The 288,358-nt window shown below is 37.2% G+C and overlaps 3 protein-coding genes across 3 annotated transcripts; 2 read left to right on the top strand and 1 right to left on the bottom strand.

Annotated features, from left to right (window-relative positions):
• The first annotated feature begins 51,718 nt into the window (after nt 1-51,718).
• USP1 (ubiquitin specific peptidase 1) lies at nt 51,719-63,253 on the top strand. The gene is made up of 9 exons (XM_068964623.1): nt 51,719-52,034; nt 54,012-54,250; nt 55,200-55,320; nt 56,016-56,120; nt 56,628-56,788; nt 58,118-58,800; nt 59,431-59,601; nt 60,275-60,476; nt 61,812-63,253. Exons 2-9 carry the CDS (start codon nt 54,081-54,083, stop codon nt 62,545-62,547), a joined length of 2,349 nt encoding a protein of 782 aa, XP_068820724.1. The 5' UTR covers nt 51,719-52,034; nt 54,012-54,080; the 3' UTR covers nt 62,548-63,253.
• Nucleotides 63,254-65,498: 2,245 nt separating this feature from the next.
• DOCK7 (dedicator of cytokinesis 7) lies at nt 65,499-280,960 on the bottom strand. The gene is made up of 52 exons (XM_068961268.1): nt 280,836-280,960; nt 252,504-253,253; nt 252,140-252,283; nt 224,079-224,184; nt 214,515-214,690; nt 214,267-214,335; nt 209,020-209,149; nt 208,713-208,925; nt 208,307-208,392; nt 207,455-207,521; nt 206,431-206,580; nt 202,535-202,615; nt 200,215-200,380; nt 194,916-195,058; nt 190,924-191,017; nt 189,376-189,538; nt 162,741-162,858; nt 159,278-159,348; nt 155,404-155,542; nt 154,317-154,418; nt 151,580-151,666; nt 147,427-147,658; nt 144,579-144,743; nt 142,746-142,915; nt 134,121-134,213; nt 132,830-132,919; nt 131,785-131,880; nt 128,953-129,093; nt 128,745-128,858; nt 126,964-127,134; nt 124,701-124,840; nt 118,516-118,685; nt 116,991-117,145; nt 111,311-111,493; nt 111,068-111,203; nt 107,180-107,276; nt 104,394-104,490; nt 103,938-104,072; nt 102,837-102,989; nt 97,601-97,759; nt 96,857-96,957; nt 95,474-95,666; nt 93,082-93,225; nt 90,526-90,657; nt 88,969-88,983; nt 81,277-81,402; nt 79,426-79,515; nt 79,073-79,309; nt 78,589-78,732; nt 77,796-77,902; nt 68,301-68,468; nt 65,499-65,931 (listed from the first exon to the last, which is right to left on the bottom strand). The coding sequence occupies exons 1-52, from the start codon at nt 280,958-280,960 to the stop codon at nt 65,889-65,891; spliced, it is 7,377 nt and encodes a 2,458-aa protein (XP_068817369.1). The 3' UTR covers nt 65,499-65,888.
• Nucleotides 171,472-180,949, top strand: ANGPTL3 (angiopoietin like 3). Its single transcript, XM_068964074.1, has 7 exons — nt 171,472-172,025; nt 172,678-172,788; nt 175,122-175,236; nt 176,216-176,329; nt 176,920-177,015; nt 178,768-179,031; nt 179,380-180,949. Exons 1-7 carry the CDS (start codon nt 171,531-171,533, stop codon nt 179,562-179,564), a joined length of 1,380 nt encoding a protein of 459 aa, XP_068820175.1. The 5' UTR covers nt 171,472-171,530; the 3' UTR covers nt 179,565-180,949.
• Nucleotides 280,961-288,358: the final 7,398 nt, after the last annotated feature.

Below are 288,358 nucleotides of genomic sequence, written 5' to 3'. Positions count from 1 at the left end.
CCATGGGTTGCTGCCCTCTAAGTCCCTAGGATGGGAGAAAGGCATCAGCCTCACAAGTCAGCCTGCTTCCATAGAATGAATTCCCTGCTGTGCCATAGACTAGGTATTCTATTAATATTTCTTACTCTGCCTCGGAGCCCAAAGGCAGCAGGCTAATGTGCTTTCTGTATTTCCAAGACAGGGTAGCTTAAGGCAGCATATCCCAAACTTCGATGAGGAAAAATCTTCGCTGGCAGCATACTTATTAACGTCTCCAGGACAATGTTCCTCGGACATGCTGATCTAACGTGAGTGTACGTGAATAAACCCTGGCCAATGTTCAAGATATGGGAAATAATCCTCATATTATGCTTTCATCTTGCTTTCAATTTTGGATGTTGGTTTTTCTTTAAACAGGCCTTCTGACTCACCGAAGCTCTTTGTGCAAGTAGATATGTTTGCATTTCAAAGTCTACATTTCCCAAGAAAGCTAAGTTCTGAAAACACATTTTGCTGTGATAAAGACTTTTATGGATTATAAAGCTAAACAAAAAGTACAATAAATTTAAAAGTTCTTTCTTACCATGAATTTAGCCACACACACACAAAAATATTTATGCAATCTTCTTTGCCTATGAATCCACTGGGCAATGACATAACCAACACGTTTTTTGAAAAATACATGTAGATATACATATGTGGGGGGCTTCCCCGAGGATTCAGCAGTTAGAGAATCTACCTGCCCATGCAGGAGACACAGACGACACAGGTTCAATCCCTGGATTGGGAAGCTACCCTGGAGAAGGAAATGGCAACCCACTCCAGTATGCTTACCTGAAATAGCCCATGGACAGAGGAACCTGGCAGGCTATAGTCCAATGGGTCACAAAGAGTTGGAAACTACTGAATGACTAAGCATACACATACATATATATTTGGATGCGTTCATGGGTAGTAACTATATTTCAGGAATATTAACTATTCTTATCCTGTGGGGTGACTTTGACAAATTATTTCTTATGTATATTTCAATCTTGCCACCTGAAAAATGAAGGTGTGGGATTATACTGTTTTTAATATTTCCCCAAAGATGAGAATCCCTGGGAGTAGTGGTTAAACATTGAAATTACTAAACCCTATGTTTGAACTTCTGATTAAATGAATTTAAGTTGCTTGTTCATTTTTTTTGTCTGCTTGCTTATACTCTTTGCTTGTTCATTTGTTTCTTTTTAAACAAAGGCTCTAGGTCTTTATCTTCGAGGAAGTTGAAAACTTGATTAGATGACTCAGGGACTTTCCATCTCTGTCATTCTGTAATTCTATAACTCAGTGAGGTGGAAGATCCATTAGCCCCCTCACTGGAAGCTACTGAGATTAAGATAAGACCTTGGGAAAGTTCTCTCTCTTAGGTTCTCCCCCATGAGGAGTGGCATCCAAGGAAGTTTGTGTGAAATAGACATCTACTTCTCCTAAGTCAGTGAGATGATAAGCCCCATGAAAACAACAAACAGCGGTTATGATGTGGTTATTAAAACTGTGAACACACTTCCCCTTAACTTTTCTAATCTGTTCTCCTAAATAAATATCCCACTCAGAATCTTAGTGTCTGTTCTCCTCCCCAAACCTCACATTGATAGCTTTGAACATCCAGAAGTGGTTTGAGAACCTCATAACTCCATGAGTGGCTCTGGAGGTAAAGAACATGGTGATCTGTGGTTAAACTTCAAACTACTACAAACATCAAGTCCATCTGCACTCTTGCTTCTCTGGAAGCCAGTGGGTCCCCCTGAGACTGATTTAACCATTTCTTGGAACTGGTTGGAAAAATGAAGGTTGGTTTTCCAATCAATCCTGTAAGATGATCAGAAGACAAAAGGCTTAAAGTTCCTGAGACTTTAGCTTCTCTAAAAGAAAACCTATAGGAGAGCACCCAAACACAATCATTTCAATTTTAATTTTTAAAATTTCAGTTACCCTTTCCATCGTCCAAATCAATGATTCATGCAGGGAAGAAAGCAGCATTGTGTTCTGCTGTGGAAAGATTTTGGAATCTCTTTCCCTGAACATCTTTAATAACAGTCTTAATCAACATGAGAGAAAACACTTGACACTAGGGAAAGGAAATACAGATATGAGACTCATGAGGTTAAGTAAAAATCCTGAAATCTTGAATTTGAAATGGAAGTATCAGTATGAATCATGATATAGCTTTAAAACAAAATGGTAGTTTCTAGCTCTGTCCATGGAAAAGGCTTAGAAACAAATAACCAACCAAGTAGAATAAAACATGTAGTACAGATTGTGATCTTTAAATCCTGTTTCCCACCAAAAAGAGCCAGACTTCCTTGGAGAAATAGAAGAAGTGTTAGTTGCTCAGTTGCGTCCAACTCTTTGCGACGCTATGGACTGTAGCCCACCAGGCTCCTCTGTCCATGGAATTCTCCAGGCAAGAATTCTGAAGTGGGTTGCCATTTCCTTCTCCTGGGGATGTTCCTTACCTCGGAATCAAACCTACGTTTGATTGTAGGCAGTTTCTTTACTGTCTGAACCACCGGGGAAGCTCCCTTGGAGAAGTAGATGATTCCAAATCTGGGGTGAAAATTATAGGATGAGCTTGTATTGTGTTGCCTTGAGAGAAAGTAAGGAAACTTAAAACAACTAACATTGTGTCAAAGGTCTTGGGAACTAACTTAAAGAGAATCCCGCTAGTCAAATATGGTACAATTGAACACTTATAAGAATAATCATGCTAATATATTGAAACCATCAAGCATATTAAAAATCCAAGAATTTACTATGGTATGTTTAAGTCCTCATTGGTCAAAAAAAAAAAGAAAAGAAAAATGCACTGGTCATGTTTGGAGGACCCTAGGGAGCAACTCACTATTTTGAAAACTGGTAAACAAAGGAAAAGCATCAAGCACTTAGCCTCTTTGGTATACAATCTCTGTTATTTCAGCCATGTAGTGGATTAGAAGAAGTTTCTCTTTCTAGAGTAAATTTCAGCTAAATATTTTGTAAAGGAATGACCTAATTTGATTATTGTCAATTTACATTTCCTAATAGATCTATAAAATGATCACCAATAGTTGCTAATATCACAAAAAAAGAAACAACAAGACTTTATGTGTCTCCTGATGGAAATATACATCATCCAGGAAGTATTCTTGCCAACAAATTCAAATTGGAATCTGATTAAGTCTCTAGCTCTAACCACGAATTTACAGGATGTACAGGGGTCAGAGAAAGATGAAATCCAGGAAATACAGACTATACAGAAAACTCTACAAGGCACTGACCCAGATTTCTCAGTGAATAAATTACAAGGAAAAGAAGAAAAAGGAAGGAGGATGATCTTTAGCTTTAAAATCGGCTTAAATATATCAAGTGTTCAATACATGGATTTCATTTGGATCCTGATTCTAACTAAAAATAGTTAACAGGTATGAGACAATCAGGAAGTAAGACCTCAGGCTGGATATATAATGATAAAAAAGGCATAATTTTTTTAAATGTAGAAATTCTTTCAGTGATATTTTTTAATAGTTCTTATATTTTAAATGAGTGTACCTATTTACAGAAAAATGATTCAATAGCTGACATTTGCTACAAAATACTCTAGCCTGCAGGGAGTAGAGAGTATAGAGAAAACTAAATGGATTATCAATTGATAATTATTAAGCTGGATGATGGTTACATGGGCTAGTCTCTCTACTGTTGTATATAGTATAATTTTTTCCAAAATTAAAAAAAAATGGATTGATCATTCCCACTCTTGAAAGTATTTACCTTGTCCATTCTTGAAGGTGCCCAAAGAAGTCACCCATTGGTCTCATTCCTGTGGGAGGAGCTATGCGCGGAGATGGAAGAAGTGGGATGCCCCTGCTGTATTCTTTCATTGAATTGAGGTATTTTAAAATAAGTGATTTGAATAAACATTCAAAAGCAACTTTTTCCAACCTCAGCTTATTGTGGTTGTTTTAGGTGAGGGTGGAAGGCCACAGAGGACCATGATGTCAGATTCCAGAACACAATTTTTTCCCCCTTGAACACGATTTAAAATTCAAATCATCTTCATGAGTCTTTCTGAGGCCAAAAGGAAAATCCGGGCTCTTGGCCAGCACTCTCCCCCTCCACTTTCCAGGACCAGCCTTTTCCCTCTCATTTCTTTAAAGAACAGAGACAAGTAGAAAAACCTGGAAAACATTATGCACCTTTGCAAAAATAAAACAAAAACATACTGTGTGAATTTCTCACAGCCTCTATAGTCAGAATCAGAATCTCATATTATTTTCAGATATGTGGGAGACTCTTCTGTTAGATATTCAGCCCAGCACAGGAGGGAGAAAACAGGATATACTGTAACAAGGTTGTAAATAGATTTAAACCCCTTGGGTTTCCTTGCCTGTAGCTTCCTAATGCCCTGCCTCACAGTGGAATGACAGGGCCAATATCCTACACCTCAGACATTTTTCCAAATTTCCTTCTTCACACAACCCTGGAATTCCTCTTGTGCACAGACTAAATAGAAACAAAATCAAATTAATGACAAATGACTTTCCAAAAACTTGAAATACAACAAAAATTTTTCTGAACAGGAAGAGTAGCAGACCCAAACAAAGCCACCCAAATTGTTTTCTTCACATGCCAAGCTGTATATCTGTCTCACACAATTATTCCTGATCTATGGTGCCCTTTTCATTAATTTGTGGATTTGAGCCCAATTCGATTCCCATCTTTTCCATTAAAACTTTCAATCTCCCCTAAGAACCAAGGCCTAGGCTGAGGAAGTTGCAGTTACAAACAAAAATGAGTTAATACCAGGCAAAAAGTATCAAGTAAAGCCTGCTCGACTTTCTTCACTTCTTCTTTCTTATAATGCTTATACAACCTTCCGAGGCAGCTGCTCTTACCTCCTTCATTTCACAGTCGAAGAACCCAAAGTTTCAAGGGGCTACAACAAGTAAGATGCTCAGCTATGACTGGAACAAATTTCTGTTTTACTCCAAAGCACAATCCTGTAATCACTGCACTAAACCTCTTACCAGCCAACTTTGGAAGGAACTTAGCTGCTTATGTTAAAGGTAGCAGAACTTTGTAAGGAAGATGCCAAGACAGCAAGACATAGTGAGAAAGGGTACTGGCTGTTGTATATGGCTGTGCATATTGTGTACTGCACAACTCCAGGGGGCGCCACTCACCCTATAGCTTATGGAAATGGTGCTCTTGAAATTATGCTTAGCACCACCTGCATGGCAATTTGCATTTCATGGGCCTGGTCCTTGAAATTTAAATAAGCTCCTATGATCTTTGATCTTCATTTCATTTCTCTGAGCTTTAACTTCATCATATACAAACTGGGGCTGCCAGTAAATGCAGAACAGGCAATACTGCTAGGACGACTGCTGCCCAAGCCTACTAGAGTCAGTATGAACACATAGGATATCAGTACTGTAACTAGAAATCAGCTCCTGCCAGAGTGCTCTACCTAGGGCTACAAGATCATTTTGAATTGGGTTTGGCCAGATGAAAGTCTCCTTCTCCTCCTTCTGAACCTCTACATGCAGGCGTGCCGAGAGCTCAGTCCTTGGGCATCTTCTCTACCTATACTCATTTCCAAGGTGATCTTATGCAGGCCCATAGCGCCAATACCATACAAAGATGATAACTCTTACATTGTTATCTCCAGCCCTACCCTCTCCCTGAGATTCAGGTCCTGTGTCCATCTTGACTTTCCCACTTGGACACCTAATTGACCCCTGAAACTAATAGAATTTGAGATATCCACACAAGCAACATAACCAAAAATAAATATATGGGACTATAACAAACTAAAAATCTGCACAGCAAGAGAAATGATCAACAAAATAAAAAGGCAACCGATGTAACGGGAGAAAATATTTGATAAATACATTGTATCTGATAAGGGATCAATACCCAGAATATGTGAGGAACCCATACATTCAATGCTAAAATATGATAATTCAATTTAAAACGGACAAAGGATGGACCTGAATAAACATTTTTCCAAAGAAGACATACAAATGGCCAACTGGTACAAGAAAAAGTGCCCAACAGCAATAATCATTAGGGAAATACAGATCAAAACCACAGTGAGCTATTACCTCACACCTGTTAGAATGGTTGTTATCAAAAAGACAAGAGACTGTTGTGACTGAGGATGTGGAAAACCAAAGGAATCCTTGTGTGGCTCAGCTGGTAAAGAATCCGCCTGCAATGTGGGAGACCTGGGTTCAATCCCTAAGTCGGGAAGATCCCCTGGAGAAGGGAACAGCTACCCACTCCAGTATTCTGGCCTGGAGAATCCCATGGACTGTATAGTCCATGGGGTCGAAAAGAGTTGGGCATGACTGAGCGACTTTCACTTTCACTTTGTACATTGTTCGTAGGAATGTAGATTGGTACAGCCACTATGTATCAAAATAGTACAAAGGTTCCCCAAAAAGCTTAGATAGAAGTGCCATATGATCCAGTTATCCCACTTCTGAGTATATATTCAAAGGAAATAAAATCACCAGCTTCAAAATGATATCTGCACCCCCACGTTCACCACAGCATTGTTACAATGACCTGGAAACAGCCTAAGTGTTAATCAGTGGATGAATGGATAAAGAAAATGTCACGCACACACATGTGCGTGCACACACACATGCACACATGCGCACACACGCGCGCACACACGCGGGTGCACACACATGCACATACATGCACACACATGCACACACGCACACACACACATACATATTGGAATATCATTCAACCATGGAAAGAAGGAGATCCTGCCATTAACTACAACATGGATGAAACTTGAAGACACTATGCTAACTGAAATGTCAGACATAGAAAACTAACATATGTTCTCACTTATGTGTGGAATCTTTAAAAAAAAAAATCTTTAAAAAATCATAGAAACAGAGAGTAAATTGGTGGTTGTCAAGGTTGGCAGGGGAGGAAATGAGGTGAAAATGGTCAAAGGTACAAGTGTTCAGTAATAAGAAGAGTAACTTTGGTGATGTAATCTACAGCATGGTGACCATAGTTAATAATATTTGAAAGCTGCACTGATTCGCACTAACATATGGCAGAGATCACCACAACATTGTAAAGCAATTATCCTCCAATTTTTTTAAAAAAATGAAAGTTTCTAAGAGAACAGATTTTAATACAAAGAGAAAGGTAACTCTGTGTTAACTAACCTTATTGTGGTAATAATTTTGCAGTATATACACATATCAAACACATTGTACACTTTAATCTTATACAATGTTAAATTTCAATTACATCTCAATAAAGTAGGAAAAAAATAAACTTAGTCAAATTTTTAAAAAGGTCCAGAATGCAACTTGTGTTTTTGAACTCTAACCAACTCTACCCCAATCCTATCAAAGTCATACCATCCACCCAGCTGCTCAAATCAAAAGCAAGTCCTCTCAACTGTGACCTTCAACATTTATCCTTACTGTGACCCTCTCTGACCACTTCCAGTTGCTGCTTGTGTGTGTGTGTGTGTGTGTGTTTATCCATGTGTTGTATTTGCTATTCATAAAGAGACATTGTTTTGTCTTTCAGTTTGTGGGTTCCAGTTTTCCTTTTAAAGCAGTGTCTTCATGGGTGGGCCCTACTTACCAAACTGATTTTATTGGTCTCACTTCCAAATCAAAGCAGACAATCTTAGTCCTGCCTTGACCACAAGTGTCTCAAAGGAGTTTGCCTCTTCTCACAGCCTCTACTTCCTTCCAAGTCCCTGACTAGTCCACCCTCTATATTTCACCCACGCAGCAACCTACTGACACTGGTCTTGTTAAGACCACCAGAATGTTCCTAATTGCTAAACCCAAAGGATTATCTGTAGATAATGTATGATTATCCCAATCATATTGGACCTCTCTGCTCATCAGAAATTGCTAATCTTTCCTACCTCTCTGCGTCCTGAGGCCTCTGCATGCTGCAGCGTTCCCACCGCTCTGGCTGAAAGGGGTCAGATTTCTTTGGTAACTCTCCTTCAGTCTCCACTCTTCATTTTCTTTTCTTCTTAAAGGTTCTTAAGCTTCTCTTTTTCAAGAAAACCTCTGAAAATACATTGAAAACTATGGGACACACTCTTCTCTTAAAAAAAAAAAAAAGGCTATGTTCCTGGATACATGATATTTTAAGTCATTTCAATTACTTAATATTTCAGGCTCCATCACACCCTGAAGGTAAGCTAGACAGGCCCTCTGCTCTATGTTCTCAGCCTCGGGGATGCCAACCATTCCCTGGGCTTTGAGGGTCAACTATATGCTAGTTTTCGAATGTGTACTTCGAGCAGCAACTATTCTCCAAATAGTTGGAGAATAGATTCTCCCAATCTCACATCCTCAATTTCCAACTAAAACATGTCTGTTTATCACCATATGTTCAGTGTATTCCAACCTAGCCTGAATATGTGGCAGTCCCTGGCTAATTTCTCCTCCAGGTGGATGACATCACTATCCATCTCAAACACCAAAAACAAAACAAAACAAAACAAAAAACCCTGCTCTTCATCTCCTTTTTCTTGTAACTTTCTAGACTCAAGTCCTTCTCATCTCTTACTTGGATTATTAGAGGAGACTTCTATTTGGTCTGTTTCCCACACTGCCTTCTTCAAGGGCACCCTCCACAACACAGCTATTCGGTGGGCCAAAAGATTCATTCAAGTTTTTCCATGAGATGTCACGAAAATACCCAAATGAACCTTTTGGCCAACTTAATATATTACTCTTTATGGACCCCCTGTACTTCTCATGACAGTATATCCCAAGTGTGTTTCCAAGAATACAGTGTGTGTGAACAAAAAAGTTATCATGGTCAGTTAAGTTGAGTAAGCATTAGGTTTAATTACTTCTCAGAGCCTTCAGTAAGTTAAACACATTTTGGAGTTACAACTGGGGGTATGTGGAATAAAACGTTTGTCGAGCATTTTGGTGACGAAAGTCCAGTGTTCTTTAGATTAAACTTTAAGTAGGGTTGGTCTACAAGTTGAAATTTAATTTCCTCGTCTGTCTTCTCTTCCAGTTTCCAGCTGTATTCTGGATTTAGGAAGACCAAGGTTTAAATTTCAGCATAGGACTTTGGGCTGAATTGCTTGATGTCTCAGAAGGTGGACTAGCCCCTCTGCCCCTCACTCAGCTGACTTCTACAGGCTGCATCACCTAGGTGTTCCTGCCCTCATCTAGATGTTTCCAGTGGCTTTGGCCACCGGAAAGCAGTGGTGGGAGCCCAGTGGGTGAAAGCAGTGGGAGAGGAGAGAGCAGTATATTCGATACCTTGTAAGGCAGTGTTTTGACCATCTGACTCTCCTGGCTCCAGCTGTCTCCTGTATGGGTCAGTCTCTCCCTCCTCCTTCCCTTTAGACCTAGGGGTGATAATGACTTCCAGCTGTTGCTAATCCCTCATGGTTCCATCGTCACTTGTGTTCCTTTAACTCTGTTCACACCTCTGTAAATAGTCCATTCCTTAAACTCTCTTTGATTAACTCTCTTAAGTATACCATCTGTTTCCTGCTGGATCTCTGACAGCATAGAACTTTAGTCTCCTTACAAAACGGGGATCATAACCCCCATCTCATGGAGCTGTTGAGAGCATCTGGTGAAGGTGCATGAGTGTGTCAAGTTCCAGCACAGTGCCTGGCACACAGTGGAGAGTGTGTCAGTTGCTCAGTTGTGTCTGACTCTTTGCGACCCTATGGACTGTAGCCTGCCAGGCTCCTCTGTCCAAGAAAGTCTTCAGCAAGAATACTGTAGTGGGTTGCCATTTCCTTCTCCAGGGGATCTTCCTGACCTATGGATCAAACCTGAGTCTCCTGCCCCGCGGGTAGATTCTTTACCATCTGAGCCGGTAGTGCTCACTAAAGGAGAGATGGCTTCCCTGGTCCTGCTCCCTTCTGCCGGTCATCCGATAATCACATACACAGAAATCTTCCTGCTCCCCTGCAGTGACCCAGGCTGATATGGGTAAAGAGAAGCAGTGCCGAGCCCCAATCTGAAAAGCTGTCATAGGAACCCAGGCTCCACTCAGCAGCCACAGAACAGGGCTGACCTGCAGGTCCTATTACAGGGTCTGGAACAGAGGATCCTAACAAGAACTGGAACAGCGAGGGTCAGGGTATCTATGTGCTTAGCATTCCTCTTGGAAAAAAAGCTGCTTCTGTACTGGCCCCAGATGGTCTGTCCCCCCAACAGTGGCCAATTGTTCCCAAGGAGGAAATTCTTCCAGTTCCAAATCTACTCCCTGTCCCCCATTCAAGTGATCAAGTGGCCTCCAATGGAGGATGCTACTTGGAAGGGGAGGTCATTTGAACTGGCTTGTGGCATGTAATCAAAATGCAATTTCACTTTGTTTTCTACCATCTCTTCATTTTTTTAAAATTTAAATTTATTTATTTTAATTGGAGGCTAATTACTTTACAATATTGTATTGGTTTTGCCATACATCTCTTTAAATGTGGGAGAATTCTTTCCATATCTCTTGAAAACTCAGGGAGTTGTTGTTGTTGTTGTTTTATCATTCTCAATGCCCATAGAACACAGAAATAAATTCAGAAATAAAACCACCCAGTACATTATGCAACATTCAAACTTTATGCATAGGTTAAGTCTCCTCCCTACCTCAGGAGATATCAGAGAGAAATTCTCTACCAGGACTGCAGTACATCCTGCGGCAGAGGTGTCAGCTGCAGTGACTTTGAGCCCTCCCAGCACCCTGGGGCCTTAGTAATTTCAAATACAAAGTTCCTCCTAGCAACACGGAGCCCCACTGTGGTCTGTCACCTCCCCAGTGAGGTAACAGGACTTGAGGAATAGCTCCAAAGACAAAATGAGGACACAAAAACAAAAGCTTAGCAAGGAGAGGAGGTGGGACTCTGCATGGAAGGTGAGCAAGGAAGGTTTCATGGCCCTCTTCCCCTGGGGCTTTTTAGCCTCCTCACAGTGGGGTCAAGTGTCCCTAGGACACTGAGGCTTTCCCAGGGATGAAGAGGGTCTACCCTGGATAGCACAGGGTGCCCTGACTTCAAGCAGCCCACCAGTAGGAGAATGAGAGTTTTAACTCTAAATAACCCATAGTAAATGCAAGGTTGGGGGTAGGGGTGTCACAGGGTGGCCACCAAATTAAGTGACCCTCTTCTCCAGGCCACTCTCCAGGACGCTCTATAGCATGCTGACAGCCTGAGGCACAGCTCCAGAAGTTTATTCAGAAAACTGCAGATTTGCAAAGATGGTGAAATTGCAAGTCCAAGAATACCACCCTGGGTCAGGTGAAGACATAGGTCACAATGGCATCCAACCACCTGAGCCAGAGTTATTTGGGAGGCAGAGTGTGAAGGAAGCTGTGAGTCAAGGTTGTCCTATTTTTTTCTAGATCTAGAGTTGGAGGGTTGTGGTCACAGCCCCTCCATGTGATGCCACCATGTTCAACATCACCCCCATCAGACCCACTACCTAGAATCCCTAGTGTGGCAGGCAGAACAATGATGCCCCCAAGATGTCCATGTCTTAATCTACTAGACATCATAAGGCAACGGGAACTCACAGAAGTGACTAAATTCAGGATCATAAGTTTGGGAGATTTTCCTGGAAAACCCAGGTAGACGGTCCCAGTGTTATCACATGGGTCCTTACAGGAAGGAAGCAGGAGTGTCAGAGTCAGAGGCGATCAACAGCAGAAGTAGTGGTCAGAGTGATGCGTTTACTGGCTTCAAAGATGAAAGGGGGCCATAAGCCAAGGAATGTGGGCAGCCTCTGAAAGCTAGAAAAGACAGGATTCTCCCCTATAGCTTCCAGAAGGAGTGCAGCCCTGAGAAGGCCTCAACTTTAGCTAGGAAAACTGATCTCAGGTTTCTGACCTCCAGAACTATAACATAATTTGTTTGTTTGTTTGTTTAAGCCACTAGGGGCCTTCCCCAGTGGCATAGGGGTAAGGAATCCACCTGCCAATGCAAGAGACACTGGAGATGAGGATTTCATCCTTGGGTTGGCAGGATCCCCTGGAATAGGAAATGGCAACCCACTCCAGTATTCTTGCTAGGAAAATTCCATGGACAGAGGAGTCTGGCAGGCCCCAGTCCACAGGGTTGCACAGGGTCAGACATGGCAACTAAGCACACACACACACTAGGTTTTTAATAAATTGTTATAGCAGCAGCATGGGAAACTAAAAATGTGGTAAGAGAATACTGAGATGATTCTTTCAGGATCCTAAAGCCCCAGTCAAAAATCATCCTGATGAGACCCAGCTCTCCACCTCACCCCTGTCCAGTGATGTTTTCACTGCAGTTGATCTCCCTTCTGAATCTGGAAATCTCAGGATTATTCATATCCAAGCTTAATCTCTGTCAGAGACACCATACGTGTCTCAGCACTGGGCACAGCTCTCCTTCTTCACGGGTTGATGCCCAGTTCTGGAGTGGATATGATTTTGATATGAGGAAGAGTCCCCTTTTGGAGAGAAAGTCCCTGATAGAAGATTCTCCCTCATCTATGACGGCATTCATTCAAAGGTCATGGTGATTCATTGAGTGGTAGTGGGAAAAAATGGTCAGTTTTCACAATATCTGTATGAGAAACATCAGCAAATGCTAAAAAGTATTCAAGTACCCCTGGGAGGAAGAGATTAGGAACTGGAAATACTGGGGATCAAAAGATACCCCAGCCTAACATCAATACTCAATGTTAACTTTATTAGAACTATGTATTATAATTAACTTTACTATACAACATTTGGTTTTCTCTCAAGTTAACTGCCTTGGTTTTGTTTGTTTCATTTTTTAGGTAACCATCACCTTTTAATCTTCAAACTCTGGTACTGCAGTATAAATCTCCTCTTAAGAAGTTCAAACACATGAGGCAATTGGCCTGCTTTATTTTGTCTTGGTTACATCTCTCCCAAGTCCCTCCAGCATCCCACTCCCCTCTGGACTGAATCCTCTCTAGGCTAACCACAAGGGCTCTTCTGCTGGGTTAGCTCCGCTTTGGGGTTAGAAGTACTAGGATCGACTGAAAAGTACCCTAAAGGAAACTGCTTTGGAGTATATGCCAGTTCAAATTTTTTTTTCCTGAAGAGACTCTATAGTCTCAATTCATACATGGAACATTCTCAGTCATATTGAATTTAATCCCAGCACCCAGTTAACCCCCACATTTTAAACTGTTAGTGTGTCAAGTAAGTCTGACAAATAAAGATTGCTAGCAGGATCGCAAGGTGGAGATAAGTAAACATAGACCCGAGGGGAAAAAAATGTTATTAGTGCTCTGACAGTAGCTCTGGCCCCTACTAAACAAGCGGGCTCAGGTCCACACCAGTCCCTGGCCCATCACCTGGAGGGGCATGTGTTGTTGAGACTTTGGTTGAAGAAGGGCTCCACAGTACCAACTGCATGCCGGACGCCAGATAAAGAAACAGGAGCTATGCTTAACACAACATTGTAAAGCAGTTATATTCCAAATCAAAAAAAAAGAAAAAACAAATAAGCAATAAGAATATATGGAATAGGTGGATAGGTGGCTCAGATAGTAAAGAATCTGCCTACAATGCAGGAGATCTGGGTTCAGTCCCTGGGTTGGGAAGATCCCCTGGAGAAGGAAATGGAAACCCACTCCAGTATTCTTGCCTGGAGAATTCCATGGACAGAGGAGCCTGTAGGCTATAGTCCCAAGGGTCACAAAGAGTTGGCCACAACTAAGCAACTAAACACTTTCAATAAGGGTATATTAACAGCACAGGTAAATGTGGCCATTATTTTGTAATAACTTTAAATGGAGTATAACTTATAAAAATATTTAATCATGTTGTACACCTGGAACTAATATTGTAAATCAAGTGTACTTTAAAGAAAGTTTTTTTAAAAAAATAAATAATTTTTTAATAAAAGAAATGGGAGCTATGGACAAAAAAATAAAGAAGATGTCATGTTGAATAATCTTTCCCCTAGTTTCCTAATTTCTTAGCCAATTGTCCTGGAGCATGTGTTCTCAAGTAAGAGTGACAAGATCTTAGATATTACAATGTTTCATGGCCCTCCAAGAGGCCACAGTAAATAAACAGATATACAGTATATCTGTGATATTAAAATTTTATGGGGAGAAGAGTGATTTAGAAAATTCTCCAAAAAATTTCCCTAGGAGGGAAATCACAGGAAAAATATTTTTGAAGGCTGAGAAATGCTGTTCTAGAGAAAGCTGGTTTTGATCACTGGTCTCTTCATAATGTATTTTTTAATATATTTTATTCGATTATTAAAATTTGAGTCAAATGGAAAACTGGATTGTTTTCTGTTGTGTTCATAGTTGGAAAAACAGTTCCTACAGAGCCTGAATCATATCAGGACCCTTTAATAGTCATGGCACAGGAAGCGAAGGTAGACACAAGGAACTCAGGGTTGCCTATTAGTAACAGTCCAGGTTTATGAAAATCAGGAGTGGGGGCAAACCTCATATATGAAATTCACCCAGGCACGAGATAGGAACGGGCTGTACCTGCTTCCAGGACCAACTCGGTGGTGAGACCAGTTGTGCTCATACAGGTGCCTGGAATAACATCTCAGCGCTAATGAATGGACCTCCATTATAAGGGGTGCCCTAAGGGTCCGAATAATCAACTATTTTGCACCTTTGAAAATATTATAGTGAAAATTGAAAATAATTTGAATAGCCTCAGCTATTGGAGCCAAATTTGGGAGCCCTGGGGTAAAATATTGGGTAGCTTGAATCTATTAACTGTTCAAATAAAGAGGTCAAACTGCTCCAAGCACAAATTGAGCTCCTAGGGTGGAAGTGATGGAGATAGAGAGTGGGACTGCGAAGTGGGCCCAGTTGGAGAACTACAGTTTTACTTGATAAATGCTTTTAATGGATAGAGCCAGGACTTAACTTGCAGTCCAGTGGTTGAGACTCTGGCTTCCACCGCAGAGGGCTCAGCCTCCACCCTCTGTCAGGAAACTAGGATCCCACATGCTGCATGACCGAAAAAAAAAAAAAGGATAGCTCCTGCAAAGAAAAGCTCCCAGTTTTCATTTTCAGATTATTTTAGATTCCAAATGCAGAGAATCTGAATGTGTCAAGCCCTCTTAGATTTTTGTTCTGTTTGTCAGATGGATGGATGGTGATGATTCATCTTTCCTCCCATCATTCCTCTCTCCCCCTGCCCCATCCCACAAGGTAGCTCAGCCTTGATTCTATCACCTGAGCTGGAGCGGGAGCCTCCGCTGAGCTGGGCTTCCCACAAGCGCTTGCTGCTGAACTCACCATGTCGGTGTGTGTGTTTTCTGGAGGGAGAATGACATGTCAGTGTACTAATGACAGTCTGCATACACACAGGCCTGTGGGCCATCAGAAACACAGACCCTGCTGTGTAACTTACAAAATAACTAACTGGCAATACTTGAGGTCAATGAAACCAAACGGTCCTGGCAGGAAGGACACTGATGGATGTGTGAAAGTCAGGCAGGACAAGTACTTGCTGGTCCCATGCGACTAGCGACGCCTCTTCTGACTCCAAAGGAACCTGATCCCCTGGAAGACAGGACTGTGAATCTACTGCTGGGTTTGGCAAAGTGGAAGAGTTTACAGTGGTGACCTGGGACAAATCCTGAATGGAGTGAGTTGGAGGGAGAATGAGGGGAGAGAGAATTGGAGACAGTGAGAACTGACTGCTTTTTCAGGAATTTTGATGCAAAAATGAGTATAGAAATGGGATAGTAGTTGGGGCAGGGGGAGAGAGAGTTGGGATCCAGAGAAGATGAAAAATGGAAGGGATAATAGCAAACAAAATAACTGATAAAGGATTAATCTCCAAAATATACAAACAGCTCATTTGACTCAATACCAGAAAAGCAAACAACCCAACTAAAAAGTCGGCAGAAGACCAAAACCAGACACTTCCCCAAAAAAGACATACAGATGGCTAATAAATACATGAAAAAATACTGAAGATCACTCATTATTAGAGGAAAGCAAATCAAAACTGCAATGAGGGATCACATCACACCAGTCAGAACAGCCATCATCAAAAATTCCACAAGCAATAAATTCTGAAGAGGGTATGGAGAAAAGGGAACTTTCTTGCACTGTTGGTGGGAATGCAAATTGATACAGTCACTGTGGAGAACTGTATGGAGATTCCTTAAAAAACTTGGAATAAAGCTACCATATGACCCAACAATCCTACTATTGGGCATATGCCCTGAGGAAACCAAAACTGAAAAAGATACATGTACCCCAGTGTTTACTGCAGCACTATTTACAATAGCTAGGACATGGAAGGAACCTAAATGCCTATAAACAGATGAATGGATAAAAATGTTGTGATACATATACACAATGGAATATTACTCAGCCATAAAAAGGAACACATTCAAGTCAGTTCTGATGAGGTGTATGAACATAGAACCTATTATACAGAGTGAAGTAAGTCAGTAAGAAAAAGACAAATATCATATATTAATGCATACATATGGAATCTAGAAGGATGGTACTGATGAACCCATCTCCAGGGCAGCAATGGAGACACAGATGTAGAGAACAGACTCGTGTACATGGGGTGGGGAGGAGAAGGGGGAACAAATTGAGAGAGTTTCATTTAAACATATATATTACCATACGTAAAATTAGAGAGCCAGTGGAAATTTGCTGTATGACGCAGGAAGCTTAAATCCAGTACTCTGTGATGACCTAGAGGGGTGGGATTGGGTGAGAGGCAGGAGGCAGTTTCAAGAGGGAGAGCATGTGTGCGTACCTATGGCTGATTCTGGTATCCAGCAGAAACTGACAGAATATTGTAAAGCAATTATCCTCCAATTAAAAATAAATAAATTTTTTTAAAAACTAAGATCATGGCATCCAGTCCCATCACCTCATGGCAAGAAGAAAGGGAAAAAGTAGAAGTAGTGACAGATTTTCTCTTCTTGGGCTCCAAAATCACTATGGACGGCGACCTCAGCCATGAAATTATTAATAAAAGACACTTGCTCCTTGGAAGAAAAGTTATGGCAAATCTAAATAGCATATTAAAAAGCAGAGCCATCACTTTGCCAACAAAGATCCATATAGTCAAAGCTATGGTTTTTCCAGTAGTCATGTACAGATTTGAAAGTTGGAACATAAAGAAGGCTGAGTGCCACAGAATTGATGCTTTCTAATTGTGGTGCTGAAGACTCTTGAGAGCCCTTGGACTACAAGGGGATAAAACCAGTCAATCCGAAAGGAAATCAACCCTGAATATTCATAGGGAAGTCTGTTGCTGAAGCTGAAGCTCCAATACTTTGGCCAACTGATGCAAAGAGCCAACTCATTGGAAAAGATCCTGACGATGGGAAAGATTGAAGGCAAAAGGAGAAGAGGGCAGTAGGGGATGAAATGGTTAGATAGCATCACTGACTCAGTAGAAATGAATTTCAACACACTCGAGGAGACAGTGGAGGACAGAGGAGCCTGGCGTGCTGCAGTCTATGTGTGGGGTCACAGAGTCAGACACTTTGTCAGTCACTTGTGTCTGACTCTTAATAATAACCACAATGACTAAATAACAAAAGGTTTTAACTCCTTTGGATGAATACTTTGGTAAGGAATATGACTGCTGGATTTTATGATAGGAGTATGCTTATAAAAAAACTACCAAACTGTCTTCCAAATTGGCTGTACCATTTTTCACTCCTATCAGCAATAAATGAGAGTTCCTGTTACTCCACATCCTTGTCAGCATTTTGGTGTGGTCAGTGTTCTGGATTTGGGCCACTGTAATAGATATGTAATGATATCCCTTTTCTGTTTTAATCTGCACATACCTGATGACATATGATACGGACCATCTTTTCATATACTTATTTGCAACCCTTATATTTTCTTCAGTAAAATATAAATTTTATTTCTTTGTTAAGGTCTTTGGCCCATTTTCAAGTCAAGTTGTTTGTGTTCTTGTTGCTGAATTTTAAAAATTCTTTGTATATTTTGGTTAACAGTTGTTTATCAAAGTATATTTTACAAAGAATTTCTCCCGGCCTGTGGCTTGTCTTTTCATTTTTTTGGCACTGTCTTTCACAAAGGAGAAAATTTTAATTTTAATGAAGCCCAGCCTATCCTTCTTTCATGGATCGCACCTCTAATGTTGCATCAAAAATATCATCATCAAACCCCAGATCATCTGTTTTCTGCTATGTTATCTTTTAAGAATTTCACAGTTTTGCACTTTACATTTAGGTCTGTGATCCACCTTGAGTTAGTTCTTATGAAGAGTATGAGGTCTGAGTCTACATTCTTTTGTTTTACGTGGATGTGCATTTGCTGAAAAGACTATCTTTGCTCCACTGTTTCCCTTTCACTTCTTTGTCAAAGAGCAGCTGACATATTTATGGGGTTCTATATCTCCAGCTCTATCTGTGGGGCTTTATTCTGTTCCATTGATCTATTTGTTTGTTTCTTCTTTTATCTTTTGCCAATATCACAACTGACCTGATTATTGTCGCCTTATAGTATATCTCAAAGTCTGGTAGTGACAATCCTCCAACTTTGATTTTCTCTTTCAGTATTTTGCATGTTATATTTTAATATACTCCTATCAGACATGATCACTCAAGTGGACTAAAAAAATTAGTACTAAATAAACAGACTATACAAAAAGTAATCAAGTATTAATATTATGTATAAACTATGTGTTTATTATGTGTATAAACTATTAATATTATGTGTAAAGGGTATTCCTAGAGGCAGACAAGAGAATCTACACAAGCTAATCGAAGCAGAAAAGAACAACTAAAATATAAGGTACCTCCTTGATTCTCCAGAAAGACCAGAGAGCCAGGCTTGTAGACCACATTGCCAGTTCTGAAGTGGTCTGTGTTCCATTCAGTTCAGTCGCTCAGTCGTGTCTGACTCTTTGCAACCCCATGAACTGCAGCAAGCCACTCCTCCCTGTCCATCACCAACTCCCAGAGATTACCCAAACTCATGTCTATTGAGTTGGTGATGCCATCCAACCATCTCACCCTCTGTCGTCCCCTTCTCCTCCCACCCTCAATCTTTTCCAGCATCAGGGTCTTTTCAAATGAGTCACATCAGATGGTGAAAGTATTGGAGCTTCAGCTTCAACATCAGTCCTTACAATGAACGCCCAGGACTGATCTCCTTTAGGATGGACTGGTTGGATCTCCTTGCAGTCCAAGGGACCCTCAAGAGTCTTCTCCAACACCACAGTTCAAAAACATCAATTCTCTGGCACTCAGATTTCTTTACAGTCCAACTCTCACATCCATACATGACTACTGGAAAAACCATAGCCTTGACTAGACAGACCATTGTTGGCAAAGTAATGTCTCTGCTTTTTAATATGCTGTCTAGGTTGATCATAACTATCCTTCCAAGGAGTAAGCGTCTTTTAATTTCACGGTTGCAGTCACCATCTGCAGTGATTTTGGAGCCCAAAAAAATAAAGTCTGACACTGTTTCCACTGTTTCCCCATCTATTTCCCATGAAGTGATGGGACCAGATGCCATGATCTTTGTTTTCTGAATGTTGAGCTTTAAGCCAACTTTTTCACTCTCCTCTTTCACTTTCATCAAGAGGCTTTTTAGCTCCTCTTCACTTTCTGCCATAAGGGTGGTGTCATCTGCATATCTGAGGTGATTGATATTTCTCCCGGCAATCTTGATTCTAGCTTGTGCTTCATCCAGCCCAGTGTTTCTCATGATGTTCTCTGCATATAAGTTAAATAAGCAGGGTGACAATATACAGCCTTGACTTACTCTTTGTCCTATTTGGAACCAGTCTGTTGTTCCATGTCCAGTTCTAACTGTTGCTTCCTGACCTTTACACAGATTTCTCAGGATGTAGGTCAGGTGGTCTGGTATTCCCATCTCTTTCAGAATTGTCCATAGTTCATTGTGATCCACATAGTCAATGGCTTTAGCATAGTCAATAAAGCAGAAATAGATGTTTTTCTGGAACTCTCTTGCTTTTTCAATGCTTCAGTGGATGTTAGCAATTTGATTTCTGATTTCTCTGCCTTTTCTAAAACCAGCTTGAACATCTGGAAGTTCATGGTTCACATATTGTTAAAGTCTGGCTTGGAGAATTTTGAGCTTACTTTACTAGAGTGTGAGATGAGTGCAGTTGTGCCGCAGTTTGAGCATTCTTTGGCATTGCCTTTCTTAGGGACTGGAGTGAAAACTGACCTTTTCCAGTCCTGTGGCCACTGCTGTGTTTTCCAAATTTGCTGACATATTGAGTGAAGCACTTTCACAGCATCTTCTTTTAGGATTTGAAATAGCTCAATTGGAATTCCATCACCTCCACTGGCTTTGCGCATAGTGATTCTTCCTAAGGCCCACTTGACTTCACATTCCAGGATGTCTGGCTCTAGGTGAGTGATCACACCATCGTGATTATCTGGGTTGTGAAGATCTTTTCTGTACAGATCTTCTGGGTATTCTTGCTGCCTCTTGTTAATATCGTCTGCTTCTGTTAGGTGCCCATATGACCAGGAAAAATGTCTAAGCACATTATGAACAGCCCCAGCTGAAACTTAACAGCCATTACCTCTGCACTCTGCACCTTGGACAGTAGGGGGCAGATGTCAGTCAGTGTTCCTGCATGAGGCTTAAGTCTAGTTGAGAAAGTCCTCTTGACAAAAGCTAGTTAGATAAAAGTCTCTGTATGTGTGTGTGTATGTGTGTGTCCTCAGTTGAGCCTGACTTTTTGCGACCCCATGGATTGTGTGCCCACCAGGCTTCTCTGTTCATGAAGTTTTCCAGTCAAGAATACCTGAGTGGGTTGCCATTTCCTTCCCCAGGGATCTTCCCAACCCAGGGATTGAACCTGCACCTCTTACATCTCCTGAATTTGCAGGTGGGTTCTTAACCACTAGTGCCATCTTGGAAGTCCTATCCCCATACAAAAAGTCACCAGCTCAGACAGTTTCATGTATAAACTCTTCTGAAACTTCACAGAACAAGTAAGGTTTCACACATTTTCAGAGAATAGAAAAATAGGGAAAGCCACCCAATTTATTTTATGAGACTAATATAACTTTGATTGGGCTTCCCTGGTGATTCAGGTGGTAAAAAAATCTGCCTGCAATGCAGGATACCTGGATTCCATCCCTGGGTTGGAAAGATCTCCTGAAGAAGGAAAAGGCAACCCACTCCAATATTCTTGCCTGGAGAATTCCATGGACAGAGGAACCTGGTGGGCCACAGTCCATGGGGTCACAAAGAGTCAGACATGACTGAGTGACTACCACATGCACACACATAACTTTGATATCCAAATAAGGAAGAAAATAAAATCATAAGCCAATCTCTCTTATGAATTAAAAAAATAAAATTTAAAAAATCTAGCCAAATTTAATACTATTTTAAGAAAAAACAAATGGACAACCAAAAATATTTATCATAACCAAGTAGGACCTTTGGGGGAACACCAGGCTGAGAGACCTAGTCTAGTGTATAATTAAGACAGCAGGTACTAGAGCCAGTCTATCTGCAACTTCCAAGATGTGTGACCTTGGAGAATCTGCCTAACTCCTCTGAGCCTTGGTTTTCTCACCTGCAAAATGAATGTAATAATATTTCCTACCTCATAGGATCTTTATGCAGATTAAATGAATAAAATAAGTCAAGAACTTAGAAAAGAGCCTCAATTATGTGTCATTACTTCATCAAATGTAGTGCAAATACAGACGCAAATAAAGAAAGATGAGACAAGATCAACATTAACAGCAGGTGCTGTCCAGGGGTGACAATGAACCAGAAAGTTCTCCTCGATGCTTAGACACCAGCACAGAACAAAGGAGGCCACGTGGGGATGAGCAGGACTCAGAATTAACCGTGATTTGAGCATAACATGACAAAGAAATTACTGAACTGGACTGAATTTTCCTGTATGGGAGCAATCAAGTTTTTACACTAGGCAGAATAGAGGCTGAGTCAGTACTCAAATTGACTTATAGAAAATTTACATATTAGCACTCCTGAGTCAAAGCTATGAACAATGCCAGCTGCATAAATTGCAAGGCCCAGTGCAAAATAAAAATACAAGACCCCTTGTTCAAAAAAGCAGGAATAATATGTTGTTAAAAGTCCTAAAAATGTAATGCTTTTTTCCTTTTTTCCAAGGTCTCTCTCTCTCTCAACTTGCCATAGTACTTTTAATTTGCTGTTTTGTGTTGTTGTTCAAAGGAAAGAAAAATTTTAAATTCAAATTAACATGAATTCTACCATTCATCTTTATATTGCGCAATGGCAGTTTTAAATGCAAATTTAAGAGCATTTAACCCATATCTGAAATCACTGAAATCATCCTATTCATGTTTCATAGCTCATACATGAATGTGCATTTTGTTGTTACCAGAACAGTGGAAACACTGCAGAAAACTTAACTGGCTTTAGTTCACTTCATTGTACACACATATTCTAACAACACTCTTCACCTTGAATATTTATTATATATATATATATAATGTATACCTTCTAATCTCCTATCCGTATCTTACTCATGTCCCATTCCCTCTTTCAACTGGTAACCACTAATTTGTTCTCTGCATCTGTGAGTCCGTTTCTGTTTTGTTGTACTCATTTGTTTCATTTTTTAGAGTCCATACATAAGGGATCACATACAGTATGTGTCTTTTTTGTCTGACTTATTTCACTAAACATAATACCCTTCAAGTCCATTCATGTTGTCACAAATGGCAAAATTCAATTCTTCTCTGTGGCTAAGTAGTATTCCACTTTCTTAAAAACTGAGGTTTAGTTATAGTGTTGTCTTAGTTTCAAGCACACAGTAAAGTGATTCAGGTATATACATATATATAACGGAATATATACTCTTTTCCATATTCTTTTCCATTATAGATTATTATGATATAGAATATAGTTCCTTGTGCTATACAAGTAGGTCCTTGATGTTTATCTGTTTTCTCTATAGTAGTGTTTATATCTTAATCCCAAACTCTTAATTTATCTCTTTCTGCCTTTCCCCTTTCAGTTCAGTTCAGTTCAGTTGCTCAGTCATATCCAGCTCTTTGCAACCCCATGGATTGCAGCATGCCAGGCCTCCCTGTCCATTGCCAGCTCCCAGAGTTTACTCAAAGTTATGTCCATTGAGTCAGTGATGCCATCCATACATCTCATCCTCTGTCGTCCCCTTCTCCTTCAGCCTTCAATCTTTCGTGGCATCAGGGTCTTTTCAAATGAGTCCGTTTTTCGCATCAGGTCCCCATAAATTTGTTTTCTATGTCTGTGAGTCTATTTCTGTTTTGTAATTAAGTTCATTTCTATCTTTTTTAAGATTTCACATAAAAGTGATATCAAATGACATTTGTCTTTGGTTTACTTCACTATGATAATCCATAGGTCCATCCATGTTGTTGTAAATGGCAATATTTTATTCTTTTTTATGGCTGAGTAATATTTTATGATATATATATGTACATACCATATATATATATCATATTCTATCTTTTTATGGCTAAGTAATTTTTCATGTCTATCCATATTCTATCTATCCATCTGTCAATGGACATTTAGTTTGCATCCATCTCTAAGCTATTATAAATAGTGCTGCTATGAACATTGGGGTGCATGTATCTCTTCAAATTAGCGTTTTCATCTTTTCCAAATATAATCCCTGGAGTGGGATTGCTGGGTCATATGGTAATCCTATTTTTAGTTTTTTAAAGAAACTAAAATACTGTATTCCATAGTGGCTGTAGCAATTTACCTTTCCACCAACAGTGTAGAAGGGTTCTCTTTTCTCCATACCCTCTCCAGCATCTATTGTTTGTAGATTTTTTGATGATGGCGATTCTGATCAGTGTGAGGTGATACCTCACTGTAGTTTTGATTTGCATTTCTCTAATAATTAGAGATGTTGAGCATTTTTTTCATGTGCCTGTGGGCCACCTGAATGTCGTGTGCGTGTGTGTGCGTGTGTGTGTGTGTGTGTGTGTGTATGTGTGTGTGTGGCTTAGTCATGTCCAACTCTTGCAGTCTCATGGACTATAGCCTGCCAGGCTCCTCTGTCCAGGGAGTTTTCCAGGCAAGCATACTGGAGTGGGTTGCCATCTCCTTCTCCAGAGGGTTTTCCCAACCCAGGGACCAAACCTGCATCTCCTGCATTGGCAGGCGGATCCTTTGCCACAAGCTACACCTGGGAAGCCCATGTCTGCTTTAAAAAAAAGTCTTTTAAGTTTTCTGCCCATTTTTGGACTGAGTTGTTTGTTTTCTGATATTGAGCTATATGAGCTGCAGTATATTTTGGAAACTAAGCCCTATCAGTCACATTGTTTGCAAATATTTTCTCCCATTCAGTGAAAGTGAAAGTTGCTCAGTCATGTCTGACTCTTTGCAACCCCGTGGACTGTATGTAGCCTGCCAGGCTCTTCTGTCCATGGAATTCTCCAGGCCAGAATACTGGAGTAGGTACCCATTCCTTTCTCCAGGGGATCTTCCCAACCCAGGGATCGAACCCAGGTCTCCCGAATTGCAGGTTTTCTTTACCAGCTGAGCTACCAGAGAAGCCGCCATTCAGTAGGCAGTCTTTTCATTTTGCACTAGGCTGTGTCCCCAGGGTGAGTTCTAATTGTCTCCAGCCTCTCCAGGAAACTCTTTAAGATCAGCTTCTTTCCCTGAAGAATTACGACTGCCTTGAGCCCCAGAAGTGTGAGATTTTGTGTGCACTCTTTAGGAGTATAGTCTCTATCTCTGCTAGTCCTCTAAGTCTTGTTAAAGTAAGTCCTGCTGGCCTACAAAGCCAAACATCCTGGGGACTCATCTTCCTGTGTAGGACCCCAGGCTAGGGAGCCCGGCGTGATACCCAGACCCCTCACTCCTTGGGCTTCTGCAGTTGTAGCTGTTCTACCACTTTGTGAGTTGCCCACCTGGAGACATGGGTCTTGACTGTCCTGCAGCTCTGCCCCACCCCAACCCATCTCGTTCCAGTTCCCTCCTCATATTTTTAGTAGAACATTTTTATAGAAGATCTTTTCTATAGATTCTGGTCTTTCTGATCAGTAGCTGCTCTGGTGTGCCTGTGAGAAGAGGGCAACTCAGGATCTACCTACTCCACTATCTTGGACCAGGGTCAGGAAGAATTAGTTTTTAAACTGGCAAAGCCCCTACCTCACAGGATTGTTGTGATGACTAAATTACATAATCCATACAAAGAGTGAAGCCTAGTACCTGGTACATAGTATACACTCAACAAACATTATCTTTAAAAATAGTGTGAAGTAGTATTAATACCCCCATTCTATATAACTGTAGATCTGCCTAATTCCAAACTTTCAAACACTCATTAAATAACTTCACAGCATGCTCAGCTGCCACTTTTAATACCTCTGTCTCTTCTAAGCAGACTTTTTTTGTTGTTGTTAAACCATTCAGACAAAGAAACTTCCTGGAGTGTCTAGAGGACCAACCAACAGAAGCTGGGTAAAATGTTAATAATACTTATTTTTAAGACACTGTTTATTTTTTATCTTTATAACAATTATATACTGGGCCCTCAGCTTACATAATGAATGCCAAGGAACTACTTTTTCCATCAAGTCAGTATCTTGGGAAACCAGCAGGTTAAAGATCATTTAACACTATGATGTGAGTGCCACCTACTGCTGAGAAACTTAAAGGCACTCTCAGATAGTCAGTGTCTCTATTTGGTTCATGACATGACTTGTTCCTTCAGATGGATGAAACTTCAGTTAGTTAAAAAGTTCGAACTCAAAAAGTTCTCTTTAACTTTTAGTTAGTTAACTAGTTAACTAGCCAACTATTCATGCACAGGCCCCCTTTTAACTGGAAAACTCTTTTAACTACTTAAGTTTTAAATTTTAAGTTATTTTAACTCTAAGTGATTTAAGTATTTCTAAAACTAGCTCAAAGGGCCTGTCTTTATGATCTATAACATAAAACTTCAATTCCACTTTCATTGAGTACTTTAAGGAAGGCACTAGACATGGAGGAAATTAGTTTTAAAAAATTATCTCAATAGAGAGCAACAATATAAAAATTTGTTGTTGTTGTTTAGTCACTATATTATGTCCAACTCTTTTGTGACCCCATGGACCTTAGCCTTCCAGTCTCCTTGTCCAAGGGATATTCCAAGCAAAAATACTGGGTTGCCATTTCCTTGTAGAGGGTAACTTCCCAACTCAGGGATCAAACCTGTATCTCCTGAATTGGCAGGCAGATTCTTTACTGCTGAGCTACCAGGGAAACCTCAATATATAAATCAGTTCAGTTCAGTTCAGTTGCTCAGTCGTGCCCGACTCCTTGCGACCCCATGAATCGCAGCACGCCAGGCCTCCCTGTCCATCACCAACTCCCGGAGTTCACTCAGATTCACGTCCATCGAGTCAGTGATGCCATCCAGCCATCTCATCCTCTGTTGCCCCTTCTCCTCCTGCCCCCAATCCCTCCCAGCATCAGAGTCTTTTCCAATGAGTCAACTCTTCTCATGAGGTGGCCAGCGTACATATGATCAAATGTTAAGTGCTAAAAGGCAAGGATGAAGGAAAATCCGAAAAAAGATGAGAAAGCAGTTTGTTCTGAGTGAGAGTCTACAGATGTAACCTTTGAACTACAGAATGTCAGAACAGGTAGGAATTCATTCATTTGTCCATTCACTTATTAAGTGCCTACTCTTTGCACACAGAGAAATCATATAGGATTCATTTTCTAAAAGAGCCCACAGACTAGTAGGTGAGACAGATTTATAAGCATTTCTTTCCCCTCTTTTATATAAAACCAGAATAAAATTTGGTAATTTGGAATGGAAATAAAAACATCAGATATCCATGTATACAAAGAAATCCACATCCAGTATAAAGCACTATAATAGTATTAAGTATTATCAGTATAATAATCATGCAAGGGCGTGATTAATCACATTCCTCCGTGAGTCCCTGTAAAGTCCATGGGGTCGCAAAGAGTCAGGTACGACTGAGTGACTAACCCTTTCACATTCTTAAGGGGAAGAAATCGTTCTCACAAAGGTAGGGAACAAAGAAAACAGATTTTGGCCTTGGCTCACAGAGAAGTTTAAAAAAAGAAAATCTCCCCTGAGAATTTTAGTGATTGACCAGCTCTCACAGCTTTATGGCCAGAATCTCCATTTATTCTAATGGACTTAAAAACTGCAAATCCCTCCTCCTCTCAAAAATCATTAGACACGATGGACTAATGCTTGCCTGGAAAACCCCATGGACATCATAATAAGTCTAGTGAATATCATAATCTCATATAGATACAAAATTTAAAAATAGAAAAAAATTTCCTTGTGATAACTCCTTCGATTTACTCTCAACAACTTTCATATATAACATTATTGTTATTCTTTAGTTGCTAACTCATGAACGACTCTTGCAGGCCCATGGACTGTAGCCCACCAGGTTCTTCTGTCCATAGGATTTCCCAGGCAAGAATACTGGAGTGAGTAACCATTCCTTCCTCCAGGGATTCTTCTCAACCCAGGGATTGAAGCCGGGTCACCTGCATTGTGGGCAAATTCTTTACCATCTGAGCCACGAGGGAAGTTCTTATATAACATAGAGCAGGGTTAATTATATTTATCAATGCTGTACATTACATTCGTAGAACTAATTTATCTTATAACTGGAAGTTTGTATCTCCTGACCACTTTTATCCAACTCCTCCTCTCCCTACCCTCTGCTCTGGTAATCACAAATCTGATCTCTTTTCCTATGCATTTGTTTGTTTGCTTGTTTTTGAAGTATAATTGAACCTACAACACTATGTTAGTTCCTGTTACACAGCATGCTGCTGCTGCTGCTGCTAAGTCGCTTCAGTTGTGTCCGACTCTGTGTGACCCCACAGATGGCAGCCCACCAGGCTCCCCCGTCCCTGGGATTCTCCAGGCAAGAACACTGGAGTGGGTTGCCATTTCCTTCTCCAATGCATGAAAGCGAAAAGTGAAAGTCAAGTCGCTCAGTCGTGTCTGACTCCTAGCGACCCCATGGACTGAAGCCCACCAGGCTCCTCCGTCCATGGGATTTGCCAGGCAAGAGTACTGGAGTAGGGTGCTATTGCTTTCTCTGGTTACACAGCATAGTGATTCAATATTTCTATGCATTTCAAAATGTCACCATAAATCTAGTTACCATACAAAGATATTACACAGTTATTGATGATATTCCCCACACTATACATTGCATATCCATGACTCATTTATTTTGCAATTGGAGGTTTGTATCTATTAATCCTCTTCACTTATGTCTTTCCTTCTCCTACTTACCTCCCTTCTGGCAACCACCTATCTGTTCTCTGTACCTATAACTCTGTTTCCATTTTGCTATGTTTGTTCATTTGTTTTGTTTCTTAGAGTCCACATACAAGTGAAACCATACAGTATTTGTCTTTATCTGACTTAGCATAGCACCCTCTAGGTCCATCCTTAAGGACTTAAACATATTTTGTTAAAAAAGAAAAATAAGAAGAGTGAAAGGGTAAGTCTTATAGATATTTTTGTTTTTATAAATTGATTAGTTGATTCCAAATTTACATGGAAATGCAAAACAACTCTTTGTTGTTGTTCAGTCGCTCAGTCGTGTCCGACTCTGCAACCCTATGGACTTCAGCACACCAGCTTCCCTGGCCTTTACCATCTCCCAGAGCATGCTCAAACTCATGTCCAACTCCAGAATAGTTAAAATAATTTTGAAGAGAAACAAAGTCAGAGGATTGACTCTACTTGATTTCAATATTTAATATAAAGCTACAATAGTCAAGATAGTGTGGTATTGGTGTAAGGACACACATATGGCTTAATACAGTCCAGATATAGACCTACCCCTACAGTTAGCCTTCTGTACCTGCAGGTTCTGCATCTGTGAATCCAACCAACTTGGAAGGAAAATATTTTTATTTAATTACTAGAAAGTTTCAAGACATAGAAAACTTGAATTTGCTGTGTACCAGCAACTGCTTACATAGTATTTACATTGTACTAGGTATATATAAGTAATCTAGAGATAAAAAGCATATAGATTTATTTATACTAGATTTAAAGTGTATGGAAGGATGTGTGTTAGATTATATGAAATACTACATGATTTTATACAAGGGACTTGAGCATCTGAGGATTTAGATATCCACTGGGGTCCCGGAACAAATTCCCTGTAAATACCAAGGGATGATTCTATATGATTAATTGATTTTTAATCCAGATATCAGGGTAATTCAAAAGAGAAAAGTTGGCTTTTTGAAAACATGGTGCTAGAATATCTATATATGCAAAATTGAAAAACCTTGACCCTTATCTTATACTACATACAGAGATTAACTTAAAACAGAAAAGAACTAAATATAAGAGCTAAAATTATAAAATTTCTAGAAGAAAATATAGGGCAAAAATAATTTTGACCTTAGGTTAAACAAAGATGTTTCAGATACAACACTGAAAGTTTAACCCATACAGGAAAAAAAAAATGGTAAATCGGAATTCATCAGTATTAAAAATTTTTGTTTTTCAAAAAACATTGTTAAGGAAATAAAAAAAGAAACCACAAGATTGAGCAAATACTTGCAAAACATATCTAATGAAGAATTGTATCCAAAATATAAAAAGAAGTCTTAAAACACAATAATAAGAGGAAAAACAGCCCAGTTAAAAAAAATAGGTACAAGGCGTGAACAGAAATGTCGGTAAAGAAAATACACAGTAGCACATGAAAGGATGCTCAGAATCATTAATCATTAGGAAAACACAAATTAAAACCACAGTAAGTTGTTGTTTTATATCTTCTAGTTTGGGGGAAATTAAATAAAGAAATTTGACAATATCAAGTGTTGGTGAGGATGAAAAGAGCCAGGAATTCTTATATATTGCTTGTGTTAGTGTAAACTGGTATAAACACTTTGGAAAAGGGAACTCCTTGGTGATCTAATGGTTAGGACTCCATGCTCTCACTGCCCAGGGCCTGGGTTCAGTCCCTGATCTGGGAGCTACGATTCCCTGAGCCACACAGTACAGCCTAAAAACAAACAAACAAAGACAAAGTACACAAAACAAAAACAATTTGCCATAACCTGGTAAAGTCTACATACACCACAAAGAAATGCACAGGTCTATCAGAGATTGTATATGGCTAAATGTGATAATAAGGAAAAAAAAATAATTCAAATGTTCATTGACAGGAAAATAGATAGATAAATCATGGCATCACACAATAAAATACTGCACAACAGTGAAAAATAAATTTATTACAGTTATATGCAATAGCATAGTTGAACTCCTCAAAAGTAAGTCTACTAATAGTATAAAAACCAAGTCAAGAAATGTACATAAACTTTAAAATCAAATATAATGGGGTAGTTTATCCCAACACACACACACACACACAAACACACACACATATATTTGACAGAATTATAAAGATAAGAGAAGAATGAAAAAAAAAATCTGCCTAAAATAGTAATTACCTAGAGGAGGGAGACAGAAGCATGACGGACAGAAGGAGTCCAATGGGAGATCTCAGTGATGCTCACTTTTTAGGTTGGTTGGTGGTCCCATGGGCACTCATTCTATTATTGTGCCTCACAGCTTACATATATACATATATTCTTCCAATCTCTCAAATGGTACTTAGTGAATAAAAGATATTTGGAAAGTTGGCTCAATGTGTAAGAAAGAAATCTAAGATAGAATATACTATAGCAAGTCTATTATAGGGAGTTTTTTTTTTTAACTCCCCAAAACTTTTCCTGCTCTACCACATATATTTTGTATTTGTGTGGAATCTTTCTCTTTCAAACAAACTGTAGCTAAATTTGTGTTAGCTGAACTTGTGCTAGGTCTACTATAGGTCTTTTAAAGGCTTGTGCAAGGAACATGAGGGATTTCTGGTAAATGTAGCTGCTTGATGACAATCCTTGTGCTTCTTGTAAGCTTCAGATTATCCCATGGTTATTTAAAAGACCGAAGTGGAAAAATGTCATAACTATTCCTTTTATGTGACTTTTTCACTGTACAAAAATGACTGTCTTGCCTCTAGGAGTAAGAGACAATCTTGATTACACAGATTTCTCAACTCTTATCTTTTCCATTCCTTCCCCAGCAATTGTTGAAGTGTTGGCCAAATTAAATTACTACCCAGAAGCAGATCTTAACAAATTTGTGAACTCTGGTACAGTTCAATAATTTATGGTCCCTTGATTGGAGTTACTTCGAGTAATAGATGGATAGTTGGATGCATATCCCACGCTGGCATCAAAAACCTCTGAAATCATTCTTGGGATCCTTTCATGGAGAGCAGCCTGAGAACTAACTCTGGTCTGGGATCATGCCTTTTGCCAACAGATCACAGACTCAGTTTTAGTGTGCTGCTCCTTTGTGTGAATCAAGGAAATACCCTGGGTAAACCAAGGCTGATGGTCCAAGGGTATGTTTTTTTCTTATAAGAACTGAGACAAAGGGCAATTCCAAGGACATGCTCATTAACATATTAAATGTACACATAAATGTTCTTGATTTATGAATGTTGGAAATGGTATACTGTAGGTAATTTGAGACAAGATGTTGCTGTCTTTGGGATGTACTTGAAATTCAGGGGAGCTGGACACTCCACTAAAGCCCATTTGGCTGGACTTTTTAATGTATGGGAAAACAGTGAAGTACTCATAGAAATCTCAGCTGGGGATACTGCAAGACTAAAATGGCCAGGTCAAATTTCTTCAGGAAAACTGGGTAAGTTAGCCCAACCTGCTTCTTATATCCCACTGACAAAAAGACAAGAGAGTGACAAAGAGATGGAAGAAATTATTACAGATTTTATAATTCAAAATAAGGAGAGATTCTTTAAAAATTTTATTTATGAGGAACTTTTAATATAGGTTAATAAGTTGTTTGCTTTTAAAGACAAGGAATTGAAAGAGCATGACCTAAAAGCCATGTTATTCATGCAAATTTTATGCAAGCTAATTGAGTGTTTAAGAGGTTTTTAAGGTGTTGCAAGATCTCAAAAATGATTGTTTAGAAAAGGTTTCTCACAAGCAGCCAAATAAAAACCCTTAATTGAAAACTTAAATCTTCTTTGGTTAAAATGTGTAAAAACAAATTATTTTTTAAATGTCTGTTTGCAAGAATGAATATGCATAAGCATGTTTTGTGTTTTGTGCACAAATCTAAAGATAACTTTTATTGGTATTGTGATTAAGTTGTAAAAACCCAATAATCCTAAAGTAGTACGAATTAAGTTGTTTTAACTACTAATTTTGTATTTTAGCATAAACCCACAGGAGCAAAAGAGTGAACTTTTAAGTTCCGAAACAATGGCAGCAACCAGACAAAAAATTGTTGTGATTAAATAATTATAAAATGCTTGTCAGGGCAGCAAAGGAGACTTAGACATAAAGAACAGACTTTTGGACCCAGTGGAAGAAGGTGAGTGTGGTATGATTTGAGAGAATAGCATCAGAGAATATACATTACCTTATGTAAAATAGATGACCAATGGGAGTTCGATGCATGAAGCCCGGCACCCAAAGCCGATGCTCTGGAACAACGTAAAGAGATTGGGTGGGGAGGGAGTGGGAGGGATTCAGGATGGGAGTGGTGGAAAACATGTATACCTATGGCGATTCATGTTGATGTGTGGCAAAAACCATCACAATGTTGTAAAGCACATATACTCTAATTAAAATAAATAAATTAACTTAAAAAAATGCTTGTGTACCTACAGGTGCACACACATAGCTACACATCTGGTAACAAACACACAGTTTCTCCATACCTCACTCTTAAGTGAGAAAAAAAAGTGTCACTTTGCATCTTTATGGGCCTGGTGGCTCAGATGGTAAAGAATCTGCCCTCCATGCAGGAAACCCAGGTTCAATCCCTGGACTGGGAAGATCCCCTGGAGAAGAAAATGGCAACCCACCCTAGTATTCTCTCCTGGGAAATCCCATGGACAGAGGAGCCTGGCAGACTAAAGTCCATAGGGTCACAAAGAGTTGGACATGACTGAGTGACTAACACTTTCACTTTTTTGCATCTTTATTCCAAAGACCTTGGTTTCTGGGCTGATAATAAGGAGTAAAGCTACTCCCTTATCTTTTTTGGTAGAGAGGAAAACTCAGAGTTTTGGGGGTTTTGTTTTGATGTAAATTTTAAGTTTTAGAACTTTCATATTAAATGTTTAAGTTCAAAGGTAATAAAATATATGACATAATGAATCTAGAAGCACAAATATTTCTTACTGTGGAAATGTTCTTACTTAATAAGTGAAATAATAAAGAAAATTTATTGGTAAAATTTTTAATGAACTTTTTTTTTTAAAGTGACTTCATGGCTCATATCTGAAGGGAAACCGTAGATCTTACAAAATAAAAAATTGGGAATACCTGGATAACCATGAAGGTATCACTTACCTAGAACCTGATATCCTAGAGTGGAAAGTCAAGTGGGGCTTAGGAAGCATTACTGTGAACAAAGCTAGTGAAAGTGATGGAATTTCTGCTGAGCTACTTAAAATCCTAAAAGATGATACTGTTAAAGTGCTGCACTCAATATGTCAGCAAATTTGGAAACCTCAACAGTGGCCACAGGACTGGAAAAGGTCAGTTTTCATTCCAATCCCAAACAAGGGCAATGCCAAAACATGCTCAGCCTACCATATCATTAGGCTCATTTCATATGATAGTACGGTAATGCTCAAAATCCCCCAAGCTAGGCTTCAATAGTACATGAACCCAGAACTTCCAATTGTATAAGCTGGATTTTGAAAAGACAGAGAAATCAGAGATCAAATTGTCAACTTTTGTTGGATCACAGGGAAAGCAAGGGAATTCCAGAAAAACATCTATTTCTGCTTCATTGACTATGCTAAAGCCTTTGTGTGGATCACAACAAACGTGTAGAAAATTCTTAAAAAGGTGGGAATACCAGACCACCTTACATGTCTCCTGAGAAACTTTACTGCCCTACATGGAACAATTGCTACTGCTACTAAGTCACTTCAGTCGTGTCTGACTCTGTGCGACCCCCATAGGCGGCAGCCTACCAGGCTTCCCCGTCCCTGGGATTCTCCAGGCAAGAACACTGGAGTGGGTTGCCATTTCCTTCTCCAATGCTTGAAAGTGAAAGTGAAAGTGAAGTCGCTCAGTCGTGTCCAACCTTCAGCGACCCCATGGACTGCAGCCTTCCAGGCTCCTCCGTCCATGGGATTTTCCAGGCAAGAGTACTGGAGTGGGGTGCCATTGCCTTCTCCAACATGGAACAATGGATTGGTTCAAAATTGAGAAAGGAGTACAACAAGGCTGCATATTGTCACCCTGCTTATTTAACTTCTATGCAGAGTACATTATGCAAAATGCCGGGCTTGATGAATCACAGTCTGGAATCAAGACTGCTTGGAGAAACATCAACAGCCTCAGATTTTCAGATGATACCACTCTAATGGCAGGAAGTGAAGAGGAACTTAAGAGCCTCTTGATGACAGCGAAAGAAGAGTGAAAAAGCTGGCTTAAAACCCAATATTTAAATCACAAAGATCATGGCATCTGGTCCCATCACTTTATGGCAAATAGATGGGGAAAAGAGGAAACAGTGGCAGACTTTATTTTCTTTGGCTCCAAAATCACTGCTGATGGTTACTGCAGCCATGAAATTAAAAGATGCTTGCTCCTCGGAAGAAAAGCTATGACCAAACTAGACAGCCTATTAAAAAGCAGAGACATCACTTTGCTGACCAAGGTCTGTATGGTCAAAGCAATAGTTTTCCCAGTAGTCATGTATGGATGAGAGAGCTGCACCTAAAAAAGTGCTGAAGAATTGATGCTTTTGAACTGGGTGCTGGAGAAGACTCTTGAGAGTCCCTTGGACTACAAGGAGATCAAATCAGTCAATCCTAAAGGAAGTCAACCCTGAATACTCATTGAAAGGACTGATGTTGAAATTGAAGCTTCAATACTTTGGCCACCTGATGCAAAGAGCCAGCTCATTGGAAAAGACTCTGATGCTGGAAAACATTGAAGGCAAATGGAGAAGAGGGTGGTAGAGGATGAGATGGTCAGCTATCATCGACTCTATGGACATGAATTTGAGCAAACTCTGGGAGATAGTGAAGGATAGGGAGACCTGTTATGCTGCAATCCATGGGGTCAACTTAGTGACCAAACAATAACAAGCAACATGATATAAAATAGATATACACGCATATAAATAGATAAGGATATATCTGTCAATAGACATTTAAGTTGCTTTCATATCTTGGCTATTGTGAATAATGCTGCAACGAATATAGGGATGCATACATCCTTTCAAATTAGTGGAGTGGTTTTTTGGGGGGGGTTTTCTTTGGAAAAACACCCAGAAGTAGAATTACTAGATTGTATGATAGTTCTACTTTTTTATTTTTGGGGGAAAATTCCATACTGGTTTCCAGAGTGGCTGCACCAATTTACATTCCCATCAACAGTGCATGAGGATTCTGTTTTCACATCCTCAACAATACTTGTTTGTTGTCTTTTAGATAACAGCCATTCTGACAAGCGTGACGTGACATCTCATTCTGGTTTTGACTTGCATTTCCCTGATGAATGGTGATGTTGAGCATCTTCTCATGTTGACCACCTGTATGTCTTCTTTGAAAAATGTCTATTCAGGGCTTCCCAGGTGGAGCTAGTGGTAAAGAACCTGCCTACCAGTGCAGAAGACTTAAGAGACATCGATTTGATCCTTGGGTTAGGAAGAGCCCCTGGAGGAGGGCATGACAGCCAACTCCAATATTCTTGCCTGGAGAATCCCCATAGACAGAGAAACATAGCAGGTTACAGTCCATAAGGTCACAAAGAGTTTGACACAACTGATGTGATTTAGCATGGATGCATGTCCATTCTTTAATAAGATTGTGTTCTTGAAGTTGAGTTGTATGAGTTCTTTGTATATTTTGTGTAACCTCTCTGTATAACCTCTTTTCAGATATATCACTTGCAAATGTCTTCTCCCATTCAGTAAGCTGCCTTTTTGTTTTGTTGATAGTTTCCTTCACTGTGCAAAAGGTTTTCTAGTTTGATGTAGTCCCATTTGTTTTTCTTTTGTTTCTCCTGTCTGAGAAAACATATCAAAAAATAAAATTGCTAAGATCCATTTCAAAGATCAAACTGCCTATGTTTTCTTCTAGGAGTTTGATGGTTTCAGATCTTATATTCAGGTCTTTAATCCATTTTTAGTTTATTTGTGTATATGGTGTGGTAAAGTAGCCTAGTTTGATTCTTTAGCATGTATCTGTCCTGTTTTCCCAACACTATTTCTTGAAGAAGCTGTCTTTTTCTTTTTGTATATTTTTGCCTCATTGTCATAGATTAGTTGACCATATAATTGTGGGTTCATTTCCAGGCTCTCTATTCTGTTCCATTGATCTATGTGTCTGTTTTTGTGCCTGGACCATACTGTTTTTGATTACTGAAGCTTTGTAATATAGTTTAGAATGAAGGTATGTGATACCTCCAACTTTGTTCTTCTTTCTCAAGAATGTTTTGGTTATTCAGGTCTTTTGTGTTTTCATACAAATTTTAGAATTATTTCATCTACTTTTGTGAAACATGCCATTGGGCATTACCATAGGGATTGTACCGAAGCTGCAGATTACTGTGGGCAGCATGGTCATTTTAACAATATTAAATTAGTTCTTATAAGTCCTAAATGAAAAATATAAAATACAAATCCACAGAAAGCATTTCTTTAAATTGTTTTAAATTGTGACATTTGTGATAATTTTTAATTACAATATTAATTTTATTATATTTTAATATTAAATTGCTTTTAAAATTCTTAACTGGCTTTTGGGGCTGTAGATGAAATATATATATATATATATACACACATGTATGTATACACACACACATATATACATTTTCAAAGACTTTTTAAAGGTAACACTGAACTGCTTTAGATGAAAGATTTAAAATGACACTAGGAAATATATATTTGTATATAAAAAATATCTATGGTTAAGGAGTTATTTGGGGCTTCCCTGGTAGCTCAGACAGCAAAGAATCTGCCTGTAATGCAAGAGACGCGGGATCAATCCCTGGGTTGGGAAGATCCCCTAGAGAAGGGAATGGCTACTCACTTCAGTATTCTTGCCTAGGAATTCCATGGACAGAGGAGCCTGGCAGGCTACAGTCCAGCGGCTCACAAAGAGTCAGAAACAACCAAACAACTATTGCTTTTTAGACCAAATCTAATATAAAATTTTGTATCAATATTAGTTCATCTGTCTGATACATCCATGAGTAGTAGGATTTATACTTCAAGATAATATTCACACAATTAATGACCCTGAAGACCAAGTTTCCCCACCCATATCCATGCCCTTGTGAAGACCCTCCCACGTTGACTTTGGTCTTGGCCTTGGGATTTGATTTGGTGAAAGAAAGTATAATGCAGTATAAAACTGGAAGGGGTTTGTTACATACTTGTGTACTGAGTCCTGACCTCTTGGAATGCTGCTGTAGATGCCTAACCAGGAAGCCCCATGCAGCCTCTTTGAGGAGAAGTGGCCACAAATATTACATGGGTTCTTTTCAAAACCCAAAACGGAATGGTAAAATAACGTAAGGTGAATAGAAAATTAGGACACACTTAAATAAGGCTTTTTTAAAAAAAATTAAAGCTTATAAACTTTTCATAATTTTGTGGTAAAACAACATATTACATGGTATATTCAAGTTAGTTAGAAAATATTTTTAAAGATGAACCTGGAATTTTCCAGGAGGCAAGGGTGCTTTTCAAAACATTGAGAGGACATGGAAGCCAATTTAAAGAGTCCACACAGGTTAAAAATGTGACAGGTTTTGCTTCAAAAAGGAAATCAGGATTACACTTAATTTTTAAAAAGACTGTAAAAAGTCATGAATCCATAATGATACTCAAAAGAAAACAGAATTTATTTTCCTTTCAAATACTTGATACTTTATTCAAGTAAATCTTATTCAGAGAAGGAAAAATATTGTTGTTGAAGTTTAAATGTAGGTCTCTTTTCAGGACAGGATAAACATACACAGGATAAGAGAATCTTAGTGGCATGAGACAGACAAGACTCACTTCCCCTGAAACATAAATAGGTTCATGAGTCTTCCTGTCACCCCCTCAGCACCCACCCACTTACCGGACATTCATCTACTTCAGTTCAGTTAGACAGTTCAGCCGCTCAGTCATGTCCTACTCTTTGAGACCCCATGGACTGCAGCATGCCAGGCTTCCCTGTCCATCACCAATTCCCAAAGCTTACTCAAACTCATGTCCATCGAGTCGGCAATGCCATCCAATCATCTCATCCTCTGTTGTCCCCTTCTACCCTCACCTTCAATCTTTCCCAGCATCAGAGTCTTTTCCAATGAGTCCGTTCTTTGCATCAGGTGGCCAAAGTATTGGAGTTTCAGCTTCAGCATCAGTCCTTCCAATGAATATTCAGGACTGATTTCCTTTAGGATGGACTGGTTGGATCTCCTTGCAGTCCAAGGGACTCTCAAGAGTCTTCTCCAACACCACAGTTCAAAAGCATCAATTCTTCGGTGCTCAGCTTGCTTTATAGCCCAACTCTTACATCCATATATAACATAACTACTGGAAAAAACATAGCTTTGACTAGACGGACTTTTGTTGGCAAAGGAATGTCTGTTTTTTAATATGCTGTCTAGGTTGGTCATAACTTTTCTTCCAAGGAGTAAGCGTCTTTTAATTTCATGGCTGCAGTCACCATCTGCAGTGATTTTGGAGCCCCCCAAAATAAAGTCTGTCACTATTTCCATTGTTTTCCCATCTATTTGCCATGAAGTGATGGGACTGGGTGCCATGATCTTCGTTTTCTGAATGTGGAGTTTTAAGCCAACTTTCACACTCTCCTCTTTCACTTTCATCAAGAGGCTTTTTAGTTCGTCTTCACTTTCTGCCATAAGGGTGGTGTCATCTGCAATATCTGATGTTATTGATATTTTTCCCGGCTTGTGTTTCATTCGGCCCAGCATTTCTCATGATGTAGTCTGCATATAAGTTAAATAAGCAGGGAGACAATATACAGCCTTAACATATTCCTTTCCTGATTTGGAACCAGTCTGTTGTTCCATGTCCAGTTCTAACTGTTGCTTCTTGACCTGCATACAGACTTCTCAGGAGGCAGGTCCGGTGGTCTGATATCCCCATCTCATTAAGAATTTTCCACAGTTTGTTGTGATCTATACAGTCAAAGGCTTTGGCGTAGTCAATAAAGCAAAAGTAGATGTTTTTCTGGAACTCTCTTGCTTTTTCTGATTCAGCGGATGTTGGCAATTTGATCTCCTTTTCCTCTGCCTTTTTTAAAACCAGCTTGAACATCTGGAAGTTCATGGTCCACATACTGTTGAAGCCTGGCTTGGAAAATTTTCCTGGCTTCAAAAATTACTTTGCTAGCGTGTAAGATGAGTGTAATTGTGCGGTAGTTTGAGCATTCTTTGGCATTGCCTTTCTTTGGGATTGGAATGAAAACTGACCTTTTCCAGTCCTGTGGCCACTGCTGAGTTTTCCAAATTTGCTGGCATACTGAGGGCAGCACTTTCATAGCATCATCTTTTAAAATTTGAAATAGCTCAACTGGATTCCATCCCCTCCACTAGCTATGTTTGTAGTGATGTTTTCTAAGGCCCACTTGATTTCACATTCCAGGATGTCTGGCTCTAGGTGAGTGATCACACCATCATGATTATCTGGGTCATGAAGATCTTTTTTTATATAGTTCTTCTGTGTATTCTTGCCACCTGTTCTTAATATCTTCTGCTTCTATTAGATCCATACCATTTCTGTCCTTTATTGTGCCCACCTTTGCATGAAATGTCCCCTTGGTGTCTCTAATTTTCGTGAAGAGATCTCTAGTCTTTCTATTGTTTTCCTCTATTTCTGTACATTGATCACTGAGGAAAGCTTTCTTATCTCTCCTTGCTATTGTTTGGAGCTCTGCATTCAAATGGGCATATCTTTCCCTTACTCCTTTGCCTTTCGCCTCTCTTTTCACAGCTGTTTGAAAGGCCTCCTCAGACAACCACTTAGCCTTTCTGCATTTTTTTTTCTTGAGGATGGCCTTGATCCCTGTCTCCTGTTCAATGCCATGAACCTCCATCCACGGTTCTTCAGGCACTCTATCAGATAATCCCCTGAATCTATTTCTCACTTCCACTGTATAATCATAAGGGATTTGATTTAGATCATACCTGAATGGTTCAGTGGTTTTCCCTACCTTTTTCAATTTAAGTCTGAATTTGGCAATAAGGAGTTCATGATCTAAGCCACAGTCAGCTCCCAGTCTTGTTTTTGCTGACTGTAGAGAGCTTCTCCATCTTTGGCTGCAAAGAATATAATCAATCTGATTTCAGTATTGACCATCTGGTGATGTCCATGAGTAGAGTCTTCTCTTGTGTTATTGGAAAAGGGTTTGCTGTGACCAGTGCATTCTCTTGGAAAATTCTGTTAGCCTTTGATCTGCTTCATTTTGTACTCCAAGGCCAAATTTGCCTGTTACTCCAGGTGTTGCATTCCTGTAATGAAAAGGACATCCTTTTGGGGTGTTAATTCTGGAAGGTCTTGTATGTCTTCATAAAACTGTTCAACTTCAGTTTCTTCAGCATTACTTGTCAGGGCATAGACTTGGATTACTGTGATATTGAATAGTTTGCCTTGGAAACGAACAGAGATCATTCTGTCATTTTTGAGATTGCACCCAAGTACTGCATTTTGGACTCTTGTTGACTATCATGGCTGCTCCATTTCTTCTAAGGGATTCTTACCACAGTAGTAGATATAATGGTCATCTGAGTTAAATTCACCCATTTCAGTCCATTTTGGTTCACTGATTCAAAAAATGTCAATGTTCATTCTTGCCATCTCCTGTTTGACCACGTCCAATTTGTCTTGATTCATGGACCTGATATTCCAGGTTCCTGTGCAATATTATTCTTTACAGCATCAGACTCTACTTCCATAACCATTCACATCACAACTGGGTGTCACTTTGGCTCTATCTCTTCATTCTTTCTGGAGTTAGTTCTCCACTAATCTCCAGAAGCATATTGGGCACCTACTGACCTGAGGAGTTCATCTTTCAGTGTCTTATGTTTTTGCCTTTTCATACTGTTCATAGGGTTCTCAAGGCAAGAATACTGAAGTGGTTTGCCATTCCCTTCTCCAGTGGACCACATTTTGTCAGAACTCTCCATCATGACTCGTCTATCTTGGGTGGCCCTACATGAAATGGCTCATAGTTTCATTGAGTTAGACAAGGCTGTGGTCCATGTGATCAGTTTGATTAGTTTTCTGTGATTGTGCTTTTTATTCTGTTGGCCGTCTGATGGATAAAGATAAGAAGCTTATGGAAGCTTCCTGATGGGAGAGGCTGGCTGAAGGGAAACTGGGTCTTGTTCTGATGGTGGGGCCATGCTCAGTAAATCTTTAGTCCAATTTTCTGTTGATGGGTGGAGCTGTGTTCCCTCCCTGTTGTTTGACCTGAGGCCAAACTATGGTGGAGGTAATGAAGATAATGGCGACCTCCTTCAAAAGGTCCCATGCATGCACTGACTGCTCCACTGAGTGCCCCCAATCCTGCAGCAGGCCACCATGGACCCACGCGTCTGCCAGAGACTCCTGGACACTCACGGGCAAGTCTGGGTCAGTCTCTTTTTGGTCACTGCTCTTTTCTCCTGGGTCCTGGTGAGCACAAGGTTTTGTTTGTGCCCTTCAAGAGTCTGTTTCCCCAGTACTGTGTAAGTTCTGGTGGCACTATGAGGGGGTTAATGGCGACCTCCTCCAAGAGTGCTTATGCCATACCCAGGTCTGCTGCACCCAGAGCCCCTACCCCTGCAGCAGGCCACTGCTGACCCGTACCTGTGCAGGAGACACTCAAACATAGTTCTGGCTCAGTCCGTGGGGTCTCTGGTTCCTGGTGTACACAAGGTTTGTTTGAGCCCTCTGAGTTTCTCTGGCAGGTATGGTGTTTGATTCTAAATGTGATTTCACCCCTCCTACTGTCTTGGTGGGGCTTCTCCTTTGCCCTTGGATGTGGGGTATCCTTTTGTGGTGGGATCCAAATTTCTTGTGTATTGTTACCAAACATTAAGGAAGTGGAGCAAGGCATTCCTTTCTTCATAGGCATGGAAGGTCCTCCCACTTGACCCTGGGTCTTTAGATTGTGAAAGAGAATTGAAAATCTTGAAGCCAAGTGGATTTTATCTTTTAAACAGACTTTAATTTGTGGAAATGATTTTTTTTTAATTTAATTACTGGATGGTGGTCTTATCAGCTGTGGTGAGGTTGCTTGCTATTTGTAATTACTAAAAATGCTGAATGAAGGTCAAGGGGTTCTCATACTGAGTCTTTCTTTACCTTGTACCCAGCTGGGGGCTGGAAGAACTGTTGTGCCAGTGCCAAATAACACACTCCTGTTGAGCCTGTCTGCTCTGACCTTTCCCAGGGAATGAAATCAGAAAACAGTTCATTTACCAGTTTCTTTTTTTTTTTTTAAGTTGTTTTCAAAGTAGTACATGATTTAAAGGGTTAAATGGGTTCAACAAGACATTCCCTCAAGACAGTCCCTTCCAATTTTTAGCTCACTCTTTGGTATTTACCTCCACCTGTCTAAATGACATGTTTGTATTTCTACTTCTTAATGCCTTTTTAGTCATCATCTATTGACTTCCCAATAGGAAGGAAAGGATTTAACACACTCCTCTGCATTTCCACAGCAAATATACACTTTTAGTCCTTTTATCCTACTGATAGTTATATTTTGCTCAATCTGCCCAATTGGCAGGATGTTACTGATGTAATAGATTAATGTGATATTCTGCAGGATGTTCAGAAGGTCCAGATTGCTCCAAAGATATTTTATGATAGAGAGTAGGAATGTTAACATAGCCCTGGGCCACTGTGTAGATGTATACTTTTATCTGTTTCATGGGAATGCCAGTTGTTTCTGATCTTTGCTTATGATTGGAACAGAAAAGAATGCATTCACTAAATCAATGACGTATACCAAATACCTGAGGCTGTATTAATCTACCCTAGCAAATATGCCACATCTGGATATAGCAGCTGTCATCAGGGCTACCAATTGTTTGAGCTTCTAGTAATCTACTGTTATTGTTCAGGGTCCGTCTATTTTTTTCAGGGCCCTGGTAATTTAAACAGAGATATGATGGGAATCAGTACCTCTAAATTTTTTTAATTCATTAATTTCTGCCACCTCCCTAGTCAGAGACAATATTGATTTCCCATACCATATTTGGCTGGAGAGGGGAGGTGTTATCAGAAGCTTCCTTTTGAACTTCTGAACTAGTAGCTTTTACTCCACAGGTGTTTGTACCAATTGCCAAATAGGTCAATCCCCTTACATATGCAAGGACTGGGAAAAATGACCACTGGGTGGGGCCACATATCCAATGGGCCAATTCTAAGTTGGATCTTGACATGACCCCATTTATTAACTGGCCTCTTTATGTCCTCAGTCTGAGGGCCATATGATGCTTCTGGTCTCTAAATATCAATGCCAGTTTAGACCCTGTGTCTAACAGTCCTTGAAATATCTGGGTATTCCTATTTCCTCAAGGTACAATTACCCAAGTAAATGACCAAAGATACTTCAGGGGTGGACTGGTGAAATAATTACTGTTTATACTTGTTGAAGCACATCAGTGTCCTTCCACCTAAGGTCCTCTTCGGTCAGTGGGTTCTAGATCTATAAACTGGCTCAGCTGTGGAAACTAATTAAGGAATCGTAACTATACTGGGTTACAGACCTTAATCTCCTGGTCATTCTACCCTTGATTTTTCTGCTGATACAAGCTAATAGGACCTATGTTAGCCGTCTTATCTATTTTGCCTCTAAGAACACCATGTTTTATTAACTATTTCCATAACTGTGTGCGTCATGTCCACATTATAATAATTGTAACCCCCGGCTTCTGGAAGTTGAGTCCTGCTGCTTAGCCTCAATTTGGGGGCATCTTATCAACATTCAGAAAACTAAGATCATGGCATCTGGTCCCATCACTTCATGGGAAATAGATGGGGAAACAGTGGAAACAGTGTCAGACTTTTTTTTTTTTGGGCTCCAAAATCACTGCAGATGGTGATTGCATGAAATTAAAAGACACTTATTCCTTGGAAGGAAAGTTATGGCCAACCTAGATAGCATATTCAAAAGCAGAGACGCTACTTTACCAACAAAGGTCCATCTAGTCAAGGCTATGGTTTTTCCAGGAGTCATGTATGGATGTGAGAGTTGGACTGTGAAGAAAGCTGAGTGCTGAAGAATTGATGCTTTTGAACTGTGGTGTTGGAGAAGACTCTTGAGAGTCCCTTGGACTACAAGGAGATCCAACCAGTCCATTCTAAAGGAGATCAGCCCTGGGTGTTCTTTGGAAGGACTGATGCTAAAGCTGAAACTCCAGTACTTTGGCCACCTTATGCGAAGAGTTGACTCATTGGAAAAGACTCTGATGCTGGAAGGGAGTGGGGGCAGGAGGAGAAGGGCACGACAGAGGATGAGATGGCTGGATGGCATGACCGACTCTATGGACATGAGTTTGGGTGAACTCCTGGGGTTGGTGATGGACAGGAGGCCTGGCATGCTGCAATTCATGGGGTCGCAAAGAATTGGACATGACTGAGTGACTGAACTGAACTGTCATCCCCACTGCTATCAGTGAGCCAAGTTTTGAGAAACCTCTGCTACCTTCAACCATGACTTGCAGAGAGTCACCATTGAACTTTTTAGCGTGCTTATGCCCTTTGCGCCAAAGTATGCATTATAGTCTTGGTGAATACTGTGTCCTTTGGGCCATCCTTCAGAACATAATTATCATAAACTTCCGCTGCACTGTGGTACAGCACATTTTAACACACCCACTTGCCAGAGTCTTTTAATCCCTTCTTGTCCAATCTGCCTGCCTTAGCACTTCTGGCATTTCATTCAGTGGGGATTATCAATTTTCCCATGTTCCTAGGAGCCATCATAGTAGCATATTTTGAGAGAAAGCCCATTTCTGCTTTTTAGGATATAGACATTATGGCTGGAACTTAAAACAGCTATACTGGACCATAGGTAGAAACCACTCATTGAGAATGGAGGAAATTAGGTCCCCGATGGTCATGGAATCACCATATGAATCTAAACTGCCTCCCTTGCACTGTTTATGTGATAAAGAGATAAATATTCATGTTGGCTAAGGACACTTGAAATATTCTGCTTCTCATAGGTTAATCTATTTCTGATGCAAAATTTGATCCCTATAAATTTATGTTGCATGTAACCTTAAAAGACATATAGTCTTGGCTTAGTTGAAGACTTTGGGCAGTGGGTAGTAAAGACTCAGATATCACAAGATGGAAAACTGGTGACCCTTGTTGCCCAGCTGCAAGATTATTTGTGGCATGATGGAAAATTGGGAAAATTTATGAACTTGGTATTTACTGGCTTTTTCTTGTCACTTTTAGCAAAGTTCTGTGAGCAATGAACTCAGACCTGAGCTAACCAATTTTGCAAGTACAGATGGAAAGAAAGGTACATTGCTTTGCTAAAATGAAACTCTATCTATTACCTAAGTGGATTAAGAGTGGATTTGGAGCATTAAAGGCCTAAAAAAAAAAGAAAAGAAAAGAAAAAAAAAACCCAGCAACTTGTTATACACCTCCCCATCAAAGCACATAGAAACAGTACCTGTGAATAAAAGCTTTGGAATGAACTCTGCTTGCCACTCGGTTATACAAAATTGACAAATATTGGATTAAGAATGCTGTCAACCTGTTGAATCCCATTGTTTCAGATGCCTCCTAGTTAACTGTCATTGAGAGTGATGTACAGCATAGCACACAGAAACAGTGATACAAAAGAATCTTTGGGCTTGAAAACTATACCTAGGAAAGAACAGTGGCTTTAACTTCTCCCACAAAGAACCAAGTGAAAGCACAAGGATCAGAAACACTTTAATTTTTGCACGAATTTTATTGCCAGAAATACTCCAAGCCTGATATGGATGTCTGTCATTGCTACTGACAAGCACAGTTGTGGAGGTGTTTGGCATTTCTGAAGCAGCATTAGCAGAAGTCTCGGTATTCAACCACTAGTTCTGTGGGCCTTAAGAGGCAAGGCTTAAGATGTATTCTGTTGGTATTGGGTACAGTGTGGTCTTGAGTTGGCAACACAAGCAGCTTTCTGATGCTTGTAATTTCCCACACAATGCAGGGCCAGTTCGGTTCAGTTCAGTTGCTCAGTCATGTCCGACTCTTTGTGACCCCATGAACCGCAGCATGCCAGGCCTCCCTATCACCAACTCCCGGAGTCTACCCAAACTCATGTCCATTGAGTTGGTGATGCCATCCAACCATCTCACCTTCTGTCATCCCCTTCTTCTCCTGCCCTCAGTCTTTCCCAGCATCAGGGTCTTTTCCAATGAGTCAGTTCTTTGCATCAGGTGGCCAAAGTATTGGAGTTTCAGCTTCAGCTGAAATATTCAGTACTGATTTCCTTTAGGATTGACTGGTTGGATCTCCTTGCAGTCCGAGGGACTCTCAAGATTCTTCTCCAACACCATAGTTCAAAAGTATCAATTCTTCAGCGCTCAGCTTTCTTTATAGCCCAACACTCACATCCATACATGATTACTACCAGTGTGGTTTGGAAATCATCCTTTCTTGAAATCATAGAAGAGTCACTACCCTTTGGTGGCCTGGTTGTGCGAAGACTTTGGTACTATTCCTGAAAAATTATTTTAGAGTCTCTTTAATCAACACTCCCTAGTATTCAAGGGGCTTCCTTGGTTGCTCAGTGGTTAAGAATCTGCCTGCAAATGCAAGAGACCCAGGAGATATAAGTTCAATCCCTGTGTCGGGAATATCCCCTGGAGGAGGAAATGACAACCGACTCCAGTATTCTTGCCTGGAGAATTCCATGGACAGAGGAGCCTGGAGGGCCACAGTCCAAGGGGTCACAAAGAGTCAGACATGACTGAGCACACACAGATGACACCCAAGTATTCAATGCTTTTCCTGCTCAACCAGGGGAAGGATCCTATTCTATGCAACTGAATGTTGACGACTGATAGTGTAAATTGTGTAGGATGTTACACTAGGATCTTAAATGAAACGGGAAACTAGAATTAGAAAAATTAGAATAGAAAACTATAATTGGTATTCATCGTCCCAGAGTCTGAAGCAGAAGAAGAGATTGAGAAGAGGTGGCAAGAATACACAGAACTATACAAAAAAGGTCTTAATGACCCAGATAATCACGATGGTGTGGTCACTCACCTTAGTTCAGTTCAGTTCAGTCGCTCAGTCGTGTCCAACTCTTTGCGACCCCATGAATCGCAGCACGCCAGGCCTCCCTGTCCACCACCAACTCCCGGAGTTCACTCAGACTCATGTCCATCAAGTCAGTGATGCCATCCAGCCATCTCATCCTCGGTCGTCCCCTTCTCCTCCTGCACTCAATCCCTCCCAGCATCAGAGTCTTTTCCAATGAGTCAACTCTACGCATGAGGTGGCCAAAGTACTGGAGCTTCAGCTTTAGCATCATTCCTTCCAAAGAAATGCCACGGCTGATCTCCTTCAGAATGGACTGGTTGGATCTCCTTGCAGTCCAAGGGACTCTCAAGAGTCTTCTCCAACACCACAGTTCAAACGCATCAATTCTTCGGCACTCAGCCTTCTTCACAGTCCAAATCTCACATCCATACATGACCACAGGAAAAACCATAGCCTTGACTAGACAGACCTTAGTTGGCAAAGAAATGTCTCTGGTTTTGAATATACTATCTAGGTTGGTCATAACTTTTCTTCCAAGGAGTAAGCCTCTTTTAATTTCATGGCTGCAGTCACCATCTGCAGTGATTTTGGAGCCCCCCAAAATAAAGTCTGACACTGTTTCTACTGTTTCCCCATCTATTTCCCATGAAGTGATGGGACTGGATGCCATGATCTTCGTTTTCTGAATGTTGAGCTTTAAACCAACTTTTTCACTCTCCTCTTTCACTTTCATCAAGAGGCTTTTTAGTTCCTCTTCACTTTCTGCCATAAGGGTGGTGTCATCTGCATATCTGAGGTGATTGATATTTCTCCCAACAATCTTGATTCCAGCTTGTGTTTCTTTCAGTCCAGCATTTCTCATGATGTACTCTGCCTAGAAGTTAAATAAGTAGGGTGACAATATACAGCCTTGACGTACTCCTTTTCCTATTTGGAACCAGTCTGTTCCATGTCCAGTTCTGAGTGTTGCTTCCTGACCTGCATACAGATTTCTCAAGAGGCAGGTCAGGTGGTCTGGTATTCCCATCTCTCTCAGAATTTTCCAGTTTATTGTGATCCACACAGTCAAAGGCTTTGGCATAGTCAATAAAGCAGAAATAGATGTTTTTCTGGAACTTTCTTGCTTTTTTCATGATCCAGTGGATGTTGGCAATTTGATCTCTGATTCCTCTGCCTTTTCTAAAACCAGCTTGAACATCAGGGGGTTCACGTATTGCTGAAGCCTGGTTTGGAGAATTTTGAGCATTACTTTACTAGCATGTGAGATGAGTTCAATTGTGCGGTAGTTTGAGCATTCTTTTGCATTGCCTTTCTTTGGAATTGGAATGAAAACTGGAGTCTGAAGTCAAATGGGTTTTAGCTGTATATTGTCACCCTGCTTATTTAACTTATATGCAGAGTACATCTTGAGAAACGTTAGACTGGAAGAAACACAAGCTGGAATCAAGACTGCTGGGAGAAATATCAATAACTTCAGATATGCAGATGACACCACCCTTATGGCAGAAAGTGAAGAGGAACTAAAAAGCCTCTTGATGAAAGTGAAAGAGGAGAGTGAAAAAGTTGGTTTAAAGCTCAACATTCAGAAAACGAAGATCATGGCGTCCAGTCCCATCACTTCATGGGAAATAGATGGGGAAATAGTGGAAACAATGTCAGACTATTTTGGGGGGCTCCAAAATCACTCCAGATGGTGATTGCAGCCATGAAATTAAAAGAGGCTTACTCCTTGGAAGAAAAGTTATGACCAACCTAGATAGCATATTCAAAAGCAGAGACATTACTTTGCCGACTAAGGTCTGTCTAGTCAAGGCTATGGTTTTTCCCCTGGTCACGTATGGATGTGAGAGTTGGACTGTGAAGAAGGCTGAGTGCTGAAGAATTGATGATTTTGAACTGTGGTGTTGGAGAAGACTCTTGAGAGTCCCTTGGACTGCAAGGAGATCCAACCAGTCCATTCTGAAGGAGATCAGCCCTGTGATTTCTTTGGAAGGAATACTAAAGCTGAAACTCCAGTACTTTGGCCACCTCATGCATACAGTTGACTCGTTGGAAAAGACTCTGATGCTGGAAGGGAGTGGGGGCAGGAGGAGAAGGGCACGACAGAGGATGAGATGGCTGGATGGCATCACGGACTCGATGGATGTGAGTCTGAGTGAACTCTGGGAGTTGGTGATGGACAGGGAGGCCTGGTGAGCCGCGATTCATGGGGTCGCAAAGAGTTGGACACGACTGAGCAACTGAACTACAAACAAGGCTAATATTACAAAGAGTCGGACAGAACTTAGCAACTGAACAACCACCACCAACATTCTAGAAGATTTCTTAAAGTCCTGTGGATTTAAACACTATTTGGTGACTCTCAAATTTGTATCTCCTAATCACAATGCTCTGTGGACCCCCAAACTTGAAATCTGTTGGCTCAGTATCCCTATTTGTATGTGAAACAGACATTTCAATCTTTATGTCTAAGAAAAACCACCCCTCCCACCACACCCACTATTACCTCAATGCTTTCCATTTTAGCCAGGACAACCACTGTCCTATCACTTTGGTTTAAAACAAACAAAAAACCACTTTGTCTTTTTCTTACTTATCAGCAGATCCCATTGGCTTTACTTCAAAATATATTCTAAATCCTACTCATTCTCAACATTTCCACTGCTACCACTTTCTAATTTATTAGACAGTGCGAATCTAATTTATTCCCTGGGTGATCTTCTACCTTGCACTTTAGAAAGTTAACAGTCTACCACCACAAGCAGCCATTTTTAGATTATCCACCTCCAAGCTCAAAAACATCAAACGGCTCCCATCTCCCTACCCTGCTTAATAAGAGTCCTGACCATGTCACTAATCTCATTTCCCACAGTCATTAAAACCAGGCTAACTGTGCTCTAAGCACCCTGGCCTCCTTGCTTCCTCCCAAAACACCAAGCACATGAACCCTGAAGACTTTTGAAACTTGCTCTTCTCCCTGCCTAGACCATTCACCCTCAGGTTCTTCCAAGGTTGGCTGCGCTTTCAGTTAGCTCTCTACTCAAATGTCAAGACTAATATTATTACCCAAAAGAGCACACTCCTTATTTCCTTGTAACTCACGTCAGGTAAAGAATGCCTGCACTTACTGGGCACCTAAAAACACGCTTGGTTAAATGAATTTGGATTGTACTTATTCACTACACTTGCTTTGTGAGGTATCTCACCGAGGTACGCGTACAACAGACAGCAGCAGAAACCCGGTAAGGCCTGCCTTGCCGTTTTTGAGCGCGTCAGTAAGGACTGGCGCAGGATCCCCTTTCAGCTCCGTCAGCCAGAGCTGGGTCTCAAGAACGCTCTTTCGTTTTCTTGTCCAGTCAGGAAGGGGAACGGGTAAGCAAGAGGAAACGGCGCAGAGGGGCTGAAAAGGGAGTCTCAACTTTGTAGCTTTCAGTTGAGAGAGAATCTACTAATATTTCCTGCGGCGCTTGTTTTTACTGGATGGCCTAGGACCTGGGGCTGCGATTTGATACAGAAAACCCAAGCGCAACGGACTAAGCAAGGAAGTCGGCCATTTTCAGAAACTAATCTCCGGGTAACTCCGCCCAGCAGTGTACGCAGGAAACGGGGGCGGAATTTATTGTGGGCCTAGCTCCGGAAACCACACCCTCGCGGGCGTCCCACCTTCGAGGATTCACAAAACTCAGAGCGAAATTTAACAGTCGGCAGCGAAAGCGCGCCCTCGAGAGCCAATGAGAGTCCAAGGAAGGGAACAGCGCCTGAGGAACACTCTGTATATCGAAAAATGATTGGCTGGAGTCCTCCTCTCTTCTTTTTGGTATTGGCTGAACTGCTTTTCCCCACCCACCCAGTCCGCTTTTTGTCTAGGTACTTCTGATTGGCTCCTCCTGGGCGGCGGGTGGGCAGGGTTGGGGATTGTCATCACGGATTGGTGGATTTGAGCACCTGGCGGTTCCTTCCAGAGCAAGGAGCCCGTCCCATCTTCTCTCTGTCCCGTCTCCCGACCCGTACGCTTTCCCCCCAGCTCTCGCGCACGAATGGTTAAAAAAAAAGGGCGAGGAGGGGTGAGGGGGGGCGGGGTGTGTGTGTGAGGCTCGAGCGCGCCAGCCAGGCCTCTAGCTCCCAGCGCGCGCCCTCAGCGAGGACCCGCGCGAGCTGCCCGTGACGCTGCCTGCGCTGTTTGAAACTGCAGAACCCGTTACGATCTTGGGGCAACTACCGTTCCAGCTGGTTCAGGAGTGCGGGCGTGCCAGAGGGGCGAGTGGCGGTCGCGAGGCGACTCTGGCCTTTCGCGTTTCTGCAGCGTGGAGACTAGAACCGGCACTTTCGAAGGACGCCGCCTCCAATCGCGGCGCTGGCGCGGGCGGAGGCTAAAACACGGGGGTCCTGAGACAGAGGAAAACGCGCCAAGTTCCCGTCGGTGGTGGAGTGAGGAAGACCCTAGCGGTTCGGGCGGCCGGCTAGCGGAGCCGCTTCTGGCGCTCCTTGCCGTCCCGGGGCGGGGGCGGGCGCGGGAGGGCGCCGCTCCGGGGATGTAGTTGGTGCCCGCGCCAGGCAGGACCGAGCTGCAGCCCGGGTTCCCGCTCTTGAGAGCGAATGGTCACTTCCCCCGGGGAGGGCGATCGGGTCAGCTTTTCTGAGGGTCGGGGGCCCGGCGCAGGGGCTCACCTGTCGCACCCGCACTCACCGGGGTTGGACTCGCCGGCGTCACCGCCGCGGACCTCGCTCTGGGCCATGACCAGGTAAGGAGGGCCCGTGGAGGAGGGGCCGGTTCCCGGGCGCCGCGTCAAGTTCGGCCGTCGCCCAAGGGGGCCGCGGGGAGGACCCCCGGCTCCTTGGGTTACCGCGTCCCCGCCCAGCTGCCAGCCGAGCCCTCCACTCAACGGGCCGTGCCCCTTCCAGCCGGCGCTGGGGACTCCGGCAGGTGCGGGCCGGGCGTTAATAGGCCAACTCCGCGGGCGAGGGGCCGGGCGTTATGGTTTTGCTCTCCGACGCCTCCCGCCCGGTGCCCGCCGCGTCTGACGGGCACGGACAGCAACACCGACCGTCATCGCCTCAGTTTCTTTTCCGTTCCTACAGTATGCGGGGTGGGGACAAGAAATGTTTGCACTCACGTTGTTCTGTGTCGGTGATTGCTAAATTTTACCGCGCAGTTTAACTTTTAGATGTTCTACAAGTTTTTAGAACGCCACGTGTCTTAAACCTTTGTCGAGGATGTTATCCTAGTTTTACATTTTTCGTGAAAAGTGAAGAATTGAGTTGTGCCATATTAGAGGAAAGAACCTGAAACTAATGGGACTTCGTGTTCACACTGTCGTTTGGCCAAGAACATTTAATGTTCGATATATTGTGTTTTCTGCGGAACTTGATTTAGAGAAACATTTTTGACGTAACTCCCAGTGATAGGACAGCCAGGAGCAAGAAGTGGTATAGCTTAAGATACGGCACCTGGTAAACTGTGACATAGTCTGGGTAGGGCTAATGTTTAATCATTGCTTTGAGGAGCCCTGAGGATTGGTTTATTGATTAGGATTGATAGTTATTTTAGCTGCTGGGTCGTTTTTTGTTAAGTCCGATTACTCAGAGAATGCAGTTTCCATCGTTTATTAGAATTGGCTCCTAAGAACAACCTTTTACAAGAATCACAAGTTGTGCTTAGGGATCCTTGACACTGTAGTGCAGGCTAGTTTACCATTAGTGATAGCATTTCATACGAATAAATTGAGTTGGAGTGTGGAAATTGGTATTCCTGAGATGTCTCAAAAAAAGGGGCATGTTTCACTGCTGAGTTTATTGTTGTGAATTCCCACCTCACAGGCAGCCAAGTGAAATGCTTAAGGGTGTGAGTTTAGTTCATCCTTTACCTATGTTTGAAAGTCATTGCTGAGCTTTTGGACTCTTAACTGATTTTCTGGTACTAGATAATTATTCCTAATACCTTCCTAATGAAAAACAGGACTGAAGTGTAAAATGACTACCACAAATACAACCTTTTTTTTAAAATCCAAGTTTTATTATCAAACAGGGAAGAAAGTTTGCACAAGGGAAGCTTTTCTTTTTTCCTACTTAAAGCAGTATTTTAATTCTGTAGTTAGAAAAAGTTTGTAAAGTCAGTATATTTTGGTTCCTAGTGCATAAGAATTTGATATACACAAAATATAGTAGTTTTTTACACCATTATCTCAACTTCGAATAGTTTATTACACAAGTTTTTAGGTGTAAACACTAGGTGTAGGCCTTTTCTTGTATGTAGATTATATTTTAAGTAGATTATTTCATATAACTAGAAGAGATTTTGGAAGAAGAACTCAGGTCACTTCTAGCACTCCTTTGATTTCCCATTCATCCTTTTTCCCACCTTGGTAAAAAAGCTCAGTGTTTTCTGGGTGAACTAATAGATGATAAAGTTTTTTACCCTTTAATGATAATACTTTACCACACATCTCTTACTAAAGTGGAGTATTTTGTGATGCTCCCCTTAAATCTAATAGCAGGCTAATAAAAGTTCAGTATCATGACTTTTTGTTGTTTAAGAGTTAGGGACAAATGGCAACTTGTTCATTTAAGCAGTAAACATTTACTGCCTCTTATTGGTGGGCATTAGATTTTCCAATACAAAGTTCTAATTAGTACCATTCCTTGGTAAATTTGTTTTCAGAAATGATTTTATTGCCTACAGTTGGTAACTGAAAACTAATAACCTTTTCTCTGATTAACAGGTATGACTGGTGATTACAAGATCCCTGTATAAGTTAATTCCTGTCAACTGCTTGGGATTTGAGGAGAAAATGCCTGGTGTCATACCTAGTGAAAGTAATGGGCTTTCAAGAGGTAGTCCATCCAAAAAAAACAGACTTTCCTTGAAGTTTTTTCAGAAAAAGGAAACCAAGAGAGCCTTGGATTTCACAGATTCTCAAGAAAATGAAGAAAAGACTTCTGAATATAAAGGGTCTGAAATGTATGTATGTTATTTTTAGCATTTTTCTGTACTTTAAAAAATTCTGTATCAGTAAAAAAGCAGGGAACTTGGTTTGATTTCTACAATCATTCTGACCTGATAGTCCATAGAGGGACATAAAAAAACACACATTAGTGAGACAAGTCTAGCAGTGTATAGTAGAAACTAGATAAAACTGCTGGTTCCCCACAGAGATCACATCACAGTTAATATTATAACTCACTGAAATTGTGTTTGTCCAGTTAGACTAACTTAGAGAAGTATTTGTTGATTAAAATTATTTTTCAATTTAAACCTGATTGTAGTGCATTTCCTAGTATTGGTATTTACCAATAATCAGTTTAGGAGATTATGTGTAAACCTCTTGTTTACCGGCTTCATGCCTATAAACACCTTAAGGTATTAAGAATAATAGCCAGCAGCTGTAAAATAAATAAAAATGCTGTGAAGACTGTTAAAATGAGGTTAAAGAATTATAAACTTGAACAATTCATTTTTAAGTGGGGGACAGCTGTATAAGTAAGTATCTTCATAGACTTGGTTTCCTCTTAATCTTTTTTTAACAGAATCTGACTTAGTGCAGCCTCTCCCAAATATCGTCATAGTCCCAGGATTCTGTTCAGTTAAACTACTTGATTAAAATGTCATGTTGGCTGAACAAATCATAGTACCACTTCTGCAGTTTTCTACTTTGTAAAGTGGGATTAGCAGTCCTTTAGTGGAATTGTTTGAAGCTTGTTGGCTGTAATATTGTTAAAGTGCTTGTAATACTTTTATTCTGGATGTACAGCAGTTTTTACACCTGTAAAGATTAATTCTGTTGAAATGCCATCTGAATAAAATCCATGTACTTATCCACAACTTTTGGGAAAAGACTAAGTCTAGGGAAGTAGTATTTCCACTTTAAGATTTTACTTCGTTATCCATTTCTCTTCTCTGTACTTAATAGTGATCAAGTTGTTCCTGCGGCACAGTCCTCGCCTGTAAACTGTGAGAAGAGAGAAAACTTGCTACCTTTTGTGGGACTGAATAATCTCGGCAATACTTGTTATCTTAATAGTATACTTCAGGTAAGTTGACAGTTGTGCTATATCATAAAATTTTAGTATGCAAAGAATAATGTAACAGTGTTTCCTGAGAATCTAGGTTACTGGAGGATTTCAATTGTCCCTAGTGTCTTTGCCATTGATTGTAAATGAAACATAATGGGGTAAAATAATCATGATTCTAAATTGTATGTTATAAATTTCCTTTGAGGTAAGAGAAAATGATATATTAACACTGGGATAGCAAAGTTGAGTAGATGTTGGTTAAATTGAAGATACCAAACTTTTAGTTTTCTGTCCAGTTGATTCTGTGTGATATGAGAAGGGGACGACAGAGGATGAGATGGTTGGATAGCATCACTGACTCAATGGACATGAGTTTGAATAAGCTCTAGGAATTGGTGATGGACAGGGAAGCCTGGGGTGCTACAGTCCATGGGGTCGTTAAGAGTCGGACATGGTTGAGCAACTGAACTGAACTGATACATGTTTTACTCCTTAAAACTATGTTTCATGTTATACACTTCAGGTTCAGTGCTTTGCTACAGAGGAAAGATAGCAGGCTACTATGATGAAAGAACAGTTTTTGACACACACCTTAATCTCAAAATTTTAAGTAATACTTATTTGAACGTGCTCTTCAGAAAGCATGATAGCATTTTAATGATTTTTTTAGGTATATTGTCTTTGTAAATACTCAAAACAGTCTCATTTTATAGGTATTATATTTTTGTCCTGGTTTTAAATCTGGAGTGAAGCACTTATTTAATATTATTTCAAGGAAGAAAGAAGCCCTAAAAGATGAAGCCAATCAAAAAGATAAGGTAAAATATAAAATTAACAAAACTCACTTGCTTAGAAATGAAAAAGTAATAAATACACAGAGGATTTGGGAGAATGACCGATATTATTTCTCTTAAATTTACACTTGAAAATTAAATTTCTTATTGGCAATTATTTTTCATTCTTGGGAGGTTGGCAGTTTGCTTAATTATATCCCCTTTATTGATTATCAGTAAACACTTTTACACATACCACCATAACAATATATTGTGCCCTTTTACCCTATTGTATTTTCAGATTGACTCATTTTTACTATTTATGTAAATTTGAAGAAACCTTTGATTTACATAATTAAAAAACCATTATCACCCACATAATAGAAAGTAACTAAAAATATGCTTAATTTTTTTTTTGAAGTTTATTTTGTATACTTCCATAAAATTAGTTTTATGAAATTAGAGTGAGAAAAGCTAGTATTGTCTAGTGAGGAAAAGGGGTAAGTTACTTAATTTGTTCATAAATAAAAATATTTGTGTGTTTCTTGACAGGGAAACTGCAAAGAAGATTCTTTGGCAAGTTATGAACTAATATGCAGCTTACAGTCCTTGATCATTTCAGTTGAACAGCTTCAGGCTAGTTTTCTATTAAATCCAGAGAAATACACTGATGAACTTGCTACTCAGCCAAGGCGACTACTTAACACACTCAGGTATAGCCTATTATATGATTTTAGGATTCCAATTTAGCTACTTACTACTCTCTTTGGAGGAGAGTGATATGTGAACAACGGGAGGAATAAATGGCAAGGAAAACAGAAACTACAGGTCTATAGTCCTGATATCCCGGAGGCTCAAAAGACTGGAAATTTTTCCTAAGATTGGTAGTAAATTCATTAAATCTGAATTTGTATGAGTTTATATTCATATTTACCTATAATGTGAATATTCATACATTTCTGTAGAAGTAGTAATGTGTATAATTAGGGAATACCATCCCTATTTTGTCAGTGATACGTATTTTACTTATGTGCCGGGTTTTTTTAATCTGAAAATTTCTGATTTACCAAATACACTTGGTCCCAAGGATTTCAGATAGAAATCCTTTGGTCTATATCCAAAATATGTTATACACAAGAACAACAAATTCCAAGCCTTCTATTTTTGTTGTGTGTACTCAGAAGAAAACTATTAACTGAATTAGATTTCTTTGTAGTATTGTCCTAAAAAATGAAACTTTATCCTATATATAAAAAGGCTCTATCCAAAATATTACAGGGTTCTAAGTCTTTAAAAATTATTTCATCATTTAGGAATAGACCTAGATGTAACATATTGCCACACATTTGTTAAAAGGCAGTGTAGCCTGGTGGCCAGGAGTAGGTTGAAGCCTGACTTCTGCATCTCTGTGACTGACCTGGAGAAGTTATCTGTAAATAGTGGTGATATAATAGTTACCTCATAGGGTTATTGTGAGGATTACACATAAAATATAAAAAGCATTTAGAAGGAATTCCCTGGTGGTCCAGTGGTTAAGATTCCATCCGTTCATTCCCAGGGACCTGGGTTTAATCCCTGGTCAGGGAATGAAGATCCCACAAGCATTGCAGCTTGCCCATGCACCACCTCCTCCAAAATGAAAAGTTTGAGACTTTCCCGGCAGTCCAGTGGTTAAGACTGCACTTCGACTGCTGGGGGCACAGATTTGATCACTAGTCAGGGAATTAAGATCACACAAGCTGTGCTGCAAGGCCATAATATATCTATCTATCCATATATAAACCATTTTGAATAAAATGTGCATAGTAAACATTGTGTACATATTAGCTATTATTAACAGTATTTAGGAGATGAAAGTATTTGTGATGATGAAAATGAGATTAAATTTGTTTTTCAGTTAAAAGTTTAGGTAAGGAGTTTCAGATTAGTAGCTGAATAAATGTTTTCTGGACTTCAATAGTTCTGTAATGGCAAGGTGGTTTTTTGTTTTGGTATTGTATCTTCGAAACTAGAATAGATGAAATGAAAATTTTTGTTTATAGGGAACTGAACCCTATGTATGAAGGATATCTACAGCATGATGCACAGGAAGTATTACAGTGTATTTTGGGAAACATTCAAGAAACATGCCAACTCCTAAAAAAAGAAGAAGTAAAAAATGTGGAAGACTTACCTACTAAGGTAGAAGAAGAATATCAGAAAGAGGAAATGAGTGATAATAACAGCATGGAGATGGACAATATGAAGCATTCTGAAGACTATAAAGAAAAACTCCCAAAAGGAAATGGGAAAAGAAAAAGTGATGCTGAATTTGGTAACATGAAAAAAAAAGTTAAAATCTCCAAGGAACACCAATCTTTGGAAGAAAACCAGAGACAAACCAGATCAAAAAGAAAAGCTGCAGGTGATACATTAGAGATTCCTCCTAAGATAATCCCCAAGCACATTTCTGAAAATGAGAATGCAAGACCCTCCCAAAGGAAATCAAAAGTTAAAATAAATTGGTTAAAGTCTGCAGCTAAGCAACCCAGCATTCTTTCCAAGTTCTGTAGTATGGGTAAAATAGCAACAAACCAAGGATCCAAAGGACACTGTAAAGAAAATGAATATGATCTTGAAGAGGACTTGGGGAAGTATGAAAATGATAATACAACTAATGATTGTGAACTTGAGTCTCCAGAGAATAATGATATGCCCATTAATGAAGTTAAGCCCATAAACAAAGGTCAGTATAATTTATTCTTGAACATTGATAGGTAGGAAGATTAACAGCTGCAGAATTGGAATTTTCTTAGATGCATATACATCTGGTATAAGTTTTAAGAGAAGTTTAACACAATGTGAACTAGCTTTTTAAGCACTGCACTTATGTGTATTTTGTGTGTGTGTCTTAAGGTAATAGTAATTTATGTTTATAAATTAGGGGGGTTTAATACATCTTAATGACAAGGGAATATTTTATCCCTTTATATATGCAGTATTTGACGTAAACTCATGAAAGAAATTGCATTTACTAAGTAGTTACATCATACCTGAACTGGATTTCTACTTAGGTTCACACAGATCTCAGGGAAAATTTGTAGAACTGACACACTTTGGGATATCTTTGGGAAGGGAGTTTTAAGGACACAGTTGTGTTGAAACTCTTCATTGAGGTAACAGTAATTCATATATTCAAAATTTTCTTTACAGTGAGTTTGTATTACATGATTGTCACCTCTTAATGCTAATAAGCAAGCTGAAATGTGAAAATCAGCCTTTTATTCATGGTCTACTTTAAATGGAATAATGGTTATCTGGGCTGTACTGAAAAATTCATCTGTATAGATTTGTGTTTTCCTTTTTTTTGTTTTAGGTGCAGAGCAAATTGGTTTTGAGCTAGTGGAGAAATTATTTCAAGGTCAGCTGGTATTACGGACTCGTTGCTTAGAATGTGAAAGTTTAACAGAAAGAAGAGAAGATTTTCAAGACATCAGTGTACCAGTGCAAGAAGATGAGCTTTCCAAAGTAGAGGAGAATTCTGAAAGTAAGCGAAATCTGAGTCTTGCACGGTTCATGGGATAATTTCAGTTTTTCCTCAACAAAACAGTCTAATAAGTAGCTTATATAATTATTGAGGAAAAAATCTGTCTTTAGTGTAATAAAATCATTCTCTTGTATAACTTCATTTGTTAATAGTTAACTATATTTGAAAATTGTGGCATCTTTATTTTGATGTATAGAGTATGTTATAATGAGAAAATGAAATGCTTTAATAAGTTAATTTTTGGCTACCCAAATATCTGAGCTGTTGAGGATATTTTTGTTGACAACATATTTGAACCTAATGTTCTATCTTGTGTAAACCACACACAAAAAAGTAATGTTATGGGAAATGATTGAGACTGGTTTACCTGTTTAGATATTGTAAATCGACTTAAATATAAACTAAAATCTGTCTCACATGGAGTCAGAGTAGGCTTATCTTGATTTTGCTGTCTCTTTTTCCTCAATGTTTTTTTTTACCAGATATGAAATATTTAGAGGTATATGCTCTGTTGAAGAAAGTTACTAGTTTCTGAAACTAAAAAGAAATCTCTTCAGTTATTATTTAGGAAGGATTAGTCAGTTAAAAATGCATGCTAATTTTGAATATAAAAAGTTATAGCTTAGCTTTTCAGAGATTTTTTACTTGTGAGTGACAGGATTCTCTTGTGTAGTTTCTCCAGAGCCAAAAACAGAAATGAAGACCCTGAGATGGGCAATTTCACAATTTGCTTCAGTGGAAAGGATTGTAGGAGAAGATAAATATTTCTGTGAAAACTGCCATCATTATACTGAAGCGGAACGAAGTCTTTTGTTTGACAAAATGCCTGAAGTTATAACTATTCATTTGAAGTGCTTTGCTGCTAGTGGCTTGGAGTGAGTATTCTAAAGTTTAATTCAAAATACTATCATATTTAATATAAAGGAAAAAAAAGATCATTTTAACTCTTGCTAATATTTCTTAGACTATCAAAATCATTTTATTCAATAAATAACATGAAATATGTCTTATACATGTGTGTGTGTGCTAAGTGTGCTAAGTTTGCTTTAGTCATGTTCGACTCTTTGCAAACCCCATGGACTGCAGCCCGCCAGGCTCCTCTGTTCATGGTATTTTCCAGGCAAGAATACTGTAGTGGGTTGCCATGCCCTCCAAGGGATCTTCCCAAACCAGGGATCAAACCCACATCTCCTACGTTGGCAGGTGGGTTCTTTACCAGTAGTGCCACCTTGGGAAACCTCTTATATGGATTTTACAAGTACACAGAGGTTTTATGAATAATTATTAGTAGGTAATGAATTAACTAATACATAACCAATTAGAGGGTTGCTGCTCAGACACAATTCTGATGACAAAAAAACAAACATCATTGGAATATAGACCTTACTCAGCTTCACCACTCATAGGGATTGTCCTTAACACCTCTTTCATCTCTTCCTGCTGTCAGCATCTGGCTACACATGATTTGTTCATTTTCATTCCTTTTTAATGGGACTAAAGCAAGGAACAAATTTAGTTTATACATCAGCATTTTTTTTGAGGGGAGAGAAACAAGCAAAATTATTTTAGTTTTAAGGTAAGTAAGCCAGGAAATAAAACAAGTATGAAGAGATTTTTCTATAGTTGAACATTTAAGTATTTGAAAGATTTAAAAGTAATAAACATCAAAATTCCAGTTAATTTTAGATAGACTTTTCTGACATGTAGATATAATGTCATTATAGTTTTTAGTCCTTTCTATATTAATGAACTATTTGAAATTACCATGAGAACTTCCCAGGAGCTCTCCACACATTTTATTTTGCCAGAAGATGACATAGTCCTTTCTTTCAGTGGACTTTTTCTTTGCTACAGTATAGCTTTTTCTTTTCCACAAATCTTGGCTGTAGAGACAGACTTCACACTACAATGATTTATTAGATTTACAGGAAAAGAGATTTGAAGATCAGTGGTTTTTTTAAATGTCATTTTCTTACTGGACAAAATTAGGAAAATAAAAGGGGGAAGTGCCATATATCCTACACAGAAGCACCTATATTAGTACTGATTTCAGTATTTGTGTAAATGTCATACAAAATTTGGGTGGTGTTTTCATTTTATGAGCAATAAATATTAAGGGTTTGTTCAGCCTTTTTACTTGGTTTCACATTGGGTATAAAACAGAATATATAACGTGGAATCCCAGAAAACCTTTTTTTTTCCTTCCAAAGGTTTGACTGTTATGGTGGTGGACTTTCCAAGATCAACACTCCTTTACTGACACCTCTTAAATTGTCACTAGAAGAATGGAGCACAAAGCCAACCAACGACAGCTATGGATTATTTGCAGTTGTGATGCATAGTGGCATTACAATTAGTAGTGGGCACTATACTGCTTCTGTTAAAGTCACTGACCTTAACAGTTTAGAACTAGATAAGGAAAATTTTGTGATCGACCAAATGTGTGAAATAGGTAAGCCAGAACCATTGAATGAGGAGGAAGTAAGGGGTGTGGTTGAAAATTATGACAATGAAGAAGTGTCTATTAGAGTCAGTGGAAATAACCAGCCAAGTAAAGTTTTGAACAAAAAAAATGTAGAAGCTGTTGGACTTCTTGGAGGACAAAAGAGCAAGGCAGATTATGAGTTATACAACAAAGCCTCTAATCCTGATAAAGTTGCCAGTACAGCACTTCCTGAAAATAGAAATTCTGAGATTAACAATACTAATGGGACCCATGAATCTGATAGTAACAAGGAATCCAGTGACCAAACAGGCATTAACATTAGTGGTTTTGAGAACAAAATTTCATATGTAGTGCAAAGCTTAAAGGAGTATGAGGGGAAATGGTTACTTTTTGATGATTCTGAAGTGAAAGTTACTGAAGAGAAGGACTTTTTAAATTCTCTTTCCCCTTCTACATCTCCTACATCTACTCCTTACTTGCTATTTTATAAGAAATTATAGAGTGATTGTATTTTCCTTGTGTATATATTAAATAGACATGGATAAACATTGGTAAATTGATTACATCGCTTATCTTTTGAAGCTATTGGATATTATTGGTCTCTAGGTTTTTATATAAATAGTGAAATTTGAATTATTGAAAACCATGTTAATTTTTAGAATTCATTTTCCTTAGTAGAGACTAGTGATACATTAGCTTCTGGGAACAAACTTGTATAGGTTCTTAATTGAATTATTCAAAATGGAAGCATTTAAACACTTTTGAATTTACATCTATCTTTTGTGTTTGCTTTTTAAAATAAAGTGCTTGTATTTGTATCTCCATATTTTGGAGTAATTATCTACACGATGTTTATAGGTCTTGTGGTTTTTCAGCTAAGAGGCAGAATCTCATTTCAGTACATACAGTTTTGTAAATCATAAACCAAACCTTAGATGGGCTATATTACAGGCACAAACTCTGGAATATGTATGTATTCACAACAGTGTACATTTTGTGCCCTGAATCACTTTGAAAAATATCTCAGAAAACCTATAGAGTCAGTCCTCTTCTATCTTCACCTGGATTTTATGTGTATTTATGAAAATGATTCTGTATCCTAGTAAATCTTTTGGGGCATGGACTAATTTGTATTCCTTCATAGTCATACTCTGCACGATCTGTATACAGTACATCAAACCTAGAGGTGTGACCTTAAATTTAACTTTTTTAAAAACCAGGACAATAAAATGTAAACTGCTTAACAACAATGTATACAAATGCTTGAAGAATTTTTTACTTGCATATTTTTTACCATATATATAGCTGGATTCTCTTTAAAAAAAATGTGTGTATGTATATATACACACAAACATACTATAAACATATATACATAGAAGAGAATAAACATGCATAATTACCTTTAATAATACTCAATACTTTCTGACAGTTGGAGGTGAAGAAATTTTCAAATAGAAATTGTGCTTATTGGTCCATCTTAATTGTCATACCTAGTTTTCCTTTAAAGTAGATGTATAACTTTAAGGAATCCAAAACTGGAGAACTTAAGGCTTTAGGCACAGAAAAACTGGGTTAAATTTTCACTTTAAACATTAAATTGGTAAATCAATTATGACTTGTTAAAGGACATTCCTGATATTAAGAAATTAAAAATCCAAAGAATATGTAATTCTTGGAATAACACTGCTATACCCCACTTCAACAAATAAGAGTACCAGTCAACTAATAATCTATACAGTTAGTCTTACAAATTCTTTTACAAGATGGTGCAATATAAAAAGTCACAGTTCACACCTCTGTCTACATTCAGAATCAATGGGACCTTTTTTAAAGAGCTCAGAACACCACCCATAAGCAGTTGAGGGAGTAGGAGTCACTAATAGACCTTTAAAAATAAAACATCCTTAACATTACTTTATGAGCTCCGATGGAGTAGTTCTAGGACAGAACTTGGGCTTCTGTAACACTCAAGAGACAGCTATGGTTAAGAACTAGTATAGACTGCTGACACAAAAATTTTATCTTTTAAAAAACTGAAGAACACAGTAAGCTAAGTTAGGAAGTGTTCAGTTATACCAATGTTTTGAGAGGAAGCCTCTTGTGACTCAAGTCAGACAATGATTATTGCATAATCATTAAGTCATACAAATCTTAAAGTTCTTGATAGTGACTGAGATGAATGGCAATCCAAATTCTCATATATGTGTAACCTTAAGAGAAATGACCTAGGAATTACTTAATATTCTCCCCCCCCCACCCTTAAAAGAAGACTATGTAAATCAGTTACCTTTTTTTGCTTGCTTTAGAGTTTCTGTCCTTGACTCTGCCTTTCTTTATTGTCCATCTGGATCCTCTGTTCTCATACATTTTTGAGGTTATGCTTTTCTGACTTCCTAGTTGACCCATTTTGGTTCACCTGTAACTCACCTGAAAAACCTTTCTGAGATTGTCTTTGAATTGATATAGGTAAAAGGAATTTTAGATAATATTGCCTGTTAAAAAGATAGGCTGGAGCAGGGAATATTAGCCATCATATCTATGCTCTTAGAAGAATGAAAGTACCGTGTTTGATCAGGTCTTCAGTGATTCATGTAAGTGGTCAGTAGATCAAAGGGACAGATTACAAGTGATCTTTCCTAAAACTGCACAAAGAAAAAACCAGACATTTTCAGAAATCCTTAATACACTCTGCCTTGGAAAAGCTTGCCAAATATATGTTGAAAAAAACCTGAATTAGTTTTTCATATCATAAAAGTTATAATTTTAAATTAATTAGCTCTCAATTTTAATTGACAGGTAATTTTACCTTTTATACATGTACTTTGTAAAATCTATACAAGTATCAAAAAATATAACTTCTTATTCACCTGACAGATTAAAATCAAACACTCTTATTTTTATGGTGATGTAAATAAGTTTAAAGCAGATTTCTAATTTATCAGTTTAGATCACTAAAAACTGATGAAATGACTGATGTAATCTGAAACAGGACTCATTCATTTTAGTTGCATAAGAGTAAAAACTGATGAGATGATGGGCTTATTTAATTTGAAACAGGAGTCGTTCATTTTAGTTGCTAAGAGTCAGCTCATACTATCATTACTATAAGGTTGAGTCAGAGATCAAACTAGGTATTAGCTATCCTAGTATATAATCATTTATAGAGAGAAGTTATCAGGTAGTTACTTCTGCGGTTCTAAATACCATTTTGGGGTGTCTGGAAAATACCTTAGAAACCAGTCTGAAGACTTAAGCCAGTTATCAACTTATTTCCACCTATTTATTTAATCTGGAACTATTATGTGGGCCCATAAAGTGACTGTCAATTATGATTTTCATTTTGCTATTTTTGCAACTATTTCTTGAATCAACTCTAACTCATTCTCTGCTTTTATCAATAAAAAAATTTTTAAGTCTTTTAATTAGTGTAAACGTTCACATATTTAATAGTACCTTTAAAATAAGCATTACTACATTTAAAATGGTTCCAAACAAATCTATAAATGGTAATATAAATTAAAAAATACAAACTTAAAGTAAATAAATTTAACGTTAGCTATGGTATAAATAATGGTAAATGTAAGTGTACCTTTGAGTTATTAAAATGTCTTTTTAAAAAAGGACAGCATATTACCGGAACATTAGAAACCACAGCCATGATTCTCAAACTTCACCAATTGCCATTTGATATTATTTTGGCCACTGCATTCTTCCATGAGTAAATTAATGCTGTAATTTCCAGAATTAAGTCCCAAGTCTTTTTCAATAGCTCTTAAATTCTTTTCACACTCAGTGTTGAATACATGGCTTTTTTCAAATGAATAATACAAGTGCATTTAAATTAGAGATCCATTTTGCGCAGACTCATTCGACTGAAGGAATCTCTGGAGAGAAAATGAAAGAATATGAGTAAACAATTTTTATATAATCGTCTAAAATGTTGACGTGCTTCCGGCCAGATATCTCAAAGTTTTGCCACCAAAAGCTTATTAACTTTAAAACTTTTGCAAGCAAAGCTCTTCACTTTCAAGTTACATGCTCATCCTACACACTATTGCTCTATATATTCTAACTTGTAGACTTCTCGATAAGATTTGAAGTGTCACTGTCCAGGTCCATTGATCATTTATTCATTTGTCCAATAAATGTATTAGATATTTGATTAAACAGGTACTAAGGGGTAATGGGAGAGATTTCAGGAGATTTACTTGAGGTTAAAAGGCAAAACAGGTATTTTATTTAAAATAATAAACTCTAAGCCTTAAATCAGTGGTTCTCAAGTTTTGGGCATTTAGGTCCTTTATACACTCAAAATTGAGGACCCCAAGGAAGCTTTTGTTTATGTGGATTATTTACTGATATTTATAATAATAGAAATTAAAACATTATTTTAAATTCATAAAATAAACCATTAGTACATTACTATAAATAGGATTTTCTATTAAAATTTGCAATAAATTTTGGAAGAGTTTAAATTTAGAAAATTACTTTTTAAGTAATTTTTAAATTTAAATATTTGAAAATAATTTTAAAAAATTTTTAAGTAAATTTGGAAGATGATTTTGCTTATCTTTCCTGACATTAATGTTAATGTCTTAAGATTTACAATCTCTAGGAAAGGAGAGGACAGATACAAAGAGATTGTATTCAGCTTTCAATCTCCAAACTTGGTTTTGGTGGGGTGTTTTTTTTTTTTTTTTTTTTTTTGGGAAAATAGCAGTCTTGGAAGATAGTTAATCAAGAAAAAGTATTTTCTAAACTCAAAAAAACTGTCTGCAAATACTAAAAACTAAAGCTTGGAGGAATAACCATCATAGAAGAAGGCACAATTCAGGATACTGGTGTAAGGGAAGCTTGCTTCAGACAGAAACAATACAGTCTTTCCACTAAAAGGAGTTTGAGAAATCTGATGGAAGAGAGACTAGCATTAGGACACCTCACTATTTCAGGGACCCAGCACTCTATCCCAGGATCTGACCAATGAATATAAGACTGGTGAAGGTAGGTAGAGGCAAGAAGTAGTCAGACATTCCAAAAAGACTACAGAGGAAGCCAAAAGTGGAGGGGACTAGTGTTGCTTCTCAACAAGAGTTTCAAGAGGAAACCACCTAGGGTGTCTTGCATCATTGTAAGAATAAAGTGAAGTGAAGTCGCTCAGTCGTGTCCGACTCTGCGACTCCATGGACTGTAGCCCACCAGGCTCCTCCATCCATGGAATTTTCTAAAACAGTCCTTTTGGTCTCCTGTTCCTGTACGTGGTCTGTCTACATGTTCCCTGCAGGGGACATGACATACAGCATGCATTTGGTATACATTTTCAGAGGTTTGGAAGTACACAAACATCCTATCACTGAAGAACAGGGAATATTACCAGATAGTCAAATAGCCAGCTTAATTTTCTTATGTATCAATAGTATACATGCTGTTTATATAAGCAACTTCAAATGCCTTCCAAATATTTGGTCAAATAAGTATAATTTAACAGCTTCACTGTTATAATTTTTTAAAAAGGAGGTGGTAAGATATTGGTGCCACAATAATTCAAGAGATGTACGTACATTTTGATTTAAAAATGCAAAGAATGCAGTTTACTTTTAGCAGTTATCATGCCCTGTCCAGAATTCAGGGGTTAAAAGTAAAAATATTAAGAGCTGTCTTTGGAACTTTACATGCCATTTAATTTCCACAACAACCTCTTCAAGGCAAGTATTTTACAGAGGAGGAGTCTAAAATTAGATTAAATTATCTACTCAAATTAGGATCAGTTGTAGAAAATTCCAAGTTACTTCCACTTCTAATTTTGTCACACTGAGAAAATAAAGGAAAATAGTGAAGCTTTCTTGATACTCAGTGCAGTTAGCTGTTTTGATCCAAATCTAGAAGGACATATTATATACTATTTACTGTCAGGGATAATGGAAATGAATACCTGGCTTCAGTATATTCTAGCAAATTCTCTCAACAGAAATACCAGAAACTTTGACAGGACATTAAAAGAAACAGCTTTAGGAGATAAAACGTGTGGTGTCCTGGTTAGTATGAGAACTTGACTTTATTACTCTCTTTATCACAGACTTTTTATCTGCTATAGCTGCTTCAGGTATAGCTGATAGAAGGCTTACAAAAGTTGTTAGGTTTCAGAAGACATCATATTTGAAGCCATTTAATACAAGGTAAACAAATTCGCTATTAAATAATTCAAGTGGATTTCATTTTTCTGAAGATACAAAATAATAGAAAAAAACATACATACCTGTGGCAGGTAACAGGTAATACTGCCTTGTATAACTGAGGGATCTTTCGGTTTATCAGAGGCTGTAGGGCCTCTTTAAGGCGATGATAATTTCTCTCCAGTTCCCTTTGATACTCCTTTTGATCTGGCCCAATTAAGCTCTTATTTTTCCTTAAGGCATCTTCACACCTAGGGGAAACAGTGTGTCATCAAAAGATTTCTTTTGACATAGAAGGCTTACTGCTATCTATGTATCTATCTATGTATCTATCTATCTATCTATCTATCTATCTATATATATATATATATATGTAGCCACCATGATGAGGGCATTCAGTTTTTCTGTTGTATGTTAAACATCCTCTCCTGCAATTAGGTTTAAGGTAGGGAAGCGAGGCTCAACAGAGTTTCTTTAAAATCTAACTTCCACTTCCAATTTTCACAATTGAAAATTATGTATTTTTTAATATTAAATCTGATACCCCCTTCCCCCCCACACACATATCACCACTAGACTGTAAGTTCTTTGAGGTATATAACCATACTCATTTATTCAGTGGCATCTGGGACAGTGGTTTGCCTGTACTCAAATAGAAGTTTCTTAAATTAATAGATGGGCTTCCTTGGTGGTTCAGTGGTAAAGAGTCCGCCTGCCAATGCAGGAGATGTGAGTTCAACACCTAGGTTGGGAAGATTCCCTGGAGAAGGAAATGGCAACTCACTACAATATTCTTGACGGGGAAATCCAAGGTACACAGGAGCCAGGCATGCTATATAGTCCATGGGGTCACAAAAGAGTAGGTCATGACTTATTAATGAAACAAACAAAAATTCAATAGATTGAGGTTGCTTATTCAATTCAGATATTTAAGAAAAACTATCTGGACTCCAACAGACAAATGGAAAAAGTATGTTTAAAAAAGTATACATATCAATGTTTGTAGAATGCTGCTAAAGTGATACTTAGAGGAAAATGTATAGCCTTAAATGCTTATACTAAGGAAAGAAGGCTAAAACTGAAGAGCTAACCAGCAATTTGAAAAGAATAAACTCTAAGGAAGAAAATAAAATTTTAAAGTATGATAACTCTATATTTAAAAAAATGCAGAAGTTGGTTGTTTGAAAAATCTAAAGGAATAGACTAAACTCTGGCAAGAATAAATGAGAGAAGGCCAGGTATCCTCTTCTAGAAATGAAAAATGAGACATCAAATATAGCAGAAGTTTATAAAGGCACAGAGGATATTAGGTACAATTTAATGTAAGTAAATATGAAATTCTATTTTTCTAGATTTACCAAAACACTCAAGTAAAAATATGAATAATCCAAAAACCATTAAATACATCAAATCAGTCAAATCACAAATTTACCCACAGAGAAAACACAAACAGGCAAATTCTACTTAACAGTCTAAGGATAGATAATCCCACTGTAGCATGACAATTCTGAATATATAAAAAACTATTCTAGAGTATAGGAGGAATAAAGAACTATTCCTGAGAAGAGTTTCAAACTCACTTTTCAAGGTTGGGATATCAAAACTTAATGGGGGCTATAAGAAACAACTTGTAATTCAATCCCATCCATGAAAACAGTTGCAAAACTCCCAAACAAAATAATAACTGTCCTAATACTATATTACATCCCTACTCCCTACACACAACCCACTTGATAAAATTTTAAAATACTATCATGACAAACTTGTAGCATAACTACAAACTAGTGGGAACTTATTTCACCTAATTAAAAATATCTACAAAATACATGAAGAAAATATTATACTTAATGATGAAAAAATTTCTTTTAGATCAGAAATAAGAAAATGATGCCCTCTATCATTATTCCTATTCAGCATAGTTTATTAGAGATCCTAAAGAGTACAGTAAGAAAAAGATTCTACATATAAATTATTAGAATTAACAAGTGAATTTGGCAATATTGTCATGTAAAGCATGTAAAAATAAATTGTATTTCTGTATGCCAGCAAATAGAAAATAAATTAAAAAAATATATATTTATTTGGCTGTGTTGGGTCTTAATTGTGGCACATGGGCTAGGTTGCCCAGCAGCAACTGGAATTTTCCCAGACCAGGGATCAAACCCATAGCCCCTGCTTTGCAAGGCAGATTCTTTACTACTGGGCCTCCAGGGAAGTCCCCCAAAATGTAATATAAAAAAATACCATTAACAAAAGTATAAAAATATCAAGTACCAAAGAATAAGTGAAAAGATAAAGTGTCTACAGAAAAATTTTAGATAAACATTTAGAGGATATAAGTAAATGGAGAAATAGACCATATTCATAGACCGGAAGAGTTAATTCTCTTTCCTTGAATAAAATGTGAGAGGAATTGGTCTCTCATATATAAAAGTTTATAATAAAGCTGCAGTAATTAAGACAGCATATTAGTCAAAGAGATAAATAAAACAATGGAAGAAAAAAATCCTAGAAAATGATGCACACAAAGTGATCACTTGATGTATTAACAGTGCAAAGTAGTCGAGAAAGGGTAATCTTTGAAATAAGTGGTGCCAGGTCAACTGCACAACCATATGGGAACAGAAATCTGACTGCTATCTCATGTCATATTCAGTTATCAGTAGGGGCAAAAATCAAACTGGCCCCCACCTTGAACCATATGCAAAAATCAATGGAAAGAATTGTTTTTAAAAGTAAAAAGGCCTTTTTTGCCTTCTTCCCCTTTTGTTTGGGCTATACTCAATTTGAGAGATACTATTATATAGATGTTTAGGAAGTCAACATACTCTGACCTTGGGTAAAAAATTTCTTAAGACACAAAAAGCAACAGTCCTAACAAGAAAGACTGAATTATTTTGCAATATTACATTTAACAACTTCTGTTTATTAAAAAAAAAAGTGCTAAGCCCCAAGTTCAGAAAAGATGTCTGTGATACAAATGATAAAGGATTACTTTTCCAGTATGTAAATATCCTTAGAAATCAGTAAGGAAAAGAATTCAATAGGAAAATGGCAAATAAGAAACAGAACTTTGAACATTACAGAGAGGAAAGAGAAATAGCTAATAAACACATAACAAGACATTCAACCTCACTGGTAATCAAGGAAAAGCAAAGTTAAACTATAATTACATATTTCATATCCACTAGATTGGCAAAAATTAGGTTGTCAGATAATATCAAATACTGGGGAGGTTACACTACAATAGCAACTCTCCCAAACATTAGTGGTGAGAATTTAAATCTGGTTTACGCACTTTGGAAAAAGATGTGGTATTATCTGGTTGAAGTTGAACCTATGGATATGCCGTGATTTATTTACTCTTCTGTTGATGGATATCTTGGTTGTCTCCTGGTTTTGTGTTCTGTTGTTGTTTTTTAGCTATAAAGAATATTATTCAACTATTTCTTTAACTACTTCTGGATGTACAAGAGATATTTCTAGGGCTTATATACCTAAGAGTATGTAAAGAGTAACTACAAAAAAAAAACCGTTTATTGTTTTTAGGAATAAAATAATGCAAACTGAAGTACCATTTAAATTGATTAACAAGAGACACCGTATTTAAATAGCATTACATAAAGTAAGGCGTACTGCAACTAGCAGTACATTTGCATTCTTGGCATTGTTACTACTTAGAACTTTTTGGAACAGATTACATATTAGGAGCCAACAAAAATGCTCATGTACTTTGGCTCAGTAATCTTGAGCTTAATACTTTCATTTGGCAAAAGAAAAAAAATACACTTCATTACTATACCACACTTAAATTCAACTTAAATTCAGATATTTGATAATACAACTATTAGAATAATAGTTTTAAGCTTAATTGAAAAAATAAGAATTTAAGATTATATATATAACAGTTGTGGTAGAACAAATATGCATATTAACACAAAATATATACACACAAAAATAAAAAAAGAGTATTCGCTATGACTTGTAAGGTATAAACCATGTAGTTTGGCTTTCTGCCTTTTTGTAATTTAAAAGAGAAAACCTTCTTTATATTAGCCCTTTAGTAGACCTGCAAACTATAGGAATTCATTACCTTATCGTAAATAAACACAAAGAAGAGGACATCTGTTTTAGAATTGTAGTAATAGTAAAAAAATCCCCCCCAAAATAGAAAGAAAATAAGCATTATTAGTGTCTATGACCTAAAGAAGTATGTATTGTTCCAAGATCATCCAGCTCACAATCACAGTAGGGTTTTTTTGGTTTGTATTTGAAACATCCCAAATAATAAAATCAATGTTTTAAAAATTTTTGTCAGAGTATACTTGATTTGCAATGTTGTGTTCGTTTCAGGTGTACAGCAAAGTGAATCAGTTGTACATATACATATATCCACTCTTTTAGATTCTCTTCCCATATAGGTCATTACAGAGTACTGAGTACTGAATTTCTGTGCTATACATTAGGTCCTTGGTGGTGGTGGTAGTTTAGTCACTAAGTTGTGTCTGACTCTTGCGACCCCACGGCCTGTAGCCTGCCAGGCTCCTCTGTCCATGGGATTCCCCAGGCAAGAATACTGGAGTGGGTTGACATTTCCTTCTCCAGGGGATCTTCCCAACACGGGGATTGAACCCAGGTCTCCTGCACTGCAGGCAGATTCTTTACCAACTAAGCTACAAGGGAAGATATTTTATATGTAAGAGTGTGTATATGTCAGTCACAACAGAAGTCAGTCAAAAAGAAGCTTGCTTTCTTTACTCTGGTCATTCATCTTCAACATACATTAGGAACCATGTTTTCTATAACCAAACCCATAAGGTCATCTAGCTCAATAATCAGATCATAAAACCCCAGACTTCCAATGAAGCTATCTGAAGTTTTTAAAAAGATGTTTACCATGTTCATGCAGGAGAAACTGATAACAATTAATGACAGCTATTGCAGTGAGAATAAAATACTGTCTTGAGAGACTTGAACAAGTTAGCATTCCTCATACTTTACTGATGACAAAGGTGCTGTATTGTGAAATTACTGCTACCCAAATAAACCCTTTCAGTGAATGATTTGATAAGAGAAACCACAGTTTATAATATGATAAGAGAAACCAGAATAGGAAATCAAAGACTGGCTTCTGACTATGGTTCTGATGCTGCTTTGTTAGTTAACAAGTCATCTACTTAATGGTACTTAGTCTATTTCCACCAGTATTTGACTACTTGTCTTCAGAGACTCTACAGTTCCAGCTTCACTATGCATCTTTCTCAGAACAGATTCTAAACTTTGCTCATGCTGAGTTTTTTGTTTTTAGTATATCCCTCCCCTCTTTTCTGACTGAAAAACTAATATTCATTTTTCAAGGTCCATTGTTTTTGCTGTTCAGTTGCTCAGCTGTGTCTGACTCTTTGCGACCCCATGGACTGCAGCACGCCAGGCTTCCCTCTCCTTCACCATCTCCCGGAGCTTGCTCAAACTCATGTCCATTGAGTTGGTGATGCCATCCAACCATCTCATCCTCTGCCGCCCCCATCTCCTCCTGCCTTCTATCCTTCCGAGCATCAGGGTCTTTTCCAATGAGTTGGTTCTTTGCATTAAGTGGTCAAACTATGGAATCTTCAGCGTCAGTCCTTCCAATGAATAATCAGGGTTGATGTCCTTTAGGGTGGACTGGTTTGATCTCCTTGCAGTCTAAGGGACTCTCCAGAGTCTTCCCCAATACCACCATTCAAAGGCATCAATTTTTTGGCACTCAGCCTTCTTTATGGTCCAACTCCCACATCCATACATGACTACTGGAAAAACCACAGCTTTGACTATATGGACGTTTGTTGGCAAAGTAATGTCTGCTTCTTAATAGGCTGTCTAGGTTGGTCATATTCTTCCAAGAAGCAAGCGTCTTTTAATTTCATGGCTGCAGTCATCATCCACAGTGATTTTGGAGCCCAAGAAAATCAAGTATGTCACTATTTTCACTGTTTCCCCACCCATTTGCCATGAAGTGATGGGAATGGATACCATGATCTTTGTGTTTGAATGTTGAGTTTTAAGTCAGCTTTTTCACTCTCCTCTTTCACTGTCATCAAGCGGCTCTTTAGTTCCTCTTCATTTCCTGCCGTAAGAGTGGTGTCATCTGCATATCTGAGGTTACTGATATTTCTCTCAGCAATCTTGATTCCAGACTGTGATTCATCCAGCCCAGCATGACCAACCTAGTTGGCATATTCAAAAGCAGAGACATTACTTTGCCGACTAAGGTCCATCTAGTCAAGGCTATGGTTTTTCCAGTGGTCATGTATGGATGTGAGGGTTTGACTGTGAAGAAGGCTGAGCACCCAAGAATTGATGCTTTTAAACTGTGGTGTTGGAGAAAACTCTTGAGAGTCCCTTGGACTGCAAGGAGATCCAACCAGTCCATTCTAAAGGAGATCGACCCTGGGATTTCTTTGGAAGGAATGATGCTAAAGCTGAAACTCCAATACTTTGGCCACCTCATGTGAAGAGTTGACTCATTGGAAAAGACTCTGATGCTGGGAGGAATTGGGGGCAGGAGGAGAAGGGGACCACAGAGGATAAGATGGCTGGATGGCATCACCTTGATGGATGTGAGTCTGAGTGAACTCCGGGAGTTTGTGATGGACAGGGAGGCCTGGCGTGCTGCAATTCATGGGGTCGCAAAGAGTCGGACATGACTGAGCAACTGAACTGAACTGAACTCTGCATAAAAGTTAAATAAGAATGGTGACTATACACAGCTTTGACATACTCCTTTCCCAATTTGGAACCAGCCTGTTGTTCCATGTTCAGTTCTAACTGTTGTCTTGACCTGCATACAGGTTTCTTAGGAGGCAGGTAAGGCAGCCTAGTATTCCCATCTCTTTAAGAATTTTCTACAGTTTGTGATCCTCACAGTCAAAGGCTTCAATGTAGTCAATGAAGCAGAAGTAGATGTTTATCTGGAATCTCTTGCTTTTTCTATGATCCAACGGATGTTGGCAATTTGATCTCTGGTTTCTCTGCCTTTTCTAAATCCAGCTTGAACATCTGGAAGTTCTTGGTTCCTGTACTGTTGAAGCCTAGCTTGGAGGATTTTGAGCATTACCTTACCACCATGCGAAAAAAAGACAATGGTATGGTAGTCTGAACATTTTTTGGCATTGCCCTTCTGTGAGACTGGAATGAAAACTGACCTTTCCCAGTCCTGTGGGCACTCTGAATTTTCCAAATTTGCTGGCATATTGAGTGCAGCACTTTCACAGTGTCATCTTTCAGAATTCAAAATAGCTCAAGTGGAATTCCATCACCTCCACTAGCTTTGTTCATAGTGATGCTTCCTAAGAACAACTTGACTTCACACTCCAAGATGTCTGGTTCTAGGTGAGTGATCACACCATTGTGGTTATCCCAGTCATTGAGATCTTTTTTTATATTGTTCTGTGCATTCTTGCCACGTCTTCTTAGTATTTCTGATTCTGTTAGGTCCATACTGTTTCTGTCCTTTATTGTGCCCATCTTTGCATGAAATGCTTACTTGGTATCTCTAATTTTCAAGGTCCATATATGATGTTAGGAGAAGGGCATGGCAATCCACTCCAGTATTCTTGCCTGGACAATTGCATGGATAGAGGAGCCCATCAGGCTACAGTCCATGGGGTCGCAAAGAGTCAGATACAACAGCAACATTTAATACTTTGTACTCTGTACTTCTGTTTATGATGTTAATTCCTATGTGAAATATTCCCTGACATCACCATGTAAAATGATCATTCCCTCTTTTGTGCTCATAGTGTGAGTGAAGCAGCAATCAGTATCAAGCTGTTGATTCTTTTTCCCTATTGTTTCAAAATTTTGCAGTTACTGAACACCTATTTATTATGTACCAAATGTTATTTGTGAAGAAAAGAGGTAACGGCAGGCCTGAGGTTGCTCTCCTAAGAAGGCCTGTTTGTAAGGCTGGCCCTGGGTTACAGTCTGGGAATCTGGATTTGGGAAGGGTTCCTATCATATGCAGAAAGAGTGGCTCACTCTGCCTGAACATTTTATAAAAACACTATAGTTTCTGTTAAATACCAGCTTTCCTTTTGGGAGTCTGGTATTTTGATAACTGTCAGGGAGAAGGTACCTACATGACTCAGTTCAGTTCAGTTCAGTCGCTCAGTCGTGTCTGACTCTTTGCGACCCCATGAATCGCAGCATGCCAGGCCTCCCTGTCTATCACCAACTCCTGGAGTTTACCCAAACTCATGTCTATTGAGTCGGTGATGCCATCCAACCATCTCATCCTCTGTCGTCCCCTTCTCCTCCTGCCCCCAATCCCTCCCAGCATCAGTCTTTTCCAATGAGTCAACTCTTCGCATGAGGTGGCCAAAGTATTGGAGTTTCAACTTCAGCGTCAGTCCTTCCAATGAACACCCAGGACTGATCTCCTTTAGGATGGACTAGTTGGATCTCCTTGCAGTCCAAGGGACTCTCAAGAGTCTTCTCCAACACCACAGTTCAAAAGCATCAATTCTTGGGCACTCAGCTTTCTTCACAGTCCAACTCTCACATCCATACATGACCACTGGAAAAACCGTAGCCTTGCCTAGACGGACCTTTGTTGGCAAATTAATGTCTCTGCTTTTGAATATACTATCTAGGTTGGTCATAACTTTCCTTCCAAGGAATAAGCATCTTTTAATTTCATGGCTGCAATCACCATCTGCAGTGATTTTGGACTAGCCCTCAACAAAAAGCCTGGTTGGCACCTCAGTCTCTACTGAGCTCCCGGGTGGACATGATTTCCCACATGCTGCCATGATTCTTTGCTGAACAATCAGCCTCTCTATGTGACCAACCTCGGAGAGGACCCATGGAAGCCTATGCCTGGTTTCCTCCAGACTACACCCCGTGCCCCTTCCCTTTGCTAATTTTACTTTCTACTCTTTCATTGTTAACAAACCATAGCCACGTATATGACTATATGCTGTCCACTGAGCCCTCCTAGCAAATCATCCCATCTGGGGGTGTTTTGGGAGGCTCCAATTCATCTAAGTATTATTTCCTCTAATTGGCACAATCTCCCTGTGTGAGGTAGATATTATATCCTTACTTCATACATTAAAAACAGAGGATCATAAAGATTAAGTGGCCTGGAAAAGAGACATATAAGGATAAGATCTGAAGAAAAATTTTTTGCTTCCAAGATTGCTGCTTATATATTTTCTGAGGGAAGAGAGACAGAAACTCTCACACTGAAATGTTCAAAATAAATAACAGCTTTCAAAGTTAACTAGTTAAATGTCAAACTAATAATAGTTTCAAGTTAAAGATTTCCTGAGTCGAGGTTTCTCTCATTTTCAAAATTTAAAACATGGCATTACATACAGAATTGGGGGGCAGGGATATACATATATATATGTGTGTGTGTGTGTGTGTGTGTATATATATAAAATACATATGGAGTAGTAAGTTATACTCAGACTATGTCTCATTGTGAACCATTTTTCTATAGTTTCTCCTTTCAATAATCCCTTAAGACTCATATCAAACTGTGGATTAGATGTTCTCAATTTGAGTATCTTTATGTAGAAAACTTTGAATACCTTTTAGTAAAATCTTTGAAGCAAAGTCGCAGTTTATTATGATGTCTGAAGAGCTTTGGGTCACTAGGTATTTCAGATAGGAAAACCTGGGCAACTTCCAAAGGCCCCTGTAAAATAAGAAAATAAAACAAAAAGTATGTTTTTGTTTTTTAAATATTCACAGAAATAGAATTTACCAAATCCATTTTTCTTAGCACCAAGATGGGCTGCATTTAAGCTTAATATATATATGACTATACTTATATTAAAACTTTTCAGAGACCGATTCTGACAATATGTTTATAGTTTTCCCTGATGCCAAATCTATACTTTTGCCCACAGCAATTAACTTATTATTTCCTATTTCAAAGAAAATGAGTAGGAGACAAAGCACTAACTATTGTATTTGTTAATGCCTTTTCCCTTGTATTTTTTATATTCTTTGCCTTAGATATAACAGTTATCAGGCTACGGGCAATCAGCTGTCAGTCCACTGATTATTAGATACTTTATTTTGCGAAAACAGTTTCCCCCAAGCATTCCGAATATTAGCAGGATATTTGGAATTAAAGGTAATCTTTTGTAAGTTATATCATTTGGAAGTAAAAACTCCAAATCACATACACTTTTAGGAGGTAAAGGCCTTAAAATCTTTATTTTAGTTTAACCTCTTATATTTTCAGTGTCTGTGCAACTACTTCTAACATATTTTCACTTGATGTAACACATTTGTGATTTCTGGAAAATATAATACTGTAATCATTCCAAATTCCATTTATAACTAAAATCACACAGTATTAGCAGACACTCCCACCTGATTCACTGTTGTGCCTACAGACCCCTGGAGAACCATCTGAAGCATTTTGGGGTCTGCTGGATCTTGATGTGTTGCAAATGCCAACTCCTGAGTTTTTTTCTGCATGTCTTCAATAGCAACTTCAATTGGTGTTAAGATGATCTGGGTGAAATAACATCTAATTAGGCCAGTGGACTGACTGAAAAATATTTAGTGAGCTTTATACACAATCAATTAAAATAAGAAAAAAGTGGCAACTATAAAGTATTATCTAATAATATATCCTGAAACTTTGGATCATTAAATGAAAAAAAAAAATCAACCTTTTAAAGCATAAGCTGAGGGTGAATGAGGGACTTAGAAAAGAAGCTGAAAGTTAATGACTTAAAAATGGGTCAAGAAGTTCTAGTATGTTACCATACACAATGCTATATCCATGTTGTTCTCGCATGGCTTCAGTGTACTTGTTCCACTAATTCTATTTCCCTCTTTGGAGTCTTACCTCCTCTTTGTGGGTGACGTTGACTCTTGTCTTAATGTAAGGAAAGGCATGAGAAGTAGTCAGAATGGTCTTCCGTTTGAATTGTTCATGAAGTTCCCCATGGGCACGACCATCTAAAGTGAAGGGTGTACAGTACATGAAACGACGAAGATTATAATTTTTGTCAAAATATGTGATTCTGTCCTTCATCTCATATGTGTCAAAGTATGGTTCCACGTAGGTGATCTGAATATAGGCCTGAGAAATGAAAAAGTCATTCATTTATTCACTGTTAAATTATTATTTAGTCTTCCTCCAACAAAATCAGAGTCTCAAAGATGTATCTATGGGGCATCACAGTCTATCAATCATACCTTGTTAGGATCTAATTTACACTTGTCCACAGGATTAGAATCTTTGATGACTTCAACTACATCCTCTCCAAATCTTTCTCCATAAAATCCCTAAAATAAAGAAAAAGAAATCTTTCACATGAAGTTAACAGTAGTGGAAAACAGAGAAGGCCTCTGAGGGAAACTCCTGAACAAAACGAAGACATTTAGTAAGTTCTTATGAAATGGTGTCAATGATTACAAAACAATAATTATTTACATTTATAGAATTTATACTTAGTCTATCAAATTAACAGGGTCTCACTCCATATTTATTTGATATTATTCCCATTTACTCACTTTAAATAACACAAAATTTAAAAAAAATAATTTTCACCAATGAAAATACAGGATTCCACAAGAGATCCTCAAGAAAATCAAAAAGGGAACAGAAAGAAGAGACAAAAGAAATTCATTATATTTGATGTGTACAGGATATTGGACTTCTCTGGTGGCTCAGACGGTAAAGTGTCTGCCCACAATGCGGGAGACCTGGATTCGATCCCTGGGTCGGGAAGATCCCGTGGAGAAGGAAATGGCAACCCACTCCAGTACTCTTGCCTGGAAAATTCCATGAACTGAGGAGCCTGATAGGCTACAGTCCATGGCGTCGCAAAGAGTCGGACATGACTGAGCAACTTCAGAGTTTGATGTAACCTGACTTCTTACAGACATGAGTCAATGAGCAAGCATTCATTTTTCTGAATGATTAATGTAATGTTCCAGAATTTCCAAATAAAAACATTAACTTGTTGAAGTTCTGTATAAGTTGAGATTTTGAAAAGATAACCCTGGGTCAAGAATGTAGTGACTTTTCCATATGACCCTGAGTGGCAGATGGGCAAAACATGGAGCTATTCAAAAGGAAAAATTAAGTCTGAATCCTCAAAGGAGAACAGTCACTCCTACCTCAAAGATAACTTTTATGACTCAGTAAGTTTGAAAAATACTATCTCAAAATTTCCCGAGACTTAATAGGCTTTTGAAAAAACAAGAAGTCACAGCTAAAACCAGTTTGTGGAAGTTGAGCCCTGTAAAGTCACCAATAAGAACAGAACGCTGAAGAAATTAACATCAGCTAAGAATAAAAACCAGCCTAAACTCTTCTGTCCAGACAAATCACCTGGGGATTTGTTAAAATACAGATTTTAATTTGGAAGGTCTGAAGTGGAGTCTGAGATTCTGCATTTCAAACAAAACTCCCAGGTAATGTCAATGCAGATTCTGTCCATGGACCACACTTGGAGTAACAAGGACAGAGAAAGATTGGAAAGAACAACTATCGCAGAAAAGACAGGTTAGTTTCATAAACATTAATGTTATCATTTATTTAGAAAATTAAATAGCTGTATAAAGGTTAAGGATTCTAAGAAGTGTTTTTAAAGCATAATTTCAAGCTTTTAAGTTCTAAAGATTACTTCACTGGGAATCAGTTAAGCCAAAAAGAGAATGCACTTGGGTCAGAAATATCTTGGGGTTCTAGTTCTAATTCCATGATTATTAATTCCTTATAACTGTTTCTACAAAATGTGGATAATACTATATACATTTCTCCACAAATCACGGTAATTCTGAAAGATACAGGATTTCTAAAATACGTGTGAAAATAGACCCTCAAAAGAATCAAGTTAATAATAACATTTTACTGTTGCTGTCAAAGATTTTAAAAATTCAAGAGAATATTATTGTACCTATCAAAAATCCTTATACCCTAAAGGAGTAGATTATTTGGCAGGATCTGGCTTATTAAAGGATTAGATCTGGATCTGAAATGTCTATTCATCATAGAAAATACAAATTAAGGATGACATTTTGAACCACCACAGTATTCACCTCCAATCTGTGAGATATCTCTGCCAGTTTGGTTATTGCAGGTTCCTTGTAAACAAATTCTTGTTCATCCAAATCCCCAAACTTAGTTCCATAAAAACCGACACGAAAATAGGTGCCAAACATCCGCTTACCATCCTAGGTGTAGGAAAACAGAGAAACTTTAATACAAAGACTTTCTGTCGCACACATTCTGCTTAGATTGCTACGAGTATAAAATTCTCAAAACAATGTCAAAAGTTTTAATTCAAAACTACAATATTTTATTATTTCTCAAATGAAAGTAAAAACAAAATAATCTTTTCTTCATTATTTCTAACAAATAACATTGTGCAATTAGGGCTTTTACCGAATTACATATGGAATATGTTTTTCAGGGACTGTACCAAGTGACATCCCATATAAGTCTATGTTTTTCTAAGTCCATACAATTGAGATAAATTAACTTATTTTCTTTATTGCAAGAAAAGTTGCTTGGTATAAAATAAACTGTGTTTTAATTATCCTAAAATTAGAGCATAAAGTTAACTTTAAAAACAACACTAACATATTTAGTTACCATTATTAGCCTTTATATCATATCTCTTTTCATATTTTAAATGAGATCATAAAAGTTAGAAGCCAAGTGTAGCATCTGGCACAGAGTAGATGATCAGTAAATGTCAAGACCATCCTGAAGCACTGAAGCAAAACATTTACAATTAGTAATCCTCTGCTAATAAAAAATACTATAATGTTAAAGAGTAACTAGAAATGGAATTAGGAAGGAAAAAAATGCATAAATGAAAGAAGAAAAAAAATTTGAAAAGAGTTGGTTTTTCTAAAGTACCCAAACCACCCACTGCATACATTAACCACACACATTCATCCCAAGTACAAAGTATGCTAAGGTCACCTTAACTCTTATACAGAAGATTTGAGAACAAATTCTCTTGATAAAGATAAAATACTTGGAAGCTTTTTGTGTTATTCTTACATGTTAGATACAAAGATGTTTCAAAGGATTTTGTGGTAGTGCCTTTTACAGAGCCACACACAACTGTTTATATACCTCAATTCTCTTTAAGCCCTAGTAAGTTTCATACTTATTTTTCCTTTATTAACTTCTTACTGCAAAGGCAAAGAGGTATGTAAAATAAGTTACAAATGAAACAGATAATAAAGCAAAATGGAAAATTATGATCCTCAATTTACCAGCCTTCTGATAATAAAAACAAAACAAAACAAAACACAGTTGACTAAAAATATCTCCACAATTTGTCCAGAAGAAATATAGTTTTAAAGAAAAATGTCTCTAGAGTTAAAGGAGGCTTCTAATAAAAAAAATTTTGTTTCAATTATTTCAAACTTTAACAGACAAGATTAACTGACATCTATAGCAAATGAAATTTCTCTAGATAGGTTAAATATAGTCAATCAAAATTCTGATTAAAACCATCAACAAGCCAATGGAGCAATATTTAATATAATCAAGAAAAGAAGGCCCCACTGCCTGGAAAATAAAAGAGGCATTTGAGAAAATTAACAATTTGTGATTTTTTTTCCAAAAAAATACCATACATGAATATATTTATTTACTTTTTGGAAGCACAAATATTAAAATATTGTTATCCTGGCTGTACTCCTCTCAGAGCTTTCCAGATTTCTATTCCAAATCTTCAGTATTATGACCTTTTAAATATTTGAAAACTGCTATTAGAACTTGTTTCCCTTAAACTTTCCAGTCCTCAATCACCTTCATATGCTATCTTCACTTTATTATTAATCCTTTGATGGCACCTTGTAAAGTGTGGTATCCCAGAAACAGACACAACATACACTGATCTGATCAGTGTAGAGATCAGTGGGCTCACTGCCTCCCAGGATGTGGACTTAAATTCAATTAATGCAGCTTAAAACTGAACTAGTTCCTGAGCAGCCATTTTAAACTCTTTTTATTCACTTTCTCATACTGACATTCAGTTCAAGGAAAAAAAAATATTGAGTGCTTATAACGTGTTAGCCACTGTTCATCCTCAGTTCAGTTCAGTTGCTCAGTCATGTCCGACTCATTGCGACCCCATGGACTGCAGCACGCCAGGCCTCCCTGTCCATCACCAACTCCCGGAGTTTACTCAAACTCATCCTCAGGAATAGGAAAATAAAAATAAGTAAGACTTGCCTCCTCAAGAGAGTAAAAAAATGTATTCAAATAATTACAATACAAAAGGTCATAAGCTCTAATAAACAGTGTCCTGAGTAAGGAAAGACAAATCCTGTTGGAGCCAGGTCACATAAGAGGTGACACACAGACAGGATTCTACAACCTAAAAGAATGGCTAAGCGGATGTGGCAGCACATTCTAGGGGAAGGGGAAGGAAGGAGGGTAGAGAGGAGGTGGGTGGCAGGAACAGAAGAAGAATAAAAATGAAGGTAGAAGTCATTAAACAACGTATATGAGGGAACCATGCATCCATTCACATATTTATTGAAGGTTTACTATGTGTCAACAAACTGTTGAGACACTGGTGATAAATCTGCAAACAAAACAGAGTGGTCAGGGCAGGTCTCACCAAGAGGTGACATGTGAACAAAGATGTGAAGGAGGTGGAAGAGTTGTTCATGTGGCTCTCCAGGGCAGGTGCATTCCAGGCAGAGCAAAGAGCCAGCGCAAAGGACAGGAACCCCCCTCCTGCGTTTGAAGAACAGGAAAGTGGCTAGAGTGGTAAGGCAGAAACATGCAGCAAGGAGAAGATCAGAGGAAATAAGATCAGAGAGGAGTTACTAGGACTGAAAATGAGTGTGTGCAGTAGAGTAAGTAGATTTATTTTCAACCTACAAAGAGCTCCCTAATGTAGAACCATTGACTCTATCATGTTCATAGAAGTTTAGTCATATGGCTTTATCTTCAAGAAAGATATCATTTTATCTTACTTCCTCTTCAGAGGTTTGGACTACCGGATGATACCCATTTTTCTTCTGAATTAAAAAAAAAAAATACATTTTCCTACAATCTAGCCTATATTTTTCTAGCAGTATCTTCTTTTAATGTGACGAATTCTTTCTGAATTTCCCATCATTCCCATACTCCAATTATTCTTCCTCAGCAGTACTTACTGATTCCACCATCCTGTGTATAATGAAACTACATTCCAAACAAGGAAATCCATCTACTCATCTATCCATGTCTCTAGTGGTTGAAATCTCTTATGACAAATAAGTTTCTTCTAGTTTTGTTGTCTTTACTTAGCAGGAAACATTCAGTTGGGCTATTGTATATTTCCACACTGACATCACTTCCAAAACTACTTTCATCTTCACCCATAGTTCTCCACTACATTTCTCTCAAGTTAACTGATTTTTCAGATAGGCAGGCCAGTGTTTCCCACAGGGGTAATCTCTTCCTCTTCTATTAGATCTATTCCCCTTAAAGAACACACAGTTTTATCAGTTTATTTAGTCATAGAGTTTGACCTAGGAACCTAACACCTCTTAGATTTCACAGCTAAACTGTGTTAAGATTTCAACTAATTATAGTGATAGTAATGATGATGACAATAACAATAAAAATAATAATCTCCAACATTTTTAAAGTATTTACTATGTGCTAGGGCTTCCCTGGTCAGCTGGTAAAGAATCCGCCTGCAATGCAAGAGACCTGGGTTCGATCCCTGGGTTGAGAAGATCTCCTGGAGAAGGGAACGGCTACCCACTCCAGTATTCAGGCCTGGAGAATTCCATCAACTGTATAGTTCATGGGGTCGCAAACAGCTGGACACAATTGAGTGACTTTCACTTTCACTTCACATGAAATATGGTTATCCACTTTACATGGGTTATGCCAATTCTTATCACAACTCTCAGTTATCATTATTTTCACCTCTTTTTATAAATGAGGAAAAGTAATTTGCCCAAGGTCACACTGCTAGCCAACAGTGGCACTCAGAGTTAAATCCTAGTATATTTGACACCTGAGTCCAAGCTCTTAATTACACTATTTAATCCCTGTATTCTATATACTCATGTACAAATACTAGGACATACGTATGATCCCTGAACCATTTTTCACTTCTCTGAACTTTTCCTTGAGAGTTTTTGAGAATTTCCGTGAGTAACTGAGATTTACTGGGTACCTTCCTCCCTAAGTTTTGCCTTCCTCTATATTACAACACTGTCTCTACTGAAATTGTTATTACATGTTTGCATCTCCTTTCCGCACACTCCAGTATGAAAATCAGGTTGATGATTTTCATAAACCTACCAGATATATTCTTCTAAGATATATCCTATCACATTTCTTATCAGATGTTCAATTTTAACCTTTGTATGTCCCAGTCCAGGAAAAAATAATCATGTCCAATATCATCTAATAAATGTTTGCTGTCCGTATCTTTTTCTCATCAGAAATAACATAAAGGGCAGAACCCAGCCAGTAGTACCACATCATCAGGTGCTATAAGTCATGGGTCTATACCAAATATTAGGGAGTCATCAACTATCAGAAGGTACCTCTTCACAGAGTTCTTCTCATCACATTTTCCTTACTTTCTTCATATCTGACTTCACCTCTTTGCCTTTCCTGAGATAAATACTCATGGATGTTTTATACCTACACAGGTCTACCTACACTTCTTTAGAGTGTCACATTTTCATACTTAACTACTTGTTGTAAAAGTTTTTGCTTTTTTTTTTTTTTCATACTCTTCTTTCAGCTTCCTGCCCCCCATCACCTATTAAAACTTGCTGTTTCCCATTCTGCTCTTTTACTCATTTGGATGAGTTTGTTTATCTCATGCAGCCTCGGTGTGCATGAATTGTGCTTAGTTGCTTAGTCGTGTCCGACTCTTTGCAACCCCATGGACTGTAGCCTGCCAGGCTCCTCTGTCCATGGAATTCTCCAGGAAAGAATACTGGAGTGGGTCGCCATGCCGTTCTCCAGAGCATGGATTAGAGCATATAAAAATTCAACAGAAGACACTGCACCAGACTATGGCTAGTATTTCTCAGCATATAAAAACCAAAATATTAGCTCATCTTCATGTCCATCCAGTACAATGAAAAGAGTTAATATATAGTTATCTTGCATGCTTGAATCTCAAAAGTTAGAATACCTCATTTTTCTTTAGTGACTTAGTAGAGAGACTTCAACTTAAACAAGCTGAGCCAATCTTCTCAAGCCTTGCTGGAGACTATAATATATACCTACTAGGGTGGTGATATTTCCCCTCAGATGGTGAAATATGTTGTAATTTTTTGTAGAAAAAAACAGAGACAGGCTTATGTGACTATGTTATCAATAGTTGGGGAATGAACTGTTCACTATTTGATAAATGGATAAATGTATCTTTTAAAATAAAATATGTGCACACAAAATATAAAATGGCTATAATTTTCCATATAGAAAATTCAATATTTCTTTTCTCCAAAAATAATTTTAAAATGCAATTATAAGTAAGACATTTTAAAACATACTTTATTTCCTATTATTTCAAGAAAAATAAATGTACTTGGGAAAGAGAAAATAAATAGTAAACAGTCATTCAGATATTGAAATTGGCAGAGCAAGTAATAGTTACTATGATTTAAGAAAGGTTCATGACTTGTTATTTTATATGATAAATATTTTACCAAATTTGCTACCAGGTTTTAGAGTTATCTTTTACACACACATACACAAACTCACACACACAGCCCTAAAAAGCTTTGCCAACTCAAATGATTTGTACCAAATCAAGGAGCACAGTGAAAAATGAAATACAGTGCTAATATATAGGCCCAGATCAAGGAGGGAGCTATCAATTCAAAGACCCTTTCTATAGTATATCAGATATCCTTACTAGATCTCAATCCAGTGAGAGTTCCTTAAGAATACTAGGAAATTAGCTAAGAACCATAGCTTTTAGAAAAAAATGAAATTACTGAAGTTTTCCCAGAGTCAAAAAGAAAAATATTCACAAGATAGGAACTTACCACAATAGACAATAGTAAAAGTAGGGAGTAGGGTCAGCAACCAGGGGCAAGAGAGAAGAGAAAACAGAAAGCATTTTAATTAGGGAAATTTCAAAACAAATAAGCAGCAAATGGTAGCAAACATACTTTTAAAATGCAAGCATCCACTTAAGTTTTACAAGGGAAAAGCAAAAAACAAACGTGCAACAATTTTAGAAGCTACAAAGCTAAAGGTCCAGTGAAAGGTAGTGGCAAGAATATAAACAAGAAAATAAAGTCTGTGTGACTTTTACCATGCAATAAACATGATGACAAAATATTAATCATAACCAGTGAAAATTATACCTTTCAGGGGTCGATTTAGCATCAAGCAGACTAGTAATAAACTGCTCAGAGGTTCAATGTCTCTTCTTTCATGCTTACTTTTCACCTACTTCCATTTTGTGTTAGGAAATCCATAAGTAACTTTATGACTCAAAGATAACCATGGAAAGTCTCTATATAAGCCTTAACTGAAGATACAAAAATGATACGTTCTCTACTGGGTATTAAAAAAGTCATACACATTTAATCTGGGGAACTAAGGTAGATTAAAAGTACTGGTTTCATCTAAAGAAAAACCAAAGGTGGCAACTAATTCAGAAATGGAAGAGAATGCAATAGTAACATTCATTCTGAAGGTTTTCTAGCTGGGTCTCAAAACAACTGCAAAACCAAACAGAGAAAGCCTAAACTGTTTAATCAACATAAACCTGACTACAAAGTGAAAGGCAAAGCAGAAAAATTAACAAATATTAATACTCAGCTTTAAATAAACTCTTATTAATACCTTGATTTTCCTCATCAAAATGAATTATTTTGTAGAATTTTTTATTTTATAGAATTCTTTTCAGAAAGATTTTTTAAAAAGGTAATTAACTCTTTCTGGCATTTTTCAGGTATGATTTGATTTATATATAACTTCATGAGCCTAACTATTATACTTACTCCCTAAAAGGAAGCACACAGTCTTCATTGAACACAATTATCAAACATTGTCAGAAAATGAGGTCAAATTAAATTTCAAGTTCTCTCAATCTGTTTTTCCCTCCCCCCAACAAAATTCAAATGACAAAAGTGAATTTCATTCCTCAGTAGTACTTATACTCCAGGTGAAGTGACTCAAGATCAAATTAACATACTCTTTTTATCAATTCTAAGATGCACATTTTTTTCCCCTTATTTTAGTATCTCTGTAGATGGCATTCATTTTTCAACTGATGGGATGCTGGAGTCTAATATACAGGGATTGTTTGTTTTTCTAATCTTTCTTAAAGGAATGTGCAATAATGGGATATCTTACAATTGATAACATCTTAGATCAGATGAAATATTTTATATTTACACCTCTGAGCAATAACACATAAATCGACCTCTGTAGAATGAGGTGAAACAATATGGTTAAAAAAAGGAAATCTTGTGTGTAAATGTTGATGAAACAAAATGCTTCAAAGGATAAAAACAAACGAAAGTGATGACAAAGTGGCTCATTTACCAAAGAATATCATTAGTAACATATGGATTTCCATGCACTGCCTACAACCTCTTAATAACAAATTTCTCATCATAACTTACAGTATTTTAACAAAGTTTCTTTGGTTAATGAATTCAGTTGACAGCAGACAGCAACAGAAGGCCCACAGCTAGCACATGTGGGCAAAGCATTGGCATAAGAAATCTGATCAAATCAATCTATTAGTGTCTTTAACTAACTAAAACATTACCTACCTCCCAGCCAGTACTCTGTATAATAAAAAAGTAAAAAAGGGCAAGTCATAAAAAAAAAAAAACTGTTTAAAAAGAACAAAAAAGCCAAAGGAAGTTCAGTAGTGTAAGAAACCATATACCATAAATTCTTCTCCAGACAGAAAACACTAGGGTATTTTAAACACCATATTCCTTCACTTAAGACCTAGGATAATTTTATAAATTGCTTGTTCAAAACCTAGAAGCTGAAATTTCACCATTTAAAACTTTAATAAGTAAAAAGTACAAATTTAGGGGAAAGAAAGCTAAGTGCTTGTTTCATTTGTGTCTAAATTGGATTCACTAACTAACGGGAGCTGTACTTCACTGAAGTACCCAGGGTAAGCTGGGATAGAAATTGAAATTTTGCCCAAATGTCTTTGATACAAATGGATGAAAGTTTCTTGGAAGCTGCTCGCTCTAGATGTTCCAGGCCTGACCTGTGTAATTTGCAATTTGTGCAACATATGGGAAGCTGCGACGAGATTTAACAGTATAACTGGATTATAAAAAGACCCACCTGCTATGAGCCAGAATTCTAATAATCTTTCGCAACTCCAGTATTGTATTCAATGACAATAAAATCCTGGCTTAACAGGATAGCAGCCCTATTTAAGACTAAGTTTTTCAGATTATATCAATTCATCTAGAACAGCTTAGTCCATGGCAAGAGAGAGGAAGTCAAGCTGATAAGACAATAAAGCGGGACTAACACTGCACGCCAAGTGGAAAACAATGCTATCCTTCAGTTCTTAGGTGATGGCAACAGCAGACAGCAGCACAGGGAGCACAGGGGCAGGAGCAGAAAAGCGCAGGAGGAGGACCCTCAACATAACGTGTCCGAGTATTTCAATGGAGCCAGCGATTCAGCTTCAGGGAAATCAACTGCTAGTAGTCTACTTCATTTTCAAACCAAGCTTACTTTAATTTTAAAGATAATATGTGGATCCCATGAAGTAAAAATAAGTACTGAAATCATGCTATTATAATTGAATAAATAGATAAATACAACCATTTATTATTTTCACTAAATATTACTTTTACATTAGAAATATGTCAGAGCATGACTGAATAAAAATATCTGGAAAAAAGTTAAAAGTTCAGTTGAAATCATTAAAAATATTAGGAGTTTATTAAGCCTTTGTATCATTTAATAAAAAGTTAAATATAAAAACATTTTTGGGGAAAAAATAAATAGAAATCAATTTTAAAAATCAAATTCACAACTATTACCCACACTGTGAAACAGAAAGTAACTCACAATTTTAAAAAAATTAGCTACTAGTAATCATTCAAAAAAGTGAAGAAAAAAGAGAAGCTGTGTGGGAAGGTTATGATGATCATAATCTACTTTAGGTTAAATTCATTTTTGTTAATGAGTCTTGCTTTGGCCATGAACCATCATTTTGACACTGTTCATTTGTAACTTGATTAAAATGGTCATTTCACGGGATCTAGTTTGACATTAGTACAAAGCAACACTAAAGCTCGTAGACAGTTTTCTCTACTTACACTGAAGTTAGAAAGTACGATTGTTACCTGATGAACAATTTTGCTGAAGGCTTCCTGAAGTTTACCATGAATCGTGGATAGTTTCTTGGCATCCCGATTAGCTTCATGAATAGGAATAAGTACTTTGTAAACTTCGTTAACTGCTTCATACATGCCAGCCTATAAGAATAATAAGAGATTGCTTTCTTTTACATCGATAAGAGAGTGAATTGCAATTTATGAACTCACAATACTTCCAAGGCAATACTACTATTTTCCAATAGGACATAAAAACAAACACTACTGATTTTTAAGACCTAATAAAATAATTTTGCACAATATATTATCTCTTCTATTGAGTGAAAACGTATGTGTGTGTATCTGTGTTTTTGTATTTGAAATACACACATGTACGTATATGTATATTTATACTTCCATACAATTTGAACTGGACATTCTGCTTTTACTACTCAGTAACTGAAGTAAAGTGAAGTGAAGTCGCTCAGTCGTGTCCGACTCTTTGCGACCCCATGGACCGTAGCCTACCAGGCTCCTCAGTCCATGGGATTCTCCAGGCAAGAGTACTAGAGTGGGTTGCCATTTCCTTCTCCAACTCAGTAATTACTTAACTAAGATAAATGTGTGTATGTGTGTGTCCTTTTATATGCATATAAACTTTTGAATAAAACAAATTCAGAGCAGAGACATAGAAACCCAATTATTACAAGTCACAGATACACAAATATCACATAAATCTATTGCTTCCTAGGACACTAAAATTATTAACTTTCCCAAAATATTAAATTGGCACAGAAAATCTTAAGGGAACTCTCCTATGGAAAAATCACTGATCTTTAACAAAACATAAGAAGATTCTGAGCCACCAGATTTTATTCAAGTAGGGGTTTTGGTTTACTAGTGGTTGGCCAAGTGTTGATCTGATTATAATCAGAGTAAGGGAAAAAACATGTTTATACTGCTATCCCCTTTTCTTGTAATAGATTGGTGGCTGTGATGAAGGAAAAGAGATATTTTCCAAGAGTCACTAAGTTCCCATTGCTTCACAAATCAGCATATTCCCAACAAAATAAACATATGGTTCTTTTATTTTCTAGTCAGTTCACAGGAGTATATTTAAGCAATCATGTAGCTGCAATAGTAAAATATATTCAGTGTAACTAAAATATCCCAGTAATTATTTTAATTAATATTAAACAGATTAACTGAAAAAGAATGACATTCATAATTAAATGCTATTGCAAAATAGAGGCTTCTGTAACATAAGCCACTATAACCAAATCTAAATTCACTCCTGTGAATTATTAAAATTACACACATATACAGAGAATGTATATGTATTAAAATATTCCATTAATAGCAAAAACTTTTTCCCTACTAGTTCAGGTCCCTTAAACTGAAGCTCAAGGAACAGAGATCTGGGAATGGAATCAGGACAACCAAGGTCTTCAAAAACAAGAAATTTTAAAGAGGACAAACACCTAATGTTCTTTGAGCCTCAGACTCATTTTTACATGAGTTACTTCTAAATACCTATAATGATGAGAGGATGATAACAGCAAGTGTACTAAAACTTACTTGGAGCTAGGCACTGTGATTAGCACTTTACATAGGTTAATTCATTTAATCCTGACAGCAGTCCTTGAAGTACGTATTATTATTAGATGTATTTAATGGATAAGAAAAGTAAGGCACTGGTAGGTTGAGTAATTTGTGCCTGAAGTGCTTTAACTACTAAGATGGCAGAGAAAGGGGCTAGATGCCTCCTAAATCTATATGCATAACCAACATATTGCTGGGTACGGTTAAGGCCAGGAGAAGCAACAACAGATTCCCAATAACAGTACAATGGGGAAGTGATGTACTATTACTTAACTATATCAGGTAATAGTACATTACATCAAGCTTCCCTTTTACCCTAACATGGACCTCAATGTCTTGCAAACCTTGGTCCTGGGACACTAAACACTCATCAGAAAACTCACAGAAAGCAGGTGATGCTATCAACATGGTTCAAGAAAGTAAGCAAGGATTCAGCGTGCTATTTTTTTCCCTTCACCAATAAATATCGCATCTCTGATCCACATGACTACTTCAGTTCTTCATATACAGATGGGGAGGGACAAGGACTAGACTTCTAGCATGGTAAGGAAGTCAGACAAGGGATCTAGGATGTAGTTCATAAAGGTCCTAACACCACTTCAATGTCTACCTAACAGAGCTCGTTATGCCACCAATCGGGTGAGAGGCTGTAACTTTCCTGAGCACCAGAAGCTTTTTTAAGGTTTTAGAAAATGTATTGTGGTAAAAGTGTTCTTAAAAAACAAAACAAAACTCTTATAGACTAAGTGCTGGTTCACAAACAAGCAGATGAAAAACAATGGAGGAACTGACAGACTGTTAAAATAAAAAGGAATAAGCAATGATGAATGCAAAAAGAAAATCCATTACTAGAGACTTCTTGAGATATTTAGAGAAAATTATCATAAATGAAAAGCACAGTCATAAGCAGAAAGCATAAATATACATGTCACTAATAACTAAGAAGTACATAATTGTGGGAAGAAATGAACAAGAGTCATCTACCATAGAGAAAGAAGCAGCTGCTTGCTCCAGTAATCCCACAAGTCCTGACTCAGTAAAGTACTTTCCAGAGCAGATACCTTCTTCATCTGGAGATACCACATCATCTGAGACTGCAGATTCTTCTAAAACATTAGAGGAAATATTCTAGGAGGAAAAAAAAGTTTAGGTTTGTGAAATGGAATTAATTTCTTAACATGAATGATATATATGAAATAATTGAAGATGAAATACAGCTATCAGCTTATTAAAAAAAAAAGAGGGGGTGGTCAGTGCAAAGCTAACAGACAAATCTCCAAAAACTTCTTGTATTGTGAAGATGACAATAAAATGTAACACCACTGCTAACTTTTTCATTAAAAAAGTTGTAAAAAAGAAAATTTTAAAAAATCATGGGCTAAGGAAAATTGTAATATGACACAGAACACCTAAGGTGACTTAAACAGTGTTTACTTTTAATTTAATTGATATTGTTAAAACTCCCTATCAGGGAAACTGAGATACAAAAATGGTCTCAAGGCTTGCCTAACATACATCAAATTAATGAAAACACTCAAGTATATTAAAAAGCCCTCTTACCCAATGAGATTGGGATCCATTATTACTTCTGAAAAAATGATACATATATACCTTAAATATTTTATTTGAACCTAGATATTTAATTTATATGCAGAGTACATCCTGAGAAATGCTGGGCTGGAAGAAGCACAAGCTGGAAACAAGACTGCCAGGAGAAATATCAATCACCTTATATATGCTGAAGACACCACCCTTATGGCAGAAAGTGAAGAGGAACTAAAAAGCCTCTTGATGAAAGTGAAAGTGGAGAGTGAAAAAGTTGGCTTAAAGCTCAACATTCAGAAAACTAAGATCATGGCATCTGGTCCCATCACTTCATGGAAAATAGATAGGGAAACAGTGGAAACAGTATCTGACTTTATTTTGGGGGCTCCAAAATCACTGCAGATGGTGACTGCAGCCATGATTTGTCTGTTAGCTTTGCTTACTCCTTGGAAGGAAAGTTATGACCAACCTAGACAGCATATTCAAAAGCAGAGACATTACTTTGCCAACAAAGGTCCGTCTAGTCAAGGCTATGGTTTTTCCCCTGGTCACGTATGGATGTGAGAGTTGGACTGTGAAGAAAGCTGAGCGCCAAAGAATTGATGCTTTTGAAGTGTGGTGCTAGAGAAGACTCTTGAGAGTCCCTTGGACTGCAAGGAGATCCAAGCAGTCCATTCTGAAGGAGATCAACCCTGGGATTTCTTTGGAAGGAATGATGCTAAAGCTGAAACTCCAGTACTTTGGCCACCTCATGCGAAGAGTTGACTCATTGGAAAAGACTGATGCTGGGAAGGATTGGGGGCAGGAGGAGAAGGGGACGACAGAGGAGGAGATGGCTGGATGGCATCACTGACTTGATGGACGTGAGTCTGAGTGAACTCCGGGAGTTGGTGATGGACTGGGAGGCGTGGCGTGCTGTGATTCATGCGGTCGCAAAGAGTCGGACACAACTGAGAGACTGAACTGAACTGAACTGAGTCACACATTTGTCAATTTCTTGAAGTAGATCTAAGGCCTTTTCTTTGTGTACGGGTCTCAAGATCAGAGTTCCATGTAATCTCTCTTGACTAAATACCCACAATGTAACCTCCATTTAAGATTTTCAGTTTTGGTTTCTTTAGAGTAAAAACTTGAACTTAAAAGATTATCAAATTATCCTAGATTTCTTGGAGATTTTCCCTCAATCTTTTTCTACTTGTCTTGATCTCTTTGCAAAATATTCAGCTTATTAATAATTTTCACAGAAACAATAACTCACTTTCTTTTTGTATTTTGATTTATCAGAGAACATAATATTTAAATAATTTTTATAACTTCCTAAACCTGGAATTAAGAGGCTTTGAAGAAAAGCAAAGCAGAATTGACTCTTGGTAGGCAAAGAATTCAGCCAGTGCGTCAGAGGTATGTAGCCCTACTAGAGCATAAACTATCATCTCTGAGTCATATCTCAGCATATTTTATATAAGCATAAATAACGGAGAATGCTGGTTTACCTGGTATTTTAATTAAAAGCCAATTAAGAGTGTCCACTATCCTGATTTTCAATATTTTGAATGTATTTCATAGATGCTATGAAGTCTATAGCAGTATAGGCAAAGAGAATAAATGTAGTTTACACAGCACTGATAATGTACAGGTAAGAAAACATGGAAGAGAATTAACAAGAAATACTCTTTAAAAACATATTAATGAAAGTGATAGTGAAATGTTAATTCATCTTGTGAAGCATCACTTTCAGTCTTGTGCTTTCATTATCAGCTGGATGAATATAAACAACAGTGAGAAAAGTTAGACCAAAAAAGGACATACCTTGATTAAGGCAGATTCCTACCTGAAAGGTTACACATCCCACTGGAAGATACTTCCGGTCCTCCAACATGCTCAGATATTCAGCGACAAGTGCTGCTGAGTGAACGAGGCACTGGGCAGCTTCAGCATGATTGCTGCGCTCTGAGTGTTTGCCAGCCATGTTCTGCAACCAGGTCAGCCGCAGATCTGGAGAGGTCTGGTAGCCCTTGGCAATTCTAGTTAGAACAGAAATTCTCAATTAGCATTTGCTTCCTAATCTGGAAGGGAGTTCAAATTGCCTGTTTAGTGTCTTGGCTTCTATTACCAAACACAACCTATTAAGACAAGTTTTCGGGTTGTATGAACATGCTTTTGAGTGTGCTTAGAGAAATAATTGTGGGCCCATGGACTGGTTAGTATCAGGGTTTTTTTAAGTAACGGAAGATCTGGGAATTTACATGTTTATTATGGGGCTCTAAATAAGTTTTATATTCAAGGAAAAAGATTTATAAAAGATTCTTTCATTGTATCACCTTAATTTTAAAGGGAATATTTTATTCTTGTCTTTAAGAAACTCCAAAACTGTAAAAAATGAAGGTCAAATGGCAAAGAAAAAGTGAAGCTTTACTTACATCTTTGAAGATACAATAGGAATTAACAAAATTCTAAAAATACCCAATAAATATATCAGCCTATAGGCAAAAGCCAAGTCTAACATTAGTAAAATTAATGTTGTAATAAAGTATTAATACACTATATTTTCTTCTTAAAGAACTAATTTTTACGTTTAAAATGTGGGTCTTCAGCCTTCCTAGGAACTCTAGGGCCCAGGATGCCAAGGTCTTAACTATGTCATTATTTTAAAAATCTTGGTTTTGATAATCAATAAATACACTGAACAATTATTCATAATTCTTAAAAGAAGTGTCATAGGGGATCTGATAAAGCAGGTTTTGATTTTTTAATCACCATTGCCATGCCTTGCTAAGTCGCTTCAGTCATGTCTGACTCTTTGCACCCCATGGACCATAGCCTGCCAGGCTCCTCTCTGTCCATGGGATTCTCCAGGCAAGAATACTGGAGTGGGCTTTAATTACCATTAGAAAATGACAAATAATTTTTGTATTCTTGTAAACTCATGTTTCTGTGTATCATATTAACTTAAGCCCCATTATACAAGACACAGGGCTTCCCAGGTGGCTCAGTGGTAAAAAGTCCATCTGCTATTGCGGGAGATGTGGGTTTGATCCCTGGGTCAGGAAGTTAACTTGGAGAGGGAAATGGCAGCCCACTCCAGCATTCTTGCCTGGGAAAGCCCATGGACAGAGGAGCCTGGTGGGCTACCGTCCATGGGGTCACAAAAGAGGTGGACAAAACTACGCAGCCAACAACAATACAAGGTATAAGTGAATTAAACAAACGCTACCTGTACATTAGATCAATTAACATTTCAGGATCCTCCTGGTGTTCCTTCATTTTAACAGTATCAGAAAGGATCATATGGAGATTAAAAACCAAATCTTGAACCTGTAGCAGAGAATTATATGAAAAACATTCTTCAGCTGTCATTTATTCACAACCATTAGATTAGTTTGGAAGATATTTCAGATTGGAAATCTAAAGCTTTCAAAACAAACAATTTTGATATAGTTCTATAAAGAGTGTGGGTATGCTGGGGTAAGATGGGTGAAGAGTAAATTTTATACAAATTCATCAGCCCACTATTTTTTCACTTCTCTCACCCAGAAACAAGTAGAACTACTAGTAGAAATAAGAAACATATACGGATATAAGGAATACAAAATGAAGTTCTTTCTGATTTTCAGATTTTCTCAAAAGGTAGTTTGTATAAACTTAGTTTTTGAGGCAAACTACTGTTTCACAAATCAGTGGGAACACTTTCATCATAAAGTTTTTTGTTTATCCATACTGACTAAGTCTAGTGTTCTTTTCAGCACAAATTCACAGAATTAAACACCAAAAATATTAACCATTATGAGAAAGAAGAGTGGCTTATTAAAACAGAGATTCAGTCCTATGTATGACACATATGGATTCAAAGAAAAATATAGGTTCTGCCAGGAAAAACTGAAGTTTGATTTAACAATTTGGGAAATGCCTATTTACAATTCCTATTTCAGTTCATGCTCTAAAAAGTAGCATTTCTGACCTGATCAGGAAATGTTGTTTCCCTCAATTCCAAATCTTCTTCAGCATATGTCAGTATAGTCTTTAAAGAACGTCTTAAAAATTCTTCATTAAAATTCTGAGATGTGCCCACCAAGGAAGACAGTGACATGGTTACCTGCATTTTAACCCTGGCAAAGTTCTGTAACAGAGAAATTGCCAGGCAGATATTTAATAAAAGAAAGCTTAAAGGGGAAGTGTCTATTTTTTTCACTTCCTATAAGGAAAAAGTTAGTATAAAACATCATTCTAGAAAAAATATTTTTGAAAAAGTAATGAAATGTGTAGTATTGAAATCCTGTTTTTAAATGGACATAAAGCTTAGAATCTTCCTGTGATAACAGCCTAAAAAACAAAATTGAAAAAAAATTGTGGGTTAGACTCGAATTAGAAGTTGTGCCTAGACTTTACATTGACCTATGCTGCTGCTGCTGCTGCTGCTGCTGCTGCTGCTAAGTCACTTCAGTCGTGTCCAACTCTGTCCAGCCCCATAGATGGCAGCCCACCAGGCTCCCCCATCCCTGGGATTCTCCAGGCAAGAACACTGGAGTGGTTTGCCATTTCCTTCTCCAATGCATCAAAGTGAAAAGTGAAGTCGCTCAGTCGTGTCCAACTCTTCACGACCCCATGGACTGCAGCCTACCAGGCTCCTCCGTCCATGGGATTTTCCAGGCAAGAATACTGGAGTGGAGTGCCATCGCCTTCTCTGACCTTCTATGAGGTTTATGTTATTAACAATAGCACCATTTTTACAGATGACATTAAAGAACTTGACCAACATCACAAAATTCTTAAGTGTCAGATGTGGTCACTACACTCTACCTGATTTAATTATGTCCACTGCTATGATAAAAGTATAACAACTCATATCCCATACAAAGTAACTGAAAGGTATAGTCTTTGGAATGATGACTGTAAGAGTTTGCATTCTTCCTTTTTTGATGTAAATTCATTTCTGTTTCACCATTCCCCACTATGAAAACACTTTTAAGAGGTTTTCAGTGACAACCTTTGTTGTTGTTCAGTCCCTAAGTGGTGTCCAACTCTTTGCAACCGCAAGAACTGCAGCACGACAGGCTTTCCTATCCTTCATTATCTCCTGGGGCTTGCTCAAACTCATGTCAATTGAGTGAGGCAGTGATGCCATCCAACCATCTCATCCTCTGTCACCCCTTTCTCCCCCTGCCTAAAATCTTTCCCAGAATCAGGGTCTCTTTCAATGAGTTGGCTCTTCACATTAGGTAGCCAAACTACTGGAATTTCAGGTTCAATATCTCCAGCACCACAGCTCGAAGACATCAATTCCTCAGCATTCAGCCTTCTTTACTGTCCACCTCTCACATCTGTACGTGACTACTGGAAAAACCATAGCTTTGACTATATGGACTTTTGCAGGCAAAGTAATGGCTCTGCTTTTCAATACCCTGTCTAGGTTTGACATTACTTTTCTTCCAAAGAGCAAGTATCTTTTAATTTCGAGGCTGCACTCACCACCCACAGTGGTTTTGGAGCCCAAGAAAATAAAGTCTGTCCTATTGATTAAATAAACGGTGCTACTACTGTAGTCAGTTACACAGGCCCCAAACCAGGAGTCATTCCATAGCCATTCTGCCCATTCATTATTCATACTATAAACTCAATCTGCATCATCTTCTAATCTGTTCCAATCTGTTCTTTCTCCATTCTCAATGCCATTGCTTTACTTTATGCCCTTATCATTTCTTACCTGGATTACTGCAATAACTTCCTAACCAATCTTTCTTTTTCCGTACCTGCTAAGTAGCATCAGGGAAATTTTTGTAAAATGTAAATCTGAATGTACACATCAGTCTTCTTCTTAAAATACTTCACTGGCTGCTCACAGCTTTGCAGACAAAATTCATGTATTTGACCAAATAAACCTGCCAAACTACATGGTGGGAACTGAAAGTACAGTGATAAACAAGTATCTGTCCTATGACAGCTTAATCTAAACATTTCAATTACAATTTTATCTATTACTCTCTCTTTGAACCATAATAATTAAGAAGTGCTAAAAAAGTTTCCTTCTCTGTTTGCGTTTCCTTCTCTCACCTCAATGCCTTTCTAATTACGTATGTGCCATTTTTGTTACCTAAAAAGTCTACCCACTACTTCTCCATCTGCATGGGCAATTCTTCATCCTTAGTTCAGGCATCTCCTCTTTCTGAAACCCTCCTTGAGAGAATATGCTCTTCTTCTCTGTGCTTATACAGTTCCCTGTGCTTGCCTCTCAGTATATCAACAGCAAACACATACTGAACATTTGCTCAGAGCCAGTTACTGATATAATGTGTGTTATTTAATATTAATTTATATAATCCTCACAAAACCATCTAAAGTAGGTACTTACTATTACTAGCTGAACATTACCTGTTCATCTCCTACCCTAATAGATGCTAAGCTATTTTAAAATAAGTTTCCTTTTATCTATGTTTGCCCAATGCCTACCACAGTACCTAGAACACAATTTAATACTTAGTTCCAATATCACTTGAATATACAATCTATATAAAATCGTGCCAAGTATAAATCATCCATTCCTTTTTAGAGGTACTACGTGACATTAACATGATAAATTACCCATTTTTAATTCTCCTGTATTAATATAAAGCTTTCCTAAAATAACAGAGGAAAACTCCAGTGTAGTCAAATTTTAGGGACTCTTATTTCAAAAACTAAATAAGGTCTATAAAGTAACTAGATTCTTTGTTCTGAATTAGGAGAGACTTGGCTTCCAGTAAAAATAGGACAGTGTGAGGTAGCAAGTTCCTATTCTCCTGCATTTCATATAAAAATAAAAGATGAATAGAAAAAAAAGTCCATAAACTCTATTTCAGCAAAATGAGGAGACTGATATAATCTATACATTAGAAAAATGCATAAGGGCTGCCAAGACAAGCTAAATAGGAAGGAACTTCAATGGAGAGGGGATAGCAAATAGCGAGGAATCCTAGGGTGCTGATTTAAGAAATAATGGGAAAAACACTTCTTTTAAATTTAAACAAGAAACTCACTTTGAAGTGATAAAACTATCTGTCTTGAGGAAAAAACAACCAAAAAAATCCCAAAAGGCTGGAGAGAAATAGAATGTCCTACAAATACCTGGGCCAATAGAAACTGTCTCATTCTATGTTGAATAACAAAAAGATAAAGAAGATCAGTGAAATACCAGATAAAGAATACTTAATAGGAAAATGTGGTCATGAAACATGAAAATTCTAATTAAAATATTTTACTTTGAATTATAAAAAATTTATGAAGCCATTAACTTGAGGAAGGAAAAAAAATTCATAGAAATATAAGAACTCAAGGGAAGCTACTGTGATAGCTAAGAACCAATACCCACTAGGCTGGTGACAATACTGCCTCCACTGAGAATGTATGATTAAAGAAACAGAGGACTGAAGGTACTACGTAATTATAAAGGTAACCACTAAAGCAATATAAACTTTAAGGTGAACTTACTACGTACAAGATGAAAACAACCAACACATTTTTTTAAGGAGAGGAGTGGGGAAGCATAACAGAATAATACAACACAAATCCAGGATGTAGCTGATATAATAACAAGGATGAAAGGTTTAATTCAACTTAGAAACTGAATTACAAAGCAAAAACCCAATTCTATGTTGTAGATGAGACACACATTTAAAATAAAGTGATTCAAAACAGTGAAAACAAAAGGACAGGCAAAGATAACCTAAGCCACATCCAAATTAGAAAGAAAGTCGAGGTCAATAGTACACAAGGCAGAAGTCAGGTCAAAAATATAAAAATTTTAAATTAAGCCATCTCAGAATCTTCTTCAATTCTAAAGGGAATAATTCATAGTAAGATATAATAGTTACGAATAGTAGTTATCAATATACCAAACAGTTATGAATATCACTTTACCGAATAAGACCAAAAGGAGAAATAGACAATATGTACGCTTTAAATCATCTCCTTTAGTCAACCAAAGAGACGAAAATAAAGCACCGCTTCTTTTTAAATGCTTGTGTAACACATTAATAAAAACATTTTTTATGTTTGAATACACAAACACACACATCCATAATACCAAAATGGAGGCATTAATTGTACTATGATCACTCTGCAGTAAAACTAAAAATTACTGGGAATTCCCTGGCAGTCCAATGGTTAGGGCTCCACGCTTTCACTACTGAGGGCCTGGGTTCAATCTCTGGTTGGGAACTAAGATCCTGCAAGCCACAGGATAGCCAGAAAACAAACAAAACCCAAAAATTATCATCAAAACTTTAAAACTCTGCAAGGAGATCAAACCAGTAAATCCTGAAGGAAAACAATCCTGAATATTCACTGGAAGGACTGATGCTGAAGCTAAAGCTCCAATACTCTGACCACCTGATGCAAAGAGCTGACTCATTAGAAAAGACCCTGATGCTGGGAAAAATTGAAGGCAGGAGGAGAACTGGACGACAGAGGAAGAGATGGCTTGTTGGCATCACCAATTCAATGAATATGAGTTTGAGCAAGCTCAGGGAGATGGTGAAGGACGGGGAAGCCTGGTGTGCTACAGTCCATGGGGTCGCAAGGAGTAGGACGTGACTGAGCAACGGAACATCATCATCATCACAACTTTAAAACTTCAGGTTGAAACGAAAATACAAACTGAAATTACAAATTATGTATTGAATAGAAACCAAGAATACTAAAAATACTAGGTACTAGAACCAATGAGACCTCAGAAGAGCACAATGCAATATTCTAGACCTTAAATAATTACATGAGTAAGAATAAATGAACTAAACATTGGACTCAAAAAGCTAGGAAAAATACAACACATAAATCTATAATCAAATAAAAAACCATAAATGAAGACATGGAATTCTTCTAAGACTGGCATAGAATCATAAAATATCGAGCAAAGATGTTGAAAGCTTTAATTTTTCTTATTACTTTCACTTCACTTAATGATAATAATTATAATTTATAGTCGCTCAACATACATTTCTAGTTTAAATCTGTACTACTATACGTTATTGTTAGTATACAAAATAAAACTGGAGATTTGGATTTTTATGTTATCCACAGAATGAGAAAAAGAAATAGTCTTAAGATTAGACTCAAAATACACCCCAAAATGCCATGCTCTCCCCAAACCCACTTAATAGATACCTACAGAAGTTATAGTTCATTATGAATCCAAAGATACAGTCCTACAATGAAACACTTACATTCCCAATCTCAAAGTTCTGTCTCATAAGCAGGTAAAGGGAGGCACTAGCATGTGACCGTATGGTACTGATGCTACTGCTACAGTGCCGCAGAAGCCGGAGGCATAGGTCAGCACACTGCTCTGTTTCTTCTTCAAACAAGAGCTCCGGGAACTGTAAAGAAACAATCCCACCACTGAATTTATGTAGCAGGAGCTTCACATATGTGTTAATATAGCCTGATGGAGAGATTTGTTAGTGTAGCCCAGAAATTGAAAGCATGTTTAAGAGATGATATTTGCTACTGGTTAATAAAATGGACCAGAGAACTAGACAGACTGGGTTTGAATATGGACTATGTTAGTACTGTGACCTTGGACAGGTTTTCTCTTCCATAAAATGGGCCTAATAATATTACCTATGTGGGACTGTATGACTACCTTAGATTAGATAATGTAAATGAAACACTTACTATAGTAACATATAATAAGTCTATGATAAAATTTATTAATTTTTATTGAAATATAGTTGCTTTACAATATTATGTTTGTTTTTTGCTGCACAACATGAAATGTTCTTACTATTACAAAATGGTATATTTTATCTTCACTGGCTAAGTTTCATCTTATAAGATGACTAAAAGACAAAATAGATACCTTCAAGATTAAGAATATAGATTTTCAGAGGAAATAAATATTTGAAGTAGTTAAACAAACAAAACAAGTACTTTTCTTTCCATTGACCTAGGATAAGCTAATTTCAATGGACTGAACAACTGGCACACTAATTCTTGATAATTCACATCAATAAGAAATAGATAAAATAAGATGAAAACACAAAAAGCCCAATATTTAAAACAGGCTATTAATTTCAAGCCCTTCTCCACATCAGAACTACTCTTTTTTTTTTTTTTTCCAATCCAGAAAACAGGTTAAAGGTAGTCCAAATAAGAAAGAAATCAGCAGTAGAGGAAAGGCAAAGAAGAATCAAGTCTTAGGTTATTACTAAAATTTTATCTATAAGTATATTTAAGATATAATCAATGAATGTATCAAGTGATCTTAGACAATGTTAGTAAAGAAAACAAAGTCTGACAAGACAGCAGGCACAAAAATAACCCACCTTTGAAACCAGGGCTCTCTGGGTAGCAAAACAGTGCTGTAGATAAACTGCACTTTGGTTACAGGCCATGCTGTGTAGTAACACTTTCAGCACCCCACCAAGGATGCTCTCTTTGGATTCTGTTACAGAAACTGTCTGCAATTTTAAAACAGAGATGTTAACTGTAATCTGGTTAGAGACAGAATATGTAAAAATTAACAAATAAAAATTTTAATAGGAAAAAGATAATGTAAGATCTAGAAGCTCTGCAAGGAAAAGAAGCTGAGAGGGATTTTGATAAGAAAAGGGGAAAAAAGAATGGACAGAATTTAAATGAGGAAAAAAGAGAAGCGAGGACATAACTTTTGGGATCTACTGATATTTAAATGTAATTGTATGGTTCAATAAATACCTTTTTCCCCAGCCCTAATTTACCAAATCCATACTAGTTTAAATTCCTCTAATTAGTGTTTTTACCTGAACAACAATCTCTAATGTATCCAGAATGATTAGATTTGCTTCAGTAGCCAGATTGCCGTCAATCAGTGCTTCGTGTTCAATCTCTGCTCTTGACCTAAAACAAAAGATTAGAAGAAATTATATGTTATCTTTTAGAAAATCCAATATATCTGAAATTCATAAAAGACTTAAAGATGTACAGAAATTTTGAAATCTTGGAATCATTTTTTCAGGGGAAGAGTTTTTCCAATAGTTGCCCGAGTGCGAAGTTATTAATTGGATAAGGAAAAATATTCTGCATGTTTAAAAATGTTTTGTTGTAATCTACATTTGTCAAACATGCCAAGACTTTCTCACCCCATTACAGTACTACAGTGCCACTAACGGCTTTCAGAGAGAGTTACAGCAAACACAGGAAAACACTGTTTTGTTCTAAACGGCACAGACACTAGGTGGTGCTATATAGGCTTGTATTTAGGGCTACTTTAAAGCAGTACCCAAAATGTTTAGTATTCATGTTACCATTTCACGGATTTTCAACATATTTATTTAGGATAAAAGAACTTTCTTAAAAATAAAGTTCTGTCTAATTTTCCCAAATTTCTGGTACAAAAATTTTAATACAGAAAATGAATAACTCTTCAGTGAGATTCTGGATGGAATTACTCATTAGAAATAAAACTTGATGTAATAAAGTGGTTTACTTGAATACTAATATTTACAAAAGTATTATTTAATTAAAATTTAATGAATATATGCAATTTATGAGTAAAGTTGACATTTCAATCACAATGTATATATGGAAACTATAACCAAATAGACCAAAAAATATATATATAAATCAAAGCAAAAATACAAGGGCATATTAAATGCTATCTGTTCAAAGTTAGCTATTAATTAAAGTCTGAATCTTTATTACTACCACTAAAGAGAACAGTTTATGAATTTACATTTTATAAATTTAAGGAGAAAATACAATATTAGAATTAAATTGGAAAAGAAATATAATATTCAAACTTAAAATTCCAGTGAGATTTTGTGAAGACACATGAAAAACAAGATGTTTAAACCAAAAGAATCAGGAAAATACCAAAAAGAAAAAGAAAATGGCTTCCTTAAAGCAAAGTAAGATAAGCGAAGAGAACACGTAATACAAGTGCGGAAGTAAAGCCACATACTAATAACATAGTATCTCAGTGCTTTGTGATTTTTAAAAAACACAATACATATGGAAAAATAATTAAAGAAATGGACAAAAAAGACAGGAAAGCAGACCCCCAAACTTTAAGAATTTTTAACACAGTTACATACAGCATCTGCTCTGGTCCAAGTATGTGTCTTTCCTGCCAAGTTCATACAATGAAAATCTAATGCCTAAGGTAATGGTGTTAGGAGGTACAGCTTTCGGAAGGTGATTGGAGAATCAGGGCAGAGCCCTCATGAATGAGATTAATGCCTCTATAAAAGAAGCCCCTAGGAATTTCCTTGTCCTTAAACCGTAAGGGAACACAGCAAGAAGCCTATAAACCCAGAAGAGGGCCTTCACCAGATACTGAATCTGTTGGTGCAATGATCTTGAACTCCCCAGCCTTCAGAACTGTAAGAAATAAATTTCTGTTATTTAAAAGTGACCCAGTGCATGTCATTTTGTCATAGCAGCATAAAGAGACTAAGAGTTTCTGACAATCTTAAACTTATCTATGTGGGACTGATCCTGCTGCTTCTGTCTCTGCTGGCTCCCACAGGGCCTTGCTTCCTGTGTTTTATGATTTTACTGTGGGAGAGCTGGTTTCCCTGGTAAAGAATCTGCCTGCCAAGCAGGAGATGTGAGTTCGATCCCTGGGTCAGGAAGATCTCCTGGAGAAGGAAACAGCAACCTTGTATTCTTACCTAGGGAATCCCATGGACAGAGGAGCATCACAAGATGCAGCCCACAGGGTCCTAAAGAGTCAGACATGACTGAGCTACTGAGCATGTAGGAGAGCTAATATTCTGAAAGCTTCTCTGTGAGAATCCTCTAAAGTTTGGACGGAAGATGGTTCTCAGGGTGACCAATTTAGGACAGGACTGGGTGGGCGGGGGGGTCCCTGGGACATTCACTGCTAAATTTAAGAGTACTAGGCAAACCCAAATGAATTGGTCACTATATTCTCAAAGTTTTAGGGGCCTATCAAGTTACCTGAAATTAGAAATTATCAGGAAAAGATTGCAGCCCTCTGACACAATGCCAAGCAATTTTCAAGCCAAGCAATGTTATCTGTGGTTACCTGGGCAGTGAGAAGGGTTTATTTCCAGTTCCCCTTATGAAGATGCAGTCCTTTAGAATCCTGGACTCACGAAAGTGTATTTTTAGTTGTTTTTGGCAATAGAGTGGCCAGTTGGTGTACCTAGTTTGTCTCCATACTAGAAACAGAAGACTTATAGTGTTTTGTCTTTCTTTAACTATATTTTAAGCTCTAAGAGAGCAAAGATTTTCTAATTTTTTATAATCCTTGAAATATTTACTTTCAGTGTGACACCCACAATAGTGACATTTCAAAAATAGTTGCTCAATCCATTTTCCAGGGGTATTGTTGGGGAAAATAAAGTGACATTTAAATAGGTAACCTTTAGCTTTACTATACCATATGAAAAATTCTTCCCCCAAATTGTTTTTAATCCAAAATGGAAAAATTAAATATAACTGTTCTGACTTCTAAAATTTGAATGCTTAATTATATAAAATAACACTAAAAGTAATCATTTTCTTCTTGCACTTGAAATTCAACAAGCCCATCAATAAGATAAAATAGAAGGTTTATTACTTGTCAAGCTTCTCAGTGTTTTGACGCCAGTGAGTCATATCCTTTCTCCACCTCAGATTTTCTTGACTTCCAAAGGCACTTCCAGATGGGCTTCTCTCTGTCAAACAAATTTCAAAACCTTCTTTAAAAATGTTATTTCAGACCACATCCATGTATATTTGCAAACATATAAGAAATACTACAGGGCTTCCCTGGTGGCTCAGTGGTACAGAATCCACCTATCAGTGCAGGAGACATGGGTTTGGTTCCTGATCAAGGAAGATCCCACATGCTGCAGAGCAACTAAGCCCGCTACAACTACTGAGCCTGCGCCCTAGAGCCCAGGTGCTCCAACTGCTGAGGACTACTCGCCCCAGAGCCCGCACTCCACAACAAGAAAAGCCAGCAAAACGAGACGCTCACAAACCGCAACTGGAAAGCATCCCCTGCTCACCACAACTAGACAAAAGCCCATGCAGCGTCGAAGGCCCAGAACAGCCATAAATAAGTAAATAAAATTTAAAAAAAGGGATACTACATAATGTTAGTAATTTTATTAACACAGCCATTTTATCCTCCACACAAGTGGAAAAACCTGACAATGGTGCTTTTTATTAAAAATTTTCACAACAGTTACAGGATATATTTGCTAATATAGAAAACCCAACACTTTTGTAAATAAGCAAACTTTTAAATTCTGACTTCCTGAACATCTTAACCATGGTTTATAAGACTATGCATGATATGATTTTATTTTCTCCACCTTTGTTTATACTGCCATTATCGTGTGTGTGTGTGTGTGTGTAGTTTCAATACATATGCTCTTGATTTAGGATGTACACAATAGTGATTGTTCTTTTTACCCGATTGTTTTTCACAGAAATTTTCACTGGCCAGTTATTCATCACCTCTGCTGAAAGGCCTTCCTCAACTTTCCACCACTTCCTTTCCTCTTAATTTACTTTATTTCTCTCCACAGCACTTAAGACCACAAGAATAAAAGCTACAAATTACGGAAGGTTCTGAAAGTAATTATTTCTTTTGGTCTAGAGAAGGCAGGAGAGGAGAACAGAGGGGCTCTCCCCCAAGAGAAACAGAAGGCAGAGTGAATGGTATGGGCTCCTTTAAGGGGCAGCAGCAACAGAAGAGGTTCAGACTAATCGAGCACAAGTGGAGAAGTCATTGAGAATTGTGGAGAAATACGTATGCTTAAACAACAGAATCAAGTCATGACTTCAAGCTTTCAACTAGAAGACTACTCCTCCTCTTTGAAAAACACAAGACTTTGGCTGGGGGAGATGGAAATAAAATGAAAGTAAAAATGCAGAATTCAAACAGAAATTTTAAAAATACTGAGAAACAAATATAATTTGACACACAATAAAGGATTAACCTGGATATTCCTTCTGCTTTCTCTCCTTTTCTTTCTCTTTCTGTCCCTCTTTACTTCTTCAATTTTGAAACCTCTGTCTTTAAGGAAGTTTGTGAAAGAAAGCAAAAAGATTTGTCTATCTTAAGACAGTTAACAAAATAAGTATCTGTGATCTACCTTCATTATTATCATTAACTTTATTTTTTTTTCAGGAAAGTTTCTCTCATCTCCTTAGTTAAGAACGTCTATCATTAGGTGACCTAGCTTATTAAGTGTCCAAATATAAATAAGAATTGCAAACGAATTATTTTAAGAAGATGAGAACTTCAATTATTTTTTTAAGTGAGACACAATTCACATATAATATTATATTGGTTTCTTGTGTATAAAATAATGATGCAATACATGTATATATTACAAAATGATTATCACAACAAGTCTAGTTAACATCCATGACCATGAGTAGCTTCAAATGTTTTTCTCTTATGATAAGAACTCTTAAGATGTACTCGCTTCGCAACTTTCAAGTATACATTTGTTAACATGCTATAAGTTACATCTCTAGTACTTAAGAATTCTAAAACTGTGAGTTTGTACCTTTTGACTCCCTTCACTCATTTTGTCCACCCCTACCCTGCACCTAACTGTTCCCTGTACATATGAGTTTGGGAAAAGTGGGGTTTACTTGTGGTTTTTCTTTTTTTAGCTTCCACATCCAGAACTTCATTTCTTACATTTAAACAGTGGTAGCTGTCCGAAGACTATACATTTAAAAATGTAACAAACATATTGTTAAAAGCTCTATTCCTTTCAACAGTAAATCTAGAAAGAGCTATGGTATAATATAAAGAACACTAAATTAGAAGTCAAAAGATTCTGGTTCTGTCACTTAGTTTATGACCTTAGGCAAGTTATTTACCTCTGAGAGTTTTATTTTAAAGATGAAAATAATTATTTGTTAGGTTTGATATAATTAAATGACCTAGAAAGTTAATATTCATACTTTATAGAGTTGTTGCACACATTAAATGAGTTAAAAGAAAATCAATAGGTACATGATATAAGCCAGGCGTGCTGCAGTCCATGGGGTCACAAAGAGTTGGACACAGCTGAGCAACTTAACTGAACTGAAACTCTATACAACTAAAGTGAAAAAACAACACTATTAATTTCAAAGGCAAAGACTGTCTTATTCATTATTAAATTCCAAACACACACAGCATATAAAAGATACTTCAGTTCAGTTCAGTTCAGTCCAGTTCAGTCGCTCAGTTGTGTCCGACTCTTTGCGACCCCATGAATCGCAGCATGCCAGGCCATCCCTGTCCATCTGTCCAACTCCCGGAGTTCACTCAGACTCGCCTCCATCGAGTCAGTGATGCCATCCAGCCATCTCATCCTCTGTCGTCCCCTTCTTCTCCTTCCCCCAATCCCTCCCAGCATCAAAGTTTTTTCCAATGAGTCAACTCTTCGCATGAGGTGGCCAAAGTCAAGCTCAATATTCAGAAAATGAAGACCATGGCATCCGGTCCCATCACTTCATGGGAAATAAAAGATACTTGAGTTTACCTAAATAAAGGATCATTAAGTTAAATGGCCAATCAAAAAACAACACATATAAAATATTCATGTAAACATACACTCACATTTTAAGTCAACAACATATATTGAGCTGTTAGCATATGTCATGTACACAGATGACTAAACCATCATCTTTCAGCAATAATACTGCTTCACAATTTACGAAATGTTCATACACACACACACACACATGGTCACCACAAAGATGATAAGATCAATTAGTTACACTACCTTTTAAAATCTCAAACAACCACAAGTGGATGAGGAAAGGGAAGTGGGAAGATTAAATGGTTGGCCAAGATTATATGGCTAATGGGTAGCAGACCAGGGATTAGAAACAGGCTTCAGAGGCAACTAAATTATTTTCTCTTCCTGATACTTGGGATAGGCAATATTTTTGCCTAATCTATGAGATATATTAATTCACTGCAAAAGTAGGACACTTTTAAGAGTACAAAGTCGTGTTACAGAGGATGTACAGCCAAGCGAGAACAATGTAAGCTACAGATTCTGTATGATGATAAGGCATCAGTGTAGGCTGATCAACTGTGATAAGTGATGGCAACTCCTACATGAAAAGCTGATAATGAGGGGTGTCATACATGTGTGAAGACAGGATAAACAGGAAATGTCTGTATTTTCAGCTCAATTTTTCTATGAACCTAAAACTGCTCCTAAAAACACCTATTTTTAAAATAAGGGAAACAATTAATAATCACACAAAGGTTACAAGAACAAATTGAGATTATCCATAGCAAACTGGAAGTATGTTCACTCTAATTAAATAGGAATTCTAACTTGCAAAGACATGGCTATTCAAGTTAATTCAAGCTACATTAAAACACTGTTTTAAAAGTGCAGAACTGTCATTGAAGACTTGCAAAAATGATCACTGTAATAGTGTTCAGGGAATCTGAAAGAACTGTCACCAGAAGGAGAAGACATTGTGTACGTACCAAGCTGTCCTCGGCTTCGGCGCACCATTTCTTGCCTAGCACCTATGCTTCCAAGAATAGCTTCCTCAAGCTTTGCTCTCATGTCTTTTGATTTCTTAAAGGTCAAACTATTCATTCTTTCAAATACTTTCTTTCCCTAAAATTTAAACATTAGAAAAGAAGACACAGTAAGGAAATTTTCTTCTTCTTTTCCACATTATGTTCCCTCTTGCTCTTCTTGGCAATGGCACAATGATCACTTACTTTGTACTCAAAGCAAGATACACAAAGATAAAGCAGATCTAATAGCCGGTTTAGCTGCAGGACTGAGAGATCTGTAAACCACTTTTGTAGAACTGTCTCATCTGCATTCTTGAGAACCCAAAGCAGACAGATCAAAAGACTCCGACTTGATTCTGCTGAGAAGGTAGTGTGTTGCCTGCCACTCTGAAAATAAAAAGCAGTAAAATGAGACAGAATGATCAAAGACCACTTGTTTTTTTTCAGTTGTCAGTTGTTTTCTTCTAAAAGCATGTCTAATATCATGTAAGAAACAAATCGCCAGTCTAGGTTTGATACAGGATACAGGATGCTTGGAGCTGGTGCACTGGGATGACCCAGAGAGATGGTATAGGGAGTGGGGTGGGAGGGGGGTTCAGGATTGGGAACTCATGTATACCTGTGGCAGATTCATGTTGATGTATGGCAAAACCAATACAGTATTGTAAAGTAAAATAAAGTAAAAATAAATAAATAAATAAATAAAAGCAATGTGAAAGTAATTACTTTAAAATCAAATATTTTGAAAGAGCCATTTGACTTAGGCAGTATTTGTGTAACTCATACATAACCTTAAACTTAAGATACTAAAACTTAATGAACCTTTCCTAGCAACAGAAAATTGTTTATAGGGCTTACAGAAGACTGTAAATAGAAGTTAACAGGAAACATGAAGGGAAAAACTAAAAGGTTCTATTATTAAAAAGTAGGTCCTATATTAAAAACTATGATATCTAAAGAAGACAATCAAAAGGGAGGGGTTATATGTATACCTACGGCTGATTCATGTGAGGTTTGACAGAAAACAGCAAAATTCTATAAAACAATTACCCTTCAATAAAAAATAAGCAAATTTTAAAAAAAGACGCCAGGCCTCCCTGTCCATCACCATCTCCCAGAGTTCACTCAGACTCACGTCCTTCGAGTTGGTGATGCCATCCAGCCATCTCACCCTCTGTTGTCCCCTTCTCCTCCTGCCCCCAATCCCTCCCAGCATCAGAGTCTTTTCCAATGAGTCAACTCTTCACATGAGGTGGCCAAAGTACTGGAGCTTCAGCTTTAACATCAGTCCTTCCAAAGAACACCCAGGACTGATCTCCTTTAGGATGGACTGGTTGGATCTCCTTGCAATCCAAGGGACTCTCAAGAGTCTTCTCCAACACCACACTTCAAAAGCATCAATTCTTCGGTGCTCAGCTTTCTTTACAGTTCAACTCTCACATTCATACATGACTACTGGAAAAACCATAGCTTTGACTAAACGGACCTTTGTTGGCAAAGTAATGTCTCTGCTCTTCAATATACTATTTAGGTTGGTCATAACTTTTCTTCCAAGGAGTAAGCATCTTTTAATTTCATGGCTGCAGTCACCATCTGCAGTGATTTTGGAGCCCCCCAAAATAAAGTCTGACACTGTTTCTACTGTTGTCCCATCTATTTCACATGAAGTGATGGGACCAGATGCCATGATTTTACATAAATGTAAATAAATTTTAAAATTCTAGTGAAAGACAAAAATGAACAGACCAGATTTTAAAAATATAAGACAAAATACAACTACATGAATTAAATAATGAAAATGTTAGCTATAAATCATAGTATGTAGTTAGAAGAATAATTAATGGAAAATATTTACAATTAAAGTAAGTATCAAAGAAGGAATGGTGAAAATTAGCGAGTTAATAAGCATCCATCTAAAGAAGTTAGAAAAAAGAACATCAATATAAACCAAAAGAAAGTAAAAGCAAATAATAAACATTCAAAAGTGGGGCTCAGCATTGACCCCAAATGTGTTCTTTATACAAACTAAAGGAATATACAAATTTCTACTGAGACTGACTTAAGACAAAAGATATGAAAAGCTAGTCACAGAAATGAAAATGTTTACATCTACTATAAATGTTACAGACTTTTTAAAAATCATGGAAGATATTTGAAACAATTTTGTATGCCAAGAAATTTTAGTAAATTTCTACTAGAATAAAATTTACAAAAACCAGTGTAAAAAGAAATAGAAAACTTGAACAGTCCTACAATCATTAAATATATAGATAATTTTAACACTTTCAAAAAAGATTACTGAAGGTACAGATGGCTTAACTCACAAGTTCTCCAAATATTCTAGGAAGAAATAATTTCAATTTTAAACAAGTATTTGCAGGGAACAGATTAAACGGGAAATCCCCTAGCTCATTTTCATCATCTAAACTACCTGATTCCAAAATCTGAATAGAACATTATGCTTTTACTAACACAGATACACAATCTTAAAATACAGCAAATCAAATCGATTAATACACAATCACAAAAACGTTAAGTTTAATTCAGGAATTCAAAGTAGGTTTAACACTAGAAAATCAATTGAAAGATTTAAAAGTAAAAGATAAAAAAGCAAAATAACATGACAGTCTCAATGGTGCAAAAAAGCATGATAAAACTCAACAACTATTCATAATTACAAAAGTAAAACTCTTAGCAAACTAAGAACAAGAAGGGGACTTCCATAATATAAGAGGGTATTAAAAAAAACCAACCCCCAAAACCAAAACCTTTAGCACCTATATTTAAGAATGAAATGTTGCAAGCTTCCCCTTTTATGATGCCAACTATCACTACTTCTATTTAACACTGTACTCAGGATTCTAGCTCATAAACAAGCTATGAAAAACACTGGAAGGAAGAAAAGAACAGCCATTATTCACAGATGATATGATTGTATACATAGGGGAAAAAAAACTATACCTATGTTATTAATTTAGCAATTCTTCTGGAAATAAATATTATTGTTCAAAATCAATTCTATGTCCACACAAAAGCAATCAACAATTAGGGAGTTCTCTGATAGTTTAGTGGTTAGGATTTGGTGCTTTCACTGCCATGGCCCAGATTCAATTTCTGATCAGAGAACAGAGATCCCCCAAGCTGTGGGGCATGGCCAAAAAAAAATAAAAGATAATCAGCAATTAGAAAACAGTTTATGAAAAAGATGACATTTATGAGACTATGAGAACATGCTGCTACTGCTGCTGCTGCTAAGTCGCTTCAGTCGTGTCCAACTCTGTGTGACCCCAGAGACGGCAGCCCACCAGGATCCCCTGTCCCTGGGATTCTCCAGGCAAGAACACTGGAGTGGATTGCTATTTCCTTCTCCAATGCATCAAAGTGAAAAGTGAAAGTGAAGTCGCTCAGTCGTGTCCGACCCTCAGCAACCCCATGCAGCCTTCCAGGCTCCTCCGTCCATGGGATTTTCCAGGCAAGAGTACTGGAGTGGGATGCCATTGCCTTCTTCAATGAGAACATGATGTTATATATATACTTATATGTGTATTATATATTATCACACTGCATAACTTAATAATATTACTAAAATACTTTTAAAATATCAAGGACCAACAATACACCTACAAAAGATGTTCTGGGCCTCTTTGGTAAAAAGCTATAAAAGTTTATGTATATAAACACCTCAAAGAAGGTCCTAATAGTGGGGAGATCTAACATATTCAAGGATTTTGGGATTCACTGGTGTAAAAATATTAATTTTTCCAAAAACTGATCCATAGATTCAATACGATCTTATTTTAAAATAAGACACTCTATTCACTAAATTCACAATTAAGTGTGTGGAAAAAGCAAGTTACAAAAAGAAAGAAACCTTTGAACCACTTATAACTGGCAATGGACTTAATCCTGACATATGAACTACTATAAATTATAAACAAAGGCAGACAATCCAACGGAAAATGAGGAGTCAGTGTTCTATATTTCGCCCCGAACGGTGGTTACAAAAGTATTACTTTAAAATCTTTTGTAAACATCTACATTTATGTTTCATGTACAGTATATTTCACATAAACGAGGTTTTAAAAAACAAAAAGCAAGGCCAATAAAATTGAGAATAGTGGTCATTTTGAGGGGAGAAAGGGACTGAATTAAGAGCAAACTGGGAACTTTTAAGGAAATTGAAAAGTTCTACTTCTGAAGCTGAGTGGCAGGTATGCTGCTGTTTTTCCTATTATATTTTAACTGTACATGCACTTTATATACATAGATACAATAGCAAATGCAAAAGAAAAAACTGATAAATTAGAATTCATCAAAATTAAAACTTTTGCCAATTCAAGTGACACTATCAAGAAAATGAAAAGATAATGCACGTAAGAAAATACCTGAAAATCACATATCTGATAAGGAATTTATGTCCAGAATAAACAAAAACTCTTTCAATAACAACTCAATAACAAGAAGATGAATAACACAATCTTAAAATATTAAAGGATTTGAATGGACGTTTCTCTATGTAAGATATATGAAAAGATGTGTATTATATACAAATGAAATGATACTCTCAATATCAGCAGACATCAGGTAAACACAAAGTAAAACCACAGTGAGACACCACATCATACATACTAAGGTGTGAAGAATATATAATAAAAAAGAGATAATAAAAAGTGTTGGTGAGGATTCAGAGAAATAGGAACCTTTATTAACTGCCGGTGAGAATTTAAAATGGAGCGGCTATTCTGAAAGAGTTTTCTCAAAATATTAAAGTTATTAATACACACGATCCAGCAAATCCATTCCGAGGTATCTACCTAAGAGAAATGAAAACATGTGTGGACACAAAGACACGGACACAAGTGTGCCTAGCAGCATTATCCCTAACAGCCCCAAACTGGAAATGATTCAAATATTCATCAAATGATAAACAGATTAAAAAAAAGCTGGTCTATCAATATAAAGGAATATTATTTGGCAATTAAAAAAAGTACTGATACATGCCACATCATGAATGAACCTCAACAACATTATTGCTTAGTGAAAAAAGCCAGATATAAAGATCACAGTGCATAATTCCATCTGTATGAAATGTCAAGAATAGGCAAATCTATGCAGGCAGAAAGAAAGTTGCTGCCTAGGACTATGGCTTTGGGGCACCAGAGAGTGAAGGCTAATGGGGTTCAGGGTTCTTTTTGGGATAATGGAAAAGTTCTAAAATCAGATTGTGGTGATAGATGCCTAACTCTGTACAGATACTAAAAACCATGAAATTATACACTTAAAATGGATGGATCTTTTGATGTGTAAATTATCTCAATAAAACCTTTTTAGAAGTTGTCAAGCAGGCCAGCTTCCATAAATATGATTGCAGCTTTTTGAAAGAAAGTCATTTAAAACTTTCAGAAGTTGATCTTGCTCTACTAGCAATTTGTTTCCTCCCTGCCACCATGTTCTTCCCTCTTTAAGAGGGAAAATTACAGAGCAAAATGACTATCAATTTATTTAAATATGAAAAAGTATGAACCTTCACAGATTAAAAATAAATTTTCTCAACGGCTAAACAACTGAGATTATATCTCTTAGGACTGATAAAGAATAAAATAGATTTTAAAAATGAAGAATAGAGGCTATAAATTGAAAATGAGGCAACTTTCAAAATTGTGAATGATAAAATAGAGTTTTTATACCAAAAAGATTGAGGTAATTACGAGTTTTTCAAACAACTTAGTATACTATAGAAAATATTTTCAGAAAAAAAATATTTTCACAAAATAAAACTCAGAGTACGTTTGCATCAGTTAATATAATAATCTGTTATTGAAGAGTATATCCTTATAAATTTCTATCTTCCCAGATAAAACTTCTGTAGGAGGGTTGTTTTTACCGTTGACGAGAGGAGGAAACTGCCGGGCCTTGTTAGCTGAGGGACTGATGTTCCGGCAATTGCCATGGCAACTGTCTGGCTTATCATGCTTCCACTCTCACTCTCATAGTCATCAGCAGCTATACAGATTGGTCTTCCTCGCTGATTGTGAGTTTCTGGAAAAAATAACCCAGAAATAAATAAACTTCTCTTTAAGTAACAGCTATTGGGCATGCCATTCCCTTTCTATTCTCCTTTACTCTTCAAAGGAAAACCTATTAACATATACTGCATATTATTATATTTTACCTAAATGGCTACCCACTCCAGCACTCTTGCTGGGAAAATTCCATGGACTGAGGAGCCTGGTAGGCTACAGTCCATGGGGTCGCAAAGAGTCGGACACAACTGAGCGACTTCGCTTTAAATATTTTAAACACTAACTCATTCCTATAGTACTACTTAAGAGTTCTGTAAGGAACATTCAGTTCGGTTCAGTCGCTCAGTCATGTGTGACTCTTTGCAACCCCATGGACTGCAGCACTTGCTAGTAAAAGAAAATATATAGTAACAATAATATAAATTTCTGCCTTCAGATAAGGAAACCCACTTTAATGATCAAATACTAGGAAAACTACTCAATTATAAGTCTATCAAAGGCAAGGAGTTGGATATCTGTGTATCAGCAGCATCTACTCATGGTACATAGTAGATAACAGTAAAAATTTTTTAATTGAACTGGGAGTACTTTATCAGGCTAACTGCTAGTTCAAATGCAACCTACACTATTTTCTTTAAGAGAAATGATGGAATTTAAATAAATTCTAAAAGTGGAAAGCAAGAATAAAATTTTGTGGATTACAGTTTTTAAAAAGCAACATAACTTAAACTTATTAACCAGCTATTAGTGATATCATTCTCGCTATTAAGGTGAATATTAATTTCAATTTTATGTATATGAATAAAATTGGGACTGAGAGTGGTAGATATCTGACAAGTTTTCTCATATTTTTTTTTTTCCAGATAAACAGTATACACTCACACACACACACAATTCTCTTTCCTAATAGGTAGACACGTGCGTGCATGCTCAGTCCTGTCCAACTCTTCCCAACCCCATGGATTGTAACCTGCCAGGCCCTTCTGTCCACGGGATTTTCCAGGCAAGAACACTGGAGTGGGTTGCCATTTCCTCCTCCAAGGGATCCTTCCAACCCAGGGATTGAACCCATGTCTCCTGGTCTCCTGAACTGGCAGGCAGATTCTTTACCACTGGGTCACCTGGGAAGCCCTATAGGTAGGTATAGAAATGCTGTAAAACCATTTTTTTTAATGCATCATAAGAAATACTTACAGAATCCTTACAGTGACTTCTCTCACAAAGGCAAAAGTTTTTTTTCAAACTCTGTTAAGTATTTACAGTGTACCTACATCATTGTGAGTTTTCTTATATTTCTTTTCCTAAAGTAAGATTATTTGCATATTTTTCTAATACTTTTAAACATTGAGATTTGCCTTTAGAGTTTGTCTTAAATATACTAAGTACCTGTAAAATCATATAGCTGAGGAACAGTTTCCATGATAATACCAATCAGAGGTAGATACAACATAGCCACTCGAGCCTTTGTCTGGGGGTCAGAGTACCGGGGATCTGAGTCGTGACTGGATAATAAATTGTGTACCATATTGATGACTTTCTTATGCAATCCAAACAGTCTATTTAAAAAGAAGATGCAGAAGGAGTTGCAGTAAGGTCACAGAGATTAGTTAACATCTTTAGAGCAAACAGTAAGTCATGGTACTGAATCAATTTGTTCAACTTAACTTTGCCACATATTTGCATGGATTCCTACAAAACATTTTTCATTTTAAAATTAACGAATGTTCAAAAAATAAAATAAAACTAGTGAATGTCTCACTGTATTAAATAAGAAAGGAGGGAAAAGGAAATACTATATAAATTCCCTTAGAAGTAAATCTGAATATATTTTCATTAATTCTTTAGAAATTAATGCACTTAATAACTTTAGATCAGTTACAGTTATATTTTAAAGCAAAAGAGTTTTAAGTAGCTGTAAATTTTATTTCATCAAGGGAAATCTTTTCACGTTTTTCCAAAATAAACTGTTATTTCCTTTTGCAAAGAGGAAATATCCTCTACCTATGGATTATGTAGTCCACAACAAGGGTTGTCTTTGATATCTCTGTTTAAACTGACCCTCCATGCTCACTTGGGCCCTTACTACTTTCTACACTTCTAAGCCCAAGTTTCAGCTGGGCTACTACAATAGCAAGGACCACTCTCCACACTCTTTTGGCTTCTCTTCTTAGACTGAAGCTGCTTGATGATGCAAACCATTCTAATGTAAAATGTCTCCAACTTCAACTACCCTTAATGCTGTACCTGGCAGGTGTTTCAGATCTCACTGTTTCTCCTTAAGCCTCTCACCATCAATCTCAACAGAAGACCTTACCTCTAACTTTTTTTTCTTCAAGGAAAGAAAAGCCATTCTAAATATGCTCTGGCCAGACCTGTCAATGCATCTCCATCTTTACAGCTATCAAATCAACTTTCCTTTTATCTCAAAGAAAGTTGTACCTTCTTTCAGAAAGCAGTTTCCCCTTATGCTCAGTCAATCTCCCCTTTCTTCTAGCTTCAATGAACCCTTTCACTAAGTTCTTCCCTTGTAAATACACTTTCACTTGAAACTAGTTTACTCTGGCTTGTATATAGTATTCCTCTTATATGATTTATCTAGTAATAAATTTCCTGAATGTACAGTCTATATCAAGCATTTTCTTCCATTTACTTCCTAACATCTACTCTCTTTCTCTGAAACTACAAGTTGTTTGAATGATTATGACGTGGTACTGTAACAGTTTCATCATTTAATAGCTAGATTTTCAAAGATATTGAACCTCTGTTTCCCTATGTATAAATAACCTACCTCCTAAAGTGGCATGAGAATTAAGTTACATCATTCATGTAACACGCTTACCACAATGCTTTGCACACTGCATCCTTCAGTAAATATTAGCTTTTCTTCTTAAAATCACCTAGCAGATTTAAAACCAGGTATTCTTTCTCTGGGGCTTTTGATCTTACCTACCATTTTACATAGCTATATATGAAATCTAGCTGGAGATTCTTCTTCCTCCCAGATTTTTATTCAGAAAGTATATTTTTAAATACTGTTGAGAACTCCATCTAATGGACATATCTCAGATTTCATTTTCTAGCTCTCTACTTGACACTTTGTCACTTTTTATATTTTCTTCTCAGTATTTTCTCTAAATAGCTCCCATCACTGTTCATATTCTCTATCATTCTTCCCAAGTGTCAGATTCTGGTCATTTGCCTTTTATGTTCTCTCTTTCAACTTGTATCACCAGTGATGATTCCCAAACCTAGGTATATTAATATTTAGCATCTCTCAGCAGCTACGGGCCCCAGACTTCAACCTATCTAAACTCTATCCACTCATCTTCATTAAGCCTTTTCATATGTCTACAATACTCAGACACATTCAGCCTTTACACACACGCAGAAACACATGAACACAAACACGACTGCGCAGGACACATGCGCGCACAAGACCTGCCATATCTTACGCTGGATGTTGGAGACAAGACTTCCTATCTTATCCTATCCTTGTCCTTGTTCTTAAAGAGCTTGCTTCAACAAGAGAGAAACACAGACACAAAAATAATAATTCAGTGTTACAAATGCTTGTAACAAAGGTGCTAATCTTCTTCAGAACTAGGTTCTGTACTACAAAATATGCATTTAACCATAGTATATTGTTTCAAAGTTGTAACTTTCTAACTACAATGAAAATTTCTAGAGAGCAAATCTTTGGTCAATATTAGAACATATTGCTGCTACTCAAGGAATTATTTATGATTACTTAGCAAGCAAAAAGAGTAAAAACATTCCTCTTAAGGGTCTATCTAAGATAATGTATGCTGTTTTTATCTATGCAAATGTGAAAAAAATGTAAAATATAGAGATGAGATGTGAGTCTCAAATAGTCAATCATTCATTCACTGAATTAACATATACTTACCAAGTGTCCACTCTGTACCAGACACAATTCTAAGGCAGTGGGAATACAGCAGTGAACAAGAAAGAAAAGTGCTGCTCTCATGAGCTCATACTCTAATGGGAGGAGACAGATAATGAACAGACGAGCAAATTTCAGGGAAATGCTTTGTAGAAAATTAAACAGGCTTATATGGTTAAGAATAATTGTGGCAAGGGTAACACAGCTATAATTCAGACTGGGTGGCCCAATGACGTCTCACTGAGAAGATACTGTTTGACTGGAGACCTGAAGAATCACAAGGAAGAAATGCCTCTGTGTGGAAATCTCAGGGCAATATAAGCATTGATTCAGGCAGAGGAAAATCTAAGTGCAAAGACCCCAAGGTGGGACTGGGTAGGCCCGTAAGGGAAACAGAAACAAGTCCAGGATGGCTAGATTGTAGTATATGAGGAAGAAGGGAAGGGACAGTGTAGACAAGAGTTACATACACAGGGTTTTGAGGTTCATTACTAAGTCTGGACTTTATTTTAAATGTTACTTTAAAAGCATACACTTTTAAGTATTTTTAAAGTAAGAAGTGTGCCCTTTTAAATACATTGAAGAGTTTTAACTAAGGAAGCAATATAATTTAATTTTCATTTCTAAAAGACCATTTAGGTTGCTGTGTAGAAAAGGGATTTTAGGGAGGGAAGAGTGGAAGCATGATTAGGGGAGCAGCAGTAAAGAGGAAGGGAAGCAGCTGGACTTCGGGTATAGTTTAGAGGTGGTCCTAAAGCACTCGCTAATGGGCTGGGTGTAGGAAAGAGTGAGAAGACAAGAGAACAAACGGCAGTAACAGCTTATAATCCTGTATGTTACTATTTAAAGCCATTCCAGTTACCTTTTAAAACTCAATAAATAAAGAAAAAGTAGTGGTGAACACAGTTAGCATTGCTTTCAGACTTTACAGGGTCAGAAAGTATCTAAAGAGCCACCTTGAAAGAGGTCAAGAGGGAGGGGACATATGTATACCTACGGTTCATTCACGTTGACATATGGCAGAAACTAACACAACGTTTTAAAGCAATTACCCTCCAATTAAAAATAAAATTTTTTAAAAAGAACTCTGAATACAGCATACAAAATTTTTTTTTAAAAAGAAGTCTTTCATGAGCCCTACACTGTCCCACAGAAATATATCTATTTTAACAGAACTGATCCTTGACTTTGAGAAGGAAACCTCATCACAAAAATGGTTGACTGTTAGAATTCTCTATTCTTTATCAGACACCACTGAATACCTACACAACATCTCAGAACAGACATAGAGAATAGACTTATGGACACAGGAGGAGGGGAGGGGAGGGTGAGATGTATGGAGACAGTAACATGGAAACTTATATTACCATATGTAAAAGAGATAGCCAACAGGAATTTGCTGTATGGCTCAGGAAACTCAAACAGGGGTTCTGTATCAACCTAGAGGGGTGGGATGGGGAGGGAGGTTCAAAGGGGATATATGTATACCCATGGCTGATTCATGTTGAGGTTTGACAGAAAACAACAAAATTCTGTAAAGCAATTACCCTTCAATTAAAAGATAAATAAAATTTTCAAAGAAGGTTGACTGTTAGAATTCTCTATTCTTTATCAGACACCACTGAACACCTATACAACATCTCCTTCACCTGTCTTCCTCCCTAATGGAATGCAAAAATGTTCAGGTATACATTCATGTCCCTGAGATTCAGAAGAAGCTGACTCTATTCCCCTAGTTCCTGAAGTCGATCCAATCAGACTAGCCCTGCCATTTACAGTAGCCAGTCAACAAGCTGTTTCATTACTAAGATGAGAAGAGATTAATGTTACTCAACTGTTTCCTTAATTGAGAAGGTCTAACAAAAAATATCACATGAACTAAACACTTTTTAGTGACAGCTGATTATTATTTAGGCATGAGCTCCTTATCTTCTGCTTTGTAACAAACCACCCATGAACCAAAACCTGTCTAAGCACCACATGTGAGTAAAAGTGATCTAACTCACCTAAGAACCTGGCACTGCTCAGGTGTCTAATAGTGCAGGACAGGCAAGTGAGCCAGACCAGTCCAAAGAAAGATGTGCATTGCACGCTTGGGAAGAGGGGTTTTTCCCCTCTCTGCTCTGCTGGACATGAACAAATAAGAATTTAATCCGAATTGCCAGAGCAACTATCTTACAGTCATGAAAGGCATACTAGCCTCAGGATGAAGCTTAGGCTCCTAGCAGAAATTAGATATAAAAGAAACAGAACCCTGATAACATCACTGAGCTGCTGGTTATACCGTGCTAAAACCTTACCTTTCTTCCAAATTTGCAATGATAACTATCCTTCCTTTAATAAAACAGGCAAGAAGAAAGTTTCCTATTTCTGGTAGCCAAAATTATTCTGATACATCAAGTAAAAATACTGGAAATATAAATTCAAATGATTGAGATTTAAGTTATTAAGGAAAGGTAGTATGTTTAGAAGTTGTCTTCAGAGTAATTCTTTTCAAACAATGGATCCTTTTCCCCCCCAAATGACATTATATTCATTTATCAATGGCTAAATAAAAGAGTGGTGGCAAGCAGGGGTGCGAGACCCAGAGTCTCAAGCCTGCCCTCCCCTACTCCAATGTCTGCACCAAACCCCATCCTACATGGAAACACACTAAGAACCTTTTCAGAACCCCACAGTTCTGCAGAGCACAGTGTGAAAACCTGCTTCTTAATAATATATCCCTAACATGAGAAGCTGTTGTTATGAAAAAAACTCATGACTTTCATCTGCAGAAGATTTAGCTTTTCACAATTTATTAAGCATTAACTATGTACCTATCGCTAAGAACTTCACAAACCTCATTTCATTTGCTCAATAAATACATCATAGGATTCTTATAAAACCTGCTCAAAATATCTCCTTTTGTTCTCTGGAGCTCTTACTTCAGGTTAAACTGCATTACAAACTCCTTAATGATCCTACTATGAGGAAAGTTGAAAAAAAGAGCGATTATTACCCAAATGAGTTATGGTCATAAAAACTTTTGAAAACAGCTATTAAGATAGAAATACCCTACAAGGATCTTAGATCACAACACATTTATAAAAAAGCTATTTCTGCAAATTCAAATCATCAGACAATGAACTCTTCTTACTATATCAATTTCCAATAATTCTTTAAAAGTGTGGAAGTTTTTAAAACAAGTTTACTTGTTTATAGGGCAAATTTTGAAGTACATGCTATATATTATTAATATGATGGCAAATGACAAATTTTACTCCCAAAGAATCAAACAGATTAGTCTATTTTCCTTAACTGAATTGTGCTTGTTGCATATCAATAAATCTGAAAGTCCATCTACTAACATGCACAAATATTTCAGGTACTACTAAGAAGGAAAAAAATACTACCAACTAAACCATGATATAACATGATACATGCTAACTTCAAGACAAACATCAAATTCAGAGATGACAAAAAAATGTCTTTCTCAAAACTGATGAAATACAGAAAAAACATGAGTATGGAACTTAGTGAACAGAGAAGTAGAAGAATGGTAAAGAATATCCTTTAAAAAAAAAAAAAAAAGAATATCCTTTTGAGTCCCAGAAAGTTAAGTGGGATACTTCTGTTCTGCTGTCCAAAATCAAACTGATACTGTACACAGCAAAACTGGCCTACTCACCCTTCAGCGTCAGGGTCCAAAATGACAGCCAGCTCTGTTAACACAAGTCCTGCCAAATAATGCTGTTGGCGGAAAGGCACAGACAATTCAAACATATTTGCAATCTTCTGGTCTTGGACATTGGTGGAAAATCCAGAACTCTGTTTGGGAGTGAGGTAGAACAAAACTATAATAGCTAAGCAACAAAACATTCTATAGACAGAGCATTACAGCAAACGAGATGTGAGCATCATCTGAAAGTGAGACAAACATTTTAAGTTTATTTTTACACTACTATTAGTAACACTGGAGAAAGCACCTGCTCTTACTTTTGGTATAGGAAACTATGATGAAATAACATTTTAAATTATTTTCAATTTCCTTTTTTTCATATTAAATTTTTTTCATCTGATTTTTCCTTTATACTTTTAGCCACTAAATATTTCATTATCATATTCTGAATGGAAAAAAGGACTGAATCTCTATGATGCATTATGTACTCACTGTTGAGTACAAGAGAAATATTCATAGTCAAATGCTACTGGTTTCCAGAGAAATTTCAAATACTTATGAAGCTGTCTTTTTTTCAGGGAAAATACAATGTCTAGAAAATTACTATTATTTTTTGGTTCATTCAGAGTTTTTACAAGTTTTCTCAAGGCAAGAATGTCCTCAACCTTATCACCCTTTAATCCATATTCAAGACCAAAAATGCGAGGTTTCTTACAACAGACTCCAGATTTCTCTATGGAGAAATCACCTTCTTAGTAAGTATATAAAACTATTCAGGCCCCTACCTTCCAAAGAGTGATGTCTCTGTCATCTACTAGAATCTGAAAATTACGCAGCTAGATGAGAAAGTAGGGGACAGGACACTGGAAGAAATTCTATTAATTTCTTGGCTAGACAAGATGTTCAGCAGGGAGTCAAGTATAAACAGCTCTGTTTCATTAAAGGTTTAAGGAACTCTACTTATGATTTATTTGTCCTTGATTGTGTAGCCACATCTTTGACAGAGGATGGGGGAAGAGAACAAAAGACTAGCCTCATTAGTTATTAGAAGAAACGTGTCTTAGCCAGGTATGTGGAAATAGGCTGATCCTTAAGAATTTTTGCAAAGGTGAAAAATGAGAAGTTGTGGGTGATCTCTGTGTTTTTCAATCTTTCTAAGTAAAGTTTAAAATTTTTTTTATCAAACATCTGAGATTGATCTAGTGTAGTAAATTACTTTCAGGAATTAAAAATCTCAAAAGCAAACTTAAAAAGAGTTCAGATCACCTTTGACTTTAGACATTAAGAATATAAGGAAGGGACTTCTCTGGTGGTCCAGTGGCTAAGACTCTGCGTTGCCAATGCAGGGGGCCTGGATTCAATCCCTGGTCAGGGAACTAGATCTCACATGTCACAAGTAAGAGTTCATATGCCTCGACTAAGACCCAGCACAGCCAAATAAACAAATTTTTTCAAAAAAACAAGAGCTTAAGGAAGTAGCTTGTTTATCTTAAGAATTATATAGCAAAACATTTTCCTAGGAGGGAACATCTAGGCTCCTCTGATACTAAACCACAAAATCCCTTCATTTTAATCTGTATGACAGGACATATAATTATTGCTATGATAATCCTTTGTCATCTTTAGAGCAATTATTAGGTACCCTGTGAAAACCCACAAACAACACCTAGTTTCCTTTGGGTTCTCTGGATACGAGAGGCAGGCAGGGCTTTGCAAGGACTACATTGCTATTTTACTTCTTTCTCTGCTAATTACACTTCATTCCCTTTCCTTCCATAGGTACTGACAGCTAATAAACATCTTGCTCCCCAAATTCAGTCTGTGTCTGCATCAAGAAAACCCAACTTGTGAAAATGTCAAGTGATTTTATTATGTAGGTGAATTCACTCCCTTGTGCGCAAATCAGTCAGAGGGATACAACACGTGGTTAGAACTTAGATCTAAAATAAAGCCAACATGTGCCACGGATCAAAGCCTAGTTTTGCCAGTTTTTACTATGTGACCCTGGGTAAGTTACTGATCTTTCTGTGTTTCAGTTCACCTGTAAAAAAATAATAATAACAGAATGTACCTCTTAGGGTTGCAATGAAGAATAGTAAATGATTAATATTTATAAATCACTTAATCACTTACTACTTACGAAAGCCCTGATTATGGAGCCTATCACAGTTATTATTCAACAGTATTACTTTTTACTTTTCCCAGCATTTAAAATGCTTTTTCCGCAAATGCAGGCTTTTTAAAAAAAGTTTTTTTCATACATTTTGCATACCTGAGACGTTGCAGAAGAAACGGAAGGTGATGGTGATGCAGGTGGAGTGAGCAGGCTGCAGGGTAAGTTTAAGGTAACATAGTGCTCATGGCTGCAGATGATTCGCAAAAAATCAAGCCTCAAGGACACCAGGACACTTGGACTTGGTAATGAATAAAGCTTTGAAGAAACCTTGTAAGTATTGCAGAAATTAAAAAAAAAAATACCAATTGAACATATCATTTCTCTAATACCAACACCAGAATGATGAATTAAAGAATTGGAAAACAGTACTCAATGAACAGCTTTCGGTTTTGTGGTTTAAGTAACAGTGTCAGCTTTTTCCAGAGTTACTGCTAAAATAAAAAACTTAGAACTACAAGATTTACTGTATAAATCCACTGACGAGGTGCATTCTTAAAGCCACATTCTTATATTTCCAATACAGCATTAATATTTCTACCTCTCAAGGATATATTCTTTCTGAAGAAAAATTATGCTATCAAAATAACTTTATAAAATACATTATCCATTCTTTTTTCAGCACTTTGTGCTAAGATATATTTATAACTATCTGTTTTCCCAACTACACCGTTACTTACTCGAGGAGATATTTATAAACTGACTTATATTAAGAGTTCTAGCATCCCTAGAGTCTAGCTTAATGTGTGACAAATGTAGGAGGTTAATGCCTGAAGAATAAAGACAGGACAGGTTTTGAGAGCAATAATACATGAAATTTCAGGGGAAAAGGTGAGAATAATACATAGTGTGGCAAATACTTGCCAACAGATCAGTGCCCATGCATAGTTTCAACTTTTCTCTTAAAAAACAAAACAGGGATTTCCCTGGTGGTCCAGAGGTTAAGACTCCCAGCTCCCCAATATAGAGGGCATGGATTCAATCCCCAGTCTGGGAAGATCCCACATGATGCATGGATCAGACAAAAAAGAAAGAAAGATACATACAATAATGGCATCCAACTGAACAGATTTTCAAAACTCTAAGTATTAGACTGCCAAATACCATTTTAAACCAGTAGTTCCCCTAAATTAATCTGTGGACCAGCAGGGAAGTACTTTACAAGCACTGTTTCCCCACTCCCTACCGCACCACCAGGATTCAAACTCCTCAGTAATGCTGGGATGGGACACAAGAGACCTGTATATTTTTTTAAGCTGCCTTAAAAGGCAATTTTAGGATGATTATATAACTTACTACCCAAATGGTCTATCAGGACAAATAACTAATGTCTTCTAAAAGCCAGGTTTCATTATCAGTTGAAAATTTTAACACAAAACCAGCTGTTTGTAGACAAGTTCCAGGATACTTTTAGTTTAGAAAAGGCAGACGATGGTATTTGAGACTTGGGTAAACATCTGCCCACGATTCTCAACTCCGCAACGTCTAAGGCTTCATCATGAGGAACACACAGCAAAATGCAACTGCTTTAAAATCACTTAAGACAGAAAAGGTTGGGTTAGCTGTTCATTCAGCAAAAATGCTACTCTGGCATGGCAACCTGGGGCTGTTTTACATTTAGACTACTGACTTGATGGTATACTTCCAATGGGAATTAAAGAGTCATGAGTGGGCCAGGATAACTCAAGGAAAAGATGGCTCTACTGATAGCAGCTTGCCATAGTTCTATGAACTGATAAGTGTAATTTATTTTTGCCTTACTAATAAATATACCACTTTTTAAAAACCACTATATAAATGTGTTCATGAAAGTTTCTTAGCTCTAGCCCTTAAAGAGCAAACACAGAATTTAAATTATTTCATTACTAATTATATTTTACCTGTTTATAGCAGGTCTTTATAAGGCTAAAGACAAATCCTCTGTCCATAACAGACAACAGATCATTGAGAAAAAATGCAAGGCTTGTGTTGAGTCTCTCAACCATTTCTGTGTCCTGGGAAACAAAATTTAATAAGAAAAACAAAAGTACGATAGTTTAATGTGTGCCTGAAAGATTGACTTAGTTTTTAAAAATAACTTATCATTACCTTCTGAAATCGTGAAACTATATCACTAGCAATTGTGCTGACAAGAGCACCAATGTCGTCCATGAAACGCTCTGGAAAACGAGTCTTCCTCGGTGCCTCAAGTTTATCATTAAAGTATAAGTGATGCACCATGCTCTTTACCTGAAAAAAGAAGTAAGCCATCAGTTCAATTTCTTTTTTTAAAAAATTGAAATATAACTGTTTTACAATGTTGTGTTAGTTTCTGCTGTACAAGGAAGTGAATCAGCTATATGTATACATATATTCCCTGTCTTGGACGTCCCCTCACCTCACTCCATCCCACCCATCTAGGTCATCACAGAGCACCAAGCTGAGCTCCCTGCGCCATAGAGCAGTTCTTATGGGTGTAACTAGCAGTTACAGAACTCTAAACTTTAGGGTCATTTCTGTCAATATACCACATGATTTAATAGAAGGCTAAAATACTCTTAACTCCTCAAATATTATGAAAAAGTTCCCTACAATATTTTGTATGCTCTAAAGAAAAATCAAACAACATACAACTCAATCTCTGTAACACCTTCATAAAACTATTCTGGCTATCAATGGGAAAAAAATTCTGGGTATGTCAACAGAAAAAAATTTTCATCCTTTAAAATTACTTTAAGTTAAATCTTTCTAAGACTCAGCAACTGTGCCATTCCATGTCCCCTACAACTGGTAGCTTTGAGGGATCAGAAATCTTGACAGCATGTAGTATCTTTAGCACTTAGCATCCCGTGGCATATGGCGTGTGTACATTAAATATTGATGAATACATTATTAAGAATAAAATGTTAGATAAAAATCAAAGTAATTTCAATTTACAAAATACTTTTAGATATAAATTCTTATCACAGTGTGTACAATAAAGAATTTTCAATTCAGGGAAATTAATGACAAGATTTTACAGTTGGTAAATAGTAGAAACAAGTCAAACTGTACCATTTTGACTATTTTGTGTTTTAAGAAATCTGACCATATATGTAAGGCTATTAAAAAAAAAAAGGCAAATTACTATTTTGATCTTATATTAAAAGCACATGAATTATAATTTGATGTTGAGTCTCCGGGGGGAAAAATGTGTTGCCTATCACTTACATATGATCCCTGACTTATTTTTTTGCTGATTAGAAAATCTCAAGAAGAAATTTCTTTTTAAGAAATAAAAAACAAAAACTTTTACTGAAGTGTAGTTGATTTACAATGCTGTGTTAGTTTCTGGTTACAGCCAAATGATTTCATTTTGTATACATTCTTTTTCATATTTTTTTCCATTATGGTTTACTTCAGGATACTGAATTTAGTTTCCTGTGCCATACAGTCAGACTGTGTTATTCATCTACTTTATATACAGTAGTTTGTATCTGCTAATCAGAAACTCCTAATTTATCCCTCTCCCATCCCTTTTCCTTTTTGGTAACTGTAAGTTTGTTTTCTACCTCTGAGTCTATTTCGGTTTTGTAAATAAGCTGATTTGCAGCATATTTTAGATTCCACAAATAAGTGATACCATATGATATTTAACTTTCTGACTTTATTTAGTATGGTAATCTCTAGGTGCATCCATATTGCTGCAAATGGCATTATTTGAATCTTTTTTTATGGCTGAATATATTCTATTGTATATCTATACCACATCTTTTTTATCCATTCATCTGTTGATGGACACTTAAGTTGCTTCCATGTGTTGGCTATTGTAAATAGTGCTGCTATGAACATTTGGGTGCATGAATCTTTTCAAATAAGAGTTTTCTCCAGATAACATGTCCAGGAGTGAGACTGCTAGATCACAGGGCAACTCTAGTTGTAGTTTTTTAAGGAAACTTCATACTGTTTTTCATAGTGGCCACACCAAATTGCATTCCCACCAACAGTGTAGGAGGGGTTCCTTTCTTTCACACTCTCTCTGGCATTTACCACTTGTAGACTTTTTAATGATGGCCATTCTGACTGGTGTGAGATAATACCTCGTCTAGTTTTAATCTGCAGAAACAATGTCTTCTTATCCTCAATATAAGTAACATTCAATAATGAGAATGACTGTGGGTGGCATACTCTAGAACCTCCATTGTTTCTTTTCTCTCTTTTGTTGTTGTTTTGCTCTTGTTCTTATTATTTTACATAATTTTTGGGAAGAAAAAAATTTCACTTTTTCTTTCAGAAAAAGAGAGGAAAGGCCCGAGTGCCAGAATACCTGAGTCTGAATCAGAGGTCTGCTGTCCACAAGCTATGTACACTTAAATAAGATCTTAATCTCTCTGTGCCTTGATAATCCCTAGGCCATAGGTCTGACCACACGGTGTGTGTATGTACATTGCTTTTATGTATATATGTGTTTATGTTGTGTGTATAAATATTTACAAAAATATTAATTCATTTACTTGCTTTTAATATCATTTACAGAATTAAGAAAAATTATTGTTGTTTTTTAATGGTTATAACCACCATTTCCCTTTTAAGAGCTTTCACCATTTTAAGAGCTTTCTAGCCATAAAAGCAGTAGGTATCTATAAAGCTCTTTTTATCTGGTATTGCCATTATACACTAGTATGTTTGGACTAAGAGAGAACATATCACAGGTTAAAAAGATAGGTAGCTTCTCCAACTATTCCTAAAAGCAAACTTAAAATTAGCTTTATAACTCCATCTAAATAGTGCTGATTATCCACAGTGTTATTTAGAGATATAGCAAACATAATTTTTCTTTGGAGGCACATCTAAAACTGTAACATGGACAACAGAGAAAGATTTCTAGGACAATAATAATGAGCCAACACAAAATTATTCAATAAGGAAAACAGTATTACAAAATGCGTTTAGTTTGCTCACCATTAACTCAAAAAAGAACCAGGCTTGTTGCAAAGCTGATTCCCGAACGCTGCCACTGCAAACAACCCACTGCAAAGCCAGCTCCTCATGAAAAAGCTATCCAGAAGTAAATCCAAAGTTATTATCAATGCCAGGTCTGCTGATAACACAAATCAAATAATAATGCAAATACAAATGAAGATTTAATGAGGATAAGCAAAATAAGGCATGTGAACCATTCAACAATGCAGTGAGGACACCCATTAACGAAACGGCTATTTATACATGTAAGACAGTGGCATGTTGAACAGCTGAAAAAATTACATGTTATCTTGCAGTAAAATGTAATTTTAAAAGGACAGGTGGGAAAGAGCCTCCTAAATTGTACCCGCAAACAGAAACTAGATCAAAAGCTCACAGCTACAATAAAATCTGGCTTTTGTCTTACATATATATTTCAACATATGCAAATACATTCACGAACTTTGCTGGTACAATTCAGGAAATACCTTTAAAAATTTAAACTTTGATATCAGCCATCAATTTTCAAGGTCTCAGGTATTTAAAGTCATTTTATTAAAATAGCAGAAATTTCTTGCCTTATAATGGATATGCATACAAAGCATTTGCAAAATAGTGTACATTATGAAAAAGGACTAACAAAACTGTGCATAAGGGAAGCAAATCAACATATCTTACTAAGAGTGATAATTTTTCTAACTCATCTTCCTTTCCCTGGAGATTTAAAACACAAAACAGAAGCAAGTTACAGAAACAGAATTAATAGTTTATCCAATTTTTTGGTACTAAAATTTGATGATCAAATTTAAGTCACTAAACTAAAAATATTCATCCACAAAGATATAAGCATTATAATAATGTAAAAGGGCCTGCAATGGAGAGGCATGCCCAAAAAGGCATCAGACAAGCAATGCTTGCTCAAATGTATCTTTAAAAACAATCCAATTATTTTAACATCTTGTTCCGGTTATGTAAAGAAACCTTTCATCTACTTAATTGTTTGAATTATTTTCCCCCTATACGAACTGTCTTCATATGAATCTACCTTTTTAGTTGGTAAGCGTCCCGTTAATGTTTGTAAGAAACTTGACGTCTCTGTGTGCGAAGACATACGATTACAACTTCGATCCATAGCCTATGGAGTGAAGATGAATGAATGACGAGATAACATTAAAGTCTGCTGTAAATGACTTTGCACTTCAAGGATTACATACAATTTTTTAAACAGAGTTTTACTGTGGTTTCTACAACCATCTATTTTATTGCTCATCCCATTTTCACCATTTAAGTTGCTTTAATGACAATGTATTAGAAGAATCAAAATGGCTTCTATATATTTTATCCTTAAAAGGTAAATATTTTAATGATTATATAAATTGAGAGTGCTGCAAAGAATGAAACTTTTATCTCTGTGATATATACACATGCATGTATCTAGTAAGAAAATGCAAAAAGTAAAAACATACTTCTCACTGGTCTCAGACCAAAAAGAGAAATCAAGAATTTTATATGTAATTTAAAAAATTAAAAGTTTAGAATGGTTTCTTTTATGTTTCACTATCATCAAAAATTATGATTCAGATCTGCCATATATGATATTAAATATAAATCATTTATAATAAATTTGCAATTAAATTTTTCCCCCAAGAATGAGAGAAAGCATCTTCCTCTAAAGCCAGCACACAGGTGAGAAGTATATTTTGAGGAATCATGCAGTATTAGCTATCAAGCAACTAGACTAAAGTAAGCAAAACCTAGTACAAAGAAGTTACAACAAATTTCATACTTTGCAACACAGTACAAATTAAAACAGATTTTTGTTTCTGGTACTTAATCTTACAGCATGGGGATCATATACTATTCATATTTACTTTCAGCTTATTAACAACATTTCTAGTCAGTGATTATGAAGAAAATGACAAGACAATAAATGCTAAAGGAGAATGACACAATAGCTACACTTTAAACCAAAAGCAAATGAAAACCTGTCAGGTTTTTTCCACACAAAATTTTTTGTTTAAAAAATTCTTCCTGAAGATGTGGTACCCCGAGGGTAGAAACTGTTATCAAAGCCATCAATTACATAAGCAGCAGGCACTGAAACATCAACGGGGTGTACAACGAACGAAGGAGGAGACAGGAAATAGGAAAGGAGAGTATTACTGGTGCAATTGGTGGTATTCATGCATAGCAGTTGGAAAATGTGCTAAGTAAACAAAAAACACGCTTTTTAATGATTAAAAAGCAAGCCACCGAAATCATAGTATATACTAAGAAGTAACGTTCTAAAGGGAAACATCAGCAGCCAAAAAAGAAACCTCTAACATAAACACCACCTGTGTTGATTCTGCACTTGGACTGGGGTTGGATCCCCATGGGGCAGCTTTTGGACCACCAGTGTTAACCCAGGAATTGGAGCGATCTAAACCCTAAGCATATAATAGAAAGCAGTTGGAAAGGAAAGAAATATTACATGTGGCATGCTATATTCTTAAAGAAATCCAGACTTTCCAATGCAAACATGTTTTTAATTAGTACTGTTAAAGCAACCAAAATTTTTAGGCATCTATAGAATATTAGTTCATCAAAATCATCTTATTACATAGTAACTTTTTTAAAATCACAAAGAAAATTAAGCATAGTATTTAATGGTAATTTCTCTTTATATAAAAGGATCAATTTCAACTATCAACAAACTTCCCACAGCAACCATCCCCCCCAAACTCTCTTTAAAGATGGTACAAGCTAGCAACAAACAATTTCCTCTGAATCTAACTGAGGTTTAAAAGAAGAAAGAAATGAAAGAAGAAAAATATTCCATTCTTGTCTAAAAGACTTTAAATTTTACTCCATCTGTCATCAACTGAAAACGTCTGTGCAGCAATACTCTGTAATTGTATTTGAACTTGCCTCCTCTTTCATTCTCTTTTAGGGACCAATAAGAAAAATTAGGCAAAAATTAAGAAAGAAAAAAAGATGCCCAATATATGCTCCTTCCTAAAAATGATAGTAGATTTGGAGTTGTCTTCAGTCTTATTGTGCTTGTTGAAAGTAAACATAATCAGTTAGTATTTTACACAAAAACTGTAAGAAAAAACCTTATGCTGGGGCTGTCTGTAAGATTTGTATCTTCATCATCACTATCATCAATCTGAAGTTAATTTTAATATGTATGACTACAAGTGACTTCCCTGGTGGCTCAGACAGTAAAGCGTCTGCCTACAATGCGGGAGACCTGGGTTCAATCCCTGGGTCGGGAAGATCCCCTGAAGAAGGAAATGGCAACCCACTCCAGTATTCTTGCCTGGAAAATCCCATGGATGGAGAAGCCTGGTAGGCTACACTCAATCCATGGGGTTGCAAAGAGTCAGATACGACTGAGAGACTTCATTTTCACTTTCACAAGTGAATTATGTCTATCTTCTCTGAAAGAGGTTATTATGACTTTAGGTAAAGGGAACTGGATGGCATCATCAATTCAATGGACATGAGTTTGAGCAAACTCTGGGAAATGGTGAAGGACAGGGAAGCCTGGATTGCTGCAGTCCATGGGGTCGCAAAGAATTGGACATGACTAAGCGACCGAACAACAAAAAGGGAACTGGGGCTTTAATTCAGTTTCTTAAACCTGATCAATCCATTTGAATTATAAAATTCAGATTCCAGGCCCTCCCCGCCAGAAATCCTTATTCAGTAATCTGGGCTGGGCCCTGGAAATCCACTGATAGAACTGAACAAGTTATAAGAGATTTTTAGAGGACTGCTGAAGATAGCACAAGACAAGCCAAGTAGAAATATCAGGGCTGAGTATGAGCCCAGACAGAAAGCACCAAAGAGGACAGGTAAAAGAAAACAAAGAGTAAACAATGGTAATCAAGTCTGTGTAGACATTAGTATCACTTGGGAAGGTTAAGGACAACCACCACAACGCATGTGCAGGGCCCTACCTCCAAGCAGTCAAATAAGAATCTCTGAAAAGTGAGGCCTATGCATGGATATTGCAGGAAGGAGGAGAGTGAAGGAAGAGGGAGGGAAAGAGGGGAGGGGAGGAAGGAAGGGGACGGGGGAGGAAGAAAGACACACTACTAGCTCTCAAAGGCTTATGTTTATAGGGAGAATATTTCCCCTCCTTTTTTCTGTACTTTTTTTTCCAAAAATACAGAGAAGTTGACATGATGATATGGTAACCACCTATTTCCCCTCATTTTTGACACTGAATGTGTAAGATGAGAGTTAAAGTTGAAATGCAGGTTCTACTGCTTACTAATTGCAAAATCTAAGGTAAATTACCTAATCTCTTTCTCAGTTTCTTAGCTACAAAATAGGAATAATGACGTGTCTCCTTCATATTGTAAAGATCAAATTAAATAATGTAAGTAAATCACTGAATGTAATGCCTCAAACATACAAAATTCTTTAAAAAGTTTTAATAAAAACTTGCCCTAATGTTTTTAATGCTTCCTAGCAAAGTAAATTGGGCAATATTCAAATACTATAGAATTATTTAATCAGTAAGTTTGTTTAAAATAAAATACCCCTATACAGACTTCTCAGAACCTCATTATATTATTTCAAATAAAAGCAAATCAGCACACAGTATGCTTTTCAGATAAATTAAAACAAAAACTTTCAGTCGCTCAAATTATGTCACTACCTACGCTACAAAAATAACAAAATACTATTTTTAATATTATTTAATAACAAAAAGTTTTTAATATTATTCTAATAACAGAAAAACAATTGTGCTCTCCCTACCACAAACTCTACAAAAAGAAAAACAGTAACTTTGGTGTAACACAAGTTTACTTTTTAACCTCTTGCTTCACAATTTCCTTTAAGACACGTGCTAATAAGTAATGTGAGAATAAACAATAACCCTGTTTGTATCATTAATTATTTATTGTATTCTTACTATTGAGACTGAAGAGTTATAATCACATCCAGTCAAAGCTAACTATTTAAAGAAAACTGGCAGCCAATTTATTTGTAAAGCAAATTATTTCCATAATTTAAATGTCATAACGTTAAGAATTATATCAAACAGCCCTCAGTTAAGCAAATTCATCACTGATATTTACAAATATAGCAACTATATTTATGGATCTCCAGTAGCAGAAGAGATTAACCATATGTGTATGCACATGCATGAAAGTGTTTTTGCTCTGTTTTTGCCAAATCTCTGTAATCTTATTGTTTTGTCCCTTAGATGCAGACAGGCTCCTTCCCTGAACAAGTCAATTTCACTTGCCATCAAAACTCATGTTTTAATACACAGATTTGGCTTTATACCCACAAACCCTCAGCATAGTGGGTTTAGTAAGCTATGCACACAGTAAGCTCTCGATGTTTGAAAAATAAATGAAAAAGGAGACAATACATTAGAAAGAAACTAATTATCAATGTAAAATTGCTCTGGAATTTGACTGACTAAAAGCAATGAAGTTCAAACCTGATGTAACCATATATTAGTATTTACATAACAGATTGTTAAAAGCACATTGCTAGGATAAAGAAAGATCAGTTGTGGCAAAGTAATTATGAAAAGTCTCACAAGTATGGTTTTATAGACACTAGAGTAACAAACGCCTGTTTATAGTATTTTTTTAATTTTAGTAGTTTCACATTTTATATTAGGAAATGAAGTCTAACTGAAATGTTCATAAAACTAAATTTCTTAAAATCTTTAAGTATTTAACTAATCTTGCTAGCGAGGCGGCAAACGAAAGCATAATTCATTTTTGTTTTTAATTGTTTACTCTTGGTAGAGATACTCAATGCTTACTTAACATTCTTTCACTGGATAGAGATCTTTTGAGCACCTTCCATATGCTGGACATTATAGCTACTTTAGATACATCGGTGAAGAAATATCTCTGCCTTCATGGAGCTTATACTCTAATCAAAGGAGACAAACACTGAAAATAAACATAATAGGTAACTAATTTATATTTGCTACATTAAAGGTAGTCAATGTTATCAATCAAAGAAACAGAGTAAGGGGTGAGAAATCCCTGGCACAAGGCTGAGGAGAAAGGCACATTCAGACACTAAAATAAGCTGGTCAGAGAAGACCCTATGGGGAAGGCAGTCCTTTGTGTAAAGACTTAGGGAAGCAGAGGAGTTAGTCAAAGGATCTCGCTCAGAGAAATGACATTAATCCAACTTAAGTTTTGTTTGTTTGTGATTTAAGCTTTTAAAGCAGCATTCTGGTTGCTACTGTGTGAAGTGAGTATAGGCTGAAAGCACAGAAACCATCTTTAAGGCTATTACATTAATTCAGGAAGAGATGATGGTAATTCAGATCAAATGGTAGTATTAGAGGTGGTAGGAAGCGGCTCTACTTCTAACATATGCAAATCTGAACAAACGGTTTTAAAAATGCAGCTGAGTTTAGAATTCCAGACAGAGATTTAGAATTCCAGAGAGAGATTTGAAATGTAATTTTTGTTAACTATCACAATATAATGATACTTAAAACAACTGGATTTCTTAAGATCACCAAGTCGGGGAGTGAAGAGAGAAAGGAAAGCAAGAGGACTAGAAATAAGGACAGAAACCTGGGGCACTTCCAAATTAAGAGATCAGAAAAAAAAAAAAATCTATGAAGGCGATTAGGCAGGTGTAATAAGAGGAAAATCAAGAGAGTGTAGTGCCCTACAAACCAATTAAATAGAATAAATCAAAGAGGAAGGAGAATTACTGTGTCAAAGCTGCCGTAAGATAGTGGCTCAGTGGCTTCCCTAGTAGCTCAGCTGGTAAAGAATCTGCCTGCAATGCAGGAGACCCCAATTCGATTCCTGGGCTGGGAAGATCCCCTGGAGAAAGGATAGACTACCACTCCAGTACTCATGGGTTTCCCTGGTGGTTCAGACGGTCAAGAAACCACCTGCAATGCAACCCAGACCTGGGTTGGGAAGATCCCCTGGAGGGGGGCATGGCAACCCACTCTAGTATTCTTGCCTGGAGAATCCCCATGGACAGAACAGCCTGATGGGCTACAGTCCATGGGGTCACAAAGAGTCAGACACAACTGAGGGACTCAGCACACAGCACAGCCAATGCAGGAGATGTGGGTTCGATCCCCTGCAGGAGAAAATAGCAATCCACTCCAGTATTCTTGCCTGGAAAATCCCATGGATAGAAGAGCCTAGAAGGCTACAACCATGGGATCACAGAGTCAGACACATGTGAGCAACTGAGCACACATACACATAAGGTAAAGTAAGTCAAGTGTTGAGGCTCAACCATCAGGTTTAAGAATATGGAGTGCCTAGAGAGCCCTGAGAGCATTCAAAGGGCTTTTCCAGTGGCCATGTATGGATGTGAGAGCTGGACTGTGAAGAAGGCTGAGTGCCGAAGAATTGGTGCTTTTGAACTGTGGTGTTGGAGAAGACTCTTGAGAGTCCCTTGGACTGCAAGGAGATCCAACCAGTCCATTCTAAAGGAAATCAGTCCTGGATGTTCATTGGAAGGACTGATATTGAAGCTGAAACTCCTGTATTTTGGCCACTTCATGCGAAGAGCTGACTCATTGGAAAAGACCCTGATGCTGGGAGGGATTGGAGGCAGGAGGAGAAGGGGACGACAGAGGGTGAGATGGCTGGATGGCATCACTGACTTGACGGACATGAGTTTGAGTGAACTCCGGGAGTTGGTGATGGACAGGGAGGCCTGGCATGCTGCAATTCTTGGGGTCACAAAGAATCGGACATGACTGAGCGGACTAAACTGAACTGATGCGCGGAAGATCAAAGAAATATGTTTGAAGTAGGGTAATGAGAGTTAAGGGCTTCCTTGGAGACTCAGTAGTAAGGAACCCACCTGCCAATGCCCTTGACATGGGTTCTATCTCTGGGTGGGGAAAATCCCCTGAGGTAAGGAAATGGCAACCCACTCCAGGATTCTTGCCGGGGAAGTCTCACGGGGAGAGGAAGCTGGTGGGCTGCTGTACATGGGGTCACAGAAGAGTTGGATATGACTCAACAACTAAACAACAGCAAACAAATGGGAGTTAAAGAACAACAGTAAAAGCATTGAAGACAGCAAGTATAGAAAATGCTTTTAAGGAATTCTACTATAAAAGGTAGAAGAGAAATGGTAAAGAAGCTACTAGAAGAAATACTAGAGGGAAAAAACCATTTTAACGGGAGAAATTATAGCATGCCTGTACGTGGATGGGATGATTTAGTAGACGGGGAGAAACTGAAGATGTAGGAGAGAGATAAACACTGTTGCAGTGGGGATCCCGAGTAGGTGAAAGGGGATGGAAGGTTGTATACAAACAGAGGGAATGGGCAGGTCATCTATGACAGACATATTAGTAGTAGGTAGTAGGAGATGGCAGTAGTTAAGGAGATGTGAGATGGTCAAAGGTTAAAAAAGTTTTCCTCTAATGACCTCAATTTTGTTAATGAAGTAGGAAATAAAGTGAGAAGGACTGGTGGGGAGCTGTTAGAGGATCTGAGGTACAAAAGAAAGCATGTAACCTTTTTCTGGGACAATGGGAAAGTAAATGGAATAAAGAAATATACTACAATTGTTTGACGGCATTAAGGGTTCTCTTAACCTCAAGAGAGCCTTTAATTTCAAATGAGACCAGTCATGGCATTTCTCAAATCATGTTTAGCAGTATAAACAGTCAACGAAATTCAACTACAGTTTGAGGTTTGGATGAAGCAAGTAAAACGAAGTGAGAGGAAGATAAGGGAACTGAGGTCTGTTTATAAAGGTAATAATTATAATGACTGCTCATGGAATCTAAGCTGGCTAAACTGGATGAAAGAACATTAACAGGGTGAGGTACAGTAAAAATATCTTACCATGAAGTGACTGGAGGTTGCAGAGTAATTGTTGGAGTTGGGGTACTAGACAGAAAAATATGAGCTAATGATTAGAGAACAAGATGCATGAAATTGAGATTATGAGGATTAAAGTTATCCGTCATGACAAGACCAAGGGTATGACCATGGCTAAGGCAGCACAAAAGACAAAAGTCATTAAAGAATTTCTTGAATTTCCAAGTCAACAGAATCAGAACAAATGAAGAGCAGGTATAAATAAACTTCAGATTCCTTATAATTTTCCAATGAGATAAAAGTTATACACCATTATTATTAGGGATTATGACTAAAGGGTAGGCCAAAATGGAGGTAGCTATCAAAAATTTTGCAATAAAAAAAAAGAACACAGAAAAAACATTTAAATAAAATTTGATTAGGACAACACTATACTGTCATCTGACAGCAGCTTTCTCAGATGTTTCCATATATCATAATATCAGAAGCAAGTTTGCATCATCATTATGCCCCATTTTATGAACCACTTGAAAAAAGGCAAATAATCATTCCAATATATGTGCATCTTTGTTCTAAATCGTGATGTGATAATCTATCAAACACATCATATTAAAGGAAAACACTAGAACTATGCTAAATCTTATAGAAATTAAAAGGTGTTTCAAAAGTAGAACCTTGAGGAAAATGGCGTCTATAGCGCTTTAACAGGAAAACCTCTTATAATTCACAAAAGAAATTCATTCTACTGAAGAACTGCAGTTACAGTAAATTATGCTAAGTGTCACTTCTATTACAGTGAGAAAAGATCAAGAATGAAGACAAAGATAAAAAACCTTTTCCTAGACATGGAAAGATATGTGGGGGGAGAAAAGCTTTCTCTTTAGTAATTAGGAATTGTTACTCTGCAGGATTCATGTAAATACATCTGTACAACACAAAAAGGGAAGTTTGTTTAATTAGAGTAACATCTATTTGGATCTTTAAATTACTGAAATTCACATTTATTTTTTAAATTAAAAAGCTACAAAATATTCTTTTCACTTTCTCACAGACCAGAAATTACTTTAAAAATATATTTTTGGTCTGTGAGAAAGTACTTTAAAGTTACTTAAAAGGCATTTTAAAATGAGCAGTAATAAAGTTTATTAGAAATTTCTGAATGCAAATTTCTATAACTGTATGAATAGATTTTAGTAATTCTGATGTGTTTGGTCAATATCCAAGTATTTCACATAACAAACAAACTCAGATCATTTTTTTCAAAAAGTCTATTATAGCTCAGACTAAGAGTTAAACACAGACTGCAGAACATTTACTAATTCTTTCTCATACCCTAATCAAGAGACTAAATGCCAAAGAAAAGTTGGCTATGATTCTATTAACAATGGTGTCTTCCTCCTTTCCAATAGCAAAAAATCTACTTAAGATGGTTTGGTCAAAACACAACATAATATGATTACTTGGCCTCAATCTTACTGCTCTTTTTTTCCACTTTAATTTTCAAACCGAGTTATTTTTGTACTTTAATTATAGTAAGGCAATGACTACTTGTTCCTTAAGTATATGTGATGGGGAGGTAATAAGGATGGATGCTTAAATAAAACATGGCTGGATCTTATACTGGCCGACCTCTCCCTTGTTGTCTGGAATAATCATTAACCATGATTAACTAAATCACATTTTTCTAATCCTGGAGCACCTTACATAGAGTTTTCCACGTGAAATACAGCTCTATTACCAATTAATTGTTAATCATTATTATTTCTATTTTTAGAGAAGTGAGACTCATATTTCAAGTCAATAATATGGTCCCACTAGACAGCAGTCACAGGTCTCTTAACCCTGTAGAACACCAATATAACCATTTTTCACATGATGATCAGACAGTGAGTTGTATGTGACTAGTCATTCTGGACAAATTTTGAATTTGGCAGATTTTCTTAAGCATAGTGCACAAACGCATTTGTAATAGCAAGCACATTAATAGAAACATCACTTATGTGTTCACTGATAGAAGAGAAACATAAAATTTATTACTAACTCAAATATATTTTAAAATTCTTATTACTAACTCAGATACATTTTAAGAATAAAGTAAAACAACTGGATAGTTCTCATTTGTTCATGAACTGAAAACTAATTTATAAATGTATATCTTCAGTTTACCTTACTGCTGATGATTGACCGTACTTCATCATCTGGGGACGTAGGAGTTCCAGATATATCTGGATTACTATTACTAAGGCTCCGAGAACGATTTAAATTAAGGCTTGCAGGTCTCACAGCAGATCTAGCCATTGTGGCATAATGCACTGATCCTCCCAAACCCCCAGGACCTAGAGTTGTATATAAAATAGCACATAATTAAACAGTTAATTGGGAAAGGACCTGAAAAAGTCTCTTCCACTTTACAAAATTCCATAAAGATCATAAATTGCTTTTATTTCTAAATGAAAATAATAGAAACAAGAAAACCACTCCAGACCTCAAGAGAGCCATACAAAGATAATTTTTTACAGCAGCTGACAAAGCCCTGTGAATTATAAATACAACCATTATCTCTTCAATGTTTCTACATTCTGTATTACACAAGGAATAAAAAACAAGAGTAATAAGAAACATATACAAATGTCATTTCACTTATATATGAGGGTATCTAGGACCCAAAGTGCTCCAGCTAACATCTTTTCCTTTTTTCCCACCCACTCCTGCTCTGCTCCTAGACACACAGTCACTAAGAGGGAGATCCAATTTACCGTCAGTATCTCTTAAATGAAGCTATGGATATATCTCTATCTTCATCAGTGATAATTTTTAACTATAACAAAATAGCATCTTTATAACATACATACACAAATAAAGATAATTCTCCTGAGAGCCCAGGTTATACGAAAAAAGCAAAGAATCCCTTTTCTGTCTGAAATCAAGCCTGATACCATCATTCAACCAGGATCTATAAATATAAAGTACCCAACAACTGTAACTCCATTTCTTATTTAATGAAATTTTTCTAAGTGTCATATTTGCAAATGACATACACTTGTCAACTGAGTAATTTATAGTCTTCAGGTCAGCATGTGAAAAAGGCATTTTGCAAAATCTGTGAAATTCTCATAGTGTACTAACTGAAACAGTAAATGCAGCAGCATTACATATAGTCCATAATCACCTATACTCAGAGACAAATTTAGAAATTAAGATAGGAAACAATGAACAAGATTATGAGAGTCAATCAGTTCTCTTTTTGCAATTAATAAAATGCACTATAACTTAGATTATTATTATACCTAGTTTTCCGAGTGAATGTCAGAATTTCTTGTCATCATTATTTATGTTAACACTGACAATAGCTGAAAAAGGGCACTTACCATTTTCACTAGTGATGAATGATGACTCTTACAAATATGTAAACAGGTTGAAAAGTATGCACAACATAATCATTAACACTCAGATATCCCCCCTACCACCACTACCACCAATGTCATATAAAACACAAGTAAGTGACTACTTTGGGCTCTAGTATCCAGAAAAGCTATATTATTTTATTGACCATGAAGAGATCAGAACTTTTCTAGAGGATCATCCTTTATATCACTGCAGGTTTATCAGGAAACTACTGAGCCACCATATTTCTTCTTTAATGTCCAATAACACTCTATATGACAAATATAACATTCTATTTATCTTAACAGGAAATGAGAAATGCTTCCAGAAACAGAAGTTATATTCAAGGTTCATTTCCAAAACTTAATTCAACTAAGATCTCTCTAATTCAAATTAAAGGAAGCTGTACAAATAATGATGCTTTAAAATGTAACCTATTTATCCCTTCAACTCCTGTAGCTAGCATAGTCCATGGCACCCAGCAGGCATTCAACAAATGTTTGTTGTTGAATAAACACATCACACTACGCACTTCAAGATTATTTCAATCCTGCTTATAAACAATAAACACATAATCTATGCAAGACAGTTTCATAGTAAAAAAGAATAAAATACCTGGTGATGGTGAATTAGGGTAAGTATTTGGCAACCGAAAAACATAATAGATATATGATGCAAGAAGGCTGTTTCTGCCATGCTGGTCATGATTTCCTTCTAAGTTTTTGTGAAGCCGATTTATAATTGATGCCATAGCTTCAAATGATGCTTGACCTAAATTAACTTTTAAGAAGGAAGAAAATATTTTTTGCATGAACATTTTTCAACTGTAAGTTATAAAAACATCAAAGTTTTACCTCCACTGTATACATTAAGGATGAATACACATAGTAAGTGTTTAAGATGATATTTGACATTAATTTCATGGTATCTATTTATGATATTATATTAACTGGGTCAAAAATATTTCTCTCAACAAAATGAGAAAAATCTAATTTTACAGATCTAAAATTACCTGGTTTTGCTTACTATAAAAAAAAAATCATCACGCAGGTACCCACCATTTTGTAAAATAATACAAAGTATATGATAAGAAAAAAAAATCTATCTTGTTAGAACCTTTGAGAAGTAACTTCTCACTTTAAATATGACGCTGAGAAACTAAATATCATACATTAAGCACATTACTTTTGCTTAAAAAATAAAAATTAACAATAAAAGTAGATTATGAAAATATTAACATGAATAGAGCTGATAAGCTACTTAACTGAAAACAGAATCTGTAAAAGGATTAGAAGGACAAAAGGATAGAAAACCAGGATGAGTTAAGTTCACTGCACATTAAATGCCAAGCTAAGTAATACCTACTCAGCCATGCAAGTCAGTATGTAACAAGAAATTTGCAAAAGCTGGAAAATTCTGATAGCACAGGGAATAAATGGATAACCTAAACAGCTATTCTGAAAGCATCACATTTTATGATTTATTTCATCGAGACAGGAGTTTATGAACAGATAATGAGGCCAATCAAGTTTTCCTAAAAGTGGAATACTCAGACGGAGTGGTCATTGGGAAGATTAATCTATACATACTGTACCAGAAGAGAGACCAGAGGAACAGAGACTAGAGAGACAGGGAAACCCAGCAGGCTTTAGAAATCCCACCTGTGTTCGCGGATGACTCCTTTTCCTTTTCTTTATCGTAGCTATTTTGGAGGAGGGGATGGCAACCCACTCCAGTATTCTTGCCTGGAGAATCCTCATGGACAGAGGAGCCTGGCGGGCTACAGTCCATGGGGTCACAAAGAGTCAGACACGACTAAGCAACTAAGCACAGCACACCATAGCTGCTACAAACCATCCTTCTCAAAATTAGGTCCACTTTACTCCCTTCTCAGCAAACCTTGTTTTTATGTCATACTAGAAATTTATAAAGCATGAAAGTCCTGAACTTTTTACTATAAATGTATTAGAATCTGAAACAATTTTTAGTTCCTTTCCAAAGGAAGCAGTGACTGTCTCCTAAGTAAGAATGATCTATTCACCTTCATTTTTTACTTACAAGCATGCTTCACTAATTGAACCCTTCTGCACCTCTACACAGATTCTCAAAGCATATGACTCTTTGACCAAAGTTATTCTTGCTAATTTCACCAGTGAACATTTCTTCAGAATAGTAAGAAAGAGTGGGACTTGGAGTCAGTTGCTTGGGTGTGAATCCTTAGGCAAATTTTTAAGCATATGCTCACCATTTTATTCATGAAATCATGAAATTTATACCTATCTCTAGAGTTGTAAAGATTTCATACACTAATATAAATGAAGTATGCTGTGCTTAGTCACTCAGTCATGTCCGACTCTTTGTGACCCCATGGGATGTAGTCTGCCAGGCACCTCTGTCCATAGGGATTCTCCAGGTCCAAACACTGGAGTGGGTAGCCTTTCCCTTCTCCAGGGGAATTTTCCCAACCTAGGGATCGAACCCAGGTCTCCCACATTGCAGGCAGTTCTTTTATCAGCTGAGTCACAAGGGAAGCCCTTGTACACTATCCATGTAATTCTCCAGGCCAGAATACTGGAGTGGGTTGCCATTCCCTTCTCCAGGGGATCTTCCCAACCCAGGGATCGAACCCAGGCCTCCCGCATTGCAGGCGGATTCTTTACCAGCTGAGCTATCAGGGAAGCCCTTGTACACTATATATATACTGTTTCATCTCTCGGGGCTAATTATTTACCTGTCAGACTCTTACTCACCTTTAAATGCTCAACCTAAAATTTACCTCTACTTACAAGTCATCATAAAAACATCTTAAGGAGTTGAATACTCCTCTCCTTGGTGCCACCTCTTAATTCAAAATTTCTGTAACACGTTACCTGAAATTTCTTACAAGCTCAACTACTTTGCAGGATTTGGGTGGACACAGTAAGCAAAAGTAAAGGAATGAATCTTGGGGAAAAGGCAGGAAACAAGAATATTTTTCCTTCCAGAACAAGTCACAAGAAAAAGAAGATAGAGATTTTGAGTTCCTGAAGAAAATATCAGCTAATAGTACATAGAGGACTGCAAATGAGTGAAAATATAGATTATATAAGTCCTGTACACAAACACAAATGATTTATCTGTTGCATGTTTTCTTAACTAGTCTATGAGATCCATAAAATCAAGAACCATGCCTTGGTCAGTGCCCATCAGTGTACAGTACATATTAAGTGCCTAATAAATATTTGGTGAGTGAATATTTGTTTTCATAATTTGAATAGAGGTCTATATGGCACACTTTAAAGAAACAAAGAAAGTTATTATTTTCCAGCATTAGAAACAAGTAAGTAACAACGTCCCCTCAGCCCCCGTCCAAATCAAACACAGTCCTTACAGAGACAGCAAATAGGAATCATGGTTCTATGTCTGTTAAAGTTAGAAACGTCAAATGATAAATTTCATGATTCCCCAAACATAGGTAAATTACCTATTTGGCCAGCAATGACAGGAGGTCTAACAACTAAAAGTATCAGTTTATCAAGCAGGAGATGAAGAAATCGGACCACTGGTTCCAACTGAGATGAATTCAATGCTGAAATACTGCTCTTCAATTCATTTTCTAAATTATTTTCCATGATTCGCATGTCTCCAATTCGGACTGGGAACATGTGTTCATCCAGAGCATTTACCAGAGCAAAGAACTTATCAAGATAAGGATCCTAAAACAAAGAAGGAACAGAGGCACTAAACAATCTTAGCTTTGTAAACACTCCTAACTATGGACCTCTGGTATCTCATATTAATTGATAACACAAAAGAGTACACATTAGTATACACATTGTTTCCAATTACAGTATTCTATTCTTATCTGTTATTATAATGTAGCTACTTCAAATACTATTGATTACTCAAAAAAAAAATCTATTGATATCAGCATTTTTTTCCAGTTGTGAGTCTGCCTTATTGTTAGAGAGTTCAATTATTATGACGGGTGTGTTAGTAACCTACCTGTTCCCCTTATTAATTTATTACCTCTTAGCTCCATCCAACCCCTCAGCCCACCTTTTCCATATTTTGCAATCCTGGACCTAGACTCTTCAAACTACATTTGTCCTTTGTCAGATGGCTTGTGTTAGGCTCTGACAACAGAGGGTATGGAAAACCATCTTGCCAGGCTCGAGGAGTTGGAAGGGAGTCTTCTCCCTGTTTGCTTTCCTGGTGGTGGCGAGTGGATGCGCAAGCTATGGCTCAGAGGCGAGGGTCGTGGGCAGCAGGGTGGCCCTCCGGTTCCACTGCAGGTCCCTCTATCCAGTATCCTCCAACCACAGCACCGCAGGCGCAATGTGACTGTGGCAGTGGTGTCCCTCTCCGGGGGTCTGACTCTTACCCTTCAAATCTTCCTCTAAGTTTCCAAGTTCCTTCCTCCCTTATCACTCTGTAACTGCTCTCTGTTACAGATTCTCTTTTAACCCATTTACAGAGTGAGTCACCTTTAACCTAGTTAACAATTATTTATTTACAGATTTTCTCCATTCCATTATTGGCAGTTTCCATCTCCTGACTAAATCCTAACTGCTATTTTCTAACCTCCTTCTGCACTGACAGAACCACAATCTTTATTTAAAGCAGTAATGTGCCTGCTCTTTGAGCTTTCTTCATATCTATTAGATGACCACATGCTATCATTATGACCAATGAGATGTGAGAAAAAGTCTAATAAAACTCCGGGGAGACTTTTAGTTAGTTAACAGTGAAAACAAACTTTAAGAAAAAGCAGTAATGCTAAGCAGCTTTACATTTAAAATCTTAATATTGTTTTAATTTGATATGTTTTAAATGAATAAAAATAATTATATTGAACTCTGTATATAAATTTTGGTCAATTTCAAAGAGATACAAGTGAAGTTATGAAACATCATAAAAAACACTTACTGTCTTCAATTGAGCCTTTTAAAAAAAATTATAGTACATGATGCAATTATATTACATAGCTGTAAAATTTATAAACTTTTGAGCTTCAGTCATAGCTGAGACTGTCAGGATGCTACACATTACACCCTTCCAGTCTATTCTTCCTCTACTTCTATGGATTCAAAATCATCTATATGAAATATTTTGCCTGAAATCCTTCTTTGTTACATTGAAGACAACACATGTATCTGCCTGCCTAAAAACAAAGTTGGAAGTAAAAGATACATTACCAACACTAAAAAAAAGAGAAAACTAACAATGATTATAGGATTCAAAGCAAAAATGCAAAATGTGTTTGTACACTTAAGAAGATACCATGTGATACTAAAAATAATTTTATTACGGGAAGGAATGTGTTTCAAAGTGTACTATAATGCCAACCTTCTCATTATCAGGAGAGTAAGTCCTATAGGAAACACAGGACATATCTAGTAACAGAAAAGTAAAAACTCCACTGGAGCATTATTTTACTAGGATCTACCCGTGGAAAGCTAAATAAGATATATACACTACCTTTTTTGCTGTTGTTTTAAAATATAATACAGAGACACTCTGTCTTCTTACTTTTCTCTATCTCACTGTGCAGAGAAGAGGTAACATAGCAAGCTTAAGACTGCTATCATTTCAAAGGCCTGATTTCAAGGTTGGCCCTTGGCTGGCATCAGGAACTTGGATATTAGAAGGGTTTACACTGACAGGCAAATGCTCACTACACCTAAATTGTTTGTGCAAGCAATATAGTTTATGCTTTATACCTGCTTTCATTCTATGAATCTAGCATTTTGGTTGTGTTAGGCAGTGTCTATGAGACAAGCCTACGGTAAAAACTCTGGGAACTGAGCCTCCCTGGCAGACATTTCACATATGCTGTTTCAACTTGCCCTGCATGACTCCACTAGGAGAAAACTCTTAAAAGCCTATGTCCTATTTCCTCCAGACTGAACCTCTTTCCCCTTATCTGATTTTGCTTTATGTCTTTCACTAAAATAAACCATAGCTGTGAATATACTCTCCACTGAGTCCTGTGAGTTTTGCGAGAAAATCACAGAAGTTGAAGGTAGCCTTGGAAACCTCTGCATACCCTTTCAAGTTGGACAACCCACGTATTCTATTTTAAACATCCACCTCTTCTCACTCTACATCTTCTCCCTGGAAAATCATATTCACTAGCACAGTTTCAGCTATCACATTTATTTTGTTACCTCCCAATCCTAAACTCATTCATCACAAGTGCCTACAGGACATCTTCATCTGAAGTGCACAGGCACTTCAAACTCAAAATTAAACTCCTTATGGTCCCATAATTTCACTCCCTTGGTACGCTCCTAAATTTACTTCTCTCATGTTTACTTTTAAGTTAGAAATCACCGTCCACCCTAAATTCTGTGGCATTTAAGGTTGTTCATAATCTTTTATCAGCCTGGTCTTCTATGTTCATGTATCATGATTTTCCATGCACTTTAAATTGCATTCACAACAGATTACCTGCCCTTGCTTTATCTGTTTATTTTTGGCTGGACTGGGTCTTCATTGCTGTGTACACACCTTCGCTAGTTTTGGCAAGAGGGGGCTGCTCTTTGTTCGGGTGCACGGGCTTCTCATTGCAGTGGCCTCTCTTGCTGCACAGCCAGGCTCTAGGTGCCCAAGCTTCAGTAGCTGTGGCACACCAGCTTAGCTGGCATGTGGAATCTTCCTGCCAGGGAAGACTGTGTCCCCTGCACTGGCAGGAAGATTCTTACCCCCTGTGCCACCAGGGAAGTCCTGCACTTGCTTTACATCAACTGCACTGTCTACCTTCTCTTCTATATATGATAAACACCTACTCACCAATGCAGTAACTCAGTTCCCAGTAAAACTGACAACTTTCTGTACTTGAAAAAATTTAGTTCATATATCTAACATAATACTAGCTTTACTGTATTATGATTATTTTCACATTTCCTTCTATTTCACTGTAAAGTCCTTGAAAGGAAGGCTCACTCTTTCACAGGTAACAACATCCCTGACCACATGGAGCTTACAATATAATGGAAGAACATAAACAAAGGACATGAATGAATATATATGCACAAGGAGTGAGAGAAAGAAAGAGTGAGACAAAGCAAAAGTACAAGAGCATGCAAGTGAAAATAACAGGCAGTAATGAGTGCAGTGTAAGACGATCCAGAGTGATGGAGCTGCTATGCTTAAGAGTCACGTGCAAAGGCTTCTCTTTATAAAGAGAAGTCAAATGAATGTCAGAGGAAAAGCGTTCCAGTTACAGAATGAGTAAATACAAAGTCTTTCAGAAGACCTTTGCACATTCCAGAGATATAGAGAAAAATATGGAGATCCCCAAGGACCTTTTCCATTTGAAGTATCTAAGTCTATGAGAAATAAAATGAACTGGAAAATCATTTTTCAACTCTAATTTTCCTGCTATGTTCTAGAAACTTAGGGGGAAAAAAATCACTTAATTGCTCAAAATGAAGTCAATAACATTCTGAAAAGGAAAATATTTGCTTTTGTTGACATTAAATGATATTTTGTTGATTCCTTTAAAAAGTTACTTCTAAACCTATACATTTTAAACTGATATATAGTTTCAAATGTCGTAACAGAAAAAACTGATTTAAGTTCAATTCATTTAAGTGAAATGTGATCATAAAAATTATTAAAAAACCACTTACTTGAGTATGGATAGATGAAACAGCAACAACTTCAACATTAAAAACACCTTTGTGATTATCTACCCATTTCATGCCAGGTAGGGGAACCTATAAGACATTGAATACAGTGATCACAGATGTTTAAGTTGATTATGAATGCTGAAACAACTACGAATTATGAAACAAAAATTACAATATCTCAATAAGAAAAAATACTATGGAAATATATTTTATGCACTACAAACAAATGTAAAACGTATATTTTGTTCTTATTACAAAATCAATGTTTCCTACAAGAGAAGTAAAAGGCTCAAGGAGCAAAAAGCAGAAAATATGCCTTCAAAATTCTAGCTTCCTAGAAACATATCCCTTTATATCATTCCAAATCTTCCCTACACATATATATTTTTATATACACCCTCAAATAGGTGATATCAAACATATTTTGAAACCTGCTTTTCACCTATCCCATTGTGAATCTCTTTTAATGCCAATAAATTCACAACTATAATATCTTACTGGTTTATAATATCATATTTTCTTTATATTAAAAACTCATTTTAATTTGGCTTTAAAATATTCATAAGCAAAGGAAGTCTGTTGTTTTAAGGATTAGGAAACATTTTTTTCTGACATAAATTGCTTGGAGTGTTAATTAAAATCATATCACAAAAAATTATTTTTAAAAGACAGTACATCAGTTCTCTCTATTCTTCCTGGTAAGTACAGCTAAAAACGCTGAACATGATACTTGAAAAAAGAAACACAGAGACTGAAAGGGGAAAGGAGGCGGCAGATGTGCTAGGGACCTCAGGATCAAAGGAACTACAAGGCAGTGTTTCCTGAGTTTTATTTTTCTCTCATGTATCCTGGACTAGTTTGCTAGAGAAGCTGGTAACCCAAAAATGCTAAAAGGAAAAGACAAAAAGTCTGCTCCCTCTAGCCAAACCCAACAATTGCCCTAATCTGGCAAAAGCCAAGAAAACAAACCACAGCCCCATTCCACCTCCATGTCTGACTCTTTGCAACGCTATGGACTACAGTCCAACAGTCACCTTTGTCCATGGGATTCTCCAGGAAAGAATACTAGAGTGGGTTGCCATGCCCACTTCCAGGGGATCTTCCTGACCCAAGGATCAAACCCACATCTTTTATGTCTCCTGTATTGGCAAGTGGGTTCTTTACCACTAGCACCACCTGGGAAGCCCCATGCAGAGTGCAGAGTGTGAATCTTTCCCTCCACCTGGCAACAGGACTTCTCACTACTGCTAAAACACAGACTAACATGAGCTCTAGAGTCACAGCATAATGCCCAAAATGTTTAGGATGTAACAAAAAAAAATCACACATCATATCAAGAACCAGAACAATTTCTACTGAAATGAGAAAAGACAATCAACAGACATCAATAGTTAGATGACACAGATACTGGACAGATCTGACAGGAGTTTAAAGCAGCCATCAGGGAAAAAAAGGCTACACAAACAATTACAAACATCCTTGAAACAAATGAAAAAATTGGATGTCTCAACAACAACAAAATAGGCTGATAGGCTTTCTTTCCCATGGTTTCTTATTTTTATTATATGAAGAAAATAAAACCAAATAAAGTCAGTTTTCTATTACAATTCAACACTAATTGAATTAGTGTTGGTAATTAATGTAGGTAAGAAATGTGGTATCTTTACTGAGGTAAATAATACAGGCTTTGAAACTTTTTTTTAAAAAAAGCTGGTGGAGTATATTGTAACTACTCAATGCAAGAAACAGCACTAGCTCTTACAATGCAAAATACTCATTTTCAACTTTAAAAAATAGGACATCCAAGTAACCTGTGAACACATACTTCTTCAAAAACAGTTTGTAGCATAAATATCATTTGGGCACCTGTAAGAAATGAAAATAATCAAACCCCAGCCCAGACCTTACGAATAAGAAACTCTAGGGCTAAGTTTAGACAACTGGTAATACTACAAATACTCCAGGTGATTTTGATGCATGCTAAAGTAAGAGCTCAGAGAAGGCAATGGCACCTCACTCCAGTACTCTTGCCTGGAGAATCCCAGGGACGGGGGAGCCTGGTGGGCTGCCGTCTATGGGGTCGCACAGAGTCGGACACGACTGAAGTGACTGAGCAGCAGACACTTCTTTAGTACACTTCATGTGCCTGGCATTATCGCAAGTTCTAAGTGCTACTAATCATTCAGTCATCAACACAATCCTTTTTGTAGGCATTACTTATTTTCCTCAATTTACGGATGAGAGAATTCAGTTTCTGGTGAGAACCCCTTCCTAGCTTGCAGATGACCACCTCTCACTGTCTCCTCACACAACTGAGAGAGCGAAAGCTCTCTAGTGTCTCTTCTTACAGAGTACTAACCAAGCATGAGGCCCCACCCTCATGACCTCATCTAACCTAATTACCTCCCAAAGGCCCCCATCTCCAAAAGCTATCACACTGGGGGCTAGGACTTCAACAGTTTAGCAGAGTAAGAAACTTACCTGAGGTCACATAACTGAGCAGTGAAATCTTGGAAACCATACTATACCACTGCCTTTCAAAGGTGTATGAGATTAGGGAAAAAAATCAACAACATATAAATGCTGCAGAGTATTCTATAGAGTAATTTTAATTATAGGAGAAAATAATAGTACTTCACTATATATATACTTAGAGATAGAAGTTTGAGAAAACTACCTTTGTAATGAAAAACTCATTTCACTGAATCTGGAGAATTTCAACGTGAGAGATACTGACCTCAGGAGACAGTACAGAATAAGCCTGTGGTGGTTTTTCCAGTGAGACTGGTAGGCAAAACTGCCCCGTCTTCAATCGTCCATTCTGAAGCATTGGTATCCACTTTTAAATAAAAAAGAAATAACATTTATTTAAATGTTTGTTATTAATATTACTTCAAAAATCTGTTTCAAGAACATGGTAAAAGCCAAATTCGTCTCACATCACTAAATACCAAGGGATTTAATTATGAAGGTAATAATAATAATTAGGCCTTTATAATTCATCTAAAGAAGTTTCCCCATGGCTTGAGAAGGATCCCCAAGCCATTATTACTAACTATGCAATATTTAAATCTATAGTAGGTCCTTATTAGGCAAAGGAAAGTTGGCAGCAGAAAAAGGCCATAAAGTGAATCAATTTTAAACTGGGGTAATGTGCCAATGTAAATAGGGAAAGAAAGATTTGATTAGACATAAACGTTGAAAAAAAAAACTAAAGAGTATGACAAACTTATTTTCTAGCATTTAGCAAAATTCATGTCATAAACTGAAGACAAAAAATATGAATCAAATGTTAGTTTTTCTCTTTTGGGTGAAGGCACACCTTTCTGACAAAACTGTGATTAGCATAGTGTATTGATGTATCATAGCATGATGTATCATAGCATAGCATGTATCATAGCATAGCATGATGTATTCATCTTAGGTTTATAATTCAAAAGCAATGATTTTAAAAAAATACTCACGGGTTTTAATTGCTTTAACTAAGGCAACTGAAAGGGGTTTTAATTACCAGAGGTCTCTTTTAGTTATGTTACATTCAAACCATTTTCTTCTGAAGAACCCTTATAACCGTTATATTTACACAGCAATGTTGGATAAATATACAATAATCAGGACCAACACCTAAGTGTTTAAACATGTTAATTAATTAATGACATTAGTTAACTATATTAATGAGCATTTTCTTGTTATGATTACCCTTCCTAACCAATGTGGAGAATCAGATAAGGAATCCTCAAATAATAATGGACACAAAGTGTATCTTAAATATTGTAATTATTTTTATGATCAAAGAGCTAAATATTTAACAAAAATATACTTACTGTGTATCCAACAGGAGTTTCAAGAGGAGTATTTTGTTTTTGTTGACAACTAACATGATAAAAAGTAAAAAGCAAGTGATGATGGTCAGTTAAAGTAGCAGGGAGTTTAACCTTGATTTCTTCATGAAAATCAGGAGACCTTCATACAAAAAACAAAACAAAACAGATCAATAATCAATAATGTGTTCAAAATAAATAATTACTGCATTTGTACACCTGAGTAATTTTTAAATTAATTTCATGATTCATGCTTAATTTTTCTTCTAGTCCAAAGTATTTTTATTTCCAAACTCTTAAGTAACTAACTCCTACACTTCCAGATGAGGGAGCTGTCACTGTTTCCTAAATTTCTCATCCCATTTTCATTAATGGGTTGAGTAATCCTACTATTTGAAAATTCATTAATAATCACCACCTTGATGCTGAGATCTTCATTAGATTGGAAACTGTATTGGAGAGGAACTAGGGCAAGGCTTTCTATATTTATAACCAATCTAGATATGTATTACATAGAAAAATAAGTTTTTTATAGTATATCTCATAACCATACCATAGAAAAACATTTTTCTTTTATAGGAGTACAGCTTTATATTAAGACTAATTTGTTTATCCTTCTGTTTAAAAAAAAAAGAAAAAAGATATGTTTAGACAATCTGGTATCAAGATGGGCTTTCTACAGAATATCTTGTATTTATTATCCCATTGCTAAAGAAATAATGTTACCAAAAACACGGACTAGTTATTGACTGACAGCTTTAAAAAAATGAAAAGAGAAAAAAGAACAGAAAAAAAAAAATCAGAGAACACCCAGAATTGCATGTGTCCCACTGCTTGAAAGTGCACACAGCTACTATAGGAATACAACAAATATCACATTTGATCAAACCAATAGAACTTGCATCTCAATATTTATTGAGAGTGGCCCTATGGGCATTTCTATGGTATAAGCATATGCATTTCTATGGTATATCATAAATAGCATCATGACTGCTATTTATGATATAAAATTAAAAGAGAGAGAACCTTAGTATCCCAACCTTCCATATTTGGTTAGTAGCTCTCAGAGTTATCTACAATGAAAATACATCCAAACTGTATGGCTCCAATTATCTTTAAAGTGAAAGCCATCCCACCAAGTAGGGATTTTCCTCTGATGCTAAATACGTCAAATATTCTTCCATCTCAAATAAGCTTCAAAAATGCTAACAGGTAAGGGGCATAAAGTTTTTAATACCCATAAGAGAGATAGTTCATGCTTGCCGTTTGACAATTTGATGACTTCAGTGAATATAGGATGCTATAGATCGTATTACTTACTGATCACCACTGAATTACGAAAGAGTTGTATTTCCTAGTAGTGTTCAACTCTATCATTTTAATTCTACTAATGCTGAGAGCAACAAAATAAAGACTCAGCCACAAACTGAAATTAAAACCTTCTTTCTCCATGTTTCCTGGTATTTAGTGTTTCAGTTCATTTCTTTCCTGAAATCAGTATGTGAAGGTTTTTACAGAAAATTAAACATCTAAGAGTTATTCATCAATAAGTATTTTTATTTACCCACCATTAGGCTAATAAGCACTGTGTGACTTTTACGGTGGTTTTAAATATGAATATTTTTTTTAAACCCTCAAAAAATATATATTTAGCAGAACTGTAAGTAAGACAAACATATATCAACAGCTATGCTATAAAGCAGGGGTTGGCAAACTATGGCCACAGGCCAAATCCAGTTCATCACTTGGTTTTGTACAGCCTATAAACTAAAAAATGATTTTTTATATTTTTAAGTGGTTAAAAATTCAAACAAATAATATTTCACTTAAAATACTGAATGAAATTTAAATTTCAGAGTCCATTAAAAATTTTTATTGGCAGACAACCATGCCCGTTTACTTGCAACTTACTGTGCATGGCTGCTTTTGCACTACAACAACAGGGCTGAGCAGTTGCAAAAGAGCAGATGGTGCACAAGTCCTAAAATATATACTATTTGATCCTTTTTAGAAAAGTTTGCTGACCCCTGGTATAGAGCATATAAGGTTAAGTGCTTCAAGAGAAAAGCTGAACAGATTTCAAGTTTTGGATCAAGGAACTGTCTCTAGGAAGAGATACATGATATGGGCCTTAAACTGTGAGTAGTTCAATAAATAGAGGGAATTAGTATTATAAAAGAAAAAAAGATCCGAGAAAGGCCCAGAAACAGGACAGCACAGGATATGTTTGTAATGGAGCAGAAATATAAACATTAAGATGTAAAAGATGACTGGATTAGAGACATTAAAAAGGAAGTTAAGAATGGTTTACGTTCTGAGTCAGAGCAACTGGAAAAATGGTGGTACCATTAATAAAAACAGGGAGAGATTGGTTTAGGAAGAGAGTCAAGAAATAAACACATGGAAATTAAGAAGGAAGCAGGCATTCAAATGAATACACCTGAAAGATCTGAAAATGCACGTCTATACCTCAGAAAGAAGGTTAGGATGGAAAATAAAGAGTGAGAACAAGCCACGTGAAGGTAGAGTAGTAGCGGTTTCACTGAAGGTGATTCTGGACTACATACAAGATTACTGAGGCAGAGAATACTATAGAGAAAGAAGGTTAAAGGGAAAACTTCAGTGTTTTGTGTCGAAGGGGTATGTTTTAAAGAAAAATTAGAATAATTATTATAGGAAAAAAGTAAACCGAGAGAGGGCCCTAAATAAAGGTAAGAAAGAAGAAAGCTTTAGGGAGGGTAAGGGAAAGCCATGCTACGTAACAGCAGTGAATAAAGACTTCTGGTTTTGTAAGTATATAAGAAGCAAATTTTGTGGCGATAAGAGACGGAGCCAATGGGGCAGAAGGCCGATGATGTTAAGAAAAGGAATAACTGATGGAGTCACACTCTAAAGGGGCTGGATAAGATCCTTTGAGAGCAGAGATGAAAAGATCCACACTGAGGGAGGGAGTGGACCATTACCAGCTTCATAACAGAGGAAAGGCAGACACACACAGAGCTAATCCGGGATGAAAAGCACAGAAGTTCACAGATATCAAGTTAGATGGTCTCAATTGACTTCGTAAGGCAGGAACCCTAAGAGTAGCAACAGAAAAGAGGTAGGAGCCAAAGGAAGGGGAAGAAAAGCTTAAAACAGCCACTGCCAAACGGGAGAGAGGGCAAAAAAGAGATGCCAACAAAATTTACCAAAGAGTAGTGGAGCCAAGAGAAGGTAAAACACCGTAGCCTCATCATGTGATAAAATAACAATAATCTGTGACGGCCGCAATGGGCACAATTTTGATTTTTCTCCAATAGCATCCAATAATAAGGAAAAAAAGGAGGGGTTAGGGTAGGAGCAGCGGAAGGTGAGGGCGGGGAAGAGGTGGGGACGGTAGAAGAAGAGGAGGAGGAGAAGGTAGAGGAGGAAGAACAGAAAGGAGGACGAAAAAGAAAGCAGAAATTACGTTATCCAGAGTTAACAATCAATTTCCCAGAGAACTAAAATGGAAAGTCACTAAGGCAAAGATTTATTGGAATTTACTGGATGTTGCACTTGGGTGCAAGTTTAGTAAAGATTTAAGTAAAACTACAAAGTGTAGGTGAAAACAACAGCAAGAGACCAAAAGACCAGAGGCCACAATGGTAATCAATAACAGAATAAAAATGAAAGGATCCGAGAATTTGACAGAAAAGATGTTTTGTATATAAAGTCTTAACTTTCAGATGTCTGTGGAGAGAATGTATATCTACAGGTTGAAATTTAAAACTCTGATGTTGGCTGTCTTGAATTTGCACACTGAGTGCAGCAAAGCATTCAGTAAACACACTAATGTGAGAGCTAACAATGCCACTGAGAAGTGAGTAACTTTGAAAGAAATATTTGAATTCAGTACCTGTTGTGATATACTACGGCTGTATAGGCTTCCTTTGAAAATTCTGAACAGCTAGATTTACCAAAGATTACCTGTAACAAATAACAGCATGTTGAAACTTTGTTGTAATAAATGCTAGATGTTTCATATCTATGTAAGAATTGGTCTGATTTAATAACTGAGAACAATGGGCAAAATCAGCCCAATGAAGAACATGTGCCTATAAGTTCAATTGCTTAACTGTAAATTTCTTTTCAACTACACACCCATCTGACATTCAAACATTCAGAAAGTTTCTATCCATTATATCTATTGGGCAATAAGGTACATTTCTTTCCTTTTTCTTGAAGAAGGTAAAGAATTCATTTTAAAATCTAGCTGTAGTACATAATTTGGAATTTATATAAGAGTACGATCCTAGAATGGTGACTTGTATCTACTATACAAATCAGTGGCTTCTCTACTAAAACAACAGTCATTCTAAATGTCAAATATAAATTATTTATATTAAAATATCCCAATTTTGGTCAAGCTCTGTATCCTTACTGTAAGCTACTCTACAATGAAAGAGGAGCTCCAGTCTTCTATCCTTACTTATGCTTTTTTTAATCCACCACATAAACAAAAAATTACCACTTTTAGAGACTGGATGTTTCTAAAAGTTTTAGCGACATTTTTGAGGTAAAATAATTCAGTCTTATATATCCATCTCATGAATTCTACCCAACCATGCTATGGTTAATTAGGGCAGCTGATTAGATAAATGTCTTATTGATGTCAAGGTCACAGCCATGATTCCAATGTGGCACACTTACAATGTTATCTAGTCACAAATTAAACCTTTAAGTCTGGCCAGTCATTCTACACATGCATGAACAGGTATGTGGACAGGTCATCACATTTCTATCACACAAGTGGTAAAAACGACTCAAAGTTTACTCCTCATGAGAATGGGTTAACTGGCACCATCCTTAAATAAAAAGAACATAATAACAGATATCTATGTTTCTTTTTGCAGGTCCTTTTAAGAGTATGTAAAAGTACAATAATTATGACTCTCCTAGATACGTCTAATTGCAAAAATTTTCTAAGAATATCTTACTATGTTTTAATAAAAACGTTGCTTCAGTGCCAGAATTACGAAATTTATGATTTTATCATAACAATGTTATTTGAACAAAATGTATCTTAAGACCCGTTTTAACAGTCATTTTAAAAAATAAGCAAACACAAAAATAAGCAAATGTCTGGTTATATATTCTTTCAAACCAGCCACTCATATAAACATAAAAGCATTATAGTTTCATAACATTAATAATACACAAGTGAATGGAATGCAGTACATTTTTCCCCTCTGAGAAGCTACTGTTTTTCACAAAGTAATTTATTTTCATAACATGCATGAAATAAAGTGGAAAGTGTTCCTTTGACCATTTAACATGTATTTGTAATCATTCATCAACATGAACTGAGCATCAATTATGTCAAGCACTACGACAGGCATCAAGATACAGATATGAGTAAGATATGGTCCCTGCCCTCAAGGAGCTCACAGTCTAGTGGACAAGGTAAAGAAATAAACATATAATCATCAATGAAGCAGCCTGTGAAAGAAGTGAGAAGACACTATGGCAGCACCAAAAGAAAGAGTGGTCTAACCACCAATATGGCTGGATGCAGCTGGGGCGCTGCAGAGGAGGCCATATATATGCTAAGACAAGGAAGAGTTTGTTAGGCAAAAAATAAAAACAGATTATTTTACATATACTACGTCTGTCATAAGCTCAAATTCATATGACCATTCACATATAGGATAATAAAGCATCTATGTTCACAGTCCAGTATCTTTTCATCAACAATGATGGTATATTCAGTCCTTCAGCAGAAATGAAGAGCTAGTTAAAAGCATGAAATACTCACTCCAAACCTCAAGAGTAAATTCTACATTTATTGAAATATTTGCTCAGGATGCATTATATGCAAAGACCTGAAAAAGCTGCCATAGAAGAATACAAAGATGAATAATTTGTGCTTGCTGTTATCAAGATCTATAAATGCTGATGAAATTGAGGCTACAGTGGAAATGAAACTAGTTTTCTTAGTAAGTAGAAAATCAAAAGAACTTGATTCAAACCACTCACACAGAAGGCCAAAATAAAACTGTAATAATGCACCTGTTCTTAGCTCATTTTCAATCCACAAAGGTTCTCTCAGAGGGTGAACATCTATCTACAGGTGATAGGTATGCTCCCACTCCGTAAGTTAAAAATTTGCTTTCATTCAACTTGCATTTATTAGTGTCCCATAAGTCCTCAACGACCACGTGGGCAGTCAAGACCCTCCCCAGTCTGGCCTCAGTCTACTATTTCTGACTTATCTTGCGTGTTCGAGCTCACTGGCAACTCACCATTCTACCTCTGCTGCAGAACACTCTCCAGTGTGAACTGTCTTCCTTTCCCCATGGTCCAGACCCACTGCTGTAACATTTTAACCACTTCTGAGGCATCCTCTCCTTCCTCTGAACATCTAGGCCTTTGAAGCCCTATATACTGTCAATCTTCTAATAATTAGCACATACCTTGGGTTCTCAGTATTGGCTGAAAAATTTAATCCCTTAAAAGTGTTAGTCCCTCAGTGGTGTCTAACTCTTTGCGACCCCATTGACTGTAGCCAGCCAGGCTCCTCTGTATACAGAATTCTCCAGGCAAGAAGACTGGAGTGGACTGCCTTTCCTTCTCCCGCAGATCTTCCCGACCTAGGGATCAAACCCAGGTCTCCAAGATTGCAGGCAGATTCTTTACTGTCTGAGCTACCAGGGAAGCTGTAATCCCTTGGGGGGATTTAAAAAATAATGGTATCTGCCTGGTATCCCTCCCCAGAGTTTATAGTGTGATTAGAATGGGATTCAGTCTGGGCACTAGCACTTTTAAAAGCTTCCTGTGTGAGTGTAAAATGCAGCCAAAGTTGAGAACTATTGCCAGAGGTTCTCAACCAAGGTGAGAAGAAACATACAAATTAGAATTATCGGGAAAGCATTTTCAGCCCCCATTTACTGCCCACCACTTTCCACCTCCCTTACCTGCCCTTTTATTCTGAAGGAGGGGAATCAGAATCACAGATGCAAGCAAAGAGAAGAGCTATCTGTGCTCTGTTAAGAGCACCCTAGGTGATTCTGATCTGGCCCTCTTCTGAAGTTCACTATTTTTGAATCTCATGCATTCTTCTTATATCCTCTAGATTATAAGTCTTATTCATCTTTGTATCTCTGGAAGTGCCTAGCATATACCAAGTCCTCAATAAACAAGACTTCTAGTAAATTCATTACTACCTGTACAGGAAGTAATGAAGTCAGAAATACAGTTTACAAGATCATATTAATTTCCATTTTAAACCTGTCAAACAAGTGATACCACCCCTCCCTCCACAAAGAGAAGTCTAATTGAACCACATATGAAGAATAGAAATTGTAAAGAACATTTCTTACCGGCATAGCATTGCTAGGATCCTCCCCATACATAAACTGGACTTTCACTGTTATGTTTCTGGCAGAACCTTGACGGTTGGCAAAATTGAGACTCTGAGGGTATATGTAGAGAAGGTTTCTGTGAAAGCAATAGTACACATGATAGTGAACGTATCTGAAAACACTATGGATCGCTACTACACACTACCAAAGAAACAAATGAACAAATACTGAATTATCAGCATTTGCTCTATAGACACTATGCTATTTTTACATACAATGTTAGATTTGATCCTCAGAGTAATCATTCAAACACACAGCAATCAAATATACCCCCACTTTACAGATGAATTGAGACCCAGAAAAGTTAAGAGATTTTCACATACAACCAAGTTGCAAAGCTGAAATCAGAATACAGTTCAGTCAGACTTCAAAATGCAAGTTATTTCCTCTAAAAGAGGCTTCTGAGAAATAAACAAGTGAGGATAGAAACATTATTAAGAAATTAAAAGACAGTTCTAATATTATCTTATAGGATGACATTTATAAAAACGGCTTTTTGTATAAATGTGATCAAGGTTTTAAGAGGCATAATATTCTACATTCTTGTTCAAAAAACAATATGGCAATACAGTAGGTATAACAGTATTAGATAGCTACTATGAGAAAATCACATATTACTCTACAATCAACTGACGTAAGCCCAGTTGCATGTTACACAGCTGCTGGTAGCAGTACCTGCTGCCAATACAGAGATGAGAAATAATTCAAGAAAAAGCATCAAAATAGAGGGCTTCAAAAGAAAAGAAAAAATAGATTATGGCTGATTCATGTTGTTATACGGCAGAAACCAACACAATATTGTAAAATAATTATCCTCCAATTAAAAATGAATTTTAAAAAAAGATTGAAAATTACTTTACCTGAAGGCTAGTGCTTGCTGACAGCAGATGAACAGGACTTCAAGTATAATAAAACCCTCCTAATCAAATACTGGGGCAATGAAAATAGGTCTAAATTTTCTGGAAGGTGGTAGGGTAATACAGAAATTTTAAATGAACATACTCTTTGACCTAACAACCCCATCTCTAGTCTAAGGAAAGAACCACACATATGTACAAATGCATGTGTTCAAAGAAACTCATGACATTGTTTATATTAGGAAATAGTTATAAAGAATTATAAAGAAATATGTTCATCAGTACTGGGCTAATTAAGACATACTAATAAGACAAATACATATCAGAATCCCCAAAATGAAAATGTACAGCAGTATTTATTAGTGCAGAAAGAGATACCCGGCATGTTGAAAGAAAAAAAAGCGGGTTCCAAAGCAGGATGTATAGTGGCATTAACCTACTTATTGAAAATTGTGAAGAAATAATGGCAGAAAATGTCTCCAATCTGAGGAAAGAAATGTTCTAGGACATTCAGAGAGTTCCAAAGATGAACTCAGAGACCCACATCAAGACACACTATACTTAAAATGTCAAAAGTTAAAAATGACAAGATTCAAAAGAGGAAAAGGTATCATCACACATTTAATGGCAGGGAAATACCTATAAACAAGAACATTTCACAACAACGCTGTGTTGTGAGAGAAGCATGCAGTAGCTATGGGAGAAAGAGACAGGTACTGAGTTGATCCCAATGACGTCTTTTCATCCTCTACCACCGCTATGGCATTTGTGGAAGAAACTGAATTATTTTTTGTCTAGATTTTTCCAGAGGCTAGATTTTACTGACTGCACCCTGTAGTAACATTTAACATGTTCCTCTGTGTTTTCTATAAACTGAAAGTTGAATCTAGACCTTTGGTCAAATTTCAGAGATAGGACATAAGTCATAAGATAGGACAAATGTCAGGGATAAGACATAAACGATACTGTATCCTTCTATCAGGAGGAAAATGTTTGGTGGTTGTTTCTCTTTCTGCACAATTAGTAGATAATGATGATCCATGCCTGAATACATTAACTCATTAAGGGTTGCCAAAAGGTAATATTCTATCACTGTTTCTATATTTATAAGCTGAAATATCTCTATGAAAAGCACTTTTCCTTATCTACTATTTGCTTTGCTGGTGAGCCATTCATTATATGAGAAGCAAGAATAAATGCTTCATTCTTTTCTATTATCTGCCAGTTTTCAAAATAATCAGTTGGTACATTACATTCCTCTAAAAGGGATCAATTTTTTTAAAGCATCACTTATAAATTAATGGACCAAACATATTAACAGGTTTAAATATTTTGCAGTTACTATCTTTATTGGTGTTCAAATTGCATCATCCTTGACAAGTGAAAAGGTCAATTCAAACTGGCTCATAATCTGTTTGATTCAGTCATACTAGTCTTCCAGAGCTTCTTGCTAATTCCAGCCTCTTCTTGTTTCAGGTTCTTCTTATACACTTTCTTTCCAAACCTGGAATCAGCTATTTCTCCAAGGAGCTGCGGTTTATAAAGTGGAAAATGTTTTTCCAGGCCACTAACTGTGGGTTACTCATTGTTTCTTCTTTGGAAGAGTTAGGGGAGAATGCTTTTAACATGAAATATACCTAACTTCATAGTGATAATTCACAGTCAAGACTACAAGGCTTTTATTTCTTCTTTTCTATCTTGCATCTATACCATTTTTCCTATGCTGAGAATCACTACCAAGGACATTAACTATGAGAGAACTAAAGTATCATTTAATTACTCATTGCGTGTTATTCAAACAAAAGAGTCTTCAGGAACTCCAAGATCTTGTGGTCATCCAGGAGAGGATGAGCCTACAAAGAAGACTGATCAGTCACCTACAAAGAAGCAGAAGGAAAACCTTGAGAGTATAGTGACATGGAAGTAAAAGGAAGAAATTACAAGTAGAATTAAAGAGTTAAGTATCAAATGCCATTCAGGGACCACATGAGGAAAGAAATGAAAAATGTCAACTGAATTCGGCAACATCACATAAACACACCACAGCTTCTCTACCCATTCATCTGTTGATGGACACTCAGGTTGCTTCCATATCTTGGCTACTGCAAATAAGGCTTTCATAGACCAACTCTTTACCTTGTTCCTGAAATAATTGGTAGAAGTGTAAAGCACCATAGGTTTGCTCTTAAAGTTCTTACCCTTTTAGTGCTACAGGAAAAATTATTAATCAAACCAGATGGCGCCAGTGGTAAAGAATTCACCTGCAATGCAGCAGACACAAGAGACATGGGTTCAGTCCCTGGGTCGGGAAGATCCCCCGAGGAGGAAATGGCAACCCACCCCAATATTCTTGCCTGGAAAATTCCATGGACAGAGGAGCCTGGAGGGTTACAGTGCATGAGGTCACAGAAGACTGAACACAACTGAGCAACTGAGCACAAGTCACTGATAATTTTAGGCTGAAAACAGACAAAAGTAAGATTCAAGAGTAGTAGGCATTAAAAAAATGAAGCAAGTAAAATTCTGAAGAGTAGAGCTGAGAAGGGGAGAAAGATATTTGGAGACAAAACATGGGGATTTGGGAAGCTTTTTAAGACTGGAAAGGTTGAAGTGTGATTAACTCCTAATGGAAAGAATGTAGGTGAGACAGAGTTTGCACACATAAACAAGAATGTAAGATTCCTGAAACGGTGGGAGAAAACAGGATCCAAAGCACTTGACAACAGACTGGCCTTTATTATGCTTGTAATTCCTCACTGTGACAAACATTTATTGAGTATACAGTATGCCAGATACTCAAAATAAGGGAGTTCTGGACTTCATAGAACTCATGTCTGGAGGGAGAATCAAACAGGCAAATAATTATAATGCAGAACAATGAATGTTATGAACACTGAATGTATTTGGGGGCCCACAAGGGGACTTAAAAACTAAAGAATCTGCCCACAAATTTCAATGAGAAAATTCCAAGTTTAAGATAGACAGGCAAAACGCACAGCACAGCAAAACACATCATGCTTTCCTCCCACCCCTCAATTTCTGCATTCGGATTACAACTGTTTTAGCTTGTGGATGTGGACATAACCAGTCCCTTTCTATCTTTCAAGTTTTAGAAAGGCTCACTTTCCCTCTCAAACATCACATCACTTTGTTATTCCATTCGCAACTCAAATAATCTGCTTAAAATAATCCTAACTTATCTTGTTTATGTATTATTTCTTGTTTATATATCTCCTTTACTTAAGGCCAAACTCCATGAGTGCAAGGACCTTATCTATCTAGTTAGTTGCTCTATTTCCAATGCCTAGGATAGTTTCTCCTATGAATAAATCATTGACTGAATGAATGAATAGTACAGAACTCACATAAATATTTAGTTACTTAACTCTTCTGGAGTTTGGATTTTCAAGTGAAATGGGAATTAACTAAACATTATGCTATGCTTAATGTCTAATATAAGCAATACAATTTTAAATTCAATTTGTCTCTGAAGGTGAAATGCACACATTTAGGCCAGATTCTTTTTCATTCTTTTGACTGCTAACTCCACTAATAAAGTTCCACATAAACCCAGTAAGTCTTTACCCTGCATTTGTAATATTCCTTCAGAGGAATTTTAAGTTAGCAGAGAGAAGGTAGATCAATAAAAAGTGCTGAGTTGTTGAGATACCTGACTAGACTTTTTTAAGGCTGATTTCCTATTTCACCACTTTCTCAAAATAAATTCTAGATTAAATCCAAGTTTTAAATAATAAAAATAAAACCATAAAACTAACAGGAAAGCATTAAAGAGATCATATTCTATAGGTAAGGAAGACATTTCTGAGCATGAGCCACAAAAAATCATAAAAGACAAATTTTAAAGCCTCTACAGAGCAGGGGATACCAAAAACACAAGTGGAAGACAAAGGACAAACTGGAAGAACACTGATGTTACATAGATAACAAAGAGTTAATATCCATCACATGTAAATAATTCCTAAAATTGGTCAGAAAGAGACAAACAAACATGGGACAGGGAGTTTGATGGGGAGAGGGAGACTTAGACAATACTCAGATAATTCACAAAGAGAGCAAGACAGAGAGACAGCAAAATCAACTGGATATATCTGCCCCAGGTTTATCAATATTTTTTGTCTTGCTCATTCAAAATATTGGTAAAAATTAATGAGAAAAAAGAAACTCTCATATCTTTTTGGTAGGGATGTAAACTGGCATAATCCTTTTAGGATAATCTGCAAAGAGAGATCTACTTTGAAAGTTAACATCTATGAACTTATCATATGAAAATATTTATATACGAATATAAATATATTTTCTATGCCTATTGTTTATAGTCAGAAAATTACAACCAACTTAAAGTATCATTGATAGGGAGATGATTAAATTAAGGTGCATCTATATAATAAAACACTGTGCAGCCACTTAAAAGGATATGGTAAATATACAGGCACTCATATGAAAATGAATTTTAAAATGTTAAAGTCTTAAATCAATGTACATATATAAAAAACAAGAGCTATATATAACATACTCTCATTTGTGTTAAATAAAAATTACATTTAGCCAGTCATCCAAGGGAACTGGTATGATAGACCCCAAAATGTTAACAGTGAAGAGTGAAGATTTTTATTTTTTAAAGATTTTCAAATATCTGGGTTTCCACATTAAGTACTTTTAGTATAAAAATTAAACATTTATTAATGCCAGTTAATGGACATGGGAAAAAATGCTAAGGTAAATAAAATGATTCCTTCAAAGGTCACTCACCTTCTGGACCTTTGTTGGCCAATAATACAGTCTAGTGAGAGTACAGGGCTTCCCTGGTGACTCAGATAGTAAAGAATTCTGTTTGTGTTGCAGGAGACCAGGTTTGATTCTGGGATCAGGAAGATCCCCTAGAGAAAGGAATGGCTACCCACTCCAATATCCTTGCCTGGAGACTACAGAGTACTTTACATGTACCTGTTCTAACTGACATATCCTGGAAGTATAAAATACACACTAGATTTGGAAGAGAGTATGAAAAAAGGACATAAAATACCTAATTAATAATTTCATACTGGTATGTTAAAGTGGTAATTTTTGATCTATCAGATACATAAAACATACGTTCAAATGAATTTCACTCATCTCTTTTCCATTTTATACATAAATAACTCACATTGTATCTCCATTGGCCAGCACTATTCTAGAAGAAAAGGAAACTAATACATTACTTTTTCATTAGTTCATATAAATATTTCTATTTATAAATATTTTTCTCAGTTACTTTTAGTCTTTCTACCAAACATATTAATTCAAAAACAAATGACCACATTTAAAAAGGAAAAAATTAGTAGGGACATACTATATTCAAATTAACAGGGATACAAGACCCAAAATGCCTTGTGTTTTATTTGGAAGTCAAATCTCCATAAGATTGCACAACCTGGGAGAGGATAAAGGACTTTGCTTCACTTTTTAAACAAAGATCCTAAATGTCCTATAATTCCATGCAGCTAAGAAGTTTTGAGTATTAGTTCATAGAAACTGGGAATCCTTAAATTAGGTCTTAATATTGCTTAGTTTCTTAGGCATAAAAATTTTAAGTTTTTATAACATTACTGGTTATATCTGGTTAGGGTTCTGTTTAAACACATTACATTTCCCATGTTGACACTCTTCCACAGCTTGTAATTAGACAATTTATTTATTTTAATTCTATTTTATAACATGTCAAACTACTGTAAGAAAAAAATTACCCAGATATTTCTACCCAAAGACAATATTATAAACCAAGAATATGCAACCACTGCCTCTAATCTCTCTTAGCATTATATGTGAGGCATTACAACCATAACTTCAACAGAAAGTATTAATATTCCAGCACATTAACTAAAATAAAAAGAAATTCCTACACATAGTCTTTCTTTGGTATTATTATCCAGTTACTTTCATGCACTGGAAGGGACTACTTTTCAAATTCTTTTCATTGTAAAGAACCTCCAATACTAAAAAGGAGTATCTATTACATGCAAATTTTATGTTTGAAAAACTCCCTTGTTAAGACTTATCATTATCTTATTCGTTCAATAAAAATTTATTGTTTCTCCAACATGTAAGGAATTTACTGAAGTGCTCCATGGAATATAAATTAAAAACAGATACAGATCTTACCAATAAACAGCCTAGAGTACAATAGAGACAAGAAGTTGACCCATTTCAACTGCCCCTCAACTAAAAGGTGGATGAAATATCAGGGTCAATAGTTTCAAGCAAGAAAAGGAGACAGTTCAATTAAGGCAAACTTCGAAACACGCTCTTCATGACCAATGATCACAACACTAACATATCCCTTTTAAAAGGGGGAGAAAATTCAATTTTTTTCACTAGTTCAACATACACTTCTATAATTTCACAACATGTACCAGTGGTGAAGGAAAAGTGAAAATGAAAACAAAGGAAAAATGTTTTGCTTTTCTTCTTCACTACTGGAAGTATTTGTATACTTTTATTTTCTTGCATTCTTTATTTCTCTTACAAACAGAAATACTTATATTGTTCTATACTGGACACTTAGAAAAAGTATACACGAGCTAAACAAAAGAAATAATTCCTTGTACTTACCAAGGTTCAAGAGACCAAAGTAAGAAAACCCAGATTCTAGAAAAATTTCCCAACTTATGTCATCTTAACACAAGATCAGATAATATTTATCAATAAAATATTACTGTACTACTACATAAATGCATTGACTTTCTAATTACAAAAGGATAGCTAGTACATAATACCATGTTGTATTTACTAAACACTAGGTATTGCTCTAAGTGCTTTAAAATATTAATTTTTAAACTATATAAAGTATATATTATCTTCAATTGACAGACAAGAAAAAAGGGATACAGAAAAGCTAAGTAATTTCACACAACTAAAGAACAGCAGAGTCAGGATTCCAATTCAGCCAGTCTCTCTCCAGAATGAAACTCTTAACCACGATGGGTTACTACATCTACTGTAACCATTCTATCCAAAAGCCCTTAATGCTAAATGATCAAAAGAAAGGTTTTATTAAATTTAGATCATGAATATTGTTCCCAAGTTCACAAACTACAGAAAAATTTATAATGGGCAAATAATTCGTGACACTGGAACCACATAATCTATTGGTCTTCCAGTGGGTACAGGAGAAAGAGGCTAGAACACAGAGACAGAATATAACAGAGAGAAAGGATGAAACACCTTTTAGATATGGATTTTGTGATTATATACAAACACGGTTTAGATAGATCATCTGAAGAAAAAAAATATACAAACAAATAATTATAGTGACAAATAATAAGGAATAAATAATCATACATTAGCTCATACAGAGTAGCATAGGAATACAGCATTAACATCACCTGCACATGTGGAGGAAGGCTTCATAGAGAACACATTTTTGAGGATCATCACTGTTTCAAAAAAAACTAAAATACATTTTAGGAAATGCATACTTGATTCATTAATTTTTCCTCAGCTTTAATGATGAATTTATCTGTCAGAAGAGTTTGATATTTACTTGTAAATCTCTTTAAAAATCATGACAAATTAAAATGAGCTTTTAAAAATAGGTAGATCTCCTAACACTAAAAATGCAGTTTACAATACAGCAAAATTAAATATAATAACCATTTTAAATAATCAATTAAGGTTGTTGCTCATTTCTTTGATTTCATTTAACATTGATCTAACTCAGTCTGGAAGGTTACATTCATACAAGTTTACACAGCTTAATGATTAACTATATTGACCTGCCAACCTTACTGTGTCTGTGGCAAATAAGTGTTATATAGAGAGTTCAGAAGTCTTCGTATGCTCCCAGGGAAAAAACAAATTCCAAATCGCTTGAAAGTGAATAATTAGGATAAAAATGTACACTATCAAGCTCTTTCTTTTTATTGCTCCTCTAGTTATTTCTTCCAGAACTGACCAAGACTATACATCACTTGATTCTATATCTCCAGAGCCAAAATCAAGATTTGCTATGTTAGATGATGTAAAAATTTTAGCCAATGGCCTACTTCAGTTAGGACATGGTCTTAAAGACTTTGTTCATAAGACTAAGGGCCAAATTAATGACATATTTCAAAAACTCAACATATTTGATCAGTCCTTTTATGACTTATCACTGCAAACCAATGAAATCAAAGAGGAAGAAAAGGAACTTAGAAGAGCGACATCCAAACTGCAAGTCAAAAATGAAGAAGTGAAGAACATGTCACTTGAACTTGACTCAAAACTCGAAAGTCTCCTTGAAGAGAAAATTCTACTGCAACAGAAAGTGAGATACCTGGAGGACCAATTAACCAATTTAATTAAAAATCAACCTCAAATTCAGGAACACCTGGAAGTAACTTCACTTAAAGTAAGTAAAAACTAAAGAGCATGATTAAGTTTTCAATGTGAATCTTTTCAAAAAAATAATTTTAAGACATGCTACTTGAAATACTTAGTTGAACTGCTGAAACACTATATTTTTCTCATTTAAAAAAAAAAAGCCTCCAGGAAATAAATTTTCCCATGATAATTTCAAGCTGGTTTTTGTTTCCCTAACAAATTTATGAAAATAACTGAACTTTGAATATCAGATGAAACTTACAAGTCAGTTAAGCAATGAAATTTAGAACACTAAACTATTACAATATTGTGAATTACTGGAGGCAAGTAAAAAGCTAAAGGAATATAACTTGTGTAACGATTTTATCTTTAAAATGTATAAAAGTAATACAGTAAATGGAAAACACTAAAATGCTGGGGTTTTTTTTTCCTCCATGTAATTGAAGTAGTTTAAAGTTCAGGAAATCAGATTTTAGAGATGGTACAGTTTAAATAAAAAACAAAAACAGAAGTATGTACTATGTGAAAGAAGCATGAAATGGGAAAAGGTTTGCCAGTGTTCATTTTTCTAATATACTATTAGTTTAAAAAATTAGACTGTGACAGTGCTATAGGAAATTTACAAGTCTAGTTTAACAGGAAAGAAAGAAATCTCTAACCAACCTACAATCTATATACAGACTTTGGTAGAACAGCAAGACAATAGCATTAAAGACCTTCTTCAGATTGTGGAAGAACAATACAGACAGTTAAACCAACAGCAAAGTCAAATAAAAGAAATAGAAAATCAGGTAAGTCAATATCTTAATAGTATGTCCAATCTTTTACATAAAGATAAGGTTTATGAAAATATGGACCCTAAAATTATTTACAATAATTATATCTGGATAATGAATAAAAGGATCACATCAGCATGACTGTTAAGTTTGCAGGCTCTGAAGCTAGTAAACTACCTGGGTTTGAATCCTGGTTCTAAAACTTTTGTGTGACCTTGAATAAATTATTTAACCCCTCTCTGTTTCCTCCCTCTCTGTTTCCTTACATACTCTAGGTAGACAATAAGAGAACCTGTCTTATAGGATGGCTGTGAGAAAAAAGAAAGAATTCATGCAAAGTATATCCTCAATATAGCAGCCAAAGAGATTCCTTTAAAATTTAAATTACACTATGTCTCTCTTTGAAACCCCACAATGGCTTCACATCTCACTCACAGTGGCCCAAGAAGACTCAGATAATTCTTAATCATCTCACTGACTTCATTTCCTCTACTATAGTCATACTAGCCTTTTTACTGCTACTCAAACACATCAAACAAGTTGCTACCTCAGGGCCTTTGCCTATGTTGCTCTCTGTATGGAATGCTCTTCATCTTGGTATTGGCATGGCCCATTCGTATTCCCTTTAGGTCTTTCTCAAATACAAAATTCTCAAAGAATCCTTCCCAGATCATTTAATCAGAAGCTACAATCCCCTACACCCATGCTTGAAACCTGCTACCTCTTTCATCACTCTCTTCTTTCTCTTAACACTTACCTTTATTTAATCTAATATATATATTTAGTTATTTATTCTGTCTGTCCCTGCACTAGAATGTAAGATCCATATGTACAGAAGTTTCTCATTTTTTTTAATTGCTGTAGACCCCAAAATATAGAACACTGTCTGATACATAGTAAACACTTAATCAATACATGCTGAGTTAATAAAGGTAATGTCACATTTAGTACAAACAAGTCAATAAAAACTTGCAGTGATTCTAATTATTAGAAGCTACATGCCTAATAATTAAAGTTTAATACCCAACAGTATAATTTAATCTACAATATAAATAACTGGCTAGGTGAGGAAGGGAGATACCTGCTTAGAATAAAGCCATGCCAAAATCTAAGCATTCCAATATATATATACTACCATAGTTCAAAAATATTAATTAGTAATAATACTATTAAACAGCCATTCAGAAATTTCAAAAATAATACAGACTTGAAGAAACTGGTTAAAGAAATAGATGCCAAGGACTATAAAACAAATATTATAATTTCCACAAAACAAACACATTATGTTTTAGTAATTTTATGAGACTCATAATTTTAGTAACTTACTTTTGCTAATTTATCAATCATTATTTAGTAGGGTTTTTTTGCTAATTGTCCAAAAAAAGGTCTTTTCCAACTAGTTTTAATTTCCATAATCTCCTTCTTACTGTATGTTATTTTTCTCTTTTTTCCTACATATTTTACTATGAGTAAATGAACCTACTTACAAAAGCAAAATGTCACTATTATAAAATGGTATACATCTTGTCTAGTAATAAAATGTATGAAGAATTTAAAACAATAAATTTCTAAGTTGGAAGAAGCCTTAGATCATCTGACACAACTTACTCAAATTTAAATTTACAAACCAAACTCTCAAGTTAAGTTACTCTAAGACCACAGTCACTCAGTAGAAAAGACAAACACACAATAAGTGAACTTTACAGGAGAGCCTAGTGAATTATATCCTAAGTAATGCCATTTATGCTGACATCAAAAAACTAACATTATTAACAGAAGATATTACATACTCTGCTTTTTTCAAGTCATCAGTAACACACTATCAGTCAATAAATTGCAAACCCAGCACAACAGACAATGAAATATTGAATATATGAAAAGCAAACAAATAAACCTGCCAATTTGCTACCTCTACAAATACATTTACATGCCAAAAACTATCAAGAAAGCAACCTTGTTCAAATTACTATTATTATATCTTAAGACCTACAACTGAGAATTATGAAATTTGAAATCTGCCTGTCACTGAACAGAATATATATGTTCTAACAGAATATATATTACATTCATATAAATAAATAGAACATATTAAAATACTTTAACCAAAGTCTCTGCCTTTGGTCTTGTGTTTTTTGATCAATTTCTGTTTTTTGTCTTGATATCTTCTTCTATTTTTTAAACTCATTAAATAATGTGCCTGATTAAATATTTTGAGAACAGGAAGTCTGTATACTACATACAGCATTATTTATCCCTGTTACCATTGAAATCAATAACATATTATGAACTCAGATTTCCCCTAATTAAATATTGAAATTTTTTAAAGTAGATTTGTATTCTTTTATCAGTTGAGAAGAACTGGTATTAAAGAATCCACAGAAAATTCTCTTTCTTCCAAACCAAGAGCACCAAGAACTACTCCCTCTTTTCACTTGAATGAAACAAAAAATGTAGAACATGACGGTAAGATAATTTGCTGCGTTTCTGTCTTGAAGCTATTACTATCAAATTTTTCTTCTATCTTTGACATTTCCATCAAAAATCCCTATTCTCAGGGCCAGTTCTAGACTAAAAGAGATACATTCAACAAATATGTGTCAATCTAAACTGGATCTTAGTGATTTTTTTAAACCCAATAAAACATTCTTAAGACAATCAGAGAAATATGAATATAGACTTGCTATTAGGTAAAATCATTAATTTTCTTAGATAGAAAATGATATTACAGTTATATAAGAGAATAATCCCATGTTTAAGAGCGTTTAAGAGATGCATGCCAAAGTATCTAAGGGATTAAGGGTCATGATGTTTGCAAATGACTTTCAAATAGCACAATAAAATTCATATTTGTACATATTTGTTTATAAAGCAATAAGGTAAAATGTTAACAATTGTTGAATATGCATGGAAAGATTATGGCATTCTCTTCAAGGTTTCTACTTTCCATACAAAAAGCAAAAAGATGGGGAGACAAAGTCTCCATTCCCAACCAAGCTTCAACAAAATGATATATTTTCAAAACACATTTATTTTTAATGTAATTCATAGAGGAACAAAAGGTCTTTGTTAGTTTCTTCTATATATATTCACTCTTTCTACATTAATCTGTTGACAACCTAGTACGCACCAAGCACTATACTAATTATCTCATACGTGGAATTTTATTTATGTTTTTCCTAGGTCAAGGGGAAAGGGCACTTAAAATTCTCATTTTGTCGCTTTCTCAAAAAGAAATCAGTTTGGTAATAACTATTTGATATTCTTCATATAACATGCCATCTAATAAAAATGTTTTAGCATAAAATAGTTTTTCAATAACACATTACTAAAAAAGGCTAAAGACGATAGTCACAATTCCATAGAATTTCAACTAAAATCTCAAGCTCTAAAGATATCATTCTTTACTAATGCACCTTACGTAATAACATTTTGTTGATTCTAGACATTCCTGCTGACTGTACCATCATTTATAACCAAGGCAAACATACAAGTGGCATCTACTCCATTAGACCTAGCAACTCTCAAGTTTTTAATGTCTACTGTGATGTTAAATCAGGTAAAACCAGCCTAAGACAAATACACAATAGTAAGTAAGCTAAGGTTACTGACTCCCTATTATTAAGACTGCTGCTGCTGCTGCTGCTAAATAGCTTCAGTCATGTCCGACTCTGTGCAACCCCATAGTTGGCAACCCACTAGGCTCCTCTGTCCCTGGGATTCTCCAGGCAAGATACTGGAGTGGGTTGCCATTTCCTTCTCCAATGCATGAAAGTGGAAGTGAAGTCACTCAGTCTGTATATCTGTATATCTATATCTAGTATATCTGTACCTAGTACATACATTTGTACTAGATCTAGTACATACATTTGTCTTATTTATATATTTACTTATGCATTCATTCAATGTTCTCCATCCTTTTATCTAAAAAATTATCTAAAATGACTGCTGTCAATAAGTTTATTAAGACAAATTAATTGGTTGCCCTTCATTTAACTTCTTGGGCCCACAATAAATAATAAAATATTACCATCACAATGTTAATAACTACCTTATACAGCCACCAATAAAAAACAAACAAAAAAACAGTATTTTGTTACAACTATCAGCATCAGTCTACTGAAAATACAATTTGTTCATTATATTCAGGTAGTTCATGGACATTAATTCAACATCGAATAGATGGATCACAAAACTTCAATGAAACCTGGGAAAACTACAAGTATGGTTTTGGAAGACTTGATGGTAAGATGACGTCATACATTAATTCACTCGTCAACTAAAACGTATTTATTAAGAAATCTATTAATAAAGCCCATTGTGGATTTGGCATTAGAAATACAATGAATGAGGTATAGTCCCAGCCTTCTTAGAAATTATTAGCAAATAGCTGCACATTTGTAAGTACTGAACTTATCACAATTGTCTTTTTTTGAATTATACTTTCCATAATTACATGTCTGTTCTATGTATATACTAAGCACAATTTAATTGGATGGCTTCTGATTATCATAATTATGATTTTAAAAGATAATTTTGATTTAAAAGTACTATATGTTTCAAATAAGTAGTAAATCCTATGAATAAGCTACAAAGAAAACCATCCTTATCAGTGGTCACTCTGCTTTCTTATTAACATTTTAGATATCAACTATTTGGAAGTTGGAAGGTACAAAGAAGCTGTCAACTGTCAGATCTTAAGGAAATGCTTAGATTTCAATTATTTAAATATTATAAATGTATATTATACAATGTGTGGTTTAAAATAAATTTAGGTAATTCAATGCAAATTATATTTTGATCACAAAATAAATAAGGTAAAAAATAAAATAAGCTAAATAAAAATAAGATAGGGGTTTAAAATCCAAAAAGCACATTATAAAAATCCATGAGTTATGCCATGTACACATTCATAAAATGGGTAACATCCATTATTATGGCAAGTCTTTAAATATTCAGGACTATTTGACTACTTAAACAGTTTTAGATTCAAACTACCAATTAAATCCCAAACTAAAACGTATAATCACTGATATGCTTTGTAGGCTCAAGTCTTCTCCTAAGAGTGACAGTCCAGAATACTCATTTATTTCTTCAAGGAAGTAAGCCATTTGTAGTTTGCAACTCTTAAAATGAAATATACTGATTCAACAGCAGTAAAGAAATTCTGACTTTTTTCCCTTAAACGCTTTAATAAAAGGGATAATTAAAGAGAGATTAATTGTAGTAATTAAAGAGAACTGTTTGTATTTATGTTATGTTTTTCATTCCAAATAAAATTTTTAAAACTATAGCAGAAAGTTATTAAGAATAATGCTTTTTATTTAAAATTTTTAAATTTATTTCCTTCTTTTTCTACAAGGAAAATATATATACCAAGAAAATATCAAAGGCCAAGACTATATGAGAGGAAAATAACATTATTCTCCAAGTCTCTAGAAATACTTATCTAGAAATCTCTTCATAGTACCATCACTCTTTCTACATTAATCTGTTGACAACCTAGTACTCACCAAGCACTATACTAATATCTCATACGTGGAATTTTATTTATGTTTTTCCTAGGTCTAGGGGAAAGGGCATAGTATATGGGTATTAAAAAAAAAAACCAGCTGATTATAAAGCCAGTATACCTAAGGACCCAAAAGTTAGATAATATTTTACCAATGACCAACCCTATAAATACTTATAATAGTCTAATAGGTTTCACCTGTGAAATATGCCTGATAATATCCAGTTTAGAAAGGATAATCATACTCTAGGTAGGCCCATTAATATTTTCACAGTTGTTGTAATTAATATTTTCACAGTTGTTGTAATAGAACTATCTTCAATAAAACTTTTTAAAACAAATATTTTAAGAAACTCTAAAGGATTCAAGATGAAAACAGTTAAGCTACTTACAGCGAAAAAATTAAAACAAAAACTCAAAATAAATGGTCACTGCCTCCACTACAGTTAACAATCCACAGATTTCTGCAACCTTTTTTTTTTCAGGAGAATTTTGGTTGGGTTTAGAAAAGATATACTCCATAGTAAAGCAATCTAACTATATCTTGCGAATCGAGCTAGAAGACTGGAAAGACAAGTATTACACTGAATACTCTTTTCACTTGGGAGATCATGAAACCAACTATACACTACATCTAGCTGAGATTTCTGGCAATGGCCCCAAGGCATTTCCAGAACATAAAGACTTGATGTTTTCTACTTGGGATCACAAAGCAAAAGGACATTTCAGCTGTCCAGAAAGTAATTCAGGTATCCTCTTCCTAATATCAAAACTTTATTTTCATATCTTCAAAGTATCTTTCCAGAGTAATAGCTAATATCTTTCAATGTCAACTCTTTAAAATACTCATCCAAAATAAACAGTTTCTCTATATGTAAATGTCTCATAACATATGTGGTAATTTGATTCTAGTTCAATTATGCATTTCACCTCTAACCTTTCTCAGATATTTTATTTTTGATCAGATGTATGAGACATATAAATCATTTAAAATTGGAAACTATGCATATAACTAAAGATGCACTCACCGGGTAAATATAATAACAGCAACTATATATGCATTTGTATCTATTAAACTGTGTATCTATCCTTTTTAGGAGGCTGGTGGTGCCATGATGTATGTGGGGAAAACAACCTAAATGGTAAATACAACAAGCCAAGAACAAAAGCTAAGCCAGAGAGGAAAGGAGGAATATGCTGGAAGTCTCAAGATGGAAGGCTGTACTCCATCAAAGCAACCAAAATGCTGATACATCCATCAGATTCAGAAAATTATGAATGAACTGAGGCAAATGTAAAAGCCAATAAATTATTAAACATTAAACTCATCCCATATTACAATGGCTAAGAAATCCAGTATTAAACCTCTAATAGAAGGCTTAGAAATAAATTCTTTATATTAAAGCTACTACCAAGTTAATATTAAACATATCACATCACTTCAAAGAACACCATTTATTCTCATCAAAATTTTATGACAATCATTTATTCATATATTTTGTGATGTGTGAATCAAATTTTAGAATCTGATTCTAAATTTTAACCAATGGATGAAATTTCAAAAACCATTCTAAATAAACAACATAAAAAAAATTTTATGTTTAAAGTCATCATGTTAGCTAACTGCACAAATTCCTCAGTTAAAAAAATACTTTTCTTGCTAAAATTCTAAACTTGAATAAATATAAACAATAATTGTACAATTTTTAAATGATGTAATATTAATTTCAAAACTAAAATTAAATAAGTTGACAGTACATGTGAAAATCAGTAACATGGATTTTAAAATTGATACTAATTTTGCAACAAAATAATTTGGAGTAAATGTTCGGTATGCTTTATTTATGAGGCAAAATGAAGCAGGATGAAATACTGTATTGAAATAGGCTCACACTGTTAAATATAGTAGATCATAACTGCTAAGTCATACTGACTTTAAATATCAACTATCACTGTACCTTATTTGTTAACTTGTCTGGACTCTATACATATTTTAACTCCTGAAAGTGAAAGTGAAAGTCGCTCAGTCATGTCCCACTCTTTGCGATCCCATGGACTACACAGTCCATGGAACTCTCCAGGCCAGATTTGTACAGAGGGTAGCCGTTCCCTTCTCCAAGGTATCTTCACAACCCAGGGATGGAACCCAGGCCTCCCTCACCGCGGGTGGGTTCTTTACCAGCTGAGCCACCAGGGAAGCCCAAGAATACTGGAGTGGGTATCACTTCTCCAGCAGATCTTCCCAACTCAGAAATCAAACCAGGGTCTCCCACATTGCATATTGTCTGGACTCTATACATATTTTAACTCCTAATGTTGTGAAAAACAAACAATTTTAAGGTGATCTTGTCAAAATACAGTAAGAAAGAATGTGTTTGTGGCATCAAATTAAAGTTTAATAATTTGTTTCCCTTGGACACAGTGTGAGTCTAACACTAATTTGGAGGTTTTCAAAGAGAATTAAGAATCATAAAAAGTTACTGAATGATTAAACAAACAGTCTGAGGAATATTAACATTTCCAAATTCATTCCAAGACTCAGTCCTCTACATTACAGACATTTACATTCTTGTAGTTTTTTATTGACATCTAATAGGAGTATGATTATGCTATTTCTAATTCAAATAATTTAAATTGTAAATACTCAAGGATTATTAGAGGATATTCTGACCATAATATCTTTTGGCAGTATTTATTTTTTTTAAGTTTCTAAAGAAATCATCAAAGAGAAATAAAATCTTGAATTAAATTCAATTTTTAAAGACTAATTTTTTTAAAAAAAGGAAAAAAGGGTAGTGCCAAAGTCTGTCATCATTGTCACTCAGTCACCCAGTCATGTCCAACTCTTTGCAACCCCATCGACTGCAGCATGCCAGGGTTTCCTGTCCTTCACCATCGCCCGGAGCTTGCTCAATGTCGTGTCCATTGAGTCAGTGATGCCATCCAACCATCTCATCCTCTGTCATCCCCTTTTCCTCCTGCTTTCAATCTTTCCCCTCATCAGGGTCTTTTCTAATGAATGGGCTCTTCCCATTAGGTGGCATAAGGTCTGAAGCCTCAGCATCAGCATTAGTCCTTCCAATGAACATTCAGGACTGATTTCCTTTAGGATGGACTGGTTGGATCTCCTTGCTGTCCAAGGGACTCTCAAAAGTCTTCACCAACACCATAGTTCAAAAGCATCAGTTCTTCAGCATTCAGTATTCTTTATGGTCCAACTCTCACATGCATACATGACTACTGGAAAAAACATAACTTTGACAGGACAGACCTTTGCTGACAAAGTAATATCCCTGCTTTTTAATATGTCATCTAGGTCGGTCATAGCTTTTCTTCCAAGGAGCAAGGGTTTTTCAATTTCATGGCTGCAATCACCATCTGCCGTGATGTTGGAGCCCAAGAAAATTGTCTTTCACTGTTTCCATTGTTTCCCAACCTATTTGCCGTAAAGTGATGAGACTGGCTATTTGCCATAAAGGGATGAGACTGGCTGTCATGATCTTCATTTTTTGAATGTTGAGTTTTAAATCCAACTTTTTCACTCTCCTCTTTCACCTTCATCAAGAGGCTCTTCAATTCCTCTCCACTTTCTGCCATAAGGGTGGTATCATCTGCATATCTGATGTTACTGATATTTTCTCCCAGCAATCTTGAGTCCAGCTTGTGCTTCATCCAGGCCGGCATTTTGCATGATGTACTCTGCATATAAGTTAAATAAGCAGGATGACAATATACAGCCTTGATGTACGCCTTTCTCATTCTGAACCAGTCTATTGTTCCATGTCTGGTTCTAACTGTTGCTTCCTGACTTAATACAGGTTTCTCAGGAGCAGGTAAGGTGATCTGATATTCCCATCTCTTTAAAAATTTTCCACAGTTGTTGTGTCCAAGTCATGTAGTGACTCACATTAATCAATAAATATTCACTATTAGGTATTTTAAATTGTTCAATATATATTTTTAGTATATGACACATTCAAATATTTATGATCTATGTGGATCCTACACAAATATTTTGTTCCAAAACATACAAAGGAATAAAGGCAGGAATTAATTTTCATTTTCAGAACCACATTCAAGCTGTCAAAATTGACCTTTGAAAGCAAGAGTGCCAAAATGGCCTTTTTTCCCAAAAAAAAGTAGGAAGCTTTCAAATGCAAAATAATGTTATTTAATATAACAATTTTTTCTCTGTTTTCCAATTTTTTTAAATTCTCATACAATGTGCTGCATTTTGTTTCTTTCAGGAATACTGAGTTGTTTCCTGCATATAAAGCTCAGATTGAGAGAGAATTCTGTTAGAGAAAGGATTTTTTTCTTTATGCTTCACAAAATTATGTCCTCGGTCCTCACTAATTTCCCAAAAGGGTTCTAACTGCACCATCAACACAACTGTCAATCCAGTGACCTCTCAGTCCACATTCCCTTTGATTTCTTTACTATTTACTAATAACAATATTCTCTTCTCAAACCTGACCTTCAGTTAGTTTGCTTCCACAGTACTACTACTCCCCATGTTTGCTTTTGTTTCTGGCTGAGCCAGCGCAGCACGCAGATTCTGCACTTCCTCTGCAGTAGAAATGCAGAGTCTTAACCACTGGACCGACAGGCAAGTCCCTGAGTCCATCTTTAATGCCCTATTTCTTCCTAGCATTTAGCACTGTGGACCGACATACAATATTCAAACATCTCTTCTATTCGGACCTCAGAAATTCTATCTACTCTCGTGGATTCATTCATTTTCCATGAATACATTTCCCAACTCTAGGTATCTCTCTCTCTCCAGTTAACCTTCTTCCCCTTCTTCCACTGCCACCTGCCATTTCTCCTTTTGATATCCTATAGCCTCTTCAAACTCAACTTATTAAATAACAAATCCATCAAAACCTTACTGCCTCTGCTGGTCCTCCCTTTTACTTTTTCACATTCTCCTCATTTCTTTATATACCTTAATGGCACTACCATACTTCCAGAGGATTCACAAGACTGGCAAAGGGTAATAAGAACCCCAGTTCTAAAGGGAGATCTATCATCATACGATAACCTAGTGTAAGAAAAATTAATTACACGGCTCTCATGTCATAATGTAAGAGGTACAGTCTTCCTGTGCTACCTTGAAGTATATATAGGACCTTACCAAGCAGAAAGGTTTAGGGAGGCATTCTAGAAAAAAATGAAATGGCATTAGGAAAGTATACAGTGGGGTTTCGAAATAAATAATTTTGATTAGAGCCGAGGGTTTGTGTTGGGCAGGAAATGGTTAAACAAGTATTTGGGGGTCAGGTTTTAGAAACCCTGAATACCTGGAAGGGATCTGGATCTTGCTTTGTAGGCTTATGCGCCTCTAATTGGGGTACACATTCTTATGAGGGCACAGCTAAATGACAAATGCAAGTCCATGGGATTAACATGACACATCTCCCAGGAATATCACCTTTTTGTTTTAGGAAGGAAATAACTATTTTTATATGAAGTGGATTTATGAAGTAGAAAACAGAATTCATGTGCAATTTTAAGGTAAGATTCTTAGATTTAAGATAAAATCCTAATAAGATTCTAATATCTTTCTCTTTCTCCTGGCCTTTCGTTTCTCTTCATTCCTCAGCTATTTGTAAAGCCTCCTCAGACAACTTTTTTTTGTTGTCTTTGCATTCTTGCATTTCTTTTTCTTTGGGATGGTTTTGGTCACTGCCTCCTGTGACGCTTCTAAATTCAGTGCTGGAGAAGACTCTCGAGAGTCCCTTGGACTGAAGATCAAACCAGTCAATCCTAAAGGAAATCAATCCTGAATATTCATTAGAAGGACTCATGCTGAAGATGAAGCTCCAATACTTTGGCCACCTAACGCAAGGAAACAACTCATTTGGAAAAGACCCCACTGCTGGGAAAGATTGAAGGCAAAAGGAGTAGAGGACAGCAGAGAATGAGGTGGTTAGACAGCATCACCAACTCAACAGACATGAATCTGAGCAAACTCTAGGAGATACTGAAGCACAGGGAAGCCTGGCGTGTTGCAGTCCATGGAGTCACGAAGAATCAGACATGACTAAGCAACTGAACCACAACAAAGCAAAGATAATCTCACTTCTTCCACAAATATCCTAGTAAATGGAGGCTTTTCTCTGAAACCTTGCAGCATCACTGTCTGGACCCCTTCAACTGGCACTTAGCAATTAAAGACAGAAAAATAAATCTGGCAAATTATAAAACTAAAATAGTGAAAAACAGTAGCAAAAATCCCAAGAGCACCAAAGAGAGCTTATTTACTTGCTTTTAGTGAATTACTATAAAATGTCTATATCAAGAGATTACACTGAACTAGTATAAATTTTACTGAGAACAAGTATATACATTCCTTGTGTCAGGGTTACTTACTGTAGTATAATCTACTTACACACTATCAATCTAGTATCAGCATGTTTTCATGCTTGTACTTTTTCTTCCTAATAGCATAACTCATGGTAATCAATTAACTTATTCATTAATCAAAAATGCATTCATGAATCAGTATTTATTGTGTATCTAATTACTTCCTTATAAAGCCTGTTCCAAATATATTGTTACATATCCCACATTCTGTTAGAATAATCAAATATCTTTTTTTCCCCATAAGAACAACAAGCACTGTGCTTATGCATTTACTACTAAGTGATCATCCAACACAGTTCTGAAAATGGAAAAGAAAGTAACTAAATGTTGGCCCTTTTATCAAAGTCCAAAGTGTTTTCATGGCAAATCAAACAGGGCAAAATTACTCAACTGGTGTGAAATGTGCAGTTCAAGGTCATGAAAATAAGATTAACAATCTCCCTAGTAAGCCTTTATAAAATGAGGTTTCAATGACATTTTAGAAAATATAAAATCAAGGATTCCATCTCAAACATAAAAACTATTTTTGTAAATTCATATGTGTAATCCCAAGGACAATCATACATCTAACAACATGATTACGTTTATCTGACAAAGCAATAACCTACAACCTAAAAGATTTAAGGCTCTGTTTATCTTTAAATAAGCAACTAAGCCTAACACTAATGACTAACTTTTATCGAGCATTTAATATGTGCCAGGTACTTTCCAACACTTTAATCCAGGGAGATACTGAAGGCTCTCAGTATAATGAGTAAACCAAGAACAAAAAATACATTGGAAATAAGAACTCCATTGCAAAACAAATGCAAACAGAATTTCTAAGAAAATGGTGCTAACAGGCTCCAAGACAACAACTCTACAGTAAGCCAAGTGAGCCTTGAAAACTTCCCCTGCCATACTAACTTATAATTTAGTTGCAAAGGGACTAAGGAAGGTACAAGAGAGGAAATAATCTGATGGATTTTACTGTATTGCAAGAAGCTTTACAGAGATGACAAGTATTTTTTTTTCAAGGTTTATTCAAGTGTATGTATTTTTTTAAGGAAGAGGATATCAGAGTTAAATCTTCACCTTCTATAGCAATCAGCAGGTATTTTAAATTGAAAGAGAATCAAGAAATAGCCATGTTATTTAAAAACAAAGAGTAAAACAACAAAAGAAGGAGTAAAAATTGACAGACCATAAAGTCACTATTGACAGCAGTGATTGACAATAAAGATTAGACATCAAGGTAGGGAAAGGACGGTTCAAACAAGATGAAGGACCTCTGTTTTTAACTTTAAGCCTGATGGCACAAGTACACTCACATACACTCTAAGTACACTCATATAATTTGTTTAAAATCTATGTATGTAAATAAATTTTAAAAGATAAATAGGAAAATGAAAGAAAAGACCCTTCAAAGTCCCCAATTTTCATTTCCCCTGTCTCTGAAATAATCCAAGTAGAAGAAAGACAGATATACACAAGTTAGGAATGTTTTACATTAGAGTCATATACTAGATAAGAGATAGGGTTGATAACATCTAAGTTGTTCAATACCAACCATGGCTCACTTCTTTATTCCATGTTCTTTTAAGTAGTCATATATACATATATATACACACATATATCTATATATAATAAAATATATATAAAATTTATAGGCTGGATGAAACACAAGCTGGAATCACAATTGCCGGGAGAAATATCAATAACCTCAGATATGCAGATGACACCACCCTTCTGGCAGAAAGTGAAGAACTACTAAAGAGCCTCTTGATGAAAGTGAAAGAGGAGAGTGAAAAAGTTTACTTAAAACTTAACATTCAGAAATCTAAGATCATGGCATCTGGTCCCATCACTTCACGGCAAATAGATGGGGAAACAGTGGAAACAGTGACAGACTTTATTTTGGGGGGCTCCAAAATCACTGCAGATGGTGACTGCAGCCATGAAATTAAAAGACACTTGCTCCTTGGAAGAAAAGTTATGACAAATCTAGACAGCATATTAAAAAGCAGAGACATTACTTTGCCAACAAAGGTCCGTCTAGTCAAGGCTATGGTTTTTCAAGTGGTCACATATGGATGTGAGAGTTGGACTATAAAGAAGGCTAAGTGCCAAAGAATTGATGCTTTTGAACTGTGGTGTTGGAGAAGACTCTTGAGAGTCCCTTGGACTGCAAGGAGATCCAACCAGTCCATCCTAAAGGAAATCAGTCCTGACTATTCATTGGAAGGACTGATGCTGAAGCTGAAACTCCAATCCTTTGGCTACCTGATGTGAAGAACTGACTCATTTGAAAAGACCCTGATGTTGGGAAAGATTGAAGGCAGGAGGAAAAGGGAACGACAGAGGATGAGATGGTAGGGTGGCATCACTGACTCAACGGACATGAGTTTGCGTAAACTCCAGGAGTTGGCAATGGACAGGGAGGCCTGGTGTGCTGCAGTCCATGGGGTCACAAAGAGTCAGACACAACTGAGCAACTTAACTGAACTGAACTGAAAACTTATAGGAGAATATTTGTATCACTTGTTTCTTTTTTTTTTAAACCTGTTTTCTTTTTTACACGTTTCTTTTAAAAGTAGTATATATATCATTTACCTTATATTCCAGGAGTTTTACTTACATTAAATGCCAAGCACATGCAATAGTTTGTGCTCTATACCCTCACAAAAGAAGATAGGTATTATCATCCCCACATTTGAATAAAACTGAGTGCCAATAAACTAAGTCATTTGTTCTAAGCTACTAAACAGTAAACAGTGGAGTCAGATATCGTACCCATATCTGTGCGACTCTAAATCCCATTCATAATACTATACGGTGTCGTGTTTCTTAACACATTTAATAAGTATTACTGTGTACTTTCCACGTGCTAGCACACTATTCTATATGCTGGAGATAAAGTGGTAAACAAATAGACAAGCCCTTGCCCTTTACAATAATTACATTCATGTAACAATTCAATACATATTGTAATGCCAGATAATGATAAATATAAGGAAGGGTAGAAGCTGGAGGAGAGAAGCAATGGATCTTTTAGGTGGGGTGATGAGAATGACCTTTAAGTAGATAGATATATGACTGAATAAGGAATCAAGTCATGTGACGATCTGGAGCTAAACACAACAGGCAAAGAGAAGAAAAAAATAAAAAAATCTTGGGCAGAATTTTGTTTATTCAAGGATGACCTAAAAGACCATTGAGGCTCAAATGAGCAAGATAGAGATTAGTAGGATACGAAGTTACAGAAAGGCAAGAGCTAGATCATATAGTCTTATAGTCTTCATTATTTTTCTGCTTAAAATAGAAGACATTGGAGGACTTTAAGACACAGGACCAAATGATCTGATTTATATCTTTTAAAAATCTCTCTGACTACAATGTTGAGAACTGACTGAGGCATGGGTAGAAGTAAGAAGATCAAATATAAAAATGTACACAAAATTCTAGATCATCAGCCATCCAGTATTCTAGTATCTAGTTCTATTGATTATCAACCATTTGAAATGCAGCGCATCTGAATTGAAACGTGCTTTAAGTATAAAATACACACCAGATTTTGAAGATAAAGGAGTGGCAAAAAGCAAAAGAATTTTTGACATTTACTATATGGTATAATAATACTATCTTAGATATACTGGATTAAATAACCTATGATTATAATTAATTTCACTTGTTTATTGTTTTAGTGTAGAAACTATAAAATTGAAAATTACAAATGTGGCTTCCATTATATTTCTGTTTGACAGTGCTGATTTGGATGGTGACAAGAAGAATTTCAAAGGTGGAGGAGGTAAGGAGCATTAGATTTGGGATTCATTTTGAAGCAGAGCCTACAAAACTTCTTGGAGGAGTAAATGTGAGGAATACAAAAGAAGAGAAATCATTTTGATTCCAAACTTTTTGCCTCAGGAATTGGGTAGGTGGTGAAATATATTAACGTGAGGAAGTTGAGGCAGAAACTTGTGTCTGAGGTGCCCTGCTGGATATCACAACAGACATGTCAAGTCCTGGTCTCAGCATTCACAAACAAAGGGAGCCTCATTCATACAGAGAACATGTAAATGGTACCCCTGGAGTTATGCAGCGTTCAGTCTAAAATCCTAACCAACAACCTCATGTCAAGTATTCTGAGTAATACAGAAAGTGAAAGTGAAGTTGCTCAGTCATGTCTGACTCTGCAACCCCATGGACTGTAGCCTACCAGGCTCCTCAGCCCATGGAATATTCCAGGCAAGAGTACCGGAGTGGGTTGCCATTTCCTTCTCCAGGGGATCTTATAATATAGAATTATATCAAATACTGTTGATTAATTATTAGAACATAGTACAGGTACATACATTTAATTCATGTGTAATGTTAGATTCTGCTAATAAGAGCATCTGAGGAAATACAGTAACTAGAAGTTCAAATGTTTTAACCTAGCAACCCACAATTCAAATGCTAGCTCCAACACAGGTATGAACTCTCTCTCTCAGTTTATTCACTTCTAAAATGAAGGTAATACCTACCTCAAGCTATGAGGATTAAATAAGATAAAGTATGTAAGGTAATTAACAGACCTATTACACAGTAAGAGCTAAATGCATTACAGCTATTAGTAAAATCATGAAGTAAGAAATGAAATAAGTACCAAAGCTACAAAGGATTTTGCAAGACTTTCATTGTATATTAATATTAGAACATACTGGACCTTACTTCAGGAATTCTCCAAAATTAAAATGCATTACCTGTAAGTAGTGTTTGGAACATAGACATCCCTTGCAGGAAACTCCAAAATTTCTCTAGTAGGTCTAACTCTACTGTCAGGGTAAAGCTTCACTTGAAGCAGCTCTGGGGTCAGGCAGTAATGAGGATTTTCAGGTGCAGGAGAAATGTCTATCTTCAGCTGAGCTGCATACAAAAATACATTATAAAAACAACATGTCATACAGAGTGAAGTAATTCAGAAAAAGAAAAACAAGTATCCTGTATTAATGCATGTGTATGGAATCTAGAAAGATGGTAATAGATGAGCCTGTTTGCAGGGCAGGAACAGACATGCAGTCATAGAGAACAGACATGTGACATGGAAGAGGCAGTAGGGAAGGAGAGGGTGAAACGAACTGAGAGAACTGAACTGACATAAACTACCATGTGTAAACACATAGTGGGAACCTGCTATATAACACAGAGAACTCAGCCCGGTGCTCTGTGATAGTGGTGGTCAGGGGGAAGGAGGCTCAAAAGGGCAAGGATATATGTACCCACAGCTGATTCACACTGTTGTACAGAAGCTAACACAACACTGTATAGCAATTGTACTCCAATAAAAAATTTAAATAAAATAAATAATAACAACAACCTCATGCTGAAGAATTTTTGGAAGGATTTAAATCCTATTTCTTCAAGAAGCCTGGAAAGAAACCAAAATTGCTACCACCTCAGACCTCTAAATTATTTCATCATATCAAATCTCAAACTACTAATACAGATATAAAAAGATAAAATAATAAACGCTTACTGAATGAATGAATGGAAAGGAAGGAAGAGGCAAAGGAGAAGAAAAAAAAACACAGGAATCTTATAGGGAAACAAGACAACATTTCAAAGATTAAATGATTCAGCTTAAACTTTTCTGCGCATGTTCAGTCATGTCCAACTCTTAAGAGACCCTAGGGACTATAGCCCTCCAGCTCTGTCCATGGGATTCTCCAAGCAAGAATACTGGAGTGGGTTGCCATGCCCGCCTCCAGGGTGTCTTCCCGACTCAGGGATCAAATCCACATTTCCTGTGTCTCCTGCATTTCCACTGGGCCACAGGAGAAGTGCCAGTTTAAACAAAACTTGGTTGTTCACTCGCTCAGTCATGTCTGACCCTTTGCGACCCCATGGACAGCAGAACGCCAGGCTTCCCTGTCCTTCACCATCTCCCGGAATTTGCTCAAACTTGGTAGACTTCAAAATAGTTTTACCCTGGAATACTTTGCTCTGATCACAATATAAACCTATTTCTGAATATCTACCATTACATGTATTTTTCTTCCCTCTAGAAAATAATTTTAAGCCACAATATTATTCATTATTCTCATTTCAATACTCAAATTATCAAAGGTACTGAATCCTGCATCCAAACTGTTAGACTACATGAGAGTAGGACAGTAAAATGAAGGAGACTGACAGGTATTGAGCACAAAAGACATACAGTCAGATATGAGAAAAAAGAACACATTGTCACAAAAAATACAGTTTTTAATGATAATAGCTGTCATCATGTCTACACAAAAATGTTTAAATACCCGTAATAGGTCTTAGTCGCCGTAAAACAGAAGATGGCCTTCTCATATCAGCAAGGAACTTGTACAGATCTTCATCACTTAAGCGATCTCCTTCCTAATATTAAAAATAGAGGAAAAAGTATTTGATCAAAAAAATATAGTACACTGAAAATAAATTTATATTGCCTGTTAATTAATCCTGCCCCTCCTCCTTCAATTTAGTCTGAATGAAAAGTTAAATTAACACAATTATGTTTAAAAATAAATATGCTAAATTATTTTCTTTCTATGCTTTTAAGTTGTATTAAGCTATAATATTGCTATCTATGTTTTAACTTTATAGATTTACAGCCCATTATCTATGTTTATAAGGTACTACAGGGCATTCCAAAATATAGAAAAATCAATCCAAGTTAGAAGCAGATGAAGAAAAACATGAATATAGACAGAAAAGACATATATGTGTGTATATATATATACACATATGTATCTAAATGACAGTCTTTAAATTTGTTCCACTTGCGTTTTCATTTGTCTTTGCAAGTTTATATTGCCAAATTTCTTAAAAGCAAAATACAGAGCACTGGCTAAATTTGAAAATGAAAAGAAAGAAATAACAAAAAAACTACACTTAAAAAAACCATAACTACCCTGATAATATGACTAAAAAGAAAACTCTAAAAGGACCTCAGTCAATGGGAAGACACACAAAAAAAACAAGACCAGGTCTAATTAACAAAGAATTTCCAATTTACTGTAATTTTTTTCTTACAGTTAAAATAGGCAGCGATTGACTTTTTTCTTTTAAGAGTCAGTCTTTAGACTTTATTAATCCAAACCTCCTGCATTTGACATCTTATTTTTTTAATGCATAGTTCATATAGTATCTTTTTATGTTATTTGGTAATAAATATATTTAAGGCTCCTTTATTACTGTGAGTTCAACTGAGCCAGATCCCAGTAGTTCACTATTGTATTCTAAGCAGAATACAGAGTTGATCTTCTTTTATCCCATTATTTTAAATAGTGATTTTTACCTTCTAAGTGGTTAGAGATTTTTGTTAATACTTATATAAATGGTTTTTAGCTTTACTGAGTTATAGTTAGAGAATTTGACTTCATGAAGATTTTTTCAGTGACCTAATATATGACTAAACTATTGTAAATGTTCTATCAGTCACTGAAACAGTATATTCTCTCCTTTTGAGTGTAGAAATTAGTACAGATCTTTAAATTTAAACGGCCCTTATTTAGAATACATTCAGATTATCTCAAGACTCAGTCATTTCTGTCTACTTAACTTGTTAAACCAATTATATTAATGACTTCCATTCTTTTTACTCCATTTCCATGCCTTTTGCTGCATGGGACATAATACCCTTCCCTAGAGTTGGCCATGTGACTTGTTCTAACCAGTAAACAAACAGTTTATAGAGACTTGAAAAATGCTTGCAAAAGTAAGCTTGCTTCCTCTCTGGAACTTGTCACTGCCATAAGAACATGACCCAGCTGGCCTGCTAGATGTTAAGAGTGAGCAACATGTAAAAAGTCTGAATCATTTCAGTCTTCCCAGCAGAAGTTCTAGATCAACTGACTCTTATCAATCTCCAAACACATGAATAAGCCAGGCTGACACTCATTCCTCCACACTGCCTGTTCACTGCTATGTGCTCCTGAAGCAACATATAACTACTATACCTGTCAACAACAGAACAAATATCCTTATAATGCATGGATTTAATTTTTGGTTTTAAATCTTTCTACATTTCTAATTATGTTGGCCTGACACATTTCAAATCTGTACATAAACACTCCTGATAACTGTATCAAATCATGGACAGTAATAACTCATCAATTAAAAAAACAAAATGAGAAAAAGCCTTCTGTATCTTATTTAGGAGAAATTGTACCTTGAGTTCTACTTTATTAAACTTGTAATGTCTGCTTTTTTACTTAATTTGCACTTGCCTGATACACAATATTCAAGCTATTTATAAAAATGCTTATAAAAGTCATACATGTTAAGCTAAAAATTACAGAACTGTACAAAAGTTAAATGTAAGTGCTTTCCATTTCTCCATATATCCAGAAACCATCATTTTTAAAGTTTTTTATAATTACTTTGTTCCAGTTTCCAGTTACTAGTCTTCAATAGGGTTCTGCAGATAATGAATGCTCAAAAAATATGTATTGGATAAGTAGGTAGGTGGGTGGATTGATGCTCAGTACATGGTGAATGCTCAAAAAGCATCTGTTGAATCAACAGGTGGGTGGGTGGTTGGATGACTTGTTGATTTAAGATTACAATAGTAGTTCAATAATAAAGTAGGCTGAATTAAACCAAAAAGGAACTGAGGAAATAGTGGCAGAAGTGGAACACCAGTTGAAGAAGGAAAAAGAGAAATGTTAGAGCTACAAGTAACAAGTACATCTACTGCCCTCTTTCCACAGCTAAGTTTGGCCTATTACCTCATCCAAGTAACACTATGGCGTTTTCTAGACTCTTTCTTGCACTATTACCACAATAAGAAGACCCTTACCACTTCAGACACTTCTCACTGGCTTTGTTCTCCATTTGAGTCTCTCAGAGCAGCTGCCTGTGAATGCTACTGACACGTAACTGTGAAAAGGGCTTCAAGTAGGTGCTGCTGCTGCTGCTAAGTTGCTTCAGTCGTGTCCGACTCTGTGCAACCCCATAGATGGCAGCCCACCAGGCTCCCCTGTCCCTGGGATTCTCCAGGCAAGAACACTGGAGTGGGTTGCCATTTCCTTCTCCAGTGCATGAAAGTGAAAAGCCAAAGTGAAGTCACTCAGTCATGTTCAACTCTTCACGACCCCTTGGACTGCAGCCCACCAGGCTCCTCCATCCATGGGATTTTCCAGGCAAGAGTACTGGAGTGGGGTGCCATTGCCTTCTCCGTCAAGTAGGTTACTACCTGTCAAATCACAACACAACCTACCCTAAACACCTTGCCCTCTCAAGTTACAAGGTGTCACTAAGCCAGGATTTTCTCTTCCTATATAGAGTAACACCTCAGTAGGAGAAATTTTGAGACAATACTTAGCCCTTTCCTTTAATCTGCTCCAAAATATATGCATGGTACCCTTCGACAGTGTGTCACACAAATACAAATTTTCTCCCATTCTTATTATAGTTCTGGTTATCTGGTTACTTTAGACAGACTTCCAAAATTTTCTGATCTTAATTCAGAGTATAAAATTCATTTTACATCAAAATCCAGTAGCATACACATCACATAAGGACATACAGACAGGTATGCACACACATAAAACTTAGAGGGAAAAAAGCCTACTGAAGCAATACTTAACTTCATGAAGTGCAATGCACTATTAATTTTTTATTCAACTTGTTTCATTTTTTTAAGCTGAGTGTTATTTACTAAATTTATTTTAACATTAATGGATCATGACCAGCATTTGAAAACTACTGATCTGACTCACAAGTTGAAGTACAGAAAATATACTTGCAAAGAACAAAATATCTTTGATCAAGAACTGTTTAGACTTATAAACTCACCTATAAAAATAATTCTAGCACAGAAATAAACTACTAGAGCCTGAAACTTCTATTCTATATACCATGGATGTGGTATTTCAGGTTAAAAAAAAACTTGGGTGGTGAGGATAGACATAATCCCACAGAGTTTAATTGACTAAGAAAATTCATAAACCATCAATGCTTAAGAAAAGTTAAAATATTAAAATTAAGAAATAGGATACAGAGGCAGATGACTGATTTTGAAGCATTACTAGTCAACATCAACATTTAAATAAATATGATAAAACAACAGGAATAAAATTATTTTTTCTTATAAAAACAACAGGTATTTTCTTATACTTTTTATTTTTATTCTTAATGCTTTTTAAACTTCGTGAAAGCACAATCAATTATTACATATACATGTGCTACTTGGACAATTATGATTTTTCTGGAGTCAAGAAAAATTTATGTGCAAGTAGCCCCCTAGAATTCCTCCATGACAGAACAATACCTGCTTAAAAAAATTTGTTACTGTGAGAGTAGCAGGTCGAAAGCTGGTCAAGTTACAAGCATCATCTCCACTTGTTGTCCTTTCAAGTGATCTTCTTCCAACAATACTAGAATTCCTCCTCTCAGACCAAGACCCCTTTCGTTCTACCAAGGAAAAAAAAGCAAGATATTCATTTCCATGATATTTAAAATGTATCAGCTTTACAAACACAGGAAAATATCCACTAAAGTTGAAAACTGTCCCTTCAGCATACTGATTACAGTAGAAAAATTTAACTTCTGGAGAGATCTGTAAGGAAACATTTCACCTAAATCTTTGCGTTCGCTCTTAAAACTTCTCCAGTGTAAAATAAACCGCTACCACGTAAAGATTATGCAAATAACCAAAGATGAGCTATGAAAAGCACATAGAGAGGCACTACATATTTACTAGAAAATATTCACATAATGTAAATTTTAGTCACCTTATAATGGTCCCGCAGTCTTAGCACTTGAGTTTGAAACAGAATTTATGATAACTTGCATTCAAAGTCTTTGCAAGATAAACTTATTATTCAAAATCAATAGAGCAACTATGTTGAAGATCAACAAGGAAACAGAAAACAAACAAAGCTATACACAAACTAGATCAAAAAGTTATCTACAGTCTATATACTACACTAAGCAAAAGCATAATATAGATTCTTCTCAAGCACACACAGGAAATTCTCCAAGACAAGACTATTTACACTAAGCTATAGAACAAAATACAATAAATTCCAAGTGACTGAAATCATCTAAGATATGTTTTCCAAGAGCAACAGAAATTAACCTATAAATCAATCACAAAAGAAAATTTGGGAAATTCATAAGCATGTGGAAATTAAACAGTACACTTCTGAATAACTGACAATCAAAGACAAAATAACAAGGGAAATTAAAAAACACTTAAGATATAGGAAAATGAAAATATAAAATCCCCAAACATTTAATATATCACTAAGGAAGCTCTCATATGGAAATTTATAGTTGCAAATGTTTACATTAAAAAAGAAAGGTCTCTAATCAGTAACTTAAATTTACATCTTAGGAAACCAGAAAAAGAAGAGAAAGCTAAATCCAAAGCAAACATTAGAAAGGGTATCAAAAAAGACAACAGTTGAATGGAAATAAATGAAATATAAACTAAGAAAACAACAGGCAAAAAAAAAATCATTGAAACCAAACAAGGATTCTTCAAAAAGATAACATTTTTAAAACTTTAAAGTGATGAAGAAAACATACATAAAAAGGACTCAAATTACTTAAATCAGGAATGAAAGAGGGAACAGCACTACAAATCTTAGAGAGAAAAAGGATTATATTAAAATACAACAAATACCTGTAGGCCAACAGTTAGATTAGACAACAATAAGATAATCTGAATGAAATGAGTATTTTTCTAGAAAGATATGCATTACTGAAACTGACTCAAGAAGGGAGAGAAAATATGAACAGATCTAAAATAAAAGATTTAGTTAGTAAAGAAAATACTTACCACAAAGAAATAACCAAGCCAAAATGGCTTCACTACTGAAAACTTTCAAACTTTCAATAAAAAATTAACACCAGCTGTTTACAAACTCTTCCAAAAACAGAAATAAGAATTCACAATTCATTTCTATGACACCAATATTATCCTGATACCAAAATCAGAGATTACAAGGAAGAAAATAGAAGCAAAATCACTATACAAAATACTAGGAAACAGGTTCTAAATAAACACCTATAAAAATTATTAACATATATCATGACCAAGTGGGACTTCTCCCAGAAATTTATTAGTTTAACATCCAAAACCAATCAATTAATCCAATACACCATACAAAAAGACTACAGGACAAAAACCAAACAAGTCATCTCAATAAAAGCAGAGAAAGCATTTTATTAATATAAAATCCAATATTCTTCCCTGATAAAAACACTCAAAAAGTTAGGACTAGAAAGAAGCTTCCTCAAAGTACTGTATTACATCTATGGAAAATCTACAGCAAACATCATACTTGATAGTGAAAAGACTGAATGCATTCCCTCTAAGTCAGGAATAAGGTGAGGACTAATACACTAGGTTCTTATTAAGATAGTTAGAAAAGAAAAATAAATAAAGTCATTAAAATGGAAAAGGAAAAATTAAACCACTTTTTTAAAACTTATACACTAGGTTCTTGTCAAGATAATTACAAAAGAAAAATAAAAACATTGAAATGGAAAAGAAAAAAGTAAACCAATTTTTATTTGCAGATGACATGATCTTGTATATAGAATCCAGAGAAGAAAAAAAAATAGAATTAAAAAATTCAAAAAGGTTTCAAAGTACAAGACCAATATTAAAAAGCCAGCTGTATTTCAACCTCTAGAAATGAACATATAAAAATGAAATTAAGAAAACAATTCCATTTAAAATAGCATCAAAAAACAAAAAAACACATGAACATATATTTAACAACAGAAGGGCAAGACTTGTACACTGAAAACTACAAAACACCATTTAAAAAAACTTAAGACCTAAATAAATGGAAAAACATTTCATGGACTGGAAGACTTAATACTGCTACAAGGGAAGCTCTCCCCAAATTGATCTATTAAATCAACGTAATTTCTATCAAAATTCCAGCTGCTTTTGTGCAGAAATTAATAACAGGTTCTAAACTTCTTACGAAAATACAAAAGCTCAAAATAGTCAAAAGAATCTTGAGAAAGAACTGGAGGACCCACATTCCCAATTTCAAAACTTACTGCAAAGCTAAAATTAAAAAGACAGTTTAAAAATAGCATAAGCTTAGACATATCCATCAATGAAACAGAAATGAGAGTCCAGAAATAAAGCCACATATCTACAGTCAATTGATTTTCAACAATTATGCCAAGACCATTTAATAGTGCAAGAATGATCTCTTCAACAAATGGTGTACGAACAACTAGATATCTACTTAGAAAAGATGAAGCTAACCCCTACTTCTTATCATGTACAAAAATTAACTCAAAATGAACTATACCCAAACGTAAGAGTTGTAATTATGAAACTCTTAGACAAAAACATACAAGTAGCTCCTTTCCAGTCTTGAATTAGGTAATGCTATCTTAGGTACAATAGAAAAAGTACAAGTAACAAAAGAAAAAAAATCAAAGAAATTGAACATCAAAATATAAAACTTCAGTGCTTCAAGCAATGCCATCAAGAGAGTAAAAGGACAATCACAGGATGGAAGAAAATCTCTTCAAATCCTTTATTAGATAAGGGACTTGTATCCAGAATATGCAGGAAAAGAAGTAACAGTTAGAACTGGACATGGAACAAAGCACTAGTTCAAACCTGGGAAAGGAGTATGTCAAAGCTGTATATGGTCACCCTGCTTATTTAAATTATATGCAGAGCACATCATGCAAAATGCTGGGCTGGATGAATCACAAGTTGGAATCAAGATCTCCAGAAGTATCAACAGTCCCTGATATGCAGATGATACCACTCTAACGGCAGAAACTGAAGAGGAACTAAAGAGCTTCTTGATGAGGTTCAAAGAGGAGAGTGAAAAAGCTGGCTTAAAACTCAACATTCAAAAAAATGAAGATCATGGCATCCAGACCCATCACTTTATGCCAAATAGATGGGAGGAAAGTGGAAACAGTGACAGATTTTATTTTCTTGGGCTCTAAAATTACTGCAGATGATGACTGCAGCCATGAAATTAAAATACATTTATCCCTTGGAAGAAAAGCTATGACAAACCTAGACAGTATATTAAAAAGCAGAGACATCAATTTGCTGACAAAGGTTTGTATAGTCAAAGTTTTGGTTTTCCAGTTGTCATGTATGGATGTGAGAGCAGGACCATAAAGAAGGCTGAGCACTGAAGAATTGATAATTTTTAACTGTGGCACTGGAGAAGACTCTAGAAAGTCTCTTGTACAACAAGGAGACCAAACCATCAATCATAAGGAAATAAACCCTGAATATTCACTGGAAGGACTGATGCTGAAGCTGAAGCTCCAATACTTTGGCCACCAGATGCGAAGAGATAAACTCATTGGAAATGACTCTGATGCTGGGAAAGACTGAGGGCAGAAGAAAGGGGTGACAGAGGATGAGATGGTTGGATGGCATCACTGACTCAATGGACACGAGTTTGGGCAATCTCACAGGAGATGGTGAAGAACAGGGAAGCCTGGCGTGCTGCAGTCCATAGGGTCACAAAGAGTTGTACATGACTTAACGATTGAACAATAAATCTAGAATATATAAATGACTATTTATATAGTCATTTATAAATTATAACTATTAATTATAACTTAATGATAAGAATACAAAAAAAGCTAGTTAAAAAATGAGCAAGTAAATAATAAGAAAAAAGTCATTTAAAAAATGGGAAAAAGATATATATTTCTCCAGAGAAGATATACAAACAATAAATGCACACAAAATGAAACTCAATATCATTAGCTATCAGGGAAAGGCAATTCCAAACCACAATGAGATACCACTTGATCTGCACTAGGATGGCTATATTCAAAGGACAGATAATAAGAGTACTGGCAAAGATGTGGAGAAATTGGAACCTTCATACACTGCTACTGTAATTTTTAAATGGTATGGCCACACTGGCAAACAGTCTGGCAGTTCTTCAAAAGGTTAAACAAAGAATTATATTACCAGAAATTTCATGTCTAGCTATATGTCTAAGAGAAATGAAATCATACGTCCACACAAAAGCATGTACCTGAATTTCCCTTGCAGCTTTTTTATAATAAACAGAAAGTTAAAACAATCCAAATGTCCACCAACTGATGAATGGATAATAAATGTAGTATATCCATACAAGGGACTATTATTCAGCAATAAAAAGAAATAAAATATTGATACATTTACAACATGGATAAACCTTTCAAACACTATGCTAAGTGAAAGAAGGTAGTCAAAAGATTACATATTGTATAATTCTATCAATATGAAATGTCTGGCACAGGCAAATCCATACAGACTAAACAGATTACAGGTTGGTTAGCACTGAGTGTGGGGACTTGAAGAGGATGAACAGTGACCATCAGTGAGTATCAAAGTGTTTCAAAATTAGATTGTGGTGACAGTTGCAGAACCTTATGAATATAACAAAAAACACTGAATTAGAAATCTTAAATGGGCAAACTATATGTGAATTACATCTCAATAAACCTGTTAAGGAGAAAAAGAAAACCCTTTCAATGCCTCATTACATTGCACAGTTGACAAATAAAACAAGCCTACGTAAGCAAAAACTCTAGAACTATTATATATAAAACACTCTTACCTCCAGTGCTTATTTCTACCTCTGTAGAATCTCTTTCCAAACTCCCAGCACTGCTAACAATATTCATTAAATGGATTGCAGTCCAAGCAAAAGGCATGCGATACTTCCCAAGTCTTTGACAAAACTGATCAGCTTGACTTTTCAGCTTCTCCAATTTTTCCTTATTCTGTAAAACAAAACTTTATACATTATATGATTATGCTCAAAAGAAATGAATTAAAGGCTATATCATAATATATAAAGGAAAATATAAAGGTTAACAATTTTCAATTCTCAGCAAGATGGAAAAACAATCCTTACCTTTTAGCAATCAATTAACAGTGTGTGCGTACATGCTACTTTGCTTCAGTCATGTCTGACTCTTAGCGACCCTATGGACTGTAGCCTGCCAGGCTCCTCTGTCCACGGGATTCTCCAGGCAAGAATACTGGAGTGGGTTGCCATGCCCTCCTCCAGGGGATCTTCCCCACCCAGGGATTGAACTTGCATTTCCTGCCAGTTCCTACATTGCAGACCGATTCTCTACTGCTGAGCCACTGGGGAAGCCCCAATTAACAGTATATTAACTACTAAAGAACCTTAACCAGTTCTACAAATGCATCTAAAAGTCTTTAAAATTTGTTAGTCATGATCTTATTTGGGGATAAAAGAAAGGAGAGCAAGTGTCAAGCATGTTAATGTACGACATGTACTATTTTATGAAAGAAATACAGCCATGTTCCAGTCATCAGCTGTCAATCACAAAATATTCTAGGTTATGACTTATTAATTTTTTTATTCTATAAAAAAATGGAAGCATTTGGGCCACTTTGAAATAATCAATAACTTATGACAACTATGATGTAGAAGTAGGTAAGGCACAAACAGACCAACAATAATATGTCCAGAATTGTGATAAGAGAAGCAAACAAAAAAAGTACAAGGAGACTAAATCCTTGAAAAAGACTAATAATCCAAACAGTACATGCTTATCTGGAAGACAACCTGAAGCTGGCTCAACTTTTAGGCTATTCCTGAAACAAACACTAATGTAGCCTGCAATAGTCAATCCATAGTTCAAGGGTGAAAATCTACACCAAAATCTCTCATGTGCTCTTTCCATATAAGATGTCAGTGAAGTCATACTCTAATGGCAGTGTCCTACCATGGGACTCAGGACTGAGAAAAGATGAAGGGATACCAAAATGATAAGAATGTTTTTTACTATGTCTATTATACCTCCAAAACAGGTCCTTGCTTTAGGAGTACTTACAGAGAATTAAGGACCCATACTGAAATTATGTAAATATGTAAGGGAAGAGTGAAATAAGCCACAGTGACACACCTATGAGTTTCATATAACAGAGAAAATTTAATTTGTAAAATGACGACCTGGGGAAAGCCAGAATACTTTAACCCTACTTTCAATCAGATATCTAGGATCTAGGAATCAGAAAACATCATGTGCTCCGATGTACCCATATGAGCAAAAGAGGCTCAATTCTTGTTATAAATCTCAGAAAAACAGAAAGCAACAATTTTCTACATTTTGGTGATTTGTTCAATACTCCTCAAGCACACTTCTCCTGCCTGTCTGACATTAAATCACGTGTTCAAAGATCCAAAAATCACCTTTTACTCTTATAGCTAACTCAGAGTACCTAGAATTTGGTACCAATTATTCATCAACTATTTTTGCTTCATAAGTTTATCCAAATTCTATAAATTTGTTATCTGTTGGCAAAGGGGAGAATATATTTTCTATTTTTACAATATTCCTTAATTATCTGCCACTAGACTGATATCCAAAATTCATCTGCTTTGCTAGAAAAAGTTTCATCAACATCACTGTTTGGTTAAAAAAAAAAAAAATCATGGTCCAGTGGTTTGAATTCCATAAATCCACTGCAGGGGGCATGGATCCCATTCTTGGCTGGGAATCCCAAAAGCTGCAAAGTGTAGCCAAAAAAAAAAAATCACTATTTTGTAAATACAGAAAATTTTTCATTATTTAGGAATTAAACTGAATTACTTTCTCTCCAAGAAAAAAAAAATTTAAGAGTCAACTAGTTTGGGGTTGGGGAGATGTCAAAGAATAGCATAGCACATGACTCAAACCAGATGACGAAGGAAATAAAGAAGAAAGAAAACAAGTAGGCCACCAGAGAAAGAAAAGAAAATTTCAGTAGTAACATTATTTAATAGGCTCAGTATAGCATCCTCTCAGATTGTAATTTTGGAGATCAGAGACTATTTAAGGCTGGGCTTGGTGACCTGAGGTGAATGGAGAGTGACTGCTAACGACGATGAAAGTGGGGGAATAAGCGGCATGAAACTCTACCTTGGTGGCGTCTGCTTCTTTGAAAATCATATACGGTTCTGCACACTCTCCAATGTCTCCCTGCTGCAGCACTTTTTCTAGCTGTCAAAGGCAAAAAAGCAAAGATTAATTAAGCTTAAAAATAAAAGCAATCAGCCTGGAATGCAAGGACGGTTCGACATACAAAAATCAACTTAATACATCACATTAACAGAATAACAGAACAAAACCACATGACCATGTTAATTATTGCAGAAAAAAGAATTGGACAATTCAACACCCTTTCATGATAAAAAAAAAAAAATTCAACAAACTTGGAAAAGAAGAAAACTACCCCAATAAGAGCCCATCTATGAAAATTTCACATCTAACATCTTATTCAATGTTGAAAAACTGAAAGCTTTTCCTTTAGAATCAGGAACAGGATAAGAATGTTAACTTTCGCCAATTCTGTTGAACAAAATACTAGAAGTCTGAGCCAGAGCAATGTGACAAGAAAAAGGACGCCCAAAAAATAAACAAAAACATTCAAATTTAAAAAGGAAGAATTTAAATTATCTCTATTTACAGCCAACATGATCTTTTACAGAGAAAATCCTAATATTCCACAAAAAAACGATTCAGTTCAGTTCAGTTCAGTCGCTCAGTCATGTCCAACTCTTTGCGACTCCATGAACCGCAGCATGCCAGGCCTCCCTGTCTATCACCAACTCCTGGAGTCTACCCAAACCCATGTCCATTGAGTCGGTGAGGCCATCCAGCCATCTCATCCTCTGTTGTCCCTTCTCCTCCTGCCCCCAATCTTTCCCAGCATCAGGGTCTCTTCCAATGAGTCAGCTCTTTGCATCGGTGGCCAAAGTATTGGAGGTTCAGCTTCAACATCCGTCCTTCCAATGAACACCCAGGACTGATCTCCTTTAGGATGGACTGGTTGGATCTCCTTCCAGTCCAAGGGACTCTCAAGAATCTTCTCCAAAACCACAGTTCAAAAGCATCAATTCTTCGGCGCTCAGCTTGCTTTATAAGTCCAACTCTCACATCCATACGTAACCACTGGAAAAACTATAGCCTTGACTACACAGACCTTTGTTGACAAAGGTCTCTGCTTTTTAATATGCTTTCTAGGTTGGTCATAACTTTCCTTCCAAGGAGTAAGCGTCTTTTAATTTCATGGCTGCAATCACCATCTGCAGTGATTTTGGAGCCCAGAAAAATAAAACCATCCACTGTTTCCACTGTTTCCCCATCTATTTGCCATGAAGTGATGGGACAGGATGCCATGATCTTACTCTTTACAACTAATAAATAAATAAATTCAGCAAAGTTGAAGGATACAAAATAAGTTGTATTTCTATACCCTAACAAGCAATTCAAAAAGGAAATTAAGAAAATAATTCCATTTATAATATCAAAAAGAATAAAGTACTGAAGTATAAACCAAAAAGCTGAAAGATTTGTAATCTGAAAACTATAAAGAGTTAAATAATTTTCTACAAGAATGCCAAGACTATTCAATGGGGAAAGAATAGTTTTTCCAACAAATGGTGTTTAAAAAAATCCCTAAATTTCTAAAGGCAAAAGAATAAAGTTGAACCCTCACATTACATACAAAAATTAACTCAAAACAGATCAAAGACCATCCCCCCAAAAAAACCCTAAAACTATAAAACTCCTAGAAGAAAAATAAAGGAAAAGCTTCATGTGATTAAATTTAGTAATAGATTCTTGGATTTTACACAATAAAAGCAAAGGCAACAGAAGTAAAAATCATTAAACTGGATTACATCAAAATTTAAAACTTCTTTATATGATAGGACACAATCTAAAGGGAGAAAAGGCAATTCTCAGAATAAGAGAGAAAATACTTGTAAATCATATAACTGATAAAGAATTAATATCCAAAACAGATAAAGAAATCCTACAACTGAAGAGAATAGCAAATAACCTGATTTTTAAATGAGCAAAGGATTTGAACAGACATTTCGCCAAAGAAGCCAAACAAGTATCTAAGAAACATATGACGAACACACTCAACATCATTAATCAATTTGCTGTTGTTGTTTAGTTGATAAGTCATGCCTGACTCTTCTGTGACTCCATGGACTATAGCCTGCCAGGCTCCTCTGTCCATGGGATTTCCCAGGCAAGAATACTAGAATGGGTTACCAATTCCTTCTCCAGGGGAATCTTTCTTATCCAGGGATTGAACTGACATTGCCTGCATTGGCAGATGGATTCTTTATCACTGAGCCACCTGAGAAGCCCTTCACTAATCCCTGGGCTTCCCTGGCGGCTCAGCAGTATCACTGGGCCTCCCTGTGATGCTGGTGGTTTAACTGAATGGAGTATGTAAATCAACTGACCAACCTGCAGGCACCTGGAAGGAACACAAGCACCTAACAGAGTACAGCCTAGATCAGCTGACCACCAGACAACTTAGACGCATGAACTACACAAATGCTTACTGTTGGGTGCCACGGAGATTTTTGTCTTTTTGTTCTTGTAGAGGAATAACTAACGAATATATAGACCAAGGGAATTTTCTCTCAAAAAACAAAATTATATTGCTGGACTATGATAAAAGAAAACTTTTAAATATAATTTAAAATTTGTACACATCTTAACTTGTTCATATTTTTGAAATTACACAAAAGTCTTTTTCTGTTTATATACAAATTTTTATGTGTGCTTAGGTATATGTGTATGATTTTACACAATTGGCACCATGTGGTATGAACCATTTCATTTTCAAGCAGACAGTATTCCAATCATCATCGCTATCTTTCTAGTTCATTCCCTCAAATATGTTCTATTTTATGAAAACTTACTATTTTCCCATGTAAAATAATGGTGTATACACATCTGTCAATTATTTTAATATCTAGAACTTTACTTATAAGTGACTTTCTGAAGACCACTGCTGCTAAATCTTTGCTTGGAGAATTGTTCATTGTAACTAAGATTTAACCTGAATTCATAGGAATCTATCCACAAATTAGGACATTATTCCTGTGGGTAAATAAAATTCATTTCATGACAATCTACTTTATAACCTTATTATAAAATTCATTACCTTTTTATGATAATTTTAAGGTAAAATGATTAAAGACTATATTTTAGGCAACTCTCAAGTCAAGGTCAAGTTAAGGTAAATAATTATTAAGTTATCCTAAGCTAGGTAGCTTAGTATTCAAATTTTAGTATCTGTAATCCTTATTCTTAATTGATTGATAGTCAAATCATAATGCTCCATGATTTCAATGATTTAATATTAACATTTATATAATTTAGGAACTGCATGATAAAACCACAGTATAGCTCCATATCCAAATAACCATAGATGGTTAGTTTAATACGCCAACGCAGCTAAGTTATCAAATACCAGTCAAGATGTTGCTGTGAAGGTATTTTTTTAGAGATGATTAACTTTTAAATCAGTAGACTGAGTAAAGCAATTTCCCTTCATAATGTGGGTGGCCTTATCCAGTTAGTTGAAGACCTCAAGAACAAAGACTGCTGCTGCTGCTGCTAAGTCGCTTCAGTCGTGTCCGACTCTGTGCAACCCCATAGACGACAGCCCACCAGCCTCCTCTGTCCCTGGGATTCTCCAGGCAAGAACACTACAAAGACTAAGGTTTCTCAAAGATGGATTCTCAAGACTACAACATAGCAATCCTCCATATGTATATGTACCTTCCTCCTATTGATCTGCTTATTTAGAGAATTCTAATAAAGCTTCCCACTCAAGAAGAATTTAGGTAGCACCTATAGTATACATCCAATATTATGTTAAAAATATTAACATGAAAAAATAGGCAAAGATAAAATCTTTGACCTTAAAAAGCTTGTGATATTGACAAGCAGACAAGTACACAGACATAACACAAATAAACAAATATATTTAACATTATGCTCACCTTTATTACAAGAAAAACATCTTGGGAAGGATAAGTGATAGAAAAAATAGCTGATCTTGCCAGGGTGGTAATGGCAGCAGGTGGAACATGTGGACGTAATAATCCTTTCATCTGCTCAGAATTAAGGTCAAAATAAAAGTTTTCTGAAATCTAAAACACATATTCATATGTTAAATTTAAAACCTGTGCATTTTATAAACACTCACAAAAACCATAAATATTCAGTCTTAAAAGATTACAGTTATTAAACAATTATACTAACATACATAGATTTCACTATCAGTGAAGATATACAAAGATCTTTACATATCTAAATCAAAACAAAAAGAATGCAAAAACATATTCTAAAGAACCATATCCCATACTCTTTTAGTAAGAAATTTGACTTCTGATAAAGTATATAAAGAAACTATTATTAAGATGAATTACCCCAAGTTGAGTCTTTGAAAATTTAAATAACATTTCAGAAGATGTGATTTAGTAAATACAAGATGCTAGAGTAGAGTTCCACAATATGCTGACAGCAGAAGTCATTAAAGGCATTTCACCTTTCTACTGCATGGGAGGCTTAGAATACTAAAAATGCTGTATGGTAAGTCCTCTGAAAAACTCCTAAGTGTAACAAAGATATAACAGCAAAACCAACAGCAATATTTTAGACAAGAATATTTAAAATATAAATAAATGATCTTTTAATAATAGCTAGTGAGAATTTAAAAATTACATCAACAAAACGTCACTGTCACCATCAATCTAACTCTTTATACATCATTTGCCTAAGATGCTTTTCTTTTATAAAGTTACTCCTGCTACTTCTTTTTGGAACTCTTTCAATGAAACAAAAAACAAGTCAACTAAACTATTTTACAGTAGGAAAATAATGTCTCACAGTTCTATTTTCTTTTTGAAAATATCCATGTTTAGTAATAGTCTCAAAAAATCATTATCTTATAAAACAAATTAGAAACAGGTTTCAGAACCTCTGATTGTGACAAAAGACTATGTTCAAATTATATAACCTTACCTTTTTCTTTTCTTTCACATCATATAAAGCCAAACTTGCAAAAATGGGTTCAATTTCAATCTCAAACCTTTAGGAAGGAGAAGGATGAGTTTTAAATATATACATAAAATACACAGTTCGAGAGAAATTCTCATTCCAAAAATAAATTCTCTCTATACCTTGTACTTTTATCTACCTGTCTTATACCATCTATACTACCCATCTTCCTTGAACACACTTTTCCATGTATATCTTCCACAGTCTAAATCAACTGTTAGCACATACTTCAAAAGCTTAAAAAAGAAGTCCACCCCCTGGTGGCGCTAGTGGTAAAGAACCGGCCTGCCTACACAGGAGAAATGAGAGATGTGGATTTGATCCCTGAGTGGGGAAGATCCCCTGGGGAAAAGCATGGCAACCCACTCCAGGATTCCTGCCTGGAAAATCCCATGGACAGAGGAACCCCACGGGATACCGTCCACAGCATCACAAAGAATCGGACAAGACTGAAGAGACTTAATACACACCATGAAACAAATATAAAATCAACTCTAAGGAAAAAGATACTACTGGTATTCCTCAAGCCAAGAACAGTGTCTGATAAATACTACAGATTTCAGTGAATGTTTTTTCAAGTTTTAAGATAATTATATAACTGAGGCAAAGAATCATCTTCACCTGTAAGCCAAAAGTGCTCTGAAGTTCAGCTTCATAGGTAAGGTTAAATGGTTGGAAGCATTTAAAATTATGTATAGAACAATACTTTTCAAAAGGAGACAAACACAAATCCACTAGGATTTTTTTTTTTTTACTGGTACTCAAAACATTACTTCAGAAAAGAAAAGTTATATAGTAAACAAAATAAATACTCACTTTAGTGATAAACATTTTACAAGAAGTCTTTGACCAAAATGTTCTTTGGGCACATCAGGAACACTAAGTCGTTCTATCGGCTCTTCCTGCAAATTAACAAGCAACACCCAAATGAACATGCTTACCATGTTTCAACCCTTTACAATTTATTTTTTAAGAACTTATTTTATTAACCTACTACTTTTAGTCTTCACAAGTAAGCAAAGAAAAGAATGGCCTATTTATCCTCAAACTAAAGTCATTAGGTTGTAAGTGTGTTCAATTATATCTCATTTACAAAAAGCTTAGCTATATTTCCATTAAGTTTTATTCCCCACATTTATCATAAAACTATTAATATATATAGTTCATACTCCCAAAACATCTATCTCTATAATCTTTTGCTTCTTTATCCAAGTTTCTATACCTCATCTGGTGATGGATGCAAGGCAAAGAGTTCCTTGTGACGGTTTGATTTCCTTTGCTCATCATTCTGACGGTCTATTTCTTCATTTGGAGTTCGATCAAGTAAATTGGGAAGCAAAGCATCAGGAAGTGAATTTTTCAAATCAAAAATACTGCAGGCCCAGCTACCCCTTGGAGTATCGTCTATTGACATTGAACGTCTTTTAAGATCATCCTGCCATGCAAAACATTAAATATATTAATCAATGAATAAAAAATAAACTATTTTAAAAGAACGTCTTATAGTCATTCAAAAATAAAAGTATTACTTGTTCATCCTGGTAGTTGTTGCCATCTGGAGCATCATCAGATTCAAACACCTGTTTCGGCAAACCTTTTTGCCTTTCTTTCTGTTTATCTAATGTATTAGGATTAAATCCTGTTCCCAGTTTATGATATCTATTCAAAATAAAATAGTTAAGTAAATATCAACTTTCCGAAAATTCTTCATGTTCATCATCATTACATAATAAGCTAACTCTTCTCCATACCATTTCTTTACATAGTAAGAATATATTCTGGCAGTTTTGAGTATATTAAACATTTAAGAAGAAGAAGTGAAGTCACCCAATCATGTCCAACTCCTTGTGACCCCATGGACTGTAGCCTGCCAGGCTCCTCCATCCACTGGATTTTCCAGGCAAGAATACTGGAGTGGGTTGCCATTTCCTTCTCCAGGGGATCTTCCTGACCCAAGGACTGAACTGGGGTATCCCACATTACAGACTCCTTAACGTCTGAGCCACCAGGGGAGTTCCATTAAACATTTAACCAAAGGTTTAAGAAAACGTCCATCCAAAGTTCCTTTAATCCAACTAGACAGCAGATTATGAGTTTCCCAGAAGTAAATCATAATGTCCTTCTTTTCATGACAATCCTGTGGATATACTGTATTTTAAGTTGTACTTTCAATTAAGAAAACTGGTCAGTAAAAAGAAATGATGGGAAGCCAGGTTAAAAATAAAATGAAAGAGTAGAAAATATAAACTGCATTCATAACTGTAAATTTTTAAAAGGCAAAATATAGAGAAAGTATTGAACCATTAAGTTTCAAACAGCCAAAAAAAATTTTGCTGTACCTCATTATGTATAAAAGATCTCAAGCAACCTAAAGCTTCAGACTTCTAAAATGAAAAACAGCAAGATCTATACCATTGTATGTGTGTATATAAATATATTTATATATATACTTAACATATATTGTTATATAATATATATCTTAGGCTAAGAACTCTTAATATAAGCTTTTTTCCAAACAAGCCAATATCCAAGATTATCAGAGACACTACAATCAAGAGCATTTACTGTGCCATACCTCATATAGTCACATTGGGGGAAATTTTAATTGAAGTATAAACAATTATAATTACCAGAGGATATTATGGTTTATCAGTCAATTGATGACACAGTAAATAAACATACCCAATATGAATTATTTACATTGTGTCTTGTTGCTAAAGGTACTGAAACAGCAGCTACATGATGTTCATATCATAGCATAATCACAGAATAAAAAACAGCAGTTTTCTCTGGAAGAACCAAAACAAAGATATGCAATATAGTAACATGAAAGTATTACTCAAAAGCAGATGTTCTAATATTTCATGAAAGTTTAAAGTGCCTTAGTTTGTGTAAAAGTGTTTGTAAAGTGACAAAGTGTGAATTCAAACACAAGCCTGATTAACTAAAACTCATGTTAACGAAAGACAAATAGATAAAACTTTATAGCCAAAACCATCACTAGATAATTTTTGAAAGATACTGTTTTCTAGTCTTTGCATCTTTTGTTCTCAATGGAAATATTTGTATTTTAAAGGACAAAATATACTGTTGCTTTTCTATATGAAAAAGTTTTCTTTAAAAATATTTTATTATTACAGAACCAATCCATGTTCATTGCTGAAAATTTAAAAATACAGACTTGTAAAATCATTATATTTCTACTACTCAGAGATTATCAGTGTTGAACACTCCTATTATTTAACTAACTGGACCTTTTCCTAGCATATATATTATGTACACACATACATACTTTTGGTATTTGTATTTTTAATAAAAATGAGATACAGTGGAAAAGAGTACCTTCATTTGTGAAGTTTTATATCTAAGCTACTTTAGTAAGCCAGAATACTATTGAATTTTATGTTCTAAAAAACCAATAGTATGAAATTCAAGGGTACTGAGATGAAGGACACGATTTATCATTAATACTCTTCTGTATTATCATTCTGTCCCTCTAGTTAGTCGCTATGAGGCTCTACATGATCATCCATCCACCAATGCCTTTTCTTTGACTTTGTATCTTAGCATTCTCTCCTTCAAATTATTCTGTTCCAGCCACATCGATCATTTGGTATTTCTTAAACAGTCCTAGCATGCTTCCAATATGGAACCATTGCAGGTACTGCTCTTTCTCTGTCAAATACGCTCTTTCCCATGATATACGGACGGCTTACTTCTTAACTTCCTTTAGGTCTTTGCTGAAAGTCTTCTTCTCAGAAAGGCCTCTTCTGATTAGTTATATCAAGTAAAAACACCTCTGCTTGGCTTGCCCTACCCCCACATATTACTTTCTTTCTCTACAAGACTTCCCTCCACCACAACTATTAAATATTTATCTGTGTTTGTTTATTGTCTGTTGCCTTCAACCCCAAGTAGAATGCAGGCTCCATGAAGGCATGGAGTTTGTTGACTGATGTATCATCACTGCTTAGTATAGTGCCTGGCACACACGAGCCTCACGATAAGTATCTTTTGAATAAATGAATGAATATTAAGCACTTTCTATCCTTTTACCCTTCTGTGCTGAATTATGGAAGGATTTTTTGGTTTCATCTCACAACTTACTATTCCACTTTTCAGTCACATCTACTCCACCATTAAACCCATCCAGAGTTTTAAATTTTTTTTCACTGAACAAAATTTTTACTTCCATAGATAACTAGCTGAGTTTTTATATGGTTACAGTATCTTTTCATATCTCTTTGAGGATATTAGTTATACATATGGTTCTTGATCTGTGTTCTATTAACTATTTCCTAAATCATTAGCTCTTTTATTTGTGGTTTGATAATTCTCTTTCAAGTGCACTTTGGTTTAGATTGGTTGTTTGTCCTCAATCACGTCTGACTCTTTGAGACCCCATAGACTGTGGCCCACCAGGCTCCTATGTCCATGCAGTTTCCTAGGCAAGAATACTGCAATGGGTTGCCATTCCCTACTCCAGGGGATCTGCCCAACCCAGGGATTGATCCTACATCCCTTGCCTCTTCTGCATTGGCAGGCAGTTTCTTTACCAACTGCACCACCTAGGAAGCCCACGTGAACTGGTTCCCATCAGCTAGCTGGCCATTCTAGGTTCTGACACTCATTTTTTAATTTGTAAGTGCGTATCTGTCTGGGAAATACTGTATCTTCTTAGCCGAACACATATCCAGTGATTATGGAGAAGAGGCACCTCGTGCTTTCAAGGTAGCGTCTGCCAGTCTTCTGGGTATGAAGGCTCCTTCTTCTTATTCCAAGGTATGCCCACCCTGGGCACTACACTATGATCTCTGTGGTGTGCTTAGTCAGTCGTGTTCAACTCTCTGCAACCCCATGGACCGTAGCCTCCTGGGCTCCTCAGTTCATGGGGATTCTCCAGGCAAGAATACTAGAGTGGGTTTCATGCCCTCCTCCAGAGGATGTTCCCAATCCAGGTCTCCCGCATTGCAGGCAGATTGTTAACCATTTGAGCCACCAGGGAAGCACTAGGTTCTCAAGCCACCACTATTCGTGCTGTTAAAATAGGAATACTTCTACTCCCATGTCTATGCATAAAGGCATAGGAGGTTTTAAAATAACCAAATGTCCAACATTTACCCCAGGTAAATGTCACCCCCCTTCTACTGCCTGTATTCACTGAGCCTAACATTCTATTGAACTCTGGGCATGTATCTTCTCCTTCGATTATTTTGTACTGTGGTTTTCTATTGTTTCCAATCACACCTATCTTTTCTATTTTAGGGACACTTTAAAACTTCTAGACTACCAAAAGTACCCCTTTCATCTTCCATTTACCACTAAAAATAATATCTAGTATAACAGAAAAAAATATAAGCATTAGAGTCTGATGCCCCTAGGTTCTAATCCTAACAATCCCACTTTTTGGCTATGGGACCTCAAAGAAATTACTTAACTACTCTAAGCCTAAGTTACCTTATCTGTTGGAATCTTAAATGAACATAAAGTACCCAATAAAATGTCCAGCATATAGCAAAAAAAAAAACCATAAATGTTAATTACCATACCCTCTTGGCTTAAATCAAGGTGAGCAACCCCATGATTACTGTTAAGTAGCAGATTTCAGATTCCATGAGATTAATATATTTTGCAACTAATCTCTTTTTGTTAACATTTCTGATTATAAGCTTCCAACATACAAGCAGATGTAAAGACTTTTGAGTTATCTGACAGAGGAACAGTATTCTTCAGTAATCTGTAAAATCTGGCTATTGAAATACTTATCAAAATTGTAAGTTCATAAAAACAGCTCTTCTTTATAAAGGGTAGCAGACTGTGCTTTTATTAGGTCACACTAAAACTAAAAAGCATGTCAGCAGTATCCCCAAGAGTGATACTTAGCACAATATTAAACGCAGTGAAATAAGACAGAAGGGCAACACAGTAAGCAATGAACACATCACTGTTGCTAGCACAATTGAGCACAGGAAACTTCATTTCTCAAAACTGTAATGTCTTAACAGAATTTTATACTACTTTAGTAATTATTCTTCCTTTAGAAAAACAGAATGAGGCCAAGAACATTCAGCATAAAGACTCTCTTCACTATGCAAGTTAGCAAAGGAAAAGTAATTTTATTTCTTAATCTGACTTGATATTTCAAACACCATCCACTAGGAACAAATTTTGTGGCAAAACATTATTTTTACAAATACTTACTTGACTGGATATACAGGTCAAGGACCTATAAATATTCAGATAGTTAATAAACGGCCAAGACCTTTCAAACAGCCTGATCTAGAAAACTAGCTGTTAAATTTAACATAATCAATTCAATAAATTGGATCCATTTGACAAATATAAATTATTCATCAATATTTACCCATGATTTCCCAAAAGACTACTACAAGTCATTATTATTACATATTATTAGTAATTATTAATGATCTGTAATAACAGAAATACTATCCCCCGTTCAGTTCAGTTCAGTTGCTCAGTCATGTCCAACTCTTTGCGACCCCATGGACCTCAAAACGCCAGGCTTCCCTGTCCATCACCAACTCCCGGAGCTTACTCAAACTCATGTCCATTGAGTATTATTTTATAAGGAAAATAAGAGAAAGCTAAGTGTGGAACTTCTAAGGAGAAAATATCTATATGCAAAGGTTCTCCTATTACTTTTTCAGCTATTTTTCAAATGAATTTTCAGTTCTCATAATTAGCAGTAACCTACCTTAACCCATTTATAGATCCTGCTCAGTATTTTTAAATATCACAATGAATATACAACTTACTTTCTGATCACAATTGCCCAGTCTTCTGTATAACTTCTAATACAATCTCTAACATGTGGATCCATTTCACTGTTTTAAAAAAGAAAATATATTTATAATTTAGACAGGAAAGCACTGATGTTTATGAATTTTGCTGCTGCATTCTTGTTGAATACCAACCACCACAAGAAGCGGAATCCGAATAAAATAATGGAAGCCAGTTGTTTTATAGTTATACTAAAAACAGAAATAGGAAGATGTCTCCTTACCTTTCTTCAGGTACAGCTGAAACAAGAGTTCTACAGTCCCTAGGACTATAAACCACTTCAATATCATCTGGAGGGAATTCAACCAAATCCCTTAAAGGTCCAGAATCCACAGCTAAAGGATGAGTAAGGAGGTAATCTTCCAAATCCACTGGGTCTACTGCTTCAGTAAGCGGCACCTTTATAAAGAGGCGTGGGTGAGAGGTGGGTAGAAAGGAACAGAGGGATACAAGAATTTTAAAACTTTATAAAGGAAATTTATTATTTTTAAAAATGTATTTTTCTCGTTATCTCTAAAATGTCAACAGATATTCAGCCAGATGCGCTAAAGAAATCACAGGTGTTGGCCTTCCTATAGTTCTTTGTGCTTGAGTCAAACTCTCTTTTGATCGTCTTGCTTCAGTTTTGCCCTTAACTCCCACATAAAAACAGTAAGATAATTAACAGGTTTATAATACTTAACAATGACAAAATGCTCATTGAAGGAGTTCTTTTTTATAATTTTGAATTTTCATTTCTAAGTTTCTTAATGGTGTCTTTATTGTTACTGCCGATTACCCTAGTAAAAACATAGCATACTGTGGTAGGCTGAAAAATGGCCCTCCAAAAGATCGCCACATCCCAATCCATGAACCTTAAATGTCAAAATAAATAGATAAATAAAATACAAAATAAAACACTATTTGAAGATACCATTAAGGATCTTAAAATAGGGACATTATCCTGGATTATCTGAGTGGGTCCGAAAGGCAATCATGTATGTCCTTTTACGAAGACAGAGGGAGATATGGGCCACACCAAGGGGAAAACCATATGAAGAAACAGAAAAGAGAGATTTGGAGATTCTTGCCTTCATGATAGAAGTGATATAACCACAAGCAGCCATCAGAATCTGGAAGAAGCAATAAAGTGATACTAAAAGGAGCCTCTGAAGAAAAGGTGACCTTGCCAATACTCTGATTTCTACCCATTGATACTGATTCGAAACTTCTGGACTCCAGCATTGTGACAGAGTACATTTCTGTTGTTTTAAGCCACCTGCTGCTGCTGCTGCTAAGTCGCTTCAGTCGTGCAACCCCAGTCGACACTGTGCAACCCCAAAGACGGCAGCCCACCAGGCTTCCCCATCCCTGGGATTCTCCAGGCAAGAATACTGGAGTGGGTTGCCATTTCCTTCTCCAATGCATCAAAGTGAAAAGTGAAAGTGAATTTGCTCAGTCGTGTCTGTCTCTTCACAAGCCCCTGGACTGCAGCCTACCAGGCTCCTCCGTCCATGGGATTTTCCAGGCAAGAGGACTGGAGTAGCGTGCCATTGCCTTCTCCGTTTAAGCCACCTAGCTTGCAGAACACAGACCATATTAAAAGTATTATTAGCAATAACAGAATATTGGTGGCATTCCTTAGCCAAGCTGAAATAATAGTTTTTGATAAGGTATTCTACTTCTTATCTAATTCAAGAAAGAAAAATTATTCAGGCAAAACTATAAAGGATCTTATCTTTTCCTATATTAACATAAAAATGTGCAGCTATAGATTAATGAAAATAAGAATATGTTATTTTTCAAGATATTCAATCAGGTAAAAAATACTCCAACTTGCTACCACGCAAGTTCACATTACTACAGAGAAGGTGCTTTAATCTAAACTTCGCTGGACTGAACAACTAAACAGAGCTGTTAAAACAACATTTTAAAGATATAAATAAAATACTGAATAATTATAATATCATAAATACTCAAAGGATAGTAACAATTACTGTCATTATCTTTATGTGTTTTCTCATTTAAACCTCCCCCAAATCCTGTAAGTTAGAGATAATTACTATTTCAGTTCTACAAATAAAGGCAATTGTGGTCAAAGAAGTTAACTTCTGGAAATAACAGCCACAAAATGATGGAGCAAAATTTCAAACTGAGTCTTCAAAGTCTAAAATTCATGGTTTTCTCTCTCACAAGCATTCTCTCTCACTATTTCATCAAGTACATAAATACACTATCATGACATTCTTTGTAGAAGCAAAGAAGCAATTCATCAAGGAAAGGGAAATCTTTTTCAATTACTGTTTTTGGAAAAGTTGGATAACTATATTGGGAGGAAATGAACCTCAATCCTTACATCGCAACATGTACAAAAACTAAACTGAGATGGATCATAGATACAAACATAAATGCTAAAACTACAAGGCTGCTAGAAGAAAATAGAGTATCTTCAGAAAATAGAAGTAGGCAGAGGTTTGTATTTAGGTCTTTGATCCATTCTGAGTTTATCTTTGTGTATGGTATTAGGAAGTATTCTGATTTCATTCTTTTGCATGTAGCTGTCCAATTTTCCTAGCACTACTTATTGAAGAGACTCTCAACACTAAATGACAGAGAAGATAAATGATCTTGTTTACCAAAGTCACAATGAAAGTCACTGGTTTTCCAGGTGTACTGTTAGCTAGACTTGGAACCAGGAAATAAGTATATGTTTGCTACAACTGTCTCTACTCTCCCTGCCTCCCATCAGAGACAACTGCCTGGGCTAGTTTTCAGATGTAGTAATAAGATGCTTACAACTATATATTATTTTGCAAGACTCCAAAGAAAGATCCTGTATTTACAGATCCAAGGGAGGAGACTGAAAAATGATTTTATAATAGAAAGTGACTAGACAGTAAGCAGGGTTAAAGGGTGACAACAAGAAGCAACAGTGAAGCACTAGAATCTCTTACAGGCAATGTGAGACCCTGTCTTCCTTCAACAATCACTGTATTGGAGCTGTGACTGATGTGTTTAGTGTTAAGATCTCTTTCAAACTCTTCAGGTATACCATCAAAATTCTTGTATTTGATTAGTGGTTATTTTGGGCTACAGGGAAGAGGGGTTAATTAAAGGGTGATAGCCAAAGATTTCTTTTTGAGGTAATGAAAATGTTTCCAATTGACTGTTATGATGGTTGCACATGTCTGTGAATATATTAAATCCACTGAATCATCAATTGAATGGGTGAACTGCATGGTTATGTGAAATAAATCTCAATTTTAAACCATTAAAAAAAACTGAAACAATCTAATCATACACAGAAAATACAGACGATGGGAAAAACAAGTATACAAGGAAGAAATTTCAAAAAAGTTGAATCAGAATCTAATCAGTTACAGGAAATAGAAAAACAAGTCTACAAGGAAGTATACATAAAGTCCAAAAGGCAGGAAACTGTGAGGCAAGTAATCCAATTTCCTCAACAAGTCAATGGCACAGAAACAAACTTAAGAGTCGGGGGGAGGGAGCAGCATTCTCTGTATAGATACACGACATCTCTTCATCCATTCATCTGTTCATGGGCATTCAGGTGGCTTCTATACATTGGCTACTGTCAGTAATGTTGCTAGGAACACGGGGGTGTGCCTTCTTGAATTAGCATTTTCATTTCTTCAGATAAATACCCAAAAGCGGAACTGCTGGATCATATGGCTTTTTGAGGAACCTCCATACTGTTTTCCCCAGTCGCTATACCACTTTACATTCCCACCAACAGTGCCCAAAGGCTCCCCTTTCTCCATATCCTTGCCAGCATTTACTATCACTTGTTGATGATAAACAACATCGAGGCTGGTTATCATCAACCTTATCACTTCTTGATGCTGCTGCTAAGCTGCTTCAGTCATGTGCACTTCTTGATGATAACCATTCTAACAGGTATGAGGGAATCTTCTCATCGTGGTTTTAATTTCCATTTCCTTGACAATTAGTGATGCTGAGCACCTTTTCATGTATCTGTTGGTCATTTGGATGATTTCTTTGGAAAAAATGTCCATTTAGTTCTCCTGCCCATTTTTAATTGGATTGCTTTTTGCTATTAAGTTGCATGAGCTCTATATATGTTGGCTATTACCCCCCTTATCTGAAATATATTTTGCAAAATTTTGTTCCCACTGTTGTTGTTATTCAGTCACTCAGTTATGCCCGACACCTTGAGACTCCATGGACTGTAGCACGCCAGGCTTCCCTGTCCTTCACTATTTCCCAGATCCTGCTCAACCTCATGTCCATTGAGTCAGTGATGTCATCCAATCATCTTGTCCTCTGTCGTCCCCTTCTCCTCCTGTCTTCAATCTCTCCCAGCATCAGGGTCTTTTCTAATGAGTCAGCTCTTCACATCACACAGCCAAAGTATTGGAGCTTCAGCTCTAGCATCAGTCCTTCCAATGAATAGTCAGTGTTGATTTCCTTTAGGATGGACTGGTTTGATCTCCTTGCTGAGCAAGGGACTCTCAAGAGTCTTCTCCAATACCATAGTTCAAAAGCATCAATTCTTCGGCGCTCAGCCTTGATCACTGTCCAACTCTCAAATCCATACATGACTACTGGAAAAACCATAGCTTTGACTATACAGACCTTTGTTGGCAAAGTAATGTCTCTGCTTTTTAATAGGCTGTCTAGGTTGGTCGTAGCTTTTCTTCCAAGGAGCAAGCGTCTTTCAATTTCATGGCTGCAGTCACCATCTGCCATGATTTTGAAGCCCAAGAAAATAAAGTCTGACACTGTTTCCATTGCTTCCCCATCTATTTGCCATGCAGTGATGGGCCCAGATACCATGATCTTCGTTTTTTGAATGTTGAGTTTTAAGCCAGCTTTTTCACTCCCCTCTTTCACCTTCATCAAGAAGCGCTTTAGTTCCTCTTCACTAAGGTGGTGTGATCTGCAAATCTGAGGTTATTGATATTTTTCCTGGCAATCTTGATTCTAGCTTGTGCTTCATCCAGCATGGCATTTCACACAATGTACTCTGCATGTAAGTTCAATAAGCAGGGTAACAACATAGAGACTTGACATATTCCTTTCCCAATGTGGAACCAGTCCACTGTTCCATGTCCAGTACTAACTGTTGCTTCTTGACTTGTATACTGATTTCACAGGAGGCAGGTAAGGTGGTCTGGTATTTCCATCTCTTGAAGAATTTTCCAGTTTGTTGTGATCCACACAGTCAAAGGCTTTAGCATAGTCAATGAAGCAGAAGTAGATATTTTCCTGGAATTCTCATAGGATGCCTTTTGTTAATTGTTTCTTTAGCTGCACGAAAGTGTTTAAATTTGACATAGCCCCAATTTGTTGACTTTTGCTCTTGGTGCTTGTGCTTTTGGTATTATATCCAAAAAAAATCATTTCCAAGACCAAAATCAAGGAGCTCTTTCTCTACATTTTCTTCTAGAAGTTTTATACTATTACCTCTTCTGTTTAAGACTTTGAGCCATTTCAAGTTAATTTTTGTGAATGGTGTAAGATAGGGGACCAATTTCATTGCTCTGCATGTGTCTATTTAGCTTTCTCAGCACTATTTATTAAACAGACTATCGTTTCCTCACTGGATGCTCTTGGCACCCTTGAAGAATATTAGATCACTATATGAGCAACATGTGGTGGTCTAATATTTGGAGGATATTATGCTTAGTGAAATACATCAGACAGAAAAAGACAAATATTTTACAGTATCACTCATATGTAGAATCTATAAAATAAAACAACCTAAAGAATATAACAACAATAGCAAAAAAAAAAAAAAAACAGACTCACAGATATAGAGAATAAACCAGTGATTATCAGTGGGGAAACAGAACCAAGAAAGGGGTACGAGATTACGAAGTAAAATTACTATTGTAAGGCTTCCCGGGTGGCCCAGTGGTCAAGAATCTGCCTACCAATGCAGAAGACTTGTGTTCAGTCCCTGCTCTGGAAGATCCCACACGCTGTGAAGCAGCCAAGCCTGTGCCCCACGACTGAGCCCCTGCTCCAGAGCACAGAAGGCACAGCCACTGAACACGCACGCCGCGACTGCTAAGGCCCACACACCTGACAGCCCGCGCTCTGCAACAAGCAGCCCGTGCCCTGTAACTGGAGTAGCCCCTGCCCAAGAAACTAGGGAAACAGCCACACAGCACCGAAGACCCAGCACGGGCAAAAGGAAATAAGTTGCTACAAGTTACTACTATATATATTCTTATATTCTTATATCTGTAAGAATGTACTATACAGCACAGGGAACAGAGTCAATTTTTATAATAGCCATAAATAGTACAACCATTAAGGACAGTGAAACACTGTGTTATACACATGAAACTTATTTAGTATTGTAAGTCAGCCCTATCTCAATTTAAAAAAAAAAAAAAGAGGAAGGAGAAACTACCCTCTTTTTTTAAATGCAAGTGATCTAAGACCAAATTCCATCTGTGGATTTTGTTTGATCTTGCTTTGAATAAATCAACTACAAAAAGACAAGTGAAATAATTGAGAAAATTAAACATTCACTGGATAATAGATGACACCAAAGAATTACAGACTGTCTATTTTGTTAAGTGTGACAACAGCATTGTGGCTAAGTAAAAAAAAGTCAATGTTTTTACTTGTCTTCTACTTCTGCGTATGTTTGAACATTCCCATAACTTGAAAAGAGCTTTCTCAGAAAGAATATAAGAAGAGAAATTGAAGTCAGCAAGCTCTGACAACCCTTTGAAGGAATTCTGTTGCAAAGAAGAGCAAAGAAATACTGAAAACGGGAGACTGATGGAAAAGTGGGGCAAAAAAAGAATTCTTTTAAATGGGAGAAATAGCAGCACATCTGCATATTTGTAAACTGATGGGAATGTAAAAGTAATGACATAAAAGAGCAGGGAGAATTACTAAAGTACTGTATTTTAGTAACAGATAAGTTGGGCTCTAGTTCACTAGTGGTTTATCTAAAGCAACTGGTGAATAGACAGACAATATGGGCACAGAAGATAAAAGGTGAATACACATGGCAGCAGGAGTATGTGGATATCCCTGACTGCTTCAATTTTCTCAGTGAAACAGGAAGGCAAGTCATCCTAAGACTGAAAATAGAGAAGAGCGATTAGGATTTCAAGGGAAGAGCAGAAAGCATGAAATGAGTCAACTAAAACAGCAGGAGAATGAACAGACTAGGAAAATAAAATATTTTTAGTTTAAGCAATGTAGAAGTCTTCATGCATTAGTGGTCATATATGTAAAGTGAGACCTGTGTATTTTTCTCCAGCCACACCGAGCTGCATGAGTGCTGACATGAAGTAAGCAGAAGGTTGAGTTTAAACAGCGCTGAGGTAGTGCCAATGACATGAAAAGTTAAGGAAATCAGTGGTACATGCAAAAGAGTAATTACAAATTTCAACAAATAATTTAAGTTTGGTAAGGAGAAGAAAAAAAGGACATCAAGGAGTGAGAGACCTAAAAGCGTTAGCAGGATCAGCTAAAGTCAGAGCACCAGAATGAGAGAGCAAGAGAGAGAAGAAGCGGTGGTCAGAGAGTAAGAATTGTGGAACTGAGATTACATAAGGCTTACAGTTATTCATAATGACCAAATCCAGGGGTGACTATGGAAATGAACAGTGAAGGTGTAACACACAGCACAGGAAATCAGTTGAAAAGAGGAGTTCAAGACACTCAAGAGGGTATTTTTTAGAAGGACCATCTCTGTGCACACTGAAATCATCCAGAAATCTACATATTATAAACTTTCTCCAATCAGTATGTTACTGTTGTTAAAAGTAAACTTCATATCTTAAAATTTAATAACAAACATCATAAACATGTCACCATAAGCCATTCAAACTACTATGCTCTGGCATACCATGTTTGTTCAATAATTGGTACTATTTCACAGATAAAAAGAAAGCGGTAATATAACTTTACCCAACTCACTCTTAACTACATTTTCAGTTTTTGACAAATGGAGCATGTTTTTAATTCATATTCCTACTACAACTAAGTATCAGGTTTTTTTTAAATTAAAACTGATTATCCTCATGCCAGCCTCCTGAATTAAAAAAAAAACATATATTTATATCTCTGACACAGCTCCTGGCTTAAAGCAATAATTCAAAACTATATATTCCTTTCTATCAAAGGAGATAGATAATACTATGAATCTACACAATTATATAACATTTACTTCAGTATTTATTGGGGCTTCCCTGGTGGCTCAGAGAGTAAAGAATCTGCCCGCAATGTGGGAGACACAGGTTTGATCCCTGAGTCGGGAAGATCCCCTGGAGAAGGGAATGGCAACCCGCTCCAGTATTCTTGCCTGAAGAACTCTACGGACAGAGAAGCCTGCAGGCTACAGTCCATGGGGTCACAAAGAGTCAGACACAACCAAACGACTTACTTTCACTACTTTCAGTACCTATTATTTCTAGAAAAGATTCCTGAATTTCCATGTATGAATCCACCTTGGGTCTGAGATGTTCTATTTATACAATTTCAGAGTTGATTAAATCCTGAATATAAAGTTTTGGAGTTGATTAGGAAATCAATACTTCTGTAACACCTCCCAACACTCCCCTGACTCAAATTTCAGAAAAAAGTGAGGTAACAACCAATAAGGTTGTTAGTGATACTAATGATGGAACCCAATTTCCTGGCACTTCAGTTCAGTTTAGTCGCTCAGTTGTGTCCAACTCTTTGCGACCCCACGGACTGCAGCACGCCAGGCTTCCCTGTCCATCATCAACTCATGGAGCTTGCGCAAACTCATGTCCATTGAGTCAGTGATGCCATTCAACCATCTCTTCCTCTGTTGTCCCCTTCTCCTCCTGTCTTCAATCTTTCCCAGCATCACGCTCTTTTCAAATGAGTCAGTTCTTCACATCAGGTGGCTAAAGTATTGGAGCTTCAGCATCAGTCCTTCCAATGAATATTCAGGACTGATTTCCTTTAGGACTGACTGGTTTTATCTTGCAGTCCAAGGGACTCTCAAGAGTCTTCTCCAACACCACAGCTCAAAAGCATCAATTCTTCAGCGCTCAGCTTTCTTTATAGTCCAACTCTCGTATCCATACATGAATACTGGAAAAACCATAGCTTTTGACTAGATGGACCTTTGTTGGCAAAGTAATGGCTCTGCTATTTAATATGCCGTCTAGGTTGGTCACAGCTTTTCTTCCAAGGAGCAAGCATCTTTTAATTTCATGGCGGCAGTCACCACCTGCAATGACTTTGGAGCCCAAGAAAATAAACTCTGCTACTGTTTCCATTGTTTCTCCATCTATTTGCCATGCAGTGATGGGACCAGATGCCATGATCTTAGTTTTCTGAATGCTGAGTTTTAAGCCAGCTTTTTCATCTTCATCAAGAGGCTCTTTAGTTCCTCTTCACTTTCTGCCATAAGGGTGGTGTCTGAGGTTATGTTATTGAGGTTATTGATACCTGAGGTTATTGATATTTCTCCCAGCAATCTTGAGTCCAGCTTGTGCTTCATCCAGCGTGGCATTTCACATGATGTACTTTGCATATAAGTTAAATAAGCAGGGTGACAATATACACCCTTAACATACTCCTTTCTCGATTTGGAACCAGTCTGTTGTTTCACATCCAGTTCTAACTGTTGCTTCTTGACCTACATACAGATTTCTCAGGATGCAGGTCAGGTGGTCTGGTATTGCCATCTCTTTCAGATTTTCCACAGTTTGCTGTGATCCACACAGTCAAAGTCCTCGCTCTTATCTTTCCACTGTTTTTCATGGCCTAGTCAGAATGTAAAAGTAACATACCATATCTTAAACACATTACTTACTGTGGTATGATGGGATATATTGCCAACAATGTTGAGGTTTTTGAGCAGCTGGGGAGAGCCACTATACTGTCCAGAGATCTGCTTCCTGACTTCAGCAGCCACAGTTCTGCAACAAAAAAAGCAAACACATTGTTTGCAAAAAGAAATCAGCTTAATTTAAAATGGGAGAAAGCTAAGTATATTAAAAGTTCATTTAAAGAACAACAAAATCTCAGCATATCAGTAAGGTTATAAATTCATAAGCTAATTTGGTAAATACTGCTTATAATTATAGTAGAATGTCTTTATAATGCTGATGCAGGGTACAAAACTGACAGTCAACTTACATAAAGCTTCTTTTTGTATATGACATTTCAGGGAAATATTCTGGCTTATGATAGAGCTGAAAGCTATAAGAAGCATATATTATAAAGTATATAATATTGGGAACTCATGTACACCCATGGTTGATTCATGTCAATGTATGGCAAAACCAATACAGTATTGTAAAGCAAAACAAAGTAAAAATAAAAATTTTAGAAAAAAAGGTAATTTGGCTGAACAGTAGTCTAAATTAAAAAAAAGAAGAAGTATGTATTATAAAGTATATAAATTTTAAGGATATAAAATTAATTCTAAAATACTTTATAAACAATATTCACGTCCCATAAAATTATTCCCTATTTTTACTTAACTAATAAAAACTGTTTGCATACTCTGGTATTAATGGCTTTCTATACTTTGACCCTAATCACCTTTTCAGCTTTTATACTCTATCTCAAATTCTTCTCAACGAACATAAGTTGCTTCCTAGAATACTGTTTCTCTCCTGTATCCGCAAATTCAACTCAACTATTTCAAAGGTAAAACTCAAACAGCAAGACTTCCATAAAAGCTTCTTGACTCACCACAGCTAAAATAATATCCTTCTTTAAAACTCTTAGAGCATTCATCATAACCTAACTCGCATTTCTCTCCTTCCTAGTTATTTTTTCCACATTCATGTATGCCCCATATAAACAGAGGCAATGGTTTCATTTACTGCTATTTTCCCTAAAATATTTGGCATGTGGCACTTAAAACAGAGAAATGTTTATTCACCTCTGGGCCAGCTTGATGATACTTTTGTTCTGGAGTGTTCTCAAATTAACGGTTGAACTCAGAGCCCTAAACATCTTAGTGCCCATTCAAATTTCCAACTGAATTTCTAGACAATCTCATTTTCCAAAAATTATCTGAATATTATATGATTTAGCCTTTAGCCTCTTTCTTCTCTTCCATACTTCCTTACCTTTTCATATTCAACCACTCCACACATACCTCTTGAGCACTGTTAGGAGTTGACTACTCAATTAGAAATTTTTGATACAAAGGTAAAAGAGTTATTTTTTAAGGCTCAAGGTACTGAATTAGCTCAACTTTTTCTTTACTTGAAGTACTTTAGATCATATTTGTGTTTCATAAAAAATTAATTTGTTATTTATAATTGCCAAAAGTTGGAAGTTTATTCAACAGGTAAAAGGATATACAAACTGTAGTACATTCACACAATGCAATACTATTCAGCAACTAAACAAAAAAAAAAAAAAAAGTGCTAGCAAGCCAAAGAAAAGAGAATATTGCTAAGCGAAAGAGACAAGGTACTATATGATTCCACCTACATGACATTCTGAAAAAGACAAAGTATAGAGAGGAGAAAAAAAAAAAAAAAAGAGCGGTTGCCAGGGTTGTAGGAGGAAGGAAAAGGAAGAGATTAATAAGTAATGCACAGGGGATGTTTTAGGGCACTGAAACTATTCTCCATGGTACTACTATAATAGATACATATACTGCACGTTTGTCAAAACCTAAAGAATGCACAACACAAAGAGTAACCCGAATGTAATCTCTGGACTTTAATAATAATGTATTAATATTGGCTTATCTATTATAACAAAGGTTTCACATTAACCCAAGATGTTAATAATAGGGGATACTTGATTGGGGTATAAACACGGGTGATCTCTTTACTTTCCACTCTTCTTTAAATCTAAAACTTCTCCCCAAAAAGTAAGTCTTGGTTTTTTGTTTTTTTTTTTTTTAAAGCAAATGAATAAAAAAGACTGACAACAGACAAGGGAGAAAGAGAAGAGCATGAAGAAACCATTAGAGGTTGAGGTGACAGCTAAAGAGAAAAGGTAACCTTTGAAGGAGAATACAGATTGAGGAGAGGGCAAAGGGCAAAGTCTGGAAAGCACCTGGATGTGAGAGGACAGGAACATTTACTTCAGTTTATGGCTCCCTTCAGGTCTTTTAATGACACCTATCCACTGTGAATGTTCATTAGGTTTGGTTTAAAGGCCTTACAATCTCCTGATGGGTTGTCAAGACTGAGACGAAAATATGAAAATGCCTTTCAAGAGAGAGAGAGAGAGGCAGAGAACAAACATTGTATCTCTACCTTCCTCAGTGCTACTTTACTCAAGTCTGCCAACCGCAACACTATCTCAGTGTTTCTGTTTTTCAGTGTTTCTGTGGCTAAACCATGAGTAATCTGAATTGTAAACTGCTATATTTCATCAAGGTCAAGATCTCACTAATTGTTAAGGCTTGCTGTTACTTCAGGTACAGCTAAGAAAGAAAAGCCTTGCTAATTAACCATTACTCCATCAATTAATTGAAAGACATACTATGATTTCACAAAACGGTAAAAAATGAAACAAAACTTAAAATATTACTTCCAAAAGAGACAATCTTTTGCTTAATAACAGAGACATGCAATCTCCACAGAGCCATTAATCTCCGCAAGAGAAAATCAGCAAAAATCTGTAAAATAATAACCATTTCCAAACTGAGCTATAATGGTAATAAAAATATCTGCAACCCAGCAAAGGATGTATTTCTATTAAGACTCTCTACATGAAAAGATTTCCTCAGCGGTAACTGAGGAAAGTTTCCCAAACAGAAAAGTCTCTCTTAACTATACCATGGTCCAAAGTATGCATGGCAAGTAATATAATAAATATAGTTTCCTGATATCAGTTAAAAGCCTTTATCATAGATTAGCTTTTTGATAATTTTTCCTATTCCTAATGTAGCTCATATAGTAAAGCAATACAAGGAAATCTTTTTACTTCTAATAAGCTATTAACATCAACAGCAAAGTGGAAAGAGGTCAAAAATCCCACAGTTACTTATGCTCTTAAATTATAATAGCAGAGTATCTTCTTCCCCTCCCTGAAGAACATGATCCAATATTTGACCTATTTATCTCCTTACCAACTCTCACCAGTTTCACAAACTCCCTCACTATGTCAACATGCATTACAGTTTTTACAAAAAAAAAAAAAATGCACTCACTAAGACCATTCATCATGAGACATTAGCAATAACAAAGGGTTCACATTCTGAGGGAAAATTATGTTGCATGTAACCTTTCATCTAACCTCATCCCACTTTCAGATGCCCCATCAACCATGATTTCCAAATGTCCCAAGCCTAATCTGGGCCTCTCTCATCTCTACTTATTCTTCATGGGACCAGAGGAAACGCCCAAGTGAAGACGGCAGGTGGATTCTTTACCACTGAGCCACCTGGGAAACCAAAGGAGAGTTTAGACTAAAATAAAAGAAGTTAGTTGAGCTACTCCTATAAAGTTTACCCAAAAAAAGTCCACAATGTAATATGTCAAATAAGAATAATATCTCTTGGAACTGGTACTGTTTTATATTGAAGACAGAACTCAGGGAAGAAGTGTAAGGGAATATACCATGGAATATACCAGGTAAGGGAACATATCAAAGACAAGGCAAAAAGGGCTAGCTAAAAAGCCGCAAAAGAAAAAAGGTAAGAACAGATGATGCTCCAATGCTGTGACTAGTCAAGTCCAAGACTGATGACCAACAGGCTGAATCATAGTTGGACCATTGTGTATAGTTGGTATTAAAGACAAAAAGAGGCAAAAATAAATAAACAAATGCAACACGTATCACCTTCCAAGTATTTGTGCCAAATTCATCTCACCTGAACTGAATCAGACCTATAAAACCATTAGTTTGCTTTTTAAATCTGTGAGTCTATTTCTGCTTTGTAATAAGTTCATTTGTGGGTGGGTGTGTGTGTGTGTGTGTGTGTGTGTGTGTGTGTGTGTGTGGTTATCAGGGCAGGATGGGGTGGGGAGGGATAGTTAGGGAGTTTGGAACTGACATTTACCCTGCTATATTTAAAATGACTAACATAACACTGTTAGTCAACTATACACCAATATAAAATAAAAAGTTTAAAAACAAGCAAAAACAAACCGGTATACCTAATATCTAGATCACAAAAAATACAGAGAACAGTATTAACAATACTAAAAAAGGCAATCAGACAAAAACCAAAAGAAAAGTCATGTCTCTTTAACAAGTCAATGTAATGAATAAACAAACGCAGTGGGCTAAGCTTTAGCACCAAAAAGACATAAGGCTAAAATTAAAGTCTATTCAAAAAGAGAAAGAAAGACTTAAATATAACCAAATACAATGAATAGTTCTTAATTGGATCCTGGTTTGAACAAGATATTTCTAAGGATAATGAGAACATGGACAAGGTATTACATAATTAAGAATTAGTGTTTTTTTAATATGGGAAACAGTACTATAACAATGTAGGAAAACGTCCTTATAATCTAGAAAGGCAAATGAGGTCTATAATTTACCTTAAGGGCTTAAAACTCTTCAGTTATTACTATTCTGCCTTAACAAGAAGACTAGAAAACCAAATATGGAATACAGGTATGGCAAATACTCTTCAAGAAATGTATCATATCCTCCGTACATTCCTGATTAATTCTGCCTCTTTTACTCAGGTTAGACACTCATCCTCTGTGCTTTCAAAGCATTGTGTTTATCTTCATTCATTCAAAGTAATGGCATTTCCAGGAGGCTCGTTCAGATAGGCGGAGGACTAGTCAGACTGTTTTCCCTGGTTGGAATGAGAACCTGGCCTTGCAGACAGAGTTTGATTTCAGCAATGGGAAAACCCAATGTTTGTAAACATTCTCTTTGAAAGAAGCACATAAATTGCAATGTAGGTTTTTCTAGAATGGTAGTAATGCAACCCACAAACGTAAAAGTATGGTGGGGGAAAAAAGAGTCTGGTGAAATATGAAAGATTTGGCATACTCAGACCTGGCACACTCACTTTTCAGAGGTACCTCTGCAACCTCCTTGAGGAATGACTGAGGCCAAAGAACCTTTAATTCTGACAGGGGTATGTCTTTTTTTTTTATAAATGTCTCAAAAGAGGTTAATTTCTGCCATTAAAGAAAATGTGTATTGTTTTTAACTGTCTGGTGGCACATTCCTGTCAAAAACTACATCATTGTGATAACTGAGCAGATGAATAGCATGTATCAAACTGTTCTGAAATCTATTTACCTGTCTCTCTACAAGGAACGAAGCAATTAGTTTTACCTAGCTTAGCACCCTCTAGGAGAGTGCCTAGAACACTCTGGGTGCTTAATAAGGTTTAAAAAGCTGAAGTGAAAAATATGAGACTAAATAGAGAAATTCGGAAAATTCAACAGTGGCCACATAAGTGGAAAACGTCACTTTTCATTCCAATCCCAAAGAAAGGCAATGCCAAAGAATGTTCAAACTACTGCATAATTGCACTTATCTCACACGCGAACAAAGTAATGCTCAAAATTGTCCAAGCCAGGCTTCAGCAATACGTGAACTGTGAACTTTCAGATGTCCAAGCTGGATTTAGAAAAGCAGAGGAACCAGAGATCAAATTGCCAACATCCGCTGGATCATCGAACACAAGAGAGTTCAAAAAAAAAAAAAAAAACCTACTTCTGCTTTATTAACTACACCAAAGACTTTGACTGTGTAGATCACAACAAACTGTGAAAAATTCTTCAAGAGATGGGAATACCAGACCACCTTACCTGCCTCCTGAGAAGTCTATACGCAGGTCAAGAAGCAACAGTTAGAACTGGACATGGAACAATGCACTAGTTCCAAATTGGGAAAGGATTATGTCAAGGCTGTATTTTGTTATCCTACTTATTTAACTTATATGCAGAATACATAATGCAAAATGCCGGGGCTGGATGAGCACAAGAAGAAATCAAAACTGCCAGGAGAAATATCAATAACCTCAGATATGCAGATGACACCACCCCCAGGGCAGAAAGTGAAGAGGAACTAAAGAAAGTGAAAGAGGAGGGTGAAAAAGCTGGCGTAAAGCTCAACATTCAGAAAACGAAGATCATGGCATCTGGTCCCATCACTTCATGGCAAATAGATGGGGAAAGAGTGGAAACAGTGTCAGACTTTATTTTCTTGGTCTCCAAAATCACTGCAGATGGTGACTGCAGTCATGAAATTAAAAGACACTTGCTCCTTGGAAGAATAGCTATGACCAACCTAGACAGCATGTTAAAAAGCAGAGACATCACTTTGCCAACAAATATCCATGTAGTCAAGGCTATGGTTTTTCCAGTAGTCATGTATGAATATGAGAGTTGAACCATAAAGAAAGCTAAACTCCGAAGCTTTTGAACTGTGGTGTTGGAGAAGACTTTTGAGAGTCCCTTGGACAGCAAGAAAATCAAACCAGTCCATCCTAAAGGAAATCAGTCCTGAATATTTCATTGGAAGGACTGATGCTGAAGCTGAAGCTCCAACACTTTGGCCACTTGATGTGAAGAACTGACTCATTTGAAAAGACCCTGATGCTGGGAAAGATTGAAGACAGGAGGAGAAGGGGACGACAGAGGATGAAATGGCTGGATGGCATCACCGGCTTGATGGACATGAGTTTGAGCAAGCTCTGGGAGTTGGTGATGGACAGGGAAGTCTGGTGTGCTGCAGTCCACAGGGTCACAAAGAGACAGACATGACTGAGTGACTGAACTGAGAGAAAAATTCGTAATTCCTCCTCCCAAAAAAGTAGTTCAATAAGAATGCTAGAATGGAACAACTGATATGAACTTCTTGACAGCAGGAATGACATCTTATTAACCTTTACATCTTCAATGTCTAAGATAATGAGACAATGGCAACGGGAGAAAGTAGAATGGAGAGAAAAGTATTAGAGTGGAGAGAAAGAAATGGAGGTAAGAAAAAAGGATGAACTTAGAGACTACCCAGTACATGAACTTTCCAAATGCTTATCAGAGTAAATTAACCTGTAAGTATTGTTGGTTTCTAACTGACTGAAAGGAGACAAGAAGTATACCTTTTTATCTATTACTGTCAAATAATCAGGTAAGCACTTGCTGGGGAGGAAAAGAGTCTGAATCAACAGAAGAGTTCTAAATGTATCTAACTTTTTCTTTAAGAGCCTAGTAACATCATTACTATCCCATTTGTTAAGTGGTAAGTTTAAAAACTACTACTGAATCCTAATGCTCTCCTATTCTATGTGAAACTCTTCTTTTTAACAATGTTTTAATAAGACAACATGTTTACTTACCTCAAAGTAGTCTCTAATAGGTCTTTAGCAAATCTGCAAAGGGCTGGTTCCAGAACTACACTTAAAACTCTTTACCATTACATAAATACAGTTACTATGAGAAGTAGAGAAAATAAGATTTCCCACTGTGGAGAAAAGACAAAACAATCTGATAAAAGAAGATGACATCTTTAAAAAAAAAAAAAAAAAAAGGAAAATGTACATGGTATTGGGGCATCCCAAGTGGCTGTAGTGGTAAAGAACCCACCCGCCACTGCAAGAGACTTAAGAGATGAGATGTAAGACATGCAGGTTGGATCCCTGGCTGGGGAAGGTCCCTGGAGGAGAAGCCTGGCAGTGCATGGGGGCTGGAGAGTCTGCACACAACTGGAGTGGGAGCATGGGTTTGATTTCCCCTGGTCCGGGAAGATCCCACATGCCATGTGGTGCAGCCAAAACTAAATAAATTAATTAAATAAAACTCAAACTTCACAAAGAAGTAAAAACAAAAGGTCTATTTCTCTACCCTTTCCAATCCCCAATCCCATTCCCCAATCCCATTCCCCACATATGACCACTTAATGTTTTATTAGAGATCCTTCAAGAAAAAGATGTGTGTATATGACAAATTCTTACTTTTTAATACTCACATATAACATCTTCCATAACCTTTTCTTGGTATACGCTTAATATATCTTGAGAATCTTTCTGTATCAGCACATAAAATTAATGATAATATTCTATCAATGTTTACCAAGTACTTACAATGTGCCAGATATTGTTTACAGTGTTAAATTTCTTATACCTCATTTAATCTTCAGAAAAACTCTATGAAGTGGGCACTATAAGAGGATACTGAAATTTCAAGAAGTTCAGGTCATATTAACCAATAAGGAATAGCCCTAAGATCTGAACTTAGAGCACTTACTCTTAACCACTGTTCTCCTCTTATCTAACATTGAGTCCATGAAATGCATACGCTGCAACATATTCAACCACTCTCTACTGGTAGACATTTAAACGATTTCTGGTCTGCAAAGATCATCACTAGAATGTAAGCTTCATTGAGAGATTTTTGTCTAAATCAAGAATTACAGTGATTTTTACTTTCTCTTTTGGGCCTTTTGTATTTCCAAATTTCCTGCGGTACTATATACTAATCTACAGCAAGAAAAAAAAGACATTTTTAGATTAATTTCAAAAATAGAGCAACTTTCCCAAGCTTATGAAAGGTAGATGCTGGGTTCTAATTCAGATCCATAAAACTCTGAAGGCCTCTTTCCATGGAAGAAAGTTTCCAAAGGTAAATAATTCTAATTATAGTTCATACTGGGCTTCTCTGGTGGCTCAGTGGTAAAGAATCCACCTGCCAATGCAGGAGACCTAAGTTCGATGCCTGGGTCAAGAAGATCCCCTAGAAAAAAAAATGGCAGCCCACTCCAGTATTCTTGCCTAGGACAGTCCCATGGACAGAGGAGCCTGGCTGGCTACAATCCTTGGGGGTCACAAAAGAGTTGTACACAACTTAGAGACTGAACAACAACAAATATTTCATATTAATGATTTCTCTATTCTCCAAAATCTAGCCTATGAGGTCAGTTAAAGATACCCAGCGACAATGTCTGATACATATTAACATATTAATAGGAACACTGTAATAATTACTACCACTGGTATGATCTGTTTCCTATCTTTCATGAATGGTTAAATAAAACTCCCACCTGAGGCGCTGTCATTTGTAAGTTACCCTGCATTAAATTCTTTAAGAATCTAGGTCCAGAGTGGACCAGTAATGACTAAAAGTCCAAGAAAACAAAAACACATACAGGTTGATTTGTGAAACCAAAGAACAGAAATAATTCTTCTCTATAATTCTTCTCTTCTTCACATTTAAGACAGAGTTTGACTCTTCCCTGGTGGCTCAGACGGTAAAGTGTCTGTCTACAATGTGAGAGACCTGGGTTCGATCCCTGGGTTGGGAAGATTCCCTGGAGAAGGAAATGGCAACCCACTCCAGTCCTCTTGCCTTGAAAACCCCATGGACAGAGGAGCTTGGTGCAGGCTACTGTCCATGGGATCGCAAAGAGTCGGGCACGACTGAGCGACTTTACTTCACTTCCTTTTGGGACAGAATGAAATAAAAAAAAAAAAAAAAAAGGATGTCAGATGACTCATGTATCCCATCTGACACTATCTGGGGATAATATTTAAGTTAAAGGTTCAGAAAGCACTGTATTAAAAAGACTTGGAGGTCTCCATCATTCTGATCTATAGCATTTCACTATTATCTCAATTTCCTCACCTAAAACATGGTGGTAACAATGCTCCCTACTTCATGGAACATATTAAATAAACTACAGAAAAAAAATTTTAAATCTTAGTATTTGTAAAAATTATCACTGACCTTAAATCGGCAGCTAAAAAGAAAACTGAAGGGGGAAAATGTGTACTGTAAAAAGTCAATCCTCCCAAAAGGAGATAAATATACCTTAATTCTACTCAGGAAAATAAAGCCAGAATCTCCTTACCCATAAACTGTAACACTGTATACAATTTATACCAAGATAAGAAAACACAGAGATTATATTCAGGTATAAACTGTATATAATTAGTTGCCCAACTCTGTTCATCTTACAGACTTCTCAGATCTTTGTCCCCTGCTTCCCCTTCCTACACTACCTGCCTCAGTTCAGTTCAGTTGCTTAGTCATGTCCAACTCTTTGTAACCCAATGGAATGCAGCACGCCAGGTCTCCCTGTCCATTACCAACTCCTGGAGCTTACTCAAGCTCATGTCCATAGAGTTGGTGTTGCCATCCAACCATCTTATTCTCTGTCGTCCCCTCCTTCTCCTGCCTTCAATCTTTCCCAGCATCAGGCTCTTTTATAATTAGTCAGTTCTTCTCATCAAGTGACCAAAGTACTGGAGTTTCAGCTTCAGCATAAGTCCTTCCAATGAATATTCAGGACTGATCTCCTTTAGGATGGACTGGTTGGATCTCCCTACAGTTCAAGGGACTCTCAAAACTCTTCTCCAATACCACAGTTCAAAAGCATCAATTCTTTGGTGCTTTTGTTCAATAGTTCAAATCTCACATCCATACATGAATACTGGAAAAACCACAGCTTTCACTAGATGGACATTTGTTGTCAAAGTAATGTATCTGCTTTTTAATATGCTGGCTAGATTGGTCCTAGCTTTTCTTCCAAGGAGCAAGCGTCTTTTAATTTCATGGCGGCAGTCACCATGTGCAGTGACTTTAGAACCCAAGAAAATAAAGGCTCTCACTGTTTTCACTGTTTCTCCATCTATTTGCCATGCAGTGATGGGACCGGATACCATGATCTTAGCTTTCTGAATGTTGAGTTTTAAGCCAACTTTTTCACTCTCCCCTTTCACTTTTATCAAAAGGCTCTAGTTCTTCCCTTTCTGCCATAAAGGTAGTGTTCATCTGCATATCTGAAGTTATTGATATTTCTCCCGGGAATCTTGATTCTAGCTTGTGCTTCATCCAGCATGGCATTTCACATGATGTACTCTACATATAAGTTAAATAAGCAGGGTGACAATATACAGCCTTGACATACTCCTTTCCCTATTTGGAACCAGTCTGTTGTTCCATGTTCAGTCTAACTGTTGCTTCCTGACCTGCATACAGATTTCTCAGGATGCAGGTCAGGTGGTCTGGTATTCCCATCTCTTGAAGAATTTTCCACAGTTTGTTGTGATCCACACAGTCAAAGGCTTTGCCGGAGTCAATAAAGCAAAAGTAGATATTTTTCTAGAACTCTATTGTTTTTTCGATGATCCAATAGATGATGGCAATTTGATCTCTGGTTCCTCTGCCTTTTCTAAATCAAGCTTGAACATCTGGAAGTTCATGGTTCACACACTGTTGAAGCCTGGCTTGGAGAATTTTGAGCATTACTTTGCTAGCATGTGGGATGAGTGCAATTGTGCAGTAGTTTAAACATTCTTTGGCATTGCCTTTCCTTGGGATTGGAATGAAAACTGACCTTTTCCTGCCCTGTGGCCACTGCTGAGTTTTCCACATTTGCTGGCATATTGAGTGCAGCACTTTCACAGCATCATCTTTTAGGATTTGAAATAGCTCAACCGGAATTCCATCACCTCTACTAGCTTTGTTTGTAGTGATGCTTCCTAAAGCCCACTTGACTTCACACTCCAGGATGTCTGGCTCTAGGTGAGTGATCACACCATCATGGTTATCTGAGTCATGAAGATTATCTGTAACATTATCTGTTACATAACATTATCTGTAGGCAGGTAATAGTTAAATGTTTAACTTAAACTTTTATAGTTAACTAAAATAGTTAAACTTAATAGTGAAATGCTTTCCTCCTAAGACTGGAATGAAAGCAAGGATGTGGATTCTCACCATTTCTATTCAACACTATACCGAAGGATCCAGGCAGTGGAATTCGGGAAAGGAGAAAAGGAGAAATGAAGGAAAGAAGGAGGAAAGGGAAAGAGGGAGAGAGAGAAAGAGGGAAGGAAAGGAAAGAAATTAAAGGCATTAAGATTGGAAAGGAAGAAATAAACTCTTCACTCACAGACAATACATCCTATAAGCAGAAAAGTTTAAGGAATCCACCAAATATTTCTAGAATTAATAAACGAGTTCAGCAAGGTCAGAAGATACAAATTTAACATTCAAAATTTAATAGCATTTCTATATACTAGCAACAAACTCACCAAAAATAATTCTTTAATTCCATTCAAGATAACATCAAAAACAATAAAATACTTAAAATAGATTTAACTAAAGTGTAAGACTTACACACTGAAAACTTTAAAATATTAGTAAGAGAAATCAATAAAGCTCTAAATAAATGAAAACACAGCCTGTTTTCATGGATCTAAAGACTTAATATTGCTGACAGCAACTCTCTCCAAGCTAATCTGCAGATTCAATGTCAGTTAGTCAGTCTAGTTGCTCAGTCGTGTCCGACTCTTTGCGACCCCATGAATCGCAGCACGCCAGGCCTCCCTGTCCATCACCAACTGCCGGAGTTCACTCAGACTCATGTCCATCAATTCAGTGATGCCATCCAGCCATCTCATCCTCTGTCGTCCCCTTCTCCTCCTGCCCCCAATCCCTCCCAGCATCAGAGTCTTTTCCAATGAGTCAACTCTTTGCATGAGGTGGCCAAAGTACTGAGTTTCAGCTTTAGCATCATTCCTTCCAAAGAACAGCCAGGGCTGATCTCCTTCAGAATGGACTGGTTAGATCTCCTTGCAGTCCAAGGGACTCTCAAGAGTCATCTCCAACACCACACTTCAAAAGCATCAATTCTTCAGCACTCAGCTTTCTTCACAGTCCAACTCTCACATCCATACGTGACTACTGGAAAAACCATAGCCTTGACTAGACAGATCTTTGTTGGCAAAGTAATGTCTCTGCTTTTGAGTATGCTGTCTAGGTTGGTCGTAACTTTCCTTCCAAGGAGTGAGTGTCTTTTAATTTCATGGCTGCAATCACCATCTGCAGTGATTTTTAGCCCAAAAAAATATAGTCTGACACTGTTTCCACTGTTTCCCCATCTATTTCCCATGAAGTGATGGGACCAGATGCCATGATCTTAGTTTTCTGATTCAATGTAATCCTTATCAGAATCCTAAAATCCTTATCAGAATTGGCAAAATTCATGTTGACACTGATCCTAAAATGCTTACAGAAATGTAAAAAACAATTTTAAAAAAGAAAAAAAAAGCTGAAAGACACTTCCGGCTATCAAATTTTACTGTAAAGTAACAGTAATCAAAACAGTTTGATATTTCAAGGCAGATATAAAGATCCATGATTTCTGACAAGGTATGAAGGCAATTCAATGAGAAGATGGTCTTTCCAACAAAGACTACTGCAACAACTGAACATTCACATGCAAAAGATGAATTTAGACCCTCATCTCACACCATGCACAAAAATTAAAGCAAAATGGATCATAAACCAAAAGTAAAAGCTAAAACTTCTAGAAGAAAACAGAGAAGGAAACCCTAAGCATGAATTATGCAGTCTTAGATAACAACACCAAAATCATAATCCACAAAAAGAAAATTACTGAATTAGACTTCATCAAAATTTAAAATTTTTGTGCTTCAAAATTCACCAGTAAGAAAATAAAAACACAAACCAGACAGGAGAAAATATTTGCAAATCATATATCTAATAAAGGACCTGTATCTAAAATGTATAAAGAACTCTTGCAACTCAAAAACAAGATACATAATCCAATTCAAAAATGAGCAAAAGATTTTAATAGATATTTCACCAATAAGATATGTAAATGGTTCATAAGCACAGGAAAAATATCACTAAACATTAAGGAAATGCAAATCAAAACCACAATGTTAGTACCAATACATGACAAGCTTTGAAAAGTTATATTAAGTGAAAGAAGCCAGACACAAAAGGCCATGTATTATATGATTCCACTTATATGATACTTGAAGAAAAGGCAAATTTAGAGAGAAAGTGACAGACTTCAAAGTATATTAGGGGTTGCCGCAGCTCGGGGTGGGACTAGGGAGTGACTATAAACTGGCAGAAGTGATCCTAGGTGGGAATGAAAAAGGTCTAAAACAGGATTCTGAGTGATGGTTTCACAACTTTGTAAATTTACTAAAAATCACTGAATGATACACTTAAAATGAATTAAGTATATGGTATGTAAAGCATAGCTCAATAAAGCTGTCCTGTTTTGTTTAAAGAAAATTTAAAAAGAGGACTTCCCTGGTGGTTCAGTGGTTAAGAGTCTGCCTACCAATGCAGGGGACACAGATTTGATCCAGGAGGATCCCACACGCCATGGGACAGCTAAGCCTGTGCGCCACAGCTGCTGTGCCTGCACTCCAGAATCTGTGTGCCACCACAAGAGGAGCTACCGCAGTGAGAAGCCCGTGAACCACAACTACAGAGTGGACCCCACTCTCTGCAACTAGAGAAAGCCCATGTGCAGCAAGGAAGACCCAGTGCAGCCGAAAACAAATAAATAAAATATAAGAATAACTATAAAAGTTAAAATAAATGTAAAAACAGGTTTTTTACGAGTTTGGATATGATTGGAACTACTCTGTGTAGATAAGAGGAAGAAACTGCTTACAGTGAGAAAAAGAATGTTGATGATGGGAAAAAGAGAAGAGTTGGGGCGAAGTCACTAAGAAAGCTTTGGACCCTGAGGCCCCTTACCACCATCCATGTATCTTCAGCAAAGTTTCTGAAAATCAACAGTAGGCTGACACGCGCAGAGGAGTTCAGTTTTCTGGTGTCACAGGACAAACACGGGGCACCTAAGGATGATGCAGGAGCGCAGGTGCAGAAAGAAGCATGGGAAAGCCAGGAAACAAGACCCAAGCGGACCTCCTTGGGAGGTGCTGAGCTGGCATTAAGTGAAAGTCATTCAGTCGTGTCTGACTCTTTGCGACCCCATGGACTAATCCATGGAATTCTCCAGGCCAGAATACTGAAGTGGGTAGCTGTTCCCTTCTCCAGAGGATCTTCCCAACCCAGGGATCAAACCCAGGTCTTCAGCATTGCAGGAAGATTCTCTACCAGCTGAGCCACCAGGAAAGCCCAGAGCTGGCATTAAGGTGAGAGCTACACTTAAAGTTAAGAGATGGGATCCACAGATGGCATCAGGTTACCCTGGTTTTGTTTTTGTACTTCACCAGTTACATTTAAATTTTAGCAGGTAGTCAAGCTGACTATACAGCTATATATTTAAATGATTATAGTGATGCTACACAACTAGCTCTCTGATCCTCCTTCTTTTGGTTATAAACTCCTTTTTGATAAGGAACTCATTCCTTGAGGTTGAGTGTTGCTGACACCACCATATCTCTCCCCCAAGCCATAGAGGACATACTACCCAGGACTGGTCAGAGTCCCCTGCATCCCTAAATATAATAATTGGTTCAAGGAAGGATTATAGTAATGTGGTCCAAGCCAGACCAATAACTGAGTTCCTAAACCTTTTCTGCCACAACTGAACTTGCAGGATTAGAGCCTGGGACTGTCAATTCCCACTGTAACCCTTTTGTTACAACTCTGTGGGAAAATCTAGCCAAGACAAGAAGATAAGAAGCCTATATGAACATCACCGGACCGAATGTACTCAGTTACACTAGTCAGCAACTTTTTGTATGTGCAAATTAATCTGCTTTGAGGTTCTGTCACTTGAAACCAAGAAGCCTCTTCTATAAAAGGCCACTGAAAAAGTAGTGGGACATCTCAAGTGGTTGACAAAGGGGTCCAAAAGATGCAACCCAGAAAGGAAAGGGAACTAACTCTGAGTTAGGAAGATTCAGGAGAAAAGCAGGCAGATGAATTTCCTCTTCTTTCAGAGTCCCATCTGCAGATCTGAGGAACTATTCTGCTGTCCAGTGATATCCTGTATGGCCTAGCAAGCACATGTGCCAAACAATCTCCTCCTAGCTCTTTGCGAAGCAGTGGCCAACGAGATAAGATATTACCTTACATTGTTTCCCATCTTTCTCTGCTTCACTTCCCTTTTCTCTTCTAATGCTCTAGGATTATGCCTCCCAGAAAAAGTCTCAACTCTTTATCTTTGTCTCAGTATCTGTTTTCTAGGGAACCCAAACCGAAAGAGATCTACAAAAACCTACAATAACCATAAGGCTTAATACTAAGTGAAAACATTTTGAGACTGTAAACAAACTGAGGATGTTGTTGTTCAGTTGCTAAGCTGTATCCAATTCTTTGCAACCCCATAGACTGCAACATACCAGGCTCCCCTGTTTTTCACCATCTTCCAGTTTGTTCAGATTCATTCCATTGAGTTGGTGATGCTATCTAACCATCTTATCCTCTGCTGCCCCCTTTTCCTTTTGCCTTCAGCATCAGGGTCTTTTCCAATGAGTCAGCTCTTCACATCAGGTGGCCAAAGTATTGGAGCTTCAGCGTCAGCATCAGTCCTTCCAATGAATATTCAGGACTGATTCCCTTTACAATTGATTAGTTTGATCTCCCTGAAGTACAGGGGACTCTTAAGAGTCTTCTCTAGCACCACAATTCAAAAGCATCAATTCTTCAGTGCTCAGCTTTCTGTATGGTCCAACTCTCACATCTGTATATGACAACTGGAAAAACCATAGCTTTGACTATATGGACCTTTGTTGGCAAAGTCTGTCGGCAAAGACACTCAATATTAATACAATGTTGAATAGAAATGATATTAAAAATCTATACAGTAATACAAGGTAATAATATGTAGATCAACACAAAAAAATAAACCAGCTACAAGTTTCAAAAGATACAACAAAATCCTTGATTTTCATATGATACAGCTATGTACACAGAATAAACAAGGCCACAGGGCAGTAAGTAGGTTGACTGCAGCCTAATCTTCCCCTTCAGCTTTAGTCTGTCCTGTAACAGAGGTTTACCAAGTACGAAGTTGGAATATTAAGCCTCCTGAAAAAGACTGACCCTGTGTTTTCCTGAGAAAGTATAACAGTTCTGGTTGAATCAGTCCCACAATGCTGTTGTATAACAGCTTGAGGACAATCCAGAGTTGAAGAGCCTGTGCCCATTTTAAAGAATCAAGGATTATTATTAAATTTAAATTAAAACAATTTTTTTTCTTGAGTAAAGAGTATAATTATTTTCATTATTATTTTATTATTTTCTTCAAGGTATGCTTTCATTTTTTAATTGTAAAGAAAAAGTATAAATAAGAAGCAAAACAAAAGATATAGACTAAAAGTAAAAAACTGGAGCAGACCTTATCAGTGTAAAATAGCAACCAATGTCTATAACTAAGACTACAAATTGTCAGTACATTCTGCCCCTTAAAACCAATTCCTTTGTGCAAAATTAATTTGATATAACACATCTGGAGGACAAGGCTACCCATCACTGTACCTAGGTCTATATTTTTTCTTTTTTTTAATTTAATTGGAGGCTAATTACTTTTCAATATTGTGGTTTCTGCCATACATTCACATGAATCAGCCATGGGTGTACATGTGTTCCCCATCCCTACCTCCCACCTCCCTCCCCATCCCATCCCTCAGGGTCATCCCAGTGCACCAGCCCTGAGCACCCTGTCTCATAAAAGAAAAAGAAAATACAAAGGAATACACATTTTTAGATTTAACAAGAGTTTAGCAAGATATATTATTATTTATTAGTCACTGAGTCATGCCTGACTCTTTTGTGACCACATGGACTATAGCCCCCTAAGCTCCTCTGTCCATGGGATTTTCTAGGTAAGAATATCGGAGTGGGTTGCCATTTCTTTCTCCAGGGTATCTTCTCAACCCAGGGATTGAACCCATGTCTTCTGCACTGGTAGGCGGATTCTTTACCACTGAGTCACCTGGGAAGCCCAGCAAGGTGTATCACTGATACATACCTAAAAATAAATCTAACAAAAGATATGCAAAGCCTTGCAGAGAAAACTATAAAATTTCATTGTGTGATGAAAAGTGAAAGTGAAAGTCACTCAGTCCGACTGTTTGCAACCCCATGGACAGTAGCCTACCAGGCTCCATGGTCTATGGGATTTTCCAGGCAAGAATACTGGAGGGGGCTGCCATTTCCTTCTCCGGGGGATCTTCCCAACCCAGGGATCGAACCCAGGTCTCCTGCACTGCAAACAGATGCTTTACTGTCTGAGTCACTAGGGAAGCCCTCATTGTGTGATATAAAGAGCTAAATAAATGGAGACACGCACCACAATCATGAATTGGAAAGTCAGTAACATAAAAATATCATTTCTTCCACAAATAGATACATAGATTCAAAGCAATCCCAATCAAATTCTAAAAGGACTTAGCAGTTTTTCATTTGCGGCGGGGGGGGGGGGGGGGTGTTTTGTTTTGTTTTTGGGAGGACCTGAGGACCATCCAGAGTTGAAAAGCCTGTGCTCATTTCAAAGAATCAAGGATCATTATTAAATATTGGTAAAAAAAAAATTTGTTTAAAAAAAAGAAAATACAAAGTGGGTTGCCATTTTGTAGATGGTATAAAGTATAGTTGCTTTACAATTTATCTCAGTTTCTGTTGTATAGCAAAGTGAATCAGCCACACATACACATATAACCCTTCTTCCTTGGATTTCCTTCCCATTTAGGTCACCAAAGATTTGGGAGGTTTTGTTTGTTTTTGGTAGATTCTAAAATATACACAGAAATTCAAAAAGCTAAGAGCAGCTATTGAAAAGCAGAGACATTACTTTGCCAACAAAGGTCCGTCTAGTCAAGGCTATGGTTTTTCCAGTGGTCATGTATGGTATGAGAGTTGGACTGTGAAGAAGGCAGAGCGCCGAAGAATTGATGCTTTTGAACTGTGGTGTTGGAGAAGACTCTTGAGAGTTCCTTGGACTGCAAGGAGATCCAACCAGTCCGCTCTGAAGGAGATCAGCCCTGGCTGTTCTTTGGAAGGACTGATGCTAAAGCTAAAACTCCAGTACTTTGGCCACCTCATGCAAAGAGTTGACTCATTGGAAAAGACTCTGATGCTGGGAGGGATTGGGGGCAGGAGGAGAAGGGGACGACAGAGGATGAGATGGCTGGATGGCATCACGGACTCGATGGATGTGAGTCTGAGTGAAGTCCGGGAGTTGGTGATAGACAGGGAGGCCTGGCGTGCTGCGATTCATGGGGTTGCAAAGAGTCGGACACGACTGAGCGACTGAACTGAACTGAACTGAAGAGCAGCTAGGACACTTTTTTTAAGGTGGAAAGAGTTATCCTACCAAATTCCAAAGCTTATTATAATGAAAACTGTTTATAATTAATGAAAAGATGTATAACCAAATCAATGGAACAAAATAGAGCCCATAAAAAAGACCCACAAATAAGGACACACACATATTTATAGAGACGGCAGGACAGATCAATAGCGAAAGGAGAATCCATTCTGAAAAAAATAAAATTTCACTCCATACACATATCAAGTCCAGGTGGAATATAAACCTAAATACAAAGGAGGTAATTACAAAGTTTATGATAAATATATGATATATGAATGACCTCAGGGTAATAAAATATTTCTTAAATAAGACCCCAAAAGTACTATACATTAAAAAAAAAACCCTGTTATACTGCATTAAAGCTTAGTTTTCAAAAGGTTCCAGTAAAAGCATTAAAAACAAACCATAGTGTATGAAGATATTTGCAAAATGTAAAATCAATAAATAACTAATCTACTGAATATATGTAAGGTACTCAAAAAAATCAATAAGAAAAAGAACCCAAAGGGAAGAAACAAAGAAAGAAAATGGCAAACTATTTAATTAGGTAATTTACAAAAGAGTAAATGCAAATGGTCAATAAACATACAAAAACAGGGCTCAATCTCATTAGCAATCAAATAAATATGCGTTAAAACTTTTACAATAAGATAGCAGCATGCATCCATCAGACTGGCAAAAATGAGAAAGTTAGCAAAACCAAGTGATGGTAACTATGTAAAGCAACATGTGGGAGTGTAAATTTGTACATCTATCTCAGAAAAGTTTGGCATTGCCTAACAAATTTGACAATAAATAAAATTGCTACAACAAGCAACCAAGACCCAGCAACTCCACACCTGAGTATACCCCAGAAAAACTCAGGAACATATGTACCAGAATATATGTGTAGGAATGCTCATAGCAACATTGTTTCTAATAGTCAAAAATTGGAAACAGTCCTTTTTGTCCCTTTCCAGCCTCAGGATGTTGACGCGAGGACGTGGTGGGTCCTCTGGTGCAAAATTCCGATCTCTTGGGTCTCCCGGTTGGAGCCGTGATCAACTGTGCTGGAGCCAAAATCTGTATATCATCTCTGTGAAGGGGATCAAGGGATGATTGAATAGACTTCCTGCTGCTGGTGCGGGTGACATGGTGATGGCCACAGTCAAGAAAGGCAAACCAAAAAAAAAATAAAAATAAATTAAAAAAAAAAAAAGAAAGGCAAACCAGAGCTCAGAAAGAAGGAACATCCAGCTGTGGTAATTCGACAAGGAAACTCATACCGGATAAAAGACGGTGTGTTTCTTTATTTTGAAGATAATGCAGGGGTCACAGTAAACAACAAAGGCGAGATGAAAGGTTCTGCCATCACAGAACCAGCTGCAAAGGAATGTGCAGACTTGTGGCCCAGAATTGCATCCACTGCTGGCAGCGTTGCATGATTTTGGTGTATTTGTAAAATAATTTAAAAAAAAAAAAGGAAACAACCCAAATGTCCATCTACTGTAGAATGGAAAACTGTGGTTATGTTTATACAATGAAAAATATTAAGCAATGAAAATGAATGAACTTCAACTGCTTGTAACATCATGGCTGAATCTCACAGATACAATTTTGAGCAAAAGAAGATAGAACAGCGTACAAACATACAGTATGATTCTATTTAAATGAATTAAAAATTTTTCTAAATAGAATTACTTATGGATGCCATTGCCTTCTCCTATGGATGTATTCGTAGGGGGTAAAAATAAAGAAAAGCAAGGAAATGGTTATCCCAAATGTCAGGACAGCAGCTTGGAGTACTCTGAACCAAAGGGTACGATTTAAAGGAGAAAAGGCAGCATATATCAAAAACAACAGAACTGTTATAGAGATGGAAATGAGCAGAGCATTGTGGGGGTAAAGTGAAAAAACCAGATTGACTAGTCCAAAATGTAAGCTCAAGAATAAGCAACAAGAGAAAGACCAGATTATAGATGACTTTTAAAATACAAGCAGGGGTTTGGATTTAACCCCATAAGAAGTCACTACGTATACATTTTTGAACATAAGTATGCCATGATAAGGAAAAGGCAATGGCACCCCATTCCATTACTCTTGCCTGGAAAATCCCATAGACGGAGGAGCCTGGTAGGCTGCAGTCCATGGGGTCACTAGGAGTCGGATACGACTGAGCAACTTCACTTTCACTTTTCATTTTCATGCATTGGAGAAGGAAATGGTAACCCACTCCAGTGTTCTTGCCTGGAGAAACCCAGGGACAGAGGAGCCTGGTAGGAGGCCGTCTATGGGGTCGCGCAGAGTCGGACACGACTGAAGTGACTTAGCAGCAGCAGCAGCATGCCATGATAAAAGCTGTGTTTTAAGGAGAATTCATTTGAAACACATTTGAATTAGAGGAGGGAGGGACTAGATAAGCTACAAACTTATTGTGGTTATCTGTAAGTGAAGTTATGAAAGATGATTCAGGTGCCAGGTGGTATTCACTCATACACTCTTTAGATGTCCAGTTTACACAAGATTATGTGCTAAGCACTGGAGATAAAAAGACCTAGTGTGTGTGTGCTCAGTTGTGTCTGACTCTTTGCAACCCCCTGGACTGTGGCTTGCCAGGTTCCTCTGTCCATGGAATTATAAAGATTAGATGGTTAAAAAAAAAAAAAAAAAGATTAGATGGTGAAGTAAGAAAGGAGTTCCTCACTTATACTTTTGAAGATCCATCAGTGTGGGTGAGTTGAGGATAAGGAGGGATTATTGATGTGTAGTTGCTAAGTTGTGCTCAACACTTTTGCAACCCCATGGACTGTACAGGAGTACAGACACCATGGAGCCACCAGGCTCCTCTAGCCATGGGATTTTCCAGGCAAAAATACTGGAATAGGTTGCCAATTCCTACTCCAGGAGATTTTCCCAACCCTGGGATCAAACTGCCGTCTCCTGCACTGCCAGGCAGATTCTTTACCACTGTGCCACCTGGGAAGCCCAAAAAGACCTAGACCAGTCCTCAAAGAGTTCTGAAAGCAGTAGAAAAGAAGGGGAACGGAAAAAGGAGAGCAAGCATTAGAAATTTAAAAATAAATAACTAAAAAACCGCAGCACTTGAAATCAGTGATGAACAAAAGAAAGAAGTCAACCATTCCTAATTCTCAAGAGGTCTACAATTCAAGTACACATAAGGCAGCATGGTAAGCACTGCCATATTGCTACAAGATTGATGGGAAGGAGAACAAGCAGGAAGTAGTCGTGACTATACCACATACATGTGAGAAAGGTGACTATAAAAGAAAAAGGAATGATGGGTTGGCAGCTAGAAATGCCAGAAGACGCGACGACAGTTCTTGTTTTATGATGAGAAAGGCATGATAAGTCTTACAGCTTAAGGGAAACATCCATGAAAAAGAACAGACTGAAGATGCTACAAAGGAAAGGGAAAATTGTGAGATCAAAGTTGGGAGTAGGTGCCAAGATACAGGGTTCAAAATACAATAAAATAGGTAAGTTTTAGGGACAAGACACCTTTCGGGTTCAAGAGAAGGACAGTTGAATGACATACTGGGACAGTCATATGTCAAGGTTAAAATGAAGGACTCACATGGTATGGCGGCTTCCCATATGCTAACGGTAAATAATCTGCCTGCCAACGTAGCAGATATAAAAGACGCAGGTTCAATTCCTAGGTCAGGAAGTTCCCCTGAGAAGGGCATGGCAACCCATTCCAGTATTCTTGCCTGGAGAATTCCATGGACAGAGGAGCCTAGAGGGCTACAGTCCATGGGGTCACACAACTGAAGCGACTTAGCACAGCACAGCACCATGTGATATGGTCCCAAATTTTTCAGTAAAAGATGGAGTAGGTAAACAAAGATAGTAAATAAGAGAAATTATTTGGAATAAACCTCATTTCAAATGAGAAGACATTAATTAATAAAGGATCAACTCTGGACTACTCTAGTCTCCTTCTAACACTACTCTGCAGCTCAGGAGCAAGAAACAGGTTACATATTCAGTATTAACAGTTAGGGACATGAGCACAACAGACGGTCAGGGAGGCGGTATATGTGTCTAAAGTGATGAAACAGGCAGCGCTGAAATAGTTGATACTATGTGGAAATGATCTACTTTGATCAGGAGTGACAAAATGAATTGAACGAAGTAGATTAAAAGATTGGGGCTATCCAGCCAGGGTTATGAACAGATTCAAGACTAAAATAAAACTGAGGTTTTAAGCCTAATCCAGAAAATCCTACTCATGTAAGATTTTCCTCAGAAATAAAGATCTGATGAAGTCTTTCATTAAATTCTGTTTCTTGGGCAGCAAAATGATACCAAATTAACAAAGATTAAGAAAACAAGGGTAACTCTGGGGATACTAATAGCAGCACTGTTAGAAAATCTAGAACTACCACAGAAAATATCTTGCAGAAAGAAAACACAAATTGTAAGGGTTTAACCACAGGACTGGAAAAGGTCCGTTTTCATTCCAATCCCAAAGAAAGGCACTGCCAAAGAATGCTCAAACTACCGACCACACAATTGCACTCATCTCACATGCTAGTAAAGTAATGTTCAAAATTCTCCAAGCCAGGCTTCAGCAATATGTGAACCGTGAACTCCCTGATGTTCAAGCTGGTTTTAGAAAAGGCAGAGGAACCAGAGATCAAATTGTCAACATCCGCTGGATCATGGAAAAAGCAAGAGAGTTCCAGAAAAGCATCTATTTCTGCTTTATGGACTATGCCAAAGCCTTTGACTGTGTGGATCACAATAAACTGTGGAAAATTCTGAGAGAGATGGGAATCCCAGACCACCTGACCTGTCTCTTGAGAAATCTGTATGCAGGTCAGGAAGCAACAGTAAGAACTAGACACAGAACAACACATTGGTTCCAAACAGGAAAAGGAGTATGTCAAGGCTGTATATTGTCACCCTCCTTATTTAACTTACATGCAGAGTACATCATGAGAAACGCTGAACTGGAAGAAACACAAGCTGGAATGAAGATTGCCAGGAGAAATATCAATAAGCTCAGATATGCAGATGACACCACCCTTATGGCAGAAAGTGAAGAGGAACTAAAAAGCCTCTTGATGAAAGTGAAAGAGGAGAGTGAAAAAGTTGGCTTAAAGCTCAGCATTCAGAAAACAAAGATCATGGCATCCGGTCCCATCACTTCATGGCAAGTAGATGGAGAAACAGTGGAAACAGTGGCAGACTTTATTTTTTGGGCTCCAAAATCACTGCAGATGGTGACTGCAGCCATGAAATTAAAAGACGCTTACTCCTTGGAAGAAAAGTTATGACCAACCTAGACAGCATATTCAAAAGCAGAAACATTACTTTGCCGACTAAGGTCCATCTAGTCAAGGCTATGGTTTTTCCAGTAGTCATGTATGGATGTGAGAGCTGGACTGTGAAGAAAGCTGAGCACTGAAGAATTGATGCTTTTGAACAGTGGTGTTGGAGAAGACTCTTGAGAGTCCCCTGGACTGCAAGGAGATCCAACCACTCCATTCTAAAGGAGATCAGCCCTGGGACTTCTTTGGAAGGACTGATGCTAAAGCTAAAACTCCAGTACTTTGGCCACCTCATGCAAAGAGTTGACTCATTGGAAAAGACTCTGATGCTGGGAGGGATTGGGGGCAGGAGGAGAAGGGGACGACAGAGGATGAGATGGCTGGATGGCATCACTGACTCAATGGATGTGAATCTGAGTGAACTCCGGGAGTTGGTGATAGACAGGGAGGCCTGGCGTGCTGCAATTCATGGGGTCGCAAGGAGTCAGACACGACTGAGTGACTGAACTGAATTGAACATCTGAAATCATAGAACTAGGATTTTAGCCTCAAATAAGACAAATAATCTCATTCTCTTAGTAGGCCTCAGTTCTAAATCTAGATTATAGGAATGGTAAATAATATAGGAATAGTAGCAGCAGCTAATATTTTTTGAATGCTATGTTTCAGGCACAGGAAACACATGTATTATCTCAATTAATCCTCAAATTAACCCTATAGAGGTTTCTAGCTCCACTTTACTGATAAGCAAACCAAGACAAAGGTTAGATCAACTGCCCAGAATTACACAGCTATTATTCGTAAAAGCAGAATTTCAACCTGAGGATGTGACCTAGAGCCTACATTCTGTTCTGTGTTCTTCTGCCTTCTGGGTTATGAAGATGAGAATGTGGTAAAAAGTGTTTTAAAGTATACACAAATGTTCATCATTACAGCTGAATATCAAGTGACAGGACAAAACAATCCAAACAAAATCCTAGATCATTTATCTACAAACAGCATTCCATAAATTGCACCCATTATACGTTGCTGTTGTTCAGTCACTAAGTCATGCCCGACTCTTTGCGACCCTATCAACTATAGCCCGCCGGGCTCCTCTGTCCAAGGGGTTCTCCAGGCACGAGTACTGGAGTGGAGTCGCCATTTCTTTCTCCATGAAATCTTCCTGGACCAGGGGTTGAATGCACATCTCATGCACTGGCAGGTGGATTTTTCCCAACTGAGCCACCTGGGAAGCCCATTATATATGAGGGAGTGATTACAAAGGTTAACAAAGTGTTTGTCTTGTTCTCCAAAAGCAGGGAGAACAGACAAGAGGCAGTACTTGACATGAAGTCTGCTTTTCTATGATGAGCTGAGGTTAGCAGTGCAATCAGTGATACAGAATAGAGAGCTTCAAGAAATCACCAATCACAGCCTCAAAACACAAAAGCACTAAAAGCAAAGGGCTAGGAAATAACTGAGCCAGGAAAGAGACCAATATAATTCTTTTTAAAGTAAAGGTTTTTAAAAAACCAGAAACCTTTGAAAAAGAAAAGTAAGTTTTCAGATAGCAACAGGCTTTTCACAGAGCAACAAAGTTCATGCAGGTACATCATAAAAAGCATTATTACTTCCAAGAAATGGTCCTAGGCCATTCCATAAATCCCATAATTTTTAAAAAGTGATACTTACTGGGCAGTCATTATCAAAAAAGCACTTATAAGCACTTCACGGGTACGAACTTGTTCAACTCTTACAACCATCCTATAAGGTGAGTCCATACACCATCAACTCCATTCTACAGATAGGGAAAATGAGGTAAAACTGCGGGGGAATAACTTGCCCAAATTTACTCTATGAGAGGCAGTGCTAGGATGTCAAATCAGGCAGTTTGTTTTCAAACTGTACTATACTTCCCATGGTAGGAAATTAAGAAGCAGAACAGGAATTTATTCAGCCGTGTTTTCCTAGGAGGAAAGTACCTTTCATTCACAATGAACAGATAAGCTGTTCTGTCCTTGGTCTTTCCTCCAAATTAAGTCCGAGCATTCCTCCTGAACTATCTCACCTACTCCTCTTCTTTAACTACAGTCTACTTGCTGATTGCTCTGAAATCTAGACCTCCAACTCAATCTCTCTTCTGCACCTTAAACCTGTACCGACAACCTCATAGACATTTCTCTTTGAGTGCTCCATAGCACTTCAAAACTAACAAGTACAACACTGAATTAACATCTCCAGCACACCACACTTCCCACTCTCAGGCCCCTTCCCCCTCCTGCACTCCCTTACCTCAACAATTGCCTCTAACCCAGATGCTCAAACCAGAAACTTGGATGTCCTCCCAGACTCTTCAGTCTTCCTCACCTTCCACATCCAAACAATCATCAATCACTGCACACCTACGTCCGAATATCTCTCCAATCAATTCATGTATCTTCATTTCTATTGCCTCATGTACTTTTATAACTTTACAAGGTAATGTCAATTTGAATTTTTTGTTATTTTGCAAAACTGGTTATCTCTTTTTCTTGTGTTTTGTCATGTCTATCTGAGGACAAATCCCATGACTGGAGAACAGACATTGTATACATTTCATACCTAACTCCCTAATGCGCACTTTCTTGATCAGCACAGTGTTCTCAGAGATAAGCTTTTGACTCTATTTAAGAGAAATTAATACTTATCATGCATGTCAAGTAATATATCTATTTTTAAATGGCACTACCTTCAGAAACAAGATCAAATTATCTTACAAAAAAAGAACAAAAGTAATAATTTCCTATTAAGTAATAAATTCCTATTAAGTCTATCACAGCTCCCTAGATTATACTACTTATTTTAAGGGTTCAGTGATAGCTAGCAGGAGCCATACACCATACTGAAACCTTTACACAAATTATGCCATAATGTTTACAACAAATCTATGAGCTGGGTACACTTTTTTGATTTGTTTTCACCCATTATCCAGACCAGCTTAAAACTAAAGCTTAAGAGAACTTAATCAATTTGGCCAAGGTGTTAACTTAGAAAATAACAATCAGGATTTCAGCCCATGTCATAGACTGAGCCTCTAGGCTCTTAAGCATTTGCTATTTTGCCTCCTGAGGAAATGAAATATGTTCTAAAGTTCGAAAGAAAAAAAAAATAAGCACAAAGCTTAAAGAGATGTTAGTTTTAAATGAAAAACGTAACCAAAATAAAGTAACACTATGGAAGTTCAGATAGTTAAGAAAAGACCTGTTTGGCAGGCAAAAAAAAATCTTTAAGAAATAACAGTAAACTAAAAAGACCCAGAGTCAAGGAAATAGAATTGTCAAAAAAGTAATATATTCGAATGTTTCTTTTCTTGCGACTTCATAATTAACAGAATGTCTAGTGTCGTATACATTCGTATATTTCACAAAGTCTACAAATATTAGCATCCTCCACCGTAATTCAATTTTTAGTTTTAGAGGGGAGAAAAGCGGCAACATTCTCACCACAAGTAGGTAAAAGAAAACTCAGCCTTGATCGTTTACTTTTTACGTCTAGACTCCTAAAACACGAGTCAAAGGGCCGGCGTATAAAGAACACTGCCTATCATCCATCTTTCTCCGGAGCTACGAGAAACACAGGGGAATTTACATTCACACGCTAGCAGGATCAAGCTCCAGCGTACAATTCGGCAGATCCTGCAGCTGCACACCGAAGGTGCAAAGCACAGGTTCTCAACTTTTTATTCTGGCCGTACGTTTTCCATTCTGGGTGCACGCGCCCACTCTGAACAAGACCCCCGGGTGCAAAGAGGATTCGTGTCAGATTTCTGGGAAGGGTGAAGGGGCGTTAAGGAGGGGCGGCCTCCCTCCTCCGCCGGGAGTCCGCCGCGCACCGAACCTTTTGTTGGGGTGGAGACGAGGGCGGACCCCCCGCACCCTCCTGGGGAGAGCCGAGGGTGGGCGGAGAGAGGGAAAGGGCCCCGGCCAGCCCGGGGGTGGGGACACAAAGAATTCGGGAAGCGCGGAGCGGCCAGCCGCCGAGCTTACCCCGCCTGCCTTTCAATAAGCCATCGCCAAACTCCAGGCCCGGGCGGCCGAGGAGCCGGCGGAGGCGTGCGCGTGGGGCTCTCTGCGCCCCCGGGGTAGGCGAGGGCTGAGGGCCGAGGCAGGAGCGCCGCGCGAGGCCTCGGCAGCCCCGGCGAGTCCCCTTGGCCCCTCCGCCCAGCAGCCGACCAGGCCGCGGGATCCCGGCGCCCCCGTCGCCACACCCACCCGCCTCCTAGGCCGGGCCCGGGAGGACCTCTCCGGCTCTTCCTCCGACTGCCGCGGCGCGCCACATGCCCCAGATTTACCTGCTGATCTTCTGGGCGAAGGCGCGACGCTCGGCCATGGCTGCTAAGGCGGCGGCAGCGGTCTGGGCGCGGACGGGCAGGCGGGCGCGTGCCTCCTCGCTCGCGCTCCCTCCCTCGCCGCCTCCTCCAGTCCCCGCTCCGGACCCGGGAGGCTGGGGCTGGCGGCCGGAGCCGGGAACGAGCCCAGCCGTAATGCTCCTGAGAGGCGCGCAGCAAGAAACCGCTCCTCCCCCAGCGCGTCAATCCCGGCGGGAACCGGGTCTTCAGAACGCAGCTCCGGCCCGCGGGAGCCAAGAGGAAGAATGGGGCGTGGAGGGATCCAGCCGCCGGCCGTGACTGCATGGCTGCCGCGGGGCCCACATGATCAGAAGGACGCAGAGAGAGGCCAGCGACCTGGCGAGGCTCAGGAAAATAAGATAACCGAGCGCGTGGGGGGAGCCTAGCTCTCCCAAAAAGGAAGGGAAGGAAATGGAAGTTAGGCTTGGCGGAGGGGGCTGTGCTCTGCCTCCCGGGATGGCTGGGTCCGTGTTCTTGCAGCGCCCATCTCCCAGCAGTTGAAAGCACTTTCTGTTCTGCTGCGACCTTGTGAATGGGGTCTCACTAGAGAAAGAATGGGTTTTCTTATAGAAAAAGAGCCAGAAAAGAGCTTTCTCCTGCAGAGGTCACGATAATAATAGTTGCTTGTGGTCCTAAGCCAGGCCCCGGGTTAGAGTTTTACACACACGATTTTACTTAATCTTCACAACAGCTCTTGGAAATAGGTTGTTATTATCCCCATTTTAGAGAAAAGGAATTTGGTTCAAAGAAACTAAGCGAGTGGCTGAAGGTCACACAGATGGTAACCTCTTCAACCCAAACTCAAACCCAGAGCCCAAGCCTTTTCTTTGAGGACAAGTGTTTCTGCGGTAATAAGACTCTTCTGAATCTATTTCTTTCCCCTTTTGAATCTCATTTTCCATTTGTATGTGTTGAACCAGATGAGTTCTAATGTACTTTGCCAGTTTGACATTCTGCTAAGTAATCTGAATGTTTACCAATCAAACTGATCTTGCCTGTCAAGTCTATAAAATAGGGACTGGTAGAAATCTTGTTTCATTATTCTGTTGTAATCCCATAGTGTCTAGTATATTTGGCTCCTAATGCATATTTGCTGCTTACTAATGTTACAGTGAAACTAAGAAAAAATACCTTAATTTTAGTAGCTTCCTCTTAACTGTTGCAAGACTTTAATATGTATATTTGTGTGCATGCACACGCATGTGTGCTCAGTTGTGTCTCTTTACAATCCCACAGATTGTAGCCTGACAGATTCCTCAATCCATGGTATTTTCCAGAATACCAGAGTGGGATGCCAGTTCCTACTCCAGGGGATCTTCCTGACCGCGGGATCATCCCCATGTCTCTTGCGTCTCTTGCATTGGCAGACAGATTTCTTCACCATTGTACAACCTGGGAAGCCCTCCCTCTCTTTTACAGCTGGCAAATTATCAACATGGAGTTAGGTCATCTGTAGAGTCACACACTGAGTCAGAGATAAAAGCCTCAGTTAGTCAGATCCATAACTTCCCGTCTTATCTTCTGGTTCTAACCGCTGTGGAAGACTTCACTCATTTGTATAACAATGCTCATTCCTGTAAAGAGACTCTACTCAAAAATGTACATATGTAGCCTCTCCCCAAGTGTAGTCCAAGTATAGTCCAAACTGCTGCTCTCAGGAAGTTTGAGTTTGTTGGCAAACATGAAACAGCCTCTCAAAGAAACATTAGTCAAGACTAACACTGTATTTTAGCCTTTAAGACCCTCCACTCCATGATAGGAACCTAATCATATGCTGCCACCTCCTTACTATGTGACCTTGGGCAAGTTACTTGAGCTCAACTCTAAAATTGGGTAATACCTACTTGAAAGAGTATCGTGAGGATTCGTTAATTCACATACAATTCTTAGGACAGGGCCTGGCATATGGTTAAGTACTATATTAGCTGCTGTTAATATTATCACTCTTGTTATCATTATTCATCCTACCCTTAAGCTTGTCCTGGGTGCTTGATAGTCACTGAATCGTTTGTCTGCTCTCATGCTGCCAGCCAGATGTTATATGCCTTTATCTCTGCTCTCCAAACATCTTTTCACTACTCTCTCAGAGAACTAACCACATTCTGCTTTGAATGGTTCTTTGTGTACATGACTCGCTAGTTGCCAAAGTGTCTGAAAGGACATTACATGCACTGTGCAGCTTGCTGGGAACATTTAGAGCAGGAAGAGGACAAGCTGTAAGCAGGCTAGACAGAGTCTGGGGAATACTTCAAGTGAGAATGGTGGTCCCTACCTCTGGAGAAGAGCTCGTATCATAGACAAGCCCAGTGTGGCCAGAATTCATGTCCCACAGGAGTCCAATCTCCTGTGGGAAATGTCTGGAGCTCAACAGAAGAACTGAGACGGGAATATTTTTCGTTGATAAGCATCCAAGCTCCCCACACTACCCCCAGCATGCACACGTGTGCATGTGTGCGCGCACACACACACCGGTATCAATCGCCATACTTCTATACAGCTGATTCCCCACCCCAGTTTCAAAGATAAGCCTTGGTCTAGGCCTGGCCAAGCCAACCAGCCCATTCCCCTGGTTTCTGTGTCTGGTTTTGGGATAACCAAATGAGTCAAGCCAAGATGGTTGGGCCCAATCAGAACTAAAAATTGCATGTGTTATACCACTGGCCTCCACTCAAAGAAGGCCTTCCTAAGAGTGAACTCAGTCACAGCAGAGAAGAAAGCAAAAGATGGAAGGAGAATCCTTATGCATTACTTGAGCCTTGGACTTTGCAGTTACATGAACTAATAATGTGCAGGAGGGGGAGAAGTGTTGGTTTTGTTTTTTTAGTTTTTGCTTAAGCTAATTTGAGTTTTGTTTTCTGTCATTAGCAAATCGGAAAAATTAGTACTACAACAGGAAAAATTCAGGATAGTACATATAAGTTCTAGACAGTATCAGTTCTCAGCATCTAGTAAAGACAAGATATTCATTTCTTTTTTTTTTTAATAGTTATTTATTTGGCTGTACCAGGTCTTTAGTTGTGGCATGCAAACTCTTAGTTGGCGTCCTGTAGGATCTAGTTCCCTGACCAGGGATGGCATCTGGGCCCCTGCATTGGGCGCACAGAGTCTTAGCCACAGGACCATCAGGGAGGTCCCAAGATGTTCATTTCATATGAGCTGGTGAAACTGGGTGGAGTTTACTTCATGTTTAACCCAGTTAAAACTTTGTGGAAAGGCTCATTGGAACTCTGGGAACACCAATGGCCTAGCCATTGACTAGGGTTCAAAACCCAAGTGCCTCCCTGGTGGAAAGATCCTAGCGAAGGAAGTACTTATCGGGGACCAGGACCAATGTGTCAGCATAGCCCCTAAGTCATTAATTTTAGGTAAGAAAGCCTCGCTACAGTTTTCTCACTAGATAAACAGCTTTCTAAAGTCTTTCAAGCAGAAGGCTTAGGGATAGAGAAGGAAAAAAAGAGAAGAAAGGAAGGTCATATTGGTTTCACATTCTAACTTTTATCAAGCTCAAGTTTCCCCTTTTAAAAAGTACTAAGGAGGACAGCAGTTGTGGCAAGATCAAGGTTGTAAGGCCACAGTACAAACAGGCAGTTTTTGTGTCATGAGGAATAAAGGGGGCTTCCCAAGTGGCAGAGTGGTAAAGAATCCATCTGCCAATGCCAGAGATGAAGGAGACGCAGGTTTGATCCCTAGTTTGGGAAGATCCCCTGGAGGAGGAAATGGCAACCCACACCAGTATTCTTGCCTGAAAAATCCTATGGACAGAGGAGCCTGGCAGACTACAGTCCATGGGTTTGCAAAGAGTCAGACATGACTGACCGACTGAGCACCCACAAAGAAATGAAGTTTTGTTTTGCAGGTAGAATGTGTTCTCTTTGGGGATTTGGGGGAGGGTGGGGACTGGTTCCTCTTTTTCAGCCTTATGCTTTAATTAAACACCACTGGATTTATGCAGTAAGAGTGACATGGTGTTCCGTCTACTGAAGGCTCTAGAAAGGCTAAAGGGCTGTGGCCTGGGGGGAAGGGAGAACTGTGCCATGCCACTTGGGCTTGCCTCAGTCCCAAACTGAAGCCTGGGAATTGGACACAAAGTCCAAGGTGGAGATGCTTTGGCTTGTCTTCAGTCACTTGTGCGTGTGTGCTCAGCTGCAAATCGTGTCTGACTCTGTGCGACCCCATGGACTGTATCCCCTCAGTCCAGTGGATTTCCCAGGTAAGAATACTGGAGTGGGTTACCATTTCTTCCTCCAGGGGATTTTCCCGACCCAGGGGTCGAAACTGCACCTCCTGAGACTCCTTCATTGGCAGGCAAATTCTTTACCACTGTGCCCCCTGGCAAGCCCCTCTGTCCTTCACTCTCTTAATACCTAGCAAATGTGATTCAGGGATCCTAACCTGACCACACTTCATGGGTAGTAGCATCATGTCTACCCTGTTATAATGCTTGATACATTACTCAGTTGTTGCCTGTTTATCCGCATATTCCATCAGACTTAATCTCCTGTTCACTATCATATTGTCAGTATCTAGAACACTACCTGATCCATTACAAACACTCAGTAAATATTTCTGAGTGAATGGATGCCATGGACTACAGTATTTCGAGATCATAATTATGAGATCCCTAATTTACATTTTCCTAAAGCAGAGCTTGAAACACAACTTGGAAGCAGGCAGTTTATTAGAGAAGAGCTCCTAAGAAGCTGGAAAGAAGGAGTAGAGAAAGTGGACCAGAGGAAAGTCAGTAAAGAGGGCATTAGTAGCTCTGTGAGCATCAAAGCTCAATCCATTGTCAGGAGAATTGTTTAGTATGCACTTCAGAACTGGCCCTCTGAGGTTGAGTATTTAGCTACCATTGGTTGAAGGCTAACCCTAGGGACATTAACACTCCCACACTCTGTGCTGCAAACAGTTGAGAGATACAGTAGGTGCTTCAGATGGGAAGCCATCTGTGAGCAGTAACTGTCCACCAGGGCTGCCACTAAAATCAGAGATGAGCTGTGGGGAAGAAGTATGAAGTGCCAGTAGTTTATATTACAGAGCCCTGACAATGACACAGAGACTACAGTAACAATCCTCCCAGAATAGAATATATTTGCTCTTCATGGTTCTTTAGCTGGAAATGGCCAAAAGGCTAGACTATCCCAATCAACATGGCCTGAAATGTAGGCTCAGGGCCCCTTTTTAAAACAACCCCATGTTATGTCTTTTCTGAATGAGCTGTATTTAAAGGTAGTCGTACTTGTTGAGGGAAAGTTCTTCTTTTAGAAGAATTGGAGCTAACAGCTGCAGAGATAGTACAGATTCTGGTAAAACAGTGAATCGAGACCTGCACTATCCATTAACCACTTGCCATATGTGACCATTTACATGTTAATTAGTTAAAGTTTAAAAATCACTTTTCAGTAGTATTATTAGGCATTTTTCAAGTATTCAATAACCACATGTAATTTGAGGCATAGGACAGTTTATAGATAGAACATTTCCATCATCACAGAAATTTCTATTGGACAGTACTGACCCAAACATTATAGCTGATAAAACATTAAATAAGAGACTGTTGGGGAATTTTAAATGGTTGGGTCAGGCCAGTAAGAACAGAACCCACTGATTAATCTTAATATCAAAAAAACTTAATCAGTGACTATATTCCTCCTCATATGATATAAAGATAAGATGTTTACAATGTATGCAGTACCACCTATGAAATATTTCTATCAGAACTTTAAACCCAAATCTGATCAAGCCTCTGAATCTAATTATGAGCCTATAAAAATATAGGGGCTTGGGGAACATGTTAAGTAATATCCTAGGGTTGCAATTTGCTTCCCAGGTAGCTCAATGGTAAAGAATACACCTGCCAATGAAGGACCTGCAGGAGACATGGGCTCGATCCCTGGGTGGGGAAGATCACCTGGAGAAGGAAAAGGCAACCCATTTCAGTGTTCTTGCCGGGATAAACCCATGGACAGAGGAGCCTGGCAGACTACAGCCCATGGGGTTGCAAACAGTTGGACCTGACTGAAGCAACAGCACATATGCATGCAGGGTTGCAATTAGCAAAACTGAGGATATGACAAATACTACAGGACATAATGACCTGGTTCCTTCAAGAAACAAACAGCAAGGAATTTTTAAAAGATTGAAAACAGAATAAAAGCACAAGCAACAAAAAGTGAATTGGACATCATCAAAATTAACAGTGTTTGTATTTCAAAAGGCACCACCATCAAGAAAGTGAAAAAACAAACCAAAGAATGGGAGAAAATTTTTGCAAATCTTTTATTTCATAAGAGGCTTATGTTTCAAATATATATAAACAATTCTTATATGTCAATAGTAAAAAGAAAAATAACCTAATTTTAAAATAGGCAAACAATTTGAATAGATGTTTCTCCAAAGAAGATATGCAAATGGCCAATACACATATGAATAATGTGTTCAACATCATTAGCCATGAGAGAAATGCAAATCAAAACCACCGAGAAATATCACTTCACACCCATTAGGATGACTCGAATCTAAAGGACAGATATTAGTAAGTGTTGATGAGGATGTGAAGAAATAGAATCCCCTTATATCACTAATACAAATGTAAAATGGTCCTGCCATTTTTTGGAAAACAGTCTGGCAGGTCCACTACATGTTTATATATAGAGTCACCATGAAACCCAGAAATTCCATTCTTCAGTATATACCCAGAAGAAATGAAGACATACGTCCACATAAAAATTTGCCCATGAAATGTTTATAGCAGCATTCTTCATAATAGCCAAAAAGTGGAGACAGCCCAAATGCCAATCAACTAATGGATGGATAAAATGTTGTATATCCATATAATAGAATATTAGTTGACAATAAAAATAAAGTACTGATACATGCTACAATGGATCTTGAAAACACGCTAAGTGAGAGAAACTAGACACAATGGGTCACAATTTATATGAAGTGTGAAATAGACAAATCCACAGAGACAGAAAGTAGATTAGTGCTTCCCAGGGGCTGAGACAAAGGGAGAATGGAGACTGATTCCTTATGGGTGTAACGTTTCTTTGGGAGGCAGTTAAAATGTTCTATAATTAATTGTGATAGCTGTACAACTCTGTGAATGTACTAAAATCTATATAAATGTGTGTGTGTGTTTATTTTCTAATTAATTTTTATTGGAGCATTGTTGCTTTACAATGTTATGTTAATTTCTACTGTACAGCAAAATGAATCAGCTACATGTATACACATATCCCCTCTTTTTTTGTATTTCCTTCCCATTCTCATTACTTGTCTGTTTCATACATAGCATCAATAGTGTACAAATGTCAATCCCAACCTTCCATTTCCTCCCACTACTCCCCTAAAATCTACTTAAATTTCACACTTTAAATGGATGGATTGTATGAAATGTGAATTATATCTTGAACTGACTTTATTCACAACACTCCAACACCAAATATGAGGAGTTTTTTTTTTTTTTTTTTCCCACACAAACCAATTCTCCAACTCTCTGAACATCAATTGGGTGCCTGTAGTTCATTTCAGTTCTGACACTACCTACCTGGGGTTTGATTGACCCCACAAGTTAATCCTGCTCAATCCTGTAAGATTACCCCCAACTCACATGACAGTTTCAAGTCAGAGGTCACTACTTGACTTCAGACCAACCGGCTATAAGTTCAGTAGGTTACCACAGTTCCATTTCCAGTTTCACTAATTTGCTAGAATGGCTCACAGAACTCAAGTAGATTCTTTACTTACTATGACGAGCTTACATAAACACTACAAAATGAATGTCCAGATAGAGCAACTTAGGGAAAGATCCAGAAGAGGCCCAGTACAGGCCCTTCTGTCCCTGTGAAACTGGGGTGTACTTGGCAGGTAAAGTGTCTATCAACTAAGAAACTCTCCAAACAATGTCATCTAGGGTTTTTATGGAGGTTTTATTATGTAGATACAACTGATTAAATCATCTGCTACTGGTAACTGACCTCAATCTCCAGATCCAACTTTGCACAGAAGTCTATGAATAGGGATGAAACTTCCAAATCTGTAATCTAGTTGGTTTTTCCGGCAACCAGCTCCCATCCTAATGCAATCTAGAGACCCACCAGGAGTCACCTCATTACCATAAACCCATACAATTGAATTTTCCAATCCCAAAGAAAGGCAATGCCAAAGAATGCTCAAACTACCACACAGTTGCACTCATCTCACACGCTAGTAAAGTAATGCTCAAAATTCTCCAAGCCAGGCTTCAACAGTACGTGAACCGTGAACTTTCAGATGTTCAAGCTGGTTTTAGAAAAGGCAGAGTGAACCACAGATCAAATTGCCAACATCCGTTGGATCATCGAAAAAGCAAGAGAGTTCCAGAAAAGCATCTAGTTCTGCTTTATTGACTATGCCAAAGTCTTTGACTGTGTTGATCACAAACAAACTGTTGAAAATTCTTCAAGAGATGGGAGTACCAGACCACTTGACCTGCCTTTTGAGAAATCTGTATGCAGGTCAGGAAGCAACAGTTAGAACTGGACATGGAACAACAGACTGGTTACAAATGGGGAAGGAGTACATCAAGGCTGTATATTGTCACCCTGCTTATTTAACTTATATGCAGGGCATATTATGAGAAATGCTGGGCTGAAGCACAAGCTGGAATCAAGATTGCAGGGAGAAATATCAATCACCTCAGATATGCAGATGACACCACCCTTATGGCAGAAAGTGAAGAAGAACTAAAGAGCCTCTTGATGAAAGTGAAAGAGGAGAGTGAAAAAGTTGGCTTGAAACTCAACATTCAGAAAACAAAGATCATGGCATCCGGTCCCATCACTTCATGGCAAGTAGATGGAGAAACAGTGGAAACAGTGGCAGACTTTATTTTTTGAGGCTCCAAAATCACTACAGATGATGACTGCAGACATGAAATAAAAAGATGCTTACTCCTTGGAAGAAAAGTTATGACCAACCTAGACAGCATATTAAAAAGTAGAGATGTTACTTTTGCCAACAAAGGTTCATCTAGTCAAAGCTATGGTATTTCCAGTAGTCATGTATGGATGTGAGAGTTGGACTATAAAGAAAGCTGAGCACCAAAGAATTGATGCTTTTGAACTGTGGTGTTAGAGAAGACTCTTGAGAGTCCCTTGGACTGCAAGGGAATCCAACCAGTCCATCCTAAAGGAAATCAGTCCTGAATATTCATTGGAAGGACTGATGCTCAAGCTGAAACTCCAATACTTTGGCCACCTGATGCAAAGAACTGACTCATTTGAAAAGACCCTGATGCTGGGAAAGATTGAAGGTGAGAGGAGAAGGGGGCGACAGAGGATGAGATGTTTGGATGGCATCACTGACTCAATTGACATGGGTTTGAGTGAACTCCGTGACTTGGTGATGGACAGGGAGGCCTGGTATGCTGCAGTCCATGGGATCGCTAATAGTCAGACTCAACTGCGACTGAACTGAACTGAGCTGATACAATTGAAAGGAGATTGTTACGAATAACAAAAGATGCTCCTAACACATCTATCACCCAGGAAATTTCAAGGATTTTAGAAGCTCTGTGTCAGATACCAAGGACAAAGACCAGATATACATATATCTTATTGCATCAAATATCTCAATAAACAATCTATCATTAAAACACAGAATAAAGTAAATGTAAGTAGAATACTGTATTAGGCTTCTCCAGAGAAATAGAACAAATTGGAGACAGAGTGAGAGAAAAAAAGAAGAGAAGGGAAAGAGAGTTGCTATAAAGAATTGGCTGGTGTCATTCCCATTCAAAAACCAGGAGGCTCAAGATTCAGGAAGAAACAATATTTCATTTTAAGGTAGAAAAAAGCACAAGGCCTAGCTGGAAAGCCATAATCCCCCTCGTACTCCGCAGAAGTTGTGTTTTCATTCTGTTCAGGCCTTCAACAGTTTGAAAGAGGCCTACGGATATTAAGGAGAAGAGTGTGCTCAGTCTATTTATTTTTTAAATAATTTAGGTTTCGGCTGCGCTCAGTCTTCGTTGCAGCCCCTAGTTGTGGCAAGCAGAAGCTGCTCCTCGGTTATCGTGCACAGGCTGCTCACTGCGGTGGCTTCTCTTGCTGTGGAGCGTGGGCAGTAGGGTGTGCGGACTTCAGCGGTTTTGGCTGAGGCACTCAGGCGCTAGAGCACAGGCTCAGTAGCTGTGGTGCATGGTCCAAGCTATTCCACAGCATGTGGCATCTTCCCAGACCAGAGAACAAACGCGGGCCTCCTACATTGGCAGGCAGATTCTTAACCACTGAGTCACCAGGGAAGCTCTCAGTCTATTTAAATATTAAACTCATCCAAAAACACTGCCACAGGAATACCCAGATTAATGTTTGGTCAAATATCTGGGCACCTGATGACCTTAGTCAAACTGGCACGTAAAATTATCCATCACACATTCTAACCCAAATACAATGTGTATGGTTTTGGGGTCCAAAGAGAAAGACTGTAAAATAATACACTTCTGTGAAACACTCAGCAGATTTTGATCACTGACTGAGTATTAAGTGATATTAAGAGTTATTGTTTTCCGGATATCTTCCATTTGTTTCTTCAGAGTCACTCTCTACCTTCCTCTCTTCTCCAGAAGGCTGGCCTCTGGAACACACACACGCACACACACACATAACATATCAGTAGGCTCCCACGCTCTTTATCTATTAGATGGACTTGGCCAGTGAGAAATCCTGCAAAAGAACACAGAGAGGGAGTAATGTCAAGGTATCACTCACTTGTCTTTCTCCCTGAAAGACACTGTTGTGTCTCCTCACCAAAGGTCATTGCTTTTTTCAGAGTACTCCACCCTATAGATTCTTTCTCCTGTTGGATTCTGGTAACCATTCCCTCCCCATATTCTTATGGGTCTGGAGGTGATGCCAACAGAGTCACTTACCCTAGGTTAGTGCACTATACCTTGTGGTTTCTCTGTACCCACAACCCTTAAATAAACATTACTAAAGTTATCTTATTTGAGTATGTCATCCGTTTCCTATGGAAACCTTGATTCAAGTGTGAAAAGAGTTTTGTGGTTGTATAAAAAAAAAGTGTGGCAGGGGAGTCTTGTATTCTTTTATGATACCATCTGATATATTAATTGATGAACTGATACAAAGTCTGAAATTTGCCTTGAACATAATCCAACATGATTAGTGTTTCAGAATTAATAGGACAAGAGTTTCAGATTTAATAGGTCAAAAGTTGCAGAGACTTGTACAACAATATGAATACTACTGAACTTTAACACTTAAAAATGACTAAGATGGTAAATATAATATTATATAGTTTCTACCACACACACAAAAAGGAAAATCCAACACGGGCTTATGTTGATAATTGTTGAATCTGAGTGATGGAAGCATGGGGACTCATTACCTCATTCTTCCCAAGTTGAAAAAAAGAAAAAAAGCCCCGAAGAGTATGATATCAGAAAGAAGAAGACGACCTGCTGATCAGAGAAGACAGACAGAGACTTGAAAGCTCAGAGAATGAATTTATCATGTTCAGTTCCATTCAGGTGTGTCTGACTCTTTGCAGCCCCATGGACTGCAGCACACCAGGCTTCCCAATCCATCACCAACTCCCACAGCTTGCTCAAACTCATGTCCATAAAGTCGGTGATGCCCTCCAACCATCTTATCCTCTGTCGTCCACTTCTCCTCCTGCCTTCAAACTTTCCCAGCATCAGGGTATTTTCTAAGGAGTCAGTTATTTGCATCAGGTGGCCAAAGTATGGGAGTTTCAGCTTCAGCATTAGTCCTTCCAATGAATATTCAGGACTGATTTCCTTTAGGATGGACTGGTTGGATCTCCTTGCAGTCCAAGGGACTCTCAAGAGTCTTCTCCAACACCACAATTCAAAAGCATCAGTTCTTTAGTGCTCAGCTTTCTTTATGGTACAACTCTCACATCCATGCTTGACTACTGGAAAAGCGATACCTTTCACTAGACTGACCTTTGTCGGCAAAGTAATGGCTCTGCTTTTTAATATACTATCTAGGTTGTCATAACTTTTCTTCCAAGGAGCAATGTGTCTTTTAATTTCATGGCTGCAGTCACCATCTGCAGTGATTTTGGAGCCCAAGAAAATAAAGTGTCTCACTGTTTCCATTGTTTCCCCATCTTTTTGCTATGATGGGACTGGATGCCATGATTTTAGTTTTTTTGAATATTGAGTTTTAAGCCAGTTCTTTCACTTTCATCAAGAGGCTCTTTAGTTCCTCTTTGCTTTCTGCCATAAGGATGTTGTTCATCTGCATATCTGAGGTTATTGATATTTCCCCTGGTAATCTTGATTCTGGCTTGTGCTTCATCAAGCCTGGCATTTCGCATGACAAACTCTGCATATAAATTAAATAAACAGGGTGACAATATACACCTTGACGTACTCTTTGCCCAATTTGGAACCAGTCCGTTGTTCCATTTATGGTTCTAACTGTTGCTTCTTGACCTGCATACAGATTTCTTAGGAGGTAGGTCAGGTGGTCTGGTATTTCCATCTCTTTAAGAATTTTCCACCATTTGTTGTGATCCACATAGTCAAAGCCTTTGGTATAGTCAATAAAGCAGAAATACATGTTTTCTGGAACTCTCTTGCTTTTTCAATGATCCAGTGGATGTTAGCAACTTGATCTCTGGTTCCTCTGCCTTTCCTAAAACCAGCTAGAACATCTGGAAGTTCACAGTTCACGTACTGTTGAAGCTTGGCTTGGAGAATTTTAAGCATTACTTTGCTCGCATGTGAGATGAGTGCAATTGTGCAGTAGTTTAAACATTCTTTGGCATTGCCTTTCTTTGGGATTGGAATGAAAACTGACATTTTCTCATTCTGTGGCCACTGCTGAGTTTTCCAAATTCACTGGCATATTGAATGCAGTACTTTAACAGCATCATCTTTTAGTATTTGAAATAGCTCAGCTGGAATTCAATCACCTCCATTACCTTTGTTCGTAGTGATACTTCCTAAGGCCCACTTTACTTCACTCTCCAGGGCATCTGGCTCTAGGTGAATGATCACACCATCGTGGTTATCTGGGTCATTAAGATCTTTTTTGTATAGTTCTTCTGTGTATTCTTGCCACCTTCTCTTCTTAATATCTTCTGCTTCTGTTAGGTCCATACCGTTTCTTGCCTTTATTGTGCCCATCTTTGCATGAAATGTTCCCTTGGTACCTCTAATTTTCTTGAAGAGATCTCTAGTCTTTCCCATTCTATTGTTTTACTCTATTTCTTTGCATTGATCACTGAGGAAGGCTTTCTTATCTCTCCTCGCTTCTTTGGAATTCTGCATTTAGATGGGTATATCTTTCCTTTTCTCCTTTGCCTTTAGCTTCTCCTCTTTTCTCAGCTATTTGTTAGGCCTTCTCAGACAACCATTTTGCCTTTTTGCATTTGTTTTTCTTGGGGATGGTCTTGATCACTGCCACCTGTACAATGTCACGAACCTCTGTCCATATTTCTTCAGGCACTCTGTCTATGAGATCTAATTCCTTGAATCTATTTGTCATGTAGCCATGAGATTAAATTCATGAGAGTGAATTTATCATGTAGCCAGACTAAAAGGCCTATGTAGCTATGGGTTAAGGAAATAAAGTAAGTAGAGGAAACATTGGGTCGCAGGGCCAGCTTGAAACCATTGTCAGTGGTACCCTATGTGCCATTCATTTTTCATATCACTGGGTGAGAATGTGAAACCTGCTTGCGATTATCACTCTGGATCTGGGTCCAGCTGAGGCCGATGTTCTTAGGAAGAGTAGGGCAGATCTATATCAAGCAGGTCTGACACAGAAAGGAAGCAGAAGCTCCAAAGTTCAAGAGTTAAGAGTCATGCCAAGGCTCTGTCAGGTACAAGACCCTGTGTGTTGGATGTTGTGGGAAATGACTAAGAGTAGAATGAACAACTGAATACCTGAAAGAGACACTTGATACCCTTGAGATAAAGAAGTAGCTTTCCTCTGGTACCTGAGGAGGGAAAAAAAGGAAGGAAAAATGACATAGCATTTTAGAGGTAGAGATAAGGAAAGTGAGGCGCTGCCTTCAGATAGCATTTCATTTTCTCACTAAATATAACTATGTAATCCTGGTACGTTTATTTTCAATCTCTATATAAACAAAGGTGATCACCACCATACAGTCATCACAAAATATAACCTACCAAGTGAGTACCTATCTCATATCTACAGGTCCCACCCACAAGCTTGGGAAAGGCTTATACAGAACATGTACACCAGGGGCAGGAATTTTGGCAGATGTCTTGGAAATCTGCCTACCACAACTAGGAAAGAAAGGGAATCTTGGATATGTGGGGTCATTGCTAAAACTGGTTCAGTTCAGTTCAGTCGCTCAGCCTTGTCCGACTCTTTGCGACCCCATGAATTGCAGCACGCCAGGCCTCCCTGTCCATCACCATCCCCTGGAGTTTACTCAAACTCATGTCCATTGAGTCGGTGGTGCCATCCAGCCATCTCATCCTCTGTCGTCCCCTTCTCCTCCTGCCCCCAATCCCTCCCAGCATCAGAGTCTTTTCCAATGAGTCAACTCTTCGCATGAGGTGGCCAAAGTACTAGAGTTTCAGCTTTAGCATCATTCCTTCCTAAGAGTACCCAGGGCTGATCTCCTTTAGAATGGGCTGGTTAGATCTCCTTGCAGTCCAAGGGACTCTCAAGAGTCTTCTCCAACACCACAGTTCAAAAGCATCAATTCTTCAGCACTCAGCTTTATTCACAGTCCAACTCTCACATCCATACATGACCACTGGAAAAAACCATCAGTTCTGGATAATTGTTAAGGTAGCAAATTTTCTGTTATCAGTATCATATAGCACTGGAACCAGTATGAAAAAGAGTTGTAGAATATTCTTTTTCTAAATATTTCAAAGAATTGCTTAGCCTCTGTTTAGGGATTACTGGGTGTGGCCTTGCTTAAAGATAGATGATTACCTCTTAAGAATGCTGCCTAACCCCATAATTATGTGATTCTGAAATAGAATGTCATCTAGCACCTTAATTTTGGTTTTTTCTATTTTAATCTATGTATAATTTGCTTTAAAGTTCATTGCTTTCTTTCCTAGTTTAGCTCTATAATATTACACAACTGTTTTATAATAGGTGGGATATTATATCAAAATATTTCTGAATTAGATTCTGACTGCTTCTGTCTCTGCTGATGGCTCAAATACATTACCTAATATCACTGAATCTCACATTCTCTACTTCTCAAACAGAGATTATAACAGATATTTCTGAAAGGTTGCGTGAAAATAACTGATGCTACAAAAATAGCTTAAAAGCTGTAAGTAGAAAAAGCTTAAATATTACTATAAAAGCTCACTTTTATTTGGCATGCTTATTCAAAGTACATTTTTAAAAACAAGAATTACCTCTGTTGTTGCTCTTCAGTTGCTAAGTTATGTCCAATTCTTTCTGACCACATGGATTGCAGCACACCAGCTTTCTCTGTCCTCCACTATCTCCCAGAGTTTGCTCAAATTCATGTCTATTAAGTCAGTGATGCTACTAACCATTTCATTCTCTGCTACCCCCTTCTCCCTTTTGCCTTCAATCTTTCCCAGCATCAGGGTCTTTTCCAATAAGTTAGCTCTTCACATCAGGTGGCCAAAGTATCAGAACTTCAGCTTCAGCATCAGTCCTTCCATTGAATATTCAGGGTTGATTTCTTTTAGGATTGACTAAAAGGATTGATCTCCTTGCTGTTCAAGGGACTCTCAGGAAAAACTATGTTGTTTTTCAGTCACTCAGTTGAGTCCGACTCCTTGTGACCCCATGGCCTGCAGCACCCCAGCCTAACCTGTCCATCATCAACTCCCAGAGTTTCCTCAAACTCGTTTCCATCGAGTCGGTAATGCCACCCAACCATCTCATCCTCTGTCGTCCCCTTCTCCTCCCACCCTCAATCTTTCCAGCATCAGGGTCTTCCAACAAGTCAGTTCTTTGCATCAGGTGGCCAAACTACTGGAGCTTCAGCTTCAGCACCAGTCCTTCCAATGAATACTCAAGACTGATTTCCCCTATGAGTGACTGGTTTGATCTCCCTGCAGTCCAAGGGACTCTCAAGAGTCTTCTCCAGGACCACAATTCGAAAGGATCCATTCTTTGGCACTCAGTGTTTGTTATGGTCCAACTCTCAATTCGTACATGACTACTAGAAAAACCAGACCTTTGTAGGCAAAGTGATGTCTCTGCTTTTTAATACACTGTCTAGGTTTGTCATAGATTTCTTTCCAAGGAGCAACCATCATTTAATTTCAGGATCACCTTGCCAGCCCCTTAAGGCTGTCAGCTCTAAACATTTGTGTACTTTTACATTCTTCTATAAGATATATTTGTAAATCATAAACCTGGAAGAAACCTGAGACCTTATCTAGCTTAAGTGAAGTGGGATGAAACGATTTCCAACTAAAACTATTGAGGAAGTGACAGAACCAGGCATAAAACTCAAATGCTATTTTCTTGACTCCATGGTATCCATTCATTCACTGACTTATTCACTAACTGAATAAATATCTTCTGAGTGCTGCTGTGTGACAGGGTTTGTCCTAGGCCGTGATGATACACAATTAATGAGAAAATAATCCTTGCTTTCCAGGAAATTGGTAGGGGAGGATGGTGCAGGGGAAATAAATAAACAAGCAATTCTTTGATAAAAAGTATGTACAGAATACTTTGGGAAAATGTAAAAGGGGACCAGTTCTTGAGTGGGCAAAAAAAAAAAAAGAACTTCCAAGAGGAAGAGACCTGAGCTCTAGAGGACAAACAGAAACTAGTCAGGCCGAGAAACTAGTGTCTGTGGCAGAGTAAACAGCATGCACAGGTGCACTGAGGTATGAGAGCTTAGCTATTCTGTGAAGCTGAAAATGATTCTGTGCGGTCTGAGCTCAGCATATAAAGTAGGAAATGGGAAGAGGTAAGACTGGAGAGAGAAAGCAGAGGCTGGATTATGAAGGATTTGGTGTGCCAGGCTAAGGAATGTAGAGTACACACTAAAAGAAATGGCAGTTCAGTTCAGTCCCTCAGCCATGTGCGACTCTTTGCAACCCCATGGACTGCAGCACGCCAGGCTTCCCTGTCCATCACCAACTCCCGAAGCTTGCTCAAACTCATGTCCATTGAGCTAGTGATGCCATCCTACCATCTCACCCTCTGTTGTCCCCTTCTTCTCCTGCCTTCAATCTTTCCCAGAATGAGGGTCTTTTCCAATGAGTCAGTTCAACCTGATCACGTGGATCCCGGCATTGTCTAACTCGATGAAACTATGAGCCATGCCATGTAGGGCCACCAAGATGGACAGGTCATGGTGATGAGTTCTGACAAAATGTGGTCCGCTGAAGAAGGCAATGGCAAACCACTTTAGTATTATTGCCTTGAGAACCCCATGGATAGTATGAAAAGAAATGGCATGGGCAGTTAAAAATGACAGGGAACAATCTGGGCAAATTTGAATCCTACAATGAATACTCCAACTCTGCTGAAGGAAACAGATTAAAGAGAAGTTAAAAGTGGAGACGGGTAGACCAATCAAAGCTTTGTTGCTTTAATCCAAGGGCTTCACTCTATAGATCTGATTACTGTAACAGAAACCCAAATAATACAGGATTTTAAAAGAGAAAACTTTTTTCCACTCTTAGGGCATAAGCAATCCAGGGCTGGTAGAACAGTTCTAGGACATGGACTGTCAGATGCTGTCCTTATTTGCACATTCTAGGACAATTCACAAATCCCATATATGCCTTATAGTCTAAGACATAGTAAAATGGAGAAAAGGTTATGTTTCCCTTTAAGTTTATGACCTAGAACTTTCACATCACCTCAGTTTATATCCCATTAGCCAGAATGTAGACACATAACGCCTGCCTATCTGCAAGGATAGCTAGGAAATGAAGTTTATATTCTGTGAGGCCATGTGTCCAGTTAAAATACAAAGGTTTATTATCATAAACTAAGGGAAGAAGGAATTTCCTGGGGGACAAGTAGAAGCTTTCTATCATAGTACATAAGAACAAAAGGACCTGATCCCTAAATCCTTCTGTAGATTCAATGCAATTCCAGTCAAAATACCAGTGGTATTCTTCACAGAAATAGAAAAAAACAATCCTAAATTTGTATGAAACCACAGAAGACCCCAAATAACCAACGCAATCATGAGAAAAAAAAGAACAAAGTAGAAATATCACAGTTCTTGACTTTAAACTGTACTGGAAATCTACTGTAATAAAAACAGTATGGCAGTGACACAAAAATAAACGTATAGGCCAATGGAAAAGAGTGAAGAGACCAGGATTAAACCCTTGCTTAATGGTCAACTAATACCCAATGAGGAAAGAAAAGTCTCTTCAATAAATGGTTTTGGGAAAATTGGATATTAGATAAACACATGTAGAACAAGGAAATTGGACCCATATCTTGCACCACTACAAAAATTAACTTCAAATGGATCAAAGTCTTAAACATAAGATCTGATGCTATAAAACTCCTAGAATAAAACCTAGAGAAGTTCCTTGTCTTGGAAATAATTCTTTTGGTTATGATACCAAAAGTACAAACAACAAAAACTGAAGTCAACAAGTTGAGACTACATCAAACTTAAAAGCTTTTATCACAGCAAAAAAACAAAAAACAGTTAACAAGATTAAAAGGAAATCTATAGAATGGGAGAAAAATTTTACAAACTATTTATCAGACAGGAAGTTAATATACAAAATATATAAAGAACTCATACAACTCAATAACAAAAAGATAAGTAGTCAAATTAAGAAATGGGCAGAAGAACTAATTAGACATTTTCCCCAAGTCATCCAAATAGCCAACAGCTAAATGAAAAGTTGCTCAAGATCACTAATCATCAGGGAAGTGCAGATTAAAACCACAATTAGTTACTGCCTCACACTCATTTGAATAGTTATCAAGAAGACAAGAGGTAACAAATTCTGGCAAGGTTGTGGAAAAAAGGGAATTTTATGCAGTTAGTGGAAATGTAATATGGCACAGCCACTGTGGGAAAAACTGTGGCGGTTCCTCAAAAAAATTAGAAAAAGAACTTCCATATAATCTAGCAATTCCACTTCTGGGTATTTATCTGAAGAAAACCAAAAAATGGATTCTAAAAGATATTGAAGCAACCCAAATGGCCATTGGTAAGTGAATGGATAAATAAAATGCCCTACATAAATATAATGGAATATTATTCAACCATAAGAAGAACATCCTGCCATTTGCAACAACATGAATGAAACGAGCACATTATGGTAAGTGAAATAACTCAGAGAGAGAAAGACAAGTACTCTGTGATATCACTTATATATGGAATTTTAATGAGCTAAACTTGTGACAACAGAATAAAAAGGTGGCCACCATGACCAGGAAGACAGGATAGATGCTGTTTAAAGGGTACTAACTTACTACGAGTAGTACATAAGCCCTCGAGTTATAACTCCAGTACAGTGAATATAGATAGCAATATTATAATCATCAAACTTGTTAAGATACTAGAATTTAAGTATTCCAACTACTAAAAAGAAAAGATAATTATGTAATGTGATAAAGGCTCTAAGTGTCACTACAATAGCAACCATACTACAATACAGAAATGTATCAAATTAGCTTGCTTTACCCATGAACAGAACAGCCTGATGGGCTACAGTCCATAGGGTTGCAAAGAGTCAGACACAACTGAATCGACTGAGCAAGCATGTACACACACCTGAAATTCACATGATGTAATAAGTCAAATATATTTCAGTTAGAAAAAGAAAAAAATTAGAAAAGAACCTGAAGTAAGGCAGTAGCAGTGACAGTGAAGGGAAGTGGACAAATCTGAGAGCTAATTAGGGGGCACTGTTGACTCAGCTGTAGATAGGCTATAGAAGGAAAGGGACAGGATAGTGCCGGAAATGACACTCAGGTTTCTGACTTGGGAACCTGGGTGAATGATGTTTACTATAAAAATTAGGGAAGAAATAAAGAGACTCCCAGTTTTGCACAAAGGGAGTTTGAAGTGTATACAGGATTTAGGCAAAAATATTCAGTGGTCAATTTTGGAATCCAAAGTATTTATGTGGAAATTTGGTATAGGAAAGAAGATGTTATTTGTGATCTGAGAGCAGGAAAAATATATCAACCAAGGGAAAGCAGAAAAGGCTGAGAGCAGTAACCAAATTTTTAAAGAGAAAAGTGGTAAAGGGATACTAAAGAGGAGGATAGGAATAAAGGACAAAGAAAATAAGAGGAAAATGAGATGTGGCATCTTAAAAGCCAAATATGGAGAGCTTTTCAAAAGGCACAATAAAAATTACTCATACTCAGCCAGAAAAAAGAACGAAAATTTGCCATTTGCCACAACATGGATGGACCAACCTAGAGGGCATTGTGCTTGGTGAAATAAGTTAGATAAATGCTGTATTTTGTCACTTATGAAAAGTAAAAGTGAAAGTCACTCAGTCATGTCCGACTCTTTGCAACCCCATGGACTATATACAGTCCATGGAATTCTCCAGGCCAAAATACCAGAGTGAGTAGTCATTCCCTTCTCCCGGGGACCTTCCCAACCCAGGGATCAAACCCAGATCTCCCACATTGCAGGCGGATTCTTTACCAGCTGAGCCACAAGGGAAGCCCATGTGGGATCTAAAAATAAAATAAATGGTTAAGTTTAACAACACAGAAAAAGACTCACAGATATAGAGGCCGAACTAGTAGTTACCAGTGGGGAGAAGGAAGCAGGGAGGGACAAGATAGGGGTAGATTAGGAGGTAAAAACTACTATGTATAAAATAAATAAGCTACATAGTCGCCATTTGCAGCACAGGGAATATAGACAATATTTTATACTATGTTAAAATGGATATAATCTATGAAAATGTTAAATCATAATGTTGTACACCAACAATTAAATAATATTGTAAGTCAACTATATTTCAATAAAAAAATAATAAAATTTAAAAATAAACGTTATTCAGGAGCATTATTGGAAGAGTTCCCAAGGAAAATAATGAAAAAGCTGGAGATTTCCAAGAAGATGATTGAGCCATTACTTATTTGAGGCAGGGAATCTAAGTAAAAGCAATAATGGCACCAATTTTAAAGATTTTGGGGAGGATAAAATTAACTAATTCAGAAACTTCGCACATAGTAAGTATTCAATAAGTATTAGCTATCCTTGCTGTTTTTATAATTATTAGAAGCATTATTTTGAAATCCACTTAATAACTATGGGTTTTCTATCTCCTGTTTCATGTCCTTTCATCCTCCTCCCCCTCTCCATTTCTCACCCTGTCCTTACCACAATGAATAATGCCCAGCATGATAAGAACACTGTGAAAAACTTGAACTCTATTAGCAACGCTTTTGGTATGGTCAAGTCAGTGGATCACAGAAATTGACATATAATGAAATCAACTACTACCTATAAAGACTGACTAAGCAGAGTCCACCTATTTTTAGAGCTTTTCTTTGCTGTATTTTTGTTATTTCTGCAGTTAGACATAGCCTTATTGTGTGTCTCTTTACATGTTTTAAAAGACATCACATTTACCAGAGGACTTCATAGCACAGTAAAGGGCATGGGTAATGATGAGACATTCTTGTGCTACCACCTTAGAATTTTTTAAAAATTTCATTAAAGTTCAGTTTCCTTATTTGTAAAATTGGAATTATAATAACACGAGAGATAGTAACATCAAAGCCTTTTATGAGTGCTTTTGCCTTTTGGAATTCACTGTTCCATTTGAAATATTTCAAACTTCTAAAGGAAAAAAAATCACAAATTCTCTTGAGGTAGAATAAATATAAAGAATAACAATTCCCTTTTCCCAAATGTAGACATAACTCTTAACATTCCATAAGTAATGTTATATTTCATTGTGCAAATGGTGCAACTAATCCTCTATGTTCTTTCTATATCTGGAAGGGGATGGATAGGAGTCAGGGTGGAGGGGCTTGTGAAATCTTAGCTTCTGAATGGCTCAGTACCCAAGTTTTTTCTTTATTAAAAAAAATAATTTGTACCAATGCAATTTCTCCTGTTAGAACTTTTGTGATAAAGAACAGAATGACTCTAGTGAATAGGATGAGTTAGAGAGAAGATCACCGTAGGCAGGGATGGGTAAAACTGAAAACTGAGAATAAATAGAGTTAGCCAGAAGAGATGGGCTTCCCTGATAGCTCAGTTGGTAAAGAATCTGCCTGCAATGCAGGAGACCCTGGTTCAATTCCTGGGTCAGGAAAACCCACTGGATAAGGGATAGGCTGCTCACCCCAGTATTCTTGGGATTCCTTTGTGGCTTAGCTGGTAAAGAATCCACGGGAAACATGGGAGACCTGGGTTTGATCCTTGGGTTGGGAAAATATCCTGGAAATGGAAAAGGCTACCCACTCCAGTATTCTGACTTGGAGAATTCCATGAACTGTATAGTCCATGGGGTTGCAAAGAGTCAGACAAGACTGAGCAACTATCATTAATTCAGCTTGAAGAAATTAGATGATGAGGCTAATAGAAAAGAGGCTGAGTGGAGCAGTAGCTAGAGATAGCTTCCTGATACACTGTTTGAACCTGCATTGTCCAGTATAGTAGCCACCAGTCCTAAATGACATTAAGCATGTGAAATGTGACTAGTCTAAATGGAGATGTGCTATATGGCAACCCACTCTAGTACTCTTGACTTCACTTTCACTTTTCACTTTCATGCATTGGAGAAGGAAATGGCAACCCACTCCAGTGTTCTTGCCTGGAGAATCCCAGGGATGGGGGAGCCTGGTGGGCTGCCATCTATGGGGTCGCACAGAGTCGAAACGACTGAAGTGACTTAGCAGCGGCAGCATACATGTAAAATTACACTGGATTTCAAAGGTTTAGTATGAATAAAAGATTTTAAATTTTGTCATTAGTAATTTTTATGTAGATTACATGTTGAAGTGATATGTTCAATATATGGGACTAAATAATATATATTGAGTTCAGTCGGACTCAGTAGTGTCCGACTCAGTAATGTCCGACTCTTTAGCGACCCCATGGACTGCAGCATGCCAGGCCTCCCTGTCCATCAGTCCCAGAGTTTACTCAAACTCCTGTTCATTGAGTCAGTGATGCTATCCAACCATCTCATCCTCTGTTGTTCCCTTCTCCTCTAACCTTAAATCTTTCCCAGCATCAGGGTCTTTTCAAATGAGTCAGCTCTTCACATCAGGTGGCCAAAGTATTAGAGTTTCAGCTTCAACAGCAGTCCTTCCAATGAATATTCAGGACTGATTTCCTTTAGGATGAACTCCTAAAGAAGTTGGATCTCCTTGCAGTCCAAGGGACTTTCAAGAGTCTTCTCCAACACCACAGTTCAAAAGCATCAATTCTTTGGCACTCAGCTTTCTTCACAGTCCAACCCTCACACCCATACACGACTACTGGAAAAACCATAGCCTTGACTAGACGGACCTTTGTGGGCAAAGTAATGTCTTTACTTTTTAATATGCTGTCTAGGTTGGTCATAACTTTTCTTCCAAGGAGTAAGTGTCTTTTATTTCATGGCTGCAGTCATCATCTGCAGTGATTTTGGAGCCCCCAAATATAAAGTCTGCCACTGTTTCCACTGTTTCTCCATCTACTTGCCATTAAGTAATGGGACCCGATGCCATAATCTTTGTTTCCTGAATGTTGAGCTTTAAGCCAACTTTTTCACTTTCCTCTTTCACTTTCATCAAGAGGCTCTTTAGTTCTTCTTCACTTTCTGCCATAAGGGTGGTGTCATCTGCATATCTGAGGTTATTGATATTTCTCCCAGCAATCTTGATTTCAGCTTGTGCTTCATCCAGCCCAGCATTTCTTATGTTGTACTCTGCATATAGGTTAAATAAGCAGAGTGACAATATACAGCCTTGACATACTCCTTTTCCTATTTGTAACCAGTCTGTTGTTCCATGTCCAGTTCTAACTGTTGCTTCCTGACCTGCATACAGATTTCTCAAGAGGCAGGTCAGGTGGTCTGGTATTCCCATCTCTCGAAGAATTTTCCACAGTTTACTGTGATCCACACAGTCAAATGCTTTGGCATAGTCAATAAAGCAGAAATAGATGTTTTCTGGAACTCTCTTGCTTTTTCGATGATCCAGCGGATGTTGGCAATTTGATCTCTGGTTATTCTGCTTTTTCTAAATCTAACTTGAACATCTGGAAGGTCATGGTTCATGTACTGTTGAAGCCTGGTTTGGAGAATTTTGAGAATTACTTTACTAGCGTGTGAGATGAGTGAATTGTGTGGTAGTTTGAGCATTCTTTGGCATTGCCTTTCTTTGGGATTGGAATGAAAACTGACCTTTTCCAGTCCTGTGGCCACTGCTGAGTTTTCCACATTTGCTGGCATATTCAGTGCAGCACTTTCACAGCATCAGCTTTTAGGATTTGCAATAGCTCAACTGGAATTCCAACAGTCCACTAGCTTTGTTCGTAGTGATACTTCCTAAGGCCCACTTGACATCACATTCCAGAAGTCTGGCTCTGGGTGACTGATCATGCCATCGTGATTATCCGGGTCATGAAGATCTTATATGTATAATTCTTCTGTGTATTCTTGCCACCTCTTCTTAATATCTTCTGCTTCTCTTAGGTCTGTACCATTTCTGCCCTTTATTGAGCCCATCTTTGCATGAAATATTCCCTTGGTATCTCTAATTTTCTTGAAGAGATCTCTAGTCTTTCCCATTCTGTTGTTTTCCTCTATTTCTTTGCACTGATCACTGAGTAAGGCTTTCTTATCTCTCCTTGCTATTCTTTGGAACTCTGCATTCAGATGGGTATATCTTTCCTTTTCTCCTTTGCTTTTCACTTCTCTTCTTTTCACAGCTATTTGTAAGGCCTCCTCAGACAGCCATTTTCCTTTTTTGCATTTCTTTTTCTTGGGGACGGTCTTGCTCCCTGTCTCCTGTACAACGTTACGAACCTCCATCCATACTTCATCAGGGACTCTATCAGATCTAATCCCTTAAATCTATTTCTCGCTTCTACTGTATAATTGTTAGGGATTTGATTTAGGTCATACCTGAAATGTCTAGTTGGTTTTCCCTACTTTCTTCTATTTAAGTCTGAATTTGCCAATAAGGAGTTCATGATCTGAGCCATAGTCAGCTCCTGGTCTTGTTTTTGCTGATTGTATAGTTTCTCCACCTTTGGCTGCAAAGAATGTAATCAATCTGATTTTGGTGTTGACCATCTAGTGATGTCCATGTGTAGAATCTTCTCTTGTGTTGTTGGAAGAGGGTGTTTGCTATGACCAGTGTGTTCTCTTGGCAGAATTCTATTAGCTTTTGCCCTGCTTCATTCTGTACTCCAAGGCCAAATTTGCCTATTACTCCAGGTGTTTCTTGACTTCCTATTTTTGCATTCTAGTCCCCTATAATGAAAAGGATATCTTTTTTGGGTGTTAATTCTAGAAGGTCTTGTAGGTCTTCATAGAACCGTTCAACTTCAGCTTCTTCAGCATTACTGGTCGGGGCATAGACTTGAATTACTGTGATATTGGATGGTTTGCCTTGGAAACAAACTGAGATCATTCTGTTGTTTTTGAGACGGCATCCAAGTACTGCATTTCAGACTCTTTTGTTGGCTATGATGGCTACTCCATTTCTTCTAAGGGATTCTTGCCCACAGTAGTAGATCTAATGGTCTGCATTAAATTCACCCATTCAAGTCCATTTTAGTTCTCTGATTCCTAAAATGTCGATCTTCACTCTTGCCATTTCCTGTTTGATCACTTCCAATTTGCCTTGATTCATGGACCTAGCCTTCCAGGATCCTATGCAATATTGCTGTTTACAGCATTGGACCAGTCACATCCACAGCTGAGTGTTGTTTTTGCTTTGGCTCCATCTCTTCATTCTTTCTGGAGTTATTTCTCCACTGATCTCCAGTAGCATATGGGGCACCTACTGACCTGGGGAGTTCATCTTTCAGTGTCCTATCTTTTTGCCTTTTCATACCGTTCATGGGGTTCTCAAGGCAAGCATACTGAAGTGGTTTGCCATTCTCTTCCCCAGTGCACCACATTTTGTCAGAATTCTCCACCATGACCTGTCTGTCTTGGGCGGCCATACATGGCATTGCTCATAGTTCATTGAGTTAGACAAGGCTGTGGTCATGTGATTAGGTTGGCTAGTTTTCTGTGATGGTAGTTTTCAGTCTCTCTGCCCTCTGATGGAGAAGGATAAGAGGCTTATGAAAGCTTCCTGATGGGATAGACTGACTGAGGGGGAAACTGGGTCTTGTTCTGATGGGCAGGGCCATGCTCAATAAATCTTTAATCCAATTTTCTGTTGATGGATGGAGCTGTGTTCCCTCCCTTTTATTTACCTGGGGCCAAACTATGGTGGAGGCAAAGAAAATAATGGTTCAGTCTAGTTCAGTTGCTCAGTCCTGTCTAACTCTTTGAGACCCCATGGACTGCAGCACACCAGGCCTCCTTGTCTATCACCAACTCCCAGAGTTTACTCAAACTCATGTCCATTGTGTCAGTGATGCCATCCAACCGTCTCATCCTCTGTTGTCCCCTTCTCCCCTTGCCTTCAACCTTTCCCAGCATCCAGGTATTTTCAGCTCTTCACATCAGGTGGCCAAAGTATTGGGGTTTCAGCTTCAACATCAGTCCTTCCAATGAATATTCAGGAATGATTTTGTTCATGATGGACTGGTTGGATTCCCTTGCAATCCAAAGGACTCTCAAGAGTCTTTTCCAACACCTCAGTTCAAAAGCATCAATTCTTCGGCACTCAGCTTTCTTTATAGTTCAACTCTCACATCCATACATGACTACTGGAAAAACCATAGCTTTGACTAGATGAAACTTTGTTGGCAAAGTAACATCTCTACTTTTTAATATGCTGTCTAGGTTGGTCATAACTTTTCTTCCAAGGAGTAAGTGTCTTTTTATTTCATGGCTGCAGTCACCATCTGCAGTGATTTTGGAGCCCCCCAAAATAAAGTCTGCCACTGTTTCCACTGTTTCTCCATCTACTTGCCATGAAGTGATGGGACCGGATGCCATGATCTTTGTTTACTGAATGTTCAGTTTCAAGCCAACCTTTTCACTCTCCTCTTTCACTTTCATCAAGAGGCTCTTTAGTTCTTCTTCACTTTCTGCCATAACGATGGTGTCATCTCCATATCTGAGGTTATTGATATTTCTCTCAGCAATCTTGATTCCAGCTTGTGCTTCTTCCAGCCCAGCGTTTCTCATGATGTACCCTGCATATAAGTTAAATAAGCAGGATGACAATATACAGCCTTGATGTACTCCTTTTCCTATTTGGAACCAGTCTGTTGAAAAAGATCCCATGCACGTACTACTACAGTCCGTGCCCTCAACCTTGCAGCAGGCCACTACTGACCCATGCCTTAGCGGGAGACTCCCAGACACCCACAGGCAAGTCCTGGACAGTCTCCTATGGGGTCACAGTTCCTTTCTCCTGGTTCCTGGTCCACAAGGTTCTGTTGCGCCCTCCAAGAGTATTTTCCAGTCCTTTGTAAGTTCTGGCAACCTTCTCCAAGAGGACTTATGCCATACTCACACCCAGAGCCCCTGTCCCGGCAGCAGACCACTGCAGACCTGTATCTCCAGAGGAGATGCTCAAACACAGTTCTGTCTGAGTCTCTGTGGGGTCCCTGGGTCCTGGTGTGCACAAGGTTTCTTTAAGCCCTCTAAGCATCTCTGGCGGGAATGGGGTTTGATTCTAAAGGTGAATTCATACCTCCTACCTTCTTACTGGGGCTTCTCCTTTGTCCTTGGGCGTGGGATATCTCCTCACAGCCACTCCAGTGCCTACCATCTTACTGGGGTTTCTCTGACCTTGGACTTGGGGTATCTCCACACAGCAGGTCCAGCGAAGTGCAGGAGCTGCTCCTGACCTTGGACGTGGGGTATCGTCTCACGGTGGCTGCTCTTATAAAATAATCTTATAATACTCACGCTGCCTGAACCTCTGCCTCCACCACAACCGAAGGCGCCGCAGCCGCAATAATCCAAGCAGTTTTCCACTCAGTTGCCTCAGCCGCCGGCGAGAGCTTCGGCGGACTCTGCGGCCAGCCAAGCATAGACGTCAAATAATATATATTAAGAAAGTTAATTTCAGGTGTCTGTTTTTTCTTATTTATATAGCTAATAGACTATTCTATTTTAAATTACATATGTGATTCACATTTGTGGCTTTCACTGTGTTTATACTGAACAGCATTGGTTTGAGCAGTAGGATCCAGCCATGCATAAATTACATTAACTCTGGATTAACACGTCAGTACATTCTTATTTTTGCTTAAGCCGTTTTGAGTTGAGTTTCTGACCCTTGTCACTAAGTGATTCTAATTAGCGTATTTACTGAAAAAAAAAAAAAAAAGTTCATCAAATAAGTTGTTTACCATACTGGGAAACTGGAGAAGATGCTAGAGACATAGCAGTCTAAAAACCTGATTTCCTGGGAATTCAATAATAGAGCATTTTGTTCAGGCAGTATTGCTTAAAAGTAGGGGGGAAAAATCACCTAATTTCATTATGCCAAGAATCAATCTAGTTATTAAAGTATCCCTGGTTGTTTAGGTTGACCAGATACAAATTTTTAGTCATTTATATTTGATGTATTTTTAAGGCTTACATTGTGGGTGAGCATTCCAGTCCAAAAGAACTCTCTCTCTGCTTAGGTTGGTTCTTCATATGAACCCTCTATAGACAAAGGCTTATGCATGGAGCTCTTACAATCTACAAAAACGTCATTAGCAAAAAATTGTTTTAGTTTTCATTCTTTATTTCAAGTTTTACTTGTGTTGTTGCTGATGGGTAGATTTTTGTTTTAGAATGATATAAACTACAAAAGCACTAACAGACACAATGAAGAGTTTTACCTGCTTTACAGATAAAAAAAATCTGTTTGTAGAGAAAATATTCTAGACATAAACTTCTAGACAGCAAAGAAAGTACAAAGAGAGTATCCTCATAACAAATAGCATAATCTAAATTAAATCAATTTACATTATTTTCCAGTAGAGTTATAGGTCACAAATTCATGTAGTTTTTAATTTATTTGAGCTAAACAAGAAAATCTCTAAACCCAGTGAACCTTGGAAAACATGCATCAGAACTATAATAGAAACATAGCTGGGTTCTTTTCATAAATCTGTTATCCAGCCACAAAACATTCCACACCTTTGCCAGTGATGAATTGAAATCAGCAGAGATGGACTAAGATGATAAAATTGTGTTCAGGAAGATGCCTATGAGGGGGAAAAAACAGATATCTTATGTTGACTCACAGATAATCCCATACATGGAACATTAACTTTAAGAATGAGGGGATACAAAATGTCTACAAAAGTAGGATTTTTTATTTGTTTTTTGCCAGCATATCTCTCATCATGCTTGACTTCAAAGAAGACCTTAGGGCTAAGTAAGTTTTCCTCTATGATAACCAAAAGAGATTAATAAACTGAAAGTAATCACTTTCACACCAATTGTCCTCATTATTATATCCCTGAATTTCAAGGAATTTATTGAGTGAACAAATTATTTTAAAATATGCAGTGTTTCATGTGAGAAGTGTATTTTTAATCTAAGTGATAAAGATGTTTTAAATTAAAAGTTTAAAATATTTTAAAATTAAATTTAATGTTATCACTTTACAGAGAGTCATTTTCATGAAAGCAGAAATACTTTTTTAACTCTCCCAATGCTTGATACCCCAAATCACTAGCTACTGCTGCTGCTATTACCAGTTACTTTTATTAAATCCCAGGGATTGTACTTGATATTTTACATAAGGTTTGTTTGTTTGTTTATTTTGCTGATTTTTTATTTTTGCTGCACCATAAAGCTTGCAGGAGCTCAGTTCCCTGACCAGAGTTTGAATCTGGGCCAAGGCACTGAAAACTGGGAATCCTAACCAATAGGCCACCAGGGAACTCCCTATATAAGTTATCTTTCATCTTTGCAACATTACAGGCCACATTATCACCATATTATCATGTTTAGCACTAAAAAAGAAATGTGATTCTCTGAGGCTAGGTGGCATAACCAAGACCCCATAGCCAGGACTCAAAACCCAGATCTAATGTCAGACTTTGGGCTCTTTCCACTGTTTTAAGTTTTTCTTTACTTAATTGTTGGGACAAACTTTATTGAATTTGAAGGGCTAATAACTGGCCCTTTTTCCTCACTTGATTTCTGAATCAATGGGAAAATAAGTCATGAGTAATTCGTGTGGGAGCCAGAAGAAATCACCTTCGTTACAAATGAAGGTTACATTGGAGGGTTGATGTCTGAGCAAGTGGGCTTCTTAATACTGTTGCTGTCCAATTGCTAAGTCATGTCTGATCTTTGTGACCCCATGGACTGCAGCATGCCAGGGTCCTCTGTCTTTCACTATCTCTGGGAGTTTGCTCAAATGCATGTCGGTGATACTATTTAACCAAATCATCCTCCTAATATTGAGTCTAGCATTATTCAGACATATGTCCTTAGTTGCAGGCAGTGCTGAAACTGGGCAGACCCCTCCATTAGCCCCAGCATGGGCAGTGCCTGTTCCCAGGAAAGGAGCAGAGAGATAAACAGGTACTCTCTCTCTCTCTCTTTAACTGTGTCCCAAGAAGAAGCTGAGCTGTTCATGCTCCACTTCTCTTTTCAAATAACACCCCCAAGGTGGAGTGAGTGCAGGGTTCGCAGAAGATCACAAGCTCTACTCATATACATGCTAATGGGATCCTGTCAAATGGATAAAAACATCAGAAGCAGGGAAATGTATCTTCAATAACACTAATAGCATACTCACAGGTTAAATACATCTATTTGTCTACCTAGAAGGTCCCAATTGATTGATTTATAGCTCTTTCTAATAATCTTGATAAAAATTTATTTTTACCGTTGCCTTATAAAGTACAAGAAATTACCTTGCCTATACTCAGAGTTTTAATAGTATCATCACTTTATCATTACAAAGCAATTATTCTAAGCACCTACCTGTATGTAACCTTGGGATAGATACTTTAATCTGCCAATTTACCACTGCTATGATTTCAACAGAGGACATTTATTTTAATAGATTATGAAACATGAGAGTAAAGATGAGCTCAATGCTAATGAAAGCTCCCAAAGGCCTTTATCTATCTTACTCAGCACTGCTCCCAAGCTTAGTGCATGGCACATAAAGGGTCTCAATAAATATTTATTGAGTATATGAACATACTTTCTAAAAAATCCTACATTTATTTAGACGATCCATATTCAACTTAGTATTTATTGTTGTTGTTTAGTTGCTGGAAGTCATGTCTGACACTTTTGCTACTTCATAAACTGTAGCCCGCCAGGCTTCTCTGTCCTTGGGATTTCCCAGGCAATAATACTGGAATGATCTGCATTTCCTGCTCCAAGGAATCTTTCTGACCCAGGGAGCGAGCCCGCATCTCCTGCTTTGGCAAGTGGACTCTTTACCACTGAGCCACCAGGGGGGCCCAATGCATTTACAGGAGAGCTTTAATATTTGCAAAGAAATATGTTCTGGGAGACTTTTCAAATGGGAAAATTCTCAGTACTGTATGAACATATAAGCGAGAGAGGAAAGGCAAGAATAGAAGAGACAGTTAAAAGAAAAAGTGCAATGCTCCTTTTCCAAATGGATATTCGCACGTATTCTTCTCTCCCCAGCATTTTTTCCACTCCTCACTCTGACTCTCCCTTGCTCTTTCGTTTCTTTATACTCTTCTCCTTCCTATCTTTCTCTTCCTCTTCTTCACAAAAAGAGGGGCAGGTTTTATGCAGAAAAGAGGCATATCAATGAGAGCCCTATCTGCATTAGAGGAATCAGGGATTTCTCTGGAATGGGGAACTTGAGCAAATTGGAGAAGACTAAAGTCTGCAGCTTTCTAAATCAATCATGATACCAGTATTTCTTGCTCAGTATAGATAAGGAATTTTTAGGTCCATAATGGCTTATTTAACTTATATGCAGAGTACATCATGAGAAACACTGGGCTGGAAGGAGCACAAACTGGAATCAAGATTGCCAGGAGAAATATCAATAACTTCAGATATGCAGATGATACCACCCTTAAGGCAGAAAGTGAAGAGGAACTAAAAAGCCTCTTGATGAAAGTGAAAGAGGATAGTAAAAAAGTTGGCTTAAAGCTCAACATTCAGAAAACAAAGATCAAAAAAAAAAAAGAAAACAAAGATCATGGCACCTGGTCCCATCACTTCATGGGAAATAGATGGAGAAACAGTGGAAACAGGTTCAGACTTTATTTTTGGGGCTCCGAAATCACTGCAGATGGTGGTTGCAGCCATGAAATTAAAAGACGCTTACTCCTTGGAAGCAAAGTTATGACCAACCTAGAGAGCATATTCAAAAGCAGAGACATTACTTTGCCAACAAAGGTCCGTCCAGTCAAGGCTATGGTTTTTCCAGTGGTCATGTATGGATGTGAGAGTTGGACTGTGAAGAAAGCTGAGTGCCGAAGAATTGATGCTTTTGAAGTGTGGTGTTGGAGAAGACTCTTGAGAGTCCCTTGGACTGCAAGGAGATCCAACCAGTCCATTCTAAAGGAGATCAGTCCTGGGTGTTTTTTGGAAGGACTGCTGTTGAAGCTGAAACTCCAATACTTTGGCCACCTCATGAGAAAAGTTGACTCATTGGAAAAGTCCCTGATGCTGGGAGGGATTGGGGGCAGGAGGAGAAGGGGACAGCAGAGGATGAGATGGCTGGATGGCATCATGGACTCAATGGACATGAGTTTGGGTAAACTCTGGGAGTTGGTGATGGACAGCAAGGCCTGGCGTGCTGTGATTCATGGGGTCGCAAAGAGTCAGACACGACTGAGCGACTGAACTGAACTGAACGGCTCTGATCAAGACTACAGGCCAAACTCAAAGTAAGTATAGTTTGCTGATTCTCATTTACTTTCATATCTGCTTCTTCATCTCTTCTCCTTCAAGAATCTATGCTATTCCTCTGACCGAAGCCCCCCCATCCTTTTTCTGGTTTGTCTTCTCTATAGAACCATGTTAAGCATACATCTATCTTCCTTCCTACTTCTATTACTCCATGGCATTAGATAGAATTGTAGGAGTGTATTCTAGCTAGTTTCAGCAGAAAAGAAATTTATTAAAGGACATTAAGTAACTCACAGAATCTCATGAAAGATGGGAGAACCAGGCCTGGAAGAATAGCATCCAACTCATATGGCAGAACCCTACCAGAGAAACCCCACAGCCGCTACCACTGACTCTAATCTGGGACAAGGACCTTTCTAGTAGAATCTCTGCTACCGTTCCTTGGGAATCTTAACACTCCTGCCTCACTCTTGCTAGACTGGATACTACCTGCTTTCTTACCTCTCTAGCTTCCCTTTCAAGTGTGTTAGTTGCTCAGCCAGTCTACTCTATCTATGGAATTCTCCAGGCAAGACTACAGGAGTGGGTAGCCATTCCCTTCTCTAGGGGATCTTCCTGACCCAGGGGTCAAACCTCAGTCTCTGGCACTGCAGGAGGATTCTTTATCATCTGAGCCAAAAGGGAAACCCAAAGAACTCTGGCACAAATGTATCTGATTGGAGGAGCCTAACTTCAAGGAAGGCTGAGGAAGTGAGATTTAGCTTCCATTTAATAGGGTAAAGAAATCGCCAAATACAAGAGTATTCAGAGGTTCTGGGCCGCCAATAAGAATGATAAACATGCAGTACTCTGCTCCAGTTAACTTCTCAACCCTTACCAATCTGAGCCAGGTACAGTATTCAGCAGCTTGAAGTTATTCACACAAAAGTATGGATAACTGTTGGTTTCCAACTTTAAGAGTTGGCAATTTAAAACTTACCTTACTAACTCATATAAACCCTCAGCTGTTAAACTACCTGTATGAAAAAATACTTAAAAAAAAGAAAACTTCCAGAGTTCCTTTTATTTCTTCATTCAATTCACATTTTACTGAGCTTACAATGTACCATATAGTAGGCTAAGTTGAGGAGACCTGGTCCATGCCTGTAGAATTTGATAATCTCATTGGGGATAGAGAAAATCTAATACATAGAAAGCAATGCAGTAAATGAAGAAGTATGATTTAATGACTATTTTATTACATATATATGCATATATAAAGCATGCCTAAAATGTATATCCCTTTAAGTGTGTATATGTAGAAGTGTGTATGCGTTGTTCAGTCACTAAGTCATGTCCGACTTTTTGCGACCCCCATGGACTGTGGCATGCCAGGCCTCCCTGTCCTTCACTGTTTCCTGGAGTTTGCCCAAGTTCCTGTCCATTGAAGCGGTGATGCCATCCAACCATCTCATCCTCTGTCACCCTCTTCTCCTTCATACACATATTAGTATTCATATATGTATATATACACATATGGGCTTTCTGGGTGGCTCAGCAGTAAAGAATCCACCAGTGCTGCAGAACACGCAGAAGACACTGGGGCTTCCACCCCCTGGGTCAGGAAGATCCCCTGGAGGAGGGAATGGCAACCCAATCCAGTATTCTTGCCTTGAAAAATCCCATGGACAGAGGAGTCTGGCAGGCTACAAGCCCATAGAGTCACATAGAGTTGGACGCAACTGAAGGGACTGAGCACACACATACACATACGTAATATTTCTATATTGTGTATATGTATGTCTGTGTGCATATGCAGATGTGTATACTATGTAGTATTCCCATATATTTTAAGGCAGTCTGGGAAAGTTCCTTGGAGGGCAACTTAATCAGACATAAAAATGAAATAATTTCATAGTAAAGATGGGCAGGGTATATGTATTTGAGGAAGACTTTTGCAATTTGATTTTACTAGAGGAAAAACTAGCAGGAAAAAAAAGAGGTGAAAGATGAAATGGCAGAGACATAGGTAGGAGAAAGATGAATATACACCTTCCTATTTTATGTTAATAAGCTTAACCTCTTCCTTGAAATTGATGGGAAAATTCAAGTGGGGGGGTGCAAATTGGGTAAAGGTGGTCAAAGGTACAAATATTTAGTTATTAAATAGTAAGTACTGGGGATATATGACATGATGACTATAGTTAACAGAATTATATTGAAAGTTATACTGAAAATTATATTTGAAAGTTGCTAAGAGAGTAGATCTTAAAAGTTTTCATTACAAGAAAAGAAAAATTGTAACTATGTGTGGTGATGTATGTTAACTAAACTTATTGCAGAAATTATTTTGCAATATCAAATCATTATGTTGAATACCCTACACAAATACAATGTCATATATTTATTAACTATATCTCAATAAAATTTTAATTAAATAAATAATTCAAATAAGGGATAAGATGATCAAATTTGTGTTTTAAATAAATTGCTCTGGCTGCTGGATGGAAGATGGATTTGAAAGGGGTCAACACTGAAAACCTGGAGAATGTAGATTGTTGACAGCCATCTAGTCAAGAAGTTTCAAGGGCCTGAGCTAGTGATTTTAAAAATAGAAAGGAGGGGACTTGGCTAAAAAATGA

The sequence above is a fragment of the Capricornis sumatraensis genome, chromosome 2 (genome assembly GCF_032405125.1).
Source record: "Capricornis sumatraensis isolate serow.1 chromosome 2, serow.2, whole genome shotgun sequence".
Lineage (NCBI taxonomy): Eukaryota > Metazoa > Chordata > Mammalia > Artiodactyla > Bovidae > Capricornis > Capricornis sumatraensis.
This window is presented reverse-complemented; position numbering and strand designations above follow the sequence as displayed.

Excerpts from the sequence above, each read along its gene's own strand:
- ANGPTL3 (XM_068964074.1), top strand. The coding sequence starts at position 171,531 with ATGTACACTATCAAGCTCTTTCTTTTTATTGCTCCTCTAGTTATTTCT. Across the intron at positions 172,026-172,677 it reads TGGAAGTAACTTCACTTAAA|ACTTTGGTAGAACAGCAAGA; the intron begins GTAAGTAAAAAC and ends ATCTATATACAG. Across the intron at positions 177,016-178,767 it reads TGGTTTTGGAAGACTTGATG|GAGAATTTTGGTTGGGTTTA; the intron begins GTAAGATGACGT and ends TTTTTTTTTCAG.
- DOCK7 (XM_068961268.1), bottom strand. The coding sequence starts at position 280,960 with ATGCTTGGCTGGCCGCAGAGTCCGCCGAAGCTCTCGCCGGCGGCTGAG. Across the intron at positions 200,381-202,534 it reads AAGAAGCAGACGCCACCAAG|AATAAGGAAAAATTGGAGAA; the intron begins GTAGAGTTTCAT and ends TTTGTTTTACAG. Across the intron at positions 131,881-132,829 it reads GACGCTTACCAACTAAAAAG|CTTTTTCATGAGGAGCTGGC; the intron begins GTAGATTCATAT and ends ACTTCTGGATAG.
- USP1 (XM_068964623.1), top strand. The coding sequence starts at position 54,081 with ATGCCTGGTGTCATACCTAGTGAAAGTAATGGGCTTTCAAGAGGTAGT. Across the intron at positions 59,602-60,274 it reads AGTAGAGGAGAATTCTGAAA|TTTCTCCAGAGCCAAAAACA; the intron begins GTAAGCGAAATC and ends TCTCTTGTGTAG. Across the intron at positions 60,477-61,811 it reads TTTGCTGCTAGTGGCTTGGA|GTTTGACTGTTATGGTGGTG; the intron begins GTGAGTATTCTA and ends TTCCTTCCAAAG.